The sequence below is a fragment of the Xiphias gladius genome, chromosome 24 (genome assembly GCF_016859285.1).
Source record: "Xiphias gladius isolate SHS-SW01 ecotype Sanya breed wild chromosome 24, ASM1685928v1, whole genome shotgun sequence".
NCBI lineage: Eukaryota > Metazoa > Chordata > Actinopteri > Istiophoriformes > Xiphiidae > Xiphias > Xiphias gladius.
In genome coordinates, this window is record NC_053423.1 from 9,671,330 (window position 1) to 9,920,429 (window position 249,100).

The 249,100-nt window shown below is 41.4% G+C and overlaps 11 protein-coding genes across 26 annotated transcripts in view; 4 read left to right on the forward strand and 7 right to left on the reverse strand.

Moving 5' to 3' along the window:
• Positions 1 to 51,406: 51,406 nt before the first annotated feature.
• trappc3 (trafficking protein particle complex subunit 3) lies at positions 51,407 to 57,205 on the reverse strand. The gene is made up of 5 exons (XM_040122628.1): positions 57,031 to 57,205; positions 55,799 to 55,896; positions 54,603 to 54,702; positions 52,619 to 52,801; positions 51,407 to 52,312 (listed from the first exon to the last, which is right to left on the reverse strand). Exons 1-5 carry the CDS (start codon positions 57,070 to 57,072, stop codon positions 52,193 to 52,195), a joined length of 543 nt encoding a protein of 180 aa, XP_039978562.1. The 5' UTR covers positions 57,073 to 57,205; the 3' UTR covers positions 51,407 to 52,192.
• Positions 57,206 to 57,921: 716 nt separating this feature from the next.
• Positions 57,922 to 73,117, forward strand: smap2 (small ArfGAP2). Of its 3 annotated transcripts, none has more exons than XM_040122534.1 (9): positions 57,922 to 58,342; positions 68,934 to 69,067; positions 69,618 to 69,782; positions 69,896 to 69,955; positions 70,316 to 70,373; positions 70,822 to 70,979; positions 71,172 to 71,352; positions 71,954 to 72,429; positions 72,522 to 73,117. In XM_040122534.1, the coding sequence occupies exons 1-9, from the start codon at positions 58,237 to 58,239 to the stop codon at positions 72,645 to 72,647; spliced, it is 1,464 nt and encodes a 487-aa protein (XP_039978468.1). In that variant the 5' UTR covers positions 57,922 to 58,236; the 3' UTR covers positions 72,648 to 73,117. The 3 variants fall into 3 exon arrangements, with proteins under 3 accessions (XP_039978468.1, XP_039978469.1, XP_039978470.1); XM_040122535.1 differs by having other exon boundaries at positions 71,957 to 72,429; XM_040122536.1 differs by lacking the exon at positions 69,896 to 69,955.
• A 9,423-nt stretch (positions 73,118 to 82,540) lies between these two features.
• rims3 (regulating synaptic membrane exocytosis 3) lies at positions 82,541 to 115,790 on the reverse strand. Its single transcript, XM_040122789.1, has 7 exons — positions 115,686 to 115,790; positions 103,710 to 104,035; positions 84,993 to 85,134; positions 84,766 to 84,878; positions 83,974 to 84,075; positions 83,733 to 83,872; positions 82,541 to 83,024 (listed from the first exon to the last, which is right to left on the reverse strand). The coding sequence occupies exons 2-7, from the start codon at positions 103,972 to 103,974 to the stop codon at positions 82,812 to 82,814; spliced, it is 975 nt and encodes a 324-aa protein (XP_039978723.1). The 5' UTR covers positions 103,975 to 104,035; positions 115,686 to 115,790; the 3' UTR covers positions 82,541 to 82,811.
• A 4,142-nt stretch (positions 115,791 to 119,932) lies between these two features.
• Positions 119,933 to 123,888, reverse strand: nup42 (nucleoporin 42). Its single transcript, XM_040121020.1, has 7 exons — positions 123,541 to 123,888; positions 122,203 to 122,518; positions 122,017 to 122,105; positions 121,820 to 121,896; positions 121,459 to 121,545; positions 121,240 to 121,342; positions 119,933 to 120,891 (listed from the first exon to the last, which is right to left on the reverse strand). Exons 1-7 carry the CDS (start codon positions 123,740 to 123,742, stop codon positions 120,362 to 120,364), a joined length of 1,404 nt encoding a protein of 467 aa, XP_039976954.1. The 5' UTR covers positions 123,743 to 123,888; the 3' UTR covers positions 119,933 to 120,361.
• Positions 123,889 to 126,166: 2,278 nt separating this feature from the next.
• LOC120786672 (gasdermin-E-like) lies at positions 126,167 to 138,243 on the reverse strand. Of its 2 annotated transcripts, none has more exons than XM_040122218.1 (10): positions 138,185 to 138,243; positions 130,540 to 130,768; positions 130,172 to 130,364; positions 129,669 to 129,846; positions 129,258 to 129,378; positions 128,789 to 128,893; positions 127,742 to 127,863; positions 127,267 to 127,438; positions 127,068 to 127,138; positions 126,167 to 126,464 (listed from the first exon to the last, which is right to left on the reverse strand). In XM_040122218.1, the coding sequence occupies exons 1-10, from the start codon at positions 138,197 to 138,199 to the stop codon at positions 126,231 to 126,233; spliced, it is 1,440 nt and encodes a 479-aa protein (XP_039978152.1). In that variant the 5' UTR covers positions 138,200 to 138,243; the 3' UTR covers positions 126,167 to 126,230. The 2 variants fall into 2 exon arrangements, with proteins under 2 accessions (XP_039978152.1, XP_039978153.1); XM_040122219.1 differs by lacking the exon at positions 138,185 to 138,243 and adding an exon at positions 132,407 to 132,582.
• Positions 138,244 to 140,355: 2,112 nt separating this feature from the next.
• LOC120786222 (oxysterol-binding protein-related protein 3-like) lies at positions 140,356 to 159,094 on the reverse strand. The gene is made up of 22 exons (XM_040121518.1): positions 158,965 to 159,094; positions 152,368 to 152,559; positions 151,737 to 151,853; positions 150,680 to 150,733; positions 150,489 to 150,602; positions 150,137 to 150,289; positions 149,914 to 150,004; positions 149,603 to 149,706; positions 149,260 to 149,349; positions 148,970 to 149,129; positions 148,680 to 148,804; positions 148,444 to 148,575; positions 147,776 to 147,869; positions 146,471 to 146,706; positions 145,542 to 145,679; positions 144,837 to 144,900; positions 144,218 to 144,296; positions 143,884 to 144,028; positions 143,071 to 143,215; positions 142,770 to 142,896; positions 141,809 to 141,931; positions 140,356 to 141,167 (listed from the first exon to the last, which is right to left on the reverse strand). The coding sequence occupies exons 2-22, from the start codon at positions 152,428 to 152,430 to the stop codon at positions 141,071 to 141,073; spliced, it is 2,451 nt and encodes an 816-aa protein (XP_039977452.1). The 5' UTR covers positions 152,431 to 152,559; positions 158,965 to 159,094; the 3' UTR covers positions 140,356 to 141,070.
• tril (TLR4 interactor with leucine-rich repeats) lies at positions 159,077 to 172,708 on the forward strand. 3 transcript variants are annotated; one of them, XM_040121515.1, is made up of 4 exons: positions 159,294 to 159,384; positions 160,101 to 160,188; positions 169,447 to 169,485; positions 169,607 to 172,708. In XM_040121515.1, the coding sequence occupies exon 4, from the start codon at positions 169,719 to 169,721 to the stop codon at positions 172,197 to 172,199; it is 2,481 nt and encodes an 826-aa protein (XP_039977449.1). In that variant the 5' UTR covers positions 159,294 to 159,384; positions 160,101 to 160,188; positions 169,447 to 169,485; positions 169,607 to 169,718; the 3' UTR covers positions 172,200 to 172,708. The 3 variants fall into 3 exon arrangements, with proteins under 3 accessions (XP_039977451.1, XP_039977450.1, XP_039977449.1); XM_040121517.1 differs by lacking the exons at positions 159,294 to 159,384; positions 160,101 to 160,188; positions 169,447 to 169,485 and adding an exon at positions 159,077 to 159,160; XM_040121516.1 differs by lacking the exons at positions 159,294 to 159,384; positions 160,101 to 160,188; positions 169,447 to 169,485 and adding an exon at positions 159,235 to 159,270.
• A 1,135-nt stretch (positions 172,709 to 173,843) lies between these two features.
• Positions 173,844 to 190,006, reverse strand: creb5a (cAMP responsive element binding protein 5a). 6 transcript variants are annotated; one of them, XM_040120990.1, is made up of 11 exons: positions 189,965 to 190,006; positions 187,345 to 187,411; positions 186,652 to 186,745; positions 184,428 to 184,537; positions 183,708 to 183,970; positions 180,150 to 180,276; positions 179,782 to 179,853; positions 176,290 to 176,655; positions 175,882 to 176,163; positions 175,686 to 175,794; positions 173,844 to 174,816 (listed from the first exon to the last, which is right to left on the reverse strand). In XM_040120990.1, the coding sequence occupies exons 2-11, from the start codon at positions 187,396 to 187,398 to the stop codon at positions 174,680 to 174,682; spliced, it is 1,614 nt and encodes a 537-aa protein (XP_039976924.1). In that variant the 5' UTR covers positions 187,399 to 187,411; positions 189,965 to 190,006; the 3' UTR covers positions 173,844 to 174,679. The 6 variants fall into 6 exon arrangements, with proteins under 6 accessions (XP_039976924.1, XP_039976925.1, XP_039976927.1 ...); XM_040120991.1 differs by having other exon boundaries at positions 189,969 to 190,002; XM_040120993.1 differs by having other exon boundaries at positions 186,652 to 186,792; positions 189,965 to 189,998.
• Positions 190,007 to 194,938: 4,932 nt separating this feature from the next.
• Positions 194,939 to 209,188, forward strand: jazf1a (JAZF zinc finger 1a). The gene is made up of 5 exons (XM_040122777.1): positions 194,939 to 195,080; positions 202,605 to 202,677; positions 204,422 to 204,618; positions 206,140 to 206,309; positions 207,835 to 209,188. The coding sequence occupies exons 1-5, from the start codon at positions 194,966 to 194,968 to the stop codon at positions 208,009 to 208,011; spliced, it is 732 nt and encodes a 243-aa protein (XP_039978711.1). The 5' UTR covers positions 194,939 to 194,965; the 3' UTR covers positions 208,012 to 209,188.
• A 1,694-nt stretch (positions 209,189 to 210,882) lies between these two features.
• On the reverse strand, positions 210,883 to 231,652 carry tax1bp1a (Tax1 (human T-cell leukemia virus type I) binding protein 1a). 3 transcript variants are annotated; one of them, XM_040121247.1, is made up of 17 exons: positions 231,436 to 231,647; positions 229,648 to 229,862; positions 225,811 to 225,913; positions 224,927 to 225,117; positions 224,466 to 224,621; positions 221,374 to 221,522; positions 220,793 to 220,883; positions 220,491 to 220,676; positions 220,042 to 220,293; positions 219,355 to 219,546; positions 219,148 to 219,220; positions 218,165 to 218,694; positions 216,495 to 216,581; positions 215,168 to 215,354; positions 214,824 to 215,032; positions 213,959 to 214,041; positions 210,883 to 212,515 (listed from the first exon to the last, which is right to left on the reverse strand). In XM_040121247.1, the coding sequence occupies exons 2-17, from the start codon at positions 229,834 to 229,836 to the stop codon at positions 212,305 to 212,307; spliced, it is 2,889 nt and encodes a 962-aa protein (XP_039977181.1). In that variant the 5' UTR covers positions 229,837 to 229,862; positions 231,436 to 231,647; the 3' UTR covers positions 210,883 to 212,304. The 3 variants fall into 3 exon arrangements, with proteins under 3 accessions (XP_039977181.1, XP_039977182.1, XP_039977183.1); XM_040121248.1 differs by having other exon boundaries at positions 212,305 to 212,515; positions 229,648 to 229,821; positions 231,436 to 231,652; XM_040121249.1 differs by lacking the exon at positions 213,959 to 214,041 and having other exon boundaries at positions 212,427 to 212,515.
• Positions 228,559 to 249,100, forward strand: part of hibadha (3-hydroxyisobutyrate dehydrogenase a) — a 30,001-nt gene continuing 9,459 nt past the window's right edge. The window contains exons 1-6 of one of the 4 annotated variants that reach the window (XM_040121252.1): positions 228,559 to 228,663; positions 231,559 to 231,622; positions 236,904 to 237,064; positions 237,353 to 237,462; positions 237,646 to 237,767; positions 248,494 to 248,627. In XM_040121252.1, the coding sequence (XP_039977186.1) occupies positions 231,559 to 231,622; positions 236,904 to 237,064; positions 237,353 to 237,462; positions 237,646 to 237,767; positions 248,494 to 248,627 (591 nt within the window). In that variant the 5' untranslated portion in view covers positions 228,559 to 228,663. Of the gene's footprint in view, positions 228,664 to 231,512; positions 231,623 to 231,997; positions 232,141 to 236,903; positions 237,065 to 237,352; positions 237,463 to 237,645; positions 237,768 to 248,493; positions 248,628 to 249,100 lie in introns of those variants that run through there. The other 3 variants (XM_040121253.1, XM_040121250.1, XM_040121251.1) reach the window with 3 other exon arrangements.

Sequence of the window (249,100 nt, forward strand, 5' to 3'; positions counted from 1 at the left end):
TGTTACACATAGCCAAAATGACCATGAGAGTACTCCAGTCCAGTAAAAATTCCAGGACAAACAAATGTTCACACTTTGCATCCAACAGTGTGCTGCTCTTGGGCTGTGAAATGCAAATAACTTGGGAAGGAACGGAGCTGGACTTGTGCTCTCTCCAGGCCATTTTCTCGTGGGAAGAGAGGCAGAATGTGAATTGCAGAGCAATAACATTTTTAAAAACACAATAATGATTTGTTAGTGTTGCAATTACAATTCAATTGCTTAAAATTGTCACTCACTTTTTACCACAGACAGAAAGTTGTGCTTTTATGATGTTGTTTAATGAGTATGTTCTAGTGTCTAGATGTCTGTGTGATAGAAGCCCATAATAATGAAAAGTCAAATAGAATCTCCCTGTATGTGCTTCATGACCTTTGGATCTGATTTACATAGACGCAACAGTCAATGATACAATATATTTGATGTTTTCTTATATAAATATGCTTTATTTTCTTGCTTAGGGCTAATCCCTCTATTCATGTGCCATGACGGTGAAGTCATGCTATCCTGGAAAAGATATTAGCCTGTTTTTTTATAAGAAACCTAAAGCCACATCTTTAACTTTATTTGAGTCCCCACTACCACTTAATATCGTGTAATTCAGCATTCCATGTTAATATATGTCCATAGCTGCTGGAGTGGATGGTAGTGTGGAAGAAAAGCCAGGGAAAAAGTGAACTGAACACTGTAGATACTGTATAGAGAAGTATGTATGTACCAGTGGTATATAACACGTTAGAGCCTTCCACTACTCTCTGACCTTTTGTTCATCATCTTTCTCCCTCTATTCTCTTGTTCTCCCTCCTCTCCAGCCTCTTTCCCTGCATCCTCTACATATTTCTCCCTTGGTGTGTGTTTTAAGGCTGAGCCCTCAACCCAACCAGTGGGCTGTGGTTCCCTCCTAAACCATTCACATGGAACTGGTTAGGACGACATTCCTTCCATGGAGGGAATGTCTGGCACCGAGCGCCTGTAATACAGAAATCATAAACGGGAGGTCCAGCTTAATCACATCCCGTGGCACTCTCACCCTCTCTGAGCTCCCTCTTGCTCCTTCCTCTTCCTCTCGTCCCCTCTGAGGAATTACTAAGAAGGGGATGGGGAGGCCGAGAGCATTAGTTGATCCTATCGTTTCCTTTCCTGTGTAATATCAGGGTGCAAATCACATGTGGAAATCAAGGATCAGATTTTGGTGGTTGGCAAATATTCTTGCTTATCTGATCATCTGCCTCCAATCCCAAAGAAAAAGTGTTCTATATTTCCAGAAATAAATAAATACATAAAATGTTAGGGATTAGGTGCATAAGAACACAGTTGTTCTGTTTTGCAGTTGCTATATGACACACCCCAAATTTTTCTAAACAACATGGATGCAATGCCAATTTGAACAGGCCATGGTTAAAGTTTTGAGTAATCAAAGTTTGCTGACTCTCTGCAGTGCATTACATATGGGAGAGAAATGTCTTTCTGCACTGTAAACGTACTGGAAAGACAAATCCACAGTGCATACGGTATGGGATATTTCTAACAACAGGTATAGGAAATATCGCTTCAGTCTCCCTATTACTTTGAAGGTTTTGGCCATAATATCAAACAGGCAAAGTATCTAAATATGTATATTCTAATGAATTCAAGAAAAATGTAATTATTTCCTAACCAAGCACAGAGTGTAGCAAACCAAGTGAAAGGCAGAAGTGTATACAGATTTGTAAACTTTAAAGCTGCACTTGTCCATATTTTTTTTTATTAACAAAGGATCAAAGAAAGTGTAATATGAAAGGGGTTGCTTGTAGCGATGAAGCAAAAGGTATTTATCTCCGGACTCTGTAGAGTGGCAAATGTATTTTCTTGTTGTAGACATGTTGGTGGAATTTCGGCGAAATGGTGCATTATACAGATAGCTGTTTCTGTTCTTTCACCTACTCTCATTTTTATAAATGGGGTGGACAAAATAATAGAAACCCTTGTCAGTATAACCCAGTGCAGTTTAAAAGCACCACAAATTACAACCTCCAAAATGATCATAGAGTTGAATCAATACCTCTATAAAACAGTTTCTACTAAAACTGAACATTATAACGTTCATGTAGTTGGGTTTATTGCCACACTGTTGGACTTCATTATTTTTAGCTAGGTGTTCCAAATGGCAACTGAGTGCATGTGCAGTCTATGTGGGGGTGTTGCTGTGTTGTGGAATGCCGTCTGTGTGTCTGTGAGTGTCTTTTTGGATGCTACCACTGGAAGTCGCCGAAGTCAGACATTTTATAATTCTACACACAAGAAGTGGAGTCCCTTTAACAAGGGGGTATACAGACAGAGATGCAGAGATAACAGATGCGGCTATAAGTAGTACATTTTGCAGTTATATTACAAATTACCTCCAATAAAAAAGAAAACAAAAAAACAAATAAAAAAAAGAAAGTTTTTTCCACATTTTCTGCAGCTATTAAAATTTTTCTCAGTTTTTCCAAAACGGTAGAATGGGCAGTTGGTTCTAGCCCTTGTCCTCCCTCTTATCCCTCTCTTCCTGGAACTGTGTGTCCTCCCTAATAAGCTCCAACAACTCTCCGTCAGTCTTTCTGGCTCAATGTGGGGAACCTACAGATGTCTTTGCCTCTGTTTCCTCCTCCTGTTTCTTCACTGCTGCATTTGGCCCTGATTCGTCCTCTTGGATAGAGGCAATGAGAAATGGGGCAGCAGAGGATTGCCTCTGTCCCAGTGCCTCATCCTTGAGGACAAACCAGCGCCAAGTAGAAGCACTGGGTTTTCCACTTAACGTTCCCTCTCCTGACCTTTGGCAGTTGAAGAACTAAAATCAGAAAAATCAGGCACAGTCTCGTTTTTAACTGACAGCTTTTGAATTTGCTGGCTGAATGACAACTGTCAATTAACATTAATGACTATTACTGGTCAAACTACAAATTTGGCTTTTATCTGGTAAATCTGCTCTACCACCGTGTAATATTTTGGCCATTCTCTAGAGAAACACAAACATTTCTGTACCATTATGGTAGCATTTTTCTTCATTGATTAATAAGCCCATTGACCTTATCATCTAATTCCGACTAAAAAAAGGAATGGTTCTGATGTTGTTTTGCATGGTAGGGAACAAAAATAGCAACGATTAACTTCATTTATAAGTAATTTTAAGTGCACCAAAAGTCTGGGTGTTCCTTGCTGAATAAATGCATACATGCTGTCAACACACGTTTGAAAGTGCTATTAGAAGGTAACTGAAGATTGTTCTAATTTTCAAAGCGTTCACCTTTTCTGTCTCACCTTTTGCCCTCCTGTCAAACTGATTCTAGGTCTTTCTCTACATTTTGCTCAAATACTGTAGGTGGCACCTCCACATCTCTCCTGGTTTGGGTTTCTAAAGGAAACACTCCATCACTGGACCTCTGAAAAACTGGCTGAGGGAAACAATGGTGCCCTTGAATTTCTCCTGCTCATTTTGCATGTAATGATATCTAGATTAAACACAATATTATTGTTGGCCCATGCAAGCTAATCACGATTTTCTCTCACCCATGCATCAGAGTACGGTGCATGTGGAAATAGTGCTTATTTCAAAATACCCGTTTTACTTACAGCTTCCTGATGGTAGTTTTAGGGAGGGGGTAAGGGGGAGGGAGAGGGTAATTACAGTTTAGAGAGGAAAGGAATAATGAAGCAGCGAGGGAACAAAAAATGCATCTCCAAAACCAAGTGTTGCACTGCAGAGAGGGATAAAAGGCCAAGAGTTTAAGTTGGTTCATCCTGAAATCAAATGCACACTTTTTAAGGTTCAGCACCAACCATGAGTTTGATGTCAATGGCATAATTTGCGGTTAAAAGAATAGTTTGAAGGAGAGGGAAAAAGTTAGCCTGACTCTCTCCAAAGTTCGAAAGTGCACCTACCAAAACCTCTAAACCTCACTGATTAACTCATCTTATCAAAGGAAGTCTTCAGTAACTGTATGACCCCTAGTGAAAACCTGCTGGAAGCCGGTGGTGCGAAAGAGAAACTACTGGGGCAAAAACAAGATCGATCTGGGAACATGGAACGTCCAAAACATGTATCTGACATCCATGAGAGCAAAAGTTCTCAGTGAGATGAGAAAATAGCAACTTGATATAGTGAATATAGTGAAGACAGACTGGTTCTGCATGAAAAGTAATAAATGATGGGACTGTTTTCCCTTATTCTAACTGAGGCAGATAGCATCCAAAGGTTGTGCTGAGATGGACTCCTGGACAACCAAAAATTGCTTGGTACAGAACTGTCACAGATGAAATAGCAGCAAATGAATTTAACTTAACTAGGCTTTACATATAAAGCCCCCTAAAAAATAGGGAACCATGGAAGCTAGCTCATTGTGGCCATAATTCCCACAGGGGACGAAGGCGATTAAGGTACGAAAAGGTACATAACTCCATCTAAAACCAAAAATTGTTGGTTTGTCCAGTTTGAACAAAACTTTGAACATTTTGTACTAAACTGAACAAAACAGTTACAACCTGCAACAAACTGAACTTGCTTAGAAACCAAAATTGAGCAGAAGACTCAGAAGCAGCAACCAAAGTATAGAATCAGTGATGACAAATCTTTAAGCAGAGCAAAAAGATTTGAATCAGCAAAGTAATTCATAATTTCCACCTCTCGGGAAGTCTGGGACTCAGCTCTATTCACTCTCCTTCATAACAAGTGTGTTCTCTCTTCCACCACCAAGCTACTAACCTCCCCCCATTAACCCCCCCCCCCCCCCCTCATCTGTCTCTTCACCTGGGTCTCCTGAATAACAGGAGTACACAGGAACATAGGGAAAACTGTCTGGGCCAATGTGCTGGGCTATGCATGGGCTCATGTTGAGGCCGGCCTAATCACCTTTCGGATCAGCATGGAGAACAGAGAGGGCTATACCTTTTATCCCAAACCAAAGTCAACAAGGCAGGATTCCTGGGAAGCATTGCAGACATTCTTGAAAGCAGAAAGGAGGGGTAAAAAAAAGAGCAATTGACTCCCCACTCCCAAATTTAAGAGGAGAAGAAAATTGAATAAGGAGAGAGGAGGGCATGTGTAAAAAAATTTGCTTGGGTGAGTTTTGGTGTGGGATAAGCCAAGGTGTTTCAAATGCTCCAATGAAGTTTATAACTTACTTTGCTTACCTTTCTCTTTTTGCGGTTGATTTCATTATTCCTGCAAACAAAGAACACACCACAGAATATGGTTCCTAACATCAATTACGTCACTATCCCCACACCTTCTTTCCCTTTCCCTTTGTTATTTAACGTCACCTCTCTCCTCCCTCTGGCTCTCCTGTGCCGGGCCAAAAGTTTGGCTGGTGACCCGGGGTAATTAATAACTCCCTTAACTAGGTGCTGTTTGCACAGATGGACCACCTCCTTCAGAACTGGCCACCCTTTTTGCAGATGCTATTTCCTCCCTCCCGTTAGCCAGTGCTATCACATGCTGTGTAAACACCGATGCCGGCTGAACATGCCAAGTGCAGCAGTGCTGCTGTAAAAGTTTGAATGTGTGAATCAGTTTGCCTATGCGTTGCCCATGTAGGATTTGTGCACTTACATTTTCTATTTGTCTTTCTCATACCATCTGTAATAGAAGAGTATGTGCTCTCTGAGTCATAATAACAACTCCAACCACATTTTAGAAGAGAAAATAAGAGGAAATTTTAAGAAAAAGAACAGAAAGAGAAAGATGAGGGTAAGTGTTAGAGAGAAAGTCGAGAGTTGTGTCAGTAGGAGGATGGGATTGGAGACATTTTTGGCCAGAGATGTCAGAGAGGAATCAGTGAATAACTTGGCTTGTTTCTTTGTGGTGAGAACAGCATGGGCTGGAGGCTGGAGCCAGAGCCCACAATGTCTAGCCTGGAAGGTTCTCTCATTAGAGAGGTTGGAGCACACAACCTCCTGGGAACCGCAGCGCCAGAGTGCAGCATTCATCAGAGCCCTGGGAACGCTCACTCTCAAGGCCATCTCAGGTATAAAGTTATGGAGACAGGATAAAGTTAATTGGTTGTCATTCTCGTCTTTTGTCTCTGTGCACCATGTGTCTGAAGTTTGTGGTAATGCTTGGAATTGCCATGCAAATATCCCACTCCTCTGTGTTTGTCGATTGAGAATGTGTCTGAGATTATCCAATGAGACATGAGCGGACTCTCTGTACTGTCTCCAACGCCAGAAAAGTCGCCTTTGAAGGAGTGCAAAGGCATGCCAGTGTTTTTTGTTAAAACACTCATTTTATGGCTTTCAGGGAGCTGAGCTTTGCTGGTTGGCAGGAGAAATGACAAAACCCAGAGAAGGAGCAAGAGAGGGAAGAGGAGAAGAAAGGCAAAAGGTACAAATATTCCGACGTTGGGTCCTGAGCGTACAGATCATCGGACCATCTGTGGCAAGGCTTCAGAGGTGGTCTTTAATGCGTCCCCTTAAATGAGGAGAAAATATATCTGAACCTGTGTACTCAGCCAGAAACTATAAATGGCCAGGAGTCTTAACAAGAGCCATGCACATGTAATTGTAACAATCAAAAAGTCATAGGGATACACATGTAGAAGTGTGTTCTCTTCCAAATTACCCCTGGCATGTGGATACAATGGCAGGCCGTAAAATACATGTATATTTCACTTTATAGAATCTCATTTAACCTTTTTTACAGGGATGCCTGTTTGCTTTAGGGATAACGAGAATACTTTTTAAAGGTCATTATTGAGTTTTTTAGTGAGTTCAAGTTGTGGAATGATGTGTGCATGAGTGTGGGTGTGTGTTTGCCTGAATGACTGACTGCCTGACAGTATGTTTTCTGTAAGGTCCTCTGTCTGAGTTTCTCGCATGCTTAAGCATGTGTGCGGCTCTTCAGTGGTTATACCCAAATCATTGCTGTTTTCAGCTGTGTTCAGAAAAACTTTTTTATGATTACTATATAACTATGACCTCAACTCAAGAACTGGTTTACTGTTCACTCATGTAGTACTTGTAGCTATTAAAAGTCTCCAAAAACCATGCAAAAGTTTAAGAGAAACATTTCCAACTAAATGAAGACCTGTACCTAAGGTGCATTTAAGTTTGGATTTGTCTGTGTGAAATCCGAGAATGTTACATGTTAGTGTTATTACAGTATGTGTTTGAAGCCTTAGAGGTTCTGTATTAATCCCCTTGTGTTAAATGCATTGCAATGGCACTTCTGGTGTGACTGTAAAACATGGTCAGTGTCAAACGTTGTATTCATTGTGGCTATTTCCCAGTTCTATACTACTAAGTACAAGGTACTGATGTTGATGTTGACTGGCCTAGTGTGCGATGTACAGGACTTAAAAGTTTTGCTGCACTAAAAATAGAGGCAAATTTGACTCTGCTATGCTAATTGGGGCTACAAAAGGTGCAGATAATGAAAAAGGCATCGTTAATGTGATCGTGAAGAGACATGGTGCATCAATATTGATGGAAAATTCATATTGATGTATAAGATATTAAGTTACTGGATGGTAAAAAGTAAGGTTATTGTAGTTTGATAGTTAGCTTATTTTCAGTTTACTGTCCATTTTACTCAAGATAGTGTTGTAAAGCCCTGAGAGAGATGATGTATAACCCAGTATTTACCCTGCCTCCTACACAGGGCACTGGGATGGGTTCCCTGACCCTGCACAGGAAAAGCCAGAATAGCTTTCGGAAGGTATTCGGTGCAAAATGGCCACTGCCTCTTTTTGATTTCCTCAGCCTGGGGAATTTAAAGAATGCATACTTACATGGGGTGACTTCTTTGTCTGTGCATCCAGGTAAGACATCTTTTCATGATGCCATCTCTGCTGGCCTTGAAGTTGCTGAGAACACAAGCTAAGTGTGGGCACACTGAGACCGGTAAGTATTTGGCATCAGACTGAATAGGACAAATATCGTTACGTTCCAAGACAACTACGATATAATTTAATGAAAACGTATGCTGTTTTCAACTACGCCAATAAAATCTGCATGAATAAAAAAGGATAGAATTTATACATTGGTTCACCTTGACACTTCAACAGAAAACCTTGTTGTTTTGACATTTTTCATACATTTAACACTTAAATAATAGGATGAGGAGCAGTACTTTAATTCTTCTTTACAGCCACTAAAATGCGCAAAAGGCACCATCCACAGCAAGTACACACTAAAAGGCCTCAGAGGAGCACTCCAGTGGCTCCAGTCCTCAGCAAAAACAGCAGGCAGCTATACATCTGGGGCTTTTAAAGCAGGTTCATTCTTTATTTTAACAGATTTTTGTGGCTTACTATGTGTTTTCAGACATGTGGACAGCTGGCTGTGATTGAGTAAAAGTGCTGGGCCTAGGACCTGGGTACCACAGGTGAAGAAGTGATTTTTACATAGTTTTAGCCACCTCGAAGCCATGATTCAGCACTCTACTCCTACATGGCTTCCACTCTGGAGGAGGGAAAACCAAACTCACCATGATGACACTGTTGAATAGGGAACGTGTTCAATAGTCAAAACTGTCAGTGACATTAAGAGCAAACACAACCTCATTTTGCAGAATACAATTTATGACTGCTCAAGCCACTTCACCCCTAATGTTACTGTTTTTTCAAAATAACAGCTCAGAAAAGTGCACGGTTGCTACCCGCATCAATTTCTTCTACGTCAATAATGAAAGGTTAGGAGCTTGTCCTTTCCCAAAATAACCAGCCATAACCTTTTCAGCATTTACCTCATGACGTCTATAAATGAGAAGGCTTCCTGTATGGAAAACTTGGTGGTTAATTTTGCCTCCAGCCTCATAACTATGTTGACTGTATTCACCTTGCAGAGACACATATACAGGTTGGCCTGGTCTAAATGAATGGTTTGACAGTCCCACTGCAAAGAGGGCTTTCTAAAAACTGACACGCCCTCCTCAGCTAGTTGCCAAGACAATACTAAATGCTTTTCTTCAATGAAATGATTTAGACATGGGAGAGGCTGGGTGCAAATTGGATCACTGGTAAATTTGGTTGCACTGGTAGTTCACTAACAATTTTTTTTTCTTTTTTTAAAGAGCTAATGCTTAATTCACACATCCTTAATTTCATTCATGGCATCTCTCTTTCTGTCAGAGCTTAATTTCCCAAACACGCTTGAATATTTTCAAAAGATACATACTTTAATAGAAAACAATGTAATGTGTTATAGTGTGTAAACTACTGAGCATGTTTCTTGAAGCAAATAACTGCATCTGGCAGAATTAATCTACAGGAATAATCATCTAAAATTACATATCACTGCCCTGCATACACAGTATGTTTATGAATCGACTTATAGTGGAGAGTAACACAGCCAGCCAAAGCCCTTAATTCATGATTATTTTTATCAGTATTTTGAAACATAGTTGGTAATGCAGCCTCATGCAGATTGTGTGTGCTGACAACACTGATTGGCTCATGTATACTATTTTTGGGTGGACCAGTCTTAGTCCTAAACAAAATCCTCCTGTAAATACACAAAGATCCCAGTGTAAGATGAAGAAAAACATTGCTAGGTCATTAGGTAATAAGGCAGGAAAAATACATTAATCTAGCTGCTTCAATGCAGGGGTGGAGGGACACGTTAGATCATGAAGCTACGCTTTATACAGTAATGGACTAAGGAATATTGACAGGTTCATATCTGTCCATCACCATGTATGAGGTTTGTTCAGCCTTGCGCTAAGAAAATGCAAAGGGCTGAGTTGATGGGAGTGTGTTGTTTTAGGTATTGCTGAGACATGAAATACTATCTAGAAAGTCTAGTCTGAGTAACAGATCCATGGTTTGAAGGCTTGTTAGATGCCGAAACACTTCACCTCCGTACATAATATTATCAGGAAGAATTTTACATCTCTGAAAAGTCATCAAGGCAGCAAATATTTAATCTGGTAAGCATTAGAAATGCAGCGTTCACATTATTTACCAGGAATGTGCACTTGCATGTATTTGATTGGGTCACACAGCGCCCTGCTGATTGGCATTGCATTATGCTGTTGAGCCAGCCTTCTGCATTGGCACTCACAGTGGGTCAATGCAGTGGTGAACTCCATTGCAATTTCAGTGTTAAGATTGACCAAGTCTACTGCCTATCTGTTTGGAACAGAGTTCTCTCTACACATCACCAAAATCCCTGAGGACCTTTAGTCCCCAGCAACCCTCTCTCTGTATCCTCATCCAACAACATTGGGTTACTGGGGCCACAACTCCATTGACAAGAATGGACGCTGCTTTAAATAAGATGAGAAGAAGCAGTTGTGATTTGCCATAGTTGTTACCTGGCCATAACACATCCACTGGCAAAACAGATTCTTCATAATCCCATCCTAAACTAAATAATAAACAGATAGAGACCACACTGAACCCTGTTTTTGACACTTCATGAATCAGCGACAGAGGCTTTGCGCCAGTTTACACTTTGCAAAAGATCTTTTCTAAATTGTATGTGAGCAAGTGTGTGTATCCGAGTTTCCCTGACCGTGCATACATCTTACAGAGAGTACATCCTGATAAATCAAGGCCTCTGATCTCCCAGCCAGGAATTCCAGACTGCCTGGCCACACCATTCAGATCTGTGAAATACGGAAACAGCAGCTCTGCGCACCAAGAATGCAAAGAATGCCGTGAGACTCCATTTGTTTTCTGCGGAGGTGACGAGGAGAGGGAGAATAGGGGGATGAAGATATTTTCTGATTTTTGAACAATTGAAATAATCCACTTTTAACCATGACCACATGTAGTGCTTTGTGAAGACCACACACAAAGACTGAGACATGCATAGATTAGAGCTTTGCTACATGCAAAAGCACACATACAGTATAACACACAAAGCACACAACTGCAAGGCCATAAGAGATGAATGAATCACACACAGCTGGCCATGCAGCCAGAAGTGCACAAACATACATTACATATGAATCAAAATAAGAATTGCCTTGATGACTTCCCCTCTCAAGTTTATGCTGCATCAGAACTGATTTTTCTCAAGCAGCTTCAATCCCATCATGCCGTCTTTAGCCAGCTCATTAGTGGGATTGGTGTACTGTTACATGAGGAAAGACAAAGTGGGTGGAACATGTGGAACTGCACTGTATTTCAGCAGGAGAAACAGTCTGCAGCTGCAGCTTCAACTGTCACCTTCATGCCTTCTTCATGTCTTATGTGTATGCAGAGTTTCTGAGGAATGCTCCAGGTGTTTCATGGGTTCCTGTGAGGTGAAATCACAAAGGAGATATCAAGTGTTCTTGTTGAAGATGTGCCAAAAATGTGGCTTGTAGAGTTGAGTTTGTTTGGATTGGGCCACCAAAGCTGTGCTTGCTGCAGGAGTGGTGCAGCATTTCACACAAAAGTGGCAAGAGTTTCCTATTTGTGTGCTTTATGCATCAGTTCTGATTAGCAGTAAAACGAACAAAGAAAGACTAAACTGATGAAATACAAAGCTAAACGTGTCCAAATATTTGCTGATGTTCGAAGTGTTTTTCAGCGAGAGTGTCTGTGCCTGTGTGAATGGAAATATTAAAGGAGACACCAGAGGCCGAGTCACACAACTGGAATTTGCAAAGAGAGGAGCTACAAGTATAATCTAATGCCCCTGATCAAAAGCTACCAAGAAGACAGTCGACACCATAATATGAGTTAGAAGCCCACAGTTTCTGGTCTGTTCTTTGTTGTGGGGGCCCTTTCCTCTCTGCTTCCATCTCTTCATATCTTTTCAGGGATAAAAACCACAATGTGTGAGGTGAGAAAAAGCCTTATCATCAATTTAAAATGTTACAGGAAACAGTCTGAGTGCCAAAGAAGCAATGCTTTAGATGTTAGTTTGTGTGTTGGATGGGTTCCCTTTTTCAGAAGAAAATAAAAGTCATATGTGTGACTTTCGAGAAAGACAGTTGATATTGCCCTGATCAGCCGGCAACCGACAAAATGCAAAAGTTTCGAACAGCAGCTTTGTTAATCCTTCCGTAGCCAATTCCTAATAAAGGAAAATAGGATTCTGTTCATTCATCCTCTTTACTCTTTCTGTACATGTCTTTCATTACAAAAGGGGAACAACAAAATATCTGCAAATTGCATTTAAAAATCAGAGTCCAAATGTAAAACTCCCAATCCTATCCTTATTCAAATGCTTGTCAGGTCGCTGCAAAAGGCCAGTGCTGAATGAAAACATTCGCCATCGCAGTGTATCATTGACTCAGAACATGAGAAGGAGCTGGAAGCTCATCAAACTGCAGCTCTTGGGAAGGCAAGAGAAAAAATTTCCAAACACGTGAGATTTTAGTGACACACATATCACCACCTCAAACTCAGAAACAGACAAAAAGATCAATATCTGAAGGGGCTAGGAAAGGGTCTGGATTCACTAATGGCCTTAGGCCTTAAAAGTTGAAAGGTCATTTAAAGGCCCGTTTACCTTAACTGAAGTTCTGGCTACCTCTGTCAATCCGGTGTAATGTTTTATCAACTTCTTAGACACAGAATAGTTTCTCCTGAAGATTTAGACATACAACTGGTCCAACAAACACTAGTGAGTGGTTTATTTTGACAATTTGTGATTTCAAATGTATACTTTATACCGTGTACCGAGACAACGCCCCATACATTCCCTGAAAGCTTACCTGGTGCATACACTGAAAAAGCAGAAAGCATAAACATCCTTTTTTGGTTGATTCATCTTGACTTCCCACACACAAATAGCAGGAAAATGTTACACTGATAAAGTTCTTTGTCAGTTTTGAGTTTACATTTCAGCAAATGGTTTAAAGTGGCGTAGTGCAAAGTTTAAAGCCGTGTTCAGGCAAACAACAATGCTGTGTGAAAAAATCCAATTCATTTAAATGGGAACAATATGTTGGCTCAGTGGGGTGCTGTTGCAGAGGGATCCTCTGAAAAATGCAAGCAACGGACGGCAGTCCGCAAAAAAGTTGAACCTGACTTAAGGTCCACAAGAAATCTAGTGAGTGGACGAGGAAGTGAAATTTTTTTTATCAAACCAATTTTGTGTTTAAAATGTTCTTTATTGTTTTACAAACATCTATTTCATAATGATTGTGAAGGCAATTGCGACTATGGCCACTAGGCCAAAATGCAGCAACAGCGCAGAGCTTGGCTGGTTGACTCATAAATAGCAATATTCAGCATATATGCAACAAATGTCTCTTGCTGGACACAACTGTTTTGCTGATAGCAGTCATACAAAATATTTTTTTTGTTTTACATGCAATTGTGTACCTAAAAAAATTGACTTTTGATCTTTTTAGACCATCAAAAATTGCTCCACTGAAAAGGTTGATTTTTAACTACAGACATAAAATGGCTGCACTCTGTGAACTTCAGTGGAGTTTTGACTAGCTATTGCTTTAATGCTCTTTTAATGAAGTGTGGCTAGAAGCCTGGTCTCAGTAAGAGGTGATTTGTTTTAATGTCAAAATGTCAGTCCTGAGACTAAACTGACACCGTGTCTTGACTTAGCCATACAACCAGCAACGCAAACAGAGGCAAAATGAAAGAATTCAAAAGCACATTAACTACTATGCACACACAAACACACGCGCTGGCATGCAAACATGTAAATGCCCAGCCAGGTGTATCCACTCAGGAGATATAATATACTTTAGGCCACATTTTATAGGCCCTTCTAGCTAATATATGCCGTGAACCTTTCTATGGCAAATACCTGCCTGCTCACAGGCAGAAAATAACAGCTAGGCATTAGATCATTTTGAAGCAATGTCCATATTTTTATACTTTTTATTTGGGGTCTGTGGCTCATAAGTCTGAGCCTGTGCATCAGGGGTCTTGTATAACCTGTGTTTTAACACGCCATTATGTTGTAATATCCAGACACCATGCTTCTGTTGAATAACACGCTCATCGTTCCAAACTTTGGGTGACCGCTTTTTGGCTTTTCCCCTCACTGTCTGTGTCAAAGGGACAAGTTTCATGAGGAATGCCAGTGTGGACAAAGAATGCTGAAAATGTGGTGGAATTGCTAAGATTGGATTGGAGAGTGCAGGGGGTGAGACTGGAATTTGTTTCCATTGATAGCATCATGCTTGAGGCACAGTGGAGGATTACACCTACTGTTACTTAGATAGGAAGGGCAGCTACAGTACGTGCAGTATGTTAGCACAAGGGTGAACATCACATCTGTATTTATAAAACTGTAGAACAGAAAGTTCTTTCAACATTTGATGCAGAATTTAAGTTATGGAAACTGATTTTTTTATCCTTTATTTCGTCTTGTAGACTCTGACTGACCCCCTCCTGTTGCCATCTCTCTGTTCTCTGGACTACCTGTGAGAATCCCTGATGGATAGCTGCAGGTCAAAGAATTTGGCGGAGGATCCAGTGATAAAAGATCACTGGGGGTCCTGTTCCACCCTGTTCAAATCTCTCCCTGCTTCTCCCACTTCAGAGACAACAGCCTGGAGCTACTTAAATAACTCTGACCCTTGCCCTGGATTTGACCTGGCACTTAAGACAAATACACACAGTGCTCTCTGGACAGCTTTCCCTTTCTCTCTCTCTGGGCTAAATAAACTAACAGATAGCACACGTGAGTTTCCGTTTCATCTTTATGTTCTCTCCCTGACACTTATTATTGTTATAATTTTTCTTCTCTCTTTATATAAAGAGAAAAAAAACCTCCAAACAAATCCATCATACACTATTGCTTAAGCAGTCCAGACATAGAGGGATGACAGGTCCAGTTTGGTTGATGACATTATTTTTCAGAGAAAAAGAAAACAGATGAATGGTGGCTGGGGGAATTATTTTATCGTCCCAGAATACCATGAGGTCGCTCAACGATGCCAACTATTCCAGCCGCCTCACTGCCCATACCTTTCTCAACAGAGCATTTCATAGTCAATCAGTGGCGTACCTTTCCACTTCATCTAGTCCACCGCGTCTCCCCTGGATTTATTTTGACATCTTTCTCTGCGCAGAAGTCTAGACTTGCACCTCGTCACTGCTGATTCTTTTGTAAATGAAAGGTGGTGGAAAAAAACAGACAAGACAGAGAATGATGGGAGCATTCCTTCCAATTCCTAAAAAGGGAACACGCAGACACATTTTTGCCATTGTTCAGAATGGAGGAAAGAAACCTGAAAGGCTATGATGGATAGTTTTTGTAAAAGATAGGATTATGAGGTGCATGTGCAATGGCACATGAAAAGCCGAGTGTAAAGTGAGACAGAAAAATGCAGTGTTTGCTTGATGAAACAAACGTAATTATTCAAGAGCCTTGAATTGGGTGCTGTCAAATAGTTTATGACTAGAAGTAAGAGGCCGTTGCTTCAGTGTTGTTTAGTTCCATGACAAAGCTGTCCTAGGAGAGCAATACACAACTTATCTCTGCAATAGTGTCATTTCAGTTTCCTTAATGAAACTGCATGCTGGGAGTAACACAGCAAGAGAGGATTTTAGCCAATGTGTTTCCAAGTCTGTGAGTAAGGACATAGTGTCTCAGTGAACACACCTGCTTTACAAGTACACTTCCACAGTTACTCTTTAACTAAATTTCCAGACATTATCAAACAAATGCTACGACCAAAAAAACACAGCTCCAGAACAACTTAATTGTGAGAATGTGTTTCAGTTTGAGGGTTTCGCCAGGGTCATTCAAGCCAGATGCAACAACCCTAATTAAAGCCACAAACCAAAACATGTTGGTTTCACAATAATGTTGTTGTTTATACGACGAGTGTTGCTGGAGGTCTGAAATCCCAAGACTCTTGTTCCATTTCTCCTTGCACCTTGGAAGTCGGTGAAGACTTGTGAAAACCACATCCAGATACTATATGCAAATTTGCTACAGAATATTCCTCATTATACACCGGATGAAAAGTCAGTTCACCCACATTACAAAAAGACATATTTTCCTTTTTAATTTTACCATTGTATCCTTAAATCATTCGGCCAGCCAGTATGTACCTTCCTCTCGTGTCATTTAGTTAGGTCAGTTTCATCTTTGATGACCTCAGTTTGTTGTGTATTTAGGTCAGTTTAAGTCACTAAGTTCTCTAGCAGTTTAGTTTGCTGTATTTTGAGTTCAATTCTCTTGTTCTGACCTCTTTTAAGGCCTAATTTAGTTAATAATCGTTTTTGCTTTGCATTTTCTCATTTTTTTGGATAAATAAAAATCCACCTTTTTGAAATCCAGAAATCTGCTTCCTGCGTCTTGCTGCTTGGTCCCTAACACTCCCATTTCGTGATGGATAGCTCAAAAGCTTGGCACATAAAATCAAACCTATCTCAATGGCTGGCTACCGCTAGGGGTAAGAGGGAAATATGCTTATTTGGGATTTGGGTGAATTGACTCTGTAAAAGAAAATGTTTGTTTATTAAAACCCGGGTAGACTTGGTCAACAGTGACCTCACCGAAGAAACTGCTGCAATCTGGAAACAAGAAGATATTACTACAGTTAAATCAGACAGGGCAGGAAACATCAGGTCATAAACACAACACTTAAGCCATTATTTAAACTTTAATTGGAGGTAAAACTAAAACTAAGCACACCTGAAATGTACCTCAAGTCAGATTTTAACACAAATTTCAGACTGTTAACAGTTTAGGTAATAATTCCAATGTTTGTCTTTCTTTTCTTGTCCACATAAGTTTAGCTAACCTTTTTTTTTTTTTAATCTGACTGCTTGTGTTTTGTTGCCCGTTTGAATTTTTTTTTTGCCTTTGTTTCCATGTTTCTAGATCCCAGCAGTTCACTTAGTTAGTAGGATGTTATGAATATGGACAGGAATGATGGCCAACAAAAAAGAAGGCCTCAAACAGTATGAAACCAAAATGTCCCCTTAAATCTGACAAATTCAGTTTTACACTTTCTCCTTTGGTGTGCCTGTTTTAACACTCTTTGCCAGCCCTTTTTCACTTGGACGAGTCAAAATATATACGGTCAGTTCCGATCCTGTCCTCTCCCAGCACACTGATCAAAGCCTGTTGCCTAGGAGCGTTTCACCAGACCCTTTGCAACCCATCAGCGGATAATTCCAAAATCCTGTGCAATCCCCTACCGAGGCATTGCTTCGAGCTTCTTCCAGATATATCAATCAAACCTAGAAAAGGAAAAACATTTCCAAAGCTGTGACTGTAGCTACACACCTGTGACCACTTGCGGAAAAAAAAGCATGTGATACACTGGGACATGAGCTTGGAACAGGGGAACACTAAGTATTTATCCTCGCTCCCCGTAGAGGAGGTGGAAAAAAACTTGCTTTGTGGGGTTGAAGAAAAAATTATAAAAGAAAGAAAATTCAAGGCAGAGGGAAAAGCTTGTCCTTGAACAACAGAGAGAGTGAAAATGTATTTCATATTTGCAATCATTGCACAACTGAAGTGTGCAACTGAATTCACTGTTTGTTTTCGCACTTTCATTTTCCCTCTTCTATTTTGGCTTAAATGAATTTTCTCATCCTTACCCAAATACACAACTGTCACTTCTCCAAATAGTCGATGTCTGGAGGAGAAGAAATGTTGATAATCTGCCCAAAATTTCTCCAACGGCAGCAACCTCATCTCTTTCATCCGTCATTTCCCATTTATACAGGAATCTGCAGCTATGGTTTTAACTGGGCCTGTTTAAGCATATTGGAGAAAGTTCTATTGTGTGATTCTCTTAAGTAAAATAAACATATTAGTTCATTTTTTTTCATCAACAACACAAAAAGAGTCTGGGTTTAAGTAATCCATAATCAGGTTTCCATCCAGCTGTGCAGTCAATCTTACATAAACATGTAACGAAACGATGTAATGTCAGTTAGGTGTGCATTGACTTGCAAAGAAAATAGAAACAATAAAAAGAATTTAGCTGCATCAGGAAACACTTTGGTGTAAATGGTGTGTCATTATTTATTCATGAAATGTGTTTCCATTGTTATTTAATTCAGAAATTCGCATGGCTTCTCTCTCAAGGACAAACAAACCAAAATACTTTCCTACCACAATGATTTCTTTAGTTTTGGCACAGGAAAATACTGAATAACACTGTAAAATTGTAAGCTCAAATAGTACGGTGACTGTAGCAGCTACTGTCAAACTACATGAACAGTGTTGGTACAAAAACGCTGTTGAGTTAAACATCCCCAAGTTCTGGGAAAAGAAACATATAGTGCATAATCTCATCAAACTTGATGAAAATATGGATACGTTTCAGAGATGATAGAATAGTGGTTTCTCATTGGTCTAGCCTCAGGTTTCCTTAGACAATTGATGGTACCTTGAGGAGATTTCTCGTAAACAAACATAAACAGATTGTGTTTACATTCAGTGTTTCTCACCAAAATACACTGTGTGTATTCTACTCTCAACAAACATACTGATTTCCTTCCTCATAAAGCATCAAAACAATTTTTAAAGTATCTGAAATCATGCATTGTTTACATCCATGTTTGCTTGCTAACAATCTTTTTCTTCGCTGTCTTTGTTGCCATCTTACAGCCATCATCTGTTGGTTTACACAATAATGTAACACCAACAGCAGGATGAAAATCACTCCAATCTGGTGCTTATACTGTACGTGTGCCTGTGTGCCCTTGTGTGTACACATTAAAAAAAACTAAACAAGGGCCCACACTTAAAAAACATCGCTCCATAGCCCTACTAGTGGTCAAAAACTCCAAGCCCACAAATAGAATAAGCAAGACCCTCTTGCTGTGAGGAGACAGTGCTAACCACTCTGCCACGATTCAGTTTTATTTCACAAGATGAAAACAAACATTAAATCCAATGAAACAAGAACTACAGCACGGAGAGACCGTTCAAAGCACTACAACAGCAGTTACAAACTAATAAAGGTTTATTCAAGGTGCTATACTGGACTTACAACAGGGTTATACTACGACAGTATATGTCTATTAAAAAAGTCGGATGTCGCGGCAATGCTACTCCCGCTGCAGCAGGAAACAGTGTTTCAAAACAGTAGCGTTGTTCCGGAAAAGGACCAAACTTCGCAGCAACGTAAGCACAGTTGGCCCACATGCTTTCCACCCACTCGGAGTGGACACCCAGTCCAAGACCCAGGAGAAGACAGTAAACAAATAAAAAAAAATCAACACCCGTCAACCCTGCCATGATGGTTTCCGTAGATAACAATTCAATCCACAGTCCCCTAGAGACAGTCAGTGAGAACAGAAGGGAAAATAAGTAACAGAACAGGGTACCTCAGGGTGTTCTGTCTAGACTGCAGTGATGCAGAATCCCCCCTGGGTGTAGAACATTGCCACCCGAGAAGGGCATCCTGTTTGCACCTAGTTGATATATCCATGTTAGATGCAAGTCTGCATATGTACGTATGTGTCTATTTTATAGTCTCATTCTACACAGCGTTCAGAAGCTTACAGTATGGCCCTGTTCTCATGCTGCCCTGTGCAGTATTGGAAAATATGAGGGCGACGTTATTGCTGTGCAGGCTTCAGGGACATACACTGAAGCCCCTTGCTGTGTAACTGGACAGTGATTGACGACAGCGCTCATGGAATAGATCGGCTGGGCCCCGAGACCTCCTGGTGCTCATGGTTCTTGGGGCCCGCCGATCTACAGTGTGGTCCTCCGTGTCAGCATTAAATCTCTCACACACTAACTTTGTATTATGCAGTGGCGCACGCACACACAAGCACAAGAAAAACAAACACCACAAGCAGACATGAGAAGATGTATGCTGCAAGAGCTTGTATAGCCAAAGACATACACACATACAGTAAACCAGCAGAGACCTAAACCGATAATCCAGCAGCAGTAAGTTCTGATGGGTTGCATGGACTTTGGCCCTCACACACCAACTCTGGTCTGGTGAAGAATAATCAACAGAGACAAGTGAAGTGGACGTTTTCTAAACGACTGGAGCCAGTTCTCTCCACACAGCTAAGCATGGCTGCTGTTGGAGCTGTGTAAGCGTGGCACAACATCTCTCGTGTTCTCTTTCTGTCCTCCTTTTTCCTCTATTTTGCTATTTCTTTTTCTCAACATAAGGGAAAGGATCTTACGTATCCTGTGGCAATGCTGTTAGGAATGGCCCGGCACCTTTTTGTTATAGACATTTTTTTTAGCATAATGACTGCTGAGTTTTTACTTTTTTCTCTGTTTTTGTTGCACAGAGACCTGTCTTTCTCGCAGACTTGGTCCGTGGGCAGCAGGGAGAAGCAGTGGGCCAGCTAATCATTTGCGGAATGTGGCGTGGATATAAGATAGGCCCAGATTGGGAATGTACGGAGCCAGAGGAATGGTAATTACTGTGGAAATCAAACACCATCAATTGTGAGGTTTTTCAACATTTTACAGTGTCCCCCTCTCCCTTTCCCCTCCCAAAGCCCCTTCTCCTCTCGCTCCAACTCAAACGACCCTCGTTGCCACTCCCTCAGGCCTTCAGCCCTCCCTCCTGCCCTCCTTATTTTTTCCACTATTTTCCACCCTGTTCTGTTCCTCTACTTCTACTTCCCTCTCTACCCTCCCATTTATTTTCCTTTAATTTTCTCCACCTCACTCCACCCTCTCACTTTATCTTTCTTCACTTTGTTTTTCCTGTCTTTCGCAGTACACCAATTTATACCTAATCCCTTGGTCAAAATTGCTTTGTTTCCCATCCTATGTGCTCTGTGCTCACTTGTACACACACGCACATGCAGGTACTCACACAAATGACCACAGAAGACAAATGACCGTCATCACTGGATGTCTGGAATATAAAAAACACTGAAAAACAGTGCCCGAAACATTTGTTATACATTCCCAATGTTTTTAGAGACTCTCACTTACTTTGCACTCTGAATTCTGGCAAGAAATTACAAGCGAATACTAATTTTCTCCATGTATTTGTCTTGTAAGTAAGATGATAAATGAGTTTAAGTATTTCTTTCTTCCCATGTGTGGGTCTGCCTCTTTTCTCAGACTAAAAACCACACACATGCTCATGTGACCTCAGAGGTAGTTATAGGATTGTGGGGTGACAGGTGATTACAGGTCAGTTATAAAGTTTCTGCTCCCCAGTGGGTAGTTAGACTGTCGACCTTACATATACCCAGGCTGGGGTTCATGACACTAGCCACCTTCAGTGCAGTCAAAGGAACTTTTTGACAGTCTGCTGCATGTGTTCTTGAGCATGCCTACCACTTGGTGTTAGACTCGTGGGTGTAGACATCAAAGTGTTGTCACTTAACACACACACGCGCTCTCTTTCCTGTCCTAAATACTATCATTTTTTTTGTTTTTGACAAAGACCAAATGTGACTTGGACAAATAGGGCCTTTGTCAGGGGTGACGTCCAGGGATAAAGAACAGAGGGTTCCACCCTTAATCCATCTTCCCTGGGGGGCCTGTAAACCCCAACCCAGCTCCAGCTGAGTAATGCCGTAGATCACAGATCTCTCTTGACAGTCTTCAACTTGAAACCTTATTGATTTGGCATCAGTGATTATGCTTCTGCGAGCCAGAAATGTTACAAATTGTATGTATTCTTGCCATTTGTCCAATATTGATTTATTTTTTGTTGCTAGCTGGACTGATATTCATTAATGTTGAGGTCTAGAGAGATGCTGAAAAAAATGTGCTGGTCAATGAGAGGAGCACTTTATGAGCACTCTGCGACCTCTGAAGCTTATCTCCCACGAGCCCCCTGTGCAAAGTCAGCTGCCCGTCTGTGAGAAGACAAATAGACGAAGGAAGCAACACATTAAGGAGGCAGGAAAACTCGCACAGCCGCGATTACACGCACACGCGTCTGCAAATTCGTAGGGTGGTCCAGACGCTAACAACGCTCCTTGCCAAGTGTCACCGAGTAGTGTTTGTCAGAGCATAACATTCACGCTGCGCCATGGCAACAAGCACTTCCTGCTTCCTGCTCTCACTGTATGATGAGACAATCTGAGGAAATTAATTTTGCTGCAATGGCGCAAAGCAGAGCAGAAACATGGCACAAAGCAGGAGGGAGCAATATAATGTTTTCCTAAATGCACAGTACATCTACAAAAAGTCACTTTTCTGCAGGTAATTTTTGGGATTTTATAGCAGCAAATACTCTTAAAGGATTGATTTTCACAGCTAATGTCATAATAAAAAAATGTCATTCTAATATCATGTTTCAAATGTGCTTTTTCAAAATAAAACCACAACCAACAGTATTCATTTCCACTCCAGTTGGCTTGACTGACACAGCAAAAGAATGAACGTCCCATATTCAGTATCAACTTGAAAAACCCAAACATCGTCTGATAGCGAAAGTTGGGGGGAAAAAAGCTTTCACCACATTAAATGGATGCTGCATCCATGTTTCATCACGTGAAGGAAAAAGCAAGTGTATGAAAATAAATCACATATTTTCATACAATACGGTTGGGGGAAATTTTGCTGAGATCTAAACAAGTCATAATCAAAATACGGCGAACTGCACTGTTGCTTGGGTTAAAATGCTTCCTGTTTGTGAAAGTGGGCCTATTATAACATCCTGTCTGCATTCAGGCGCAAACAGCAGACTGGACATTTAGTTATACAAACACCTCAGAGTCAAGGCTGATTTTTGAGGCAAAAGTGATCTCATTGGTTATAACCCAACAGGTGAATCCAAAGGGTCATACTGAAGCATTTCAAAGCAAATTTGCTAAGTGGCGAATTTTATCGGAGAGGCAGAAAGTAAAAATTTTAACCTATGGAAGAAAATAGAAAAAAGAGGAAAGTAAATAAATGTAAAAGATGTTCTGCTTTCATTACCATATAATTAATTAGCTTGGAAAATAGGCTTGTTAGTGTGACTAGCCACTCCTAAACTGATTAAGTAAACTGCATAACTGTGGTGTCAGATTTTTTTTTTTTTTATGTAACTGTAGAAAAAAGTTTAGATTTAATAATTGCTAACATCTCCTTTACCAGATATCATGTTCAGTAAGCTTCAGTTTTACATTTTCCCAAGTTCCTCTGGCATTGCCAAGTGACTGACAGATACAGTAGATAGATGCACTATGTTAATGTCTGAATTAAAATGATTCTGTGGTCTGAACATGTTCCCCATTTTAGTCTGATGATAAATCACATTTTTTGGCGTTCTCCCATGTAGCATTTAGCCAAGCCCTCAACCAATGACAGAGGAATGTGCTTATTTGAATGATGTAACTGTCACACTTCATGATGAAGACCATGAGTTGTGACTGTAAAAACATTTGGAAACTGAGGGTCTTATTGCCACTGTTGCTAAAATGTTTCAGTAAGGTTTTTTGCAGCTTTGTTGCTAGTGAGCTGCAAAGTCATTTAAAATTTGTGCTGTCTGACTGTGACATTGCTTTGAGCTGCAAGTCGAGGATTTTCTATGATAGGTCCATAGAATATCTGTACCATAGTCAGTGTGCTGTCTTGAACTTTGTTAATATGCATCTTTGGAGTCTAATATTGGGCTGGCAGAGAACTTTCACAGCAATATCTTCACCTTAGTCAAAATAAGGAGCGCATTTAAGAAGAACATTCACTGTCAACCAACTTTTTTCTAAATGTAAGAGCCATAGCCACAGAAAGTAGGTGCTGATGCAGGAATTATGCAATGCAGGTTTATATAAAACTGGATGGTGCAACACAAATGATACAATAGCGTCTTTTGTTTTGAACTTTCCGTTTTGCATAAAGATTAGGATTGTCAAGAAGCTTTCCAAATTGGCCAACAGTGCAAATGTGCACGTCAAATTTTACTCAGGTTTGACTCTACAGAATAGCATGCAAATTTTAGAGGCGATTCCAATGAAATATATTAATATCAGCCCATTGTTTTAAATTCTGGCGTGATCCACGCTTTAGCCTACATCAGGCAACACAAAGGCACTAACTTCAAAACAGCAACACCGAGCTTGTTAAAGACTTTGCCCCATGTACTAAACTAACTACAGCAAGCAATATACTGTGTTTCTCCTGTATGTGTCATGAGTGGCCTGCTCTGTCACACACTACATGTGTGATTAAAGGCAAAGAGCCTGTACAAGACACCGGAGTGCTGCGACTAAAAAACTTAACAACACTCTAACGTGTCACTCAACCTTTATGGATAACATTCCACCGTTGGATTAATCATCAAGGACGCAAGCAACCGTGAAGTGAATCGACCCCTACACGCACGCACATACGCACGCAGACACAGAGGCAAACATGAGGGATCTAATAAAGGAAATCAAAGTAGAGGGCTCCACTTGGTGATGACAGAGTGCTCCAGGCCTCCGTCACACAACCCCCGGATGGTCTGTCTGCTCCCATGGTAACCCCCATAAACAGCATTCTATATCCCAGTAAATACAAACACTGCTTCCAGCATCCATCATCCAGTGGTCAGAACATACTCTTGATTTACAGTTTATTGCTTTGTTGGCTTGTTTTCCCTTTTGTTCTCAGAATTCCTCTTTCTGTTTGGTTTGTATTACCATATTATGGCCACTCGCTGTGTTGAAAGTTTTGTGTATGCATTTGTGTGTGTGTGATACTGTTATATTCATTGCGATAAATGTCTGACACCTGGGACTGACTGATATGACAAGAGTGAACCCACCGCGTCATAAATTCTGATCTAATCGATGCTGGAGTTCAGTGGTGTATTTCTTGACCTCAGCAGCATGTTATCAATACAAACACAGACAGTGATAAGGAAAAACTGCAGTGTGTGTGTGCTTGTCTGCCTTTGAGGTCAATCATTTCATTCAGCCATCTTCAGCTTCCCACAGTTTTTAAAAGATTAAATAAACACATGTTTGATAAGAGAAAAATTTAAAAAAATCCATCTGTGAAATGGACCATTTAGGAATTCTGTACATGTTTAGGTCAGAGCTGACGATAAATTTAAAAGATGAATCAAAAAGTGGCTGTCAAAGTAATTCAAACTAGTATATTAAATGTGATTCACTGATGAATGTTGGGTTGGGTCTCAAAATATATCTTGAAATGCAGCTTCTATAATATTCACGTGAATTAATTTCATACATAACCTTAGCAGGCAGCTCACCCACTCTATGAGGTTGTGCAGGGCACCTTGTCAGTGAAGTACATAAGGTCCTCTCCATTAATCTCAATTTGGATGTATAAAGCCCCAATCACTGTCACCTCGGTTAAATCAAATCACTGTGCTCCCTGCCCATTAATCACTGGAATCCTGTGCAGAACGTGTAAGGGATCATTTCAGGAAATTCACTGCGTATTTTTTTTCTCTTCAGCTCTGTCTTTTGTTCCTCTATCTTCATACATATCTATTGCTCCACAGTTTGTTTTGCCACAGGAGCAAGAAATGCTAGATTGACGAATAACAGTCTACATGACGTTAGAAACAAGTCAAGTCACACAGTACTGCAGATCGAAAACATGTGCCCAGTGTGCACTGCACGTACATAACCCTAACTGAGTTTTAAACTTCATTCTAACTCGGTTTGGCATGTCGCTCTGTGGTACAGTCTTTGTTTAACTGTTGTTAATGGTGGCTAACACTAACTTGTGGACTAATGTCACCTTTTTGTAAAGAAATATAATGACAGTCCAGCTGTTGCACTTATTTTTCAATTCTTCTAAAGAGAATGAAACCGTTTTCTGGACATATTTGTGAAAACAGTGTCTAAGCTTGGGTTTATACACATCTGAGAGCCAGCAATGCTAGTTACTAGACGTGCTGTTAACTTCTGTGGTACGCAACTGACTGGAGCATGTCATTTTGTATAGATTATAAATATTGAAACAAGATTTTTTTTTCTCTTTTTCAACAAGCAGACATAGTGTTGGTTATGTACTTTTAGCAATTCAAAACATCTTTAACACTTTAAAGGACCCATCGTTGCCATTAAGTTTATATTCCACTCGGAAAGTGGAAACTAGCAAACTAGGCTAATTAGCTTCACTGTGAAACTGGAAGCTAGTTTGCCAAGCTTGCTAACGGTAGCACTGATTCCGACTAGACGTTACCTTTCATTTATGTTGCTTTAAAACCAGTTGATTCATTGGCAGCCCATACACACTCAGTGTTGTGTCCGTCGTAGCTGTCTTTCTTTCATGGATCCAGTTGTGCTGATGGCAAATGACCAGACTGTCAAAACTGTCAAAACTTAACAAGTAGTCCTGCGAAGTCAGCACTATGTTACCTTGGCTTTCAAACATGAAACAGAGTATCATATAGAGTTGTGGAGTATTGTAGGGAGTGCTCAAATCAGGGATGGGGCTAAACAGCAGCTAACAACATTGCCCTCCTCTGGTTAAATGTCTGTAGGGCCTTTTGAAATTGAAGGGATATTACAAATTGTTTTAGTGCACACTAAAACAATTTGCCTTGCACCGCCAGTTTGCGCCAGTCACATTACCAGTTCTGACAGTGGAGTTGAAACCAAAAATGTATGCACCCTGAAGAACACTATCACCGCAGAAACACACTAAAAATCACTGAGTTAAAATTGGGTCAGTAGTACACTAACACAGTAATGGGTTAACCTGACACAAGTAGAGTAAAAAACCATCCATGACAATGGATTGTTCTGACCTTGTGACCCAATGGTAGTACATAAATACGACCAACACTGGGTCAAAACAACCCACCGGTACTGGGTAAAGTCAGCGCTTACTTTGTAAATCAGGAAGTCCCAGAACACAGAGACGGTGTTGTACCGGCCGGTCAGTGAGTCACGGAACGCATTAAAAAAATCCACAGTGCCTGGAGCACATTGGACAACACTTATGTGCTTGCTGTTTAAACTAAACAAGACTAAACTGTCATCACAAATAAAGCATTATTTACATGTAATAATCAGAGCATTCACAATTGTCACTCAAACCAGCAAGGGGAGGCACACAGGAACAGCTGTTTATGGTTTGCAGCTATTCCTTTCTCTCTCTCTCTCTCTGTCTCTCTCCCCCTTTCTCGTTGACGGTCAATTCACCTCCCTGTCATTTCCCCTCTGTCTGTCTGTGCTACAATGGGGGAAAAGGAATTAGGGACGAAAGTTCTATTTAAAACTATGAAAAGCAAGCAGGCTAAGAAACCGAACTAAGCGATGTGGTCTGTCTGTCTCCTCTGCTCCGTTATCACAGTGCGGCACCTACACACAACAAACAAATTTGATTGTCTTTTTGACATTTTACCAGTTTCCTCCTAGTTGCTGAGGTTCAAATTGCAGTAACATTAGCTCACATGACTTGCACAAAACTTCACATGCTTCAGGGGTCACTGTGTGACCTGAGCGCTGTATTGACCCCACTCTGGATTAATTTTTAACTCAGTTTGATTTTTAGTGTGAAGAAAAATAATAAAATTTAAATTTCTTATTTTGGTGATTACACTTTTTCCCAAAGAGGAAAAAAAAAAATTGTAATAACAATCTAAGTCATAACAAAGAGATATATACTGCTGAATATGTATACAATAGATGTATACTATTGAATATAAGATTCATCAAGGAGGCATTCTCAGCCCAATTTTGTTTTCATTATATATGCTCTCACTGGTAAACATTATTAACCATCACCATTTCAATTAACACTTTTATGCTGATGATACACAATTGTACATCTCCGAATTGCTAAATGACCCCAATGCATGCATATATTAATGTCTCACAGATTTTTTTGTATGCATGGGTAAAAACTTTTTAAAACTAATAGAGGAAAAAACTGAAATTCTTTTAACTGGACCCAAAGCAGCAAGAGAAAACCTGCTCTCAGTGTTTGGTAGTCTTAGCAAACTGATTAAAACACACACCACAAACATGTGAGTGATTCTTGACTCAAATTTAAATTTTAATCCTCATTTAAACAAGGTCATTAAAACATCTTTTTTTCATTTCAGGAATATCGCCAGAGTCACACACTTTTTAACTCAGAAAGATACTGAAATACTCATTCACACTTTTATTACAAGCTGTTTGGACTTCTGAAATTACCGTTTTACTGGATTTATAAGAAAACTACAGCTGGTCCAGAACGCTTCGGCCAGAATCCAAACTAAAACTAAGAAAATGGATCACATTAGCCCACTGCTTCAGTGGGTTACGCACTGCACTGGCTTGACCTTACTCCTCCCTACATCAGAGATCTTCTTTCATTTTATTTTCCAGGCAGATGACTAAGGTCCTCCATAGCTTACTGTCTAAATGTTCTGTATGTGTCTTATAAGAGTACCGGTGAGGCAGCCTTCTGTTTTTATGCCCCTAAACTGTGTAACTGCCTCTGTATATTAGAATGGCAAGCTAGATCAGTATTTTTATAAGGAAACTAAAGACCTATCTTTTTAATCTGGCATTTATTTTGGAGTAATGTTACAGTCTTAGTCTTTAAGTTTTAACCATTGATTTTCATATCTATTTTCATTTATTATATACATTTATATTTATTTTCATCCCTTGTGTTTATTTTATTTTATTGACTTTTATTTATTTGTTCTTAAAATTTCATTGTTTTATCTTGCAAACTGAAGCACTTTGGGCTGCAAATTCGAATGAAAGGTGCTATATAAATAAAGTTGAAGAAAAGATGAATTAAAATGAATATTAATTTCATTTTGACTTTAACACCAGGGGATTTAAGTTAGACACAATATCAACCATATTAAATTACACTGGAAAAACTGTTAGTATACTTTGGATGGCAAACTTGCCTAAAATGTAACCACAGTTGAAAACATTGCCACATAGAAATGTGTATACTTGCTGCAGCCTTGTTTTGTTCGGCCACTTGGTACTGTAAGCAGTGAAATTTAGACATGTACTCACAAGGCAACACAAAAGTGTTAAAATTGAGACAAATCACAGAAAATCACGCATTGGTGGTTGATGTGCAAAACATTTCACTTGTTCAGCCAAGAAGTCTGAATATCCAACACCGACAATAATGAACAAGGCATTTGTGTGTTTGTATGAGCCAAATTTTAGAAACTGATTCCCAAATCAGCCAAAAAGTTACCACATTTTTCACAATTTCATATGTGACAAACACAAAGCAAAGACCCCATGTTCTCTACTGCTACTATGATTTTAAAGTTATGTTAATAAATCTGAATTAACATGAAAAATCTATAACACGTGATTAAATAAAATCATCTGGGGGCTTGGGTAGTGAACACAAATGGCCTCTTCTGTTCTGTTTCTCCATATAATAAATATTTATACCTGAGTACAGAGGAAATACACAGGCAAAAAAGACAATCACCTGGCTCAGCTCACACATGCCCTGATTCCTGCCAAAGGCCCAAAGCTTGCATGAGAGTCTTAAGGCTGCGGTGTGTATGAGTCGTTCTCTGAGAGCCATCACTGCTGTCTGTAGACCTTGGTCGGAGTCTCAAGCTAAAAATTAAGGGAGACTGCAATGTCTACAATGTACAGTTCCCCAATATTGGCTGTGTTTGGTTACCTAATAAAAATATTAGCTCTGCAGGGCCTTGGAACGGTATGGAAGCTGTATAGAGGTAGGGGTGACTGGGCTCATAAAGGAGTGACATCCACCTGTATTCTACATATATGCATACAAGATGTACATGTAAACAAACTGTGATTATGATTAAAGCGCTAGTGTAAATGCCGAAACATCAACAAAAGACATCCATCCATCCATCCTATTTCTAAAGCATTTATCCTGTCCAGGGTTGTCTTATCTTATAGAAGATACATAAACACATATATCCTACACACACACACACACACACACACACACACATACACACACGCACGCACACATACAAGATGTTGAAAACCAAACTGTGCAGACGTTGCCCGAAGGACTGTTCAGCTGCGTTGCAGATGTGCTGAATAGAGGGGATGGAAGGAGTGCACAACATACAAACCCACACATATTCATATATTCACATATACACCTTTGCTTGCTAGTGGAGATGAATATTGTGGTTTTAGAAAAGGTAAAGGTTCAGAGAGTAAGAGATAAGCATCGCATACCCTCTTCAACCAGGTAATAAATTAAAACCCTCTGATCAAATAGAGAATGAAAGAAACAAGGGAAATATTCCCCATAACAGCTGCAGGGTCAGGAAGAGAGAGTGAGAGGAAGTTGGAATGAAAGAGAAGAGGAATGAGGATGGTAGCAAATGGAACCAAGACTCCGACATGCAGTTCAGATTATGACTCAAGGCCATGGACATCCTAAAGGAGAAGCTTGTGTGTTGATACAAGAAAATTGGCAATGTGTGGCTGGAAGAATTTGAGGTGGCATAAGCGTTCTGCACCACTGGCAGTGTGGCACAACAGTGTGCAAATAGCACACAGCTTCATGTACTACACACAACATCATCACACTGTCTAAATCCAGCTTCTTACAGAGAGGGAATGTTTGTTTCCTGTGGGAAGCATCTCACACCAACAACATTTACATGCTCAAACAAAACGTGCTTACTCTCCCATAGGCCCTTCATTTCCCCACTGTATTGCACAAGGCCTGCATACATCTGACATTAAATAAACTGTATGGAAAATCCAGCTGTCATTTGCAAACAGTATCAGAAAACAGCATGAAATTATTCAATGGTTCAACATCTAATCATGTGTAATTGAGTCATGCCAATTAGGTAACAGAAAGGTTGCTTTCTTGGGTTTTGTAATTTCAAAAAGAGTAACGGCTTAGGCACACCTCTTCCTGCACCAACGCTCAATGTTTTTGTGTCTGTGGACTTAATGCGCCACTGATTAACAGGTAACAGAAACTAGTCACAAATTCTCATATTGAAGCAATCAAAGCAAAGTAGTCTCTGAATTTATTCCTAATAGAGGCCAGAGTGTATGCAGACTATTAAGGGGCCTGTTTCTGATCTGCAAGAAAACAAAACAAAATTTCCACAGAACTCCAAGCAAAGAAGAGGAAAAGGCATCTAGAAAAGGACAACTAGCATCATGTGGACAAACAGAGAGGAAGTTATGATTTGTGTGTGTCGTAAAAAAACTCACACCCTTAGTAACAAAAATATTATAAAACACACAATGTTCAATGTCATATTCCCAGACAACATATTTATCATCCCTTTTCTGGTATTTTGCTAAGATAACCTGTATCCTAAAGTCACAATTTCGTGATTTCTGTTGGAGTGCTTCTTGGTTTTCCTTGGCCTAGTAAAATACAAATAATCTGTTCTTGTAAATAATGGGTCTGATCATGGACATGCCAGAAAACCAGTCTTTCCATAGAAAAAGGCCAGTTTCACAGAGGATGCTGATGGATGAGTCTTAAGAGACCCAGGTATAAAGCAGGAGCCTTCAGCCTTTAAACTGCTCTGCACCCCTGAGGGGCATTAGTGAGCCAGGCAGAGACAAAGACACCACACACATTTGGATGGACCCCACTATCCCACAGATATAATCATCCCTGGAAGAGTCTCTGCTAGTCTGTTTCCCATTTCAAACCTCAATGAATCCCATCCTCATCCTTTAAAAGTGCACAGGCGCACACACTCCATGGCCTGCAGAGATGGTTACATTCTATGACAACGCAGTGGAAATTTTCAGAACCACAGAAAACAAAGGCATTTGATAGAATCATAGAGTACAACTCATATATATATAGTAAGTAAGTAATTGGTCTTCGAACAATCATTAATGATGTATTTGTTTCATAAACTCGTAATATCACATGGCTGTATTGCTATATGACAAAACCTTCCAGTAGCCCGACAGCTAGCAGTGATATTTTCATTACAGCAAAGCCTAACCCTCCTATGAGTTGACCTATTTAAAGAAAGTCATTAGTAGCAAGTCCTACAGTGCTCTCTTTCCTTTTCCATTCTGTATGTTACAAAAAGGAAAACGTGTTTGTAAGTTGTAACATTCACTCATAGGTGCTTGTTTCAAAAAATGGTCTTGGCTGGAGCCGTGTGTTTCCAGTGTGGGTTCTGAGGATCAAAATGGAAACATATTGAAACCTCGGTACAGATCCAGCTCTCTTTTAGTTGTGTACATTCTTCATCGGCAGTGAGCAGTGCTGAATCAGAAAGAGTTACATAAAAAAGTTGCGAAATCTCTAGACTCAGGGCAACAAAATGCCCCTGGTCGTCTTAAGTTGTGTGATGGCCTTATTTTGAGTCCGACCTAAAGATATTCTATTTCTTTCAGCTGTGAGAAAACTTCTACATATTCCTGACATTTAAGTACTATTATCTGCCTTGATATTCGGCTCTTTTTAGGGCGCTTGCAGTGTATCATCAAGCTCTGGAATTGGCCTTGCACCGCCAGTTTGGCTCTTTGAACCCACAGCCACAGCTGTACGCCGACCATTTGCTGTTGCCTTCCCACGGTAATGGTGGGAATGATCAAATTATTAATGTCCTCTGTATACACCATTCAGTTCAAAAGGAAAGGAGGACAAATTGACCACAGACCCTAAAGTGGGACTGCATACAATCATATTCTGCTTGTATGCAGTCAGAGCAAAACTGATTTTACCATACAGCAGAATCACAATAACACTAAACAGGTCTCACTTTTATATCGATCATGGGAGTCTACGTTGCACTTAACAGGGGATCAATGGAGAATCAGGGAATGTGTATAACCAAAACACGTTTGATGGTACTGAGTAAGGGCCAGGTTAATAAAAGAAGGTCAAAGTTTTCACTTATCCACTAAAAGGACTCAACATCTGCAATGGGACTGGTACAAATCTAATCAAAGATACTCATGATTCCCAATATATGAAGCCTAATGACTTTGGAAATCCTTCGAGGTTAACATTTGTGGTGAGATTTCTCATCATCTTTTGGATGATTGCCATGAAATTTCATACAGATATTCTTGTTCCACTCAGGCTGGATTGTTATAATTTCGGGGATCCCCTGACTTTTCCTCTAGCGCCTTCAATGTATCACAATTTTACTTTTTCCAATTATTTGCTTTATGATCAAACACCTGCAAAACTAATGATATTCCCATCAGCCTCTGCTGTACTTTGTGTTATTACTGCTTAGCTAACACACAAAAACTGCATTATACCTGCTACATGTGAGCATGTCAACATTTTCAGTGGTACCATATTAGCGTGATGACATTAACATTCAGCTCAAAGCACTGCTGTGCCTCAGTACAGTGTCACGTAGCTGCTAGCGTGTCTTTTCGACAATAGGATTGTGACACCGCCTATTGTTAAATGATTATGAAATACTTCATATTAACCAAAAATTTATAAAAATCTGTCTTGCAATAAATTTTAAGATTATTCACAGATTTTCCTTCAGAATCCAATTTATTGAAATGTTTATGACATTGTGTTGACTCTGGAATGTTGTTGAGTTTTTTCTTATGATTTTATTCTTATTATGAGTGGTATTTATCAAAGCAAAACCATTTGGTTGTGCAGACATGATGTCAGAAAAAACAAAAGGGTAATATGGCGTGAATCTTGACTGGTTAAATGTTTTCATCCACAACCCTCAGGGCAATCATGACAAATAACAGTGAAACTGCTTGTTACTATTCCAGAGTATAATAAAGGACAAGCATGCCCTTTGTCACGCTCACTAGTCAGGAAACTATCATAAAATGAAAAAAAGTTCAATGTGTGCGTCAGACTAAAACAAACATGTGAGGCACAGATTTGTATACAAATGCTTCTACAGGTTTTTTGGGGAACATTCACCATTGACCCTTACCTTTGAGAGGCCGAATCTACAAAATATATCAGCTATTAGGGGGGAAAGAAGTAAACAGGGTCAATGTAGAGTCTCTCCAATTAGGGAATAAAAAACATGTGTATGAGAGGTAGGTTGCCAACATGTAATTTGTACATAAAAAAGGTCTACAGACTTCAAGAATGAAAAAGCTCACAGGACCGCTCTGCTACATATTTCCAGGGAGTAAAGTTGAAAATTGACGTGTGTTTCCACTGATATACATAAATACATACTCATTTTTGCACCATATACCATGCTCAGATACCATGGTCAGCACCAGCTCAACATCTCTGAAGAGTTCAGCAGGTAGGGCAAATACTCTTTTAGGGCCCGCCACTGAAATCTCCAGGGCTTTGCAGCGCGTCATTGGCCCGACGCTTCAAAACACTCCCCAAATCCTGGAGATCACCCTGAGAGGGAACATCTGTGGGCTGGGACAGGCTGCAGATGAGAACAGACTGCGCTGTGTTTGACTGTGTGTGCATGTGTTGAAAACAGATTGTGGTTATGTGTGGTTGAATGAATAGGCGGGTAGGTTATGATTAATGTCAAACAGCATTTAAGTTTATGTATGTGTTACATGTATAAGTCCTTCTGTGGACATCTAATTACTGGTCTTACTATTAGTGTGTGTTGCTGTATCAATGTGTGTGTGTGTGTGTGTGTGTGTGTGTGTGTGTGTGTGTGTGTGTGTGTGTGTGTGTGTGTGTGTGTGTGTGTGTGTGTGTGTGTGTGTGTGCCATGAAGCGTTACAGTTTTGACTCCCTAAAATCCCACAGTCATCAGTGGCTGGGGAAAGTAAGCCTGTTCGGGGTATATAATTCTGTAATTGGGATCATATGTGTGAAGAGAGCAAAAGGAGGTGTGTGCGTGACCCCATGATGCTATTGTTACTTTTTATTGACATTTCCAGAGCAACAGCAGTACTGTAAAAGCAAAAAATGAATTGACACAGCTAGTAGATTAATTCTGTTCTGTTCTGGCAGGGTAATGATTCATAGCCGTGAGAATGTTTAACAAAATATTATCAACCTGATGTCCTTCATTGTACAACAGCACACACTACACAGTAGGGCTGTAAATTTTTAAGAAAGTCAACACAGCCATGTTGTAGAACTGATGTTATTCCGTTCATTCGAGGTGCTTTCACTGAATCATTTGAGTGACAGGCTAATGTTACTGCATATGCTGCATTTTTCACACACAGGAAATAGTCTCACCGTTATTCACAATTTTCCCACCTATGAAGGGGAAAATAAAATGTTTCCTCACATTAATTTACATTACTTACAAGGTTTCATTTCATGATTATCCCTTCAGTACAGCTTGGTAGTTTTCTCCATTTTGCATTAGTGAGGAGAACAACAATGGGGCATGCAATAGGTCAGAATGACTATTACATTAATGCGATTTTAGGAAAGCTCACAGCTTGTTAACTTAACAGAATATTACAAATCTGATATTTTTTTCCCACAGTCAAACATTCATCTCTCCATTCATCCATTAGCTATACCCACTTAGCCTTGAGGGATACAATTAAAGGGCTGACATATAGAGATAGACAACCATTAACGCTCACATTCACACCTATGGGAAATTTTGAGTTGCCGATTAACTAAACTTGCGTGACTGTAGGAGGAAATTGGAGCATCCAGAGAGAAGCCACGCAGGTAGAGCATGCAAACTTCACACAGAAAAGGCCCCGGCCAGCTGGCAGGCAGGTTCAAACTCAAAAATAATCTGAAAAACACTGACAGCTCCACACGATGTGGAAATAAACATAGTGAAAACATGAGACAGTCATGTCCAGAAAAAGCATGCAGCTTTTGTTAGTTTGCTCAAATGCTGAGAACAGGCTACATTTATGTTTTCTTGACAAGCAACTTCTCGAGGTCAAGTGAGTCATGACAGTTGCCTGTCAGGAGCAAGAACAAAGTCACATAATATTGCTATACTGCTGGAAACCTCACAGTGAAGAAGATGATTTGGAGTTTGCAGACTGTGGTCTCGACTTTGCTAAACCGTAAGTTTAACACCAATATCTTCTTAACATAAACCAAGTCTTTTTAGTTGCCCCAACAAAACCACAGCTATCCAGGTGACAGATTATAAAAGCTCATGTGACTTATTTTGGGTGACAAACAACCTTCTGACGAACAAAACCTACTGCATTGGTCTTGTTGGAAAACACATTTCATAATAAGATCCTAAGTCCTCACTCTAAACACAATTCACACACAGTGTAAACACAAACAATACGCACTGTACAAATAGAGCAAATTGCATAGACCTCACAAGTAGCCTACACACCTGAACACTGCATCCACTCACACAAAATATGCAAACTGCACACTTAATTCACACACACTGAACATACTTTACACTGTAATCACTGTACATCCCGATGACCAGCACACTGCCTGCATACATATTATACCCACAAATCCATATGCACTATACAAACACACAGACACACTGTAGATCTACTGCACATACAGTACACACCACCAACACATGCTGCACTCGCAGCCAAGACCAACTCTGACTGACAGCTGAAGCAGATTCAGCCTATCTGTTCCCATCAGGTGTGATGACTGTCGGAGTGAGGGGTTAAATCAAAAAACTCCACTCCAAACAGAGAAACGGCAGTATGTTTAAACAGGTCGTTGCCAACTAGCCAAGGAAAGCAGACTTTGTGGCCACCTCAGCAAACAGCTCGATTAAAAGGATTTACCATTGATTTCTTGGTTAAAGTTACAGTGGAAATATTTGGACAAAAGACTGCTATCAACATGAATTACCACTGACATGTTTGAAAAAGAAGGAAGGAAAGAAAGACTGCTAAACTTGGTGAAACCTAAGAAAAGCAAAAATAAAAATGGGAGAAAGACACAAAGAAACAAAGAAAGACAGTGGAGATGAAAGAGCGGTGCAGATTTTATGAGGGGTCTATGGACATCCCTGATGTGTGTTTCTCGATGGGAAGCGTGGAGGCTGGGTACACTCTATGTGGTTTTCCCAAGGCCAAGCAGATCCAGCCTGGCCCACCTCTCTCTCATATACACATAGAGTTACACACCATACTCAGAGAGGAGGGAGAGCCAGGGTTTTCCTGTTCATGTGGAAAAAAGGAGGGAAGAGGGGAGAGAAGAATGAGCGGAGGTAACCCTAGCCGCCGAGGTGGCCCTCTGGTAGGGTCCAAATCCTACTATTCTCCATCCTGAATTTCTAAGCCTCTCGCACTTTCATGGACGCATACGGGCAGGCTGAACACGTGGGGTGAGGCACAGTGCATGGACGTCGGTTGCTGGGGTGGGGTCTGGACACTGCCGAAGCCTCTCCCTGTTTTCGACCACAGTTACGTTCCATGCCAGTGGGTGTCTGGTTAAGAAAATAAAGCAGCGCATGGGCCCTTTTCAGCCTCGTATATAAAGCATATGTCTCCAAACACAGGAATCCAAATTCCAACGGCAGGAATTTAGCAGAGCTCTTTAAGTTCTACTTCAGTGTGGCGTGGAGCTCTTTTGATCCAAAATATGATTAACTCCCTTACAAATTATTCGAAAATAGCAAGAGCACAGGGCCTGATTTGCAGCATTGCAAGCTATTGGATTTAACTGTCACTGTCAGACACAGGGGTATTTGTCTCTGTCTATATCAGGTATTCTCTTACTTTCCACCCTCTCCATCACTGTGTCCTGCTCTTTCCTCTTCACTCCATCTTCCCCCTTCTCCCTTTCGGTCTCTCTCTGGGGGACATTGTGCAGGCAGGCCTTCGTATTACTGATCTGATTCCAAAGATGGCCCGCTGAGGAAGGATATGGATTCCATAAAGCACTCAGCTCTATAAACGTCTCCCGATCTACATTCAGCACCTGGCTAAATATTATCCCAGCAATGCTTTGGTGATATCCTCAGAAAAAACCAACTATATTCACTGAAGACAAATTATCTGTTGTGATTAACGACGTGTTGCTCACTATTCCGCTTCTTCAAACTGCATCACATATTCAGTTTACAATGATGAGAGTAGTAGATTTCCCACTCGAAAAGCTTAGTAATTTTCTCATTTCTTGCAAGCAACCCTCATTTTTGCCTGATGAAATGACGACTTCCAATTTTTTTTAGCTGTAGCTAGCTAGCTAATAAATGTAACATTTGCTCAATAAGATGGTTGAAAACTTCATCTCCACCTGGCTTCTTTAATGTTTCCAGCTAACTCGTGGAAGGAATATTAAAATATGCACTTGATGGCTATATACATGATATTATGCTAAAAGACTGAGGATATAGCTTCATGTGTAGAGTTGCATTGCTAGTTAATCCTAGTATCATACACAGGATAATAAAATGTAAAAAATGTGTGACATATTTTGAACATAACGTACTTGTTCACATTTTCAAACAGTATATTTTCATCTATAAGAGAAAAAGATTTGAAGATGATGATTAACCGAGGTGCAAATATACTGCTAATTTAGTTAGCATGTTTGACTTGCGTTGCTAGAGTGTAAAACTTCCCCAAATTAAATAAACGGCAGGACAGAGACACAAATGTTAGCTTAAGCTTCCAAGACTGCTTCAACGCACTGATGAAATATTACACATGCAATGAACTAGTTGTGAACAGGGCTTTTTGTACATAACCTGTAACTACGTGAACTAATATAGCTAGTTCATCAATTTCTCTTTGACCTTGGAAGTAATGCTCGGTTACTACTGAAGCTAGTAAATTGGTTAGCCAGACTTGCTAATGATTACAGCATACATTACAGCAGATAAACACACTGTTTAACGCATTGCTAACACTTTTCTGTTGTGTCTTTAGCTTTGGAAAGGCTAAAAAAAGACACCGCCTCCAAACTCTTTGATTGCTGAGAATCTCTCTTACTATAAACCAATGTACATAATATCTACTTGTAGAGAAATCCAAAGCCTGACATAGCTATTTATGGTTTCAAGGCCAAGTTTGGACAATCACTGTTTAGGGGAGGGATTAAGTGAATGGTCAGTTGTGAGATTGTGAAATAATTGCCCATTTTGGACTGACTGTAAAAAGCAACACATCAAGGGCTGAAAACTAAGTCTCCAAACTCTTTTTTTTTTTTTAGTATTTCTAAAATGGGATTGAGAAAATGAGTAGTTTAACTGAGTAGCTGATGGTGCCTGAACAATAGCGATTTTGTGGAGGGCTCCAGGGCTCCGGTGGGTTTGTTTGGTGCTGACATGAGCCTCACCGACCACACAAAAAGTCCACAACCAAAGAAAATTCACAACCAGGACAGAGGTGTATGGCAACTCATGGTTACCCTGAGTAACATTTCAGCTTCCTGACAGAATATCAAACCACTATGCGAATGTTTGTGAACACCTGTGTCTATATGACCTCTGCTTTGCTTATCACAGTACATCTGGTACAAAGATGGATCACATTTGGATCAGGCTGGATTTCAAAAACAGCCTGTTCCTTATTTTGATGGATTTCAATGATGTAAAAAGTTAGCAACAGCCCACTGAGACTTCAATGAAAACAGGCCATTCAATGAGGATCCTTGGCTACCGTACATGAGAACCAAAGTGCTGCAACAGAAACAGGTGACACTTTCAGCCTCAGCAACCCTCCCCTCAACATGGAACTGCTTATATTCGGTTGTACCAGAATGCTTATGACTTTATGATGAGAATGTCTAAACTCAGAATGGACAAAGATAAAAAGAAGAGGAATGACACAGACACAACGGAGGCAAATCCCTTTTTCCATTTACCTTGATTGTTAAATAATCTATTAATTACTGTATGATATAAATTAAGAACATTTCCCTGGCTTGCAAATCAAAGGCCTGTCGACAGGTCTTGTTGCTGCTGCTTTACAGTCAATCCAAGCCTGACTAGAAATCTCACATGAAGTCAAAAGATCTCTGTCTAGAATTGATTTGATAAATAAGAATGTCCCTCTAGTTCAATCACAAAACCAGCCTCAGAAGTCAAACATGTTCATTTCTAATGGGCTTTGGCGGCTCAGAACTACAACAGAAAGTTTTGGGTTTCCACAGCTGCACTCTGCACAGTTCACAATTTGTGAAACCGATTTGGAGGGATGGATCCAAGCAAGAGATGGATCCAGTGGACTTGATGCGACCTGGACTACCTCAGCCATTGCATACTGACAGTGATGGAGAAGAAAAACAAAGAGGTGGAGGGAGGGAGAGGAATCACAGAGGAAATGAATATCCTACAGTAACACATGGTGTGAAGGAAAGAAATGTCTCCCTCGCTGACCTCCTTGTGTTTTTCATTCCTCCCCTCTCCCACCTCCCTTTCAACCCTTCCTCCTCCACCCCTCGCTTGCACTCCATGCCGATTGAAATATGCAAGCATAATAGTCTGGGAAAGAGGACCAGGGGTTTATGAAGGAAAGTGCATTTGGGCTGGGCCTGCTATGCAGTGGTAAGTCCATGTTGAAGACCAGTGAAAAAGATTTATGTCTTGAAGGTAAATTGGAATTATCACTTTGAAACCATGAGACCATGAAGAGAAAATGATGCAGAGGAGAAGTTGAGTGAGTAGGAGATGATGATGGAGTAAAACATCAAAAAGAGGAAAAATTAATCAGTGGTTTATGGTCAGGAATGACTTAATGAAACCGGTATGTTTGCAAATCATAGGGGCATGCAAACACACAGGTTCAGGCCAAGCCTCATCTATTTAACTCTTAAATCCGTCCTCTTAATGGGGGTGGACTTTCGACAAGACACCTTTTGACTTTCACACTCACTTCGCATACGGATTTGCCAGGAGATCAGTGATGACAAAGCTAGAAGTCTTTTAACTTGTTTCTCATGCTCTCTTCTTTAATTCGTCACATAATTACTTCTGTGACATTTCTTATGTTAAAACGAGCGCAACTTGAGGAAAGATTGTTGAAAGTGTGTATTCTAATGCCAATTTGAACGATTATTGCATCCTGCCCCTCTCTATGACAAGAAGCTTTTTACCTCACCTTTGAGAGTGGTTGGCCTTCAGTTTAACTGTATAAGAGCTGTCCATCTCATCATTAACTTTTCACAGTTAACAGTTTCTGCAATCAACACTGATCAGAGTGCTACTGTAAGGCATGAAAGACATAGACAGACTGACCTGGCCTGACGTGGCCCCAGATGATGATTCACATTTCCTACACCCCCTTGGCAGGTCACACAAATGCATCCCACTTCCTTTTCCTACAGTGACCTCATCTGTCAGCTGTGCCAGACATCGACACTTCTCCCAACTCAGTTTCTGGATGTCCTGAAACGGAAACATCAGACAGGAAACATTGTTACCATCCTCAGTTCTTCCAACATTTGTCTGCTGGCATAAACAAAGTTCATTGAAGCTAGATAGCTATCATATTCATTAAATGCTGCAGATGCAAGGTATTTTGTATTAAATGATTCCATATTACTGAAAAATAAAGACACACTATACACACACAGATACACACAAAAAGAGGACGTACAGTGGGGTCCAAAAGTCTGAGACCACTTTCCCATTCAAGTGAATTGGAAGATTTGAGCCCTCTCAGGAAATGGAAACAATTATGCAATTTCTTGGAGCTGCTGGTTGTAGCTACAGGTCTATTTGGCCTTTAAAACACCAGTAGCATGGTTGGCTTTACACATGGAGTGATGTGCCTTTGAACACATTACACCTTCATTTTAGTTTTAGCCACATGACACAGCTTATATAAGTGCCAAAAATGTGAAAATGGAAATATCAGGTGTTGTTTTCCAAGGATGTTACTTGCTTCTATTTTTAAGTACAGTGTACCTTTTTTAAAATGAGGTACACACCTCTATAAAGAGGTGCTATTGAATGATTCACGTTTCATGGAACCATCCACTACGCCTGTCAGTCTTTCCTTGCTGATTCAAGTGTCCACACCTTGCACCAACAGCCACTGACTACAGTCATTCTGTTGTTTTCATTGTGGCCATAAATATTGGTGTGTATGCTCACTGTCTCAGTTTGTGCCATGAAGTGATGACATTATGTGTGAGGAACAAGACTATTCCCGCCCTTCTCTTCCACTCTTTCTGAGTCCTTTTCATGGACTTAAAAGACCATACCAGCGGTGGTGTGGTGGGTGTGTTTTAGCCCATTAGCTACAAATCACATTAAATCTCTATCTTCTAGACAGCCTCTGGTTTCTTATTCATTGCTGTAAGCTATAAAAATACTAAACTTGCTTGATATAATCCATCACAGTAATTTCTGTTCTGTCCTCCTGTTCATGGACTTAAAGAAATATACTGGTGGTTTTGGATGTTTTAGTCTGTTAGCTACAAACCACATTAACATTTCTACCTCTAAGGTAACCATTGGTTTTTAATTGTTATACACTATAAGAATGTATTGCTAACTGATTCCTTTGCAAAAAAAAGCATTACATGAGTGAGCTATGTTACCATTAAACTAAAATCCAGACATCAAACAATAAGCATGGTAATTATGAAAAAGCAATAAGTACTTTTTGGGTTATTTTTGCATCAAAATGTCAGGATTATTAACATTCCCATGAGCAGGCCGTGCTTGCAGCCACAGTATCATGCCACGCAACTTTGTCAAAAAAAGTAAAAATAAATAAATAAATAATAATAAATAAATAAAGAAGACAAATGTTTTTGTGACAGATTGCTCTTTCAAGTCTTTTTTTGCGGCATACACAAAAGAACAGAAACCCGTGGCTGTCTCAAATGTAGAAATACAACCTAAGAACATATGAAATGCTTTGGAAAATTACATAGTATTTGTGTTTACCCTGTATTTAAAAATGGCCTTGAAGATACCAAATAGTCCTTTAGAGAAAGTGTACCTGAAGGTGTACATGTATGTATTTGGCTCTACAATATATTTAATGTGACAATCATACAGTACATTGAGTATGAAGGTGTTGAGAGGTTCCCCATGTGTCACAAGAAGCACAGTGTTAGTGTTGTGAGGTGTGTGGGAGGTCAGGGGTTACTGAGGTGTGAAGGGAGAGAGGGGGCGCTGGTCGAGGGAGCTAAGGCTGTGATTGACAGTACCTTGTTATAATTACACACTTATGTTCAATGCCAGATTTCTTCTGAACACATTCATCCTCTGGGTTATTATTTTATGTTTTTTTCCTCTCCTCACAGTTGTGCGCCAATCTCAGTTATATCCTCCACTGATATGTTTTCTCAAAGCTGGTGTTATTGCTAATACGGTTACCGCTGGAAAACCAAACAAAGCATGACACAGCACTCCATCACCTGGCCTGATGATGTCATGATGTCATTACTATCCTGCTTACACTGTGGCCCCACCTACCTCCCGGCATGTGTCAAATATTGGTGAGCCAGGCGCAGGTGTGTGTGTGTGTGTGTGTGTGTGTGTGTGTGTGTGTGTGTGTGTGTGCAAATCAGTGAGGTTGAGTAGTGACAGGGCATGTTTTTAAGACCCCCCTTCATGTTGTAAAGTTGAACCAGACCATGCTGCACCAGAGCTGGGTGTGAATAGGGGTTTGTGTCTTCGAACAGTCCACTCTTTGAGTTTCCATTAAAAGGTCCACCCTGGTAGATCGAGCATTCATGGTAGAGGTGTCGCCATTGGAATGGTTGGTGCCTCCAGCCTCAGGTGTTAGAGCAGATTTAGAGTTTCAATCAAATTTTCATTCCAGCACATGCTATAAATTATAGCAACATCATTGAGATAGTTGATGAGTTTCGTACCTGCAGCAGAGATAGGAAATTTTTTGTGTCGTATAAGTCACAAAATTCACACCAATCAAATTATTTGGACAACAGGTAGAGTTTTTACAGGTTCTACGTAAGAAACTCTGTAAAGCAGTGGATCACTTTAAACACAAACAAAAAAGTTGTTCTGTTTAGTCCGCAAGACAACACTGTTCACATTTTACTTTAAACAGAGTCCCTTAATATAATTTAGCAAGCGTCTGCAGTCAAGCTAGTGACTCTGTGAGGTTGAAATTAGGCGCAGTGGTGTTTTTAACTATGTGCACCACCTATGTTCGGGGTTTTAGCAACACACAGTACATTACATTTGTCATGGAAATCCATCAAATAGTTGACATCTCATACAAAACCACAGACGTCGACCTCACGGTGGTGCTTGAGGAAAAGTAAGGGGATCATTAAAGTCAGTAGGATTTATCCTCTGGGGACCATAAGTGTCTGTACAGAATTTCATGGCAATCCATCCAATAGTATTTTAGACATTTCAGTCTGGATCAAAGTGATGGACCAACTGACTGGCGAACATTGCCATCCCTAGAGCCATGCAATTAGCATGGCTAAAAACTACATAAGTGGTATTTTTATAATCTAAATTTTTGCATTAATATTGTTTCATACTACTGTTTGTTACCTTTACATAAATACTGATTTAAAGAGGAATAAATAATAAAAACCTCTTATAGACACACTTTTAAAGAGGACAATGATGTGTTTAATGCTCTGTTTGTGGTAAGAATATTAGGTGTTGAGGAAAAAATTTGGATACACTGCTGTGTTGACAAGGTCATGAACTGGTTACTTGTGCCAGATAAACATACTTCTTAAAAGAAAGTGTCATCACTTTAATCTTGGCAAATGCATGTCCTCAATTCTCACAGCATCATCTATTTGCACTCGTTCACACAGGCCAAGAAGCAGATAAAACAGAGAAGGACAAAGGAGAGATAAAAGTAAAAGAAAAAACGTGAATGTTGGATGCTCCCTCACAGTTTGAGTCATGCTTTTGTCTTCCAAAGCACATCTCTGAGGACATCCAGGTTTCATTCACTCTGCTCCACTGGTTTTTATGTCCACTAAAAATGTCGCCATGGTGTGCGCTCTGTAACGTGTGCAAAAGAAACCAAATCTGGTTTTCTGAAAACATATTGTTTTCATTGATTATGTTTCACTTAACTTTTTTTCTTTGGAATACAATTTTGGTTTAACTGATTATGGTTGGATATCTGAATCAAAGAAACACTTTCATAGAATTAAAGGAGGGGAAATAGGAAATAATTACTTGGTCACACAACATAATAACAACAAAATTGGTTCATAGTTACAGTGAAACATAAACCACAGTGTGCTCAGATGACAGTGGCTGGAAAGATTAACAAACACAAAGAGAATCTCACTTGGTAACAATCTGTTACTCACTGAAAACTTCTGCTGACATGAGGTATGCTTCTGGTCCAGTTAGTCCAGAGAGAAAAGATTTGATATTTGCGTGTGGGGCTTTTTGTGGCTGTGTGTGGTGGTAACTTGGCCTCAGACATCAAAATCTGTGTGGCTTTTTAATTTTTTTCCTGCATGAAACCAAACCATATGACAGTCCTTTAACTGGCTAACTGATGTGGATGTTGATAGACGGAGGGCCAGACACTGACCCGCAGCTTGAGAGGCCCGGAAACCATCCGACAAAATGCTGAGAAGCTTTTTGACAGCTTCCTCCCTCTTTCTCTCTCTACCTGTCCCTTTGGAGCAGGACCCAGTGGGTGTTTTGTCTGGGCCAGATTTACAGTAGATCTAAGCACCACTAGGGCCAACCTGGCTGGCTAATTGGAAAAAGGTTCGTACGTTATGAGGCCCGCGGAGAGCACTTTCAGCACCTCCGCATTGAATGAGTAACAAAATCTCACAGGGAGGCATATAGGTGAAGCAGACACACACATGTACACGTGTGTAGGGAGAACTTCTCTGCAGTACAGAAAGTACGCACGCAGACACAAACATCACATTTTAAAATTAAGAAGAACCTTTGGGTGCAGTGCTCACATTACTGAATGACATGAGCAAGGAAATGAGAAAGGCAAAAGTTGAACATTCAGCTATATGTTTGTCAGGAACACTGCCGTTTGAGAATACGCTCACATTGAGCATCCCAAATATATGGATGCATGTGTTGTATTTGAAGGACAGTAAGTACATGCAGGTATAAAGGCCCTCTAGTTCTCTCTCAGAAACATGCAATGTGAAGTACACATCCTTTCTGCATTAAAAATGCTAATGGGGTGCTCAAAAACCCACATTGTTAGCATAAATCATACTGTTGTTACATCTTATTATAGCTGCATGTTTCCCAAAACCCTACATTTTGTAACGCCATACACCTAGAAGCACAGGACTTTCATGCCGTTTTATTGACTTTCAGGCATTAAAATGGCAGAGAAAATAACTTCTGCTGTACTGGATGTGTGAGCACTATGTCTTTGACCAGCAATTTAAAATCTACAAGGCCTAATATCTCACTTGATCTTTGATTTCCATCATGGATCAGTGAAGAGGCATGCTCTGTGCCGGGTCTGTCCAATAAATATGGCCAATTACATAAATCTCTCATCACCCCGAGGCCTTTGTGTCTGTGCCCAGCAGGTGAACAAGAGGTCTTGAACCTGGCAACAACAGAAAGCCTTTGAAGACTTTACAGTTGGGCAAACTCATCACCACAGTTTCCAGCAATATTGGGATGTAGAAAGACTACACCTAATGAAAATAATACCTCAAGTGTCAATGTGAACAACTGTCTGTCCATGTCATTGATAACAAAAGGTTAAAGATTAGAGATGATAGAATGTATGCCTTCAGTAGCCGAGATACAGGTTTATTTTTGCAAATTATGAGTTAATTATGATAGGACAAGTTCATTATTTCTATTAACCCTAAGGTTTTGACATTCATTGTCCCCAGAGGATGAATCCTCCGGATTTTGGATATCCCTCACTTTTTTAGTGAGTGGAGAAACCCTTGTCGAAAGAAAATGACCTGACAACTAGCAAAGAAAATGCATGTGGTGAAGAAATAGTGACGGGTTTGTTAGTCATTACACCAAACCATCTAAGAAGTAATTTGTGTGATCACTGTCCACCACAGATGAAATAGTGGATAAGGCCGCTTGCTGTCTATTAAAAATACATTTGCCTTACATTAACATTTACCACAGCAATACATCTGTACTCACCTGTTAGCCAGCTTGCTTGCAAGTGAGGCAGCAGAAGCAACACAAATGCACTGAACCACATTAATCCTACAGCATAGGCTACCTGGTCTTATAATATTTCAAATATTCCATAAAATTTAATCAACAGGTGAATGGAAATATAGCTAATAATCTAATAATGCCTCATCACGTGTGTCTGAAGTTGGGGGTTTACCATAAATCCCAGACTACCCTTCAGATTCCAGTCTCATTTTCCAGTATGACAGCTTGAGGTGTTTTATATGGAAAGTCATACTCACAGACCTGAAATGTCTAACTTCCAATAATACATCCAGACCCTTTACAGTCACACTGCTTGGTTTGAGAGGTGCTTGTAGTGGGAGGATAATAAATAACTTGCTGAAGACATAAAGCCTTAGAGCTGGTGTATAGATTTATACTGGGATATTATCTCAGATATCATGCTATAAAAGTTAAACAGATTGCCTGCTTGGGAGACATGCGTCATCAGAAGTACGTCTCTCTAATCGGTGTATGGTGTGTGTTTTGTCACTCCAAGAGTTTAATGTGACACACACACAGTCGGTTCATGCTTGGCACTGGAGAGCGGAGATATCCCGTCCAGTGCAGCTGGTGTGCAGCCTCTAGGCAGCCCTGTGCTCTCGGAGGGAAGCCTGGTTTGATTTTAGTCCAGGGCAAACCAGGATTTTCACATTCCTGTTTTTCAATTGGAATTAACGTATTTGTTACTGCCTGTGAGACTGATTTAAATATATGCTTACATATGTTCATTCGGAGGAAAAGGCCCTGCAATAATGTAGTCTAAGGTTAGGTGCCGTTAGCCCTCAGGGCTAGTCGGTGTAAAATTATACACAACACTTTTTTTTTTCTCTCCAACTCATTCTCCTCACTCCATCTTCAAGTGACGGCGTTCCAAGCTGGAAAGTTCTGCTGCTGTTACATAAACTCCAACTTGAGCGGCTACGGGGTCAGGAAAAAGGGGAGGTGGGAGAAAAACAAGACAAAAGTTGAGTGTATTGTGGGAAAATGAGGCATAAAGATAAAGAGGATCTGGAACGGGTAAAACCTGTATCATCAGGGATGTCTAAAACTCCTCTTCATCAGATCCTGGAGAAAAGAGGAAGAACCAAAGAGCAGGAGGAAATTGGAAGCAGAGTGAAGGCAGCTTAGCAGCTCCCATCCAAAAAGCCTGGAAGAAAGGGAAGGAGGGAAAACTTAAAACAAGGCATTAAATGGCTCGGCGTCGTCCAGGGCTCCAACCGAAACCCTCCTGGAACCAGCCAGGTCACTGCTAATACAGAAAAGAGACTCAGCTTTGAACTGATTTCAATCTTACATGTCTTCCTGCTGAAAAGATGTTTTCTTTGTTAACACAAATCCCTTGTGACACTGGTGATCCAGGATTTTATTGTACGGGTTAGCTGGATCTGATCCATGCTTTTATTTTTGAGCTTGGAGATGTGTGTTTTAACGGTTTTGTTTCTCATCTCACCCTTCGTGCCAAGACTCCTGATGACCCAAACATTACTTCGGGAGACTTAAAAACTTCTCACTTTTTATCGGATATACAGTCCATGCTAAACGGCCTAGCAAAGCAGAAGTTATTAGATTTATAGGAAGTGCTCAACAGTTTGTCTGGAAGTGGGTGATGATTCATAATCCAAATGGCTTGCAGATGTTGTAGAAGATTTCAGTGGGTATATACTGTGACTGTATACAGAATCATACTCATAATTACCTCTCAAAACCACATCCACATTTATTTACTGAGGTGTTTATGCACATCAATCCCAGAGAAACATCCCCACGAACCGCAAAAATCACACTTTCACAAGGTTTAAATAGGCAAGCTTAGGGGCTGTAAAATAAAGAAGTCTTCTGCTCATGCGAGCATCTTTTCAGGTGCACACCAGCAACATGCTCATTAAATCAACCACCTCTTCCCACCACTTCACTGCCTTGGGACTTTATTCAGGCTGTCTGGGGTTTTTTTTTTTTAAACCACAAATACACTTGTTTGCTGACTCACTGCATTCTCGTCTTAAGGAGTGCTGTCCATCATGCTGTCATCTCCGCTCTTTCCACTGACCAGACACAAAACACACACTCCGGAAACCTCTGGAAATCCTGGGTGACTGCGTCTTCAGTCAGCCCTTACCTCACCTGAGAGTCAACACATTTCCCATCAGACAGAGGACATTCCCAAAAGCTTGACTATCGCACATCCTTTCTTTGATTTAGAGACTGCTGGCCTACCTTGAGCGCATCAGCAAAACATTACTAAGAAAATGGAAAAAGATGGCGTGACTTAAACAATGAAAAATATTGAGAAAATAAAGTGGGAAAACTAAGAGAAACAGAAATGGATGAAGTGGAGGTAGAAGAAAGGGATGCAGTATTCAATAAGCGCAGGTCAATACCAGGCTGTGCGCTGGGCTTTACTGTCACAGCATGCCTTTCACCATTTGTTTCCCATAAAGGCCACATGGAAACGTTTAGCTGGCTTAAAGCAGATCGGCGCACATTGTCTCGGGCCCGTAACATTTGCTACTTGTTTTCCAGGTCCGTCCTAATAAAGTTTTCTAAAAACTATAGTAATCTGCAATAAATAATATTAATAACAATAACATGAACTGTAAAATAAAAGCAGCATGCTTGCGGATTGGGGACACTGAACACACTATATTTCTGAGATACGAGTGATGGGAAATGTTTATCTCCCAGAGGGCATGTGCACGTGTGTGGTTTTAAAAACTATGGGAAAGAGAAAGGAGAGGGGAAAAAACAATAGATATAAATAGCACCTTCAAAGCAATTCCTCCTGGCTCAAGGTGAGTCTAAAGTGCCTCAACAACAACACTTTCTTTTTGTCTCCTTGTGTTTTCATTCCGCGACAACATCTGCAATCTTGCAAAGGGAATAGAAATCATAGATGGACAGGTTAGGAGGAGTGAAGTCATAACAGAGCGTTAGTTAGTTTGTAATCTTCATATTTTTTTGTTTAATGGATAAATCTGTGGAAACAATCAACAGAAAACTCTCACGAGACATAGTGGTAGGACTTTAAGGGCTCGGAAACAGAAAATGGCCTAGTTGCGTGTTTGAACAAAGTCCTTCTAGTGTATACTAACACCTATTCGTCAGCACAGTGGTGGCAATAAATTCATCCTCCCTTTTGCCGCCATTTAAAGTATGTGTGCGTATATGCGTGTGTGTGTTTGTCAAGTTAAATTCTTGCGAACATATGACAGGGTGATACAAGGTTTTTCACAAATACACAAACTCAGCTGTCCAATTATCCCCCCCATGGTACACGGCTCTAATTCTGCCAAGTCATCTGCATTGAGCTTCTGCACAAAAACTATTTCATGGCCCTCTTTCCATCCAACATCCACATCAAAGGCCTACAGGGTGCATAGATATGTGCAGATAATATGTTGAGAGCTTGCCTAATGGCCCACCGGGCTTATTGCATTCTGACCGCCCTTGCGGTGCTTCCACTTTCCACTCTTTATCCTTTTAAATGAGCGGTACCCCAGACAAAAGTGGGCAGAGGCTTAAGACAGTATATAATACGAAGAAATCCCATCCTAATACATCTTCCCCAGGATTATAAAGTACAAAGACTGCATGTTGTCATCATTTGTCTAATCTTGAGCCAAATCAAAGCCAGAGTCCACAAATTGGGATCAGCCAGTCTTCTCAACTACTGCATATTGTCTGTTCTTTCCATATTAATAGTCAGAAAATGAACCTTTTATTTATGTTTTCTGGCAGCTCTGGCCTCTACTCCTACAAATATGGGAATATAGTTCTCCCACATTATCCATCTTTGGCCAAAAAATGCTAAATGTACATAACTAAAGCCACATACTAGGGAACAATGCAGCTGACAGCTAAGGAACGTAATGTGCACAGCAGCCTCTGGTGGCTGTTGGGAGAATAAAACTTCCAGTGCCTGGATGCTAAAACTGTAAAACCTGAAATAGGTTCATGTAGTAGCAGCTATAAAATAGGATGTTTAGAAACTGAATGTTTCCAGCAGCTAATAACTGACAGACTTCTCCAAAAGGAAATCCCTGTCTGACAATCTCATCCTCTTAAGTGCTTTCAGCAGACTCATACGTTGTCGTACAAATGTTATTGTTCTCTTATACAGTAAAACAAAAAAGACAAAAGAACAAGAAAAACATGGCTAATGCTCTCATAGTATCCAGAACAGATTTTTGCTTCTAAATCGGTACCAGGGATGATTTGTGTGTGTGTGTGTGTGTGTGTGTGTGTGTGTGTGTGTGTGTGTGTGTGTGTGTGTGTGTGTGTGTGTGTGTGTGTGTGTGTGTGTGTGAATGGCCATCTGTGTTTGTAGTTAATGACGAGGTTTGCAGTGGTCCTAAATGTGAAGTTCTATTTGTTACCTCTGGGTGATGTAAAGCCATTCACAGGTGTGATGACCAGAACCTAGCCCTGGTGACTCTTAGGTAGGCAGCCTTTCCTTTTCTGCTCGCACACACACACGCACACACACACACACACGTGCGACCACAAACACACAGATTACCTCCATGTACCCTGAACAAACATAAGAGAGAAATTAGGTCTGTTATTGTTTGCCTTTGCAGAGTGGTTGCAGTACTCCAAAGGAATAACACTCCCAAAGCACACTGAAGCAGAACTAACAAGGTGGTACAGAGGACATAGTGTGTGTGTGTAAGTGTGCGTGAGTAGTTAAATCTGTTCCAGGTCCCCCAAACAGGCATGTTATGAAGTGTCACCTCTCTAAACTTTCACAAACACAAGAGAAAAGAATCATATCAAATATGTTGCATTTATTTGATATATGCATCTACATAAATTATCATGCCAGACAATTGGCAGCAATATATAATGCGATTTAATTAAAAAAAAAAAAAAAGAAAAAACAAGACAGACATGAAAACATGACATTATGTAGGGCTTTCCAGCCTTGCACCAAAAAGAAGACAACAGCCTAAACATGGCCAAATGAAAAAAATGCATCACTGTTTCAAGAAAGAGGACAAAAATTTTAATGTCAAATGAAGAAAAATTGAGTTTGCCTGTGGGAAGGTGACAGATAAATGGTCCGAGGCATTCTTTTACCCCTCTATATTGATAGCTGTCATTAGGGAGTAACTCTCAAACTGGACCGAAGATCACTCGAGACTTTTATTTTTGTCATCCATAAAATATTCAAGTTAGCAGAGCCATGTTATGATCTCGTGTTGTGTTTCAATAGTGTACAGTGTTTATTTTCATTGGGATGAATCTCAATAGTCTCTTCTAGCTCCTAGCATTCTCCTCTTAAAAACAGATAGAAAAAAACAGGGGATGAAGACACTAGACACTGAGTGTTTTTATAATATTAGCCTTGATTCCTTTCAAACTTTTAATGTGAGAGATCCAGACTATGATGTAATGCAAAGTCTCTTATTTCACAGGCAATATTAAAGATTGCAAGGACAGGAAACATGGCTATTGAGATGTACCACTCAGCTTGATGTTTTGAGCTCGGTTTGTTCATCCTTTCAGTCTGTAGGTGAAGGTGTACCTTGCACAAGTTCTCCTTCATTTCCATTACTCATCTCCTGCTGGGAGATTTTCTTCAATCCTCTTGATGAACTTCATGCGGATTTCTGTAACGTTGTCCCCTCTCAAAGTGTCCTGGGCAAATCTCACATCCACTGCCATCTGGACCTAAAATAGATTCAGAATCAGTTACAATTCCATGCAAAAAAATACTATCACATACTTTCACATGAAAGCCTTCCATCCTCTTTTTTTTCTGTTTTATTTATCCAATATGTTATTGCACACATTAATGTACCTGAACTTTGTATTATTAGTAGCTGTAACTGTAGCTGTGGCCGTGTTTATCATAACTTGTACCACAGGTAGACTGGTGGTCTTTTTTTAACTCCTTAGAATAAATGTGTAACATTTTGTAAAAGAGCCCCAGAAACACAGTAAGACTGTGTAAATACTTGGAAGTGTTGACTTTACCATTTCCAGGGCTCCTCTGAGGACCCCACACAACAGGTTGGAGTAGATCAGCGTGCTGTGGTTATCCGGCAGCTCCACAAAGTCTACCAACGGGTTATTTTCTAAGATGAGGGAGAATTCATCTCCTGCCGGGCTCCAGTTGGTCACACTGGGGGTGGTTCCCAAGTACATCTTAAATGCAACCTAACAACCATCACAACACGGTGAGTAGAAAGATACAAAGAAAACACAGCGCAGGATTACTCAATTGAAAACAGTAATGTTTCATCGTATATTACTTTATCTGAAGTTTCCCATCCCCCGAGGATAAGCAAGATAAATTTGGGGAAATTTTTTCAGCAGCTTTTTACTGATTCCTACTGCTCCAAAACTAATTACTTTGCACCAAAAGAAACCAGGTGCAGTGCCAAAATTAATGATGCCAGATTTTTCTATGATATTACATTTGTAGATTACTCAAGACACATGCTAAACTGAACTGAAGGATTATTATCTGTCCTCTGAGTTCAGTGTTATTTTTGGGCTCGGGAGACACAGGTGGGACAGGCTACATAGGCCCAATGTTCTGCTCTGTCACGCTAAATTTTCAAAGGTTTTAATTATTTGGGATTCTCTCCTAACGTCAGCTGAGCCTGCAGATCACTGCCAAATCAGGCAAACTGATCCACTAATCAAATCCACTGACTATCACTCAGCTCTTCCTGCAGTTTTTTTTTTACAGTAAGAGTCATCATCAGTTCCTCTTTTCTGTAAGGTTTTACTTAAGAAGCAGCTGCTGGAAGTCTGTAGTTTGTATTACTGGAATACTTGGAGTACTGTCTGTACATACCTGGTTTCTGGTAAATGCTGTCTGTTGCTCCTGTTCTTCTACAGCACTTTGTCACAGGAAAGATGGGAAACTCGTTCATGCACTGCCAAATCAAATTTTGATCGAGCTAGCAAAATTCCAGCTGCGCCGGTCCGATCAATTACAACTGGGCAGATTTTTACTCGTATATATGTAAAATGGTCGCACCCAGTAGTCCAGCCTGACATTAACACAAATATCTTTTAAAAACACAGAAAACAGAATAATAATGAAGCTATTAAGGATCCATAACTATAGAAAATCTGTTTTCGACCACATAACAGAAGTCTTCCGTATGTATTTAACTGAGGAATGACTGAGGTGATTTCAGAGTTTGGCTAAAGGTCATGTGATATTGTCAGGCAAAGCTGTAATTGTGCCTTCCAAACCACTGCCCCATAGTGGTCCTCCATTGACAGACATAACCCTTCACTTCATGACCATGAGCCAGTTCCCTGAGCTAGTGTGGGGTTACTTCTCGGTATGACTCTCCTAGCAAGCAGCAGAAACACCTTGAAAACAGCTGGAGTGCTTAAGACACAATCAGGCTTTTGAGCAGCCTTCATTGTCTGACTGCGTCCTTCTGTCTCTCCAGGCCAGGGATGAAGACAGAGAGAGGAGGACTGCAGTACAACATATCACAACAATAATACGATCAGCCAGGTGATTCAGTAAATGACAAGACTACTGACTCATTTCAAGAGAGACGCATTAAAAGTGTGCTATAGTTGTTCCAGAGATTAACTAAGAGGACATGCGCATGGACAGGGAAGGAGAGAAGGGGTATCACTAAATATACAGGACCTTTCTAAGGGATGAGATTACATTTTCATTCCACGTGTAAGTGAATCCTCACCTTCTAAGGTAACTATCACACAAGCAAAGAGGAATGCAATCTTGGCCTGAAAATTTAGGAAAATGCAGAGTACTGCTTTCTTGAACTTTTCTCATCTAGTCGGTCACAATCATCAGTTTTCCCTCCTCCTCCTCCCACCATTCTTCCCTTCTTTCTCATCATTTTTTTAGGGTGTTTCATCAAGTTCACTCTCTCTAATCTACCCCCCCCCCCCCCCCTCCCATTCCCTCCCCTCAATTTTGGGAGAAATCCACAGTCACGCTCTGGAACCATCCAATTACCTTAGCAATGACATCGGCTGTTTCTCGGAAATCCTGACACCTGCCGATGCTGGAGCGTGCCAGGAAGTCCTCAATGAGACGAACCCCGATGTTATAACCCCTATGAAAGTGACAAAGATGGAGATAGAAGTAAGAGAGAGACGTAAAAAGTCATTCTGCCTCCTCATAGTCTTCATAGGCTAAACTAGACTGCACCGTAAAGAGGTAGAAAACAGTTACAAATGCTCCGAGTCATCTTTGGTTCATACACTTGGAAAATTATGATAATTATGATTAGAAGGTCAAGTCAACTTATCCTAACTGCAGTGTCTGAAGCCAACTGATGCATCCCGATCCTAACATGGTCTGTCTCTAACCAGTTGGCTGGCAACTAGCAGAGTGGGCAGTGCGGACTCACTGCCTTCTAAGGCCAGGTAAGACAAGCCTCATCTCAAAGAGCTTAAGGTTGCCGCACAACCAGAAAAGCAAAGTACATCCAGTCCAAAGTCCTGTCAGCATGACAGGATGTTTTGAATTTCTGAGTTATAAACCAATCCTTTTTTTTTTAAATCTTATTTTGTGGGAGCATTGCGGCCAGTATGGCGTTCCAGAGATTTTTTTTTCTCTCCTAAAAACACATACTGTATCAGTGTTCTCTTCTTCAAAGGCCCCCATACGTTCCGAGAAATTACTAGAGTACAGGGAAAGCTCTGACACTGAAGTTTGAGAAATAAAACCTCATTGTGTCATCTCTCTGCTCCAGTTTGTGTGAAAGTATATTATGAATAGAGGGCAGTAGAAATGTGTCAGAGTGGTGGGAAGCTGTGAGTTAAAGAAAAAAAAAAAAACCCTGGTTAAACAAGCAAAACTCTAACATGTTGGAGAACAGCCAGACTCATAATAAAACTCAATATGAATTTTGAGATGCTGTTACATACTCTACTGGTAACACGTTCTACCAGCTTGGCAGCTTAGTTATTAGAGTGAATTGCATTATTTACTTGTTTTTTTTGCTAATTATAATGTTAAAAATTAAGGCTTAAATCACTGGTAAAGGTGATTTTTTATTAAGACTCTATTAGTAATTTAGCACTATTTTAAACTCAGGAAGCCCATTTGTTTCACATCAGCAAGATTGGGCACACTTGCTTAGCAGCTACACTTTTTGTAAACTGAATTTGGGTGTTAAGATAGCTAATGAGAGTAGGGATACTTACATCTTGTCCAGTTGTTTATTGACTTCCTCGTCATTCTCATAGTCTTTACAAAGCTGAGTGACCAGGGCCCCATATGTCAGTGTGAACAGCTCAGAGTTCTAGAAGCATAAACAACAAGATTGTCATGTTATTTGTTTGGCCTAAAATTGAATGAATGACTCTGGGAGAAGCCTAAAGACCAATATATTAGGTTTCTTCTTTCATAGCACAACACCAAGCCACCCTCAGGGATATGCTGAGCAAAGCAGAAAGCACCCAGGTAAAAGTATATAAAACACGTACAGTTATTTTAACCCCATATCACCAGTGGCCAGCAGCCCCAGATGATATGGGGTTAAAATAACTGCATGGTCCACAGTTTTTTTTTAAGTAGCGTAAACACCTACATTGCCTGCCTTAAGTTTATAGTACACCCTGAATTTTGGCACAAGCCAGGTATAAAAAAAAAAGACCTTAACTTGCTATCTAACACTCAACTCCTTCAATGTGTAGAGAGGCAGACACAGGGTCTACTTTCTGCACCAGGAGGATTAAGAGGTCAAGCTATGGACAGCTCCTGGTGCTGAAATGACATCTAATAGCACTAATAAAAAATAAAGGCTTTAATAAATAATAAAAAGTGTAGAATCACTTTATAATGAATAATCTAGATGTACAGTTTAATAGTTTTTCCATACCAAAGGCTCGTGTCTTCAATGCAGCTTTAAAACTGTAATTCCATCCAATGTGACAGTGCCAATAAAAAAATAAAAATAAAACTAACCACTGACTCCTCTCTGCGCCCTTCAGTGGCTTTTTAACAGTGTCCCTAAATAGTGTTAAGTTGTACTCAGGAAATTTTGACTTGCAGTGTAGTTCAGCTCTGTAGTTTGAGTGGTTTTTATTTTTATTTGCCCAGAGAAAATTAATTTCGGCAATAATGTCTTAATCGGATATTATGAATTGTAGTAGTAAAGATATCTTAAAGTGGACGTACTAGGAGGGTCATACAAAGCTACAAATGGTAGCTGCTTATAATGTGCGCTACGACGAACTACACTATCTGTCAAAGCTAGCAACCTTCAACGGCGATATAAATACGTATTCGGCTGTTTCAAATGCTTTTCATATATGTATATAGAGGTACAACATTGCCCGCTGTTAAATGAGCTAACGTTATTTGGCTACGGTTAGCATTTTGCTAGCTAAGCTAGCTAGATTCGTCAGATGTTAATCCTGCGGGAGTCGCCTACCATCTTCTTGCTGTCTGTTGTTCGGTTGGATTGCCTGGACATTGTGGACAGTATTACAGGCTTACACAGGTGGCAAGTCAATATTAATCCTTTATTTATTTGAATGTGGCTGAGCAGTTATTTCCGCAATCGCCAGTGTAGTCACACACTTCCACCAATGTCGAGTTAGCTAAGTTGCAATATAAACGTCCGGTCTGAATTTGGACTGAAAAAAAAAAAATATTGAGGAAAATTCGTGAATAATACAAAGCACGAGATGAAAGGAAAAAAATGTGATAAAAATGAGAAAACAAATTCAATTATAAAAACAAGCTATTCTTGTTATCACGTTCTTACGTATAGTGTTCCCTTTTTTATTAAACAGGCGAAACACATCAATCACTTTATTTTGAAGGCAAAGTCATCCCCTTTCCGGTGCTGTCTCAGTACATCTTTGCGAGCTTGATGCAGTTCTGCAAGTCAGCTGTCACCAACCTTTCTTCGGCTGTTTTACTATCGGCACGTCGTTGTATCGCCGTCCCGCGTCTCGGAGGGGAACAGAAGACCACAGCGAGACCCACTTGTCATAAACTTCTCTCGATTGACCACAGGATGGCAGTATATGTCATGTAAGATAAACGAGCTTACATTTCTTTACAAAGCAGGACATTACAGCTTCAACACATGTTTTTCTTTATAACTGGAGTGTTTATTCACACTTTGGCAGCTATATTTTAATAACAGCTGTTCGCATCCTTGTGTGTGTGCGTGTGTGTTTGTGTGTGTGTGCGTGTGTGTGTGCGCGTGTGTGTGTGTGTGTTTGCGCGCGTGCGTGCGTGTGTGTGAGGTAGAGAGAGAGAGGAAGAGGGGGAGAGAGGGAGAGAGAGGGATGACTATGAGAGAGCAGGAGGACTCAGTAGCACTGACAGGCTACAGATGCGCCCCAGAGTCAACATTACATTTTGCTTCTTATCAGACGCATGGTCTTTTCATCCACCCTACGTCTTGACCAGGGTACTTGCACCTCGAGTAACCCGCATGCTGGTTGGCTGAGAGGCAGTCATCCCATCGTGGTGTAACAAACTCGCTGTGCTCCACATCGAGGAGGAAGAGCATCGGAGCGCACCGCCTCTGCACACACTGCTCTCTCATTTTGTTGACATAAGAGGCTATTTAACACCAAGCCGGCGCGGACTGTAGGGGCCGTGGAGGAGGTGGACTCGTGCGATGATGACGGGCAAATCTGTGAAAGACGTTGACAGATACCAGGCTGTCCTCAACTCTTTACTTGCGCTGGAGGAGAATAAATTTTGCGCAGACTGCGAATCAAAAGGTAGGTGGTTTTCGACCTGTGTAAGTGTCTGTCCGCGGAGTAGCCCACACGCACCGCGGTCCCATCCACTACGCCGGAAGACTGCGGCGTTGCATTCATCATCTCGCGGCCAGTTATGTTGTACTATGGTGCAAGACACGGGGCCACATCCCCACAAGGCAGGAGGCATGGCATGCAGCCACACCATGCCATGCTCCAGCAAGTAATAGTTTTCATCTCTTATCGCCAGGAATCCCGGGTATGGTGGCAGTATTACCTCTCCTATGAGAAGGAATCTGTTAATAGTTAGAATCGGACAACCATATCACAGGATGAAATGAGTAAATCATCAGTGGTAATTACCCAAACTATTGGGACACCTGCAAGACCTGCCCTGTATCCCAGTTTGGAAACCACTGGAGCAGCGGACAGAGAGACAGACACAGAGACACCTGTGCTGACTTTGAGTCACCCTGAACAGACTGTTCCTGCAGTCTGAGTGCAGATTGGGACACAGAGAAGCCCCAATCTTGCCAAAAAAAAAGGCATTACTTTCCCCTCATAATGGCTATACATGGGGCTAATGTAAGGCTAACGGGGCTCAGTGATGGCTTTTTGTGTAATAGTATTTATAGTTAATTTGGGAGTTGGTTGTAATGATGTCATACTGTCCCTCAGGCTTTCTCATTTCTTTGGATGTTGGTTTATAGTATGCTTCGGCAATTGGTCTAAAATGTGTTGTTGGATTATTTTACACACAATCCCATAAGAATCACAAAAACCAGACTCTACATTTTACGTGTTTTTGCGTCTGTTTGTAGCCGCAAGCCGGCCTTGGACTATGTCATCAGCTATTTGCTGAACCTCTTTTTATGTACTGGTGTGTAAACATTTCTATTTAGCTCACACATACACTGAGCTGGAGACTGAATCAACAAACTGATTCTCAAACATTTTGTTTTCATTTTTTTTTTTTGTCAGGATCAACAGTGTAGAAGTTGAAAATATCTTATTATTTCTAAATTCCTCAAAACACACATGCGCTACCATATAGCAGGTCCACGCTTTGTAAAATGTAAATTGTCACGCAGGAAAAAACCACTTCACACCCCGTGTTGGTCCCCAGACAAAAACCTTGCGTGTCAGTAAATAACCCTCCTGTGTCAACTGACAGTAATTATCTTTATTTTTGAGATGTAAGTCTTTTTTAAATGCATAAATGATTCGAAACTTGTGTAATTTCCACATCTTTTGGTCCATCTATAGTCAATATGACACCGGTATGTGTAGCGGTCCAGCTTTCAAGGGTATGCTGGATTCTAAGCTTGCTCTATCTTAACTTGGTGTTGAGACTGATGAGATTGGCCTTGTGACGCCATACCTGGTCCGAGAAATGACTCAACAGCTGCATGTCACTCGGTGCATACTCCCACATCACTGGCACTGTTCCCACCTCAGTCGTAAATTCTCAAGTGAAGGCCCTGAACGTCTGTACATCACTGCACGCTGTCATGCAGGGGACACGCTTGGGATTCTTTATGAAAACCTTATGAATCATAGGAGAAATCAACTTCCCATATTTAGCAGGGAGTAAGATGTGTTCTGTGGTGGACACTGCAAAAAGGGTCAGAGCCACGTTTGTTTCTTTGACTGACCCGGAGGTAGACAAGCAGTCAAACTGTCAGGCAAACAGCATCAGGGAAATACTAAGTGTGCAAAGCACACTCATGTCTCAGTTGTGTCATGGCTTAAAGTCTCCCTTTAATCTGTATGTCTGCCTTCTGATTCGTGACTGAAGCGGATGAAAGATCTGAAATCGATAAGTTATGGTAGCTCTTTTCTGGATTTATGCACCAGGCTGTCATGGCAGGGGAAAACACTTCTAATGTCTGGTGCAAACGCGTGTAGGCAGGAATTCATACAAAGTAGGTGGCGCAGACAGAAAGACAGACAGTTTTTTGACCTCAGGTTAGTGAGTTAACCTTTGTCTCAGTGAGCCCACCCAGTGTTGTTCATTTGGATGAATGTCACTATCCGGGTGTTCTTTCTGTGTCTCTCCTTTTACTTCTCGCTCCAGGTCTGCCGTCGTGTCTCTATTGTATTACTGTACATTTCTGTGTCTCTTTCAGATTCTTTAGCTGCCAAATGCAGGTAGAAATGATTTGTGGTGCTGATGCAGCATCACAGATATTTCGTGAGAAACAGTGAGCAGGTCAAGTCGCTGTTAAAAAAAGGAAACGTGGATGCAATACTTTTTCCTCAGACATGCAACCTTACAAATCAGAAACTTACACTGACACAAATTTAAACGATTCTTGTAGTAAGCCAGAAAGTTTATTTCAAGAACTGTTGGTAATGTTTAAGAAAGCAGTCTAGACTTTTGGGGACAGTTAAATCCACCATACCATGTCTGCCCAGTTGTTAGTATTTTTGTACCTTGTTGTATCATAGATTCTTCATTTTCTCTTTAGACATTTGTTCTGTTTTCTTGCTTAATTTTCCTGTTAAAACACAAAAATTCAACGTCTCCAACAGAAGAAACAAAGTTTCATCAGATCTTCTCTTAAACACACACAGTACATGCACAGTTCATAGACAATGGCACGGCTTGTCCATTACTTTGTTGAGGTGACATGTGATGTCAAGGTCTTAGTTGGATTTAAACCGGAGACGTCATCAGGATACTGTGAACGCTTAGTTCTACAATACAAGGTTCCAGTGTTCCAGTGCATGTGTCCTTTGGATGGTCTTTTAATGAGATATAAATAGCAATGCAGAAGACAGTTTTAAAAAGCAGTGTGATCAGGCTCTTGCAGTTTATGTAAAGACGGAAAAGCACAGAAAATAAATAGAAAGGCATCGTTTATGTGATGCAGTTGACCTTTCTGATCAAAGACGGGTACACGTGGAGAGGGAAAGGACATTTAAATCATTTACATTAGTGTGATGGCTGTTTAGAATGAACGCTTTCTAATTTGATACCTGTCACATCTCGCTTCTTACTTGTCCTTTTTCCTTATACTCACAGACTTAAAACACATGCAATCATCAAGCATGCCAGCGCATTGCTTTTGTGTTGGGCGTGACTTCACTGTGCAACAGACTGGTCGAATTAGACTGCAGATAAGATTAGGGGTTAGGGTGAGAAAAATAGCACACCAAGATGCTACAGCTTAGGCTTTAGACTTTATAAAAAGTGACTATTACTGGTCTATTACTACAACCCAAAGGTTTTGTCTGTAACACAACTGTAACCACAAGGCAAGGACTCAAATGTGGAACTGGGAGACAAAAAGGGTTCCAAAAAATTCTAGGTCTTTACTTAGAAGACTGGTTCAGTATACAGGTAGACAGTCAGGAACAGGCAGACAAATCCACAGGGCTACGCTAAAGCAAGATCAGGAAACTAGGAAAAGGCTGGAATGCTTGTCAGAGAAAATGGAGACGAACTGGCACAGAGGGGAAGCGAGCACAGGGACTAAATACACTAGGAGAGGGGAGACAATGAGACACAGGTGCAGCAAATCAGGGGCAGGGCGGACAATGACACTAGCGGGAAACACATGCGGGCAGGAAGTGGGGATCCAGGAAGCAGAGCTGGACTTGACGCTCAGTTCTGCATTTATTATTTAACTATGAAATAATATATGGCTCCATACTGGTTGGAAGGCCACACGTCTCTTTCATTTCTCATCTTTTCTCATGGAATTGTGCCAATGAATAGGCTGACACTTTGTGTGTTGATGCATGAAGAGAGATATTTTACCTCTTCACTGATTAGCACATTTTCTCAAGTGTGTAAGTGTTACTCTTCTGTGCTTTTGACCGCAAGCACACACTCCTACAAAACCGCACAGGTGCACACCTTAAACGCATTTGTCCCCTCTCCTTCCTTCTCTCAAGTCAGGCTTTTGGCCATATGGCTTGTGATGAGGTTTGGTCTAATCTTGTTTGCTCTGACACACATCACTGTGCGTTTATCACCTCCCTCCCTCTGGGTGATTGAAGAGGAAGTGGCAAGATGTATGGAAAAAGAGTACAGTTACACCGGCCCATGAAAAAACACGCGTTGCTACCAGGCAATCCCTATCTATGCCTACGGTACCGATACAGCAGCAATGAAACTATATCTCTGCTTTTTGACTGCAGTTTACTGCCTGTGCTGCTGAACTTCCTGTCTTTCTCTTTTTCTTCTGTACCACATGGCGTGCTGTGTTTTTTTTTTTTATCACTTCCTCCATATGACACTTCTACTGTACATCCTCAATGCTACCAGTAAATAATGACGAGATGGGGGAGAGAGGGTGAGGCAGGTGCATAATGCAGTCAACACTTCCACCTCTGACTTCTGTCTGAAGGAGCTGTGTTTGTGCGCGTGTGTGTACGTGTGTGTGTGTGTGTGTGTGTGTGTGTGTTCGTGCACTTGCATAGAAGCCTGCCTCCTTTATTGTCTCGATTGTACTTGTGTTTATGTACATACCGGGCCCCAGTTGCCGTGGAGATATCACCTGGCGATGTCATGCCTAATCCCTCCACCACCACCCAGCCCCATTGCCCTCCCACCCCTTAATCTCATCCAATCAGAAGCCAGTAGGGATTTCCTTTGAAACAATGAGGTGATTGGTTGTTTGTGTCCCCAGGCTGGCATAGAGTTCAGATTCGCACAGTACCAAGGATTGGGTGGCACAGCGGTAGAGTACACAGTATACTACTATGTGTACACACTTCCCTAATTCAGTGGTATGGCTGGATTAACCTGCTAGGGGCCTCTGGGCAAAATAAGAGTATGGGTCCCCTTTCAACAACCCTGATCCTCCCTCTGTGAGTGCAGTTTGTACATTACATCAATATTACATCGTCCCAATTTTGCTGTGTGTTATTTTGATTAAACATTAAACATACTCAACATGTAAGCACAGAACCATCTGAAATACTGAAGGTTTTAAAATAGATTTTGACAGAGCCCCTCTGTAAGGCAAGGTCTGAAGATGAGGTAATAAAGCAGGACCCTCCTAAGGTCCTCATCATGTCATCTGATGTCGTTCTTTAGTTGTGTATCCCCGTATTCCCAAGCAGAGTTACACATTAATCAACTTACCACACACCAGTTGAGAAACAGTGAACCTTGGGATTTGTTGGGGGGTTGGGGGTGTTGCCTTCAGGGCTTGGCTGGTAATCAAGCCTTGTACAAGTGCCTGTAATAGAAGAACACACAAAAAGTGAGATATGATCAGACATCAATCTGCTATGACCAGTTTACCTGGAAATTGCCTCACCACTGCACAGGAGGGAGACAAAATACCAGGGAGACCTCACAATAGAAGGCGACAGCACTTCCTACAGCCTCCCTAAAAAATGACCATACACAACATATTCACAAAGGTAGCAGTTATTTCAGAGGATGGCATAGCTTTATTGCTCATGTTTATGGATTACAATGAATGAGAGCTGTAATAAAACATCTGTATTTTACTCTACTGATTGCAAAATACTCCAAGCGCTATGCGAATGCTCAATTAATACTCAATACAAGAACACTCTAACACTATAGAAGTAGTAATTATATTAACTACAGAGAGTGCTAATAATAATATCAGTTACAGGATAAAATGAAGCATAAGAGCAAGTCTAAAAATGTGATGGAGTGTCTTACTCATCGTTTGATGTATAATCCATTCAACCTCCATGATTCACCTGCACAATCATATTTGTGACACTCACACAGTAACACAGATGGTGGGTGTGTATTAGTAAATTATCAATAGGGGTCCATCTGTTTAGCTCAGACTGGGACTAGGTCACTGGGTAGCCTCAGGGTTCCTGGATTGGTTTAGATGCTGAGGGGCTCGAGGCTGGGACAACTCTGTTTACATGAGTGTGTGTGTTTGTGTGGTGAGTTAGAGGGCATAGAATCCACTGATGACTGAGGCTCTGTGGGATTAACTGGGTGCATGCAGAGAGCACCATTTATCCTTGTGGGATATAGGCTAATGAGCCATATGCACCTTCTGGTGCACGTGTGTGTGCAAGTCAGTGTACGGCATCGTGCACTTATGTGTGTCACCATAGGCGTGTATCGGAAAGGCGCCTTTGAGAAGGGAGGTATTGAAAATGAGGTGCATGTTAATGTATGAAAATATCTCATCAGACCACATCATACTATCAAACAAACCAACACAATGACCTGTATCTTCATCACTAAAATCACTCCAAGTCAAACATCCAAAATAATACAAAAAAAAAGGTTAGGAGTAAATTAACAATACCAAGTTTCCCATAAGCCATAATGTGACCTTCTTTCTAAAATGGTGACAGCTATTTATTATTTTGATATGCAAAAGCAACTAATTCTAATTGCTGGCACCACAGGACCAAACAGGTACCCATGTCGGTGTTGAACCCAGGCAAGCACAAGTGTGCAACACTTTTGGAATTGCTTTTGTCACAGACCTTCAAGCCATGAACAGAGCATGAACAGTCCAAGCAACTCAAAGCAGAAGGATTGGCTAACAGTCTCAGACTCCTTTATCAACTGAATTAGCTTTTCTTGCCAAAAACCTAGGTCTGTTGTTCACTTTCCCCGGGGATTTTAATGCTATGCTCTCGCCAGCCAGATTATTGTCTAACAAGCGTCCTAAATAACTAACAAAGGGTTTGGCAAAAGAAATCTGACCATCTAGGATAATACTGCTGTGTGTTTGTTAATGCATCGCACTGGTGTGTGTTGTTCTATTTCCATATTTAAGATGTGTAAATATCTTTAAAAGTTTGATAGAAAACCTCCGAAGGATTAGGGTTATACATTCCAGGCTTTCTTTTTATTTCTGTATGAAAAATTGATTAGCTCTTGTTTAAGTCATGTAATTCACCATGATGAAAATCAAGTAAATTTTACATTGTCATTATGAAGTATTGCAGTTTAAAAAAAAAAAAAATCTGCACATAAATTCCATTAAGAGTTTTACTACAAAACAATAGGATAATGTTGATTACAGTTTATGCGGACTTAATATCCATAGTCAAGTCAGTTGATATAGCAGTAATTCATATAGCCAGAGGTCTTAAGCTCAACAGCTCCAGTTCCAAAAGTCTGCTAATAGATTATAATACCATATATAAATTAATGGACACCAATGACTACCATGACAGTAGGTAAACTACATTTCAAAATCAAAAACAGCATGTGTTGGGAAATGGTCAGCAAAAATATACAGTGTTCATATATATATATATAAAATAAAGAATTAAAATTATAAGTGTACTAGACAGAGATGTGCGTGTTTGGGGTAAGGGATAAAGAATACATGTAATAGGCAAAGGTTTCTCACAGGTGTTGTAATACAAATAAATGTGTGTGTGGGTGAGTGACATATAGGGCTATGTTTGCACTTCTTGCTCGTCATACCCCCTGTACATCCCAGCAGGTCATCAGACAGCTGAAGTCCACCATTTGATGACTCTAAAAATCCGCTCTTGTTTGTCTCTCTTATGGCTCTCGTCCTGTCTCTGCCTTCTCCTCCCCTGATGTGCCTCAAGCTGCATGTTTGACAGCCACAACTAGACTTTTTTTTGCCAGGGTGATTCATCAATCGCCTACGCAAACCCTTTACTTTTGGGTAGTTTTCCCTAAAAAAATAAGACTTATGTATCAGTCAAACCAGGAGTATTTAATTATACCTCAAAGAAGATGTTGCAAGTGGTCACAAAAAGAAAAAGGGGAACTCAGCAGTGGAGAAATCTGCAATGCAATGCAAACCCCGTAACATGGAGGATCTAATTTGTTTGTTCAATCTTTTCTTCCTCTTTTTAGATGTCTGTTCCTACTAAATCTGTTCAATGTACCTGGAGGTGTGCACTGTTGCTGGACAGACATACTGTATATGGGTTCTTACTCAAGCACTGAATTGATTGGAACCAAAGAGGCTACTGTGGTGCAGTGCGCAGGTGTGATTCCCTTTAAATGTTTAACCCTTAAGTCTGTCCTCCTTCCTGGAATCTGAGTAATGAAAGTGAGTTGCTCTAAATCTTGGAATATTTAAATGATATATGTGTCTGATATTATAAGTGTGAATTATTGAATTTGACTGAAAAAAATCTATTATATGAGTGAAATAATGAAAAAGGGTGATATACACATTTGTAGATAAAAAATACTAAAAGTAAACACAGAGAAATCTTGCTGGTGAGAATTGAGAGATAGGATTAGTTCCAATGAAAAGACAAAAATTCGATTTACACTAACTTATTTTTAGCATTAAATGTCACAGTTTCATTTATTAAAATTTAAATAAAGTTTGTTCAAGTTAAACCAATTAGAATTTTTATTTAATTCAGAATTTGCCTCAGAAATAAGTGTTGAAAAATGTTTATGTGATGGAAAAAAACAAGTATCATCCGCAAAAAGTAACTGGAACATAGATGAAGATGCAGTGATCAAAGCATTCATGTATAATAGCAACAAAAGGGGTCCAAGAATGGACCCTCGTGGGACACCACAAGTAATTTTCCAGACAAAAAGTATGGCTGAGGCTGATGAAAAGGCCATTAATCTGCAGGTAATGGGCATATTAAATTTTGATTTTAAAAAAGATTGAATGGATCACTTAATTTATTACAGTTCATCCTTAGAGGTACATGAATGTCTGTACCAAATTTCATGGCAATCCATCCAGTGGACGTTGAGACGTTTCAGTCAAAATTACAAATTTGAACCTCATGGGGGCACTAGATAAAAAACAAAGGGATCTCTGTATTCAACAGAATTCATCCTCTGGGAACCGTGAACATCTGTACAAAATTTCATGGCAATTCCTCTGATACATGTTGGAATATTTCACTAGATTAGGGAAATATAATTCTACACCAAAGTGATCAACCGACAAGCCAATGGACCAACAAACCAAAATTGCCATCTCTGGAACCACAACGCTGGCATGGCTAAAAAGAGATATAAAGTTGGTACAATTTGCAGAAAATTGTCCAGCAATTGTCAAAACCCCAGAAAGTAAGGGTGGAGAATGCAACAGAAATGATGACTGTGAGAGAGAGATACGGACAGACTGGGGGGAAGAGGAGAGCGACAGCAGTGGTGAGTTTGAGAGATAAGAAATGGCGGCCAGGACACAGGGGGATCATTAGAATAAAGATGAGGAGGACAAACTAATTCCAGCGTTCAGGGAGTTCAACGCAATTGACAATCTCTTGCTTTCTCTGTGTCAGTGCCAATGTTTACAGCAGTTAAGCAGGCTTTGCAGGAGTAATTCTACTATTATTAGCTGGCATGACAGCTAATGCTGCAGCCAGACGGTCAGGATGATGGACATACTCTGTCTGTCCAGTGACCCGCTGTTTATGTTTACTGGTTTGCTTCCTTTTGTGTCTGTCCCTTTTTCATTTTCCTGAATTTCATTTCCTATTAATAATGCAAATAGAATAAGGGTTTCTTTTAGCATGCATAGTTCCGGATGCAACCAAGTCAAGGGGCTATTATTTGACTCTGCACCCAGGCACGGTGTTTCCGCGGTTGGCGCAAAAAGGAAGGTTTTGCATGTTTTCTTCTCTGAAACTCAGCTTCCTCTTTGATTTGCATAGAATGGCCTTTCTTAAACACTGCACAATGACTTCAGCTGCAAGAGAAAAATCCAAATTAAAAGCTGCTCTTCCACCTAGTGGTGTAAAGGCCACAGCACATCAACTCGTAGCAAGGTTGCAAACAAGGACTTGTAATGGAGATGAGTGGAGAGATTGAGTCAGAGGCAGAGAGTGGCTCAGCCAACTACAGTGAGGGAAGGAGGGGGAGCCGGAAGAGATGGAGGAAAAAGAGGAGGAGGAGGGGTGAGAAGAGAGAGGGATGTAAGGAGAGATGGGGAGAAAGGCACCAGTATTCTCTTTGAAGCTGAGTGTGCTCTCTAAAGAGGACGGTTGCATAATTTGAGCAGAAAAAATAGCCTGACTGTTATATTTATTTTCCCCCCTCTCAGAGTTGTGTGTTCAGGCAAGGACCCTGACAGCTCTACAGACAGAAGGAAGATACACAGAGGCAAACACAACACTACACCGATCAGCCGCAACATTAAAGCCAGTTGACACACAACACTCAAATGCATCCATTAAGATACATATGGCAGTAAGATGGACAAAACAGCCCACTCAGATATCATTGCACCCACACACACAGGCTCATGACCAAATGAGTAATCATCCCTGCGGGTATCCATGCTGTGTGGATGTGTGCGTGTTTGTATGAATTTTCTGCTCCTCCTCTCTCTTCCAAATCTCAGTTATGTAGGCTAACTCTCCTACTATTGGATCCCATTATGTGTCAGCACACGGAATGACTTACATGGGATTAGATGTGTTCCCGGCTGAATTGAAACTTATAATTGAGGTTTCAGGCTTGTCTCTCTATAATTGGACTAAAATTAATCAGAGTTTTGCTATTCATTCTTCCGTCTCTTCACTCCATCCTCTCTTCCACTTACTCTAACTCTCCATTACACCTTTGGATTCACTTTTCTTCTTTTTTCATTGCCCAATTATTTTATTGGCGCCCTCTAAACACCCTCCACTCTAAATGTTAACTCACCTTCATCTGGCTCTTATCATTTACCAGGTCCGAGATGGGCATCCTGGAACTTGGGGATTTTTATCTGTATCCGCTGTGCTGGTATCCATCGAAACCTGGGGGTTCACATCTCCAAAGTCAAGTCTGTCAATCTAGACCAGTGGACACAGGAGCAGGTCCAGGTCAGTAGTCACACTAAAGATACAGATATCAAGATGGGAACATTTACTACATGTTAATGTGTGACATACGGAATGATTTTCCACAAAACAGATGTTAAAGGGATATATGATGATTGGGTTCACATATAATAGATCTGGACTGTCAAACTATATAACAACCAACCTGATCCCTACCCCTGATCCCGTGTCTTTCAAGGACTGGACATGATTGAACAGGAAAGGAGGAAGAGGATCTAATTTTAATACTTATATGTTCACATACAGTAGAGGAAGTAGACACTTTCTCGTCAGTATGCTGCTCATCTTGTCTGGGTCTGATAGGCAAGAAAGTCCGCATTGTGCTTCCCTGTGTGATAATATCCCACAGTCAGCATCTTTCTTTTTCTCTTTTCTCTACATACACAAAAAGATTTCAAATTGTTTTATTAGAAGGAGTCAACTTCTTTTGAATATCACTGAAATCACAATAGGAATAGTGCCTTGATTGTATGTTTCCCTTATTAGACTGATTAACAGTATGATTTGGTTTGTTGTGTGTCGGTGTCCCCAGTGTGTTCAGGAGATGGGAAATGCCAAGGCCAAACGTCTCTATGAGGCTTTCTTACCTGAGTGCTTCCAGCGCCCTGAGACAGACCAGTCTGCAGAGATCTTCATCAGGGACAAGTATGATAAGAAGAAGTACATGGATAAGGTCATTGACATCCAGATGCTCAGAGTGAGTCTGCACACACACAGACAAAAGGCTTTTACTTGCGTCTCAATCCATGCAATAGGCAGTAAAAAAAAACGCTGTGAGAGAGTCAATAGCCATTGGTTTTCTCTGTGCAGAAAGAAAAGAGTTGCGACAATATACCCAAGGAACCGGTTGTGTTTGAGAAGATGAAATTGGTGAGTGCATCCTTGTATGTTCCTACTGCCTTTATCACAGCTTTAAGGGAGTAGAACTGACCTCATCCTGTCCTTAGATTGTTAGAATCACTAACATTTAAGTTAATACAGCATTAGACTGAGCTGGGAAAGAGGAGGAGAGAGGGGTATCAGTCAGTGAGGTGAAGCTGACATGCGATACTTCTTTAAGTGAAGAGTTTTCAGCCAGCAGAGGAAAATTGGGAGAAACTTTGCTGTTCATACCAGAGTGGGAAGGTAATTTCCCAACTGGGGAGCCTGGAGAAAAAGGGTTCGGATTCAGGCTCGTTCTTCAGTGTCGATGTGTTTCATAAATGGTATCCATTTTTTCTGTCGTGACAGAAAAAAGACATCAGCCCGAAGACAGATTCCCAGTCTGTTACAGACCTGCTTGGACTAGGTATTCTACCTCACGCACATGCACACACACACACACACACACACACACACACACACACACACACTAATACTCATTTACAGTATAATGCTAAGAGCTGTGCGATGAATCATTACTAGTACATTCAGTAGCCTGGTGATTAGCATAGCAACAGAATATAAAAAAGTTTTATATTACATTATATAGTGAGAAATGCCTCATGAATGCCCTTTCCAAATATCAGTGCAGCCAGACAGCAAAACATTTCCACTTAGAACCCCTTATTACCATCAGTTTTTCTCAATTCTAGCCAAATTCCAGGTTGTCTGCGTCATAAAAGGCAAGCAAACACAACAGATATCTAGTTTAAGTTGAAGAATTTGAGGTTAGATTAGATATTTGATGTGAAAATGGTTGAGTTATGTTTCAAAACAATTATTATCATAACCATGCTTCCATCTACCTTTATTAGATGCCCCTGCTTCAGGTCCTGCAGTGTCTAAAGGTGGAGGATGTGTTCCAGACAGTAATGAGAGCCCAGCAGTGCCTAATCCACCTCTGGGACACTCTGCCCTGGATCTCTTCAGCTCTCTGCCAACACCCTCCGCTGCTTCCTCCACTAAAACTACGGTTGGACATAAAACAATGCACATACTGTGCACTGTATGCTCTCCACAGAACCCCTATGGTTTTGTAAAATCTACCGCTATACCTGTGTTTTCATTTGCCTCATTTGTCACCTTTGCTTCATCCTGCCACTGTTGATTACCTTTTCTCTCTGTCTTGCGTCTTTCTGTCCATGTCCACTGCCAATACCCCCAGCCTCTTTCCAGCTCTATGCCTCAGAGCAGAGTGACTGCCTCCGTGCCTGAAAACCTCAGTCTGTTCCTGGATCCGGCACCCAAAGCAGAGGAGGGGACTGTCAAGAAACTTTCCAAGGACTCTATTCTCTCCCTGTATGCTTCCACCCCCTCAGTGCATGCTAACAGTATGGCTACACACGGTGAGAACTATATTAATTTCTGTCAGATGTTCTTTTCACCATGTTTCCTTAAACCTGCATAATAAATATTTTTTGCTTTAATAATGGATCAAATAACTATGTGTAAATTGAGAGGGTTTGCTTGCAATGACAATTACAATTAGAGAATTAACACCAAGCCCTGCAGTTCCACTTAACTCCATGAAGCCTTTTCCCCCTTTTAGCTAATTGTTTTTGGTTTTACGGAGTGCAAATTTACTGTTTGTTTTAGCCAGTTTTGAAAAAGCTACCTGCCCAGCACCAACAACAGCAGTCAGATGAAGTTAGCAACTAACTAGTGGACATAGTCAAGCATCTAGCAACTACTATAAAGCCAGATGATTCCCTTTGGAGTTGGTGGAGACTGCAACAGGGCTACAAGAAGAGTGAATATAAGACTTACAGATACACAACTGCAACTGAACGCTAGTATTGGTCCTGGATCTATAAATAGGCAAACGCTTTCTAAGACATTTTACAACTTTATGAGGTGTCAGACACTGCTCCCCGTTTTAGGCTTGTCTCATCAAAGAGTATGCATCATATGCTATAATGGCCACTTTCTCTCTCTGATTTTTTTCAGCAGGCTTGTACATGAACCAAATGGGATTCCCAACACACCCATATGGTTCGTACCATTCCTTAGCCCAGGCAGGTGGAATGGGAGGCGCCAGGATGACGTCACAGATGGCCATGATGGGACAGCAACAGAGCGGCATGATGGCGGTTCAACAAAACAGCATGATTGGAGTTCAACAGAACAGCATGATGGGACAGCAGAATGGCATAATGGGTGTCCAGGGTGTCATGGCTCAGCCTAGCGGCGTGGTGGCATCCCCGTACATGACGGGGATGACCCAAGGTATGATGGGACAGCAGCAAAGTGGAATGATGGTACAGCAGCAGAATGGCATTATGGGACAGCAGCAGAACGGGATGATGGTACAGCAGCAGAGTGGCATGATGGGACAGCAGCAGGTTGGAAGTTTGACAACATTACCCCATCAGCAGGCTTATGGAGTGCAGCAAGCCCAGCAGCTACAGTGGAACATTGCCCAGGTGCATTACTATAAATTTTTTTGAAAATGTACGTTTTTTAAGTTGTAAAACTGCTGTAAGTAACAGATTAATGTATTTTTTGTGGCTTTCAGATGACTCCGCACATGACTGGCATGAATCTCTACAACACCAACGGCATGATGGGATACAGCAGTCAACACATGGGAGGTTCAACAACTCAGAGTTCAACGCACATGACAGCACACATCTGGAAATGAGCTCATCTATCCAAGAAGTGATGTAACAAAAAAAGAGAGGGGAAACTGAGTTGTAGGAATGTGTGGATTAGACTCTCCATAAGACATTTTCTAATGCAAGGGAAGAGGAGGAGGAGACAGGTGTGAAGAAGGATGGTTTGGGAAACCACAACTACCTCTCTTTCTCTCTCCTCTCTGCCCACGCTTCCTCTTCTTGTTTAATCCATTGCCATGTTTCGCAGATTTCCATGCTTGCCTTCCGAACATTTTGGTATGATGACCAAGACAACAGGGTTCAGAGGCCACTCGTAAGGACTACACATCTTCCTTTGTACCTAGCTTGTATGTGAGAGTGTGCGGGTGCATGCACATTTGCTACATATGGGTGTCAACTAACTGCTTGACTAAAACAAATAGTTGGGTTTTTGGAGAATTTTACCGTTTTTGTACTTGATCAGAGTCAAAAAAAAGGAATAAACGCATTTTCTGTCTCTTTGTGTAGTTTGAAGGTATGCTGAACAATGATGTTAGCCTAGCTTAGCTTCACTGGTTGATGTGCTTGAATACTGATGTTTATTGGAACTAGTAGTATTTCCTCTCATAGGAGGGGAATATTTCTTTTTGTAAGGCCAAGGGTTTTAATGTTTTCTAATGTGCTAATCCAGCATTAAAAAGGTTTTTATTTTCACTACAGAATCCCCAAAAAGTCCTCATACGTTGTCAGGCACTCCTAAAATTGTAAGTGTAAGGAAAAATGTAAGATCATACTGTTCATTTTAACATAACCCTGTTTACTTGATTAGCTTACATACAGCACTTTGACACACAAGATAGAGGTTAATCTATGCTTTACTATTCATATTTTTCAAACAGTATGATTTTTAACATTGCTAGAGAAAAGGTTTTAAGGATGAAGACTAAGCAATGTGTTATGCAAAGTGACGCTAGCTAAAATAATGCATTTGACTGGAGTTGCTGAAGTGAAAACTTAAGGCTTAGCGAACAGTCATTAGCTAGATTACATATTTTCAAAGGAGACTTCAGAATTTTTTTATATTCAGCTCTCAAACATACAGGGGTTAACCAAAAAAGAGTTTGGGTGGAGTATCATTTTGTGATCATCAGTGGAGCTTCTGATATTTAGTTTAATACAAAAATTCAGGAATCAAGCTAGGCTAGGCTAATTACCCCAGTCACTGCACCTTCAAGCTGCGCAATGAAGAGAAAAGGGAGTTTATGAATTTGTCTGGTTCTGTGCAAGTGGAATAATTAGTAAAATCCCAGTAAAAACAATGTGTCCCTTTCTCAGTTTTCCTTCTAATTTAAGTTATCCTACTCGTCCAACAATATTAATATATTGATAACTTGCTAGATACTCACTGTCTCAGCTGCAGAAACCTACCTAAACAGCCCTTAATTATGATGTCTTCTACTCAGTTAACAGAGAGCTTCTTTTAAAATCAATATCTAATCTCGACTTTAAAGTGTCAGAAGTCCTAAACTGGATTTTGGGAGACCAAAGATCAACACTAGTCTTATTAGGGTTGTACAGTTTCCGATATGCATTACTGTATAGCCACTTAACTAGTGATTAATAGAAAAATCAATTCAGTAGTCCTTTGGTCATACCTTCTCCCACAATTCACTGTGCTATTGCCTCAGCCACGATGGAACACTTAAAAAAGTCACTTGCATGCAATGTTATCATGTAATATTAAGGTAGATTTTTAATGTGAAGTTAAGAATCTACCTTGTACAATAGAGGCCTCAAATAATGTTGAATGTCTGTAAATAAGAGAGAAATAAAGAGAGAGGTGGGGACAGAGACAAGAAAAACTTTAAGGGTACAGATCAGTCGTTTTTCAGATGCTTCCACTGAATTGCATGAGGAGAATGTTTATTTTGCTCTGATTGTATTTACTGTATGTTTATTTAGATAACCAAATGTGTCTCTGGAACGTGTATCTGAATGTTTCTCTCTACTGTACATGTCCATCAGTCTCTGGCCAAGACCAACAAAAAATGTCAATGAATGTGTGTCCGGAGTGTGTTCACGATTGTACTGGACTCGTTTTGAATAACACACACCTGAGTATTGTTGGTGTGGGTTGTTTTTGATAATCTTTGCCTCTGTCGGGCTATGTACACTTGTGTCTTTTGAATGTTCTGTGGTCAACGGCGTCCTGTTGCTTTTTGGTGGATTGACAAATTCATCCAAGTTTTGAAAGTCTTACCATCAAGTTATAAGCAAACTGTGACCAAGGCTAATGCGTTTTCAGGTCACTCTAAGTGTTTACACTTTGGCCAAACCACATTGAGAAGCGAAAAGTGATTGTACAACCACAATCTGTCACCTCTCAATTTTTTAGATAACCCTTCCAAACCTTTCCCACACAAGCCCACAACAACCATCTCCTAGTCCTGTTTTTTCTGAAAGCTTTTCTCAATATGTTCATTTTTGCAACTGCATCAAGCCAGTACTGTAAATAAGCTCAATTTCCATTTTTTTAAAGAGGCACTTTAGTGTTATGTTGCCACTTTTAATGTGAGGGGTGAGAACGTAAAAGGTGCCACTAAGAGAGTTAAACAAATTAGCATAAGATTTTTTTTTAAACTGCCAATAAAGAAGCAGTATAGCCTTCAAAACTTTTTTCTTTACAGGTATTTCTTCCAAATCTAGCCCATTTGGTGGCAGTTGAGGCAACAGTTTGACAGCAGCAGTCCCCTTCTCTGCTGAGACCAATATTACCGTAAGAGAAAGTGTCATCTTTGTACTGTAACAGCAAATCTGTCAGTTAGCATTGAGAACTTTCTGGAAAAGGAGTAAAAATCCATCTCTGTGGGCAATAAGGCTTCACCTGGGCTCTCATTTGTGATTAACTGTAGGTTCCTTGTGGTCAGTTCCTTTTCTGTCTGGTATATTTTCTGTGAAATAAAAGCAAATAAAGGAATGTATCTTTTTATTTACTTGTCAATCAAGATACTGTGTGTTCTATTCTTTATCAGAATATCTCTGTATTTTATGTTTCTTAAACAAGATTGATGAACATGTGCTGTACATTAACTCTGCATTTTTTTCATATGCTTTGCCCCCTTTTGATTTTTATGTTCACACGTTAGTCAATTAAATTTGAGAATATGTAACATATGATACTTGTCTCTGTGAAAACATACAAAATAAATACTGTTTTGATTATATTCTATACGTTGTGTTGACATAAAGTTTGTAATCTACACTATTAGCCCTATCAGTCCCACAAATTACTGACATTTTTCTGGCTTTTTGAGTGAGGCTTCTGCGTGTATTGGTTTTTTTCACACACATCAAGATATGCTATTTCCCATTCTCCAGAAGTCAAGACTCGGGCTGTAAAGAGGTCACTATTGCTCAGTAAGTAACTGCCTATGTCATTCATTGGTTATGATGGTTTTGTGACCCCTATGAAGTGAGAAAGATTAATGGCATGGTTTGAGAAAAAGCCAAGTCAACTAAAAGTTACTTTGAGTAGAGGCTCTTAGTTGAACTTTTACATGCAAATACATTTTTGCCTGTTATTTATTGGTTTTAATACTGTTGCAAGCCCATGTTCATGGTCAATTGCGCCAAAAACCTCACAGATATCACTGATTAGTTGGGTTACTGTTCTGTTTTTATCTGTCATGTTTAAGCTTTTGTAAGTCCATTCTTCTAGGAAAACAGTTTAAGTAGCTCTTGCTAAAGAAAAAATGTGCTAAACATGCATATTTGAAGGTAATAAGAAGCTTTACAGTGGCTACAATCATTGTTTTTATAGTAACAATGGATGATATGACTGTGTATTATCAAAGGAGTCGCCAATAGAGATGAACGCATAGAGATTCAACACCTGACTTTGCAGTTTTTGCTCAGTTCTGTGGAGAATTTTATTATCTTTCAGCCTATATTTTTTGTGTTACAGCTTGCAACTTTACTGTTTTGGTTAAGTGTCATGGCTCTCATTGCATCATGTTTGTCCCCAGCAGGAAGCTGTTTTCAGCTAAAAAAAAAAAAAAGCTCTAAAAACCCACTTTATGCAGTCTCAGCACCAAATGGCAGACAGCACAAGGTTAGTGACTAGCTGGTGAACACAGTCGAACCTTTAAGAGCCAATTTTCTTCCTCACGAGCTGTAGGAGACAAAAAACAGAGCTGGAAGGAGAGTGAATATTAAACTTAGATTTATCAGATGGCCAGAAGCACAAACAAACACTACTGTTGCCCTGAATCTGCTCAATGTGTAAATAGGACATGGTTTGCTAACAAGTTTGCCATATCAATTTAAAAGGTGAAAATATGTCAATGTTTCTAATTCCCCTTCGTTTCACCTAGGAGTGAAGATTCTAAAATACACACTTGAGAAATGTTTGTGATTCAAATAAACTTTATTGACTTTGCGTCCAGATGTCAAAGGGCATGCAGATACAGGCTTCTGAATCCGAAATTGTTCTTTTTTTCCTCAGTTTGGTTCTATTTTCTTACAAAACTACGTGCACCTTAAGTAATCAATTCTGCAGCGTACAAACCACAAAAATACCAGTTTTACATTATCAAATACTGCACATAGAAAACATTTACAAAGCACAGGTATAAAATTACAGCTCCCCTTTTCTTCTTTGCCATAAACCACATCCTTTCATCAGACGGTCCGCTATGCTTTGCCCTTTAAAGCGTACTCTGTGAACACTCCTTGGTGGAAAGGTTAAGGCTAGGTAAGAAAAGACAACCACTCATCTACCAATACCAGCAATCCAATTTAACTGGGTTAAAGGTTTTGATGCTCCCATCTGTCTTTACATTTGATTCCAAGGCATCAATCTGCCACATGTGCTTTGAAATAGCAGAGATTTACTTTATTTTGGGGTTTATATTTGGGGTTCCACATTATGTCATTAGTTCAGGTTGTATTTATGGGGTTTGTGCTTTGCTGGGCTTGATAAGATAAAGGTTGTCCTGATAGTTGGGAGGGAAGCTACAATGGCCTTCATATATTTTGACAGATATCTAAAAGGACAGAATGGCTACTCAGGAAACTTGTGCTGTGATTACCAACACTTATAAACGTGGATGAAGACAAACTGGCGTATTCAGCAGCAAAAACTCCAATTTGCCCATCAACTTAGCAGTGGTGTCTGTTTCGTTCTCGGTGACACCTGCTACATTGTCAGACAGACGTATGGAATGCATGCTTCATTAGAAAATGAAAAGACAAATAACAATTGTTGCTCATGGGGACTATCATAGAAACGGCAGTTATTAACAATGCATTGCATGCTCTGTTGAGTCTAAATCGCCTCTAGTGCTTGCTAATGTGATTCGACTTTATATCTTATTTGTCATCATGGTAGTTCAGCTGATATTGACACCAACTCCCCAACTCTAGAAATGAGAAAGAGGCCAAAGCCAAGAGTGAGGGCCCCAGCAACCATAAGGGGGCTACAGCCAATGGTTATTGCCAGAAGTATTTCAGAAAATGGAAGGCTAAGTCCATGCTACTTTAAGATACAGCATATTTGACAATTCTTTTGCATCTCATTGAACTCCCATAAATGTGGTACTGGGTCATCATCATCACTTGTTATTATCATAATTATTATCACTTTTCATACCATCAGAAAGTTTAAATACAAGAAAATCATCAGAGTAACCATGCTGCAAACATTTTCAAGTTCAAATTACAAAATCATAATAATTCCATCAGCTTGATGGATTAATGGGGGGGGGGGGTAGATTTGAAACCCATCGTGGCAATTTAGATAAATAAAAATTCATTTCGCCAGACAGAATTCATGCTTGTTTCAACCACAGAGCTGTTCTTTTAAATGACTACACAGACAATAAGACATACTGTACAGAAGAAGTAGGGGCTACCTGAACTAATGCAGGCGAGGTCCCTGGAAAGTCTTCAAAGAGACAGTATAGCAAACAAGATGACAAAAAAAGATGACACTCAGTTCTGGTGTAAGGATTAAGAAATACATTCATAAAACTATACATATACATATATACTGTATAACTTCAGTACAATATTTCAAGCAAAATACATTTGTCAAAACTTTCAGTTGTGTGCTATAATAGTGAAGCCATGTCTCCTACATAAAATAAGGCCATTGTAAACTGAACAAGCCCTCATTTTCACAAAAATCTAAAGGCAGGTTTTGTCCACACCACCTCGCTGACTCTCTTTCCTCCTTCTCTAAATAATCCCTTTCTCCTTACAAAAATAAAACACATTTTCAACATAGCACTCAAGAGACAGTTCAGGTTGATTGAAGATACATTATAAAAGTTTTGCACGCAATAAAATTAGTTTATGGAATGCTCAATGTGGATTTTACAGGGAAACAAGCGAGTGTATGGGTTTACATTCCAAGCATCACCCAGACTTTACATTCAAATCTCCGCCGAGCCATGTTGAAATACCATGGAACTCTGGCTAATACCATCCTCACCTATCTGAAACATAGTTTACCAAGTTCTACATGCTCTACACTGTTTCCAATAAACTGCTCCTAAGTGTCTTTGATCAACACTTTGATGAATCCAACAATTTAGCAACCTGTTTTCCTGCAACTCCCTTTCACATTTAAAAAAGCATAAGCATCTTTCGGCTCCAGAAAACCATAAAAACTCTCTGAGGACCTGCTGAAACTCTCCCCTGCAATAGTTAACCCTGCTACTTGTGAAGTTTCAACCTCTCTTTAAGCATTTGTTTTTCTGCTTTGCGATTATTTTTTTCTAACTCACTTAAAACAGTAGAGTATGTGTCCAAATAATAATGATCATGTTGTGAGACAATGCATGTTAATTATGTGATACTACTGTTAGTTTTTCTCATCTATGGTAAATGCCATTACGAGAGAGAAAGGTTTTCATGCTCATATCTGAAAACCCTGATCCCTAAATTCCCTTGACTGTGGTCCTCTGTCAACTTGAGTTTACAGGTGGCTTTTTGATAAATCTCTACACATTTAAATCTCTCTCTCACTCACATGTTGCTGCCTTGCCACTCATTATTAATCACACAGTACAATAAATGCACCTCATTAAAAGACATACACCCACACTACATTTTTAAGAAGGCAGTATTACAACTTTTACTTTTGGTTGCAGGGATCAAAGGATTTGGACAAATTTGGCAAATGCTATCTGCTCTCTATAAATACACCTCCTACAGGATAATTATACATCTCTTTGCATTGTGTATTTTCCTACGTTCTATAATCAGACCTGTTAATGTTTTGGGTTACTCAATACAGCAAAGGGACACAGTCTCATACAAGCTCCAGAACATTGGTAATCACATGGAAAAATATTAAAAGTATTTTCATAGAGTTTACCAAGGACAAAACATTAAGCAGGGATGTTATACAGGTTTAGAAATTTCCTATAAGGTTTCTTTTTGATTTTTTTTAAGCTTCATATTCTCTCCATTTAATTTCTCTCCTGTCAACCAAGCTTTTTTTGTCTTCACGAAACGCACGCACTGAGGAGAATGTGTGCAAATACCAAGAATATAAGTCCTTATTTCTACATCATGCCAGCTGTCCACAAAAATAGATAGATACAAATCAATAAGGTACATAAAATTACTTCATATACATGACCATACAAGTACAGATCCAGCAAGGAATAGCTCCAGAGTGTAAAGGAAATTGGAACCCGGACCTTGACGGTTCTTTTAAAAAGGGCTGTATACATGATGGGAGGGTCAAAAACGACCATCACCCTCTTCCCAAAAATTCAAGAATGCCAGAGATCCCTTTATCCAAAGTTCAAAGAGCGCTGAAATGTGAATTCTGTTGGTCCGAGGTGCTGAGAAGATAAAATGCCTTGGATTTTCCCTTTTTGCAGAAAGACGAAGAGAGGAATGACATTTCTTACCAGACCACAGAACATATGGTGGTGATAAAACCAAATGCGAGCTCATAAACACACACAAGCTTTTAATAGGCTATAGCTTGAGACTGTCAGCTCTTGTAGCACTACTGAGATAGGACAGTCTTTAGTGTCTTTATCCATATACAAGTTTAGGTGTTGGTCTCAATACAGACAGATTCAAAACATTCAAAAAGCCACTGAAGTGACAGGTACACATTTTCTTAACCTTAAGAAAACAGTAAACACCAGTAGCTCAGTTTGTCCTGCTCCTTCTCTGCTGTCACTGAAGACTCAACCATTGCACATTTAACCAAAACAGCCAACAGGTCAGTCTGACCCTTTTTACAAAGACACATTTGTCATTTGACTTTTCTTGAAACCCATCAAACAAAAATGCAAAAAAAAATATTGTAGATTTTTCTCCTAGCGTTTATTTTCTTTGCAAATAACCACTTTTATGAATGCTCAGATTTAAGTGTAAAATCAACTTCTAAATCAAGATGCCATAGGCAAAACTGACCTGTTTCAGCTGTTTTAGTGGGCCCTTACACTGCCCTCACACTCATAATACGCTATAGTTACATTTCGATTGCTGGCATTAAATTAAAAGATTCAGAGATGTTCAATGCACTGTGACCAAATGAAACAAAAAATAAATTAACAAGTGGTCAACCACTGCAGGTTTAGAATTCAAACATATTTTACAGTAAAGTGCCATCTTAAACACAAACACACTGCCTGACAGGAAATATAAAATAAGGATGCGGAAAGATGGGTTAGAGTTGACATATTGCACCTGAAACAAGTAAAACTACCAGATATGGCAGGTTAACAATCACCCTGCTAGCAAAGTAATACTGGCATAAATAGTCAGATATCAAAAAGAAAAATGCAACTGGATTAAAATACATGTTTACACATTTACAAAGGGTTTAGTTACAGTCAGTGTGACAGAGAGGAGAGACCAAAGGAAAGTAGGAGGGTTAAAGGTTGTAGTTGGTACCAGGTGTGTGCGTGTTTGCCTGTGGTTGGACGTCTGGCTGTGATGTCTGACCAGACACGGAGAGAGACAGAGGCACGCCCGCCGCCTCCTGCCTTCTCCGTCAACAAGGAAGAGCGCCGGGAAAAAAAGATGAAATCAAGTCTAGGTGCTGGTATACAGAGAGAAAGAGACTGTGGCACCCCCTGGATGTGGAACACAAGAACCCCAGGCTGGAGCTTTTCTGCTGAGTGCCCTGTGGTACAACAGTCCTTTACTCTAAAGATGAAGGCAGGATCAGAAGTTTGTTCCTCAGCGATGTGTAGCTGGCTGACTAATTTGTTCTCCTCTTCTGCAGATGGCGATGATAGCGCTCTCCCTGTCCCCAAAACCCCATCCTTCTCCCTAGCTCAGCGCAGTGCTCTCTTTTTTCAGGACGGATCGCAAAATAAAGTGGCACTATACTCCTGTTACATTGGTCAAGGCAAGCTAAATAAAAAGATTTAAGCACTTTAAAATGTCTCTACAAAGGTTGCAAGCAAACATGCAGAATGCAGCCGATACATAAGTAAACACAAATAAGTATTTAACTATCTATCTGTCTATCTATCTATCTATCTATATCCGCCCTGCCCTGTGAACAATATAGAATAGCAGTGTTGCTACCTCACATAATAGCCATTATGTGAACATCCAAGCCTGTTGCCCAGGTACGTTTATGTGTTTGGCCTACCGTTCACGTGCTCACGTGTGTAGAATGTATCTTCTTTTTTTGCATTACATCTAAGTCATTGACTCTGCTACATATCCATACTTTATATTGTATACTACTTCACCTACTACTTATAGTAATAATAACAACAATAACAATTGCTTTGGTTTTAAAAAATAAAGTTTTTTTTTCTTAGTTTGGCATAGAGAGTTTAGAAATGGCCCTGGGATGAGTCATGCCATGGAGATCCGGTGCCTTGGAATGCAGGATATGGCACCCGGTGGATCGTTGTGCCATGGTAGGAAATGTTGAAATGACAGGGTGAAAAATGCTACATGTTCTGGTAAATTATGCCTACTTCAAGTTGGATTTGCCAAGTGTTTAGTCAACTAAAAACACTGATCAGTGGGTGAGAATATGGACGTACAGTAGAGTGTAATGTCCAGTAAAGGATATGGCAGCGCGTCAGCATGTGTATCAGAGATCAGTTATTATATGTTTGTGTATGCCTACCTGTCTTGCACTTCAAATACAGTTGTTGTGTTGTGTCTGCATGACTCTGCCTGTACCCGTGCATGTGGGTGTCTACAGGCGGTGTCTAGGTGCACGAGGGGCTGGTGGCGCTCTCCAAGGAGGACTGGGAGAGGCGTCTGGTGAGGGGTCCGATGCTGGGGTCTGCCAGGGAGGAGGTAGGGAACAGCTTGTACCAGCCGCTGACTGTGGCAGACAGGTCCAAGTCGTCAAGAAGGATCTGGGCCATTCCCATGAAGCACTTGTGGTCCATACGCCCGTAATCCCCCCACACTATTACCTACAGAGAAGATGAGGCATGAGGAAATACAGTAAGCATTTTATGATATAAATCATAAGTCATGTTCTTAAAGTTACCATGAGAATGCGACCTTGTGTATCGAGGTCTGCTCTTCGGTTGGCATTTACCAAATAAACTATATGTAAAAATATGATTAATAATATTAATATACGTATTTTCATACATTTTAATGTCAAACCCCTACCTACAGCTCTTCCTGTAAAGTACCAAGACTTTCTTGCTAAATGCACCTTGCTCTCAAAGATGTATGGGAATATGCTTTTCAGATGAATCAGATTCCTGTCATAGAAAAAACTGCAGGTCTACCTTCATTCCTTCGCCTCAAAAACCTTTTTCATGCAGAACTATAAGGGGATTTTACTTGTTGTCAAAACACTCAGGAAATATGGTTGGTCAATGATTTGACTAATGCACCTTGCTAAAGAAAATGTTACTAGATTTCAGAAAATTCTTCAACCAAGTCAATTTGCTTCGACAGGAAATGAAATTCTCTCAGTGCCGCTAGGAGATCTTCTGACAGGAGAGAGAATATGTTTTTAATATTAAAGAATATGAATATACGAATATATATTATCTTTGTTGTATGTTGGGTGTGGGAATGATTAACAGGAATGAAAAAATGATAAAAGGTAGAAAGGAAGCAAAATTTGAAAAGAAGAAAAGGGAGGAAGGCAGCGTATCACTTACCTGTAAGACTTTGCCCTGAGGACTCTCATCAAACAACAGAGCCTGCTGGTAGGTGGGGTCTAGAGTCTTCTTCACTACTTTGGTTTTCTTCTTGGCCAAGCACACTCCATTCTCCAGGACATACACCTTTACGTAGGTACCTGCAGACACAACACAAGCAAATACAGTATAGCGACGCTCCTACATGAGCAACAAAACATACAGTGGAATTTCCCAAAAAAATGAAGTCAGTTCAGAATACCTGGTATGTTCTTGGAGCCTGGTTTGGGGATCAACCCTCTGGCCTGGTTGACCTCCACCTCCAGCTGCCCTCCTCTGTCTACCATGCCGACATGGACATCCCCTGTTGAAGGAAAACACACCATCTCTAACAATCCTATGATAAACTTACTAACACAGAAAAAAAAGAGCCAAAACTTTGTTTACAGTTGAACTTTGTGGTGTTCAGTTGAACATCATTTGCAACAAGCTTGGGTTCACCAAGGTTACAGTTGCCAATATCTAACAGCAGAGGGCAACACACAGCTGTAAGTCTGTCTTCACAACCAGGAATGGTTGAGCTCGCTGTTCTCTTCTGCTGTTTTTCACAAATGATCTTTGCATGAAAGATTTATATCTCATGCAAGAATAACTTCATCCGTGCTGAGTGAATACACTAGTGTTGTGTAGTATTTTTAGATGCTGCTGTGCATCTAACAGTTCTTATTTGTTGGTATATGGCTGTATTTATTTGAATTTGACTCTCTTATTACTCAGTCCAAAAATATTCACATACTCTTGTATTACAGATTTATTTACTTGTGATTGTGTCATTATTGATGAGCAAAAAATGACTGTGGAGTGATGTGCTGTCTTTTGACCGTTTCATGGATGTTTCACAATTAAATTTTGCTCCTGCGTGAGTACAAACGCAATCAATGGTGAGAGAACAAAGAGAATTTGAAGCACATTAATCGCAGGGTACTGACTCTAGATCCAGAGCAGAATGAAAGTGACTGAAAGGCGTTGTTGGTCTATGTAACTCTTGGCTTACCCATGGGGGGTGTAGCTAGTGTTTGCCGGCCTACAATCTGAGCGGGGCCTAGTCCATCCAGAAAGTCACTGAACTGGCTCTCAGGCCCCAGGCGTGTGGTAGGGAAGACAAACCTGAAAGAGTCAGAGCAGAATTAATGTTAGATAGATGGTTACTGTGTATGGATGGATGGATGGATGGATGGATGGATGGATGGATGGATGGCTGAATTGCTGTTGAATACTCACGTTCCGTCAGAGCTGTTTGAGTTGGTGCTGCCGTCGGTTGAGTCCTTGCTGCCCTGCCGTGTCACTCGGCTCCTCATCTCCACGGCGATGCCAGTCTCCGTGCTACGTCGGATGGTGCTGCGAAGCTTCTTTGTCCCGCCATCTGAAAAATACAGAGGTCGCAGCTCCTGCTTTTAAGTGACCTTACATCAGCAGGATAATCCACTAAGCATTACAATCGGAGGAAGTCGTAGAGCTGTCGGGCAAGGAAGTCAGGTATTATACAGCACCAACATTTCTGAGTTTCTGAGTTTGTACGAAACACCTGAAACTGACAGTGGATGGATCTTTCTGCAAAATTATTTTATGTCTGTGAGATGGGCTATAAAAGACCTATCCAGGATGTTTTCACTTTTTCAATACTACTCACTATACTGTTTATTTTATTCGCTTACTATACCCTTATTTTACTTAATGTGTAAAGCTGAGTTAGCTCTGAGACAAGAATTTCATTACTGGCGATGATGTTTGCAGTGTTATCAAGTATATGACAGTACACTGATGATGAGGAATTTAGGTTGGCCTTTAGAACACCCATCTCTCCACTGTTTGTTTTGAAGCAAGCTCACTCAGGCAAGAAGGCAATCTCACCTAATATCCACAGGGTTGTCCCTGCACTACTGGAAAATCTCTCCACTCCACAGGTATTACTACATCGCATCTTTAAACACACAGAGCCCAGTTTACAATGGCTGTTGTGAGTAGGGGCCAGTGGGCTTTTAGGGGGACTTCTGAGCCTGACTTGTGTAGTAGAAACATACACAAATTGGCAGCTTGAGGACTGCTGTGAGTGTCGGGGTAGAAAGAAAGTCAGGAGGCTGAGCTGGGAGCGGGAGGGGGGAGGGCGAGGTATTTAGGCTTAACATCTCTGCTGACACTAGGAGAACAAAGCGAGCTGGAGAGCTGCTAACCCCAGAAGAAGCTTTCAGGGCATCATCCCCTGTAATGAGGGGGATGGATTCAGGATGTGACATGTAAGGTTGTGCACTCACGCAGTTTTAGCAGTTAGCCCTTTCCCTTATCCCTCTTATCACTGCCATCTTTGTCATGCATATATACTAGATCTGAAATGGTTAGTAAATTAATCATTTAGTCAGTCGATAGAAAATCAATCGGAAACTATGTTGACAGAAGACCGATCATTACAGTCATTTTTCAAGCAGAAGTGTCCAGTATCCTCTGGTTTCAGCTTTCAAAATGTGAAGATATGCTGCTTCTCTTTGTCATAAATGACAGTAAATTTTGCACTGGTGGTCAGACATGACAGGGGATCTGAAGACATCACCTTGCTCTCTGACATTTCATACACAAAATAATTAATAGATTAATCCAGAAAATAACCGCTACTTCCATGCCTAGTATCAGCGCCTTTATCACACGGGAGTCATTGATTACATTTATGTAAACACACTGATTAAGTATACTACAAGAAAATGCTAATTGGAGTTTAAATTAAAATATTAAAGGCAAGACACAAGTTGTAGAAGGGAGGAAGAAGGTGTAAAACAAAGGGACAGATAGAGAAAATAATACTTTACTTCTCCCTGATGTCCACAGTTGTAAACATTAAATCTTCAAATTCTCAAAGCTATGTGACACAATAATCTGTAGAGAAACGTGCACACACTGAAACACAAATGTCATATTGGCACTAGACAGCACTAGTGTTTATACATTCACACCTGCATGCAACATTTGCACATCCACACACAGTGTCTGCACGTAAGATGCACGTCCGGGCTACATGGTGACAGTTTAGTCAGACGGGAGGATGAGAAAGCAGCTGTGCGCAGTTGTGTCAGCAAAGCTTGCTTTAAAAAGGCCTCTACAAAGTCTGGGACTAATTTTTGGGATTTTCCTTTGACAGGGGCTTTCTGGGCAGGCATATTTTTTAAGTCTTGCAGTAGGGATTGAAATTCTTAAAAAAATGTCTTAATCCTTTGCAGATATCTGCACGTTTTCCCCCTTCATTGAACTTGTTAATTTGGAAGTAATTCACAAAGCTCTAAAAGGAGGAACCAACTGATGAACTTGCTCTGTTTAAGTGCTGCATCTGCACAGGTCATTACGACTGCAGTTGTGGTTGCTGTAGAAACTCATACATCTCTCCCAGATAGTTGAATGGTGCAGTGAAGTCACCAGAGGAGACTTTTAACAAGCAGTTGTTCATTGTTGCTAGCTGAGTGCACACACAGGTACAGCCGTCCCCCTTCATTAGCCTGAGCAACTCTAAGCTCATTAAGCATGCTCACCGTGCCCATCTCATCTCCATGACAACCACAGACACCCCGCATCTTCACCATCGCTATGGAGATAAACAGATAGCAAACAAAGCCACTTGGTGAGACTTTGGGGGGGGGGGCTGAAAAGAGGAGATATAACAAGAGGACAGGTGGCTTTGAATGCGTGTCACAGAAGAAAGAGGCCAAGTAGATGTAAGCGAAGATGAGACTGATGGGGTCCCATGGGTGCTGGAGATGAGGAGAGGGGTGCTGCCTTCTGCTGCCTTCTATTTATAATCCTGCAGTCAAGAATATTTCCAACAGACAGTGTGTGTATGTATTAGAAAGTCAGTGTGTGTGTGTGTGTGTGTGTGTGTGTGTGTGTGTCTGTGTGTGTGCGTGCGTGTGTTTGCAGCATCACACCCAGACAAACTCCAAGTACTCCTGCTGCCATGACAACCCCCGCCCCCGGATCTGGACCCAGACAATGCCACCTGAGACAACTGGCGCCATGGCGACAGGCTCATCCCCCATCACTTTTCTTGAAAAATTTAATTTATTTTTAGGCAACATTTCACCAAAACTCCTGATCTGGACGCACACTGCCACTGCAACAGTAACCTGAACTCTGTCCTTGCTTATAACTGAACAGTACTGGCCTGCTGTTCAAGAATATAGTGTTTAAAATTGTTATTAAATACAATTAGGCTGCAAGTGTGTATGAGCTATGTATCATGGTGGTCAAATGTGTCTATTATGATGGTGAATCTGTCAAAACACCCTTAAGAGTCAGTTTATTCACACAAGTAGGGCATCTCCAGTATAACCCTATCTTTCAACTATCAAGTAGCTAATAATTTAACTTCATATCCACACTCAGCCGGCCCCTCCCCTCTCATCTAAACAGCCCCCAACCACCCCTCCCCATGGTGCGAAACAGCGATCTCTTCCTTCCTATTTAATCCCCTCCTCCTCGTCTGCGCTTTCCCCTCATTCGTTTCCATGGCAATGCCGTCTGCATTGCACCAAGAGCCCCGGCCGGCATGTTCGTTCATAAGCCTTTCCCCTCTCTCAGTGTCTTTCTTAGCTCTTATTGTCCTCTCCACAAGTCTCACTCCTTAATCAGCCAACACTTCTTTTCTGCTCTCCGTCTTTAAATGGTATCTCCCGACACTCTCTCTTTCTTTCTTTTATTGCTGCTCTTTATTTCCAGCTCTTTGTTTGCTTACTATCTTTTTCTTATCCCTGCTCCCCTTTTTCTATACATACACCCCTTATGCACTGATTCCTTTTTTCTGTTCGCTTTGCTTTGCTTTTCCAATCCCGCTCACTTTCATTTCATCCTCTCTAGTAGTTCTCTAGTTCTTTGGCGACTCCTGTCTCTTTTCCCTGTCCTTCCCATCTAAATTATTTAGCGTATTTTCTCCTCTCCCTCTGCTGAACTAACTTTGTTATACAGTGTTAACATCAAATACACATCCATCCTGAAAAAATTAATTAGAGGTAGCCTGACATATATGCCATTTGAGTAGCTAAAATAACAACATTACATAAGCCGTTGTGCTTCACTGTGCTACAGGAGAAGGTTTCTTGTTAAAGTGTCTCCTGTTGCCTTCACTATGATGAGTAATATTTTGTCCCCAAAGACGCACTCATGAAGCCATCGCACGCTCAAAACTTTCTTTTTGTGTGTAAAAACCAAGGTATTCGTTAGAGGTACTTATGCGAGCCATGTGTTTGATAATCATGATAACTCAAGATCGAGTCACAGGGAAGGAGATCAGGACAGGAGAGAGAGCGAAGTGATGGGAATGGAAAGATTTAATAGCTTCAGCAGAGAGAATTAATAGCAGAGAGGGAAATAAAGAAAGGTGGGATTACTGAAAACGCCAACAATGCAGTAAAGAGCCACACACTGTGACTGCATACGCACTCACGCATGAAATATAGCTTCTGTGTGTGTGAGTGCCTGTGTGTGTGCTCAGTAGATCATTAATGCTACTCTGACATTTGGAGAGAACACTGATGAAGCCTTTCTCGTTATATTCTGTTATACAGAATGCTGTTTTTAGACTCCCTGGCTGCGCCGACATGCCTATTGGATGCACCGGTGACGGCAACGATCCACCATGCATAGCAACAGTAACCAAGCATGGGTGTTGGAGATGAAACATCTATGTCGGTATCTTCACCGCTGGACCCCTGCTAAATTTGGACAAAAAGAAGATTCGACGTAGAAGCTTAAGTAAGACAAGAGATTATGTGGATGAATCTGTGATTCAGAACCATCATGATGTATCATACAGTTTTATGTAAGATTACAGCCAATGATTTAACGGTTAACACGGTATATATATATTATACAGACAGATAATCAACTATGACTATCATAGAAAGAGCACAAAGGTGATGGTATGCAGATTTTAATATCTTCAGACATAGCCAGGCGATCTATTTCCTCTTGTTTCAAGTCGTTATGCTAAGCTAAGATATCCCCTACCAGTTTTAGCTACATATTTACCGTAAAGGTATGAGAGTGGTCTAAATCATCATCTAACTCTCAGTAAGAAAGTTTATTAGCATATTTTCCAAAATGTCAAACTGTTCCTTTAAGGACACATCAATAGTCTGAGGAGAACCACTCATAATACTAACACAACACAGTCCTGGGTGTAGCATATAACCTTCAGGTAGTTTGGTTCATGAACATGGCTTCTGGATCTCGGACTGTGTCTCTTTAGTTGTATTTATGTCTGTGTGCAATCATATGCCTTTGTTTTCTTTCCTGGCTGCTTTCCGTGCGTCCGTGTGTGTGTGTGTGTGTGTGTGTGTGTGTGTGTGTGTGTGTGTGTGTGTGTGTGTTTGTTTGTGTTTGTGCTATTCCTAAAACCATTTTCACTATAATTCAACCATTTACGAGACTCTGCCAGCAGTCCACTTTTCTAAGACGGTTATTTAAATCTAACCGAGCGTGCTAAGACAAATAAATGTGGTTAAAAGCTAAGTGTAGACTAGTATGCTAAGTGTTACTCTGTTTTTAATGATAATGCATGGGAGTTAAACAAAACTAATCTCCTTTGTTGTGTGTGTGTGTGCGTATGTGTGTGTGTGTGTGTGTGTGTGTGTGTGTGTGTGTGTGTGTGTGTGTGTGTGTGTTAGTGAGCGCGCGCATGTGTGGGTGGGCGTACTGTCAATGTGTGTGTGTGTGTGCGTATGTGTGTGTGTGTGTGTGCGTATGTGTGTGTGTGTGTGTTTGTTTGTGTTTGTGCTATTCCTAAAACCATTTTCACTATAATTCAACCATTTACGAGACTCTGCCAGCAGTCCACTTTTCTAAGACGGTTATTTAAATCTAACTTGGCGTGCTAAGACAAATAAATGTGGTTAAAAGCTAAGTGTAGACTAGTATGCTAAGTGTTACTCTGTTTTTAATGATAATGCATGGGAGTTAAACAAAACTAATCTCCTTTGTTGTGTGTGTGTGTGTTTGTTTGTGTTTGTGCTATTCCTAAAACCATTTTCACTATAATTCAACCATTTACGAGACTCTGCCAGCAGTCCACTTTTCTAAGACGGTTATTTAAATCTAACTTGGCGTGCTAAGACAAATAAATGTGGTTAAAAGCTAAGTGTAGACTAGTATGCTAAGTGTTACTCTGTTTTTAATGATAATGCATGGGAGTTAAACAAAACTAATCTCCTTTGTTGTGTGTGTGTGTGTTTGTTTGTGTTTGTGCTATTCCTAAAACCATTTTCACTATAATTCAACCATTTACGAGACTCTGCCAGCAGTCCACTTTTCTAAGACGGTTATTTAAATCTAACCGAGCGTGCTAAGACAAATAAATGTGGTTAAAAGCTAAGTGTAGACTAGTATGCTAAGTGTTACTCTGTTTTTAATGATAATGCATGGGAGTTAAACAAAACTAATCTCCTTTGTTGTGTGTGTGTGTGTGCGTATGTGTGTGTGTGTGTGTGTGTGCGTGTGTGTGTGTGTGTTTGTTTGTGTTTGTGCTATTCCTAAAACCATTTTCACTATAATTCAACCATTTACGAGACTCTGCCAGCAGTCCACTTTTCTAAGACGGTTATTTAAATCTAACCGAGCGTGCTAAGACAAATAAATGTGGTTAAAAGCTAAGTGTAGACTAGTATGCTAAGTGTTACTCTGTTTTTAATGATAATGCATGGGAGTTAAACAAAACTAATCTCCTTTGTTGTGTGTAAGTGTGTGTTTACAGCTTGTGTCGAGAGGAGTGGTAATGACAACCTAATTATAGGTCTTTTACACACAGACGTTCATAAACATACAAAACACGGTGACTCATGTCACACACTTTATAGCTTGGTGACACACACTGCAACTTACTGCCTGTTTAATCCTTGCTGGGGTGCCACTAAGTGCTCTTCCTCATTTTTGATCCAGGTTGCTAAATCTGAGAGCTCTTACTCTATTTGGGTAGGTTGCCAATCAACTAACAGCCCCCAATATATACAGTGGCATGAAAAAGTCGGGGTACCCCTGGTCAAAATTTCTCTTACTGTATTCAAGCAAGTAAAGATGACCTGATTTCCAAAAGACAAAGTTAAAAATGACACATTTCTGTAATATTTTTAGCAAGATTACTTTTTTATTTCCATCTTTTACAGTTTCAAAATAGCTAAAATGGAGAAGGGTCCAAAACTAAAGTTTGGGCACCCTGCATGGTCACTGCTTAGTAACACCCCTTTTGGCAAGTAACACAGCTTGTGAAACGCTATTTGTAGCGTCTTTCAGTTCTTGTTTTGGGGGATTTTCAGTGGGTGTGATGTTTGCTCCCAGAATTTGCTGGTATTCGATTGAATCCATTCTACCTTCTACCATTAAGCCACTGGCTGCAACACAAGCCCAAAGCATGATTGATCCACCCCCCTGTTTAGCAGTTGGAGAGGGGTTCTTTTCATGAAATTCTGCACCCTTTTTTTCCAAACACGCTTTTGCTAGTTGCGCAGAGCAGTGCACCACCACTCCAGCCTGCTAAGTCTTTCTGAAGGTCTTTTGCTGTCAGACGGGGGTTTTGATTTGCCTTCCTAGTAATCCTACAAGCAACTCTCTCAAAGTTTTCTTGGTATTCCAGACCTCAACTTGACCTCCACTGTTACTGTTAACTGCCATTTCTTAAGTACATTATCAACCGAGAAATGGGCTACCTGAAAACAGTATGCTATCTTCTTACAGCCTTCTCCTGCTTTTTGAGCATGAATTATTTTAATTTTCAGATAACTAGGCAGCTGCTTAGAGAAGCCTGTGGCTGCTGATTGTTGGGACAAGGTTTGGGGAGTCAGAGTATTTATAAAGCTTTGAAATTTGCATCCTGTGGCCTTTCCTAATGATGATTGTGAACAAGCAATAGCCCTAACAAGCTAATTAAGGTCTGAGACCTTGGTAAAAATTATCTGAGAGCTCAAATCTCTTGGGGTGCCTAAATCTGTATGGTGCTCCTTTCCCTTTTTTTCCCCACTCTAAAATTGTACAAAAGAAAAATAACCAACACCAATCTTCCTGAAAATATTTAAAGAATGTTTTATCTTTAACTTTATGCCTTTTGGAGATCAGTTCATCACTTAACTATGCACAGTAACAGACATTTTGACCAGGGGTGCCCAAACTTTTCCTGCCAGTGTATGGGAAATAACACCTCAGTTGGCTCTGCTCTTAGAAAAATTTGATATGCCGTATAATACAATGGCTCAGAGATTTCAGTTTTTGATTTTTAATACATTTTCAAAAAATTTTCCCTTTGTCATTATGGGTTACTGAGTGTAGATTGATGGGCAAAAATGACAATTTTATCTATTTAAAATTAAATCTACAACTCAATAAAATGTGCAAAAAGTGCAGGGGTGTGAATACTATCCAAAGCCACATTGCATAGAAGAAGAAATTACAATTCGACAATTTTTATCAACAAAGGTAAACAAAGGTTAACAAAGGTATAGTTTAACATTTTTGGAATTACATTTATTCGCTTTCTTTCTGAGAGTAAGTTGAGAGGATTTATACCACTCTCTGTGTATCGTAAGTAAAATTAAGCCACAGCCAGCAGCCAAAGAATAATACTTATTCTTTGGCTGCTAGCTATAACTTATACATGTTATATCTTGTTCATTGAATATGTTTAAATCACAAAAATCTGAGTACCATATGTGTGCATTTTAATGTGTGTGTGCGCTAGCATCTGGAGGTATCTATGTCCTTTGTTGCAAATTATTGAACCTAAAAAAAGGGTTTTTTTTCCTTACATCTAAACTCACTCATGAACTCATGAAGCCTGCTCACACCAGAGAGTGGCACAGCGAAGTTAATCTGCGCGTCTTTGTCAAATATTTGTAAGATAAGCACTAACATGCTAGCCAGCCAAGACTTGGTAGCTCTATTCAGTCACAATATAGATATCTGAGCTTCTTTTCATTTTCCCTGTGCACTAAGCCATTTACAAATACTACAATATATAACATAATATTAATAATTATAATAAAAGGTTTATTGATAGCTTACTAACTGTCAGTTGACAAGCACGATAGCTTGGTCGCTAACAGGGCAATAAGGTCACACAAGTTTATTCAAAGATGTATTTGCATCATCAGCTTCTGCCTCATAATTGTCTCCAACAGTTTACACTTCAACAGAAAAGATTAGATAAAAGTGGATGGTGCGACAGAGCTAATAAGCTACGAAAGCCTACACCATTTTGGACCAGCTCTCCGGTCAGTATTGTCAAGGCTCACTATTGGCACAAATTTGTTGGTCAAAGTTCACCAAAGTTTCAAAAAAAATAAATGTCGGGTTTACTTCAGCCCTGCAAGCAAAACTACTCACGGCAATTTTATTAAAAATCAATCAACTGACTTTTCAATGAAATTTTGCTATCTTAAATGCTGGTGTGATCAGGCCTTAACAAGCGACCTTACGATGACAGCAAGACTACAGAAAATCACTGGTGCTGGTTGGCGGATTTTGTTACTTTTGACCAGAGTCAGGCTAGTTGTTTCCCCAGCTTCCAGTCTTTGTGCTAAGCTAAAATAAAAAGTTACTGGCTGTAGCTTCATATTTACTGTACAGACATATGAGATCTTCTCGTCTAACTCTCAGCAAGAAAGCGAATGAGCATATTTCCCAAATTGTCAAGCTATTCTTTGAATATAAAGGTTGCATCAGATCGTAGGTGCAGTGGACAAAAACTCTGATCAGTTCACAACTGGCTGAGAGACAGTGTAAACGCAGAAGCTACACCCATAAGCATATGTACAGACATAACAGTAGGTATACAAGCACAAAGAAAGAAAGATTTACGGTTGAATGGTTCACCAATCTGTCTGGCTAAGAATAGAGCATAGAGCATGGAGAAGTCAGCAGGCAAGATTGAGAAAACATGATAGACACTCTGAGTTAAAGTGAGAGAGCAAAAGAAATGGAGATGAAGGGAGGAGAGATAAAGGAGAGGGAAAATTAAGATGTCAGTGAGCTGGGGGAAACACAAAGAGGGTGATGAGGGAGTATGGCAAGTGGTGAGATAAGGAACAGAGAGGGAAAAAAGTGATTGCCGCTCAGCTTAGCTGGTGTTTGGTAGCCTCTAAAAGCACCAGTGGGGAAGAGAAAGCTTTTAGAGACATGAGAAAGGTTTCAGGAGAGCCAGTGAGTCAATACGCCTCAAAAGAAAAATTAGTTGGTGGAGCAGGAGGTGAGGTGAGGGACACAACAGAGCAGCAGTCTCACCTGAAATAGCAGCTCAGAAGACAAAAGGAGGTTTTTTTGATTAGTCATAGTGGATATGAATAGCTCATGTGTAGTCATCCTGTGAAACAGCTATTATTATGAGAGGGCAGTTGAAGTGTTACCATGGTTCATATGCTGCAGAGATTCAACAGCTCCCACTGTTACTATTCTAACAATTCATAGCTTTTTTTATCCAGTGTTGCTCATTGATTTCATATGCTTTTCTGAGCTGTCTTGATATGCAAGAATTTCTCTTTAGGGGTGAGTTTTCCCTCAAAGGATCTGATCACCGTAAGGTTTCCAAAATGTCTCTGCCAAAATTCTTTAAGTGTGTTTCGTAGCTGTTACTCAGAAAAAGAGCTAGAAGTAGGGCATAAGTGAGTCACCCCGAAAACACCCTGAGTACTACAATGCCAGGTCTATTCTGTGGTCCACTTTACACAGTGTAAAACACATGTAGATGATGACTGTTTTTAACAGTGGACATACTAGTCTGTGGCCTTTTAATGCATTATTGTTGGATTTCATCCCTGATGACTTTAATTTCCCTCAATATCATAAAATCAGCTATCATTATAAGTAGAACTGCAACCTACATTGAAACATACAAAACAGTGTACACAATTGCCATAATAGTGAAGAATACTTATAGGAGGCTGTAATTTAAAAACCTTTTTGGAAAAAGACTTCAGCTATAGTATACAAATTAATTCAAACAAGCAAGGGGGGCATCTGTACACATTATGAAATTGTAGTACTGTTTGGAGAATTGTGTTTGGGTTGGTGGTGGACTGTGTCTAGAACTGATAACCCAGCACATTTTACTTATTTTGGGATAGAAACAGACACTCAATAGCTATCTCCCCTCTGCATCACATCAGCCGTTCCTGCAGAGCTATCTCGGTGTGGGGGAACACAATGTTCCCATTGCAAGTATTCAGGAAACTAAAAAGACTTCTTACGTACGCTGTACTGCAAATGATTAAAGTAGAGCTTGTCCTGTCAACAGTCAAAGATATTAGCCCCGTTCTTTGTTATCAGTAGTTACAGGAACTGCAGGCTAACGTTAGCTAACGAAACACCACAGTAATACATGTAAATGTTAGCTTTACTAAAACGTGCTCTAGTAAGGAATAGCACCAATTAAATATCAGTATGTTCACTTATCTTTAGGGTAACAAGTACTGCTAGCTGGAAATTGTGGGTGCAATTTGCTAGGAGAAAGTTAACTAACAAACAGAAGGGTAACAGTATAATTGCACTTCACATAACTGAGACAGTGTTTAACAACCTTTTTATTAATTAAATTTTATAATGAATACCAAAAACATTAGCCAACTATCCAAACAAGCTCAAAAGCAAACACTGTGCACTTACTCTCTATGAGTTGGCTAAACTGCATCAGACATTCTTCCTGCTTTGTCTCTGGCTAGCTAACATTAGCTCCCCGGCAGGAACAGACTGAATAAAGTAATATCCAAACACTGTTCATACAACTTCCACGGAGATAATATTCTATACTCTTCAACGAACAGAAACAGAGCTCAGATCAGTGTGTAGTATTTTTTTCACCCCTTTCCAAGACATCATGTCTAGATTTGCTACGAGATACAGCTAACCATCCTGCATCACAACACTCCCATAAACAGCGACTGTGTCCGCGTAAACTGCAACTACTTAAGTAACAGACTACGTGACCCAATGCAGCTAATATAGCAGCTATCATGTACGTTACTTGCAAACTTAAAATAACCTTTTTGCGCAAGTTTTAATAACTTTGTTTCCACAAAGTAGACATTTTACACGTCATGAAGCCCTAAAAGAACCACTTACAACAAGTAACCCTTACATACACAGAAGCTCAGATGTACCTTTACTAAAAAAAAGGTACAAATGTAAAGCTCGATCCCAGGTTTTTAAAAATCGATATCATATAATTGAAATAAAAATCACGATTAATCAGGAAATTTTTTTTTTTTCATTCAGCCCTAGTTTTGAGTTTTTGGAGTTGTAAAAGCCACATAGCTTTGATAAATTTGCTCTACACAGACAAAACAAAGCTTACAAAGGTTTTTATAACTTGCTTATCTTGGCATAACAAAACAACAAAACAAAATTCTTGGCACAGTACTGTAGTTTGTGTGAGAATTTTTTTTACAGCTTTTTATGGCAAGGCAAATGAAACAGAAACACCTGGGTTAGTTCATTGAAAGACAAAATAAAACTGAATCAGAAGTAAGGAAAATGGGTTTCTTAACATGACTGGCAATGGTGAAAGCCTCTTCACATATCTTCACTCCCAGGTTGGAGGTAGAGTTACTGTCAGCCAACTCAAAATAATTTGTCTGACAATATTACAACACAGAAATGTGGTTGCAATTGGTCTCAGAGCAAATTTGGAAACAATTTAATAAGCAAACTAACAAGTATTCTATTCTTGTGTCAGACAGTCTCCCTTCTCTGTTTCTGTTTCTTTTTTTGTGTCTCTGGTGTACTTCAGCAGTATCTACAGCAACACAGATATAAACATGCAAAAAGAATAATGATTTACATAAAGAATACTTAAAGGAATTGAAAAGGGAGGTTGAGAAAAGGAGAGGATGAGCGTTGAGTGGGCTGACAGAGCTAAATGGAGCAGAAAAGACTGAGGTGATTGAGTGTGAATGTGCACCAGCCAAACACAACAAACATGCGTGCACACGGACACACACACACACACGGACACACACACACACGGACACACACACAGACACACAAACACACTGTATGTATATGCTGCAGACTGGGGGGGCTTGGAGCTGAAGCCTTTCACTGGGACGCTCACCAAAAACACACAAAAAACAGACACACATCCACGCCTGGTTTCCTTTATTCTAACTCTCCTGGTGCACTGCATCTCATCCATGGCCCTTGTTTCTCTGCAAGCCGCGTCCCTCTGTGCAGACTGACAGTGTACTGGAAGCCGCTCTGCTAGCTCTGTTTTCACAGTCATGGATAAACCTGCTCAGGAGATAAGACCGTGTTCAACAGAGGAGTGACTCACCCATTAAACCCAGTGTGTGTGTGTGTGTGTGTGTGTGTGTGTGTATGGCTGTGTGTGTGTGCTTTCTGCTCACCGATACTAATAATAGCAGGTAATAAATAGAACATAGACAGAACCAAAATGCCATCCCTAACACTCGCCTGTTACAAAACCTAGAATAATGAGACAATGACAGTGGGAGTCAGGGCTATGAATGGAATAACATGAGGAAAGCTGAGATGCATTATGGAAGTCTAACATACATTATGTCTATGGGAATGCATGAAAAATATTCTGTATCAAATATAAGGATCTAAACATGGAAAGACACCAGTTTGGTGGGAGTGTACTGTATATTGCAACCACCTGAAGGAACGTATCTAATCTTATCCTCTATGCTACCTGTATTTTGTTAGTGTTCATGTTTATAAGGTTTTTTTCGTTATCTTACATCTCTATTCTGTGATGTCTGTAATGTTGATGCCTTTATTCACATGGCAGTGTGAATGAGACAGAGACAGGTGAGCGGGATATTAATTGGGACTAGAGATGTCGCAATATGTTGTGGCACAATGAAATGGTATAAAAAGTGCATTTGAGCTGCAAAATGGATTGTCAATGTTAAATAAATCTGAAGAGTAATGACTCCCTAATGTTACAATTTTTTTTTTCATGGAAACACCAGAGGGCAGAATTAAATGGCATCCATTAACACTTACAACTGTCAGAGGTCTAAGCAGCTGTCTGAAAATGTTGACAAGGCTACAGTCTTTAAAGTGTCCTATTTTAGACATACAATCAGTCACTCAGTTCAGACATTTACTCTATTCTTTTTGCATCTGCAATAAAACCAGTTTTGGACAGTGATAATTTGCTTTAATTCTTGTGGTGTTACCTTCTCATGGTGGAGAAACGTGTGTGTCTGAAAGATCTAGATCTAGAGAGCTATGCCTAATGGAGTTTTTTTCTCTCAGAGGGTTTAACCCGGATTGTTCTCAAGTAAAGGGCCCTACGAAAGACAGAGCACAGGCCCTCCAGGTTAGGGGGAGAGCACCACTTCCATGCCATGAGGAGATTCTTCTCAAGTTTCAAGTGACTGTATGAACAACCCCGGTGAAAGCCTGCTGGAAACCAGGGGTGCACAAAGAATCTACTATGGCCAAAAACCCTGAGTCACCTAGGAAAAGTGAACATCCGAAAAATGTATGAGACATCCAAGACAGCCCAAGTTGTCAGTGAGATGAGGAAATACCACCTTGATATACCCAGTTATAAGTCAATGCCGACTGTCTCATTTATTTGGGGCATGAAAATGACACACGCCGTGTAGCCATTGCAGTGTGAGGAGAAGAAGCCAAGACCATCCTCGAGTGGGAACCAATGGGCAAAAGAATGATTAGAGACGACTGCAATGGCTGGGCCATGTGCTTGAATTGCAGGAAGATTACATTCCAAAATTCGCTCTGAGATGGACTCTTCTAGGCGAAAGAAAACCTGGAAGACCAGAAATGACCTGGTGCAGAACTGTAATTGACGAGTTAGCTAGTTTCCAAGGATAGGGAACAAGGGTGGAAGCACATTGTAGTCTTTACTTAACAGGGCACAAAGAGGATGTCGCAGGCAATAGTTTGTTTTCAAGTAGTTTGTTAAAAATATTGTATCAAACCATGAACACTGTGGTTTTTATCATACCAAACTGTGAGCTAATTGTGTTGTTACATCCCTAATGACGACTACTGTAAAAGGCAAGAATACTAGACAGTAATCAAGTCAAAGTTATCAAAGGTTCTGAGCCTAATAAGAACCCCAGATGAGAAACACTTTAATTTTTTTGGAGAGATTACAGCTGCATTTTGAAATAAAACTATTTGAAAATGAAAATAACTAACACCTCTATTTTCCAGGGGGCATAACATTAGCCGTTTTTTACAGTTTGAAAATGACGTTATTTTGCAAAATAACATGCAATTTTTGCTTAGGCAAGTCGACAAAAACACTACTTTGCTTGCATAAGAGCTTACCAGGACAGATTTTGCTGATAGTTGGAGGTTGACGAGATCCAATTCAAAAAATGGAGCATGGCTAGAACATACCCTGCAGAAACTCGGACACAATAACAACACCATAACCACATTACCTCTTAATAGTGCTTTAATAGTGAGACGCTGACATATTCTCCCACTGTCTCCGTTCACTTTGTCTTTCTTACATCTTTGTGTCTCTATCAGCCACCTCAGTGCTCAGTCACTTTTTCTATTACCCCCATAAATTGTTTTGTCCCTGCCCATCAATCTTATTATTTAGGGTAGAGCAAGCCACCAGTAGAAACAGATTTTTACTTACTAGCTAGAGGACTATGTTTTTTATCTTAAAAGATAAAAATCATTGACAGATGATCAGTTTGCCTTCGATTTACGGAATAATTTCCATTCCTTTTTCCCTTTCTTGCATCCAAAGTCCCAAATTACTTCCCTCTCACATTCCCTCTTCTCTTGGGACCAATTCAACTTGTGGCTTATCAGTTACTAGGTGACCAACCAAGTGAAGCAGGGGGCCAGCACCTGGCCACTCGGGACATGGAGCACTGACAGCTGGCCAAATTGGGCCATTAATGACCTCCAGGAAGGAACACAGAGAGGACCCTAAATCGAACTTGACCAAGCAGGGAGGAATCTTTGACTGTCACTCTGTTCATTTGTCTATGCGACCTTCTGTCAGTCTGTCTGGCTGTGTCGGTCACCTGTCTAATTGTATGCACCCATTTTTTGCCTCCAGCTGGTGTAAGTAATCAGGTAAGGAAAACAACAGATTAAGGTAGCCCATTTTGGCCTCACTGGGACATTAAGTAAACAACCTTGTTTGTCTCCAGAAACTAAGCTTAACTTAGTAAAGTTGTAAGTGCCAGTTCCTAGTAGGGCGGTGACATAATCATGATGTTGAAGAAATTACATAAAACACCTGGATTGTGATTCATTTTACACATAAATCAAGTTAAATGTGGACTGCCTGAATCTACCTCACAATATTTAGTTTAGGGATGCACTGACCTCACTTTTTCCGATAAACTTTTGTTAAAAATGACTGTTACAAATTAGCTCTCTGCATTAAATGAATGGAGCAGAACTGAAATTATTGGATTGGTCACGTCTGGCTGATAAGGTCATTATCAGGGCCGCTACCAAGCCGTTCAGTTATATTTCATTCTCAAGCTCAGTTCGTCAGAGGTAGGTTTGCATCACAACCCTACCTGTTGTGGCCAAGAGGAAACTATCATGCAGGAGGAGCTGAAGATGGTACTGCTATGGTAAGGCGAGATGCAGTACGGATGGAAAAAGAGGGAGCGTCGCATGATACTGTGATTTTGTTCCAGGCGCGATGTGTTCCTCTGGCAGCTGAGAACATCTAAATTTAGACACACCCCTCGTCTCCCCTTCCTCGTCTCTACATCCTCGGCCCCTCCTAGGCTCCTCATCCACACTTTCCCCTCCATTGTGCTCTCCTCACCACCACAAACACAGACACATGAAAGCCCCTGTGGTGAAAATATCGGCAGCTCAGCCTGCGACAGACAAGAGTCAGCTGTGCCTGAGTGCGCAGAGCCCTTTTTGTGTGTTTCTGTGTGTGTACTGAGTACTGGAGCAACAGCTATCTCGAACTGATGGATGCCAAAAACAGGTAATGATACAGGATAATGATTCAGGATTTAGGAGGGTGTGTGTGCATGTGAGGGACTGTGTGTGTTCCTGTGTGCACTGCCTCTATGGCGATCATGTCAGAGCTGGCATGAGAACATGTATGAAATAAATTCATGCTTTTTCATTTTCAACTTCATTTTTTTATGTTATTCCATATTCCTCTGCTTTCCTCCAAAATAGTCACTTTCTTTTTCATTTTCAGCGTTCACCCATCAATTCAAAGATGTCAGTGTTAAGAGACAAAAGCAAAACTGCCCAGTCTTGCTATATTTACTTCATACAACCACAGTTCAATGAAGAAATGTACCAAGGAGATTGAATTTATGTTGAAAATTCATTTCGGTGAGATGAGGACAGAGGACAAATATCCTTCCCTATGCCACCAAATCTGACTCATATTAAGTGTTGTGTCAGTAAAGCAGAACAGATCAGGATGGGCTGTAGTCAGAGGATGAACATCCTGAACATCCAAGAACCAGGCCTGGGTGTCAAATATTTTTTGAGAGATTATTATTATAAAGACAAAAAACAGTAAATTTTCACATTTTGAACCAGTTAACCTTAGGCTTTTTTGTTATACAATTATAGATGATCTTTTTTTTTTATAGAATAATATGTTTATATACACCTGAAACTAAGGACATGAAAAAAGTACAATTCTGGTATCGGTACAGAGAGATATCTTAATGGTACCAGTCTTGAAAAATTTCAAACAGTACCCAGCCCACTTACACAAAGCAGAAAGCTTCAGCTCTTGTAATACAACTCAACGTTTTCAAAGAATTAAGACACACATACTGTACAGACACAAAGTGAGCAAGCAAGCAGAGAGACTCGTGTAGATATGGACACACTGTTACAGTTCAGTGTACTGGAAGGAGAAACTGAATGTGCTAAGAGGATGTGGGGGAGCTGAACAACGTGTTTGTTATTGACAGACAGAAGAACAAAGAAAATATTTAACTGCACTGAAATGAGTTGCATCCCCTGCCCCTCCTGGCCCTGCCTCTCAGCCTTTACCAAGCCTCAATGTGTGACGTGTTTTTTCTATTTCCCACCAGGAATGAGTGGGTTTGTGTTTGCCACTGAGGTGCAAAGTGAGAAAAACTTTTTTTGCAGTATCTGTAATTATACCCCACAGGAGACATATTAGAACACAGCATCAGTATCATTGCCATACAGCCACCATGCGTACTAGCTGCTACTGCAGCAAACCCACTTCAACACACAATGATGCTCACAACAGTGTTGTAACATTTAAAAATGACTCACCACAAACACATGACACCACAAAAGGTAAAGCCACAGAGAGCTTGTTGAAAAGGATATTATAGGTATTATAACTGAGGCAGAACACAACCAAAAACCCTTCGGAATGGATTATGCTGATGATGTTGTGTAAACACTCAAATAATCACTGTTCTGTTGGACCAGTAGTAGTATGAGTTTAACAATTTATCTGCAGCAGGAAAGAATTTAATAATTTGAAAGGCACGTGGGATATTTTGTAATGTTAAAACCAAGCCAGGAGGGTAACGACGATAAATATCTTGCCTATTAAAAATTCAGTCATCATTTGGGGAAAACAATACGATTTGCAGCTAGATATCCACAAACTTTAGAAACTACGATTAAGTAGACAAAAGCAAAGTGAAGCTAAGGGGAGAGAAGACAGAGGAGAAATAGAACAAGGACAAGGGAGAGGAAAACTGTTGAGCTGAGAATGAAAAGAACAGAAGAAGGGGAAAAAAAGGAGACAGGAACAAAGGGAGTTTCGAGTCTCATTGACCTAGCTGAAATGGCGAGAATGGGGAAAATGGAGAAAAAAGAAAAATATCTTGGTACAAAGAGAATTTAAGAAATGGGCATACATAAGTAATAAAAATGAATAATCGGAATTAAAAGAGATAGAAATAGAAGCATGGGGTAAAAAATCTATTTCAGAATTTACATCCAACAAAAGTATTTAAACTGTAATCTGACCTTGCTGATTGAGCTGCTGTGTGCTCTTGCTCCACTGCGACAACCCCACGATAGCCACCATCTTGGCACCCAGACTGGAGCGCCGCTTCTTGTTGCCCGCCAAAGATGCGGAGTCTGAGCCTCCGCTGCCGGGACTCTTCTCCAGGCTGTACATGGCCCCTGAGATGCTGGAGGAGCGCACCACATTCCGGGCCGCCGCACTCAGCCCGCTCAGGCCGCTCATCCCACCCGGGCTGGGCACCTCCACAGTGCTGCTGAGCATCATCGTCCCGCTGGACTGGAGGGCCGATGGGCTGGGAGGGGAGGGCCGGACAGTTGGACCGGGGCTGAGGAAAGAAGATGAGAGAGGCCAAGAAAAGAAAAATTAGGTGAGTGTTGAAGTACAGACTGGAGGTTGAAGTTGGGAGGGGTAGAACAGCTCAAATAAAAGGACGTCTTGATGTGCAGAGTGTCTGATGAAATACAGTCTAATAGTTTGTCTTACAGCTGCAGTAGCTCCTCGGGGCTGAAGGACACTGATTTTAAATTTCAACCACATTTTGGTTTGCAGTTTAAGTCCCCACTTATTGCAGAGGCAGCAGAAATGACTTCCTACACCATAAAAAGACAAATTAAAAGTGAAAAGCCCTGGAAAGTCTTTTTGATCTCCAATAGTTTTGCAAACTGAGAAAACAAATAACACAAAGGTCAGCAGGCGAGGACAGTGCAGATGGCAGCAGAGTGTTCAAGTGAGATATGAAATATCTCCAGACACACACACACACACACACACACACACACACACACACACACACACACACAAATGTCACGGCTGGCCTGCTGTTGAGGGGTGACCCTGTCAGCTGGTATTTGTCTAATGTGTTATTTTGGAATCTTATTCTGTGTCTGACCTTAAACAGTGACAGATGATAAACTCTACAGCTCAAATCATCACTGGGTGGCTGAATACTCACAGGATACCAGTGTGTGTGCATACATGCGCCAATCTAACTGATGGACACAGGGGCCTTTGGTTGCAGAGGTACAACTCTCACGAGCTTTTCCTACTGTGACATGTCACAATGACTCCAGTATTGTTTATATTCAACATCCCTTTCACTGTATATTTCTCTCTATCACCCGGCCATCTCCCTCTTCTCCCCCATACTCCTTTACTTCTCTCTCTCCTAACATCAGAGTAATTATAAAGAGGATAAACCAACAGCCCGAGGGCACATGAAATATGTAAATACAACTCTGACCAACATCATGCATCTTTTTAATATTTCTCTTTCTTCACTACTCTTTTTTCATATAATTTCTCTTTCCACCTGCTCCCTCACTTGGTTTATCATTAGAACCCCTGCTTTTTTTTTTTGGTCTTCTTCTCTTGTTTTTGTACACAGAAAGTACAGCAATGCAGTCTTTTGCTGTCCCAGAACGTATTTAATAAGTGGCTTACAAAAAATGGTGTTGATGCCACAAGTCCAGCTCAGGTGGTACAAACTTTTCATCACCCTGACAACATTAGCATGATCATTTAACTAGACTAAAGGTCTACAACCGTGCTAGAAATTCTGTGAGGCTTTACATAGGCATAGCGGTGCTTTGAGCCTAAATGCTAATGCTAGTCATGCTCACAATAACAATGCTAACATGCTGGTATTTAGCAGGTATAATGTTTATCGCATTCACCATCTTAGTTTAGCATGTTAGCATGCTAACATTTCCTAATTAGCATTAGCATGGGTACAGCTAGTGTTGAAGATAATGTCCTTAGTTCTGCAAGTATTTGGTCATAAACCAAAGAATTGACCAAACTGATATTTTGACCTGATGATCAAGGGATCATCAGGTCAAAGTCGCTTCAAAATTTCATCGTAATCCCCACAATACAGATATTTCAGTCTGGACCAAAGTGGTGGACCAAATGATCAACCAACTTGCAGTGCCATCTCGCTAGCATGGCTAAATGACATCGGCTTTCAAACTGCACTCAGCCGGATATCACAAGTGGTTAGTGCACAAAATTCTTTATGCCACTAAAACACTGCCGTAGCTGGAGATCATGAATTATACGTATAAAGTACAGTGAAGCTGCCCTTAATACGTATTTCGAATTGAAGACTCAAATGTAAATGTACTGTGCTTCAGATGTCTCTGTAAATCACCATCGTTGCCCTGGTTTATCACGCTACCACGTCGCTGATTCTTACTGCTTAAAAAAAACTTCTGACCGGCACTTTTTGAAGCAATGAATTTAGTATGACCACAATAACCAAAGTAGGTGCTATTGTGGAACTTGAACTGATGTAGCAAAGGGCAAATTTTGGCATTGTGTGATGAAACTCATAATAATTGCCAAGGAGGAGGAGGGGGAAGGCTGAATGCTTTGCACAGAACTGCTGTAGGGACATTTGTTATGAAAAGAGGAGTGAAGGGAAAGAAAGAAGAAGAAAGGAGAGATAGGGGCTAGAAACTTGAAATTTAGGTGAGCCTATATGCCCTCATTTTCTTCACCTCTCTTATTCTCCTTCCCTCCCTTCCCTGCTCTCCCTCTCTTTTCTATTCCAGCCCATGTGCACTCCTCTCAAGCTCTCTGGGGGGCCTCTGTACTTTGAACGAGAAGAGCAGGACAAAATGAAGATAGGGGAGGGACTTAGAAGGCTACGAGAGAAGGGAGATAAAGAGAATAAAATTTCGGCTTTCAGAGAGGCATGAGGACAGAAAAGAACAAGTGAGTGATGATGAAAAAGAAGAAGGAGTGAGGGAGGACGGAGGACAGGGAAAGAAACGTGGGAGGAGAGGCTGATTCAATATGAATGGAGAAAAATACTGCAGGAAGCTGGGGCCTGATCTCTGAGAAATAATGGAGTGAAAGCAAGAGAAGGAGAAGAATATGACACTGATAGTGACAACAAATGAGAAATGCGTCCTTTTCTCTTTTCCTATTAATGATGAGATCCCCTGTCTGCGTCTGTGTGTGTATGTGTGTGTCTCTGGCTAAGGACATGCTCCAAATTGACGCAGGGTGAACTGAAGTGTACTTTATATAGTATACAGTATATATGTTTTACCCGGAGGACAACTACACTGACAAGTGACACTGATAAGTATATTGGTTTCATATCCGCAGAACTAAAGTTTCATTGCCTACTTGCGAGTTTGACATGCAGAGATTCGTCCAGTGAAAGGAATACTTCAACATTTTGTGAAATATGCTTATTTGTTTTCTTATGCTATGAAGCCAGAGCCAAGAGACGGTTAGCTGAGCTTAACATAGGATACAGACTGGAAGCAGAGGGAATCAGTTCGGTTGGCTCTGTCCAATCAACAAAAACCCAAAACCCTGCACATAACCACCCATAAAACCGCAAGTTGTCATTTTTACACTTTGGCTTTTGTATGGTTTAAAAAAAAAAAAGATTTTCCTTGATGAGCTTTAGCAGTGGTGGTTGCTTCATATATACTGTACAGATATGAGAGTGGTATAGATCTTCTCGTCTAGCTCTCAGGAAGAAGGCTTATTTCCCAAAATGTATTTTCCAAAAAGTAGGATTTCAAATCTCGACCTTAGTGGCGGCTAACCAGAGAACATTCGTATGAATTCTTTCTTTAATGATTTGTTTTGAAAGCCCTGAAAAACTACCTATTTTGTTGCGATTGCAGCAACATCTTGACTCAACTTACATTTTCCTCGTTTGTTGTGGATCCTTTTTCCTACAAGACAGCTTGATGCTGTCAAACGTTCTGGAACAATTAGTAAGCAGCCACTGAGTTGAGAAATTACCTATTTTGCTGTTAAAGTATGAGGATATTTTGGTTTTAGCACGTTAGAAGGGGCACGTTTTGTATTTATATTCTAATTATGAAGAATTTATTCTTGGGCAGCCGACTCAGTTGAGAAAAATATTTAAATTACAAAGCGGAGTAGTGCAATTTCCCAATCTTGAGAAACTGTTTTGGAGTTTTTGTATTTGACTTATTCTTTGGAGTAAAGCATTTTCCAATGTTTAATCAGTTTCTTATCTTGTGCTGTTTAACCTCCATAGTTTATAAATCAAGGCAGAATATTTTATTTCAAGTGGGGAGTGTAGCAGCCCTGTCAATGTTAAGTTTACAAGTCTATCAATCTCTAAAATCTGCAGTGTCAATATCGAGGATGGCACCATGTACCTGTCCCCATATAGTGATTCGCTGGACCTGGAGCCCATCTATCTTCATCTCTGTGCCAGACAGCTCCCCTGCCTTATGTCTCTGTGCTGTCTAACTTCTCATCTCAGAGCTCATTTATTTCTCTTCCCGTCAGCAAACTGCCCCCCCCCCCCAGCAAGCCTGGTAGCTATCAACTCCTCCTCCACACCTCAACAGCACCCATCTCCAACCCACGCCGACCCCTGCTGTGTAAGATCAGGCTTCTTAATTTGTCTGACTGTTAGTGTTTGAGAGCAAGAAAAATCCAAACTTCAGGGCAAGCAAAAAGTTTAAATGGATTAAACTGGAAAAGCCAAAAAAGCACCAGTAAATTTTGTATAAAAGACTAAATGCCCCGAACGGTTGGAGTGTCCTCTGATTTCAAACTTGGCAAGCTATAGTGTAAAAGACCAAAAAACATGAACTTCAGTGTGATTCAGCCAAGCATGACTGGCTACAGTCAGTATATCGTACTTGTAAGCTGATGCAGAGGAACAGAAGAGTGAAAACATGATTTCTCCTTTCAGTTACTCCCATAAACACAAATGCCACAACCTTGTAATTAGATACGGCTGAGCGATCCATTAATGGTCTCTTTAAAGCTGCTCTCTAGTATGCAGGCCACACTGCCACTGCCGGTCTGTTAATTAACCTACAATTTGGCTACGAAGTAGATGACAAAGATATACTGTTGGTCTGAGAGCCTTGTCAGGAAACAAACAATAGAAAGCCAAGGTGAATCCTTCTAATAATAAATCTGAACATAAAGTTGAACCAATAAACAGTAAACTCTGTCTTCTTGCCATTTTAACTTGTTCTTATTCATTGGTTTTAAATATTTTGAATGTGTTTTTACTTACTGAATACACTTATTGCTTATACTGTTGGGTGTTACTTTCTCTAGTTGATCATTTTTTGTGTTTGTTGTTGGAGTGCCGAGTGTTTTTGGCTGGTTCAAGCCAAATTTCCCACGTGGGACAGTGAAGAGTGAACTGAGCTGAATCATAGCTAAGTTAACTGAAAAAATAAAAATAAAATAATTAAAAATATCTGTCAGCAATTTTCTGTTGTCATCAGTCAAATGTCCTCGGATATTTAAATTCCAAATGATCAGCAGTTTATCTTACTGAATGAGATCTGTCTTGACTATTGAGTTGTCACATGTGGTTACCTGAATGTCAAGTGTTTACCTCAAAAGAAGCTGTGTGTCATTCTTAATTTGATAAAGGTCCTCCTGCCTGAAACACAGTACCGTATTTTTAATTAAATTAAGGATCTGATATTTTTCTGACCGGCCAAGTGTGCTTCCATCATTTCTCCCAGGTGACTGCTGACTAGATTGTCAATCTCTCTGAAGAGAAGGTATGAGAACACGACAAAAGGACGTTTGAAAAGATAAAATTGGTGTGGGTATCAGAGTATCTTTCCCCTACAACATTTATGAAACTGCACATTCTAATAATAACAGTTTTTGTTTTTACATATTATATCGCAGACATGTCGTGTACATGCAACTTGCAAAAATAGCAAGAATTACACAGAAATTCATGATGAACACACCGGCAGTACACGCAGGAGCTATAATGCACTTCCTGCTGAGGCTACCATGGAAACTTCCCATGTTATGATACTGTATGTGTCTGCCCGCTGCCTGCTGCTATTGTTTTTGGCCTGGTGTTGTATGTGTATGCGTGTCTGTGTGTGTGTGTGTGTGTGTGTGTGTGAGGCTGCTGAATGTCTCTAATTATAAGAGGTCTCTTAAGCCGAGAAAACAGAAGGCTGGTTTTGCCGCTACACACGCACAGAGGACAGTAAGAGTGCCAGGCCGTGGGATGACTGAGAGCCAAATGGATCACACACACAAAATCCCACACAGAGAAACCCAGCATAGTGCAAACACACATATGCTCCACTGAATGTACGTGCCAGAGCGTGGCAGAAGAAAGAGCCATAATATTGAATGACAGAGGGCGTTGATACTGATGTCTTGGCTGATGGACTTGAATTAACATCCAAATCCTCTGTAAAACACTCAGCTCTGACACGGATTAGATTTCAGTGTCACACTGACTGAGAGTTCAGTGTATCAGAAAGAAAGTGACCAGATACTGTCACAGCGCCATTAAATATTCACAAATTTCCTATTTCACACTTTGCAGGGCAAATTATGCCTTGTGAACACACACACATACAAAACTGAATCAAACGCTAAAAGGCATGAAATGAACAGAAAACAGAGTTCATAAGGAGCTTTCGCTTTGCCTCTCCCATTGGCCCAATCCCATTTTTATCCAATAAAATCTTTAATGAGGTGAGTCATTGAGTCACTCCTGCTACATCACCTTGTGACAGCAGACATAAATCTGATCCGTCACACCATGTTTTCACACAAAACTACCTGAGTCACAATGAATAAGGCACGGCAGGGAAGCAAAGATTTGCATTTTCTCTATCAGAACTACAATTAAAGGGTTAAATTAGCCTGTTTGAGGTTGTTAAAATGTAATATGGTTTTGAAATGCTCAATTAAAATGCGCAGCACACAGCTGTGACCTGTGATGTAGCAGTAAACAAACAGAGGGACAAGGCATTATGTCTTCTTATCATAAGGCAAATAACAGTGTATGACAAACATCTATCTTTTTCTGTGAAAGACCACTTGTCATTAAACCAAAATTGATTATAGGGCTTATTTAATACATACTTGAATTATGTATGACACTAAGACAACTACTGGTTGTGTTTAACTGCATCTGCTCAGCAAGATGAAGGAGCACAAAAACTACAGCTAGTACTTTAGCACGCTGCTTCATTTAATTGTTTTTGTTACGATAATAAAGTTTTTTTTGTTATTATAGTTTTTTATGAGAACTGCACATTTAAGCCTAAATTCCATAACATCTTTTCTCAATAAAAATAATAAACACATGTTAGCAATATACATATTTGTGAACTGGTTGCTAATGTTTTGGAATTAGAGCAACAAATTGCTACGACAAAGTCCAGTGGGTCAAGAAACACGAGCAGTCGGAGAAAGGTCGCAAACCAGCCAAGCTAAGGTAAGTAAGTGAGTCCAGCAGTAATGTATTAATCCACTTCTTATGAAAACTGTGTGCTGGCAATACTACACCAAATATGATTATTCAAAATGGAACTTGGAAGTCAACTCAAGTAACATCTTTAGTCCTCACCTTTTTTTTCCAAATACGTTTATTTAACATGAAGGTTTGTTTAAAACCTGTGTGATTGTCTGACTCCTCATGTTTCTTCCCATATTAGACCTCTTTTTAGCGATGTTGCTGCAATTCCAAGATCTCAGTAATTAACTTGGTGAGTAGTCTATAATGTACAACTGATGGCCAAACTTAGGTAAATAAAACCTGAGTTGTACTAAACTAGAATTATTCTTTAGTATACTTAATTATGAAAGAGACACTATAGGCTCCACTATAGGCACCATACTGCAGACAGTAAAAGACAAGTGAATGGAGCTTAGCCAGTTTTACCCTCCACCTCTTTTTCCTTCATGGGATGCTAGTTTATGAAGCAGACATAAAGGGAACACACACACAGTTTTTGGAGAGGTAGGTGGTTACTTATTTATAGCAATAACAATTACATGAAATTACTCTACGAAATGCTGGCATGAAGCGACACACACTGATACCCATCACATCACTGCCCTGTGGAGGATCATTTCTTATGTTCCTTCACTCATCCCCAGCGCTTCCCCTATATTCCATGCTAATCCATCCACTGCTGAGCTAGCAACACAATGTTTTGTCTCAGCAGCGAATCAAATATCTCATCCAGGATTTGATCCAACAGCCGTTCGGGAGACCTCTCTCATGTCATCATTTATCACCCCTGGGCAGTCTCACCAGCTAACAGGGCTTCTCTACACACTGCCATGGCAAAACTGGTGTGAAAATGAGACACATCATGTCACTCTCTTATCTTCCCTTCTCCCCGCAGTGACACAGGCTAAACAAAGTCCCTTTAATCGTTTTATTTACTTCATTCGAATGTAAAAGTTGTTTGGGAAAATAAAGTCCAATTCATAACTGTTTCCCTTGGCGCACTACAAAGGTTGACCCTAAATCTCTTCTCTCCCTCGTCTCTCACCGCAACCCGTAATCTGTCCAGTGCTCAACCATTCTCTTTGCGCCCTCTTCTCATTTTCAGCACCATCAAAACAAGGATGGTAAAGTTACTCTGTCAGCAGCAGGGGGATGGAGAGCTGGCAGGAAATAGAAAAATAAAAAGGCAGAGTGGCTGGGCTGGAAGGAAAGTGGGTTAAGAAGGGTGTGATAGATGAGACTGGAAGCTTTCCTGACTCATGGCCTGCTTTCTCTGGTGACTAATGTGGTCAGTGACATCTCTCTCATTACCCCTCCCCCCAACCCCCGCCCCTCGTCGTCCCACCTGGGAGGCTGGTAGCTAGCCCGGGGCAGAGTAGCACACAGGACCTCATCCCATCCCACTTACCATGTCCGGATCACCAAGTCCCAGCTCACACAGCACGGGAGGAGTTGTGCTGTCGGGGGGGGGGGTAAAACAGGCCCGTAGGGACACGGCCCGGGTCAACCAACACATGCCTTTCTGTCATATTTACTTCTAAACCTCTAGAAGGGCTGTGTGCATTGGAACATTATCAGATCCTGCAAGGGGACAAGATAAGAGTTGTATATCTAGCCCTCTGCCTGCTTATGTTTTTAGGACTTCTATCATAGGCTTTTAATCCATTTCTCTCCCATCTTCCTTTTATATGTGACCTCATTTTCGAGTTGCTTGCGTGTTTGAGTGTATGGCTGATCTGTCAGACTGATAAGTGGTCCTTTGGTACAACAGGACATTAGCTAGTCTGAATTATTTGCCAATATACAATGTTATATCATAACCTTGTGAATCACAACACACAATTATGTTGTCTAAATTAAAAATACAAAGTAATTACGAAGTCATATTTCTTCAACGACGACTTATCATGCAGCCCATTGTGGGGAACATAAACTGGTCTAACTGACATGCAATTACCTCAACATAGGGACAGATATGATATACAGTAATAGTGAGAGGTCTTCAAATTATTGTCATATCTCTTCTGTTCTACAGAACATCAATCCCAACAGAAGCAGTTTGATTACACTGTTTATGTATGATTATGACCTACATGATTTTAATGTTTGATGATATACTTAGTCCTTTTATAGGTTAATATTATCATGTAGTGTCGTTGTCTTGGAAGAGAGGGTGCCATACTCTTTCAGGGAAGACACAACTTCCAGCGATATGCATCACAAAAATTCTAACGGACCCAAGCAAAAGCATGAATATTTGAAGTGATGTTTAAGTTTCTTGGGAGATTGAATATTTTATAAATATAGGAGAATTCGATAAATAAATAAGCATAGCAGACTTTTGTCTCCTTCAAAGGTGTTAGGTTAGCACGCAAGTAACCTGCATGCATACAATGGAGGTCACCTTTGCTCCTGCAGCAGCAGCAAACACATATTAGGTGTTGAGTGGAATTGATTTTCTGAGGACTGTTGTTGCAGAGACCAGTACCACTGGTATACTGGCATTTAACTGGATGATCAACCGACACTGTGTACTGAAAAATACAAACTTCAAAAATATAGGTCCAAACCCATACCCTTACTCCGTGATGGATGAATGTGTCTGGATTGGAGTGTGCAAAATAATCTTATTCAAGACTATAGCGTCTCATTAGCAAGTCCAGCTTGAAGTGGAAAGTGACATGCAACACCGACCCGCCATTCAGTTTTCAACCAATCACAGGCACTCTCTTTGATGATACATACCAGTTGGCCAGTGAATTGTGCATTACAGATGGTTGTCCACAAGTGCACACAGCAACATAAGGTGCAACAACACACACATATGAGGATGCACTGAGACCCACACACTGAAGGCTGCTCATTACTATGATAAGTGCCTGCTCTGCCCCTTGTTGGTTTTTATTTCATTTTCATTTCAAAGAAGACCAGGACCATATACAGATCTGAAGTGTGGTCAGATGTGCCTATGCGAGTGCGTGCGTGTGTGTGTGTGTGTGTGTGTGTGGGTGTGTATGTGTGTGCTGCACTGGACTTTGCCTTTGCCCTTTCCAGCTACCAATTTTGAGGAGTGTGTGCGTGTGTGCGTGCGTGCAGGTGAGCAGAGGCTCTTTGATGGAAGATGATACAGTGCATAACAGTCAGGCTGGCCTTTTGAGTAGCCAGCTTATCTGATACTATCTGATGCAGCTCTCGCTACACACAGACACACACACGCACATATATTTCAACCTGGTGAATATTTCAGAAGGGCAGGGATCTGTGAGCCCTCTGAACTTGGGTGCGGCACATCTCAAAGCTGCTTGGTAGCCACACCCATCCAAATGTGGAACTAAACCGTGACACAAATACACGAATATCTCATAAACAGAGATGTGAGCGGTGTGGCAACTTTTTGAGGGTGTTAAAAAGGATTTGATTTTCTTCTCTCCAACTTTCTTTCTACTAATATAGAATGCAAAATTTGTGGAAAATGGCTTCTGCATGTAAATATTGGAGTTCTGCACAAATGGAGATACAGAAGCATGGCTTTCCAAAGCACAGTGTTGAATCTCTTTCCAGCTTTTACTGTCTCAATTCTGTCTCTATGGATTATTCAGAGGATCAAGAATGAGCCAGGCAAGGACTTCAAGAGTTAAGCACATGGATAATTATTCTGTTAAAAAGGGCCAAAGAAGGCCGACTCCTTTAGTGCTGGTTAATGTACACACTCTACTTCACAATCTGTGCTTAACATTAACAATTACACGTGTCAGAAATTTCAAACAGCTAGATTTTCTAATTTTCTTAGCAAGAGTCAGAGAAATCACACAAGAGCCCAAAGATACAGACGTTTGGAGCCCTGTCACTGCCCTGTCACTGCCCCCCATCCGCAGGTGGGGAGCACAGTTTAACCCGAGACCCGGGCATTGTTGTGTTTGTGTCTGCGGTTGCGTGTGTGTGCGGCCATCTGATATAATCTCACACCTCAGCGTGCACTTGGCTTGACCTGAGTGCTGGCATTTCAAAATACGCTCGTTCCCTCCACCAATAGTCCCTCCCTCCCCCTCCCTCTACTGTCACCCTCGCTCACATGCACGCACACAAACAAACACAAATCAAAAAAGGGGTAGCAGTTCAAAGCTGCCTTATCCTGAGGCACCTTTCTCCCCACACAAGCCTCCCACAGATCACCAGCAGAAGCGCACAGTTGACCTCTGACATGGCCCAACTTTCTCCCTGCATGGCTAAATCAATAGAGACAATTAGTTTTCTATTTCTAAAGCAACACTGGAAAAAAATTCCCAATGTCCAAATTCGAAAAATAAAAGCAGACAAAAGGAAGAAAAATTATATTTAGTCTATAAGTATTAAGGTCAGATTACAGTCACTCCATACAGCCTTAATGTGCACTATCATCTACATCATCTCCCTTTAAACAGTTAATGAGATTGACTCTAGTGGGGGAGGTCATAAACCTGTAAGCTGTAAACCACACTGGCAAAGCCATGCTTATGGTGCTACAAAAGTGAGAGTGTAAAAGAGACTGGCCTGTACATTGTGACAATAAAGGCAAATTCAGGTGACTGCACCCGGTGCTAGCCGTGCTCCTCTTACCGCTGATAATCTGCTCTGCTATTACCTGCATTATTCAGAACACCAGTCCGCCGGCGCTGGCGTTGCCCTGCGCGCAAATCGGGCGCTTGGAGCCCTGCAATTAAAATGGGAAAATCGGCGCACTTACCACTTACAGCAGGGAGCGGCGAAGGCAAGGTGTGGGGTCGGAAGTTGTCAAATAACTGTTTGCTTCTGTCGTATCTGTAAGAATGTCATCGTTTGGGTTTTATGTTCGCTGCGCTGGTGCTCTGGCGGCGGTTCGCTGGACGGTTTCTCCGCTCGGCTGCTGCTGGCCACACTGCATCCGAGGCGCGGTGAGAGTCGCGCCGCTTCGGAGAGGAGAGGAGAGGGGAGGAGGAGGAGGAGGAGGAGGGGGGAGGGAGGGATGCGATCGCTCCAGTTGGCCCGGGCGCTCTCAGCGCCATGGCAAACAGCGACAACGTGTGGCCTTGTGAGCGAAGCGTGAGTGAACACGCTGGACCTCGGCTCTCACGCGTGGGGGGGGAAGATGGAGGGATCGAGGCGCATGAGTTTCCTCCGAGTCGGTCCACAGCAGCGGGGTACTTGCGTGACATCCTCTGTCCCCGAAAGCCTGACAAAAACAGCCATTGTAGGCCCACTCTCCATAGCACCTGTAAGCCAGGCTCTCTACATGACTGGGGCAGAGGTGGAGCAACTCCCTGTGCCGCACCCGTGTAGCCTACATGCGTGGAAGGGGAGCGTGTTCGAGCCGAAGTGTGGTGTTAAAGGAATAGTTTGGTATTTTGGGAGAGTTAGACGAGAAGATCGACATCGCTGGCACAGTTATCCTTTAAATCAAAAGCTACAGCGGGAGCCAACAGCTAATTAGCCTATCTTAGCATAGACAGGAAGTCACTGCACCCAGTCAAGAAACAGTCAATAACAACACCCCGTAAAACCACAACTGTCATTCCTTCACTTTGGTTTTTGTATAAATAAACGAACAAGTCCAAACATGCTAGCTCTTGAGCTGCAGTGAATTTTTTCTTTTTCTTTTTTAACCTTTGGACCGAGCTGTTTTCTACACAGCTAGCCAAGCCAACCGCCTGCTGGATGTAGCCCCGTGTAAGTTGACAGGACAGATGCAGGGCTAAGAGTTACATTAATCTTCTCATCGAACTCTCAAGCAAGACAGCGAGCAGGCATGTTTGCCAAAAATGGCAAGCCGTTCCTCTGAGTTGCTCCTCCAAGTCTTCGCCGTTTCGGTCGATACTCTTGAGTCACTGCTGCGTTTCCCCAGACGAACGTGACTGACACATAATGGAGCGGGTCTGTTGCCGCCATTGCACGGGTGGTAATCCAGACGTGGGAAGAATACTGTGCACGCCGAAGCCAAAAAAAATTGAATGTGCAGATGGTGCCTGCTGATAATCAGTATACAATAATTGGGTTCTAAAGGTGTAAGATTTCTTCTGTTATTCAGCAGACCTAAAGATATCTCAACCAAACGTTTCGTCGTTGTCAAGTTTTGGAAACCCGGGAATCTTGATAAACTGGATCATTTCAGAGCAGAGTGCAAAGAAAACAGCTGCTTTTCTCAGGCAACAGTGAACGATTCGCCAAACACACGACTACACTAAATGGGATTTTTAAAGAATTTGGGAAATTGGTGGTAGTTACTAAAGAAATGAAAAGTTGGCTTGTTCTATCCTAGATAGCTGCTAAGCAATCAGGGGCTGCGTTGGCTACAGTATTGGCTTCACAGCCTTGTCGATAGGATGTTCTGTTTTTGAATTGAGTTTTTTCATTTTCCATATTTTATAAAATACAACTTATAGACTCGAAACTTGCTTGAGAAAAGTCATCCATCACATTATTCCCATCAAGGTTACATTATCGTTGTAAAATACACAAATCTTGTGCAATACACAGATGCATATGCATAGACACAGTGTGTCATTGTTTTCCTCTTTGCTTAGAGAACACACAGCATGGTCTGCATACACAGATAAAATTAGTGTAATGGATGTAATGGATGTAATGTAATGTAATTTTCTGCCCAGCCTCTCAGTGCCACTTTAGCTCAAATGATCCAGGCCTCGCCCAGTCTGGTCTCATATACAGCGCATATATAGTCTCTGTCCTGACAGTGTTCACTCACTACGGTGTGTTATTACTGTCACTGTGTTAGGAGAACGCGGTGCCCTTATTCTAATATGAACCCCAAAAAGAAAAAACCCAGGTCCAGACCCATGCAGGTGAAATATGTGCCACTCAGTCACCCATGAGGCAAGCTACTCAAATAGGCATAAATCAGAGGCCTGGGATCAATGCCCTGTTTCCCATAGGTGAACCGATATGGCACAACACAATCAATTCTACCCCGGGATTCATTGTTCCAATTACTAAGCCTCGTTCTCTGCTGCAACGGTAAGGAGGGTCTACTGGAATCAGCCCCCATCAAACATTAATACCAGCACTGAATCCGAATCAGCTCATTGGCATTCCGTGGAGATGGGATACAAGCAGTGGTAGGAGCATCTGTTGCTGTCACCGGCTGATGTACTGACCCCAATGGCCGTGTAACAGCAATAAACACAATGTGCATTTAAGCATTGTATGTCATAGAAAAAAATGTTGGAGAAGCCGGCGAGGGAGGAGGAATTTCTATAGCTGCAGGCGGAAGTTATAATTCAAAGGATTGATCCGTTCAGTGCTCCGACATACATACACGGCTGCAGTACATGGTCTAAATAGGGAATTAACTAGATGGACAGCCCCTATTTCCCCGATGGAAAAGTGTGTTAAGTGTATTAGAGAACCATATGCAGTGTATGTCTGGTCCATGTTCCTGGGGTCAGGTCAGAGTCAATTGAATTACAGTACACATGATGGTCATGTGACTGGGTTTGTGTAAGATATGATTTTACGGGAGGGTGGGGAGTAAAGGAGGAGTGAGTTTGTACAGCACATGGCAGCTGTGTATACTGTATGTGTGTGTGTGCGTATTTCGACTCAAATGTCATGTCTCCAATTCCCTCCCTCCCCCCCAACCAAATACCAGGAGGAGGGGGGAGAAGAAACGACTGCATTCAAAGATCACAATTCTCAGTATTAAACACAACAGGTCAGATTAGTGAAACTGAATAATTTCTTTAATAGAATTTAATTGCACAACTTTATATGGGTCTTAATGCACTCCAGAGTGTTTGGCTGTGTGTGCGCAGGCATCCAAAGAGTCATCCCCCTCATCTTTAGCATTGCACTGATTCCCTCTGTGCAGCTCAGGCAAACATTGCATAAACACAGGTAGACTAGCAATTTGATGCCCCAGCACCAAATTGATTAGAATTGCTCATTTACTGTTGGGGAAACAAGCATTCACAAATGCCAATATTTCTCAGCTAGAGAGTCACCGGATGGCAATTTAAGTAAGTTTCACTGAAATGAGCATGCAAGTGCCTTTTCATAAAATAGTCTCTGGTTTAATCGTTCATTAATCTGTTGAATTATTTATGTAGTATCTGCTAGCAGAGGGTGGGTTGGAAGTTACTGCTGACAGACTGAGAAGTAGGAGAGAAAAATGGGTACATTGCGCACTGCTGCTGGCAGTTAATGCCTTGTTACCACTTAGAGGTATGCATAAAATTGCATTAGTTATGTGCGCAATGCTTTTGACCCGGCCATGAGATGTGGAATGTGGATGATTTGACATACAGAAAAACACTAAGACGCACCCAGCTCAGTTGCTGATATCACAAACTCCCTGTCAGCTGAAAATATGCTCCACTCAGCAGAGCTGCAGCCCCTACAGCAGCAGAATAGCTTATTGGTGTCTGTCTGTTGCTGTATTCCTCTCCTTGTGGTCCCACCGGCTGCTCAATGCCTAATGAATACATATTGAATAGCTTACTCACTCACTGTCATCTGCAATCTCCCACTCTTTCCTCTCTGCTACTGGATGAAGACCTACAAGCAGATGTGAATGGATGGTCTTGGACTGATGCGCCTTTGTTCAGTTGTTTCAATATTGTGTCACATTACAATCTGTGTAAAAACAAACAGAGGGAGAATAATACACGCCCTGAGGAAAAAACTACCTCTTGTTTTCAAGTATCTCCTAAGGTACACAGTTATTTACATTTCCCTAGAATCTCTTTGTGCATTATTACAATATTAAAAAGCCTGAGGTATTTTTGGGCTTGTATTCTGACACCCTCGCCTGCCTGAGTTGTGCAATTACAACCTTTACAAAAGGAATTCCCTTGATGTACGATCACAGCATGTCAGTTAAAGGACTATTATTCTCTCCTGAAGCATTCAGTGAAATACATTTGGAGGTAAGGGGACATTATGTCTGAATTGTTGCAAGAGTTCTTCAAATAAAAGTTTCCAACCAAGTTCAAGGCATGTTTTTAATGTTTTGTTGTCATAACTATTTTAGTCTGGTACTCATACAGTAGACTTGCATACTCATGGACATCATTTTCTCATCAACTTATCATCTCAACAGATGGTAAAGGGGAGAGTATTTCACAGAATCCGAACTGTATATTTTAAGACATTCAATAACCCAAAAGTAGTATTTTATGACAACACATATTTCAAAAATATATACCATATACTGTGCAACTGTACATAATGTATACTTTGAGAGGGCAAATGGAACCAAAGCAAGTTTCCCCAGATTAAATTGATCAAAGTGTTGAATTCATCAAATTTTTTCAACATTGGCTGTATCTTATGAATGAATTCGGATTTTTAAAAAAGCTCTATACAAAAAAAAAGTTAGTATAAATTATATCTCTTTATTTCAAAAATGTTGTAGATTTTCCCAACATATCATACTACCAGCAAGTCAGCTGGAGGAGGTTTCAAAGGAATCTGACCGAGAGTGAACCGTTTAGCCTTGAACTGATTCAGTTCCTCTGGAGTCAGTTTGCTCTCAGGTGAAAACAGACTGTCCGATGCCCCACTGGCAGACCCGGCTCCTGCTGCAGGTGGAGCAGCAGTTGTCCCAAACCCTCCACTCATCAGCCCAAAAAAGCTGCTGCCTCCTGTTGCAGCAGGTGCTTCAGTCCCAAAACCACTCCCAAATCCTCCTCCGGTGTTTGCTGTGGAGGAGAAGCTGAACCCCAAGCCGGAGCCAAATCCTGAAGTGGCTGCTGGTTTGTTGGTGGCCGGAGCAGCGAAGGAGAAAGTTGAAGCCGAAGGAGCAGAGGAGGAATCAAATCCAGAGGGAGGTTGTGTGGGAGCTGCTATAGCACTTCCGAAACCTGTCGAAGACGTTGGTGCAGCTGAGGAACCAAACCCACCACTTGCAGCAGAAAAGCTGAAACTGTTGGCCGGCACTGGTGCTGGAGCCCCAAAGCCTTCATGGTCAGAAAGATTTTAGAGATGACATGGGAGCAGTGGTTAATATGGATTTGATAACCTGATCAGCGTATTCAGACAGGAAAACAAAGAGCCACTTGTAGGCATTTTGTTCTATAAATCTACAAATTTGAATCTAGATGCATTCAAGTGCTTGGCATCACACAAATCAGCCAGTTGAGTTGACTCAAACACTGTAATACATGTAGTCAAATCATCTGCTCAAGCACTGTATTCATGAGAGATCAGGGATAATTTAAAGTAATAGGAAAGCAAAAATATTGCCTAACATGTCTAACTGTTACTTATCGACTCACTGATACAATGAGGTAATACTTTATCTTCACCTTTGCTTCCAAAGTCAGATGTAGAGGATCCAAATCCAGTCACTGTCACGGAACCAAAGCCACTTGAGGACGCCTGAGGTGCTGGGTTGTTTAACTCCGCAAGCTACGGGGAAAGAAAATATACTAAATATCAAAACGTGTTCAGTGTCTTGAATAAAAGGTCCTGCATAAAAACAGATGGAAGTACTGTTACAGTGACTTTGTATGCGTGTGTCTCACCAAAGCTGCACGGGTGGCTGGATTCATAACCTTCAGTTCCTGGACTCTGCTTCTCCACTGGTTGAGTAACTGATTGACACCATTAACCTAAACACGTGAAACAGGTGTTTCTTAGACTTTTGCACATTTTAAAATGCCTACAATTCATTATTTGACATTTGAACAAACACTTGATTAATTCAAGATCATGTGACAAAAATACTGAAATACATTTTCCTTATTGAAAGGAATACTCGTATCCATGCAGAAGACAAAGAGTCAAGTCGCTTCAGAAATTCACAGAAGACAGTACCCTCTGGACTTTCTTATTGGCCTAAAGAAAAAAATTAGGAATGGCATTAATGAGTAACACTCCACTTACATAGCCCTGCAGATCTCCTGAAGCTCCTGTGGAGTAATACTCCAGCCTGAGCTCTTCGGGAGAGAGATCAGTGAAACCTGAAGAAATTAAAATCAAATTTCACGGTGACTGATATAATAAACTGATCATTTACAACTAGTGTTGTGGCTACAAATGACAGGAGAAATCATGTAATTGCATGTATATATGATACAGACCAGATAAAGGTATCTTGGAGCTAGAATAACTCGAGAAGCACCACTGCCCTGAACTCTCCCAAATCTCCATGTCCATCTGAATGATCTCCCTGGGTAATCATTAGACAGACAACATACGAATTAACTTCTGATGACAGATAAACATTAATTTTAATTCTGCACAGCCGAAAAAACAAGCAGACTCACAGTTTTTTGTCGTCATCTTCATCACCAGCTGTTACTCCTTCTCCTCCTCCTCTTCCTCCTCTGTCAAAGGTGCTGGGAGTACCAAGCGCTGAAAATCTGTTTTGGGCAGAGAAGCTGAATTCGGAGCTCTTCGAGTTATCTCTTCTCCCTCCACCTCCTTCACGGCCCCAGTCATTCCCTCCTCCTCCACCTCCTCTACCCCAGTCAGCTCCTCCGCCTCGGCCCCAGTCATCACCTCCATGAGACGAGAAGGATGAAGGCTGTATATAGCCTCCTTTTTGCTGGTTAGGATTCACCCAAACTCTGTTCCCAAAACCTAAAACATGCATTGAAACCAATACCAGTCAATGTCAAGAAAAAAAATAGAGTTGCTGAAATGCTAAACCATTACAGTCATTCTTTTTCTCCATATCGTAACTACCACTTTCACTTCTGTCTACTCAGTATAAACGATAACTATAACGTGGCTATCCATCCTGAAAGAGGGATTCCTCCTCTGTTTCTCTGTGTTTTCGCACGTGTGTTCAGTGTTTCCTTATCAGAACTGAGGGTCTAAAAGATAGAGAATGCCATTGGTTGTACAAACTGTAAATCCCTCTGAGATATATATACTATTTTGGCACATAAATAAAATAAACTTGACCTACATTATATCTGTGAGTAGAATAACAGCAAACATTGTTTACTTCTATGTTATAATGTCTCGTTGTGTTTCGCTGTATTGCTTGTTTGTCTTTGTTTGCTGACAGTGCTTAATGTCCTCACATTATCAAGTCAATCTGGCTGCAACAATGATATGATTCTGTTGGTTTCACATACACAAATACAAGAATACAAAGTCTCTATGATCATCACCAATACAGCCAATATCCCGCACAACACTTGGCATGTTTGCTGGCTGATGCTGATAAAAATGAATTATCTTTAAACTCACTTTATAAGGTACATCTAACTAATGTAGTCTTGAACAACTACGTGGCACAAAAATCCTAACTTTACTGTCATGAAGGTTACAATCGTCAGTTTGTTAGTTTTAAAATGAGCTTATGTTCATTTGGAATGCTGTAGTTTTAGGTGTTGCTAATATTGTGTCGAACCTTATTGATGTTAGTTGAGGATAAGTTCAAATAAAATGCTTGAATCGACCAGCTCGCCAACGTTACGAAAAAAATGTACAATGGCTCAGGAACGAGAGTTAACAAACCAGCCTGAGGTTAATGGACGACAAACACAGGTTTACTTCCACCTGGCTTGTAACTGTTCCCACACAACGGAGCTGCTACCAAGAAACGACACTTTAGGGAGATTAAGTTTATATTTATTTCTCGTTAAGGTTACCTCCACCTCCTCCTCCTCCTCCTCCTCCTCCTCCTCCTCCTCTGGACTGCTGCTGACCAGAAGAGCGGCTGTAGTTGTTGCTGTATCCACCTCCACCACCTCCTCCACCTCCTCCTCCTCTGCCTCCTCCCCTCGGATGCTCATTCCAGCATTTTTCGCCGTAACGACAACGGCCCTGAAGAAAAAAGCTGCATATCGTCATTTCCACTCGGCGTAGCCTTTGTCAACGTCGCTGTTTTTCCTCCGGGCTCCCAAGTATCTCCTCCTCGCCGCAATGTTTTCGTGCGACTCCCGACGAGGAACTCGCTCGGGTCGCAGCAGATTTACGTCACGGTTGACGATCGACAATGCCAGCGACCACAGCGACCCCACGTGGCGGTGGAGTTAATTTTCAGTAACCCGAGATGTTGAGGTCACAGCTGGTTTAACACACCCGTCACTCATTCAGCAGTTCCTCCACAGCTGTTTTCAGGATCAGGAGTTTCATTACATCTTAAATGTGTCAAAGATAATACTTCACTCCACAGAAGATATAAAATGTGACAAACTATCTGCTTCATGGGCTGGAAGCATAGGCTTTGTGGTTGTTCTGTCTCTCTTTGTGGTCATTTCGGGTCTTTTAATTGGGCTCTTTGACTTTTGGTCAAGACATATTACCAGTCACTTCATACAGAGGATGAAGTGCCCAGTAGGCCCATTTGGTAATCCATCTATGGTTAGGCCCTTTTTCCCCCCATGCTGCACACCATACACCTTTCATACCCCATCACCTCTGAATTTCCTTGAAGCAGAGACTTTATAGCAGCCTCTACATAACAGCTTCAATATATGCCCAGAGACGAGAATTTTTGCGGTGGAATGATACTACCTGACCCCAGGTTAATTTTATTCTCATTTGATTAAACACAGACTTTTTTAACAATTCTATCATGTGACAATGACATAAACTATTTATGATCTTTAAACTACAAGATATATAATTTAGTGATGCAAAATCTTGTACCATTTCTAACAAATTTAGAAATTAATCCCATTTTTCCAAAACTCCAACTGACAAACAGAAAATTCGGGGCTTTTGGGGTCTGGGATAGCTGCCTACTTTTATGGTTGGTGCCATTATCAGTTGGTAATCCACCCTTGCTAGCTACAAGTAAGTGTATCTCAGAAACTGGCACCTGAGTGTATTCAATAATGATAATAATAGGCAACCGTGTAATTTGTCCTGCCCTTACATGAGCAATAGTTTCTGAGATACAGTATGAATCATCCATGGTCTGTGAACACATACACACACTATACTGACAAACTTTCTCATCAGTCATAAGTGAAAACACCTGTGTGGGTTTGTGCCATATGAGCATAACAAACACACACACACACACACACACACCCTTGTACAGAAGTGAGTACAAGAGTCTGGTGTGTATTTTGTGGGTCTCACACCAAAACAGCCAAAAATCCAGAAGTAGGCCCTGTAGGCATTATGAATAACAGAGTTAGGGGTAAACTCCAGTTAGTGACGTTAGTGAAAGTAGGACTACATTGGTGTCCACCCAAAGGTGGTAAGTCCGGGCAGCACCATTCATCAAGGTTTACAAGATTTTTAATAAAAATGAAATAAAAGTTCAATTGCTTGCCGTTTTCACCACAGAGCACAGGAGTTAACTTCAAAAGTAAACATTTCCTTAAATATTTTTTCATATTCTCTATTTGCCTTTCACATAACACAATGTGATGAGCTTTGGTAGGGGTATGACAAAGACTTAAAATACAGAGATTTTCAAAATGTATTAATAAAGGATAAAGTAAAGCATTTTTTTTCAAACAACAATAAATTATAATGTTAACTGACAAATGGGAAAGTGTCAAGCCCATTGCGAAGGCAGCTTCACAATACTATTGTTCACGTACAAACACATACATTAAAAAACACCAGGTCTTCATTTCAACATTATACAGTATTTTTGGAATTCAAAGCAGGTATTAAAGGAAATGTTAAATATATAATATTTTTGTTCAACACAGCTAGCTTCATAACAAGCAATCAATCAAATCAAAATCAAAATCCTACCGTAGAAATGTCGTCCATTTCGTGTTCTGTTGGCAAGCATCAACTTTCACACTTTCTTGTTCATAGAAAAACCTGTGCTCTATGACGTGAACATTTCTTGAGCTAGGAAATCAGATCTGCTGTCAGCTTAATCACTGTGCGATTTCAGTCGATCCAGTGGCTGCACGTTTTTTTCTAAACCTATCGATGAACAAGACACATTTTCATTGTGAGCTAAAACTTCACGTATTTAACTTAAGTGCCTGATCAAGTACACGTTGACGTGTCTCAGTGAGACAGCATCACAACTCCTCAAATTATATATACCATATATTATCATATCATCATATTATACATGTATATATCTTTCTTTACCATGTACAAAAACTAAGGGTTTGCTTTAAGTGGTAAAAATATATGTAGGAAAAGTGATATAGTAATATAAAGAATATATTGTTATAACAAATATTAAGCAATATTAAAAAAAACAAAAATAGTAATGATATAAAGATCTTATGCAATAAACTATAGTAAGTTTAGACTCTACAATAAAGTAATAATAAACTTTACAATAAAGAAAGAAATGGGCAGAATATAGACCATGAAAAAGGAAAAAAAAGTGCACAAGCAGAAACTCCTACTACTTCAGTCCATTACACAGCAAAGACAATCCATGTATGCTGACGCAAAGGAGCAAAAGGAGAACTCCTGTTTTGTCTCCTGTCTCCGTCCACAGCCTGGCGAAGTTTCTCTTCAGCGTCACATTGATGGAGCTGAGCAGCTGTTCTGCCAGTTGGAACGCTTGGTTGTCCTGCAGCAGGACTGGGAGACACTGGATGGAGAGAGGCCCGCTGCTGTTCTTTAAACTGCACATCTGGTGAAAGCAATAGATAAGTAGCTCTCTGTCGTAACGTCATTGGTTTTAAGGTTTAAATTTTGTTTTTCTTAAAGGAATGGTCCAGCATTTTGGGAAATACGTTTATTCGCTTTTCCTTGCAGAGAGTGAGATTAGAAGATCCATACCTCTCTCTTGTTTGGACAGTAAATATGGAGCCACAGCCAGCGGCTGATTAAACAAATGAGATACAATGTGTTAATTGGTGAGTTCTAGAGGTGCTGCTAGATGGGTTTTGGCTAGCTGTTTTTATGCTAAGCTAAGCTAAGTGGCTGCTGGCTGTATCTCCATATTTACTCCACCGACAGACGGAGTTGTATCAATCTTCTCACCTAACTCTCAGCCAGAAAGCCAGAAACCATATTCCCCAAACCATATTCCCAACTTTTAAAACAAATGAAAAAAATCTAACAGAAGCTTATTATTTGATTTTTTTTCTGATGCAAAATTTAATTTTTTAAAATATTTTCTAAAATAATTCACGTTTTTTTGTACTGAGTCAAATAAATACGTCAGCGATCATTTTCAACTCATATATAGCAGGTAACAATTTAAAGCAATGGATGAAACAAGTTAACTAACCAGTGTGTCGAAGGCCTCCAGAAAATCCGCACGGCTCTCGCTCAGGAGGCTCAGAGTTTCATCAGGCAACTCTACAAGAACATTACACACACAGCAAGGTTAAAGTATAGAAAATGACTTCTAGAGCACTATCTCGTGTTGCTCAGAGCACTATGGGGAAAATGTTTAAAGCCCCTCAAGGTCGGGAGTTTCCTCTCACCTTCCATAGCACTGACCAACAGGTGAGCTGCAATTAGGTGAGCAGCACCGGCAGACTGGGTGCGCTCAGTATGACTGCCTGAGCTGGGTCGGTCCAGTCTGGCTGACACTGGTTTTCTCTCTTCCTCTTGCTTGGCAATGTCAAGTTTTTCACCACTGCACAAGTCCTCCAGCTGACGGAAAGAGAGGCACAGAGAAGCGGGAAAATGGAGGAGGCAGAAAATGTAAAAATACGGGAATGGTGGTTCAAGCTAGCATTGAAGTGCCATAGTTTTTTGGCACAATATATTTGTCTAGGAAGGAATAAACAATGGTTTTGGGAGAATGTATAGATCCCTTTGGGTTAGTTTACGTGTAACACAATTCCCCTAAAGAGATGAGCCCAAATCCTGATTAGCCTATTTTCACAAGCTGAGCAGGGGCTAGCACAAACATGCAGTGTACTGATGTTGGGGTAATGCCACCGTGTCACTCACCACACACTGCAGATATGACAGGGCAGCTCTGTCCCTCATTGTCTCTCGGAGCTTCTTGAACAATGCATGTTGAGTTAGCTGGGGGAGCTCTGCCAGTGGAGACAAGTCCATCTCCTGTGATCCTGTCAGAGAACAGGGGATTGAAGATGAAGCTACACTGACACAATATTTGGCCGGTTCTAGCCTCAGTCACCTCCTTCGATATGATGGATCGCTACTCCAGATGGTTGAGAGGACAACCTCCCTGACAGTTGCTTGAATTTCACGGTCTTTTCAGGAATTACTAGGCATTTACAAAGCACTTTAGGTTTTTGCTCTTCACTCATAAGCAGTGACACAAACAAAGCTCATGTATCAACATAGATCTATCCAAGTAGGCCATGTCTATTTCTTGCTTCATCTTTTCCATCATTTTCAATCACCAAATTTGGCATATAACCCTTTGTTTTAGGATAATCCACATTGTTCACCAACACGTAGTTACGGAGGTCCTCTGAACTCAACCTATTATCATAATTCTTGAATACATTATGCAATTACAGCCACATTGTGATGACGCATGCACATATCAAGTCAGACAAGTCCTGCAAAATTTGATGCCTATACAATAGGTAGATAGGTGTAGGCGGGGCTACAGCAACCTAATGCATCTCATGATTGATTTCGATGCAGACCCAAATCCAGATGCAGAGTAATTAACGATTAATAACTGAATGTTCATACGTATTATAGTTAGTTTTAGTTCCAGTTTTTGCTACTGGGGGCAGGTCAACCCAACCATTGTATGTCAGAACAAATCATCCATGCAACTGCTGATGCAGCAATTCATGAGATTCACAATGTCATCTGTTTAAGGGAGAAAAGAGAACTTATGTCAGTTCTATCATTTCACTTCTTCATAAAAAAAAGGGAAAGTGGGGCGTGTTGATGATATTTGAATAACGGTAACTTCTTTGTTATCGATAGGTTACTGGCTAAATGTTTGAATGAATGGACGCAAACCATTTTGCAGTGCACTCAAAGGTACGTTCTCTGGATCATTCTCACTATTGCACATGCTGTCCACCGCATTCAAGGAGTCATGGGATGGCCAGGACATAGCAGTTGAGTCCGCCTCAAAGCCTCCTATGGTGCCAGGCTGCAGGCATATATCTGAAAATACACACAACATCATAGATCAACACAGAGAGGAAGGACCACAGGTGTGGTAAAAGGTGCAAGCATCTTAGCAAAGACACAGTCAAAACACATCATTGATCATTAGCCTGTGGGATGTTGAAAAAAGGATGGATCCATGCAATATTTATTGAAGGCATGGTGTTATCTGATATGTCCACATTCAAATTGCACAATATTTAAGATGCACAGCTACAAAATAACAGAGTTTAAGGTATGTGGTTGTACTGTAAATGAGTTCAACCCAAAATGGAGAAATGAAGCTGGGATTCACTCTCTTCTCTTAAGACGTTTTCCTGTCTGTAACAACACACACACACACACGCACGCACTAACTCACCATAATGTCCATTTTTTTTAATCTCTAGTTCCAGGATGCTGTACGCAATGACTGTACCAGAGGGGATCTCCAAAGAAACGTCACTGTCCATCTCAATGTTGTTGCCGTCCTTCGCACACACCTGCGGATACACATATAAACAAATACACATACACAGGTTGTGATTTATAGAGTTTGATACTGACTGCAATATTTTTGGATTGAAGCTCTGATAATTGTACAGCTTAAATAGACTTTAACCAATTTTAAAACAACAAACAAATAAGTAAATATTCAGTGTTTCCCCCAGAAAATTAGGCTAAAATGAATCTACCAAACACACATATACTCTATATAATGATCTTGTGTGTAATAATGAGTTTTAAAAAAAGGTTTCTTAAAGCATAGACAATCAACCCCATCTACATGCACCTTAACAGAGCTCCCCAGCATGCCCAACAGCCCGAGCACCCCCTGAAAGGTGCACTGCTCCTTTTTCGTCTGGGTGACGGAGCAGGAGTTGGTGGTGAGGATCCTCTCCTTCACCACGGCCAGCACCTCGGCCCGTTTCTCCAGCTGCTGCACCAGCACGTGCTGCATGTCCACCAGCCTGGAGGGAAGAGGAGCGGGTCTTAATCTACAACAGCTAAGTGAGCATTTAGAGAGATTCACGTGGAAAGGGCAGATTTGAAACAGATATCCAGTCACAAGAAAGGTGTAAAGATTCAGTGCAGCGTACTAAAGGCACATGACACTACTGATCTCTGTAGCTGTGGTAGTCTTTGCGTGACACTGGTCTAAGGAGTCAAATGTCTGAAGTCTAACTACAGTTTTAGACTCTCCATCTCATCAATACCAATTCATCTTCTGTCTACTTCCTCTGATTAGCTGCAGTGTGTAAACAGTAAATCAAATATAAATAAATAAAAAGGAACCTATCGCTGGAGTCACGTAGCAGTTTCTTCACGTCCAGTTCCTCTTTCTTCAACTTGCCAAAACATGATTGGAGCTGGGAAGTGCCCCGGCCCTCCAGTGTGAGTCTGGCAGAGCCAGCCTTGGTGTCCAGCTTCCCAGAGAGTTTGTCTCCAAACGTCCCCTGGTAGGTCAGAAATTCTGTCTCACACACTCCTGACGAGACATGTGGTGTTGGACGTGTTTGAGAAATGCTTCGTGCACTTTAAAAATATCTACTTTGTGAAAAACGTTAATTACAAAAAGGTAGAAAGTATGAGAATAATTTATTATATACATATAGCTTGAGTTGTTTTTTTTTTTTTTAACACAAACACTCACACCTACATACCAGGACTGAGCACCTTGTCGCCCAGCAGCAAGTCGCTTAGAGTGAAATCTGTCGGTTGGTACTTTGGCCTTTGCCAGAACCAGATCCGGTTGCGTTTGACGACAAGCGCCATGGGAACCAGTTTGTATGAGTCATTCACTCGTGACACATGGATGAGGCTTCCCTCTGGGTCAATCTGATGGACGAAGTTGGCAGTGGCCTTGGAAAACATGGCTTCAGCACACAAGGACTGCAGACAGCGAGCAGAGAGGGAGAGTTCAAAGGCTTTAATTTGACCTTATTTGGTCTGAGAGAAAAAGACAAGAGCTCCAATGTGCTTACACTGAAGTACTACACCACTAAGGGTGATTTCCTGTTGGTGCTCGCCCCAGTTTTCCCTCTCTATAAAGTGTATGCAAGTTTGAGAAGTCCCAATAAAGCCAATCAGATTGCGTACAGGTGGTTGTGAGTACCATGTAAACCCCAAACCTCTCTGGGTCCTGAAACTAACTTGACTCACAAGGCCTGAGGGGAGTCCCCTGCATATTGTTAAACATATTAGTGTGCATGTAAATACACACACACACACACACACACACACACACACACACACACACACACACACACACACACACACACCTCAGCATGCTCATTCTGCAGGCCCAGTTTTCATTGCATGAATATTTAAAGTAATCAGGCGTAAGGGGGATTTGTGCAGTGACGGAAGAGAGGGAGAAAGAAGGGAAGAAAGTTTGAGCTGTAACCCTGTCGGTTTGAGGAATGGTAAGGTTAAACAAAAGAACACAGCGCTGGCTGAGGGACAGAGAAAGAAGCCAGTTGGGGGAAAAAAGTCTAAACCGGGAGAGAATTCAGACCTCTGATGCTTCTGCCCCGAATCAAATCAAGAACGCCACCGCTCTCCCATTCTGAACATCACAAACTCCCCTTGACTTGACATGCTTTCAGCGTGTTGCGTCATTTGGTCTGAATAATTAAAGCGTTGTGGTAACATCAGTTGGGACCTTCCTTCTCGGCTAACAGCAAACTTGAATTCCAAGACCTCAAATATGCTGTTTCTAAATATTTTACGTTTCTTTTGTTTAGTGTGATCTGGACCGAGGAAACAATGGGGGGGGGGGGGGGCAGGATAATAGGGAATAACCATTTAACATCTGAGGAAAAGTTTTGACTAAACATAAAGCAACATGCTGTGTAGTACATTTGGTTTCGGTGGCAAGCATTTCACTTAGTTTGTGCTATGAGAGAGCATGTGTGTAGTAGCATGTGTTTATGCCTATGTCCACTAATGTAAAGGCAAATGCAGTGGTCGCTGGATGGTCACCGTTAAGCCTATAATACAGCCCATAATAAATTACTTGCATCTTTTCAAGCTAATGTGACTTCAAACTTTATCTGATCAATTTACTGAACTTGCATTCTAGTCCATGCTAGACGACGTTAAACGAAAAGCAGGATATGCAATTTCATATAAAAACCGTTGCCAGTGTAAACAGAGGGCTACACACAAGTTACGCGCGTGAGCGCGCGCGCACACTAACACGTGTTCCGGTGCGCGTGTTTCCCGGCAGCCCACTCAATTCGTAATCACCGTAACTTACCAGGCTGCGCTGCGCGTGCTTGCACGGCGAGATCGGCTGCGCGCGAGCCTTAAGGACGTATGACTGGGATTATGAAGTTTAAATCGAGGAGAAGTCGAGCGGAGAAAATCACGTTTTTCCGACCGCCACAACACACCGAGCCGGGCGCGTTGGTTGGCTGGAGTAAGCGTGACCGACACGGGAGTCCCCCTTTTTTTTTTGACCGGTGTTCTGTCTGGCAAAAAGCGGATGAATGACCCAGTTACTGTATAAGTGACGATGCCGCTTACCTCAAATGAGCCTAAAAAAAAAAACGACCCTATGAAGACGACTTTTCGTCGTAAGTTCAAGGCTCCTGTCCGTTCAGTGGTCACTCCTGGAATGCCAGCGGGGATGCCATGCGCAAAAAGTAGACCCAGGAGGGAAAGGAGCGCGGAGGGAAATAGTCCTCTGGATTTGACAGTGACTCCTCTCTCACGGGGTTAAGTGCAGAGTGAAAAGGTCGTGAATGCAACGACGAGGACTGGAACAGAAGACAGTGATCGGTCAGAGCTGAGTGGTGGGACTGTACAGTGATCCACATGTTCCTCCTCCCACTGTTACCAACTGTGATCATATGAACTCTGGTTTGTGTGTGTGTGTGTGTGTGTGTGTGTGTGTGTGTGCGCGCGCGCGCGTGTGTTTCAGGGCATGAGCAGACTTGCCTCTTTAATTTTCTTCTTTTAATCAGTAAATTAAGACTGCACGGGTTTGCAATCATGCCTCATTGATTCATTCATGGCAGTCATGGCTGCCCAAACTGTGTAACGGTGGGGCTTTGTGAGCAGGTCTGCAGACAAGTGTTTATATGACATTTATCTTGAAATCACACAAATATCTCACAAGCCAACTGAATCCGTGTGTCCGTTCACTGAAAATGGAGCAGTGCCGGAGGGTTGGCCGAAGGAGTGGCAGATGGTGACCTCAGTGAAAAATAGCAGTGGGTGGGTGCATTTTGGTTCGTGACACGCTTGTCACGAACCAAAATGCACGCTAAAAAAGGTGATAAGCACCTTTTTTAAGGGCTGTCAGGGAGTTGTCACTCAGATTTGGAGATAATGGTCCTCTGTTCCCCAGAGGTATGGCTGCACCCAGATGCAAAAACACTATGTGGGTGTAGCTGGTCCAGGACTACTGTAACAGGCTGCGGAGGACCTGTGACCACTGCTCGCAATCACGTAAGAGGTATTCTGAAGTTTTACTTGAGTAGAGGTAATAAGTTCACAACACATAAGTGAAACTTTATCAGCAAAGGGCACGAAAGTATCAAAAATGAAAGCACTGACAACGCAGAATGTCCTCTTTCAGAGTTATAATTTATATGTATTAACCGTATTATGACGTTGTAATTTTAACTACTTGATATACTGTGTGATTGTTAAATCTATTTTATTATGCAGGTTGTCGCGGATCATTCGTTTTGTAGGTGGGTCAAATCTTAATCTGCCAAGAAACTAGCAAGGACCAAGTGTGATAAAGAACAGTATTGACTGCTGAACTGTAGTGGAGCATCAGTATAAAGTATAAAGTACACAGTATTTTTACTGTTTTCACAAAGATTAGTTTAAATGTGTTGAAGGAGTGTATGAAAAAGTCAGCCAACATGCAAAAATTGAAATTGCCATAGCCACAAGGTTAAACCCAAAGGTACCTCACTGCAGCAATTCAAAAATGTAGTTTCAAGGTGCATGACGTTGACTATACCCTTCTGCTAAGGGGCACCAAAGAGGGGGAAGAGGGGTTTTTTTTCTTTTATTCATGTCAGACCAATCTAACTCTGAAGTGTCAAAAGTAAACATTCTCAATGCAGAAAAATGCCCCCTGTGAGTGCTATTACATTACTATTACATATTATAGCATTCAGTTATTACTGATGTATTAACGCGTAAGCAGGATTTTACTGTCGTAGCTGGTCAAGCTTGAGTGAATTTTTCAGGTATTCCATCACTTCTCAGTACTTTAATCTAAAAATTCAGTATATGTTTAAGCTCATCAAATGTTTTCTTTGTGATGTCTTAATAAAGTACCTACTAACTTTAGCTGTTTAGTAAAAAGTATAAAGTGGCATGAAATACCCCTCAATTTTTACACAACGTTTAGTAACCAGACAGTATAACTGGACGCATACAGTATCACCTCTTTGTTTGCTGTTTGAAATGAATGCACCCCTATTTATTTGTAGGTAACCATGGGAACGGCACTTGAAGCTTCACCACAAGGTTTAGCAAAGGGTTTGTGGCTGACTATTTGACACAAAACTCCTAAATAAAGTCATAGACACCAGAATCAATGAATTTTTTACAACTCATTTAACCTGTGCGGTGAACGTGCGCCTCTTGCAGAATGGGACCCTGCTCATGAGTCAAGTCCAGACAGGAACGGCACAAAGCACTTAGCCGAAGACCAGCTCAGTAAAATAGCGGGGAGGAAACAAAAAGGCTATATTATAGAATTAGACAGGCCACTTTGGGTTTAACATCAAAGCCCTACGACCAACAATTTCATTTTCAATAAATCATAGTGCCGTGTCCAGGAAATGAAACACTCATTTCCTTTTTCTTCCAGGACTCTATTGGACAGCATTTCCTCTGAAATGTGAAACATTTAAAAAAAAAAGCCACTGTAAAAGGCTGTACTTTTTAAGGAAACTTAAGAAGGCTAGATTTGCAAGTCAAGTACATGTTAACCTTTAAAGTGGAGCGATAGAAAGCATCCTAACTGGAACCATCACAAACTGGCATGGGATGTGCACGACCCAGGATGGGAAGGCTCTGCAGCGGCTGATCAAAACCACCCAGAGCATCACTGGTACCCATCTGCTGGGCAGTAGTGATATTGGTGAGGTGAGGTGCCCGTGCAGAGCCCAAAGGACGCTAAGGGACCTACCCCAGCCACAGCCTGTTTAGCCTGCTGTCACTTGGCAAGCGATACACACGTATCCACTGGCGCACCACCAGACTTCAGAGCAGTTTGTTTCCTCAGGCTGTGAGATTACTGAATTCCTCCTCCACACAAAAAGTTTTATTTTTATGACTTGATTATTTATTCATTCATTAATTATATAATTTTTGTTTTTGTGAATGGCATAAAGAGACTACATCTATAATTTTGCTATACAATCTTGTTTTGCATAATGACAATTAATACTAAATGAAAATAATTAAAATGTTATTCATTCTAGCATAACCCTGTTTGTTTTTCAAACAGTAAGATTCCCTTTTACACCAGAAAACGTTTCGAGGGTGAAAAAGAAAAAAACAGATTAGCTATTGCAGCTTGAAAGCTGCATGTGAGTTGCTTTTTTGTTTTTTGTTTCTTTACATTTTTAAATTTTGAAATAGTGTTCTGATAAATCAAAATGCATTTGGATATTTGATAACACTGCCAAAAAAATTGGCAATATTTTTAAAATAAAAAATAATTTTGTCGTCATGTGATTGATAGGAATCTCCTACAATTCATATAAGTAGCTACTCTAGCCCAAACATAAAAGAAGACGTTTGTTGACCATGCTAGTGCTACTGACTGAATCTCCATGGCAGAGTCAGGAAAATGTAAAGCTGAGCGCAAACGTGAAGATGAGCGCAGGATATTCTTACCTGAATGCGAGGACTTGTATTTTTTGCAGAAGGAATGGGAAACCCTTCGGCTTGATATCCCAGACTTCACTGTCACATTGTAAAGCTTCAAACCTGGAGGACCGTTTCGCCTCACTCCGTGCGGACATGGCGCAGGAGTTTCGGTTTTTCCAAAAATGTTTGAAGCACTCGCAGACAATCCCATTGGCATCATATCAAGTGGAATGGCAGTTTGTTTGCGCTAAAAAGTCATACACTGAAGGGGAATTCCTAAAGGGTGTGCCTCAGGATTTTGTTGCTGTCCTCAATCCTGACAATGACAATTTGTGTCAGACCTCCAGCTTTCACGGCACACTGTTGAACAGAGAATATCAGATATTAGCCACTCAGTTGAAACACAATTATACTATATACGGAGCTGGAGAAATGCCGGTATCTCAGCTTTCAGCTTTCCTTGGGATGAGTCTTGGGATGTTCAAGATAAGCCATAGCTGGCAATCTTTGTACAGTTTGTGTCAGAAGACTTCACAATCAAGGAGGAGCTACTAAAAGACAGGATCTGAGGCATCGACCTGAACTCATGACCGTTTCTGAGAAGGCAAATTTGCAATGAAGTGAAGAGGGCTGTGTCTGGAAGAGAAACTAACAAGAATAGCCACAGACGGTGCACTTGCTATATTGGAATCTGCAAATGCCCTGTAGGGCTGTGTAAAGCTGAAGGCCGTTTTCCAGATTGTTGGGCATTTCACTGCGTCATCCGTCAAGAGCCCCTGGTGTCTACGAAGTTGAACTTGAAACCCTTGCTAGAAATTGTGAATTTTACTGGCTCTCAATCACAGACAGTTCAAAAACCTCATAGATGAACTTGATGACGACCTTCCCAGTGTTCTTCTCCTCCACTGCACTGTGAGATGGTTTTCAAGAGGTAACTTGCTTTCCCGTTATTTTTTTAACTTCTGAACGCAGCGAAATTGTTTCTGGAAGAGAAACGTAAGGACTGGTCTGAGCTACATGACCCTCAGCGGATTTCAGATTTGGGGTTTCTTTCGACAAGCGGCATCATCTGAACAAAATGAATCTAAATCTGAAAGGGAAGTTAAAAATGCTGCATTTTTAAGTGTTTTCACATTTGTCAACAAACTCAAGAGCTCTCAGATCCATCTTCAAAAGGGAGAGCTCGCGCATTTTCCTCTCTTAGTTGACGGCAAGTGGATAAGCAGCCAAGGTCTCAAAAGGGTGCATGCTATGCAAAACTGGATGAAAATCTGCAGCACAGTTTTGAGGATAAACAGATCACAGATCAATTTCCTCATCAACCCTTTCACTGCTCAATTGGATTGTTTGAAAGCCCCTTTAGTGGCAGACGAAGCAGCGTCCCAGTTGGAGATGACTGAATTTTCCGAGGATGACAGACTTAAATATGTTTTGAGAGAAGTTTTGGAAAATTGTGCCCACAGACAGATATCCCAATGTCAAACAGGCGAAGCTCAAACTAATGCCAATGCCTGGATCAACTTACGTCTGCGAATCAGGTTTTTTCTACACTGTAACGAGTGAAGTCAAAACATCGCTCTCTTTCTCACGGACACATGGGAAAGGGTTGCTTTGAGTGGCCACAACTGAGTACAAGCGAGATCTGAAAATGAACAATAGAAGAATAATGCAACTTAGTGAGCTGATGATATGCTTCTTGGTTCTGGAAAAAAAGCTGGGTTATTCACGCTGTTAGTAGTAACCTTGCTAGCTGGATGTGAGAACAGATAAGCAGTTTAATTCATTTCTTACAATTATGGTCTTGTGTTTTAGGTTCAAATCCTAGCGTTAACAGGCCTGCTGTGTTTAGTTATGGAGTGGACATTTACTTTTTGGGAGAGGGGTTTAGCAAATGATCAGTTCACACACACACACACACACACACACACACACACACACACACACACACACACACACTCACAACTGTGGCCAGTTTAGGGTCACCTGTTAATCCAACCTGCATGTCTTTGGGAGGAAACCCGTAAAGCACCCGTAGAAAACCTACACTGGCAGAGGCAGAAAATGCAAAGTCCACACAGAAAGACTCCAGCTGATTGGGGAGGATCTTATGATCACCTGTAAGGTGACATTGCCAACCATTTCACCACCGTGCCAATTTCAAATTAATCTAGCTCATGTTGTCTGCTTCTCCTGCTTTGTTCTTTTTTCAGGACCCTCTCTAATGGACACCTGTCAATCATATGTACACACATTTGAAGGCAAATGAGGAGTGTGTGCAACACAAAGACAAACACAGAGACAATGACCAAAATGTCTACAATTCTTCCATTAAGAGCAGGCTGACATTGTGCAGTTTCGACTGCAATAATTCTGGATGATGCTGTGCCAGAGCTTGAAAAGATTTATTATAACAGATTTATTAGGCTGCATTAGGTTTGGCCAAAGGCTGGAGCTCACCCTGACCTGCTCCATTTACAGCCTTTGGAGGGCGGGGGTCCTCTTATCTTTGTCGGGGCAGCTGTTGAAAGAGGAGTAGGAGGCAAAGCCGTCACTGCTAGTGTCCTGTGAGCTGCTGGAGGTTGAGGTGAGGGGAGGTGGACAAGCTGGAATTGTTTCAGCCTTTCCACAAATTCCTCAATCTTACTTTTAGCTGACTGGAGCTTGTATCGATCAGATACCTCTTTCCCTGTTCAGATTAACAGCAAAATACCCATCGTAACTCAAATTTCTGTTTTTTGTAATCACATTTCACTATTTCCCTTCAAGTTCCCAACAAAGAAGGCCATTTTCACTGAGCAGTACGTCTTCACAAGAGCTTTCCTGCTCCGCCAAGGTTTACAGACATGACCTGGGAGGGGATACGCTCTCCTAGTTAGTGCAGCTGCTGTAGGAGTAGGAGTGGATGGTGTCAATTCACAGGACTTCCAATCTGTGAAATGGCCCTCAGGTCACTGGTGGTGTGAGTATCACAGTGCTGAAGCTGTCCACAGAGCTGATAGAAATGGCCGGATGTGATCTCCTGTCTCTGGCAGTTATCTTAACTACAAGTGTAATAGGCAAGATGCCTGCCCAGATGAACCTCGTTCTCAACAAGAATAGGTCAAAATCTGGAATATGGCTGGACCGCCCTTGTTTGTCGGTTTGCTTCTCTCCTACTCTCTGTGCTCACATATACAGTAATTTAATACAGCCTAACTCCCAATAAAGCTGTTCTCATTTACATGTTTTTCTGTTTCTGTTGTCAGACGACGCAGCAAGTATGAAATAGTGACTGAAACGCTGCCCATTAAGACGACATGTTAACCATCAGTAACTTCCAAGCCCTTTCCAAGCTGCTGCTCTGCGCTGCTGAAATCCTTTTTCTATAACTGTGACGTCACGTGACAAAAATCACAATACACATGACAGATGTGACAACACAACGGCTGTGCTGTGCTATTTACCTGTAAAGTGTTCACTCAGAGAGGAAGTTAGAAGCTCATTCACTGTTAGAAGCTCATTGTGTCAGCTGCTGTGCGGTCAGCTGAATGAATCAAGAGGTGTGCCTGCAGAGGGAGAGCTCACACTCACAGGGCAATACTGGTGAATCTCAGCTTAGGAAAGTAGCGAAGGTTTGTTCAAAAAGTTGCTACATTTGTCTCTAGGTACTATTGTGAAGAAAATAAAAGGGTGTGAAAAGTCTGTAAATCTAGCGACAAAGAAATTAAGTTTGCAACACTGCCAGTAAACGTCCCCCTGATGACATAATAGAAACTGTTTGTGGCTCTTTATTTTGAAAGACCAACCGCCAATGGGGAAACTACAACACACTGTCATGTGGCATTCAGCTAACCAATGGTGCAACTGTATCACTCAGCCAGTTTGTCAGTCAGTCACGGACATTCGCATTTATAGGGCTGGCCCCTGGACATGGACGTGATCCTCCCTCCTTTCAGAGAGGATTTAGGGCTCCTTCAGGGTCAAGCTGGGGGCAGAGGTGAGGCTATACCTGCTGGACGGAGAATCCCAGTCAGTAAAGCATACAGCCTCTCTGCGTGTTGAATAAGTGTGGCCCTCTCAGCTCTCTCAATGGCCAGGATCCCAGACATCCTCTAGCTGAGAGGCTGTTCTCTCAGGTGGTTGTGAAAAAAGTATTATTTGCAGTTAACTGAGCTAATAAAGTCAGTTATTTTCAATTCTTGACAAGATGAGAATATTTTTCCAACAATACCAACAAAGGATTTAGATACATAAGCTGCTGTCTTTGGAGCAATGGAAGCCTTTTATTATATTATTTTTAATAATTTATATTAAATGACATTATTTTAATACTACTACACTGCCCTATACTACACATATACTACTATATACTACATCACAAAACCGTTAAAAATAAAAAAAATAAATAAAATATAAAATATATATATTGCTTTTTATATTGGTTTTGTGTTCCTTTAAATTAAACCCCATCCTAACACCAATTGTTTCAGTATCTTTCATTTATAATTATCTCAAAAGAGGGAGGTAGACTTTTTGATGATCATTGTCTTTGGGAGGAATTTACTTGCTTGTAGCAGTGAGAAAAACAAGTAACCAAATTTTTGGCTTATCCCTTACACACAGAAAAAGAAACATGTACCACACCAAAACTCTGTCCATTGTACAGTTTATTGTCCTGTTTTAACAAGGAGCATTATTGCTTTTTTCCCCTTCAGTAAAAAACTGTATCCACAGTTCTATGACAGTCCTGACTGATTACAACAAGGCAGCTTACTGAAATAAGGCTGAAGTCCCTCTTTTAGAATTAAAATCTGTGATCGGCCACTGACTAACGCAATCAGAAAATGCTGAGTCATTATGCCACCTGGGTGGAGGAATACTTGACCAACTTTCGTCCATTTGAAAAAGTTCACTTCCGACCCTGATCCTTTTCTCACCAGTAAAGTCCACATATATAGATATCAACCAAACGCGGAATTTCTTAAAGTCTCTGAACAAAAGTGTTTTTGCATAACTACTAAAGCAGTGGATTGAGTGCAGCACTGCAATAAAAGGCACTTTGGTAAATGCTGAGATGGAACCATAATGACATGAAAACAATGACACTGTGTAAATTACAGTTATGATAATGCGAGGGAAAAGTGTACCCTTTAGGAGAACCATAATAAAACAACAGAAACAACAACAGAACTTCTGCAGGCTCTGCTCTGTCCCAAAAGTGGAAGCTGGAAGTCCATATTCGGTTGAGTTACCATGACATGGAGTGATAGCCAGGTCAGGACACTTGGAGGCTGGTCTCAGTTCAGTTTTATACTTCCATCTCTATGATAAATTGTAGTTGAGAGGTTTGGTTAAATCCAGAGGTCACCACAACACAGGGAAGTCCATTTTGCTGAAGCCGGGGTCTCTACGCAGCTCCCAGTATGTGTTGTTGCTCACCCATGTGTCATCCTTAGATTTCCTGTTAACACGACAAGAATGACGTGTTTTTATAATTGAAATATCTACACTGAAGCATAACTTACAGTTAAATCTGCACAAGTACAAGTACAAGTACCTGCACAAGTTACAGCTTATTAAATGACCATATCAGTTTTCAGAATAATATTATCTACTACTGAAAACTAAACATAAATATCAATATTAACTTGCTTCGTCTAAAAACGATATTATCAGTTTAAATTTTCGTGCCTTTATAGTGTTCGTAATATTCTTTTGGCTAGTCTAGACAAGAATCTGTAATTCAGAAAAGCTTCTTAATTTTGTGTGTATCGACTTTCATATTAAATATGTCTAGGAATGTAATGGTGGATTGTATTTTGAATTTTCTGGGTGCAACATAAAGTTAATGATCACTTAGTGACTTAGTGGAAAATGATATAAAGGGTAATAATGACTTGTTTTTGTCATGATGAGCTGGAAACTAATTTTAACAACCAAGTTTGTACATCACAAGTGTCTTACACATGAGACACAGTGGCCACTGTGAAGGTCTCTGCTCATTTGGAACAGAACATTTACTTGGAAAAGCACGTGCACACTGTGTCTGATGTCATATGACTCATACGCAGAGAGCGCATAAACAAGTAAAGAGCAGCATACTTGAAGAAGCGTGGCTGGTGTATCATCTTGTTATCCTGCAGCACTTTCCTCCTCTCCCTCTGGAGCTGCTCTATCCTCTGTTTCTGTTCCTCGGCTGCTTCTGGGTTCCCCTCCTCCAGCAGCCTGGACAAAGAAGACGGAGAGAGAGTCAGGATGAAAAAAAATGAAGAAAACTGGTCTTATTAGAGCATCACCACCATTTACCCCCCCCCACACACACACACACAAAATAGGAAAACTTTGGCTTTCCCTCCTTATTGATAGTAGCAGCAGTGGTAGTTGCAGCTGACTTCATGTCCCTGTCCGATATAGCTCCTAAATGATCCCACTTCATTTTCACTGACACTCCTAAGACAGCCAGGGTTTTCTAAAATATACCTTTAAAAATGCAGTTATAACGTAGCGGTTACATAACTTTGGTACCAAATCTGCAGATTGCATTCACGTGGTAGAGGTCATTTTCTAGTGACACTTGGTAGGTAGAATTTTCTTTTTTTATTCATGTATTTGAGTGGACTAATTGAGAAAGGTTGGCATTACATAACTTTTTTATGACTTATTTATCCAAGCTAAATTGATTAGGAAAATTGTACTATATAATGTAATCTCTTTCTATATGAGTGGACATTGGTATTCATGTGTTTTCATCCTCCTGGATCTAAACTCCCGTAGACCGTTGCCATGGTTATGGTCACATTTCTGTGCTTCACACCATATGGACTTGGTCAGACTTGGCCCACAAATCATGTTTGTAAGAAATTGTGTGGGGCCAGATTGTTAGTTTTGGAAGCTTTAAATCCCTTTACACTAGAAGGTCATCTGTACAGGTCATTAGAATAAGAATAAATATATAATTAAACAGTAGCTAGAGTAATAAAGTATTTAGTTTCTACAAAGGGAAGGAATGATGTCTGTGGATCAACATTACAGATAGATAAGTGTGACAGATTAGAGTGCCAACCTCTGGTCCGGCCTGAAGCGAGTGTCTGTGGGGGGCAGCAGAGGTCTCGGGGTGGAGTCCAGCTCATTTAACTCCACTGCAAACTGTGTGAAGCCATAGTACTGCTCTTGGTCCACTGGCATGGGGTCTACATACACACACACACACACACACACACACACACACACACACACACACACACACACATATACAGATTAGCATCTGTCATGTCATGTCATGTAAAGCATAGTTTTGTTTCTTTGATTGAGCTGCTTCAGTGTAAAGACCAATTGACTGACATTTCCAGGGACCATTCACTCACTTGCTCTCCAGATGCACGTTGCAGAAGGTGGGTCTCCTTGAAACACAGACTCGTGCCACTTTCCAAAAATGGAGTGTACAACTTTTCCATTTGAATCTGTAACCACACCCTCTATCTCGTTCACTGTAGAGCTCCATGATTTTGCCTGAAAGAGTAAAAGACACCAGTAAAATATTAATTAACTGTAGCATTTATAACTAATGTTATAAATAGTGCATGATTTAGTCCTATGTCACTACTTAAGCGGATTAGAGTCATGGTGCTTAGTTTTTTTCCCCTCACGTTTTTATTTTTTTAAATTTCAGGTCTTCTTTTTGTCCAGAAGAGGGTGCTGTGTGCCTGGGTTTTAACTGATGGTACAGCATACAGGGATTAAGCATGTCTGCTTGAGTAGTCAGCACTGGTTAAAAAAAATGCAGTACTTTTTTTTTTTTTTTTGTCTGCTGAGAGGATGACAAAGCTAAAGATTAAGTGCTAAATCCAAGGCAGCTAATTATTACAAGTCACTCACAGAGGTTCATGTGTATGTGACAAATCAAAACATACTAACGGAAGACGCATCAGTAAGAGTTTGTTTTGTTCAGTTAGGTACAGTTTGTCTCTACAGTAGCACTGCACAAGAAATCCACTGAAAGAGCAAGTGACATCCCACAGAGACGGAAGAATTTTTTTCTGCATGCTTAAGCTAGGAAAAAACATCTTCTCCCCCATTTCTTTCCTCTCAAATTGCGGGATAAAGAACAGCTTCTCTATTCACAGCTGAAAGAGACATTCACAAGTGAGAAAGTGATTTAAATAATTGTGTTTCCTAACCTTGACAAATGTGACTTTACACTGGCAGGCGTCACTGTTGATATTTTTGATGGCCATCTCTCCGTAGTGTTCGATCCAGCGCTGGCCACTCAGGATGTTATGGATGCAGGACGTCACTTTGTTCCATTCATAGTGGTCCCCAAAGCTGGAGAAATCACACGCATATCGTACTTAGTAAGTCAAGTAATTAATGTTTCATTCCTAGTACTTACACTTACAGCCTATACTGTGCATGGTGATGTGGACCCTCATGTTTCACATACAAGGGTGTAAACACGTATCCACATGCAAACACACACCCATACACACTAAGTAGAGGAATAAAAGGACATACGCAGGTAGTGTGACATGTGTGGTCCCCATGGGAACAATTTCCATGGATTTGCCCCAGAATTTATTTTTCCATCGGACATCTAAAAGAGATGACAAAATAACAGGTGAGTGATTGTGACCGTGGAAACTGTCATAATATCTTATTTTAGATCTTCAGGGTTTTTTTTTTCTTGTCTCTTCAGCAAACAATAGCGTCTTTTTATAAATCAGCTTATTTATTCATGTCCACGGACAGAAATGCAAACAAGGCAGCAGTCTAGTGTTTCTCTGACTACCGATGGCCGTTCAGTTGTTTCTGGACAACGTACCAGAGTTTAAAGTGTCAGAGTTAACAAATGAGGTCACATTAGTATAATCTGCACAGTTACTTGTTATAATATGTAAATATCAAGCACTTAATTATCACCATGGACAATTACAGAGAGATCACAAAGGCCACATTAACTTAAATTGGGTTACTTAATCTAGCACAACAGGAGTTTTAGCCTTAAATACAACCTACAACATGTAACAAACACTCAGAAACAGAGGTTTGGCAGCATTGAGGCAATCTCGAAGTAAGGCCAGCCAAACAGAGGGGAGAAAGGATATTTATCCCAAACATGCTCTCTCCTGCTCACCTTGCCAGAAGGTGAAGTTCCTTGAATCCGAGTGACATGCTGAAACAGGTGGGTGATGACTCACCTGGGAAATGGACAGAACAGATACAAAATAACATGACAGTACTTTGTCAAAAACAGACATTGTAGCTCATGAGGGTGTGTTCACCAATCAGTTAAACACAAACGGAGGGAAAGGTGATACGTATAACATCTTGTCAACTATTAAACCATTACTACACATATTTTTAGAGATCAGTATTATTACTTGAAAACAAACAGGACCACCAAAGAGAAGACTGGCAGGTCAGTGCAGGACCTCACTGCTTTATATTGTTTGCTACTAGATTGGATTTTGTGACTTTTGTCGATTTCTTGAAAGCACAGAACAGGAAGAAGGCGCTGTTCTTGCAGTGCACAAGGTCTTCATTGATAGCTCTGACATGAGACAACCTAACCAAGGTCTGACAATTTATTTGAGAATTACATATCAGTGTTTCAAATTACTGAAAGTAGCAGCTTTAACTTAAATACATATATCTATTACAGTACTATTAGTAAGAAAATCAGTCTGACTTAAATCACTTTACATATTAAATTAAAAATGTCTACATTTTTTTGTCTTAAAATTTCTTGTGAAGTTAACTCAAAGGCAGCCTATCCTGGGAAGCGTATGTGTTCCCATGCAGGGACTTGTGTGTGTGCTGTAAACTGTGTGACCTCTACCTGTTCAGCTATAAACCTGAAGCCCTTATCAGGTCTATCACACTCGTACGTCTCTCCCAGGACGGGGTTAAAAGGTTTGCTTCCTGCTCGATGGTAGGTGGATGTATAGGCAGATATTGCGAACGTAGCAACGTAAACCTGTGTAGAAAATCAGAGGACAGATGAACGTCTACCCTGTGTTTGCCAGGCAAGGATTGTAGGATTTTTTTCTCACTACTCAAAGTACAGGCGCACGTGTCTGTGTGTGTAAATGACAAGTTTTGCTCATGTGAGTATGTGACTGCAAACGTGTGTACTTAAGATTGTGAAGATAATATTGAGTGTATGAATGTGTGGGGCCACGATTTGTTACTGACTGTTTTTAAATGAACCAATGTATGGACATATAAACTGTGTGTGTGTGTGTATGTTCAAACATGACTCCACTTTAGGTGCAGCTGAATGAGTGTGTGTGTGTGTGTGTGTGTGTGTGTGCGCACAACCAGGTATAATTAATAATACAAATCTGTACTGTGTAAAGTATATTCTACAGTATGTAGAGGTGTGACACTTGTGAATAGGACATTTTTGTGGCTATGTAACTAGTGTGTGACTATTTGACGACAAAATTGTTAAAAATCTGCAAAAAATAAATCTATAATTTGCTACAGCTACTTTGATGTTCATTCTTTTCTCTGTGCTTATGTTGACGTGCACATCAGGAGACTTTTGTACCTTCTGCAAGCTAGAACCTTCCAATTTTCCTTTGTTATCATAAGAGTATGAGTCAGTGCTTAAGTGAGACTTATGTATGTGCATACATGTATAAATGATTGTGTTTACATGAGCTCTCAAGTCTTTAGGCAGAATTAGTACGTTTAGCAATGCTCTATCTTGCCTCTGCAGATTTATACTTGCAATATTATCATGTGTGTGTTCTCTCCTCTCACCATGCGTTGGTAAGGGTCTTGGGTCTGGTTGGCAGTGTCCAGCAGCTCGCTGTACTCCAGCTCCTCACACAGCCTCTGCAGGGTGTTGAGTGGCTCATTGAGCTGTACTGGCATGGCCACCTTGGACAGGTCCTTTCCAATGTTGTTCCTCAGGATGTTCCACAGGCTCACGCTGCCGGTGGGACTGGGAGACGGCAGCATGGAGCGCCGTAGAGCCAGGGTCACCACGCTGCTGACTGGAGGAGAGAAATGTGGAGAGAGGAACAGTGGGACAACAGGAGAAAAAGGATATTTTTAAGAACAGTACAGCTGAAATGTTAGAGGTGGGTGTTTGAATGTGCACATTGTCTAAAATTTGATGATGTAAAGTCTGATGTTCAAAGCTGATTTGATGCAGACAAGGACATATTGTAGCTTCAGAGGTAGCACTTAAAGCCAGCACTAAAACTTTTTTAGGTGAACAAGCTGTAAGTGTAACTGTTCCCGTAGAGAATTTGGTGCCCCATCATGGCCTAAATGCTCTTTGAGAGGCTTTTCCTGGAAGCAAATAAGGAAACTGTGAACCGGTTCAACTGAATGCTGTGTTTTTTGGAATGAAAATGGTCAAATTCAAATATACAAAACAATATATTGACTCAAGTGCTGGCTTTTTATCAGCTTCAATCCAAAAAATACTCATTATACTGGCACAAGCATTCAAAATCCATTTAATGCATAGTCTAGCAAATGTGTTTAAAAACAAAAAAAGAAGAGATTAAATGAGTGTCTTGAAATTTTAATTTACCCCTTTCTCCGCACAAGCTGTAATCATACAATCTAAACGAGATGAATCCAGTTAAAACCAGCATTTCTATTTGCAACTGAACAACTTCATTCCTAGTTTCTCCTATTTTGTGCTACCTGGAGGAAAAGGGTTATGCAGTGAAAATATGAAACAAACACCATCTGCAGCAGTGCATTAATGACGCCTGTTCACAGATGCTCTGTCCCATACTGCAGGATGAAACATCACAATGAGCTTGAAAACATGTCTGGAAGTCGACGGTGGTCATGTTCAACAGATTCTCTGAGCAAGTGAATAATTTCTCTGATTCCAGAAATTCATAATTTATCTGATGCTGACACTTTCTGAAAAATACACATAAAACACACACAGAGGCTTAGTCGCAGTCACACTGCACAGAGATTGACTAGTCCTGCCTGTCTTTGACAAAAAAACCGGCCCTTTCAGTCTGTCTCTGTCTTTCCCTCTGCTGTTCTCACACACACATACGAAGATACACAACTTGTTACTGTATCATGTACCAGAGTTGTGTCTCTCACTGCCTCCCTCGTTGCTGCAGGTATCCACGGAGACACTGTCACTGACATCGCTGATGTACGAGTCATCGTCGGACACCTGGAGACAGAAAATCTGTGGTGAAAGCTCAGCAAACGTCCGGAACATAGGATCAAAAGACAAAAACACACAAACCAATAACTATTCAGTCATCAGAATAGAAAAAATAAAAAATAATAATTTTTTTATTTTGTATATTTGTGACCTTCAGGTATTAGTTGTGTTAAAACCGAAACTGAATGTGTTGGGGCTGCCCCCTAGTTCGAGGGCTAATAAAACATCACTGCAGTACTGAAACAAATAGTCAATTCATAATAATGTTAAAGTCATTTATAAAGAAAAAATGCCAAACATTTGCTGCTTACAGTTTGTCACATGTAGGATTTGCTGCTCTCCCCTGATTTATACAATTATAGACTGAAGATTTTGGGAGTTTGTTGGACAAAACAAGACATTTAAAAAGGTGTCCCTTTGTAGTCTGGGAAATTGTGATGGTTATTAGAATGATTCTTCCCAACTTCTCACATTTTACAGACTCAGTCTCAGTCAGTCTATTAATAGATCACTGCATTCAGCTTTAAACATGAAGAATAGGAGGAGGAGGAGGAGGATGAGGTACTAGATAGTGTCTGACCTCATTCTCAGAGGAGGAAGAGGACAGAAGGTACTCCTGAGCATCGAAGAACTCCGATATCGACTCTGGGATAGATGCTCTGCTCTCATTGGATTCCTGGTGGACTAAAGAGTGGGAGCCACCTGGACATTCCTGTTTAGTTGATAAGAAGCCAGTTGAGAGAATTTGGACCTGTGGTTAAACATAACTGTGGTGTATTCGTGCAGAATTACAAGTTCTGAATCACAGTCACTCACTGAGGCATAGGCAGTCTTTAAACCCATGACCTGCACTGGCTGGGGGGCCTGCATGTCGATGGTGTGCCTCAGTCTGTCTCTTTCTGCTACCAGGGAACTAAAGGCTGATTTCAGTGTGGTGTGGACTGGAGAGAAGCAAATGCCAGAGACAGAAACAAAGAGGGCAAGAACAGGCACAGAGTTGTCATGGAAACTATTGTAAACGTAGAAACAAAAAAAAATGCATTTCTTTCTGTCTAAAGCAAACAGATCTTCTGAGCAATCTTTTGCTGACTTAGGCAGGGACTCACTGTTGTTGGCCAGCCTGCAAAAGTCCTCCTGTAAACGGGACACATCTGTTGGTGAGTCTGGGGATTCAGGACAGACTTCCTGGGTGTTGGACTCAGTGGTAGAGAGGTTGGGGTTGGAAGCATGGAGACGAGGGGAATTGGAGGAGATACAGCTTGGGACCTAGGGGACAAACACAGACTAATGTGAGGAAATGTAAGCCGTTATTTTCCCATCATTCTCACTGTTTTAATGCTTGTGAACTAATATTCAATAATCATGAGCAGGAAAAAAAATGAAGCTGTACATGTACCTGTAGTGTGGCTTTGGTTTCCTTGCCACTGTTTTTGGATCGCCACCTCCTTGGCCTCTTCTCCTTTTTGGAGATGTCATAAGTAGATGCCTGTGGCACCACAAAAAAAAAAAAAGAAAGTTTAATAGTGGGTAGTAAACTAAATGAATTCCAATATTGGCCTTGAGCACCAAGATCATTATTTTGCTTCTTACTCAATGGGAGCATCAGCCACTTTTCTCATACACCCACAAATTTGGCAAGCGCATTTTCATTGGGCATTACTGCAAATAGCTTTGATGAAGACAAAGAACACATTCACATTTTACACCAGGGAAAACTTATTCTGTGTGCTTTTGCTTACTTGTAGTGCAGTGATGGCTGGAGCTGAGTATGTGCGGTGCAGGACCTCCATGCTCTTCAGCAGCAGGTTGAGTTCAAGCAGGTACGATTCACATTCCTCCAAGTCTGAGTGAAAGATGGATTAGTATTCGATGAAAGTTTGGGTGCACGCAGGCACAGTTATGAGATATAAAATAGAACATGACAGATTTGCTGCAGTAAGACGCACTTGAAGAAAATCTGTGGACAAGGGAGGGTGACAGGGAAGCCAAGACACAATTAGCCAAGCAAGAAAGCAGAGAAAAATTGACAATACAGCAAAGAGCAACCAACCTTTGCAGCACCTGTCCATGTCCTCTGAGGAATGGAGCCAAGAACTGAGCTTAGACTGGTGGCCTGATGCCTGCTTGGTAAGAGTAGCCCTCTGTTTGAGACAGTTTAGGAAGGGTAATGCAATTAACTTCACATAACCACATCCTGACTGCAGCAAATTTAGGAGCAACAGCAAAAACGTTTTTAAAAGTGTTTCCCACAAACGAGCACTGTAACAACTTACTTTTCTCAGAGAGTCATTGAGGGAGGGGGGGGGTGAGGCATGGGAGTGGAAGAGGTGCCTCTCATGGGGATACATGGCAATCTCGTTCTGCCGAAACACACGGTGATGACGCAGCTTTGACACCCACTCCTCAAACAGCTCTGGAGACTTGACCTGGGTGCCATAAAGTCAAAGGAGCAGCGTTATCTTGGAGAAAGCCGTGTGAGTGTCTTTGTATGAAACAGACACAGGAAATAAAAGAAAAAACCTGTAGGTGTTGAGGAATTTGTGTACATCATTGAGGGAGTCAGGAAACTAAATCAAAGTGAATTCAACTAAATTTGGCTCATAATATCTGACTGTCAAGAATTACCTTTAGGTGAAAGATGTTATTCTCCGTGTCCAGGTCAATGCACATGGCTTTCTTCTTGATTGCCATGACAGAGAGGCCAACATCTATGCAGCCGTGAAGCTTTCCCTTCTTCAGCTGTGCACAAACATTTTGTTAGCACATGTCTAAATGAAAGAACGACAGACAGATGGTGCTCTTGGGGTGATACCTACATCAGGTCCATGCTTTGCATACTTCAAGATGCCTTTCTCCAACAGAAAGTATCTCTAGATGGGAAGAAATCAAACTCAATCAACATCTAGTCACAAGAATTACTCTTTTAGTTCTTGCCACCCTTAACTCATAGATTTATTGCACTGTTTGGTTAGACAATAGTTAAAAATACCAATAAAAAAAAAAAAAAAAAGGCTATACAGACATTGTGCAGTTTTGCACCGATAACACTGCTTTCCCTTGACCTTGCGATTCACATTTCACAACAGCAGCAGCAATAAGTGATCGGCAGTGTGGATAATGAACATGCATAGACATAACCACAGCTTATAAACACAGATTGCTCACTTTAGTTTTATAATAAAAAAAGGCACTTTTGACATTACTTGAACTCTCCTTGTGGGTTAAAATATTGCCTTTTAAAGTGGCGAGGCAGAAATTTCCAGGTATGCATGAGCACACTCACAGAGACGAGGGGGTGGAAGATGAGTCAGGGTTACAGTATAAATCAGCAGGGAATAAAAAGAATAGAAAGAAGGAAATACAGCAAACTATAATGGTGAAGAGGAGGAAATGTAGAAATAGCTTGAGGTATTTAAAGATGGCAGGTCAGAACTCTAGTTAGACATTCAGGGAGGACTAATGGTATCGGTGGTTCAATCTTGATACCAGCAGGAAAGAAAGTAGAACTACAACCTATGTACAGTATTACTCTTAAAAATGCATAACGACAGTATTTTTTATTTCATATCTACAAATGGATAAGAGGCCTTTTAAAACATCAACCTTTCTTTTAAGAAGCACAACTACACGTGAAGAAGCATCAACAGTGCAGATTATTAAAAAAGAAAAGTCTGCTTTGCTCGAGAGTTTATAAACATCACAAATAAAGAAATTAAATATGAGCATACCCCTGTGGCTCGATATCTGACACCCCCTGTATCAGAAGCTGTAAAGTTCAGAGTGAAAACAAGTCTTTGGTTCAATCAGAGACAGAAAGTGGTGCCTCACTGCTGTTGCAGTCCACGGTTTTAAGAGGGCAGCTGAGGTACTCACCTTATGCCATCCCTTCATGGGCCACTTCCTCCGCTTGAGCAGGAAACCCTCCTGCCTGTCAGGCTCCTGCATGCTGGCAGGAAACCCCCTGAGCCCCTCCACAATTTCCCAGCTGTCCTGGGGGAAGACACAGGAGCAATACTGTATGAGTTAGACAGACAAGTGAGTTTCTTTCCATTGAATTAACAGAGGTATGATACAATCTAAACCTGTAAACGGTACACATATTGCAATCAACAGAGACACCATTTAAGTGCAATACTGTTGTAACTGTAGTACCAGTTATTGTAGGAACATTGTTATTGTGCTTAAGGCATTTTTCAGTATTTAAAGGGTTTAGTTCGTCTTTCTAGGAACACCTAATGTTTAGTCACAGAGAACAACCCTTAATAATTAAATACATTTCAACAGTGTCGATCTAGACAACAAACACAAATTAATGATATTTGACCTGCCTCATAGCCTTAGGGACACCATGGTACGTGGTGCATTTAAATTCAGCAAATCTGAGGTCAGTTGATATTAACTGAGAGGAAAACGAATGCTGAAATGTTAACAGTGGCTGCAAGCATTTTTATTCACAAAGCACACACACAGACACACCGACAGACATGTAAACCTATACACACACCTGGTTGCAGTCATGTTTAGAGGAGCCGCTGCTGTCACTGCGAGTGGGCGACGGCGACGTCATCTTCGTGCAACCGGACTGCTTTCTGCCCACCGTTGCCTTGTTTCTGTGGAAACCACAGTAACGCAGATCACAGCGGAGCTGCTAAGAGCATCACTCTGACCTTTGAAGGCCAAACCACGACAGCTGGCACTGCGGGGAAAGGTTAAAACAAACTGATGTCAGAGCAGCACAAAGGTAACGCTCATTTTAAAGAGAACAGTAGCAGCATGCAGGACCAGACAGAAAAAAACAGAGAGGAAAACCTTACTCACTGTGTGTCTGACTAACTGTTAACAGCCTAATTGTGGATATGAAATCCCCAAAGTCCAGAACAGGTTTGTTTTAAAGAAGCTAGACACAAATATTCCGAATAAAAACACGAGAGGCTAATAAGCTTTTATCACGAGCTCTCTCTCACACACACACACACACACACACACACACACACACACACACACACACACACACACACACACACACACAGAGTTCAGGGTTCAACTTGCACCATGAGAATTCAGAGGTGTTCAGACTGATGTCCGGCTTTGTGTGGACTGCTATGATAAATCTGAGTTAAGAACATACATAAACTCAAAGAAATGTTTCAGAGTCAGCATTTATGACCATGGCAGTACCATACAAGCATGTGAGCATCAAGAAAACAGCAAAAATTCTAACTGAATTGTGCAGAACATAATGCAAATCAAGACCATCTGTGAAAAATAATAACAAAACATTATGACTTTAGTGGCAACTTCCATTGGCATACGCCAGATGCAACTACCACATAGTTAGTGTGAGACTAGTGAAAATACTAAAAAAGAAAAATCTAAAAAAAGATCAATCATGGGCCCATAATTATAAGGCTTGGTGATAAATGGAGCCTTTCAGTAGTTCAGGTAGGTGCAGGTGTTTTATAGTCACATGTTCCTTACATCTTCCAATCATATATGCCCAAAGCCTATTTCTAAAACTAAGCAGCTCAAATTTACCACTCATTCCATCTGTGTATTACAAAACTGAGGACTGGATCCTTAACCAACTTAAGCCACTGGCTGCTTTCGGCAAACATAACTTCACCTCCCCAGCTTCCTGCTCCTGTACCAGCATTTTAGATTTGAATGGGAATTTCGAATGTTTCTTTCTTATGTTCTGTTCTTATGTTGTGTAAAACAGCCTCTGCTGGGGGCATCATCATAAAATCTGCTGTCTGAATTTATTATTATAAAAAAAAAAAAAAAGAGTTTTGTCTTGTGCCTCTACTAAAATACAGAGATTTACCGTACACGCTTATTGTTAAAGACTAAACTCAAGTGTGTTTGCGCGGACGTGAACTTTACATGTGAGTGGGGCACATCCCCGTCTGGTGGACTGATGCAGTGAAGGAATGTAGATGGTCTTTGTGTTTGCTCGCATGAATGCAAATTTGTGTAAATATATTGATTTAAAGTATGCTGATAACTTCATCTCCTGCAAACAGTTTGTTGGTGTATGTGTTTGTATTTGTGTGTGTTTTTGTGTGTTTTTGTGTGTGTGTGTTCTATAGTTCCCCAAGGCCTTGCTTACAGTCAGTACCATGCCCAGGACATGAGTCATCAACAGGAAAGAATGTACTCTGTGCTTCGATACCCCCAACACACCAAAACACGCAGCTAGCTACAGTCAACGCTCGGCTAAAAGCAGAGTGAAACACATGGATGGCTCACTTACTTCACGCCTCTGGAGCACAGACTAAAAGGACAGACAACATTTTTGAGTAGGCTTCATATCGTCAACTTGGGGAGTTTGAACGAGCTCATCAATCTGTTGTTTGCACATTTCAGGCTGTGACATGCCTGGTGTCCTCAGCTGCATCTGAAGCTCTGTGTGTATAAATCAAGTTCAGGAATTCATTACACATGACTCCTGCATAGTGACATCCATGTAAATACCTCTGTATGTAGCGTAGCCTTTAAACAACAAAAGGTGCATCCAACCATAAAACATTCGGTACAGGCACGTTGTAGGAGCTCAGGGCCTAAATTGCAAATTGTCAGCTCTAAATGAATTCTTGAAAGAAAACAAGCATAATTATAATGTGTACACAATAGATGGGGAGCAAGGGCAGCAGCACCAAGCACTGCTTTACATAAAACATTCAGCCCTACCTTCTATATCTGAGCCTTTTTTCCTTTGATACGACTCAGCAGCAAAGTTTGCAACAAACACACTTCCTTAGAGCAAAGCCTCAAAAATCCATTTTAAGTGTCACTACCTCATGTCACTTCCTCACCTCACTAGCTTAAAAGATTGCACAAAAGCTGTGTATTAGTCTATAATACTTTCTGCCAGAGATGCACTGTAAAATCTGTAAATGAAGCTGGGAGATGTCAGTCCCCGAACATCCCACTGAGTGCCCTACTTACTTCGACTGAGTGATTACTTTAGTACTGTACACCACTGATCCTCCTGCAATGTAAGACTAGAAGTGCTGGTGGTTTGCCTTCAGCCTTACGTAATGAGAGTCAATCATTAATGGCACAACACCTTGTAAATGATCTGTTAAGATAGAAAGGGGTCATTCTCGCAGCAAGGGCCAATGTCACAGAGTCACAAGGCCCAAATGAGGCAATATAAGGTTTAAAGGTGATGGAAAAGTGACAACTTTGTGTGTGATTCTTTTCTTCTTTTTTTCACATGTGTCAGCATGCACGAGATCAGCTGATGGGAGGGAGGAAGAGATAAAACGGATGCAAATGGGAGAGGAATTGTTTTTTTTGTCTGTTTGTATGACAGTGTGATGACAGAGGGTCTCACATGGGAGACCAGAAAGTAAGATTTTTCATAAAATAAGTGCTTTGTGGTCCAACAACCAACAAATGCCTAGTCAATGAATCTAACTTGAGTATGCTCTTCTTTGTTTCCCTCTAGAATATTTTGCCTTCATTGCACTGAAGAGACCCAGAAACAGACTTTTTCTTTCACTTGTCCCATTCCTAGCAACCACCAAAGGGCCAAGCGTCCTGAAAAGACCCACCACAGTAACCACTTGCGCTCTCTCAAAGCTCTGTTCACAGACCTAAATACAATGAATTGTTCGGGAATGCCGCTTTTAAAGGCGTCATTCCACTAAAACTTAAACAACACTAATTCAACAAGTCATTATGTCCACCTTCACATCATTTTTGAGTTGAGCATGACTACAAGCAACACATATTGTTCATATTTACGGGAAGCCCTGTGGCTTCCATAAAGCAACGCCTCATGTCTTGTTCGCCAGTTTCCATGACAGGATCTCAAGGCGATGAGGCCCGAGGCCTGAGGAACTGTCAGGCTGGAGTTTCCAGTTCTGGCATTACAAACACACAGACACTGACTTAGCAGCCAGTCCATCTGCTCTCTGCCTATACAAATTCTTGAAGCAGGAGGACTGTCATCAACCTGACTGTCCACATAGCTGTATATTATACCCAAAACTGGCTGTGTGGGACTGCAAAAAAGGTTCTCTCAGACGGCCCATCTGTGACTTTACCTCCAATAAAGTGCCACTGTCTTCCTGTAAAGCTCCTTCACAGATTTATGGAGTTAAAGCATTACATGATCCACTGACTATCAAACTGAGAGCCAGCATACCATACTTTAAAGAGACTCACATCTGGCAATATTGTCTGGCTACTTCCTACATCAAGATCCACATTTTATGACAAAATAGTGTAATGAAAGTGTAGCAGCATATGGTTTGGGATTGGCTGATGGCAGTAGCACTTAGCATATCTGACCTCTGACATAATCTCTGACTGAGTGTCCTGTCTGATAAAGCTTAGTTGTTTGAAGATATTTTTAACAACATTTTCCATCTGAAAGTAAAACAGTGCCTGTGTTTCCTGTATGCAGGCAGAAAGAAAACTAATGTAGGTATGAGTGAGTGATCAAAGAGGTGAAAAGCAGCTCCAATATGCCATTCAACCGTCAGTTATTTTCATGTCCACTCAAAGAGAAACAAAAAGAGAAGAGGCTTGGGAACCAGCAAGCCCATTGATTCCTGACATTTGTAGTTTTGAAAAGCTGCATCACAAAAGATGTCTTTCTGTCTCTTCCTGCTGAGACAAGGGACACTTTGTGTTACTGCTCAATCACAGGTTGCTATGGATACAAAAAAAACCAAAGGCGAGAATATATTCAGTTTGTTTATTCCTTATGGAAAATCTCTGTGCATAAAACATGGGGCTATTTATAGAACCTGTGCTTTTACCAGCAGAAACATGATTTCACATGAGTCGCGGTGCTGACCAGCCAGCTTAGCTGGAAGTAGGGCAACGCATCCTATAACCTTACAAAATTGTAATAGATCACAGGCGCGCTGTTCTCAGAGTGGCCACTTGAGAGTATTAATCAAGGCAGGAGTGCTCTGAATTTACCAGCTTTTAAGTGGGTGTTGTGTAAAGGAGAAAGTGAAATAGACATAACTCAGTGAGTCATGTCAGCCACGCCGGATGTTTATGCCCAGAAATGTTGCAGCAGGAAAAAACATTTTGGCTGGACAGAGATCAGCTGGTTGAGAGGCTTAAAACTGCTGCCTGTGGAGAAATCCTCTTTTGCTTTGGATCACTAGAGTGCAAGGGGAGCAGATTTGAAGAGTGTCCCCTGTCGTATTGACTCACGCTCAATAGCTTGCTCAAGGGCACTTCAACTGGGCAGATGAATGCCAACACATGGGTTTGAGCCCTGATTGTTGGGTTGCTGGATAGTCTCTTCTTACTACCCCTCTGCCTAATTCTGTAACTCATTTTTGTCTTCATTATCGATTAATCTGCCAATTATTTTCGATATTAACCGATTAACTGTTTGGGCTACGAAATGTCAGAAATATCCCAAATTCCTGGAGCCCAAGGTGACATCTTTAAAAGTCTTATTTTGTCCGACCAAAAGTCCCGAACCCAGAGATATTCCGTTTAAAATGAGATAAAAACTGAGAACAAATCCTCACATTGGAGAAGTTGGAATCAAAGAATTCCCTGCATTTTTTGCTCAAAAATTACTTAAACAATTCACTGTTTTGCATATTAAAATTGCTGCAGATTAATTTTCTCTCAATCACCTTATTCACTAATCAGCAAATCCTTCAGCACTAACTCTGCCAATGTCAGTAGATCATGTGAGGGCTTTTTTTGGTGAGTATTGGACCTGTAATTGAACCCATCTTGTATTCTCACCCTCTATTATTTCCTGCAATGTGAAATCTACACATATTCGTTAACTCCATTACAGCGCTATAAAACCCAGCCTCACCCTCAGCTCAGGTATTTTCACAAAAAACACGTCAGGGTTACAGTTTTGTTGACACTAGCCACCAGCCCGAGTCGCGGGCCGGCAATGTGTGCCCACAGGCAATCATGTGAAAGTGAATGGCACAGTGATAGTGCTGCCATCACCACTCATGCATAAGCTGATCCTGTCTGGACTAAGAGGAGCTACGGCCAAGTATTGATTTACAGGGTAATAAAAACAAAGTCGCTCCAGCGCCACAGACGTGAAGTGAAAGAATGCACGGCACTGAACGTCTCGTGATTATTTCGTGAAATGTATCGTGTGTTATCGCACGATTTTTCTCACCATTGATTAATCTGCCAATTATTTTTCTTGATTTATCGACCGACTGCTTGGTGTAGAAAATGTTACAAAAAAAAAAAAAAAACAGTGAAAAATGTCCATCACAAGTTTCACCTGTGTCCAGAGCGACACCTACAGATGTCTCGGTCTGCTCGACCGATAGTCCATTACCCCCAAGACCTTGGAAAAAAGTAGTGAGAACAACACAATTGTTACCAGTTAGGTCTCTGTGGATCGACTCGTCGAATCATTTCGGCTCTGAAGGTTGAGTGTAACCTCCCGGAAAACATCCCGTCTTCTCTACTGTACATGTAAACCACACAGGAGGTATACTCTTCCACGTGAAATACAAAACACTTGCATACTGTAACTTAACAGAGAACAACTTTGGATAAATGTCTCCCATCAAATTAAACCTGACTAGCAATATATAAAATCATCGCTAGATCCTCACTATGATGTGTCATTTGTACAAAGTGAAGAAAGGGGAAGCATAAATAGATTGCTCATGCTGGGGATGATGTCAGCACAGCAGCCGGTGCTGATTGGCTAAATTAAATGGTTAATAATGGAGACTAACTGCAGGGCGAGAAAAACACAGGTGTCCCGTTTAAATTCACAGCCCCGCTCAGTTTCCTGTTGCCAACACGGCAAATTTAAACCTGTCGGCGCACACCATGTGGTCGTAAACCCGGTGCTCCACACAGCCTCGATGAGAAAGCCCGAACCCCGAACACGGGGACACTCTCACAAACCAGTCGCTCGGGAAAATGTCACGAGGAAGTACATTAAAAATTCCATCGCGAGCGGCGCCCGGCTTTCAGCGCCGAAACGTTCAGCCGAAGACGCGGCAGGAGCGCCGTCAACTCCGCCGCCTGATTCAAACGGAAGCCGGGCGGCAACAGCGAAAACGACGGACATAGAATTCACACGAGTCATGAGTTAAGGGTGGAAGAAAGACACGCTTACGGTTCTGTGGCGAAAGCTACGGCATCCCCTCTCCCAGCAGTAAAGACGCACCGTACCTGACTCCGGGCTTCGGCTCCTCGCCTCGATGCCGGAGCGTTGTGGACGGGGAGGGGTTTGCTTTGGTGGGCAGGAGTGACCGGCGCCGTCCGTAGCCAATCGCCACCGGGGCCGTGGCGAAAGGGGGCGGGGGCTGGAGGTAGGGCGGGCCCGTCTTTGAGCAGACGACGGAGTGACGTCAACAAAAATGTGAACGAGAAGGGGAGAGAGGGGAAAAAAACCAAAAAAAAAAACCCAGGTGAGAGTTAGGTAAGTTCCAGTTGTCGGAGCGACGCAAAGTCACACGAATACACGTTTAGTGTGGTGCTGTATGTTAATGTATCACTGTATGTTTCTGTTTTACCCTCACTCTCGTTTCAAAAGGTAAGACAGTCAATAACACACAGGTTTTTACATGTGTTACATTGTCTCGTGTCCAGTCCGCCTTGTAGCCCAAACGAACCAAATGCTGTTGGATTTCCAAAGAGGAAACAAGTCAACTTCTAAATATCTGACCATAACACTTCCAGCCCAAAACTGGCTTTTACAGAACAAATTAGGCAGCTTCGGAGGTCAGAGAAAGTCATACACCATCAATGTTACTCAAGTAAAAAAGCTCCGAGCTCCAGAAAATGGGCCGTTATCAAATTAGGGATGCAACTAACTTATTTTCATTACTGAGTCATCTGCCACTGATTTAAGTGATTTATCGTGAAAAAAATTAAGTTAAAATTAAGTTCAATTTCCTAAAGCCCAAGTTATGTCATCAAATTGTTTAGGTTTTTTTTCTTTGTTTTAACCCCAAAAAACTTACACGTATGCAGTTCATTATCACTAAAGACAAAGAAAAGCAGCTAATTTGTAACTAGAACAATCGGGGACTGTTTGGTATTTTGCCATGAAAAACACTTAAAAGACTGTCGAAATAGTTGCCAACGATTTCAAATGGACTAATCCATGTATTGTTTCAGCTCTGCAATGTCTTTCATATTTTTACTCTATGGAGCCCTCTGTTCATATATAAAAGCCAGTAGGTGTGGAGATACACACCTACTGGCTTAATAATCTGTCTGGTCTAATTGCTTCATAACATGATGCAGAGTCCAGTGACAGATTGTTTGGTCCTTCTCCTCACAAACTCTGGTTGCAAAAGATGGCTTTACCCAGTGCTGACTGATTTCTGAAACGGTGAGTAAGAGAGAGAAGTTGTGTGTGTGTGTGTGTGTGTGTGTGTGTGTGTGTGTGTGTGTGTGTGTGTGTGCACCCAGGCAGAATGAGCGTGTGGGCGAACTACGACCACGTGCTTGTGTGTTTCTACTTGACGTCCTTCTTTCGCTGATGAAGTTATGCCCGTCATGTCTTCTTCGGAGAAAGCCCTGCTTAGTCACTCCACCTCTGCTGTCCTTGTATCCAAGCCACCTTCATGCTTTGGATGTGTTTACCCAACAAAACAAATTTCCCCCTTTGCATGGGCATGAGGTTGCCACTTCCTGCCCGGGCTTATTTCTATAGCAACAGAGCAAAGGGAAGACATGAAAAGGGGGGCGGAACGTCTTTGACAGGGAGAGTCAGAGCTGGGTGTGTCCAGAAACTCAGAGCTGACAAATCTAATAGTCCTGTTTGAACTTCAAAGGAATGTAGGCCTACTGCATCAGGACTGACTAAGAGACACTGAATGCTGATTGCGGATATGTAGCAGTGGGATGTTGTAAGTTGAACAGGCATTAAGAGGAGGTTGTTATTGGTGCTTGTATCACAGATCCTTTCATTTTCCAACCCAGGTGGATTCGCCTGTGCATATCTAAACAGTGCACATTTGTAGCCACAAGGGAACACACCCTTGCATACCTGACGCCAGAGACAAACACTCTGAAACACGCCAATGTACACATATACAGATGCGGTGAGGTGGCGATCCTGAGAATGCACCAGACATACGCTGACTTTCCAGTAGATAATGTAATACAAGGGGATAAATACACTTTTAAGTCTGTGTAAACTACTATAGCTATTTAAATCCCTTATCACCTTTCTTTCCCTCACAGTACCCACACACTGACACACACATACTATGCGAGCAGATTGTGTATGGCAGCGTCATCTATAGGTTAGATATGGTTACTGCACACTGAGCAGCTTGCATTCATGCTGGAAATTGAAAGACCCTTGTTGTGCTGAGTGCTGCTGGTTGTCAGCCAGATGATCTGGACTTTTGAACATAGGGGTTGGGTGGGTGGGGGGGGGTATATTGTTTTGGACTGCATCATAAGGTCTGTAATTTACTTCGCTAAGTGCACTGTGCAATTTGAACTTTTAAGTGTAAGGAGGGGGCAACACCCTTCTACCAGAGGACCTCATAGCCTCCCTCTTGGTCTTAGAAGTTGAAGTGCCCTCAAGACACTGACAGAGTCTCTGTTCTGTAGCTGAACCCGACCTCCGATCCTGGGCTAGATTAACCCACTAGGGGGCCCTGTGGGCAAAAGTTATCTGCTGCCCCCACATCAGCCCTGTTCCTCCCACTCTCTGTGTAGCATGTATGTATTAGTTAGTGTTTAGTCATTTGTATGTGGTAATTTTATTAAGCGCAGTTTTATTCAGACAAAATGCACCATGCAAGAACAATATATACTGAAAATTACAAAGGCCTTGAAATTATTTTAAACATGGGAAGCCTACAAAAGATGGGGCCTCAAGATGAATTGATAATGCAGGCTTTGCCTTAAGGCTCCTATTCAGTTTATATTGTAATTTAGAGGTACATATATTATTAAACAAATCTACAGTCATGCTAGTGCCTCTGTGAGGCTGCACTTAGGCATAGCAGTCCTTTGAGCTAAATGCTAACAGCTGATGTTTAGCAGGTACTGTATAATGTTTGTTAGCATGCTAATAGTTTCTAATTAGCCCAAAGCTCAAAGTACATCTGGGGCTGATGGCAGTCATTAGTTTTGCAGGTATTTCGTCCTGAACCAAATATTGGGAAGACTGAAACTTTGACTTTTGATACAGACATTTTACTCTTATTTATATATGCCAACCCTTTGGTGACACTAGAGGAAAAGATTATTAAAATGAATGTCTGTACAAAACTTCATGGCAATGCATCCATCCAATTTAATTCAAAGGGTTTCACAAAAAATATTACATTAACTCCTCCCTTGAGATGCTTTGTCAGGTTTTTTTTTTTAGATATTTTCTGGCAAAGTCTAATCTGGCCTTTTTGTTCTTGAGTGTTACCAGTGGTTTGCACCTTCTGGTAAACCCTCTGTATTTACATCCTTGAAGGCTTCTCTTGATCGTAGACATTGACAATGATACGCCTACCTCCTCGAGAGGGTTCATGACCTGTCTAGATTTTGTGAAGGGATTTTTCTTCGCCATGAAAAGAACTCTGCGGTCATCCACTTTAGTTGTCTTCTGTGGTCTTCCAGGCCTTTTGCTGAGCTCACCAGTGGATTCCTTCTTTTTAAGAATGTACCAAATTATTTATCTGGCCACTCCTATCTGTCTCATAGGTTTGTTTTGTTTTATTTCAACCTAATGATGGCCTCCTTCATTTGGATCGACACCTCTTTGGACGGCATATTGAGAGTTCCCATGAACAGCAACCAAATGCAAATACAACAGTTAGTATCAACTCCAGACCTTTTATCTACTCAATTTGTCATGAAATAGACACACCTGGCCATGAAACGGATCAATTGTAAATTTGCCAATTACTTTTGAGCCTCTGAAAATGAGGGACTATGTAAAAAAATGGCTGTAATTCCTAAACGGCTATTATTATATTTTTGTGAAACCCCTTGAATTAAAGCTGAAAGTCTACACTTCAATCACATCTTGATGGCTTTGTTTCAAATCCATTGTGGTGGTGTACAGAGGCAAAATAATGAAAATTGAGTCACTGTCCAAATACTTATGGACCTAACTCTATTTCAGTATGGACCAAACTAATTGCCAAACCAGCACACCTCCACCTGGAGTCCCCTGGGTCCCTGAGGGTCTGGGTCCAGGGTCAGTTGCCCGCTTTGCTTAGTTGGTAATCTAGCCTTGTTTAGAACTCTATGTGAAGAAGGAGGCAAGCAAAAACAAAGTTTCTCAGAAGGGATCAGCACTCAAATACAATATTACTGAACTGTTGCCTCCATATGCTATAATGTTGCATGTCTGCAGAGGGCGACGTTGCACAGAAGCAAAACAGTGTGGGGACTCTGGGTTGACAGCTGCAGATCAGATGTCTCAGCTCTATAAATTACCGACTGTTACTTTTGCTTTAATGACTCACAAAGCCCACATTTTTTTGTACTCTTGTTTGTGACTGGTTTTTTGCATTGTGTTAGATTGAGTGATGCTAATCCGGAGTACATGTGCATATGTGCAATTTTATGCCTGCTTTCATGTCATTGTGTGTGCTGGTGTAGCCCTGCACAGCTTATCACGGTTTTCAGGGTGTTTGAGTTTTTGAGTATGAGTGTTATCTTCTGTGCGGCTCAGTGATCTAAAGATCTTAAGGCATTACGTTCTCTCGGTGTCATTACGTGATCGAGGCTGATTATGTGCATGCAGACAGTTTCTATCAGACTTTGTAGTTCAAAGGGTTGCCCTCCCAGTACACACACACACACATACACACACACACACACACACACACACACACACACACACACACACTATCCTTTATACTACCCTCCTTATTCCTCTATCTCCCCCTCCAGTCTCTCCACCCTTTCAACAGGGCAAAAGCATACTCTAATTTTTTCCAGATGTCGAGTACCTCCCTTCCCCTTTTCCTTGCTCTATTCCCTCCATCTTAACTCTCACAGGGTTGACTGAAACCCCAAAAGTTATGCCACCCCTCCTTTCCTCCCTCACCAACCACCCCCCACCCCCACTCCCCGCCTCGCTCAACATATTGGTCTCAAAGACAAAACGTGACCCCTGGAGGTCAGGCAAGAGAGGCTGCCGCTCTCCCAAAGCAGAAAGGAATGTTGTGCAAATGCATTTCCCACATTGCATGATGGGCTAGTGTTGTTGTAATCAGCCATTTGGTTCATGGTGCAATTTCAGAGTGCCAGCTGTTTATGACATGCTCATTTGCTCTGATTTTGATGTGACTGTTATACTTTTTGGAGCAGAGTGATGATTTGTAGAGATCTCTCTTTCAGTTGCTGCAACTGGACTCTGTCCCCTCTGCTCTTTCCCTCAATCTTGCTCTCCTTTTCTCCCTCCTGAGATGGGAACCAGCTGGGAGAGTTGATTAGGGGAGCATTGGGAATGTGGAGGGTTGCAGGCATGGGGCCCAGGTGTTCCCTCTACTCTTTTTCTCGAATTTATATACAATTAGGTCCACCTAAAATGTGGCTTCATCTTCTGTATAACATACAGTAAAACAGAGGGTCTTCAGTCTCTGCTCACAGCGGCATATCAGTGCAGTTGCAGACACGTGCTGCACAGAGGGGATAGATTTTCTTTCACCAGCTCCCTCTAAGTGCATAAACACACTCACTCATCCACTCACAAACATACAAGCGCACACACACCGTTAATGTGTGTGAGCAGGGACTAGATCTTTGATTCCTAGCTCTAGCTAAAGCACTTAATGATCCCAGCAGCTGTTGGTCATGTAAACTCTCCTCACACACACACACACACACACACACACACACACACACACACACAATTCCACCTCCTCATTCCCTCTTTCTTTCCTTTTGTTTTGCCCTCCCTCCTTTACTCCTGCATACTGATTCGTTGAAGGACCCAAAAAATACATCAAGTAATAGTTCACACATAGACACAAAAACTGTGATTATGACACATGATTATAAACATGCAAAAGTACATGTATCCACAAATGGACCAACACATGCTTTCAGACCCTGCCAACACACTGGGACAATTTGTTTGAAATATTTCCTATTGATTAGAGCACCGTTGGAGGGCTAATCTGACCAAAGCAGCTGTTCATCGTCATTCATTGCAGCCCATCCTTTATACTGATTACTATGATAAGCTCCAGACATGTGCTAGTTTCATGCAGTGTTATGTTACCAGGAAGCGTCCCACATGGATTGTCTCTGTGATGCATGTTAGGCCCGCAGGGAATAAATGAGCCGCAGAGATCCCTGCATTCTGAGGTACAATAGGATGCATATGTTTCCACTCGCACAACTTCCTGCAAGCTTGTGACTTTGTGTGAGGCTCATTAGTCCCTACACTGTGAGTCCTGCTGTCCTTCTCTATATGGGTGCATTTTTGTAGGTCTCTATGTTTGGTATACATGATAAATGATCACTTCAACGGGTTTCACCCCCTGTTTCTTATGTGCTTTTGTGTTCCTTTGTGTAATTGTGTGCATGTGCTAAACCCATATGTGTGTGCATTATTTGGTCGTGGCATGGTAAATTGCAGCATTTTAGCCTTGCTATATGCTTTTACATGTATTAATTTCATTAAGATCTGAATTAAACAATATTCAGCTGGAGAGCAGATGTGGAAAAAAGTACTGACATTCATTAAAAGAATACTTTCACATTTGGGAAAATTCACTTACTGAGAGTTAGTTGAGAAGATCAACACCACTCTCGTGTCTGTACGGTAAATATGAAGCTACTACAGGCAGCCGGTTAGCTTAGCTGAGCCTATATACTGGACACAGAGGGAAACAGCTAGCCTGGCTGTGTGCAGAGGGAACAAAATCAACCTATGAGCACTTTAGAGCTCACTAATTAACGAGTTATATCTTGTTTGTTTAGTCTGTACAGAAAACAAAAGTGTGAAACACAAGATGTTGTCTTTTTACAGTGAGGTTGTGTGCCAGTCCTTCTCTTGCCTTGGTCGGTCAGGTTGCCAGGTAATCATCAAAAGTTGCTGCACCCCACAAATAAATATATATATATATCCCAAAATGTGAAACTATTCCTTTAAGAAGTAGTACCTCAATACAGAATTCTTAAAAAAGCAAATGTTTAAGTCTTGCATTCAAAAATTATCACCAATAAAATGTACCTCAGCTTTAAAAAGGTTCTCATTCATTCACAGAATATTTAATTATTAACACACTTATCTAAGCAGCATTTTTACATTATTTGGTCGTATGTGTTTAAACTGCTTCGTGTATGTTTCAACTCCAATACAACATCTGTAGTGTTGTGACTGCTTTTAATCTGTAGGTTTAAATCATGAAATAAATTTAATTCATTCATCCATTCATCTACACTCCAGTTCCACTTACTCAATCAAAACTCGAGTTTTTGACTTTATCACGTTTGTTATCATCAGCAGATGAAGTTTATCATTTGTCATGTGGTGTGTCTGGAATTACTCCCTATTTCCTATATAGTGCAGCATATTTACCCTCCATCATTTTATTTAAGTGTCTGAATTCTGAGTGTGTAAACGTATCTACTATATGGGGCCCCTCAAAAATTCCACAATGGAATGAAGACAGTTGTGTCCAATGGCATGTACACTGTTTTTTGCCAGCAATACCACAATGCAATGCTCCCAATTTTATTCATGCAAAAATTACTGTTGTGAAAAGCACCAAGAGTTAAAAGCACAATATCTCCTTTTGAACTACAGTGGAGTAAAAATATAAAAAGGCACAAAATGTAAATATACAGTTTCTTAAGTAAATGTATTTAGTTACTTTCCACCTCTTCTAAGGATAAAGTTTATGGAATACAAACCATGTATAATAATTCTTATTGCTGCTTGGGCAACAAAACTGACTTTATACCTTCACCACAAATACTTGCTCTCCCTCATTCATAGAGAAGCTGTTTCAACACCTGAAGACTGTGCAGGAGAAATGTAACCCTCCCGGACGACCTGCATACGCGGCACCATCAGCTCATTTACATGCACATGCAAGCACAAACTCACCTGCTCTGACCTAGATACTCTTTATTTCACGCAGACAAACTTTTGAGCGCACATACACACATTTGTCCTTCCCAAGGAACAGGCACAGTCAGGTGCAGACAGATATACAAGCCCTTCTCTCTCTCTCTCTCTCTCTCTTTCTCCCCGTGATGGAATTAGGTTTCCCACATACACACTCTGTCTCTCTCTCTCTCTACTGTGAGACTGAAATGACATATGGCTGGTTGATTGGACAGTGAGGGGCCCGATTAGAGGGGAGCAAGAGGCGATGAAAGGATGGGCTGGTGAAACCAGCCTGCAGCCTTTATTGTGTGCAGGCACGGGCAGGCAGCTCTTTGCGGGGTCCTCCGTGCTGCCTATTGTGCCGGTGCCTTTGTGAATCTGGGTCAAGTCCAGAACACTTCTTCCCTCACAAAAATCTCTGTCTACATCAGTTTAACATTGCACTCGCTTCCCCGGCTCCTCTGATCCCCGGCTCTCACTTTCCACAGACGGTTTTATCTCTGTTGTTTATCTTGTTTCCATATTTCATTCTATCTGTCCATCTCACTTACACGCTGGATTCTCTTGGGAATGACTCTTTACCCCTTGTCCAAATGTTACTACATAAACGTTAATACTTTCATTTTATCTCTGAGGCTATAGTCAAAGCCAGTCTATGCCGACGAAATCTTTTGAGTATTCCTTTCAACTATGACACAGACCAGGCGACCATAAAACAACTGCATTGGTCCTGCTGTGTCTGAGACCAGAACTAAGGGAGGGTTGCGGGCGGGGGGGGGGCTTGGGTTCAGAAATACTGTAGAGAAATGGCCAGACAGGAAATGACCTCCCAGAGAGAGGGGGCTTCCCCAAGGGTTGGATTTCTCTCTGTCTTTCTTTCTCTCATACACAGACGTTCGCTCACGCACAGGGCTATAGTTGCTGACTATGATGTCTACCAGCCGATATGCATTAGAATGAGACCAATCAGGGAGAGCGCCTGCTCTGTGCTGGAAATGCAGAGCGCTGCATCAGTTGTGCATTAGCTTGGCTCTGGAAACCATTGCATCACTTGTATTTCAAGGGTGGTTGAAAAAGCGTGTGTGTGTGTGTGTGTGTGTGTGTGTGTGTGTGTGTGTGTGTGTGTGTGTGTGTGTGTGTGAGAGAGAGAGAGACTTTGTGTGCTTGAGTGAATTATGACTGCATATCCTTCCCATGGTTCACAAATCTCTATTCATTAACATCACCTGTTGCAATTGAGAGTGCGTGAAAACCAGTTAGAAAGTGAACAGAGAAGTTGAAGTAGACGGCAAAGAGTCGAGAGTAAACAGTGGAAATATTTAGCTAAAACTAATTAATAAACTGTAAATGGATGAGGAGTCGAAATGTTTAACTGAACCTTGACCAAGGTAACCGAGGCATTGACGATTCAATTGCATGGAAAAAATATTCTAACAGTGTCCAGCTTTATAGTTAAAACTCATGGGAAACACGAACTGAAGGCTGTGGAGGTACATGACACAGAAAAGGGTTAGGAACCACTGATTTAGGCTGTGTGTTGGCCATGTCAGTGGGTAAGCACTGTTCCTCCTCTGCTATAAATGTGCAGATGTCTTGGCAGTGACACCGCATGCTTTTCAGACTGGAATGGAACAGGAACCTTCATGTAGCATCATTCTTCAGTCTGCACAACATCTTCCCATGCTTCACTCAGTGTGCATTTATTTCCCCTCTTTTAGGCTGGAGCTCTTTAACTCCGATTTGGCACCTCTCCTCGCCAGTCTTAACGCACACTTCACGACCCGGATTCCTCATCCGCAAGTGTGAGCCATCTGTGCTCCTGGCGGCCCCGGCCGCGCAGGGCGCCTTAATGAGAGCATGGTAAATTACAGTTGGGCTGCATAATGGTGGCGTTCCTACTGCACAGACTAGGGTGCATGCGGGGCTGTTGACGTGTTGATTGTAGCTTTACTCGCTTTGTGTATGCAATGTCTGTACCGGGCAGACTGGATGTCCTCTGGGTCGCAGAGTACATGGCTGTTCACTCCCTCGCTTTTATGCATCTAGATGATCAAAACCAATGACAATATGAGTCGAAGAGTTTTGTTTAAACTCGTCTTATGAGTGACTGATTTGTTCCGTTTGCACCCTCCTGCGAGGGAATCCGACACTTTGGGGTTCTCTTGGGATTCCGTGGGAAGGAAATCTTCCTGTCTGCTTTGTCCATAACAGGGATCCGATCCAGATCTCAGACCCCCGGTTGCTGCGGGGGCGCGCAGAAAACTCGGTCAAAGGGTTTCTCAGTCTCTCTCTCCCTCCCTCTCTCACTGTGGACTCGTTGGTGTGTCTCTGTGTGTTTGACTGCCCGCGTGCACGCGCACAACTCTGGATCTCGTGCGTCAAGATTTGTGCACATCTGTTTTTGGCAAGGTCGTAGAGTTGCGGAGGAGGGACTACTTCACTGTGTGTGTGTGTGTGTGTGTGTGTGTGTGTGTGTGTGTGTGTGTGTCTGAGCACGCTCTGCGCCTGAACTCTACTGTTTTTTTTTTTTTTTTTGCGGATCTCTGTAATTCGCAGCAGATGACCACTTGGGGGGATGGAGGCTTTACTGGGGAGGTGAGCGTTTCCTCACACAGCATCAGAGCGCGCTGCACAAATCAATTGCCTTATACATGATGCTGCTCAGCGATGCGGCCATGCGCTTGATCAATACACCATTTTTCTCTCCACTTTTCAGAGCAAAAAGTGGATTATGGTCTCCAGCCTGAGGGAAGAGGGGGGCGACTGCACCTGAACAACAGGACGCGAATGCCGCATCAGTCTCGGGCTGTGCCAGCCGCGCTCTGGGAATGGATACCGGCAGTTTCCTGGCGGGGACATGCTTTCTCCTGCTGTCGCTCAATGGGTTCATCTCCTGCTCGCCGGCGACAAGCTTTTGTCCCGACCGCTGCGATTGTCAGCACCCGCAGCACCTAATGTGCACCAACCGCGGGTTGCGCACTGTGCCCAAACCCGCCCTGCGGGTGCCCGAGGAGGTGCTGATCTTCAGCCTTGGGGGTAACTTCATCGGTAACATCTCTGCCTTCGACTTCACACGGTACAGTGACCTTGTAAGGTTAAATTTACAGTACAATCAAATACAAACTATTCACTCCAAAGCATTTGAGAAACTCTCCAAGCTAGAAGAGCTGTACTTGGGACATAATCTTTTATCTAATGTACCTGCTGGAACTCTACAGCCCTTGAGGAGATTAACTATTCTCTATGGAAATAATAATTACATTAAAAAAATTACACCAGAGCTCTTTGCCAACTTGGATAATCTCGTCAAATTGCGCCTAGATGGCAACTCAATAGAAGTTCTGCAGGACTCTGTTTTCAAAAGTTTGACCAGTCTACATTATCTCCACCTAGAATCCAACAAACTGCAGCATATTCACAGAAACGCCTTCTCTAAACTAGCCAACCTGCGCTTTCTAAACCTGGCCCACAACAAGCAGTCAGCCGTGCGCAATGTCCTCACTTTTTCCCAACTCAAAGCTTTGACAACTTTGCTGCTGTCTGAAAATGAGATCCAACACATTGGAAACCACGTCTTCCAAAACCTGAGAAAGCTGTCCAAACTGTCCCTGAGCAACAACAGGATCTCCCGTCTGGACAGCAGGGCTCTGAAGGGGCTGTCGAGCCTCAGAGAACTGCTGATTGACGGCAACGGACTGGAGGAAATCCCCGCCGGTCTCCTCGATCCTCTGGAGCAAATAGAGGAGCTGGACTTCAGTCGCAACCGTATTTCCAACGTGGACTCTTTGGCTTTTACGCAGCTTAAGCACCTGAGAGTGCTGAAGCTGAAGAACAACTTTCTCACCAGTCTGTCTGGTGACATTTTTGCCCTCAACAACGTGCTTTACGACCTGGATCTCCACGGCAACAACTGGACGTGCGACTGTCGCCTGGAGGAGCTGAAGAGATGGATGACTGCTGCACATTCTCAGGGCAAATTGTTGACTGTTTTTGTGCAATGTCATCACCCTGCAACTCTGAGGGGGAAATATCTGGACTATGTGAACAGCTCCCAGCTGCAGCCCCTCGGGAACTGGACCCACTTGTGTCGGAGCCAAGCTGGGCCTGAGGAGAGTCGGGGAGGGGGTGTACTGGTAAAAGTGGAGGGAAAAGAAATAACAGATGCAATAAAGGAGGAGGAGAGAGGTGGAGAAGGTCAGGTGGAAGAGTCAGAAGGTGTAGATTTTAGACAGGGAAACAGGGGTGGGGTGATGTTGAGCAAAGAAGCAGAAAAATGGAGAAAAGAGGGACAGGAAGAGGTGGGAATCCAGGGAGACCAGGGGGGTCCAGAGGTGGCAGAACCCTCCTCCTCACTGGACAGAAAGAAACCAAAAAAGGAGTCACTCAGTCCAAGGTCACGACCTGCAGCAGAGGCAGCTGGGAAAAGAGCCAAAGGGAGACGAAGGTCAAATGTCATTTTCAGAACGGATCCACCAGCCATTTCCACATCAAGTCGCAGAAACCCTATTGATTTAAACACAGTGCCAACCACAACTTCGTCTGGGCAGTCAGGAGAAAAGTTTGATCTTTTCAGGTCAGATCAGGAGGAGGCTCTGCCTGTAATCACAGATCCATGTGTGTTCAACCGCCATTTCATCACCAATGTTTCAGTGGATCAAGTGACATCTAGTACTGTCACCGTCTACTGGACCACAAGGGATCATCACCGCTACACGCCAGGACTTGGGCCGGGTCTGGACGAAGTCCACTACCGGATTCTGTTTGACCGGTTTGGCGCTCCAGATCGCTTCCCCCGTTACGTTTATGCCCGCGGCACAGCTCGCTCTGTGACCCTTCGAGAACTCAGCTCAGACTTGACCTACATGGTCTGTGTGGAAGGAGTAGTCGGAGGATCTGTTTGCCAAGTCGCCCCTCGGGACCACTGCGCAGGATTGGTCACTCTCCCTGAGGTATTCAGTGGTGGAGGCACGCTGACCTCTGACCTCCAGCTGGCGACAGTGGCGACACTGGCCGGAAACGCCGTGCTGCTGCTCGTCATTGGTGGAGTCTGGCTGGGGCGGAGCTTGAAGAGGAGGCTGCAGAGGAGGAAGTCGGCCGTGCATGTGCGCCACATGTACTCCACCAGGCGCCCGTTTCGTCCCACCATGGCGTCTACCTCTGTGTCCACTGACTTCACCAGCTACCAAACCAGTCGTCCAGCGCGACTTGCACCTCTAGAGGAGGGGGATCTCATTGAGTTCCCCTGTGACCGCTTTCTGGACAACAGCAGCGGTCGTAGAGACAGTGACATGCAGAGATTCTCCGACTAGAACTATGAAAACCCTAAGAAATGTTGACACTGTACAGCTTTTAGAATCCAAAAACTACCAAGTCCTCTTAGTTGACACAGAGCAGTATCACATTGTGGCTCTGAACAATCCCCCACCGCTTTTTATTTGACCACAAGAAAACTGTTCTAGTGACAATAGAACAGCTGAGCTCACCAAGGCCTTTTCAGACACCAGGGGAAGTCCAGTACCTCTGACTTCCTCTTCTTGCTTTGTGCCTTTCCTTCTTTCATTTCCTCGCACCTGTGAGTGTTTCTAAATGTGTCATTTGCTGTGAGTGCAAGTGTGTATTCATGAATGATGGACCACTGATTTCAACTATGGTGCTAATTTTATGTTCATAGACATCATATCGTCTCATATTTGTACAGTATGTAATGATGGCTGCTGGTTGGCAGGAAAAAAAAAAGCCCTTGTTTTGTATCACATCTATTATGTTTTATACTTTTATACAGAACTTTGTATAATTTTGCTTTACACAAAGAAGTAAAATCCCCAACAATGTGACTGGTTTGTCATTTGAGTCTTTATGGATGATTTACTGCTACAATGTAATATATCCGTGGCTTTAAAATATCTTTTACATATTCCAATGATTTTACAAAGTACTAGGAGATTATATTTCTCGAAATATTGGAATATATAGAGTACCCTATATATATACACATATAAAAATAAGACATTCATACACAAGGATTATTTGCATTAAGTTCTTGAACTCCAGGCTGCCTTTTGCTCCCTTTGTTTTTGGTGTTATGATGTAGCCATTACATGGCTCAGCCAAGCAGGCACGATGTTCTTATTTTCATGATGCTACTACTGGCTATATTAGCTTTAACATAATATATTTCTTGTATTTTGAAATATGGAGAAATTAGGAGATATTTTTCCTTTGCAACTATTTAGTGCTTTAGAGGGAGACATAAAGAGTGTGTGAGGGTGGGGAAGGTAACAGCAATAGCTTGTTAGAGAAGTAAGTGTGTGCGTGCGTGCACGTGCATCCACACTTTTGCATGCGTGTCAAGATGAGATCTGGCAATAGTTAAGCAGTCCCTTTGTTTTAGCAGACAGGGTGGAGTGCCTCCCACACTTAGTCCAAATCACAGACACACTCACACAAGCACCGAGTCTACCCACTCACACACATGCAACAAAGTATTTTCATATCATCAGAGAGTCAAGATCTTATAAAACAGTCTTAACATCAAGGTGTCCAGGATCAAATTCTGCACCACAGAGCTGGTGTACAAAAAGTTACATTGTTAAATTTGGGACACTTTGGTTTACTCATGATAAATATAGTCAGACAAATTAAACTTTTAAATAAATGAGGAAAAGCCCAATTTTTAGCTGCTTCTTTGTGTGTTACACGTTAAGGAATAATAGTATTGGCCAAACATCAAACAGGGTATGATCTCCTTTGCTGACCACTCCAGTTATCACGGTCAATCACCACTAACAAAACCGGTCACTAGATGGCAGACTAGACCATACTGTATGTACAGAATCATGCTGATAAGCTCATTGCTCAAAATAACTGGCTTACTGTGTCCAAACAATTTCTGAGAGAGTTCATATCATAAAGATCTTTAAAAAAGATTACACGAAAATACCAGAATAAGTGTTTTTATTATAGCATTAGATTTACAGCGATTGTCAACATCTTTACAGTACAAAAAGTGTAACTTAAGTGTAAATTAAATTAAACTGACAGGTATTGAGACATGAGGTGGAGTTTATAGGTATTTAGTGTCTTAGGGCAGTTGCGTTTTTAAAAAAGTGTCCAAAGGAAAACATGTACAATCATGTTTTAAATGGCTTTCTTAGACAGACGAGGGTTTGATTTGAAATCTTAAAATAAAAAATTTTTTGTCTTCATATTAATTACATGTAGAAAAATACATCGTTTTGACAAGCTGCCTCTGCTTCAAAGGGAAGGCATAGGGTGTGCACTTGCAGCTGCTCAGTTAAAAATATAAACTAATATATAGGCTTTGTTTTTTAAAATTAGTGCAAGGTAAAAGAGCAAGAGAAGACGAAATGATGTGTTATGATAGTGTGTGTGCATAGTCAGTGGGTAGCAGGCAATGGTCAGACTGCTGGGAAACAGATACAGACATATTCTGAACAAACACAGGATCCAGTTGCCATGTAACATCACAGTTTTTAGCAAGGCTTTCAGAAAAGGACATTTTTGCACCTGTTATCGAAATGAAAGTAGGAGTATCTCTCAGTGTGTGGCTCTGGTATCCTCTCCAACCAAGGAAAGATGAGATGTTGAAAGATACCTCAGTGTTCACACAGATTTATAAATTTGTCTATCCAGTTCAGTATTTCATCTACAATGTAAAGAGACATGGATCCACAGTTTGGTGAGACTTTAGTGTAGTTATGACAGAAAATGACTTCAGTCTGGTAGGATTCAGCCATCCAGTCCCACCCCCTTCTTTATATGGTGAGGGCTAGCGTCCAGGCTGAGGGTCATGGCTTGTGTCGCCTGCAGCTGACGAGGAGGTGGAGATGCTGTTGTGTTGGATGGCCTGCAGATGAGACCCAGGACCTACAGGGGTGGGACTTCCTCCTGGGCTCACCCCTGCAGCTGGACACAGAAACAGCTGTCAATCAAAGTCACTGATCCTGTGTGGATTGTCCATTCTGTGAGAGGGTTTTGTGTGCACTTGGTTTTATATGAGCAGCAAATGAATGAAAACCCGTTACAGTTGAGATTAAAGGAAAATATCTCTTTTATTTTAACAGATGAATACTGTACATACAGGTAAAAAGAAAACAATAGAAATATATGAATATAACACATGCCAATATTGCATCCGTCTTTGTTCTCTGAAGCTCAACCCTTAAAACATTTAAGTGCGCTTAAATCCATTTAAGCCACAAGGTGCAGTATTTTTTCAATATTTTTTATTATAGGTCAGTTACAGTTTCAGTTATTGCTGAATATCAACTAGCCTGACCGGAGTGCAAGATGGGCATGGTCTGCATTCAGCTCCATGCTAGCTTCATGCAAGGCAAAACAGCCAGTGCAAGAATAGCACTGCACTCCAGAGTTTTACAAACACCATCAAGGTCTGGTTCATTAAATGAGCATGAAAATGAAAAATATATTCCTTTGATTGGAGAGCTAAGAGTGCAGTGCTCCCCCCCGATTGGCTCTCCACAGGAATAAAAGTGCATGTACTGTTAGATTCCGGGGATACAAGCAGAGTTTTGACTCTTAAGTGCATTTTAGTTGCATGTGATAACATGCAGTTTAAGGTCCCTGTGTGTGTAAAGGGGTGGTTTGTTAAAACAGGACAACTTGTAACCATGGGGTATTCCCTTATGTGCACAAATAAGGTATAATGTATCGGAATTAAACCCTCAGTTGTGGATGGAGATGATTGGTGTCAGGCATCTGGAAAAGCTGGTGATATTTCTAGCGAGGAGTAGAGGGTATGGTGTTTTACTCACTGGGATACCCCTGTGCCTCTCTCTGCCGGGCGGTGACAGGACAGTCCTTGTGGGTGAGCAGAATCTGTTTCAGCTGACCCACCTCTGACCTCAATGACGTCACCTCGTTCTGAGAGCACACAGAGAAATACTAAGTATCTATGAAGTGTGGATTGTGTCTGCGTGTGTGCTTGTCTGTGCATAGAGCGTGTCCCACCTGTAGCTGCAGGTTTGTGTGCGTCAGCTCTTCAGCTTTCTTCTCCAGCGACGACACCCACAGCTTTCTCTTCTGTCGGCAGCGGGTGGCTGCAGCCCGATTACGTTCCAGAAACTTCTGCCTGCGCTCGTCAGGGTTCTGCTCTGCCGTCCTCCTGCGACGATTGCTGCCGCCTCCTCCTCCTCCTCCTGGCCCTCCACCACTACAGCTACTGCCCGCCTGCAGTGCATGCTGGGAATGGGAAGGCTGCGAGGGCTGCATCTGATGTGCAACTGGTGATAACTGAAAGAAAAAAAACAAAAAAAAAGACACATTCAAAGTAACTTCTCTGTGCCTGAATGCAGAAATATGAGGTCAGGTGTTACTTGTGCCATTGTTAAAATATTCAGTAAATGTAAAGCACTGTACCTGTGCTGGAACAGGCAGTGGAGGTGCAGGAGGCGATGCCTGGTGCAGGTGTGAAGGCGGTGACTGGTGAGCCTGAGCGTGCGGTACATTCCCTGACTGGTGAAGCTGATGGCCGTGTGAGCTTCCCAGGTGCTGTGGAGGAGGGGCGTGGCATCGCTGTTGGTAGGGGAGGGGTGGAGCTGGAAGCTGTGGATGATGAGGATGAGGATGATGAGGATGAGGATGATGGTGGTGTTGCAGTGGAGGCGCCTGGTGGCGCTGCGACATCATCTCCATCATATGACCCATGGATGTAACGGGGTTGGTGATGGCGACCATTTCTGGGTGGTGCTGTTGGAAATGATGGCCCAGCGTCTGTTTGGATCTCTGAGTGGAGATAATGAGAAAAAAAATAGACTTAAGGTAAACATCAAATAGTGACACCGGTTATGTAGAGTGTCCTGCTGATGTACTGTATATTGTCAAAAATGCATAATAGAAAATAAGAATCCATTTATAAGAACTTAACCCTGAACACCTTAAATCAGCTTTGAATTTCAATACATGTGCAGCCATCAGGACAATCACTAGAGCCAATGTACAAAACAAACATGACAAACATCAAATATATATCATTTCTCTTCTATTGAAAATATGCATTATTTTATAAAAGATCCTCTTTAGCATTATTTAGGTTATGAGTCAGTTCTATACTCACACAGGCAAAGAGTTGTACATGTCATTTCTTCAAGAAAGACAAACACACTGGTAGCTGGAGCTTCAGTGATTGACATTTTCATTAAGACTTGTCTATTTTAATATCATCTCATCTAAACTGCACATTCCTTTTGAGTGTATTATGGCCTCTAGGGATGCTAAAATCAGAGAAAATCTACTCTGAGATATTCCAGAAACTCGTGAACCAGCTGTAAGGAGACCATAGGATTAGGCTTGGAAATGAAAACATAGAATATAGAAAGACAAGTGATTGCATCTGATTTTACACTTTTGAGAAGGTTTTGCACCCCAGGTGCCTCCGGCGCTTGACGTTGCTTGAAGTCTCCTCTAAACCGTATTCTTTATACATGCTTGTACGATACTTAATGTTGTCATTCTATTTCTCCATAGTGTTAATCTACTATTGTTATTTCTGTGTATATATAACATGCCTTTCTTGAAGTCTCTGCTTTTTTTTTAAACTTTTGAAACATTTTTGAGGAAAATGTGTGTTTTGTGATTTATGGCTGTATGAATAAAAATTCACTCGATTTCCAAATTGCCCGGTGTATGCTGTGAAAACTAGGACCATGCCCCAAGTAACACTGAACAGGACCCTGTTGTTGCAAACAATTCTTAGACTACTATTTATGGCAAGAGAAATTTCGGATGCTAAATATTACAGAAGATATTTTGTGTCTTAACGAATTTAGTACCATGAAAAACGTATGGTTTGTATAATTAAGCATCTTGATACTTATTATTTATTCCAGAGAATAATGTAAAATGAGAAAATACAACACAAAACACTGTTTCCAAAGTATAATGATTCAAATCCGATGTTATATTTCTTTGACCCCAGCTGAGAAAATCAGAAAATACTCACAAAAAAACCCACATATTTCAAATATGCTGTGTGCCACTGAAATACTGCCTATTACTGTCATTACGTTCCAGTATTAACATGCTTGAGATGGTATGTTTTAAAACTAAGACCTATACATGAAGAGCTCGTGATTCCACAGAAACATTTTTCATCTCTCTCTCATCATGGGTTGGGTGTGTTTGACCCCCAGGAACCAGCTAAATTCGTAACAGCAGATAAGCTCCCAACATACAAGTCACTTCAGGTCAAACAAGCCCAAGTAGCCAGTCCTTAGATGTAGATCCCTGCGGTATCCTACCTCTATGTAGCAAAATGTCTTGGAATTACTAAAGTGGACACTAATGAACTGCTCTCAGCCAAAATCTCCCACTTAGTCCATCATTGCCATTTCTCCTAATCATCCACAACACAACTGTGAAGACAACTGTGGATAAGATGGATAATGTGTTCTAATAAATGCAGCTTGATACCTTCACACTTAATCAGTCCCACATATCATCTGACTAAACAAACTGTAAGAGCTAAATTAAACCTCATCTCACCTTTCTCCTACACTCAGCAGAGGAGAGGGAGAGAGGGGAGAGGTCATGTTTGGAGCATGACATCACCCCCCCTTTCTGGCAATATTGCTATCTGCTCCCTGTTACACAATATTTCTTTGAGAGAAGAAGCTGCTGAGTTTTTTTTCTCTCTCTCAACCATTCAGCGACAAAAAAAGGGAGCACATTTAGCGGCTGCCAAGGATGAGGTCACTGAGCCGTCTGTGCCAGCTTTATCATCCAGCCAGGCTGCCAGTCAAACACACATGCACAGCCACACACACTGAACAGGACGAGACACGAGTATTTCTTCTCTGTTTACTACATAGAAACACCCTGACACTGGGGCTGGTGATTACATCATGGATGGCCTTGGCCTGGATGACACACCACGCTGATATTTCTGTCTGGAGGGATCAGTGAATGAAGCCATGAAACTGTACAGGATACGCTGATCCATTTGTCAAATGTTTACTTTTCGACTTGAGCTGAGCGCGGAGTTACTGTACAGCAGAGGTTAATACACCTACTGTGGTTTTACAGAAGCAGAGTCCTGTTTCACGCCGTGAAAAACTAAAAACCAACACCTGATGAGACTAAATTACCAGAGCATAGAACTGAAACCTGACACCACTTTTCTATATACAAGCTCTCCACATAAAGTCATGAACTGTGAGAGTGTGTATATGTATATGTACTGTGTATGGGCATGTGTATGTCGGTGTGTGTGTGTCTGCATGTGTGTGTGAGAGAGCGAGAGAGAGAGAGAGAGAGTGTGTGTGTGTGGACGCAGGGGAATTTCACAGTTTTCCCTATGCAGTTGCTTTTGATAGCACACATATATTTAACAATTCATACCACATGCACCTAGAAAGAGGACATATAAAATTTACAAGGGAAGACTTGAAACAAGGAAAACAAAACAACCAAGAAAGTCAGGGAGAGCATGTAGATTATGACTTCCTTCTGTGTGTATGTGTGTGCATGTCTGTGTGTTAACATGTAGAATTACTCTGTTTCCTGTATATTATGATAAGGAAGGAATAAGCCAAAGGCAAACTGTGAAGCAGACTCAACTAGTGAATGTTTTTTTAATTATTATATCATCTATCATTCAGTTTTGCTCAAATGGATAAAACCTCTAACAACCTTTTTATAGGGAGCTTCTAATTTAGCAGATTTCATCACTTTGACAAGGCCACTGGTATCCGTTTTCAAAACGCCACTAGTGGTCTATCTGTAGCACTTAATGTTGTCGTAAATGGTCATTTATGGTGTGCTCGTACAGACTACAAGCACAATGCTATTACCAGAGCAGAAAGGAATATTAATCCACAGAAACAGGAAGGAAATATCTGGGCTGGTCAGTACCTGAGGCGAGGAACAGGAGGGGTTGTGTACAGGACCTGGTATGCCCATTAGACAAGACATCTGCTTCTCTATCTGAAGAAGAAGAAAAAAATTGTCACAAAAATAACCTTTCAACCGTGACAAGAAAAAGCATCAGCACCAACATAACCTCAAGTATAAAGAGCTCCCCACAAGGTCACATCCATCTGGCGTTTGACACTTTTGATTAATTCATCCACAAGAGTGAAGTGAATTTTTCTGTCAGCCATGAATATTTCTAACTCGGGGATCTTGACCACTTTGGCCACTCTACCTGCATCTATAAATCATAATGCACCCGTGTCTGAATGCGACTGTATGTGTGTGAGCAACCAGTCTCCCATACTTACAGGCATGTGCTGAGCAGATGCCCCTTGCATTGCGGGGTCTGGCAGGGTGCCAGGTAAGGAGGCTGGCAGTGGTTGTCTGTGTCTGTTCCGCATGTGGAGGAGGGAGGACAGTGGCCCGGAAACTGGGCTGTGGTCGTCCACAGAGAGAGAGAGAGAGAAAGAGAGAGAGAGAGAGAGAGAGAAAGAGAGAGGGATGGGTCATGCCAGAGAGCTATCCATGGCTAAAGTTTCAGTAATCCAGGTTCAGAGAGAGGTGCAAATTGAAACATTTATAGCTGGGTCTTAATGGCAGATGAGACCGAGATAGAGGGACACGGGTAAAAAAAAGAGTCAATGTGGGAAGTGGGGATGGATGAATCGAAGGAGTGAGAGTGGAGGGATTTGATTAATATGTACTAACACCAACTGACTTAATCTCTCGCTTCAGAGTTAGAGTCTAGAGTTAGGGTCTAGAGTTATCCAGCCCTGAATATAGTTTTGGTTTACGTTTTCAGTGCTGAAATATCTGTCCCTGAGATCTTTACCATCACCCCAATACAATGAAAGTGAATGGAATTTTGTCTGTGGTGCTGAAACAATGAAAAATCACATTTTAAACAATAATTTGTCTTTTTTAGAATCATTGTTGTTTTCTACGGATAGTCCACTGACCTTACTGTGAAGTTTTCAATGGAACAACTTTCTACCACAACAAATGTCTCCAAGAAATCTATTGTTCTGTGAATTATCCAGGATCACACAGTGTTTCTGGAAAGAGATGTTGCTGTTGAAATTCTTAAATGTCTTTTTTCCGTGCTGTAAGCACCACAATCTTGATTCTGATTTTTGAATCTGGCGGTTTTGCCAGATTTTTCACTTTCCCTCCCAATTGAGCTGCTTTCTATGATGGGACAAGTAAAAATGATTTTGGGTAGCTTGTGATAAATTGGGGTAACTTTTGTATAATTTGAGCAGTTGAACTGGGGTGAATATTTTTTCTTTAAACTATTATTCCTTCATACCAGTGTGATAAAGCCTTTCAAAATCTGTTACACCTGTTTAAGTCTGTTATATCAGTTTAATGAAATGTTAATCAAAAGACTTGGTGGATGTGATTTTTCCTCTTGCGCTCTTCTTCAGCCAGGGTGAGGTTAATTGTTTATGGCTGAGTAGATGCAGACATATTTGTGACCAAGCTGTGTGCATGTGTGTGTTATTTTAACAAAGTGTCATCACATCCCACTAGAGAAAAAAAAAAAAGGCTACTTTTACTTTGGGCATATCTGAGGCACTGAATGGGCTGCTTAAAGTCAGTCAAATCTGGCAACAAGGGGTGGAAGAAGTAATGTCAGAGGAAATATCTCAGAAATGTGGGCACATAAAACTGAAACTAGCTAGTTGCAAAGAAGTAAGTGAGGAAATATGCTGTTTTGTAATCTGGGTGAATCGACAATTCTGGTAAATCCGGTCAGAAATGAGACAGAAAATCTGAATGTTATTGTATGTCAGTAAAAAGGCATAAATCGAGGTTTGAGGTAAAACAATGACAATGGAAAGTATGATGAGGTGAAAAAAGTGACAGCTGTAGAGGGAGGAGAGAAGCTGAGGGATCACAGCAGGGGATGCAGAGACCCGGGGTGCCATGTGCTGACCTAACCGCTCTGGCTCTCAGCCAGTCGGACGGCATGGGCCTCCGTGGCCGCACTGAGGTCATCGGCAATGATGTCATCACCGAATCTGGGGTATGCGGCCCAGTTTAACGTACAACTCAAAGTACAGACAAACCAAAACAACATTTCCTAATGTAACCACAACAGTTCTACCGGGCCAACAGCCAGACACCCAGAGACCAGGTCGCTATGGAAACCGATGGTAAACACGAGGGGAAACAGTCCGACACCCGATCCGTGGTTCATTTAGTAACACTTGGCTGGTTTCGCTGACTAACATGCTGTCTGGACTCGGCTGGCACTGATTTACTGTAGCATAATCGAGTGTCAGCTCTCTCCGCACTGTCCTGTCATGTCCTTTCTGGTCCTGGACAGATGTTTGGACCTCATTATGTCACTGACTTACTTCTGGTACCTTGATTCATGTAATCAACTGCAGAGATGTGACAGAGGCTGGTTTTCATCTGTAGTATGTGTTGCAAGCAGAAATCCGTTATAGGTTTGTTGACAGCAGATAAGAGGTTTTTATTTTTGTAAGACTGAGATTTGGGAAAAGAGAAGAGTTCAAACTTCCTTCTTAGCCTTTAAAGTATTAAGATGAGTCTCATAAACGTGAGGCATCCTGGTGGGATTTGAAGGGCTGACCATGTAATCGCAACATCCCCGGTTTGAGTCTGGCTGGAGACCTTTGTTTCATGTCGTTCCCCATTTCTTCGTCCTGTTATTTCCTGTCTGTCACCACTGTATATTCTCCAATTAAGAAATAAAAGTCCCAAAAAAGAATTTGAAGGAAAAAGAAAAACCACTTTGGATTAATTGAAGAAAAAAAATATATAAACACTGTCGAAAATGTAAATACGAAACAGCTTAATTTAACTTATTCACTGATGACTAGTAGACACAACAATACAAAAACTACAAAAGGCTAAGTGAAGATAATTTCAACTTAAATATTACAACAAAAGAAATGTGCATTTGATTTAATTCTGTTTATTATAATGATCTTTACATATGCTTATAATTGGAAAATCCAGTCACGGACATGTTGTCATGGGCATGAATTATGAAATTTGCTCCTTTTCAGATTGAAATTATGAAATGTATATATGTTGCAAATGTATAATCTATATTAAAGAAGTGGTGTTAATTTTTACAGTCTGTTGTTAAAGAGCTGCTTGTATTTTCCATTACAATGTTCCTACCTATTTTCATTGTATGAAGGTATATGGAATTATATTAAATTTCAAATTTTTCAAGAGAGCAGGCTGTGATAAAAATTGCTGTGAAAGTGGACTCTAAACCCACAGAATATGTCTATATAAGCTAGAATTCAGATGACTAAGTGTCTACTGCAACTCACAACTGTCAGGAAGAGTGGGAGCAGCTGCTGGGAGCTGGTCAGATGAAAGACAGGAACTCCTCTAATCTGTCTCTTGAGCTGGGTGATAACCAGGGAGCCATGGAAGCTGCCCAGACGCTGAGAGACTCTGAGTCTTAAAAGACATAACAGAGGCGGTAGTCGGGTGGTAGGGTGGGTATTGTCAGTGGGTTCGAGTTGGTGTTACGCAGCGGTTCTCCGTCTCTTTTGCTATTACTTTGTTCTCCCAGTAAATTGATGTTTGATTTTTCCCCACGCATTCTCTCAGTTAATTAGTGCAGTGATAAATGATGCAGGGGCGGGGGAATGCCAGACTGTGCCAGACGGAATGAGTTATAATATGTCCAAAACAGGATGGGCAAGACAGGGTGAAGGAGAAGAAGAAAGAGTGAGAAACGGCAACATTAAAAGGAAATATGTGTGTATGCGATGTATTGCTGTATGAATGAATAGATTAAGTAAGACTTATATGTGTGCCTGTGTGTTTGGATGCCTTAAGGTGTGTATGTGTGCACCCATAACCATACTCACTCTGAGTGTGTGAGCGTGGAAGGAGCCTGGGTGATGACTGATCCGGACTGGGAGGAGGACAGAGTTTGCTGGGCAGCCAGGCTGCAGCTGGGGCCCATCATGGGGCCATGACACTGGGGATGCTGCAGAGGATGGGTCTGGGGATGGTGCAGCGGTGGCTGGGGATGTGGGTGCTGAGGCTGGGGTGGGTGCTGGAGCTGAAGCTGAAGCTGGGGTTTGAGCTGGTGCTGGCTCATACAGGATGGCCCATTATGGGTGAGCGTCTGTGGGGAGAAGCGGGAGCCACAAAAAGCTGGGACCATTTTGAACTCTGAGGGCAGTATGTACTTTCAGTTTGTGATTGTTATGGGGTCTTAGGTGACTTTGATGTGTGTTGGCATGCATGCATACCTTTGTTTAGGTGTATGTGTCTGCATGGGCTTGTGGGTTTGATATCTATCATTTTCAGCATGTGATCGCCTGGTGTGGCTTTCCTTGCAGCAGGTCAGATATCTGCAGGTGCCTAATCGGGCCTGACTGCTTTTATCTCCCTCACACTCAAATGTCACTCAAAACACAAACCTGACAGACCTCAGAAGTAAACACCTAGCAGTTATAAGGGACAAGTATGTGTATGTCTTGATTCTCGTTTTCTGTTCGTTTTAGGCTAAGCTCAGCAAGAGAGAGCCAAAAGACTAGAAATTCTGCTTAATCTTGCCTTATATTTTCTCGTAAATGTACCTGGTTGCTCTTTTCCTCTTCTTGTGCTTGAAGAAACTCCTCCTCTATCTCCTTGAACAGACCAACCTCTTCACAGTTCTGCAAAAAGCGGGTTGGCGTTGGCGTCTGGTCTGGAAGCAGTACGTACAAATGCACACACAAAAAGGAGAGACAGGTTTAACAAAATGAGCAGACATTCGTGTATCGCTGCCCTATCTCTCTTGTTTCAGCTTCTCGGCTTTCTAAATCAACTGTCGCCCAAGTTGTGATGCCATGGGGGGGGGCAAGTCTCTGTGTTTGATAACATCAGTCTGTCTCTCTGAGCTGTCTAAACATGCTGGGGTCAAAGGTCAGCTGGTCTCTTTGTTTTGACATAAGACTTCCTACGGGAGGTGTGACAGGCTGCAGGACAAAGGCACAGAGAGAGAGAGAGAGAGAGAGAGAGAGAGAGAGAGAGAGAGAGAGAGAGAGAGAGAGCGAGAGAGAAAGACGCAGAAGGAGAGTCTGCAGAGGTTAGATGTCATTGCTGATGTTTATGTCCAGACAGACAGCTCTTTCTATGGTTACAGACAGTGTCACGTGACAGTGTTCTGCGCATGAGACTTCGCAGTGAGTGGATCATGGTGGTACAATGCAGAAATACTTGGATAGTGAAGCTGCTCGTCATGCACCTATTGTGCGTCCTTCATTAGATTTTGTAGATGCTTTTACATTTACAACCTTAAAGCTGTGACGTACTGCTTGATTCGTATATTGAAGCAAAAACAAGTCTCGAATAACTGGCTACAAGATCATTCACTTTGCCTTTAAATAACTGCAAATCTTTTTTACTTAATGTCTGAGTTGAGGAAGAACCGTGGCATTATTGATGATTCATCATTACATTCAGTACACATTAGACTGTGGTTAGACTGCCATTTTTTCTCATATTTGTATTTTTTCAATCACAAAAAGCATCTAAAGTATTTTTTAGACTATCATGGGACACCAAATATCGCCACTAAATCCCATGACAATTCAATTCTCATTGGGTTAGCAGCTCTTTAAAACAAGAGGTCTTGAAAGAAGAGGAAGAAGATGAAAAGTATGCAAAATCTCTTAAAGGCGTTAGGAGGTTTTTATAGTTTTACAGTTCCTGTGTAACTGTGGTATAGAGATGAAATCGTTAGTTGATTAATCGGTCAGTCAATCAACACAAATTCATCGTTTCAGTAATTCTTCAAGCAAAAATGATAAACATTCTCTGGTTCCTGCCCCTTAAATGTGAGTATGTGCTGCTTTTCATTGTATTATATGAAAGTAAATTGAACATCTTTGGTTTTGGACTATTGGTTGGGCATATAAAGCTATCTGAGCTGGCACCTTGGACTCTGTGATTTCCATTTTTTGCTATTTTCTGACATTTTATAGACCTGACAATTATTCAAGGAAATTCCAAGAAAATTATTCATTGATAAAAATAGCTGTTTGTTGCAAACTTACTGTGGTCTATTTACAGTATGTAAACCTGGCTGTAATGAAAAATGATACCGATTGTCCATCTGATATTGATAAATATCTGCTCAGTTGATCAGAAAACTAATATAATCGTCAAACCCTGGTGCAAACGGCAACAAATCAGGGTTTAGTGCCAGTTGTTAAATTCTCCCTGTTCAGAAATACACGGTAACATCTATGCAATCCTCCCAGCAGATTGTCTCCTGTCTATCTTACTTTTGTCCAATGTCAAAATAAAGAGTAAAATATTTAAGAAGGTTTGTTCTGACCCATGTGCGACCCCTCCCCACTTATTTAAATCAAAGTGGGTCTTCACTGACAGTATTATCAGTATGTTTGGTCTAATCTGATGGGATATACTGTACATGTTGCAACATGAGCCGCTCTGTTTCACAGCACAGACTAACTGAGGGAAGGCGGCTTGTATTTAGCTTATCTGATTTCATACTGTATAACGTAGCATCGTCATTTTTTCATCAAGCACTGATCCTGAAAAGAGGTCCCCACACACACATACAGCCAGAAAACAGCTGATCTGAGTGACATAAAGCATTTCTAAGCAGTGAAAAAAAAAAAAAAAGGCAAAGATTATTTGTGACAATGGGAAGATAAGGGGGCAAGCTGCTAATTAAAAGCAAAATATCCCCAGAGGATGGGAGAAACCACACGCCCACGAACTCTATAAAAACCAGTTTGATCGTTGGACAAGAATGGCAGATGTGGGAGGAAAGTTTGGTGCTAGTCTCACCTGTAAAAGCCGTGTCCGTTTTGATGGAGGGGAACTTGAGGGTCATCTCATGCTTGTGTCTGTGGATGATCAGGTGCTCCTCTAACTGGAAGCGCTGCAGCACACCGACAGAGTGAGAAAGATATGAAGAGATGCGTGCAGCTGTACAACATGACACATGGGAGGGGATGTTACGTTAAATCAGCTGATGCCTCTTGGCTGACTCATCAGTCATAATGGTCATTTCTATATGTATACGTTTTTATCCATTTCATTTCTTTTTCTACATCTTTTTCTAATCTTATTCTAATAATATAATTCTTTATCAAACACTAGCCTTTTTAGCACAGCCACCTTGCATTTCAATGCACATATTTTATGATCATGTGACAAATTTAATCTCAAATCTTGAGAAATCCTGTAATTATCAGCCTGGAAATACATTTTGTCCATTCTCTCTTTTCCCAGCATGCAGAGAACAAGGCTGTGCAGTTGACCTCACAAAACTACATTTATTTCAGTTATAGTTTCCATAATCAATACGCATGTGATAATATCATCTCTACAACATTAAAGAGTTTTATTTAACTTACATTTTTTTGTTATTATGTCAGTATCAATAATCAAGCTTTATAATGATAATTATATATTTTTCTTTAGGATTTGTAGCCTTTACAGCCCAGGTCCCACACACACATACTGTATCCAACTGACCTGAGAGCAGCCCGGGGCGCTGCACACATAAGGCCTGTCCTGTTTGTCATTCATGTCATCCGCAAGCCTACAAGAGAACAGAAGAAGCAAGAACAACATATTAACCTTCAGCACCATCATGCTGTCTCAGGTCACCGTTTATGTGTGATGATTTTATTCAGCAGGCGGTCTGTAGTTCCTCATTCTATATTTGTGTCTACACAGACAGTTCCCTCAGATAAATCACACATTAAGCTTGTATAATATGCTTATCCACCTATTATCACATCTTGTAGTGGAAGCACTGTGGTAGCGGTGTGTAATGAGGTAGATGCCACGAGTGATGGCTGTTTCGCACTGGGACACAACATTAGCTCGAGGGAAACGATCCCTTTGGTGCCAGCGGGAGTGCAACAGTCTTGGGTCCTGACAGCATTGCTGTTTATTGCAGGTAGTCATTTTTAGTAGGACAAGTGTTACAATACATACAATCTGTTTGTGTTTTCCCTGACTATTCATTACTCATTACTAACAACATGTAAGCACCAAAGTGAATCAAAGTCTCACAGCATCTCTATCTTTACTTTTCATGATTATTATGCAGCAAAGTGCTAAGTGTAGTGCAATTGTTTCAGCCTACAATTAGGCTTTCATCGGGGCATCACTTAATAACACGAGTGCGATGAAAGGCTGCATACACGCCCCCGCATAACATAAAAATCAAGTCAACATAGGATAAAAATATCAACACAAACAAGATTAGAGCACAATAATGAGCCAGCTTGCAGGGCACTAACCCAGGCTTGACCCAGCCAGCTTTTCAGTGGCGATATTAAGCCAGTAATTATGACTTATCTGAAGTGCTACTGCTGCTGGCCCTTCATTTTCTATTGAGAGCAAAGGAAGAAGCCTTCAACTCCCCGACCTCAGGCATTCCTCCGAGCTGCCTGTCACCAAACAAGATTCACACACTTGTAGACAAGACCCAGAGGTCATTAGGTCAACCATCCTCAACTTTTCATCCTCTTATCTCTGGTAAGGAAGAGGAAGTGTCTCTTTGGTTGTAGGTGATGTTCAAGAGAAATGCGTTGGATTACATATTCACAGGTGCACTCACGCTCTGAAACTTGGGTTTGCCTGAGCGGGGAGCGCTGAGAAGACAGCAAAGTGGGCCCTGATGTTATGGGAAAGACTGAGCGCTAAAGAGACGAGAGAGGAGAGAGAGGGCAAAAGTACATGCTTCCCTAAGAAATGGAAAGAGTGTGTGTGTGGTGTGGCAAAGAGGTGTGTGTGTGTGTGTGGGGGGGGTGATGGAGAGGGGAATGGAAAGGGCAAGTGGCAGTGAGATAGAGACACGCAGCGAGAGAGAAGGAGGAGGACATAATGAATGGAAGAGAGAAGGAATGAGGGTGGGAGGCGGCAGAGGGAGGGCCGCACTGTAGGCCTACTTCTGACAGGTTTGAACCTGCCTCAGCCCCCATTTTCCAACCCCAGGCAAGGTGACTTCATATGTGTGTGAGTGTGTGTGTGTGTGTGTGTGTGTGTGTGTGTGTGTGTGTGTGTGTGAGCATGTACGTTTTTGTGTTACAAGACAGAATGAGCAAGCAAGTGTTCACAGCACCACAGATATATATTAATACACAGATAGATATTTAGATAACTTACAAACTCATTGATGTTTCACTGATTTTCTGTACAACTACAATTTACCGAGGATATTATGTAATCACGTATTTCATAGATACATAGAAACTGATCATTTGAAGATAATAATCACTGTCTTCAACCGCCCCCCCCCCCCCTCCTTTCAGCAGCAATTGTACGAGATGAGCAGACTCAGCACATTTCCAGCAAAACCTTCTGTCAGAGCGGTTACATCGACGCACAATGACGTCACCCTTAATACACGCATCCAACAACAGACCAGCCAACATGTTGCCAACAAAAGGGATTAATGTCCGTGTTGAAAAAAAAAAAAGAAGAAGTCCTTAATTATAAGACTTCTTCCCGCCTCTTCCTCTGTCATTGCCCTACTCTTATGATCACCACAGCAATAGTGATGAATGACATACTACGAGCACAACTTTTTTTTTTAAAAATCGCGGCTTGTGCTTGTGAATCACATACAATATCCACATGTCCAGCTCCAGATACTTACGACTCCTCAAAGTTCCCATGTTCGATGGATGAACGTCAACAACACCGAAACCGGTCGCGCCGGCTTGAGCTTGGAGCTCGTTCAGCTCAAATTAGGCGGCGGTTCTGACCGGCGAGCCCCTCCGGCAGGCGGGCGGTCAGTGCCCGCAGGAGTCCCAAGAGCATGGCCCGGTGTGTCTCCCGTCCCGCGGCTGCGTAAAGCAACCTGTTCAACTCATAAACAAGCCCGGCACAGCTGTACGGAGAGTGCTGTCACACCCCCCAAATAGACGCTCGCGCTCGACCCGACGTCCGCCTGGTGATGCGACTTCACCGGGACGGCTAGCCAACAAAACTTTCCCCCGTTAACTTTCCGGCACCGCTAAAAAAGCAAACAAACTATGAGGTGTAAAGGCAATTCCAGCAGACTGCGGTTTAGCGTCGGGACAGCGGCGGCCCGCGGAGTTTAAAGTTTTGTGAATGGAAGTAGATTGCGGAGGCTTACCTACAAGGAGAGCGGGACAAGCGGCGCTCCAGAGAGGAACCACGTTGGACTGGAGCGAGATTACAATACGTTCTATTTACAGAAGCATTACATCACCCTCCCGGTGACGTCACGTGGGATTCCTGAACTTCTAAATCATTGCGGTCCCGTACGGAGAGAGGGATTTCAGGGAGGGGGGCGGGGCTACGACGCCGGCCGGTAGGGGGACGGGACGGGGACGGGACGGGGACAGGGCGGCAGCATGGTGGTGGACCTGGGCCGACAGAAGAGCCGAGTCAGACACACCAGCGGCAACGTGACGGGACAAGGGGCAGACCGTGTGGGCGGATGAGACCCACGTTTCTTTTCTGCCTTTTTTCTTTTTTTCTCTCCCCGCTCTCAGCGTCTGTCTGAACGGGACGTCCCAGCGACTGTATCGAGTTGCTGCTTCAAAATGAGCAATAGCCGCCACGGGTTTTTTTTTTTTCCGAACTTCTCTGAAGGTTATGATCCTCTGATCCCACTTTGTCACGAATTAATCTCGACAAAAAAAAAACAACTGGGACGTTATTATGGAGCTATGATTAAAGGACTGGTATAGTAATACCAGTGCTAACCACTAACTGCTGTTGGCATAGTAACAATAACAAAAATAATAAAAAACAACAACAACGATAATTATTTTTTAAAAAGACTAATAATTAAATCAGTGATTATATTATAATAACTATTAATAATTGTTAATTTTATATAAATCACAAGTTGTGCAGTTTTGATATCTAGTGACCTAAAAAGGTGTACCGCCTTTTTACCCCACAACTCTTTATTTAATCACTTACTCTCATTGAGATCAAGATCTCTTTTTCAAGACAGACCTGAGAACAAAAACATTTACAATCAGACAACCATGCAACCAGCATACAAGAAATAACATATCTTAAGTCAGACAACCAGCAATCAAGCAAAGAACAGAATGAACAAACAGGCCTAGAGATGGTATTACAAAAATCATAAAACACATTAGGGGTTATAAATCTTTAAAAACTCCAAGGCATATGACAGAATGTCATTGATAAAGTGTAACACATTGTGATAGACTGGGTTTATTGTTACCATCTGTAGATCCATGGCTACACACTGGTAGCCATTGTGTGTTTAATATGATGTCATAAGTCATGATCAGGGCAAAGAGTCGCACCCCGTCCTGACACAAGTTTGTGTAGAGGAAACAAATCTTATACAGGAAGAGCTTCACAGTATAAAGAAGTTGTTATTCATTGTGTTTTGTATAGAAAGAAGACCTTTAATTCTAGGCTGTACAGTATAGTTTGGAGATTTTTAGTAGAGAGTATTGAGTATTGGAGTATTCGAGCTTGTGTATGGTTTTCAGTCAAATTGCACTGATATCAATTACTGTTTCCAAAAACAAATACATGCCCACTGTTTGGAATTTTTTTATGTTATGCCATGTAATCCCATTGGCCACACAAAACACCAGGAGGGACTGTGGTCATTCACATCTCCACTGAGCTAAACCATGGAGTAATATCTCTGCCATGTTTGGTCAGGCTTTCCGGTGCTCCAGTCGGGCTGGAGCTGAACGGAGGGATATGGTTTTGTTGTGGTTGAAGTGCAACATGGGACCAAACCCTACTGACTCATCATCCACCAATCGCCTAAAGTATTCAATTTCTGGTAGCCGTGGCAACGAGAAGAAACAGGAAGTTGTGATGATGTCACTCTGTGTTTTGAGCTCTTCCCCTGTGTGGATGTGAATCACTGAGTTTTGTTTTCAGGGAAGATAAGGGATGTTTTACAGCACGTGTGTGTGCCTGCGAAGAGTGCACAGTCACATTAAAAAGTGTATGACGGCAGCCAGGAAGTCTCTGGCTGTTGCCCTGAGGCAGACAATGCCACTGAGATTACCGCTACCTCCATAACTCAGTGGCAGTACCAGTCATTACCATCTGGCATCTTCACCTCAGCATTGCTTTTAACAGCCAGACTGGGAGCTTTTAAAGAGCTGCCTGCTCGGGGCTTGATGTCACCTTGTCTGTAAAAATACGGTGTTTCAGGTCAAAGGTAAAACAAACTTGCCGACCTCACTGCGGATGTAGCATTATGCTCACTGTGGCTACATCACTTATCTGGCTCATTCGTTGACGCGATACATTGTGGTTTTTTGACTGTTGCTATCCATGAATTGCAGAGTAATCCGGGACTTAAAAAGTAAATGGAAAGAGAAATTTAAGCAGCATCCAAGTGTACAAGTTACAGTCATCCGGTTATGTAATGGTTAGAGTTAAATTTACATCCAACTCTGCCCTCACATGCAGATCCACTCAAGAGCATACCGCTGGTGAGTGTGTGGTGTATGTTTGTCAGATTTGGTTTTTTCCCTACCGTAAAACACGTGTAAAATGTAGTTGTGTGTTGGTCATCACTCTGGTTGGACTGTTTGTTTTCAGCAAAAAGAGGCTGATAATCCGAAAATCCACGTTAGTTTGAAACTTATCCCAAACTGCTACATTGTGCGCCACCCACAGACCTCAGATCAGATGATGTCATGCACCATAAACTCTCTCTGTGTCTCTCCCCTTCTCTTTTGCATTTCACAACACATGCTAGTACTTCTCATTTACGTAATTGTGCTGGGAACTGCGTCACTGTGACAGGTCTGATACACCATGTGTGTATAATGAGTGTGTTTATGTTGAGTGTGTGCCTTCATCTTTGTGTGTAAGAGAGAACATCTGTGTTAGGCTGGTGAAGTCACTGAATTTCTATACTGTACATGTGAGCAAGACTGTGGATGTTGGTGATGTCATGTTGTTTGTTTGAGTGTGCGTGTGCTTGTAACACACTTGGTACCCATTGGTTGCAGTGAATCCGTGTGTATTTAATATTTTGTGTGTGTGTCGCTGTGTTTCTTATGGTTGGGTAGGCAGAGGGCAGTCAGAAAAAGAGCGAGTGTGTTCCGAAGTCTTAAGGTTGTTTGCTGAAGTCTCTGGCCAGTGGTTTATGACAGGCCATTTTAACGCTCGATTAACAGGTCCAACAGAGGCCAGCCGGCCCTAGTTAGCAAACTCCAGTGATTTAAGGACATTCTCCTCTCTCTGGGAGCCACACACACTTACACACACTACAAGGGTCTCTCCTCACCACTGAGCCATTACAGGGTAACATTAATCAGTAAACTTTATGGATCTAATAGATTCTGTTGTCATTGGGTTATGCAACTCTTATTGTGTGTATATTGATACACACACGCGTGTGTTGTGTACAGTTGTATTATAACACCCCCTAATTTTTACTACAGTCTGAAATTATCTCTGGGCAATTTTGCCAGTGATGGAAAATAAACAACAATAATTTAAAATATCACAAACAACAAATTATTTTCATATGTCAAAAATTTCATATATAGTAGGTCTCTTTTAAAGCAGTTGTTTGACAGGTTTTATAAACAGCTCCAGGCTATTACATGGTAATAATGGAATCAATTCCATTAAAACAAAAAGGCAAGTTAAGGGAAGTATGTACAGTATATAGCACATTTCGTACATATAAGCAATTCAAAGTGACTACATAAGGCATAATTGACATTAAAACAGAAATACAATAGAAGAATATTATACCAAGCACATTACTAAAAATCAATATTTGTAAAAATTGTAATACAGCAACTATTTACCATGGTGAATATAAAAAGAAGAATGCAGATTGTCAGCATCTGTCCTGTTCACAGCCAGTCGTTATTCTGGGACTATGATGCTACTACTCCTGTTTAATAGAGTGTGGTCACCAAGAGCTCGGTTCCTCCTCCAGACTTCCATCTGCATAGATGACATAGAGGATGACTGCTCAGGCCTATTAATTTGAAAGCTCTTAAGTCCTAATGGGACTCTTATTTAGTGTTTTATTACAGGCTGGTCCACAAGTTAAGCATCATCTGTAGAACAAATGTACATTATATTACCTGCCACTGGTGATCTACAGTAAATAATTTCCAATTCAATAAAATGTTACAGACATTTGTGATTTTTTTATGCTAATTCCTCTTACTTACGTATTCAGTTTGGGCATTTACAATTGATGGCATATATGAAATTAATTCATATGAAATCTTATTTATTCTTCCATACAATTTTTGGATGACTGCTTAACTTCTCCGTGTACAGTTTTCAACCGGTCATCCCAATCTTTCCATATGTGCAGGCCTGGTGCTTTACTAAACACTATTTCACTGTAAATGAAAATATGTTTAAAACACAGGCAGTGTAATACAAAATTTACAGTATATTACCATACAGGTAATCAATATTTATAACATTCCTATTAAATTTCCATCAAATGAAACATTAAATATTTCGTAATTCATTCATATCTGTTCCTTACATATACATATTTTAGACATTTACAATTAATTTACAGTTACATACATACATATATATATACACACACACACGTATGTTTTGGAACTGCCTTAGCTCTTCAGCTCTGCTTGATGGACATGAGCATAAAGACCAGATTTAAGTGTGTTTGATTTCAATATATCAGTGCTCAGAGTCGGATCCCAACAGGTAGCTTTATTCAACTTTATTCAAGAAAAGATTTACGTATTATGTCAGGTACAAAGAAGTACACGGTACAGGAAGGCCAATAATAACAAAAAATACAATATAAATATTTGAAAATAAGGGATGAAAAAAACAAAGAAAAACAAAACAAACAAACGAAAAAGATCCCAACAGGTAGGCAGGTCGTGACGTAGCTGCCACCAGCCAGGCCTCCTCCTCCTTCTCCTCCCCCCATCCCCACCCCCAACCCCACCGTCCCGCCTGCCTCCCAGCTGCGTCCGCCGCTGTCCTGTCTGTCCACCCGGTGTCTGCTCCACCTCTCGGCGCTCTGTCCTGCTCCCACCCCGGACCCGAAGCCTCTGCCTCCTCGTTCACCACCCCGGTTCCCCGAACTCCCCCCCCCCCCCCCCCTCCACCCGGTGAATGCACCATCGCGGAAAACATGACGGGCATCGCCGCCGCTTCTTTCTTTTCTAATTCCTGCAGGTTCGGGGGCTGCGGTCTCCAGTTCGAGTCTCTCGCCGAGCTCATCGTCCACATCGAGGACAATCACATCGGTGAGTCGGGCCGGAGGGGGAGACGGAGCTAGGCAGCTAGCTGGCATTAGCCAGCGCCCTAGCTAGTTAGCTAAACGCAGATAGGCTCGGCTTTGCACTACGCTATCCCTGCCGCTCGCTGCCCGTCGAAGCTCGTCGGCGTGGGAGGTATTCGGCGCCGCGGGACTTTATTTCTTTAGAAAAGCAATACTTCTCAGTGAAATAAGTGTCCGCCTCTTCGTTTCATTTTGCTGTAGCTGTACTAGTCACCTTTTGCAGCGGTAACTCGACTACGAGGGCCGCGTAGGTCTCCTAGGTGTAACTAGCATCCCGACCAGGCAGCGGTTTCTCAGCTAACGTTTGAGAAGAGTGTATTTACGTTTCCAGGCCTGATGCATGGCAGCCGGGGCTCCTCTCACGCCGCGTGCGTATCGGGCTGCCGAAAAGTCTGTCGCTTTTGTCACCTCAGGTGTCTCGACTCATCAAGGCATCACCTTTTGCAGTGCTTTCCGATTATGCTGGTGTCACTCAATTACCACCGACACTGTATCAAATTAAGCCAAAAGGTGTCAGACGTGCGGCGACGTAATCGCATTTTCTTCCACATGCACAAGCTTCAACTTGTTGCTCGCCCCGTTAGATTTCCATCTGACCGTAAATCCTCTGATAACGGTCACCGGGCGATGCATAGACTGCCACAGTCAGTTTTCCCATTCCATTTAACAGCAGGAAAAAAAAATAATTAGGGGTTATGTGTGAGTGGTCCTCCTGTTATTCACTTCCCAGCATCACTGAATTTGGCAAATGATGTGGCATATCAAGGAAAAAAAAAGAAGATATTAGGTTTTAATTACAATGTTAAAAAAATGTTATAAGATATGGCTGTTAGATGAGGGCTTAGTAAATAAAACATTAGCAAGGGTGTGTATGACTTTAATTCATTAGCATTGCCCTCTTTTAATGATGGAGTGATCCCTTGCTATTGCCTTGATATGGCAGTGGAAAAGCATTCACATGTAGTCTAATTAGTACTCTGCAATGTAATGCTTGTTGAATATTTAACACTATTTGAAGCACAGATCAAATTCCCCCCTCTGAACAAATAATCCACTCTTGTACATTAACCTGCCATCCACCGTAGCAAAATACACAATAAAAAGGGTTATATGTTATATTTAGGGAACTGAGAACCACCAAAACACAAAAACAAAACACAAATCTGTAACAAAGTTGATGTTAGCTAATCATTATTTGTGGTGTGTATCCATCCTCAGGAGGTTTTTTTTTTTTAGGGGATGAGGGGGTTAAAATGGATGCTTCATTGAGCCTGTCTCCATGGCAACTGGCAGTCTCTAAAGGGGTTGGGGGCAGTATATTGGCTGAGTTATTGCACACCTGCTGTCTCACTAACAAAGAGCGCTCCGAAGCGGCCAGCTGTGGTGAGGACACCGAGCGCCTGATGTCTCATCACATGCGGGGCGGGACTGATGTGCCGATGTTTTAAAAGGGGTTGAAGTTTTGTGTGACTGTGTTTGTAGGGGAAAGTGGAGCTTGGTCTTGTGGACCGCTCTTCATCCTACCATATGCTCCAAGGATCTGCTTCAAACACCTGTGGTTACACAGACCACAATGTTTCCCATAACCCACCCGTAAACTAATTTTACAAGATCTAATCTGACAGAAAGGTAAGGATAGATATGTTTTCTCAGTCACACAACCCAACACGCACAGCCACAGATATACGCCCCATCTGCCTCTTAGCTTGACCTTTGACCCCAACCGTCAGCTGAGCAGAATGGTAGTTTACCAGTCAGATCACTTGAATTAATGAGTTGCCCCTCTGCTTGCTGTGTACGGTGGCTGGTCATCAGTGGTGTCAAGATCACACACAGTCTAATCAATACCGCTTGCAGATCAGTTACCACAGGGATAAGTGTGACAGATGGAGGGGATTGAGGTGAGAGTGTGTGGGGTGGGGGAGGTGGGGTAGTGGCATTTAGCTTTGACTCCCCTTTGGTTTTGAAGTGGTGCAATGGTGTGTGATCAATAATCAATCAAAAGATAAGCTAATTTGATCCTCCTAGTTCCTTCACATCAGATGTCAGATAAGCTGTTTGAGGATTTGTAGATAATAGACTGCCTTGATATGTGGTCTGTCCTGCAGTGTGCATAAACAGACAGTGAAAAAGACGGCAGTAACCGTAAATCAGATAATGCAGAGGTGATAACGGGCTTGTGATAGCAGACATAAATAGCGGAAAAAGTGAGGCAGTGCATCTGAGGTCAGGGTGCAGTTATCCATGTATGCCAATGCTACAAACGTTTGGTTATTACAGTAGACTGTGCTGCCATCTTGTGGTGGGACAGCCTATGTGCTGCATAGCCTCAAAAAGCCGGATTTTGCTTCTGACTTTGGTTTGGCGCCCTGTGTATCTCAATTATCTCACCTTGTTACTTATTTGGATTTGTGCCTCTTCTGACACAGCACACAATAGCTGGCAGCAAACAGACCAGATGATGCTGTCGTGATCCTTTCCGTGAGAAAACCGGGCAGTGTGTGGGTCTCCAGTGCTGACCTCATCCCAGAAGAAAGGATAGAAGCCCTCCAATAACATACCCGCACTGTTTAGATAATAGCTGAATGCAAGAGGAAATGGGTTAGATGAACTGTGTTTAGTGTTGTGTTTGGTTGTTGTCGAAGGCTTTGTGTGCGGACTCTAGGTAAGGTCTGAGGAATGTAATGATGTCAGGCTTGTCTGCCTGCGTGCATGGCAGCAGTGTGATGTGTTCCCACCTGCACAAGCACATACCTGCCCCTTACCTCAACAAAGATTTGCAGGGAGGGGGAGGCAGATAGAGATTAAAAGTGGGGAAGAGATTTGAAAGAGAAGGTTAAGAAAGGAAAAATTTGGGGGCGAGAACAGGGAAATCCCAAACAGCTCAGCTTCGTTTGGACAGAATTTATTTGGATTTTTTTTTTCATCTGGATTTGTTTTGTTTTTTTGGAACATCTAGAATCAAAGGCTGACCTGTGACTTAAGCCAGATCGGCATTGTGTTAGTTGTGTTGTAATAATGTGTAATAATGTAAACTCTGCTGAAGCATGCTGATAATGAACCTGCAGTAATTTTTGAAGATGTAATCATTCAGCCCTCGGGACAGTTTTGGCTGTAGCCCTTTATTTGCCCTGGCTCAAAGAAAAGGCAGTGCAAACACAATGTGTTGAAGAAGCTGTAACCATGAACCCCTTTTGTTAGTTTTTTTTTTTTTTAATAGGATGTAAGTGCATATTTAAGGACATATTAGGGGAATTAACAGAAGTTTTCTTTGAGCAGTATTTGTTTCTTTGGTGTTGCCAGTGGAGCCGGGCAATTCATATTTTCGTGATGAATTGATCTTCAGAGCTGAAATTATGAATCAATTCATTGATTAGCCGGCAGACGAAATTAATTGGCAGCAATTTTGACAATCAGTTCATCGTTTAAGTCATTTATCAAGCAACTTTTCAAAACTCTCTGGTTGCAGCATCTCAAATGTGAAGGTTTGCTGCTTTTCCTTCTCTTACATGATAGGAAATTGAATATCTTTGGGTTTTGGATATTTGGTCAGACACAACAAGGCATGTGAAGCCATCACCTTGAATCATGTGAATCTGTCATAGTCATTTTCTGTATAATTTCAGAAATTTCAGAGGCAACATTAGTTTATTAATCAAGAAACTACTTAATAATGGAAAATAATTGTCATTTATCATGATATTCTCTTGCAGTTTTCTGTTTGGTGTCATGTGTAACAGTTCATTGTTTTGAATATAAATTTGATTATTTTATATGAAGGACTTCAACTAGTGTTTATTTTTGTTTAAAATGTATGTGTTAAATATTGTCTTCTACAAAATCTCAGAAAATATTGAAAATGGCATCACTATGTCCTAAAGTCCAAGACAAGGTATGTCTTGTTTTATCTGACCAATAGTCTAAAACAAAAAAAAATAAATAAACACTCATGGATAATGTCATGATAATGATTAAAACTTTATATTCCAGCCCTAAATGCCAGCTTGTTTCGCATCGTACTTTCAAAGGTGTGACAGGGGAAGGGGCGTGTGTTTGTGTGTGTGAGAGTGTGTTCACCATACTTCCTGAATGACCTGTCAGGGTGTAGCGGAACAATTAGTGGATTGGCATCCTAAACTGGAAACTGTAGCCCCTCTCTTTTCATGCTACACATACATCCACACATGCTCACAGTCACACAGTTCACCTCTCGGAAGTTGTAGGGCCCGAGCGCCCGACTAAGCTCTGGGAAGTGTAATTACAGAGAAGTTTGCCATTTCCCCTACCCATATCCCCCCTTGCTCACTCTCCTCCTCCTCCTCGCCTCTCCTTCCATCCGGTTGCCTGCTGCTCTAGAAACACGTTAAAATGCTCTCTGTGGCTTAATTAGCAGCCTGCAAAACAAGCCATGCATTCTTGGCCTGGTTTCAACACAGTCACACGTGCATACAGACACACACATACACACACGCACGCACACACACACACACACACACAAACAGACCCATACACATGTTCACATACTGTACAAATGGACACATGCACACACTTTGTATTCAGCAGGGGGCAGCAGTGCGCCGCTGGCGAGAGAAGGCTGTCTGTGTCGAGATGCTTGGAGCTGCTGTTGATTGGGTGCTGCTTTTATTGACAGGAATGCTGATTAGGGAGATATTTATAGACCCCGGAGACTCCGCAATGTCTCAGAAATGCAAGACACATTTACTGAAACATGCAAACATGTAGATGGAGAACACACACAGAGTAGGCTGCTGGCAGTGCACAGGTTAAAAATAAAACTTTGGAATGGAATCAGTGAAAGTTGATATCCATGTAGTTTTCTGTGTGTTTTGGTGTGAAACGTGTGTGAGTGTGGATGTGCAGGTTCCCCTCCTGCTCCAGCGGCAGGATCAGCAGTGTGTTAGCTTCCTGTCCTGTTAGGTGAGCGGAAGTCATAAAACCGGTGAACATTTACTGCAGCTCTGTCCATGCACCTGGCTTACTCCATTTCCACCAACACCCCGCCTCCACCCTTCCTCTCTATACACACGCACGCACACACACACACACACACACACACACACACACACACACACCTCATCTTAAGGGTAAATCTTGCGCTCCTTGTACATTCAAAGTTTAATAACTCTGTTTTTTTTTCCTGCTGGTTCATGTTCTTTAATACCCGGCTCATGTTACTTCGGAATATATCCTACCATATAGAAGTTTGACTCCGGGTTCATCATTGCAGACCTACGCTTTTCAAGTGAGAGCTTGGTAATATAATGACTACAATGCTTAAAAGGTAATTAATCGACTTAGCGTTCTAAAGATCATTTATCAACAACAATCTTGATAATTGATTAATTTTTGAAGTAATTCATCAAGGTATAATGCCAAACATTCAGTGGGTTCAGCCTCTCAAATATGAATCTTCTTTTCCTCTGACTTATGTGAGTGTAAAGTGAAAATCTTTGGAATGCTGTATATATGTTAGTCAGACAAAAAGAGCAATTTGAAGACTCCACTTTTGGCTGTGGGAAATTGTTATCTTCATTTTTTACTGTTTAAGACACTCTATAGACGTTGGAATTCATCTATTGAAATCTAGACGACATTCACAGATCATGAAAATAATCACTAGTTTATGAAAACAGACTTGAGGGCTACATTATGTTTAAGAGATTAGTTTCTGAGCTTATTTTACCATTCCAGCAGAGTTAAAGAAGCAATGAATGCCTCTGTCTTTTTGGTGATTTCCATACCACAAACAAGATCTGAAATCGAGATTTATTTTCATTGTTGATTAATCTTCTGATTAATTTGATTGATCAGTTGTTTTGTCAGTCCAAAACCAAATGATATTCAGTTTACTATTGTAAAATGAGGAAAAGCAGCAAAGTCCCAAATTTGAGAAGTTGGAAACAAAATGTTTGGCATTTCTGCTTGAAAAATGACTTGAAAAAACAATTAGTTGATTATCAGAATAGTTTTCGGTAAATTTTTGAAATTTTGAATTGACTAAGCGTTTCAGCTCTATTACACACACTTTCTTTAATTTTCTCAGTAGTTGTCCCTTTAAAATCGTCACATTATATTTATATGTACTGACATCAAAAATATCATGATATTATTATTAATGTTTGATAATAATTTATATTGTGGTAGATTATTCCCCAGCACTGCTACAACAAGTGGGTTTCAAAAGGACATTGTTATGTCTCATGACTCAGCCTTGTCAATGCTGTAGGTTGACGTGTGTGTGTGTGTGTGTGTGCATGTGTATGTGTGCATGCTTGAGCATATGCTCTGGTCTCTGCATCTGAGCAGCAGGTAGGATTATTAAGGCTCAGCTATAAAAGACTGTCAAAGACCACCTCTGTGGACCACCTCAGATGTGTGTGTGTTTGTGTGTCAGCCCTAAGTTTATTTTTATGGGTACATACCCCTGCTATTTTATTTCCGTACCTAGCCGTTTCAGTGTGCTTTGTGTTTTTAATGTAAACTCGTATGGGTAAAAATGTATGGGACTCCGGTCTGTACAGCAGCAGCAGTAGTGTGCATTTTTTTTCCTGGGTTGTTTTCTTGTTTGCTGGTCTCCTTGGTGTTCTTTTGCGCTGTGGGAAGTCTGCATTCTTTTTAAATTATGAGGTGTGAAAGCCTGAAAACCAAAGGGCTCAGAAGGCCAGCACGCAAGCACATACACTTGGGATTAGTTGGAAGGAGCGTCCAGGAGTGTGTTGTTAATTGTTGCACAGAGATGACCCAGTTCTTGGATCTGAAGTGCAATACATCTGCTAGCCATTACATATAAAGATGCAATTATGCCTACATGCACACACGCGTAGACATGGACATGCACGCCATGGCATAAACCTACCAGTTTTTTAGTTTGGATTCTTCCGAATGTTCCCCCGTTGAACACTTGATGGCACTGGCACTTCACCGATGCACCCAGCTGCAGTGTTTTCCTGCACACTTGCTCCTGTTTTCCAGGGGGTGGGAAAGGGGGCTTTGAAGTTGACACAGCTTCCCTCGGGCCGTGGAAGTTGCCTGCTGTAGTGTTACTGACTTAGCAAGTCAACTAGAAAAAGCGTCTGTGTGTTTTGAGTAATACACTGTGTACGTTCATCACAGCCTCCAATTCGCTCCATCATTCTTTAGGACAAATTTCCTCTTTACTGCATTCAGACTCCGGCGATGATTAAGCAGCCTTAGGTCACTTAGGGAAAGGCATTGGTACTAAATTAGGGAGAGCTTGGCGCTGGCGTGATAATGCGCCACTTATGAAAGTATTCGAAATCTATCTGCAGGCTGCCACATATTATGGACTAATACAGAGAACGCAGTGTGAGAAACATCCAGTAATCCATCAGCCAGTTTGGCAGGAAGAATAGATATGTGAGTCAGCTGCATACTAAGAGTATTCACACATTTTCCCTCCACAGAGAGCGGTGATTAATCTGAATGTCTCTCTCTCTCTCTCTCTCAGACACAGATCCGAGGGTTCTGGAAAAGCAGGAGCAACAGCAGCCCACTTATCTGGCCCTAAGCTACATAAACAGGTACACACACATTCACACACACTTAACCAAAGGTGTCTGTCTACAGAGGGCAGCATTGCTCCGCCAGAGAAAGACTGTTTATATGTGCGTGAGTGTGTGTTCATGTGGCTTGCGGGGAGCAGCTCAAAGGACTGATGTCTTCCCATAGAGGCAGCAGTGACTCATCTACAGACCAGCACAGAGAAACCACACAAGACAGTCAGCCCTGATTCCATACGCTGCAAGCGGCACAGCCAAAGGCAGCATTTCAGGATTACAGCATGTGTGTTTTTGTGTGGTGAACCAATGTCTCACATCCCACTTAATGTCCCATTAAATCACTCCAAGATGCAACATTGAGAAAGATAACGGTAAAACAGAGAGAGAGAGAGAAAGAGAAAGTGAGGTTTGTTTTCTGGGGTAATTGTTAGAGTGGTGAGGTTGTAAATGTCATCTGTATTTACTGTACAATGTTGTGATGACTGTATATTTAAAGGGGCAGGTCATTTAGCAGCTCAATTTTGTCTTGTTAATGCTCAGACTTTCCTCTCAAAGCAATTGTCTACAGAAAAGCCATAACAAGATGATATTAAACCTTAATAGCTCCTATTGTAGCAACAAATAACACTATAGACAGTTACAAAGCACAACCAAGAGTAGAGTTAAGAATAATACAGAGAAATAGGGTTCTATTAATGTATAATTCTACTTAGTTACAACTTGGGTCATAAATTCTATTGTACTCACCAAGGACATTTCCGACTTCATCTCAAAAAGAAGTTAGACGGGGCAGGAAACACCAGCGGTTAGTTGATCAGACAGGTTTTAAACAAACCTGAATTCATTTGGGAAAGAAAACAGAGGTGATTGGTGAGGTTATTACCCAAACTGTTGGCACAGTTTGAAGAATGACTTCCTTGTTCAGTTTTCTCATAACATACGTGCCATAGTTGTGCATGCATAGTTTTCCTCGCAGTAAAAGGGATTATTGCCAACATCTCAGGTATGCTCACTTTTCATTTTACCTCTAGATAAAGTGCCTTCGATAATCTGGCTAAACCGTTGCCTTTTTTACAATCTGTCTGATTGTCTCACCACATTCTTGTCCCATCTTTCATTATAGTGATGTGTGCGTTTTCCAAGATCTCAGCAATTACTTTAAGTACAGTGTTATACTAAAGTACTATAGTACTATAAAAATAAGACCCAAGTTGTAATTAACCAGAATTACCCTGTTAATTATAAATTATAATAAAAGTAAAGATTGATAGATCAAATGAATAATATGATTTTTTTGAATGCGGTTTGGCAGTTCAGTAGGTTGGCAAGGTGTGATCATTTGTTTCACCAACGTTAACCACATTTATAAGTTGACATCAAGATGACTGTAACATGGAAGGTCTGTTGGTGAATAATATTAAATGCAGGGACTAGAGCTTGACCCATAATTTTGCAGATGTAGAGTCTAGATCTGTCAGTAGTCACAGTAGAGACAGTGTCACCATTGAATACAGTAGTTCGTCCACCAGAGAGCACTGACAAATTTTTCAAACGTAATATGTCCCGCTAAGGAAAAATCTAAGGGATCCATATCAGGGCAGTTTGTTGTTAACAATATATCGGCCAATAGTCATTTTTATCAGATATTTTATCAGATAACTCCCAAATATCAATGTCATTATTGTGCCGAAAAAAGCAGTGTCGGTTGGGTTGTAGCAGGGACATATCGCAGCATTGACTGATTACACCATATTTGTGCTGTCAGGTTCATGACAGATGCGGCACGCCGGGAGCAGGAGACCATGAAAAAGAAGGCCGCGCCCAAACTGTCCCTGTCCATCACAGGTGGAGTGTCCAGGAACAGCACGGCCACGCCTCCTCGCCACACCAGCGGTAACCTGACGCCTCCCGTCACGCCCCCCATCACCCCTTCCTCCTCCTTCCGCAGCAGCACACCTACAGGTACGACAGGTGTGTGTGTAGAAATATGTGTTTGAGGGGAAGAAAGATGGATTGCTTATATGTGTGGAGTGAATGGAGGTGTTGAAATTAATGCAAATTAACCCCACTGGCAGTGACAGAAAAAGCTTAGAGTTATGGTTTTGCCATCGGGAGCATATTCATCAAATTCAGACAGTACTGATGAGCAAGTGGAGTCCTTTGTAACCTAAATGGAATGCAGCTTATTTCATACCCGGTGACTGAGCAGGAAATCTCAAAACATAAGTTCAGCATATCTGCTAAGAGAGCATGAGCCAGCTCACCGTTTGTTCACTAATGCAACCTGTAAATAGAAACCACAAATTATTCACTTTTAAACATGAAAAGCTATTTTGTAATAGGTTGGAAATGTTTGGACATTTCATGCCAGTATTTCCTCAAACTTTTAAATCATGTGGAAAAATCTTCTTCCAGACTGGAAAGTGGAAGAGGCTAAAACCCCAACAACTGTCTGCTTCTGTATGCATGCATGTGTGTGTTGTTTTGTGTGCTGGGTTAGGTGGCTCCTGCAGTGAACAGACCAGTCAACACTCTGCTAATTACACAGCAGCTGTCACACTGTATGTTCGCATGGGGCTGTGTGTTGCACAGCCCAGAAGCAGATGTCCAATTCCAGCCCAAATGGTTCCAAACATAGTGTTAGGTCTCTGCTTATACACCAGCATGGCTTCACACACACACACACACACACACACACACACACACACACACACACACGCACACACACACACACACACACACACACACACACACACACACACACACACACACACACACACACACACACACACACACACACACACACGCCCTCTTTCAACATGTGCCAGGGTGCCATCCATTTCCTCATGCTGAGGTGCAGCATTTCCTGTGAGATGGTGGGGGGTCAGTTGGCCTTTATGTGTGTGTGTGTGTCTGAACATTCAGCAATGTGTCATGTGAAAGCCTGTGTGTGTGTGTGTGTGTGTGTTTGTCTGAACATTTCAGTAATGTGTCATGTGAATGCCTGTGTGTGTGTGTGTGTGTGTGTGTGTGTGTGTGTGTGTGTGTGTGTGTGTGTGTGTGTGTGTGTGTGTGTGTGTGCATGCATGTGAGTGGAAAATGTTCTGCACTTTTTCCAGACTGAGCAATGGAGATCACTCCCACTTAATGATCTCTTTCTCAGTGCCAATCACTGTGTTTTGACTCACAGGCACACACACACACACACACACACACACACACACACACACACACACACACACACAGAAGCAGATACACACATGTAATCCCCTCCTGTTCTGTCTGAGCAGCTGCTTTCAGTGACGTGTGGGCTGCTAATGCATCAAAAGCGGAGCAGAATACAGAGAAAAGTATTAATGAAAAGTCACATATCACTTCTCTGGTAAATTCCCAGAGCATGATGCCCTTTTGGGTAAACCCCATCCATATTTCATCTGGGATGACTAGATTTTTTTGTTATGCGTTTCCCCATTGTGCCTCCAGGCAGTGAATATGATGAAGAGGAGGTAGACTACGAGGAGTCGGACAGCGATGAGTCGTGGACCACAGAAAGCGCCATCAGCTCTGAGTCCATCCTCAGCTCCATGTGCATGAATGGGGGAGAGGAGAAGCCGTTCGCCTGCCCCGTCCCCGGCTGTAAGAAGAGATACAAGGTAAGGCTACACTGGAGAATTGAGAGGTCAGTCGCAGCCACACAGTTATAGGACACACTGGAGCTTTTGTCTGAGTGTCACGTCTGGACACAATGTGTGAAAAAACACATTATAAATCCAGAATATTGTGATTGTAAGCTGTAATAAATATGTCATGGTATATTTGCTTTGGTTGAATTAGCTCTTTCAGCTCGTTGTCCCTGCTCTTGAATTAATGGAAACTGTGAGGACATTACTGTTTCATACATTTTTTTTAAACTAAAACTGTGACATGGGATAAAGCCACATTTGCTGTTGATCTGAATGGGTCCACATACAGTATGTTATCTAATCTGACTTCATCACCCTGCCTCTCACCAGGGTTTGACGCAGGTCTGATATTGTTTAGTTTTGATAAAACAAGACTAAGAGTCCACAGCCATACTAGCAGCTTTGGGACAGTGTACCTAGGCACAAATCACAAATATCAACCTCATGGTGGTGCCAGAGGAAAAAGTCAAGGTATTACCAAAAGTAAGTAGGATACATTGTCATGGAAAGACAAATGTCTGTGCAATATTTCACGGCAATTCATCGAGTAGATTGTGAGATTTCAGTCTGGATCAGAGTGTTGGACTGAACAAGAGACCAACATCGGCATCCTTGCAGCTACGCTGCTAGCGTGGCTAAAAAGGCTAAGAAAGGTTTTAGTAATAACTTAAGAGTTACTATAGGATGGTTATAAATTTAACATCACACAATAGTAGAAGTTGTCAAAATAATAGATTTTACTCTTGTCATACTCAGGTCCTTGAACATGATTGTTGAATGTGACTTGGTGCATTTATTTTTTAAACGAAAAGCTTCAAAACTTCAAAGTTTCACAAAGGCTTTGTAGAATAAACATTGCAGTGATAATTTTGTTAAAATCATTTCTGAAGTGGTGAACTCTGTTAAGCAAATATGCAAGTCGGAATGTCCCGAACCTAATTGCAGGATTGGGGTTGGGTGTCTGTCCCAGTTTGTGTTAAGTACTAGCATTAAACCATTATACCACTTTGAGACAGGGACGTGGGTTTTAACATGATGGAACAGTATATGATTTGGTCTCTAAGAACAACTGCAGAACAGTTTCTAAGATTTTGCAATAGCATGAGGTTAATGGGCTACCTAATGGGCATGATATACAGTATGACGGGTTGAGTTTCAGACATAAACCTCTCATACTCAAAACATGGATTGATCTTGTGTGTAGTACATGTCCTGCATGTATCCTTTATTAAATGAGTTACCTAGATCTGGATTAATGGCAAAAAAAAAAACTTTATGGCAACATCTCTATATACACAAGATCTTGCGTAATGCCGTGGTTTAGCAGTGATTTGTATGATACTATAACGATAAACAGGCTGAATCCATGTTAAATACTGCAAGTTAAACAAGGGTTTTGACATGCAATATGATATAATAAGAAGTAGTACCCGTGACCCTTCTCCCCTTTCCTTCTTTATCTCTGTGCCCCTCTTCTCCTGTTCCGCCTCATCAGAATGTGAATGGTATCAAGTACCACGCCAAGAACGGCCACCGCACGCAGATCCGTGTGAGGAAGCCCTTCAAGTGTCGCTGTGGCAAGAGCTACAAGACCTCGCAGGGCCTGAGACACCACACCATCAACTTCCACCCACCTGTCTCCACCGAAATCCTGCGCAAGATTCAAGGCTAGAGCCTGTGGTCACACCAATCAGCTACCCCAAACATAGCCCTGTTCTATTCTGACTTTCCTTACCCAATCTTTTTATACCCTTCCCACACACTAAAGGATCAAGTGCATGCTTTAAGTTGTTTTCTTTTTTTCATCTTTTACTGGTTTGTGTTACGTTATTTTTTTTCTATCCATGTTATATCACTTGTATTTTTGGAAAAAATGTATCTTTGTAGTATTTTTATTGTTGTACATTTGCACATTCGTATATGCTATCACATTATTTTTTCTATTGTTTGATTTACATAAGGTGCTAACTGTAAAAAACAACAGAAAGAAAAGACAAAAAAACAAACGAAAGAAGAGAGAGGAAACGTAAAAGGAGACGTAAAACAGGAAGTGCAACCAAGCCCTGCCCCTTTTCCTGCTCACGTTAGCGTGGGATGAGGTTGATTTTAGTGCGGATCTAAGCTCAGCGGTCCTTACACTCCCTTAGTGTGAGATGCAGAGAGTTTGCAGAGCTTAGATCTGTGCCTTCAGAGGAACTTCTGGGGGTTTAAGTGTGAGAGTTAAGTTATACTTTAAATAGATATATTGATATATAAACAATAGACAGATATGTACGTGTACATAAAAATATATAAGAGTTTTCATGAGCATATACATAAATAGTTACACTTTATTTTCAAGCTTTATTTTATATATTTCTGTCAGTGTTTTAGATAGCGTTTTTTCCCCTACGTATCAGTAAGTGTTCCTTTCATTCCTTATTTGCTGAAACGGCCAGTTTTGTCACCTCAGAGGGCAAGGTCAAACAGCTGGCTGACTGTAGGTTCAGAGAGTCAGGTTTTCTCTCATACATCCTAGAGATTAGGAGCTAATACGCCTTTCCGCTTGACACACTCTGTCTGCGATATTTTACTGTTGATCAGGAAGAGAACGTATTCGAGCAAGGTCCGGGCCAATAATCCATACCTTAAACATTTCATCCCCACAGAAAGCCATCCATGTATCTCATATATCCATTGTTTCGTCATTCAGAGTGCCAGAGCTGTGTTCCAGAGACTTAGCTGTGAAAGCAGGTTAAGCATCATACTGTATTCCAGTTGCCAAGATCTTTGTTGTTGTTTTGTTTTCCATGATCGTTGCCAACAGCTCTCCACTGCCAAACATTGACCATACCATGTGCCTGATGAGGGAGGGGGGAGGGAGGGAGGGGGGTGGGGTGGGGTGGGGTGGGGGTGGGGGTGGGGGTGGGCGGGCGTTTGGGAGGGTGGTTCAGGAAGGCGGGAAGGAGATGTAATGGTTTCAACCAGGAGGTCGCTAAACGTGTGGCAATGGTTTTCTATGTTCATCGCACCTTTAAAATGTGCAGATGAGTGGATGTACATCGTCAGAATGTCTTCCCACATGCTTTCTTCATCGTAACACGGGGAAAAAACGTGTGAGAGAAGAGGGTGGATTTGTATTTGAAAGAGATTACCACCTACAACCTGTCATTTGTGTGTGTTGTAGACAGACAGCATTCCAGTTCATTGTATGTATGGATGTGTGTGATGTGTATGAGTGCTGCGCGTGTTTTTTCAGCAGTATCCAAGTCATCAGCCTGTAGAGTGTTACTGTATTCAGTGTGTTTCTGTGCCAGGCCGCTGGTTCGACTCCTGTGGAGCAGGATGGCCGGCTCGCTGGCTCGCTGGCTGGCTGGTGGTGTTGCGTCATGATGTTTTGTTTTTGTTTCTTTGCCCCCGACTGGGATTTCATATTTCATTGCCTCTAGAAAAACAAGAGTGGTGCAGTGCAGCGTCGCGTGCCAAGACACATTCATCATTTCCCTGATGGTGCACAAAGTTCTGAGCAGAAGGCTCAAAGCATGAGCTTTTCTCTTTCTCTCATTTGATGGGTACAGTGACCTCTTACATGCACACACCCTCCTGTGCTCCAAGCTGCTATTGCCATTGAACCCCCTGGGTTAGCATGGCAAAGGGACTCTTTCGAACACTCAGTTTTTCTTTACAAGGCAGATGCCAGAAAATGACATTAAAGAAACAGTTCTCCCAGGTCTCCCCATAATTTCTGTTTAATACCCTGTTCAGATTATAGTAAGCACCATGCACCTGTGCTTACACTGCCTTCAAGTAGTGTGCCACCTAACAAACAAGCACAAATGTTGCCTGAAAGACGTCTGTCTTCGACGATGTCTATTCTGAAGCACCGATAAGTGAACCAAGATCTGTAAAATCTTGGTATCGGTTTCAGAGTACATCTGTGGACTTGCTACCCTGAAAGTAACCCTGAGATAATGGTTTGTGTGCGATAGAAACGCTTCATTCCTGCCTGTCAGCGTAAGGGGAACAGTGTCTGTGGCTAGGATCAGAGCAGACAAGCCAAGATGGAGGGAGACTGAGAGTCTCCCATTTGAGCTCTGTCAAACACTCGTAAAACCATCCCCGCTTCTTGGACACCACCATCACCATGGCAATAGTTTGATCTTTACACGGGGCAAATTGCGGTATTACACAAATGGGAAAGGAGGAGCGGAGGCTGTGTGCAGAAGGAGGGGATGAGGGAGGGATTTCAATATACTGTGTACAGTGAATGTATTGTAACGTGTTTCTGTTGTCAAGTGCTTTTAAATTATATTTTCGTATGTAATGTGGAGACCAATGTTTCCTTTTTGTATGGGGGGACAACAGGTTGTGAGCAGAGTGACTTGTAAATGATGTCAAACTGTCTTTCTACATAAAAGAGATGCTGCTTAAATGTAAACAGGAAATGACTGAAAAAGAAAAAAAAACAGCAAAATAAAGTAAAAAGCTCTTTAGCTCAGATTGATGGGGGAGTTCTTTGTTTCCTTTTCAACCCAAATAAAGTACAGTTAGTTAAATGCATTAGACAAGCTCACTTTATTCATAAAGATCTTTGCAGTACACACTTAAACCACCATCCAGACATTCTCACATGAAAAGGGCTGCATCAGACACATGATATACACACACACACACACATTTGCTTGTGATTACTGGGCATGTGCAATTTTTAAAGCCTGAATACAACATTGTCAGGAGTTACTTTGTAGTGACAGGAAAATAGACAAGCGTTGGTATGAAGCCCTGTGGGGAGACATATAAATGACATTCACTCTTGAGGGCTAACATGGAGCTGCGCACAAGGTAATGACGTTTCACAGTTCTAACTTTAAAATGTGGAAGTACATAACAATAAAAGTGTCTGTAACTCAGAGTCCTGCAGTCTATTTGCCTTAAACATGGTATAGTACCCCTCAGCCCAGTTTTTTTACTGACCGACCAAAGACCAGAAAGTGCACACCAGGAAGTAAAACATTACTGGTCCGTCATTCTTTCATCACTAAAACATGAGGGAGGTAACAGTGAAGGGAGGCAGGTTCACGACAGTAATTCACAGGTCTCTCCACAACTTATACTTATTTTCATATGTACAGTACATTCAGAATAAAGCCTTATTTAGTGCAGATACATGAAAACATGATGCTGTTTTTGTTCAAACCATCTTGACGTCTTTGTTCCCTATACACTATCATACGTACAGTAGCTCGGGAGAAATCAAAGATCGCTTCTCCACCACACCCTTCTTCACTTATATATACACAGTCAAATGAGTCTTAAAGACATCACATTCAGATCTCGCTCTGCATTTACACTTTAAAAAAAAAACATTTTCTTATCTTTTCTGCCTTTCCAAGCTTTGAATCATGTGGACAATTAAAAGATGAAATGCTTTCTTGGTTGCTTCATCACAAGAGAATCCCACCTAATGTAAAGAAATATTCAGGGTAGTGAAAGAAGAGGGACATTAAGATACTAAAATGTTTTTTTTTTTCTTCAAATCACTGGGTCAAAGCTCCTGCTACAATTCACTCTTTTCGTTTGAACAGCTGTAATTTTGTAGTGTTGAATTGTTTTGAACACAGAATAAATGCATGCACTTCCACTGGTGCTTTAGTCCCTTGAAGCAGGAAGATAAGCATTAAAATGATAGAAAAGTAAAGGACCACGGTACTGTTCCCGAGTGTTAACGATCCTTTTACCCACTGTGCACTAAGGTGAAAGCTACCCAACCAAACAAAACCTTGGTGGAGTAGCCGCTGAAGCACAAATTCTGCTTCCTTTCAGAAGAGAACTACATTCTTTCTAACCTTTACAACTGCAAAAAAGTGCTAATGATTGTATATTAACAAGACAACTTAACCGAACCCCAATTAAAATGAACTAATAGCTGACAACACACATTTACCCATACAGTATGTCAGAATTCTGGGTTTGCCCTCCAAATCCTTCATTCAATCTGCTCAAAGTTGAGCACGTGGCCGTCAAAGTGCGTGAGGACATGCCTCTCGAAGAGTTGCTGCTGACAGTTGAGGGGGAACTGCTCGGAGCAGACGGGGCAGACCTTCCAGTGGCTCTCAACGTGCTGCTCGAAGCTGCGCTGCTCAAAGTGGGGCGGGAAGATCACCTCGCATAGCGGGCAGCGCTTGTGAACATCATTACTGGGGAGAGGAAAGGGGTGTGGGGTGGGGGTGAGGGTAGTGGTGGACACAAGGGTGGGACAAAAAGAAATGTCTGAGATTAAGTGTAGTTTGAAAGGTATAGTGGGAATGTGTTCATTAATATGGTGCATTTACTGCTGGGGCGGACTAGATGTCTGAGACAGGCCGGCACAGCAAAACTACACGGAGTCTATAACTAAAACTGTATCCTAGTCCATCGACACAAAACATCTCACAGCAATCAGTAGGAAATTTAATACTGACAGGCCTTGATTGGCCCACACAGCCTGGTTTCAGCCCCAACCCATATACTGTCCACTTTGCCAAGAGTAGAGACATGTAATAGAAACATCACCAGAGGTAGAAAAACTGTATATAACAATGGAGTGTTTTTGCCTTGAGAATGAAGCCCTTTTCTTGAAAAATCTACGGCTCTGCAGCACTGGCCTCCATCGTTATGAAGCGGAAATAGTGAGTGCTTTGACTATCCAGCGGACCCATTTGCTCTACAGACCATAATAAAACTAATAATATACTTGGTAATTTCAGCACCTACAAAAGTAATTGTTGAGTCACTGGTATTTAGCAACAACTGTACCTCCTGGTTTTAATTATTGGCATTTCGTGCTACTCCTCCCTTTAAGAACCTGGGGTAGAGACTAGACACATAACATTGTCTTCACGTGTTCTTCTGTCTTTAGAAGTTATAAGTCTCTAGATGTACTGTATGTATTTGCCATATGATTTTATATATGTTGTATGTATAGGAATTAAAATAATCCATTGGGGTACACATGACTAAATTATTACTAGATTTATCAAGAAATTAACTGGCACATTAATCAATAATTTAAATAATCATTAACTACAGCCCTACACGATTATGAAAACAGACACCTACCCACTTTATGGAGACAGTTAGCCACTCTGCAGGTCTTTTCATATTAGCCTTGTTTTGCTCATCGCCAGCACACGAGATGCATGGAAAAGGAAACCCACCCCCACTGTCTTGGTGTCTGTTTTTTTTAATCAATGTTGTGTTTGCGTGTGTAATTTTTTTCCTTCTTTCGATGTCTTAATTGTGAAAGTCAAGTTACAGTGCATTCAGAAAGTATTCAGACCCCTTCCCTTTATGTCAGGTTGCAGCCTTATGCTAAAATCAAAAAAATGCATTTTCTATCTCAGTCTACACCCAGGACCTCATAACGACAAAGTGGAAACAAAATTTTAGAAATGGTTGCAAAATTTGCAAAGATTTCTAAAATTCTTTTTTTCCCTAAAATGATGTTTTTGCTGATGAGGGGAAAAAAAACGATTTTTATGATTTAAGCATAAGGCTGCAACATTACAAAATGTGAACAAATTGAAGGGGTCTGAATACTTTCTGAATGCACTGTAATCTAATATCATTTTTTATGTTTGTGAATCCAGTAGGTGTGCTACCTGGAGTCAAAGCAGAAGCTGCTCCTGGCTTCACTGCGTCTACTGGACTGATGATCACAGGGGGGCTGAGCCCCGTCAGCAACCTATGATACACAACACGAGCACGTTATGAAAAGGATGGCCATTTCTTCACTCGCAGAGCTGTATACATGCGCAAACAAAGAAAAGGAGATGGGTTGACAGCATGATCCGAACCAATAATGCATGTGAAGTTAGGTGTCTATTTAGAGATTAGCCTTCCTCACTGGTCCCTGTTACGTTTGCTCCCAAACAACCAAAGATATAATGCGACAGACACTAACTGATCTTAGTTCTGTCCCTATGCGAAATCTCTCTTAATTCCTCTCTCCTGGCCCTTGTTATCTTCATCTCTCTTGAGTTCTGAAGGAGTGACTTTAATTAGAGCCGTATGCAAATGAGTTCAAAGCTTCATCTTTTAAGGGCAAGCTGCATTTCCCTTCATTGAGTGAAGAGGAGCACTCCAGAGACAGACGTGAAATAAGCAAGGGATTACCATGACAGGAATTCATTGGATGGGAAAGAAAGGCTGTGATCAAAATTAGTGTGTCATGCCTCTATGCCGCTTTAAAGTATTCACACACACTGTTATACTGAGATCAAACTGATGCTGTCAGCTATAAATTATAGCCTATGCAACTTACTGACAAAATCTTTTCATCAAGAAAACTAACTGACACTAACTGTGTCAAAATAACACAGATTTTATTCATGTGTGCATTATAGACGCAATCAATACAGATACTCCAAACTAATTTCCATTTAAAAATGTCTGCCTGCCTGCCACCAGCCCATGTTTTCGTGTGCCGCGTTTCTGTCCTGCATGTGTGTGTTTATATCTACATACATTTCGCGGCTCCTCTGATGGATGCTCCAGGCTCTCGGGGGGGCTCGTGCTGCGAGAGGGCTGGATGCAGACCACCTCTCTGTCCCAGCCAGGTGCCCCGGGGTCAGGGCTTTGAGGTGTGATCGGCGGCGCACATGGAGGGGCGCAGGGAGGGGCTTCAGGCGGTGGACGGGTAATGTGCTCAGGAGACAGAGCGACATCTACCCGGTCTAGAAAAACAGTAACATGTGGAACTCTTGTTGTCCTGACCAAACATCAGCCAAATTTAACTGAGGGAGAACAGGCGAGTGCAGAGACACACAGAGGACGAAAGAACGATTTGTCAAAGTTTGAATTCCTCCCACCTCTTGCATTGTCGGTGGAGTAGGGATTGCCGTACTGCAGCTCAGCGGGCCTCTGGGGCACCAGCGGTGGAGGGGAGGGGTCCTGGGGGTAGGGAAGGGGGTAGCGTAGCACCATTGGCTGCCTGACCTCGGCACCCTGAACACCAGCCTCCTGCTCCCTCTGCCTGCACACAAAACGCTGCAGCTCCTGGAGGAGAGAGAGCACCCATCCCTGAGCATCATGGTACCTCACTGGGCTAAACTGCATATTTTCCATTTAAACAGTTATTTCCTGTTACTCACTATTCTATGCTGTTCAGTTAAGCAGTCAAATTAAGCCATTAAGTCATCACTTCTTCTAAATTACATATTGTATCATTGCATTTTCATTAAGTGCATTTTTCATTCATTTCTTTATTTCAATATGGCTTTTTTCACCCTATTTGCTGTATTTCAGATTTCACTTTAACACTCATGTTTAGATTGCCCTGTTTTTGATTAGTTTACTTGCATGCTTAATGTGTAAATAATAAAAGCGCAGAACCACCATTATTATGTCTTTGAAGTGTGAGGGGTTAATGAGGATAGCTGTGTGAAAGAAATTCAGTCAGCGTTTCCATAGCACATTTTCACTGTCGGGACCACACGGGGAGTTAAGTCCTCTCAGCTCTGAGTTAAGTTTCCCTCTACACTGTTACTGCCCTTTGTGATTATATCTGAAACGAGAGCATTAGTACCCTACTCATTACTGTAATGGGTGTCAGACTCTGGCTCCCTCTTCTCTAGCTTAGCTGATAGAAGCACTCGCCCTCTCCCTCTTTTATCTCCCTCCTTCTTCTCACTATTCCCCCCAGACCTCCTCTCTTGATGACTTCATTAGTGCGCTGCTATCAGGTTTAACATTTAAACCAAGGTTGGGAAGGTGAAACAGACACGTCGTGTGGCATTTGCACTGTCTAATGGCATTGTACCAATGGGCGAAAAAAGCAAGTATAGATGTTTTAATTAGTGGGTAGTCGGCAGTATGGAGAAGGGAAGGAAAAGCTACAGAAAAGAGTTCAGACACTGCACCTAAATGGGAAGTTATTTCTATGGAATTCAACTGAAGGCCTACATTATCTACATACAGTGTGTGATTTCTGCAGTCAGTAGCTTTATGTAGGGAGAGAAATTTACATAGGTTATAGCTTTTTACAAAATCAAACTAACCTTAGGTAATAATTACTATCAAAACAAAAAATGCAGTGTGTGAACTATGAAGAGTCAGTCCAGTAGTAGCTTATTTATACACAGCTAATGCCTGCTGAGAAGCCCCAATACCGTACTAGGAACATGTATAATGCTTTACCTCCTGTAGCTGCTTCTTGTCTCTAAGGGCCTGGGCAAGGTCGCGTTTCAGCTCCGTCACCTCACTGGCTCGCTCTGCCATCTGCACCTACAGACAGAAAACATGAAAGGAAGAAAAAAAAAAAAAACGCTAACATCAGGGCAGAGTTCATGCTAATGTACCATAAAATTATTGCATCCATTTCAATAACCAATCAGATTTCCTTAAGAAAAACAAAGCTTTTCTTTTAACACCGGTCTTTTAACTTTCCTACTGTTTAAGATTCGTGATATTTTCTTGTATTTTTACAATGAGTCTATCAGGACACCATGAATTTGTCTTTGCTCTCTGTCATGTATAGTGTATTGTTTGACTAACGTCCTGGTGGGGTTTTGGTGGGGTGGCACTGATAATAACCTCTTCTCTTTTTCTTGCTCCCAGCTTGGATTTCCACTCCATTTGTATCAGTGGAAGAGGATTATCAGTAAAAATGCACAAGAGGAAGGAGTCATTGGATTTTATTTAACTTGGAGCTGTGTCAATTGTGTGATGATTACTGTAAAACACACAGCTAAAGCCACAGAAACATGCTGTGGGTCCAGGGCAGACTGGAGCAGACCTGGGGATCGTAGTAAATCTCTTACTCTCTAACAGGACTGACCCTGTGGGATAGTTTACATGACTAGTTGCTTGCTCTTCTCTTATTTCATCCCATTACAAAGGTTCCAATTCCCTCCTCTCCCGCGGTTTCTGCTTCATGTCTGTCCATCTATCCCTCTTTTTTCAGTCTTAAATTCTGTTAGGTTCTTTCGCTCCCCCCATGCTCTTTCATCTCCCTTTGTCCTCTCTCGCTCTCCCCGTCTTTCATAAATTTACGGCGCAGCATTAGCAGGTTAAGTTCAGGTGAAGGGAGTCTGCAACAGTGACTTTCTGTGCTCCCCCCTCCCACTCCTCTCTCCCTGTCTATTCCTCTCCCTCGCTCCATCCTCCGGGTGGCTGATGTAAACAGCCGTAAAGCATGACGTTCTGCGGATGCCTCTCTTGTCAGTCTCCGAGGCCATTAAGAGCGGCTCGGGGCCCGGGGCACTTGCGTCAGACAGGAGACTCTATCAAAGACAGGGCAGAGTCTTATTTACAACGCCGATAAGCACACACTCACTCATAGAGATTAAAAGCCAGTTGGTACTTTCGCGGAGGTTCGCACGCAAAATGCATCAGGCCCACATAGACGCAACAAGCTGAAGTGCTTGTATTGAGTCACACATACACACGCATACTACACGCACTGGCTCATGAGTGGCGTGGACGCAGCGGCTATGTGTTCATGCATATAGTAGCCTAGTAGTTCAATAGAAAACAATTATGAGTTAAAGCCCAAATTTTGCACACTCACAGCACTGTGTTCATAAACATCTGTGCCCACACTGCTTGCTACTATGTCACTTATGCCCATCCACACTCTTGCATGCTTGTTGTAAATATATGTTACCTATATTTACACAGGAAATGTTTTGCTGAGTGTGCACTGGAGGTGCAGTAGCTGCCTTGCTCAAGGGCGTGTACACAACTGCTGACCATTGAGAGAGGGTTACCTCATATTTCCAGCCACTCTGGGGAGTTCAACCAACATCCTCACAGTCACAACTCTCTGAGCTCGGAGGGGATTGTTTGCGTGTAATTGTGTGCCTTACTCTGAATCGCTCCTCCTCATTGGCCAGCCGCTGTTTGAGCGTCTCGTTGATCGCGCACTGCTCCCTCCACTTCTCCTCCATCATCGCTAGCTCCTCCTCCACCGAGCGAGTCTGCTCCTTCTCCGCCTCCCCCATGCTCCTCCCCTCCAACTCCAGCAGCACCTGGTCCTCCTTACCATCCCTCACTTCCTCTGCCTTCAGTGCACTTTCCACCTCGCCGTTCTCCTCAGCACTCGGCCTCTCGTTCTCCACCTCCACCCAGCTCGTCATCCTCAGGCTCTCCCCCGGCAGGCTCTCCTTCTTCTCCTCCTTTTCTTTCTCTTCTTTTTCATTGTCTTCCATTCGGGTCACTTCTCCCTCGCCCTCGCCGTCACCATCCACCTCGGCCCTCTCTTTCTGCATGCTGTCTCTCTGCCTGTCTGCCTTTTCTGTGCTGATGTGTGTGTCGGCGTATGTGGGTTCTTTGTGATGGAGTTCTGGGGTGATTGTCATCTCAGCTGCTTCTTGTAGGACTGCAGTTGCTATATTCCCTGTATAAAACACATAATATGTACATAGTCAACTTGACATTGATTAAAGTGTTAATTGTTACTATGGAGTGCTAATTATGGATATTTCAATATAATCACTTTTTGTTTTCCCTATATCATTGGTAAGGAAACGCTGGTGTTACTACTTTCCATTGCCCTATCTCATCTACCTCTACTTTTATTTATTTCCTATTTCCAAGAATGATATTTGAAAATTTCAAAAGAATCTGCATCATCTTGTTGTTTGAAGATGTACATGTTGAGGTGTCCGGGTGAAAACAGCAATAGTAATAGCATAGTAAGAGAAACAAAAAGAGTTTTGTTCAGCCGTGTAAAAGTGAGCCGCATCTCTTACAGTAAATTTATGTCTTGCAATTGCAAAGCATTATGGTCTATTGAGGATAATGCTGGTGAAAAAACTGAATCCAAATGCCAGTTTCTATGCACGCTTACCTGCTGTGGGTGATTCTGGACTAGGGGTCAGCGGCTCCTGTGTCGTCTCAGTGGATGCATTTCTCTTTGGCTCCTGCAAACAGACACAAAGCAACGTGAATCATAAAAGTCAACACAATCTAATTTCTAGTCCTTTAGGTGTAAATCTATCTGTAGGTAACATTTCTTTTCAGACGTGTCTTTTAGTCTCAAAATCCAGTTGCTCACCCCCTGCGGCTCAGTCGTGTTCAGTTTAGCAACCTGCCTGCGCAGGCGCTGACACTCCCGGTACTTCTCCTTATAGTGTTCAGCAGCCATGTGAAGACGCAGCTTCAGCTCCTCCACCTCCCTCTGCAGTTCGGCCTCCGCCTCTGACACCACCACCATACTAGGTGTCACCTCCCCACTGGTCCCAACACCCTGAAACAGACGGACATAAAAACAAGACAAAAAAAAAAAAAAAAAAAATCGATAAAAAAAGATCCATTATTTGTGTATTTTTATTTGTATCTGATTGAAAGCGACATGTTGATGCAATACAAAAATAGGACTTATATGATTAGACACAAGAAGTTTGTTTTCCACTTCTGTTAAAACGTGTGATAATTGTCAATTGTACATTAAATCAAGTCTCTTCTTTGTTGCAACTAATCAGTTCAAAAAATTGTGGACTCCTTTATAAAGTAGGTATGCTCTAGCTGTCAATTTTTTATCATTTCATCCTTCTTACATCGGCTCACCTTCACTTCTTCACTTTCAGATGAAAAGCTGCTCTCTAAATAAAAACGGAAAAGTATGATAGCTCCCTGGGGATAAGTCCTTTCCATGTTTAGTTTCAGAATTCCCTCAGTCCTAGCCTATCACATTACAGAAAGCGAAAGACAGAGAGATTCAAATGAAGGAAGGCAGACTGACCACTTCCTTCTGTGCAGTTGTCCTCATGCGGTCTAACTGGCTCTCCATGCGCTGGCACTCAGCCTGAGCGTCAGCCAGACTGGCACGGAGTTTGTCAGCCTCCAAGCGGGCGCGGTACAGCTCAGTCATTGTGTGGTCACGGGTGCTGGCTGAGTCACGGAGCTCCGAGGCCAGCAGGGAGGCCTGCTGCCGGGACGCCTGCAGCTGCTCCTCAGCCTGACGGAGCTGCTCACGCACACGGGCCAGCTCTGCCTGAAGACATGTAAAGGGAATTTATACACTGATTAACTGATATTAGTAAAAGGATGTGCAGATATAGGAGCAGTAGACGTGTAATGAATGTGGATGCTCAGACAGGAAAATGGACAAAAGATTTATTACTCGTGTTTACGCTTTAGCTATCTATTTAATTTAATGCTTGCAGCAATAATACAAACAACCAGTACTACCTTGTCAGCCTTGTGCGCCAGCAACTCTTTCTCCAGGCTGTCCCGCTGGGCAACGCAGGCTCTGAGCCTCTCCAGCTCCTCCTGGAACTGGGCAATGGTCACCTCCCGGTTCAGCTCCACTGCTTTCAACATCTGCAGCTCTGCACTCAGCTTAGTGTTCTCCAGCTCGGTGCTGCGCAGGTGAGCCTAAACATTTGACAGCATGCAAAGGTCAGAATTGGGACAAAATCCCACAGGATTTGTTAGTCAAAATAAACCTTTCCATTTATCCAGCCTTGTAGCCATGGAGAGCTTTGTCCCACCTTGTAGAGGTCTCGCTCATCCTTCTCGTTCTTCAGTTGGCTCTCCAGACTGTCCCTCTCTACTGTCAGCTTCTTCAGACGATCACGCAGACTGGGACAAAAAATAATGAAAATACGTTTCTGAAAATTTCATCTGCCAACCTCTCAAACTAACTAACTAACTAAAATCTGTTTTGGCAAAAGGCTGGGCTGGCATATTTCTATGCAATGTGTAATCATTCTTGGTGGGTTTGTTTTATGCTAAATTTTGTAGGTATTTGGTTGTGAGTGCGCATGCATGGAAACATTAAGTAACATAGTAGCCCTTCATCAAATATCTTTATGAATCTTATGAAATGTAATTTTTACCGAGACTACTGTTTGAGTGGTGCTGATTCGATCCAATGACTATTTTTGAGGCCCTCGTTTGTGCTTTCCAAAATTTGTCCACCGTATGCAGATGAATGGATTGATGAAGATGTTGAGGAAACAGAAGCCAGGCAAGAAATCCTCCTCAAACACAGTTATTTAAGCAGTCACGTCCTCACAGAAATGGATGAGTTTGAATGATTGATGGCCATGTGCTGGTGTTCTCCACTCACCAATCGAGCTCCGTCTCCTTTTGCAGGCCTCTCTGGGTGACTCCCAGCAGGTCTTCCTCCAGCTGGCGGACCCGGTCTGTGGCCTCTGTGAGCCTCCTCCTCACCTCCTCCCTCTCTTCTGACAGGCCCTGTGATGAGCGCAGGAGCTCCTACGGGACAGAGAGGCAGCTGACGATCATACTGACAGGCACTGCAGCGAATCATGGCAGCTGAATCAGCAGGCTGAACTTGGCAGAGGAGAAAAAGTGCTGGACAGGAGCTTATGCAATAGTCATGATTAATCACAGCTGGTAATATATCGTGCAATATGACAATCATGCACCTACTGTCATATTGCATATCTTAGATACTGTATGTTGCACTGCTGTATTTGTTTTTATATGTTTAATGCATATTGTATTTATCATTTATACCTACACTCAGTTGACACTTTATTAGGTACACCCATATAAAACTAATGCAGTCCATCACAAAAGCACGCCCCCCCCAAAAAATCGAACTTTCATGAATGTTATAGTGTTCAGTTTTTGTTGAAATTTCTTTTACATTCACACTGCTGGACTAATTATCTTAGCACATGTATATTTGCAGAGATATTTGCAAAAACTCATGTACATACTATAAAGGATACTATAACGCATATAATATATGTAGCTTTTAAACTTCGAATCACAATATCTCTTTATTTTATTTCATTTTCCGTGCTTTTTCTGTTTCCTACCTCTATAGCATATTTTCTAGTGCAGCTATAAAATGTGAAAGTCCCCTCTGGGGATCTGTAAAGTCTTATCAATTACAAATCACCAGCTATGAAAAACGACTTGTGAGCCTTTTGATGGACGCAAAACACACGTTCAGTATTTGAGGTTACTAAAATGTTCAGTAGCCTTAATTGGACACACAGCAGCAGTGTGGGGTGAATGCATGCAGGAGAGAACCCGCCCAGTATCAGTGAACTCCTAAAACCAAATTCCTGTTATCGTACAACAAATCATGTAAGGTCTGTTTTCTCCATGTGGTGTGCCTGCTGAGGAAATTCCTTGTTTGAACTTGGTGCTAATCAGCAGCGAAGGACATGAAATCCTTCATAGCTAATATTGGTTGTGACAAAACAACATACCTTTGCACACACCCTCCTCTCTATTTGCATCATGCGCACACATATACTCACCAACACACTCAGGAGGACGGAAACACAGCTACACATTCAAGGACATATTGAGACGGACACATAGCACAGAATACAGCCATCAATCCGAAACAGATACAGTGCACACGCACACACCAATGCATACTCAGGCCTGTCTCCCTCTAGGCTTGGCTCTGCGTAGATTACTGTATGATTTTTATGGCTGGCGTTTGGGAAGCACTTTAGCAGTGCATAAAGACCTTATAAAAAGTGTAGTCGTAAAATTAGCAGCCACAAAATATGTACTTATGTTTTCATGTTAAATTCAAAGGATATTTTCACCAGTTGAACTAACACACCTACTGTAAATGCCCTACAAAAGACACACACACCTACTCACAAGAGTCATATATCTACAGATGGACATGCCTGTTGAATGAAAAGCCGCACGGTAATAACAGTGTGTGTGTGTGTGTATTACCACGTAATTTATGGCGATGTTGTCCTTCGTAAAAAGGGCAGCAGACTAACTCAAAGCAGCCTGCTCTTACTCCGAGCCTGGTCCCTGAGAGCTGCACTAGGGGGCGATAAGAGACTAGATTAAAACTCACTGAACTCTTGGCAAGTTTAAGTGTTTCACCTCTCCCTTCCTCTGCCAACCCCCCCTCTCTGCTTTCATTGAGGTTCCTTGAGTTGACTAGTTTTAGGCGTGTGTGCCAAGCTACTGCTTATCAAATGAGCAACTCATAAAATAATAAAATCTGCAATCTGACTAATCCTGGTGAATGAGTGAATGGAAAAGGCATGAGCGACAAAGTAAATTTAATCAATTCTGAGGTTTACTAATTTTTCTCATTTAATTTTATAGGAGGTTTCTAAATGTATTTTTATCTGCCTTGCTTGAACAAAATAATTTATCTTCTTGTCCTGCAAATAAACCAACTATGAACAGAAATCACTGAAAACTGAGAGAGAAAGACAGGGACAGAGAGACAGACAGGGAGAAAATAGACAGTGAGAAAGCAGTGGCCACCGTATCGCGTGACTGAGTGGTGTTTGTCCCTGAGGCTGGGCAGGGCTCTTTTTTCAGGCAGGCGGTTTTGCGGACTACCCTCCTCTCATTCCACACACAGACTAAAAGGGTTTGCAAGCGGGTGGCATAATGAATGTGTTTGTGTGTGTGTGCGCGCCTGCGCATGTGTGAATGCACATTAGAGGGGCCCTGTGGTGCGGAACCTGAATGCGAGTGTGAGAGTGAAGGGGGGCAGTTTGTGCATGTGTATGAGCGTTTGTGTCTGTGTTTGTGTGTTTGACGTCATGTTTGTTCACTCTGTGGTTGCGATGGCACCGTCCCTGACGCCAGATGCCCGAGAAAACTGCGTCCCGATTCCGTTCTGCCCCACTGAGTAAGATCGTTAAAGGAGGAGAGAAAGACTGGCACGCACACACACGCACGCACACGCACAGACGCACGCACGGGCGGGCGCACGCACACGCACGGGCGCGCACGCGCACACACACACACACGATCCCACACACGATCACACACACGATCACACACACACACGCAAGGCGGCACTTTGTGTGTTTCTAAAACATGGACACAGATTATTAATGAATTCGGGCCTTTGAAGTTTTCAGACCTGTGATCACTGGTGAGGAACCGGCTCCACACACATGTGCACATAGAGGGTAGCCGTCTACGCTCACTCTCCCACACACTTGCATACATGCACAAACACACTGAAAATACCTCATCAATTTCAAAGTTGCTCAAACATATTTTGAATAGAAACATTAATTTTCTAATCATGTACACGCATGTACAGACACTTTAACTATATCCTGTCATCCTAGATCCTGTTGTTAGTATGATTATGTATGCTGTGTGTGCAGAAAATATATAATGTCTCTCTACATGCACCCCTTTCTGCCATCACGTCCCCGCAACCCTCTCTCCAACCTGGTTGTGCGTCCGCAGCAGGCAGCATGTCTCCCTCTCCTGCTCCCTCTCCCTGGCCAGCCGTTTCTGCTCCTCCTGCAGCTGTTGTTTCTCCTCCTGCAGGAGCCGCATGGCCTTCAGCAGCTCCCTGCGCTCCTGCTGCGCCTCCTCCACTCGCTATAAAGCAGGAGAGAGGGCGAGGAGTAAATGCTGCGAGATGCATCATTGTGCATCAGAGTTTTATATGAAAATCAGTTTGAGTTGTATGATTCATTGTGTGTTGTTTTATGGAAGCCTAGAAGGATAATAATCTAATAGTATATTAATGCCAAACGGGGAAGTTGGGCTCTTCTATTCCCCCTACTCAAGGAGGTCGGAGGTCACGGTCAGGTCCAGCCTTGCTATAGAGACCTTTTATTGGGGATCAAGACCCAGAAAGATAGAGAACTGAAAAAGAAATATGTTATACTTGTGTTACTTACCTCTAGCAGGCCAGTCTTTGTGGTGACGACCAGGATATCCGAGTTGCTATCATCCTCGGTAACAGTTAGCAGCTCTTCGGTGGGCGTGGCCGACCTGAACTGGAAGGGTGTGCTGGCTCCTCTGATGTCACCAGCATGTGTAACATAACAGAACTGGTAAAACTCTCCGTCAGATTTTGGTACATAATACCCTATGGTGGAAAGAGATAAGAGTGGGCATGTTAAATTTACTTTTTGTTTTTCATTTGATCTAATATTCACTTCATCAAGTAGTACTTATTTCAGTTCGTCAGGAAGTATTTAAAGTAGGCCTGGCCAAAAAATTCCTACAATATCTACAACTGTTCTGCTTCAAAATGGAGAAAAAATACTACACTGCATGAAAAGTAGTGAGTGACCGACCCTTTCCCATTGCACAGTAGCAAGTAAATTTATCGGGAAACACTGAATGTTTCGATAGGTAACACATCTTTTATATATGCCAACATTTTAAACAGCCCATAGCTACACTTTGAGATCTCACTGGAGCACATTACTGATGTGTTAGGCCTGGCTGTCTGGAACAGAGGAGTAAGTACAGAACATCCGGCAGCCAACTGCTTTTACTGACTACTGACACACCACAGCATGCGCTCATATTTTCACTGTGTAATATCTGACCGTTCCTGGCCCAGTAAAACCAGTTTGCAGGGTGTGTGTGTGTGTGTGTGGTTTGAGAGGTGCTCAGGTCCCAGGCCACCGTTTGCGGCTGTGTTCCCTTATTAAATAAAAGTGCTGGTTTTTATACGTGCCGTAAAATGGAGGAGTTACTTTGGAGTACCCTGAGTCTGTATAGTAGTTTACAAATTTTGTGTGTGTGTGTGTGTGTGTGTGTGTGTGTGTACCTTGAAACATCACAGTCCTGTGCACAGTACTTCCTGGTTCGTAGTTTTCAGGCATAGGAGACCAAAGGAAGGTGTAGTAATCCCTGGCTGTGCTCCAACCCACCTTAGGAGACAATGTAAACAAAAATGGACATGTTGATTCACTATAAAAAATAGTGCCTCACTGGGCAATGTACAGCGATAGATATGATGTTGACTAATCATAAACTTCCAACTTATTTTGCATTAACACTTATGATGAACAACCTGATGACATTTTCGCAAGACATTTTTCAAAAAAACACTTGATAAAAGAATCTGGAGGATTGCATACAATGTTCAAGGCAAGAATGGAAACATTTAAAACCATGCCCCCTCATTCTTCCAAACACCTCCTCCTCCCCTCACTTCCTGCCCCTTTTGGGCTCACAAAAAAAAGAGGGGCAGCGAAGGTGTGAGAATGGGGTGGGTAGCTTTGTGTGCAAGTACACACATGCGCAGACTCGTGAGACAGCGCCCTACGTGGAATTGAGAAAAGGTGTGTGTGTGTGTGTGCGTCTGTGTGTGTGTATCTGTGGGGGGGGGGGTAAGGACATAAGAACAGGGGAGGAAAAGGTGAAAATTTTACACAAAATGGCAAGGGAGATGTAATTCCATGAATTTCATATGTTGTTAGGTGACAGATGATGAAAGGGAGTTGTGAACATCATAACTTGGGTACTGCGTCGTAAATCTGTCACGCACACCCGCACGCTCTCCCTGTCTAGGCTGCTCACGCACATACACACACGTGTGATACATGTTTGTGACGTTACATAACTACACCTCAGCTGTGGATAACTCAACCACCTGTGGTACTGTGGGACTTTTTTAACATTTTGAAAACATGAAAGGAAAAGTGGCACACGAGAGGTACCTTGTCCATAGTGATCATATAATATTAAAGTTTAGGCTGCTGCTTGACTATCCTACATAGGAAATTATATGATACACTTTGATGTGTTTTTTTTAAACGCGCATTTGCTGAGTTTCAAATCACAAGTACATTTTAAAAATTGAATAATAAATTTTCAACTGGTTCCCAAAAGACCATTTCTGCTGCTAAATACTTGAAATCAACAAACATTAAATTAACAACTGAATGAATTTAAGTAACAAAAAACAATCCAGGGAAAATTAAGAATATGCCGATATTTGACAAAGCACTTGGAAGACTTAACTGGCAATAGTAAATCAACTGAGCTACTCAAAACATTTGTCAAAAGTCCAGATTGGATAATGCTGATGCATGATACATAATTGCAGTGTTTGCTTTATCAACCCATTACACTGAGTACTGTATAATGCTATTCCAAACAAATGTTAATGGTCTGCGTGGAAACCTAGGCAAAGAACATTCTTTCCACCTCCAACAGTATCTCAGTGAGAGGCTTGGCTGCCATGGACTCTTGCCAAGTTTGCTTGTGTGCTCACGTGTGTTTGCTTAAGAGAGAAGAGACATAAATAATTTTGCTAATTGCAGAGTGAAGTTGACTGACACCTAGTTACGTATGGCGAGGCATTCCAACACAGAGTGATTTTATAAAATAATCACAGGCAAAGCAGCTATCAATCATTCTGCCAAGGTGTGAGGGAACAGTACGATGACAATTTAATTATACACTCACAAAACGGGTTTCTCCCTGCCCACCCAACAAACATGCCACAACCAAAAAAACCTCCACAGGGCTTTTTAGTGAGTTGTGTATGTGCGTGCGTGTGAGTGTCAAGCTAAATTAAAACTTTCACTGGACAAATAAAGGAAAAAAATATATGTTCAATTTATGAGTGATCTATGTGCAAATTAGTCACTGTGCTGTAAAACAACAGAAAACTTGACAAGCTTGATTAGAGTGTACACTGTTGGTGTTTACCCTGTACACAATGCATGTGAGTATTGTTTGAGAGCACTACTGTCTAAGAGCAAGATTGTTTTATTTGGATCCTTGTTATTGTAATATGAACATTTTCAGCCACTAGATGGTGTCTGTGCACAACTTAAATTAGAAGTGCCTCACTGAGCAGTCTGAGTCATTCTCACAGTAAGTCAGCTTTATTGCTCAGTCTCTTTCTCTCTCTGAAACAGGTAACGCCTATAGATGTGAAAGGTGGCAGGGGAAGGGGAGAATGCTCTCTCCCTGAGTCATCTCTGCACAAAGGTTTTGCCTCTGGGAGGCAAAGAGACTCACATTACAGACTAACATTTTCATCAACATTGATCATCGGTCCTCAGTGGGAAAAGTCAAATCTAATCAATCCTTCATACTAATCCAGCGACCTCTTGATTTTTACATCATTGCTTCTGAACACCCAAGACAAACCACAAGATTGATCAGCTTTTGTATGGTGGTGTCAGCTCATTTCCTATTATGATCAAAATGGGTGTTTCGCGACCCTGCACTTAGGCCATGACAAAGGGAGGAAATGCACACAGTTGTACTGGAAAGAACAGGCAATCACATTTATTTACATAAATGGAAATAAAATACATTAACTAAATGTATGAAATGGTCAATCAGTAGCTCGGCAGAATTAATGAATGAATGTATGAAGAGGTAGTGTTATATGGTGTAAAATAAAGAGAAGTGCAACTAAACCAAACCAAACCAAACAAAAGAAACCATGTGGTGCAAGGGGGAGCTCAGCGATGGAGTGAAACAGAGGAAATGGGGATGGCTGATCCTAAATGAATTCTGGGTGGACTGGCCAGGTGCACACAGTTGCACTAATGTAAACTCCGCCTACCAGGACCTGAAGGGAGACACAGAACACAAGCAGTAACCAAGGACAATACACAACCCTACAGGCCATGGCAGAGCCAGAGGGCTATCACAGGTGATTATTATCTATAAAAGCACAGATATATATTGACCTGTTTATACATGCCCTATTGACAAAAGAAAGAAAATATCACTAGTAAAATTAGTTTATCCTAATACACATTGCCAATATTTTGACAGAACTAAATAAGATTAGTATCTCTATAGTACATAAAAAGACAGACATGTACATCAAAAAGATTAAAGAAGTGTAGTCTGCTTGTTCCCTGACATGAAGCACTAACCATCAAACAGGTTTCATTCGCGTGGCATAAAACAATTACATTTTCCAATTGACTTTTTCCAAATAAACTCTGCATCTTTATTCTTTTTTAAATGAGCTGGTGGATTTGAAGTCAGTTCTTAAACAACGATAAAATGTTTGTCTTTTGACTTTACGAGACATTAAGTTTCCTAGTTCACGTTTCCTGTTAATTATGTGTGAGATTTGATGGCCTTGATAAAAGAGCGGAGCGGAGGGGGAGGTTGGTTAGCAGGAAGCACAGGAAAGACTGATGGAAAGACAGAGGGGAACGAACAAGTGAAGTGGGGGGAAAAGAGATCCTAATAAGAATCAGAGTGGTTCATAAAGAGCACCAAATGTTTTCCTCCCAGCGAGAACTACTGTAACCAGCCCACCATGTACACTCTTCCTCTTTTTGCATGCAGAGCAACCACACTAAAGCTTGTGGTGAGGTTTTCTGCATGTAGTGAAGAGTTGAGGCATTAGTGTCAAGGCGGATGTACGTATGTGTTAATGTGCCAAGTTCAAACCTATGGTCAATTAATAAAACCCTTACACATAATCCATGTCGAAAACACCTATGTCATGGGATGGGAACAGTTGCAATCTGTAAGTATCTCTTTGTAACATACAAGATTCAGATTAATCAAAGCATGGCCGTTAATCGATTACGCTGGGTAATGTCTTTGAAGGATTGTCTGAGTAACAGCAGCTACTGTGTGTGAGTGAGTGAGTGAGTGAGTGAGAGAGATGTACCTTGAAAATGCCCACCCAGTCTTTGGGGTGGGGTCTAATGTAAGGGGTCAGGGTGTAGTGGCACTCCAGGGGCGCCTGGGGCAGGAAACTCTTCCCCACATTCTGGAAGATGACGTGGGCAAAGTTGGACGTTTCCATGACGCTGACGCTGCTGACCGGTGACGAGTCCACCACCTGGAATGATGACATTATATCCTGTTCGTCACTTCATTTGTCTGTAAGGGAAGAGCAGCAGAGAAAGAGACGTTGTGTACAAAAAAGAGTGAAGGAAATATATAATGTACACACACAAAACCAAAAACTGTTAATTTGTAGTCTCTAGTTTAGGTTCCTACACCAGCTCAGAAAGTATGTATGGGCGAAGTCAATAATTAAGCAGGTGTATAGTGGTGTGTATACACAGATAAATGATGTATACTCATCTCTGTCAATGGTGATTTACAGCACTCTATATCTACCGCAAGTAGCCAAAGGTACATATCAATGTTAATTTTAAAGAGATAAACTGCAGCAAATTATGATGAATAATCTCTCATGTAATCTGTGGCATTTACTGAGCACAGAAGACTTATGTTGGCTGACTTCAGCCTTTAAAGCAGTGCCTTAAAACAGCAACAAGTGTGGGGGACAAGCGCTTTCCTCGTCAGGGAACAAAAAGGGGGAATAAAAACAAAAATTGTAACTCACATGGTTTCTGGAGGACAAAATGGATGACTAAATTAATGTTTTTGAATGCCAGACATTTACTGGTAATTTGAGTATTTTTATAGTGTGGTATTGTACTTTTACTTTAGGGGGAACCCCATGATTTTGCTTGTCAAATTCAATTTACTAGTCATGGTGAGAAGGAACTACCCAGCCTGTGAAAACAGTTGTGTACTTTGTCCTAAGAGGTGATGGCATGATGAGTAAAGGATATGAGCTTTAACCAGACAGTGACAGACTACAGAAAGATCCTTTTAATATGCATTACAGGAAATGTAGTGTCCAGTGTATTTTTGGATCATGATACATACCAGGGACTTAAAGTCAGGAAATCTTTGTGGCATTGATTTTAACCAATCTTTTTAAAAGTTGTCTCTTGCAAGTCACCAAACTTTATGAAAAAGCAATACTAAATTGCGGGAGCACCCCTTTAGGTATAGAATCAGAGTTCTTCTTTAACCAAGCTGAGTACCTAGTTGATGCAGTTAAGGGCACTGAAAGCCACAGTATACCCATTTACCAAGACACCACCACACCGCAGTTACTAAGCACCTTACAGCAGGTTGACTTTAAACTGCTCCAACTACGCCTTTGGTTTGTTGGCGGTGAGAAGAGTTGAAAGAAGCAAGTGTAAATGTGTGCTACTGGCAAATGATGCAGCTGCTTTGCATCACTGTCCTCTTCCTCTTTCCCTGGATGAGAACAAGGCTAAAAAAAAAACAAACAAACCACCCTTCCCTACATTTCCATGTGACCCAACCCTGGAATCCTGACTGAGATAAACGAACGTGGAAGTGACTAAGTCATATAACTGAGGCTTCAGCTAACCAAATAACATAACATTGTCTGTACCCTGAGCCACAGCAACCAACACTTCGTAAATGCCAAGGCGTTACGGGACAGCTCTGCCGTGCAAAACTGGCCTGGCTAGCCAGAGGATAATCTTATTTACGGCGGCTAGGCAGCTAACATTAGCTTGCGAACAGGCCATGTCGTGTCAAGTCACTAGCTAGCTAAACATTATCTCAGAGACACAAGAGGCGAAAATTACAGGCGTTATTTAGCTTGAAATGGAAAGAGTACCCTTTTCATATGAATTCCACTTGCAAAAAAGAGTGAAGTTCTGCCGGACAGGTCGATGTTTTTGCCTCTGTCCCCGTTGTTGTCAAAGCTCTGACGATGATGCGTCTCCTCCTGAAAGAGCAGATGATGCTGAACTTCCGGGATGCTGAGCAGCACCGAGGATGCGGAGGATGCTTACGAGGAGAAGGTAGATATTGTCTCTAAGACTGACAAGATCTCTATTAATTTTTTACTAAAAAATATTTAAATAAATTCTTTCCCTAAGTTCTGGATTACCCCCCTCCCGTGATTTAAAACAAATCCACAAGTATATAAGTATTTGTAGTTTAGAAGTTATCTGCACTTTCCAACATTGCAAAGCAAAAAATACATCGTAAAGTTAACTTTGCAATAATTAATTCTATTGATTTTGCGTTTGCACGGTGATATAGAGTGAATACTGTAGTGACAGTAGCGGATAATGGGCATTAACAAGTTATAGCACAGGATATCCCGCCTTTGCTTTATTCCCATTGGCTGTTGAAACTCACCGAGAGCTGCGATTGGCGAAAATCACAGGCAATCATCGACGGTTCGGTTTGGCTTTCCTGGCTTGACAGCTGTCACTGTACGCCGAGGTCAAGGGGAAAAAAAGCATGGCTGCATTGTTTAGAGGGTCACGAAATTTATTTTTAAGGTGGAATAAGCATGTCGACCTTGTCTACGGTAACGTATTCCCTTATGTTGTCTTTTTCCCCGTGCCGTCTTTATTTCGTTTCACGAGTGTGTGTTCAGGGGGGAATGCAAAGGAAACATTTTCTGCTCCAGCCTGTTAGCTAGCTTGCTAGCCCTCTGGAGAAAGTATAAATACTTACTGTCCATGTTAGTTAAGTGTTTCAGTTTGGACACAGTGTCCCTGAGTTGGCCAATATGCTGTGTGGTGCTCAGTCATGCAGTGTGTTAGGACAACGTGCGTAACGGACAAGAACGTGATGAAATGTGAAGCAATGGCCAGCAACAGCTAATTTCAACTGACATTATATCTTTATATACCTCTGTATAACTATACGTTATATCTGTATAGGATTTGATATTATATTACTCTGCTTGATGTGATGCCAGTCACAATACTGTAGTTTGCACTACACACTCTATAAAGCCATGGTTTAGCCTTGGACTGCAACACTATCACAAAGTCTACTCAATCCACTCCTCTCTTCCAATCCCAAAGTGCAAGACACAACTATGTTTCTGAATCAGGAACAGTGAATATTGATTTGAATGATGCTACTTGAAATTCAGAGACCACTGGCATGATATACTTACAACGGCCCCAGCTTCCCTGCATGTAACCCTCTGGTGTTGAATTAGTGATGTTCATAACTCTGTTATGAACCCTTTATATTATATTTTCTATTTTCTCTAAAGGACCTTCCTTTAAAGTCTCCACAGCTTGGGACCCCAATACAGTACTTCCCCCCTTTCCTCCGATAGCGCCTTTGCTCGGCAGACATGTTATTACCCCAGTCCTCTACAGCCAGTTTCAAAGTCGACTATTAAGTTATTCCATCAGTTGCTTCAAACTGGTTGACATGCTTGTGTGAACATATTAATCTTACACTTTACAACTGTTGCTGTTATTGGTGTAGGTCTAGTATGGTTACAAAATAAAGTCTCTACCCGCAGATGCTAATTATGTCAGCAAGTTAGTAAGTTAAAGTTTTAAAGTTATTATTAAAGTCTGTTAATCTGTGGCAGTGATTAGTTATGCTTCTATTACATGCTAAAATGGAAAAAAATAGTGCTGAAATGGATTGCAGATTAATTAATCCACAGAAAACTAATAAATCATTTATTTATTCAGTGCAAAACATTTCCTGGTTTCAACTTGTCAAGTATGAGATTTTTTTTTCAAATCTGTTTTATATCATTGTAAACTGAATACATTTTAGAATAGTTTTAGACGGTTTGTCGAGAAAAATTTAACTTTACGTAGAAATTATGGGAAATTAAACAATTAATAGGAAACAAATAATAAACATATTAATTGGTAATGGAAATAATAATTAACTTTATATATTTGGGTCATGCAAAGAAAAGGCTAGAAAATAAGCTCAGGATCAGAGAAATACTATATTTTAGACAACAGAAATATGTCATAAGTTTTAACTGCAGGAACAATGATCCCATACTAAGTCAAGGTAAAGCAAATCTATTTATATAGCACATTTCATACCCAGAGCCAGCCCAAAGAACTTCACAGAGTACACAGGCAGAAGTACAAAGCACAAAAAATCAACAAGTATAACCACACAGGCAAACATACAACGAATAGAAACAATAAAAACATACACGCAATTACATTTTGAAAATAAAAATTGATCAATTTGTAGAGGCAGATCAAATCATAAGGACAATAATATAAATTGCAGGTTTGTCTGAAATCAATTGTACACGTATATAAAACCTGTAGATCAACCATATAAATTACAAAATCAAAAGTACAATTAATTAAAAGCAATGGCAAACAGGTAGGTCTTTAGTGTGGATTTAAAGTAGTCAGCACCATCTCAAGTCTGAGCGCCTGCAGCAATTTGTTCCACATTTGAGCAGCATAGAAGCTAAAGGCAACTTCATCATGTTTAGTTTTGACTCTCTGAACAACCATAAATCCAGAACCAGCCGACCTAAGAGTTCTGCAGGGTCAGGAGATCTGATCTATATATAGGACTCAAATCGTTCAGTGATTTATGGACATGCAATAGATTTTGAAGTTGAATCTATATTTTTACACTTTGGGGACAGATGGTAACGCTGAGCACAGACTTTGAGACTTTCTTCATTTCTTCAAAAACGATGACTTAATTTTTGTCCTCATTTATCTGCAGAATATTTTGGAACATTCAGCTACTAATTTCTTTAATGCACTGTCCCAGGGAGTCTGTTAAACTGTACTTGTTTGCTGACACAGCTATGTATATTTGTGTGTCATCTGCATACGCGTGATTAAGAAACCTTAAAATTGTGCATAATTTCAGATAATGGGAGCATGTAACGATTAACTAACAGTGGAACTCTTGTGGAACTCCACACATTGTTTGTAAATGCTGTGATATACAGCTACCAATTGATACAAAATAGTCCCTGTCTTGAGGAAGTTGAGTAAGCAGTAAGTAAAATAACACAAGGACAGAGACTTTACCAGAATCTATACTGAGGTTAATGTCATTTAGAACCTTGTTCATGTCATGGAATTTCTACAAAAATATCCAGTAAAATCTTCTATTAAATTCATGGGACCTTACTAAAACCTATTGCTCTACTCCAAATATGTGTGAAATTATGAATTTTTGACATTTGGTCCTCGGAGCTAAATTTAATAATTTCTGAGGTTCTTTGTAAGCTTCAACAATTGCTTATTGGGTTGAAATTTGTACTAAACATCCAAGATACCCTAAGAATAATTTGAAACGTGTTTTCATGTAAATAGTTGTTTCTGAATGTTTTACAGTAATCAAATTAATATAAATAACTAATGTTTAACCCAAACAAAGAATCTTTAATTTTCAAAAATTAATATCTCCACTAGTTTTCACTTTCTTGCAACCAAATTTTCATTATGTGTAGTAAAAATATAGATGTATCACATCTAGAAGTTATGTGCTTCTGCATAAAAATTGAGTGCGACAGATCTTGCTACATACAGGTTTTCAGCTGAAAAACACACTTTTTAAAATAATTTCTGAGTGTATATTTTCCCAACAATGATTATTTTAATTTATCTGAAATTTTTTTTATGGGAAAAAAGTTTAATATGTTATATTATTCCTTCGTTGTTTAATGATTTTTGGAAAATAGCTAATTTTTTCGTACTTTTCGCTAGCTGTAACATTACATTCAGTGCTTTCATTTCATAGGTAGATATTTTTGTAATATCTTGACTTAAAGGTTTTCTGTCTCTGTGTCATACCTATTGAGCTTCTTTTTCATTGGTTTCACGAAATGTGCAAGTTACAGTTTGTACTGGTTTGGTTTGTTGCATACTAGATTATGGTAACTTGTTCCATGAGTCTGGACAAAATATTAATCTTGGTTCCTTAGCTCAATACACATATATTATTTCACAATTTCAAACTTCTTTGAACTAATTTCTGACATCATCAACTAGTAGATTCTTCATTCAGGTAAAAAAAAACAAATATTTGTATTAATTTGATTACTGTAAAACATTGGGCAACAACTATTTACATTAATACATGCTGTAAATTATCCTTAGTGTTTCTTGGATGTTCAGTACAAATTTCAACCCAGTCCAATGAAAAATAAGCGATTGGTGGAGCTTAGAATACGCATACAAAGAATTGCAAAAATGATAACATTTAGCCAAATTTCAAAAAATTATAACTAGAAAACTATTTGGAGTTTATGGGATTTTGCAAGGTCCAGTGAATTTTATAAGAAGTTTTTACATTAATTTTTACAACAAAAATCCATCACATGAACTGGGAGGTTCTAGCTGAGTTGGTATGGCATGACCTGATTGTCAAAGCCCCTTTTTATTACTACATCAGACATGATGTAGTTCTTGGAAGATATGTTTATATTTTGTAAGAATGATATAATGCTCTCCCTAACTCAGTTTAGGAAAAATGGGTGCAATGACAAAACATGGACTGCAGTGCTGTGCAAGATAGAGTGCTAAGGCTACCTGTCTGCAGGGAGTAAACATCTGTTCAGTTGTTGTTGTTTCTATTTAATAGATTATATAATTGCACAATTGTAAATACTCATCTTACTAAATGCAGGTGTGTCAATTACTATGTATATTTGTTTTGGTCATTTTAGGCCAGCATTAGAGAATGTTGTATTCTCTTGAGGCCAGTGTTAAATTCTTATCATCATAGAAATAACAGGATTGTGGTGTCTTCAGTATACTGTATGTTGAAGGGTTGGCTGAATTTAAGGTAAGGCTTTCTGTTAGGCCTTCTCTATCGAGGCCTAATCCTGTTGTCTGGTTGACCAACTGCCAGAGTTTCCTCTCTGTTTAGTATCTCTTAACCTGGCTGGACCTTGGCCGTGTTTAATAGCTTGGCCAGACTGTCCAAAAGCTTGTTGTAAGTTACAGGAGAAAGATTTGCTCCGTTGTTATTAATTCTAAATAGAGCATTTCCAGCATATTAGTTCAGATTAGAGCATATTTACAGTTTCTATTCACTGCCATTTAAACTGATAGTCATTAGCCAAGGCGACCCAAGCAACTACAGTTGTAAATGGCTTTATAAGGCATGCAGAATCAAACTATAACTGCTACAACAACATGATGTTATTATAGGTAACTTGTGTGTATCACAGCACAAAGCATTAAACTTTTCCATGGCATCTCTGAAGGTCAAGGTGTTGAGTTTGAAATTCCTTTGTGTTGTTCTGGTTTTGAGCTAAACAAAATGTCTCACTATTATTTTCACGATGTTTTTGTTTTCCTCCCTCAGTGTCCACGCGATCGATGGCCTCAAAAACACCAGTGGGGTTTATTGGTCTAGGAAATATGGGCAGTCCCATGGCCAAAAACTTGTTAAAAAATGGTTATCCTGTTATTGCCACTGATGTCTTCCCTGAGTCCTGCAAGGAGCTGCAGGACCTAGGTGCTCAGGTAATGCAGTAACACATTATATGTGCACATTTAAACTCTTATTTAGCTGTCCAAATCAACTAAGAATACACTCCTTTGACAAGTATTTGCAAGCTAATGGCTACACATACTGTGCATCCTTGTTTTTTGAAACTCACTGTAATTCTTAGAACAGTTGCTCAGTGATCAAACTATTTGCTTCTGAGCCAACAGGTTGCTACAATTACAAGCTATAAAACCTGCAGATTGTTCATCAAGGTTTTTTACTTTGTGTTGATGATATCGTGCAATGATGACTCCAATATTCAGGTAGTGGACTCACCAGCAGAGGTGGCAGAGAAAGCCGACCGCATTATCACAATGCTGCCGTCAAGTCCCAACGTCATAGAGGTCTACACAGGCCCAAATGGCATCCTCAAGTAAGCAGAATTTACTGTCTCTCTGTTTGTGACACATGTGACATTTATGCAACCCCACCCTTACTCTGAGGAAAAAAGGCACAATTGCAAGGTGTTTAATGTACAAAAAAATGCTTGGCTGGACAAAATGTCTTGTATGTACTGTACATGAAGTGTTGATGCCTTTTGTTTTGCTTTCTTCAGAAAGGTGAAGAAGGGAACGCTGTTGATTGACTCCTCCACCATTGACCCTGCAGTCTCAAAAGAGATGGCAGTCGCTGCAGAGAAGATGGGTGCCGTGTTCATGGATGCTCCAGTGTCAGGAGGTAATGTCTCACCTAAATAATTAGTAAACAAGTGAATCTTTTTGTTTGCTGTCTTACACAAATGAAGATAATCTCTGCATATTTGATCCTGTGTTAAACTCTTAGCTCTTTTGCTTTGAAAATGGCAAATGTTAATTGGCTACTTGACATAGTGCCTGACTCAACAAAAATGGAAGATGGTGTTGCTTATGCAAGCTGTGTCTGAAGGGAGGATATCGCAATTTTGTAAATGGTTTGGCGGGATTTATTTCTCTGTCAAAGAGCATTACAACCCATCAGGTTATTCAAAGGGAATGAGAGAAGAAGGAGACAGTGTCAAAAGCAGAGTTAGACTGCTAGTTTGTGCATTTGAGAATACCAATCATGGTGTTAGGCCTATGACCTTGCTTCTGAACCGTCTTACACTCTTTTGTATATCTAAACTATGGGACCTCTTGGGTTAGCGCTAGAACATGAATTGTAATTACTGAGCGGGCCAGCCAGTAGGTGCCCTCCGGAGATTTTTATTTCTGCTTTTGACCAGGGGTCTTAAACGCAAGGTTAAGGTTTTAAGTCCTCATTATGTTGGTGCTGTCTGCTTGTGACGGCTCCTTGACAGAGCACAGGATCACCAGTCGCCCTTAATGGGCTGAGCCGCAGTGGAGAATCCCGTGTCAGAGGCTTTTCATGTTGATGGAGCCGTAATGGCGGGTATCCCATGTTAGTGCCTTTCATGTCAGATAAAGAGTCATAAAGAGGAGAGAAACTGCCCTCACATGGAGTGCAGGAGAAGAGAGGAGGGAGATAAGAGATCAAGGAGACACACTGCAGTAAAACTGTCCATCTCTCTCTCCTTCCTAATCTTTTTCACGCACACACACGCACAATTCTTTTTATTCAGGTGTGCAGTTAAGATATTCTACATCCTGATACTCCTGCATATCAGACTGCTAACTCTGATCATAGTCTATTTGCTTTTTTATTGCAAATCTTTTTTCATCCATGGACAATACAGACTGTAGCTCCCTCCCTCTCCCATACAAACATAGACTTAGCCCACACGGCCATGTTTACCAGCTGGCGTCAACAGAACAGACTGACTGCAGTCAGTGAGATCAGAGCCTTAAGCCTGTTACTCTCCCTTAACGCACACACTGTTTACATACTATAGACAGTGCACAGTTTGTGTGTGCAGTCCTCTGTGAAGGTTCTTCCTCTCCTGTCTCTTAACTAAGCCTCTTTTACTAGCGTGAGATGACCAATGATTTACCTGCTGCCTCTGCAGCTCTGCAGACCCTCTTCTCTCTCTGTCACACACATGCACACATGCACACACGCACACGTACACACACGCACACATGCACACTTGCTGCATATACCCGCCCACCCACCCAGTGTCACCTCTAGACATCCATAAGTCTTATCCATAAGTGAATACAGCTAGTTTAGTACGCAATAGTAGAAAATTCTTAGCAGAATATTAATTAAAAGCAATTTAGAGTCACAGTTTTAATTCTGATAATAAATTTAAGTAATTCATGATGCATAGATACCAAACATTTACTAGCACCCGTCTCCGAATTGAAAGAATTCTCTTTCTCTCTATTTTATATTATTGTAAATGGGAAATCTTTGAGGTTTGGACTGTTGCTCAGACAAAACAAGGAATTTAAAGATGCTTTGGGAACTTGCATCTTTCACCGTCTCCTGCCACTTTATAGACAAAACAATAAATCCATTCATCTAAAAAAGAAGTGATTGATTGGTTGATAAGCTTAGTTGCAGCCCTTAAATGCAGGCACTGAAATGTTCAGCCCCACTCTGAGCTAGGAATGAAAGTTGGTGGTGATGGTGTGACCCAGGGTAAACCTGCGGGCACAAGTCATGAAAAAGTATTCCAGGAAATGCCCCCCCATCCCACTTTCCACATCTGTGTTCCAACCAGGAGATGGCACCCTACCCAAATAGGGCCCTGTCATACTCATAAGGTTTGTGTGTGTGTGCGCACGCGTGTGTGCAAGAGGGAGAAGTATGGATGACATCACCTTGGCTCTATGACCAGTAGTATTTTTTTATAGATCTCATGTTAAAACTGTAAAAATTAAACACAATAAAACATAAATGTAAAATGGAAATACCTAAATCTTAAATTCTAGTTTTAAAAAAATGCAAATTTGTCTTCAATGGACCACAGAGACACACAGTAATATATAATTATATCTATATTACATTTTATTAATATAATTTATTTTATCTTTTGGACATATTTGATTGAACTGACTTAAAGAAAGACAGTCAAAAAAATAATAATTTTGTTCATTGAGGATAACAAGGCACACAGCGCAGACTTGCTCCAATCTCCTGTGCTCTTCAACTTTTGCAAATGCAGCCTGTTCTTTTTGTGGTTTCTGCATTTATTTTTATTTTTAATTTAGATTTGTCTTTTGATATAAAATGAATCCTTTCTTGTGTGTGTGTGTGTGTGTGTGTGTTTGTGTTTGTGTGTGTGTTTGTGTGTGTATGTGTGTGTGTGTGTGTGTGTGTGAGGTGGCGTATTTTACGCGGAAATGTGTATTTGTATGTTGTGTGCGTCACTAGAGGTTTGGCAGTCAACCGTGAGATCAGAATTGCAGAGTCTTAACCCTTTTTTAAAAAGAGCAATCAAAAAAACTTTCACTTTCTTCTCATGGGCATCCCACTGGCTTTCTTTCTTGACCATTGTCTTGGCTTTAGCCCTGCATGATCCAGCTGTGTCCTGGTATACACACATATATTCACACAGGGTTGTAATCTTCATGCAAACACTTTTCTGAATAGACACAGTTATATTAACTTAGACATTGGCTCTTCAGGCATGCTAACATATGCTCGCACACACACATACTTCTACCACTGTCTGGTGTCATTAAAAGCGTCCGCATGCAAAGTTGACCCACAACAAAACAAGCTCTGATGTCACAGGCCCAGGGTGTTGGCAAAGCAATGGCAAAAATAGGAGGTCTGGCTAACGAGCAATGGGGTCGTTAGCAGTAATTACCCAGAATAACTGTGTTTGTGTCTGTGTGCCCATGGTGGGCTGCCACATTGCTAACGGACTATGGCTTTAAAAAGGCCCTAAAAAACCTTTCATTGTGTTTTTCCCAGCGCTGGGAAAGTCAGCTATTGGGGCAAATGAAAGCAAGAAGGAGCATTGCTGCACTCGGGCTAATGTTGCTCGTTTGCGAGGCCTTATAATCCTCAGCTAACTACCTATTTAGGCTAAGTCTCAACACCACTCTAATCATATCCATACCACATCAACTGAAGCCTGAGTGTTGCAGTGTGTCATTTGCTGACAGTTTGAACGTCATCCTCCAGCCTGCAGGAACTTGTTTGAGCCAAGGCTGGCACCAGTGGGTTCGTCAATCAACACTGCCAATCCACTCTTCGGCTGACTGATCTAGGCTTTATTTCTCTCTCCAGGCCTACAGGACCTGGAGCTTCTTCCACAAAGATAAACTCTCACTTTAGCTTACACTCTGATTCTAACATACAGTCAGAACTGAGATAAACTCAAATCATTGTTACTAGTTGTTTTAGTTTACCAGTCGGCAAATTGTCCCAACTCAAGGTCCACATTTTTCCAGAGCTTTCAACTATATGAAATGGTCTCCATCAGCAAATGTTTCCCAGGACAAGAATCAACTTTCATGTTCAACTTTGAAGCAAACAAAGACAAGAAGTCTAAAAGTGCTATGAATTAGATCAAACCAGCTACTGAGCTTGCATATCAACAGAACCATCGCAATGTAAACTGAGCAAACTCCATCTGTTGATGAAGACTGTGCAATACAATTGAAAGCTCTGGGAAAAAGCTAGTCATTGTGGGATTGTTTTGTCAAACTTTTTTGTTCTTGACAGTGTTAAGGAGGACGAATTTGTTCAGTTTTCTGGATGAATCCTAAATTTTCATGCTGATTGAGCAGCAGATTTGAAACACGAAGATTTGTTCACACCAGCAGAAAACCTGTGCCTTTTGGAAGAACTGTTAAAGGGACATTTGATTTGGGAAATTCATTTACTGTGGCAGCAGTGGAATTCACCGTACTCCTGTCATTTTGGTCCCTAAAAAAATCAGTTTGCTTCTGGCACAAACTTAAATCACAAAGTATGAACCATGTTATGCTTTTTTTCACCAGGTTTGTGTCTGAAATTAGCCCCTTGTTCACTAATTTTCGGTTTTCAACTGAATGAATCCTCAGTTGTTTACAGCTGAAATAAGTCCACCTATAACTTAATTGATTGACAGAAAATTAGCAAGAAATTATTTTGATGAGCATTTAATTTTAAAGGTTTTTTTTATTTTTATTGTTTAGTAAAAATGCCAATTCCCAAGTTGCAGCTTTTAAATTGTGAAGATTCTGGATTATCTTTTCTTATGTGATAATGAACTGAGCATCTATGGCTTATGGACTGTTGTGTTGACAGAAAGGAAGTGAAGATGTCACTTTGGCTTTTATTAAATTTTAATGGGCATTTTAAAAATTATTTTCTGACATTTTATAGACCAAATGATGAATCATTTAATTGACATAATAATTGCCCGATTAATCGATAATGAAGATAATTAGTATTTTTTGAAGCCCTAGAACCATTTACTCCGTAATAAACAGTAAATTGAGATTTTGAACACTCATAATTTTGTACCATCTTTGACAGTTCATCGCCTGACTTAACTTTCTACACCTGTCAAGTACAAAGTATTACACTGTTTTTTACACATTTTTAGCACAAAATAGTATCCATGTTTTGGATACTACCTTTTTTCATTGCATTATGGACATTTTTTACAGTGCATAAAGTGCACACTTAAAAAAATGGCTAGGTAGCAGATTTGGAGTAATTCTGGACACATCTTAGGACTTGCCTTTCTCCTTAGACGAATCTAACATGTTTTGTGAACATGGTACGTCTGGTCAGAGGAAGGAGCAGGAGAGCACTCAGCGAGCACCAACTTAATCCAGTCTGAGAATGGGATTAATTGAGTGGATGAGTCTGGGAGCCTTAGGGCAGTTTAGTAAAGGTTAGTGATGATTCTCTGACACTGGGTTAAGGAATCAAGTTGGATGGGCAGGGGGTGGTGCTGTTGCAGTCTGTCATGTTGATGGCTAACCAGCACTACAGAGTGTCAGTGCTCCAAAGACTAGATTAGCATAACAAGCCTTTTGCTGACGGATTTTGGTGACACAGAGGGAGAATGTGTGCCGGGGGGGCAGTGGGAGGGTGTAAGTGACCAGGGATGGTGGTGATGGGGGGACTGTAGCCTATACTCCAGATGGAGGTGGACCCACAGCAGCTGGGGACTGGCTCTTACATCCCTGTCCGTGTCATCTGTTGTGTGTGTGTGTGTGTGTGTGTGTGTGTGTGTGTGTGTGTGTGTGTGTGTGTGTGTTTGTGTGTGTGTGTACACGTGTGTGTGTTTGCAGACAAATAGTCAGCTGGTCTGTGAGTCATAGAAAAAGTCCCTGTCCGTCAAAAGTAGCCCAAACGTCGCACTGCATGTCACTTATCTAAAAGGGAATTAGCATTCTGTCTTTTTGAAGGACAGTTTCTGTACCTCAACCATGTGAGTGTGTGTAATTGTGTGTGTGTTTGTGTACGTCTGTGTCCCTACCTGCTAAGAGCCTAATTGGGGATCATTATTAACTTGCTCCATCCTAGATGAGTCTCATTGGGCCAGGGAAAGGATTGATTGTGGATCTCTCCTGCTCCCTTCATTCTCTGTCACCTATCATTGACCAGCCTTTGCCCTACGGAATAGGGCAGTTACTGATGATGATGATGATGATGATGATGATGATAATGAGGCCTTTGATGATGATGATGAGGGCTGGTCTGGTGGTCAAGGAACAGACATTGCAAACTAAACCGTTAAGGCTGCAGTAACATTTATATACAAGAAACTATGTTGACTCTTTCTTCATTTTTTCCAAAACCCAAACTTTCTCTGGTCGCCTACTTGCTCAAGGTTCTCATGGAGTGTTTGTGTGCAGGACTCGGTTCTCATGGGTCTGCGCTTGTTAACTGGAGCCGATAAAGAGTCTGTTTTTAACATAACAGAGGAGCATTAGCAAAGTTGGCAGATAAACAGTTGAAAGTGCTGATTTTTTTGTGTGTGTGTATGTGCGTGTTTTTATGTGTGTGAGTGATTTTGGTTAACGCATACCCTCTTACTGTTTCACTTATTTACTCGATATCCGTTACAATTTTTACAGGGCCTGTTCGGTTTTTTTATTTGTTTGAGAAAAAGATCTGCCCTTGGGTGTAATTATAATGGCGGACCACATGAGACTGCGTTGTTGGCCTGTAAACATCCTACCCCCACTGGCTTACACTGCAAGAAGTCAACTCCCATTGACTCAAGGCTGTAGCACTAGTACGTGTGAAGGCTCTTTCAGTCTGAATTATAGATGACTGCAGCTGAGCCAAAACTTTAACATTACATGTGCATATAGTTAAAAACTTAGAGCAAACAAGGTAGTATATTGTCAAAGCCAGAGTTTGTTTACACCAACTACATTTGGACTTGAAGGTGTGACATGAAATCTGGCATATCCCTAAATCTCTCCCGGCGTTTTTGCAGTAAGAGCACTTACATTATCATTTGAGGAAATTAGGTGTTTGAGGCATCGCTAATGGTATTATAGGTGTTGTTTTGCTGCAAGTGTTTTTCCATATACTATAGGGAAAAAAGCAGGGTTGTGGCACATTGTCAATTGCGTCATTCATTACCAAACTCTAAGAACATCCCTTCTTCTGTGTATATGTGGCTCCGTGACTGTGTGTGTTGTTTGTGTAGCCTCATATTCACAAATGTAGTTCAATTTAAACCCACCGCCAATAAAAAGTGCCTACTGGTTTACATGCGGCTCGTAACTCTGAGACACGGCCTCAGAAGCTCCAACTGACGTCTTATTGGTGGCTGGCTCTGGGATCTGCACCTGTCCCTGGTAGACACACACATACACAGGAACACACACACAGATACTACATGCACATGTACACAGACATTCCCACTTACTTCGTACGTACAAATGCCACTTCAAAAAGAGCTCAATTTTAAATGGTTATAAGGCTGTCATGAATTGCTTTGGTTGATTCTTTTGTGTGTAATGAAAGAAGTGCTAATGAATTTAGTGTTCACTACAAACAGGCCAAACCAGATTTGTTGCTCTGATCTTCCTTTGCCTTCACACAACCAGTTTCACCCTCTTATGCTGATGGTTAATGCCTGTTGTAGAAGCCTGGTGTTAAGCATCTGTCCTAATAGTGTTTGATTGCTTGCTTATTAATTTAAATCTTCTTAATAGAGGAGATCAGATGAAGGAGCTGTCTGTATGTGTCTGCAAATAAATAGAAGCATGGACCACACACTACTACATATGCATACACACACACACACTCTCTCACAGACAGGCAGATATTTACACACTTTGCAGTGCCTCTCTGTACGTCATACAATATACTGTGGGAGCCATTTTCATCCTCCTCCTCCTCACCCTTACGGTCTAGAAAGTAAAAGCCACAGAGTAGCTCATTAATAGTCTGGCCAGCTTCAGCATGGGTACAGAATATTTGTGTTGCCTGATTTTGGGGGTGAGGAGGTAGACACCCACTACTCAGCCAACCAAAACTTGTCCCCTGGAGCGAGATGAGAGAAAGTGACCGAGGAAAGGCGTGACGGTTTCCCAAGGGAATTATTTCTCAAGGAAGGATTGCCAGCTAGACATTGAAGTGGCACTTTTTTCCTTATTCTCAGTCTATTCCCCTTTCCCTGTATGCATTATTTTTATTTTTTTAGCACTCTCACATAATTATATTATTCTAAATTAATTAAGTTGATTTTGTGTGGCATTACACAGTGCACATAACTTTTTCTCTCATGGATGTTTTCTTAGTACCTTCATCCCTCTTCTCCTCTCTCCTCTCCATCTCTCTACCCTTTATCTTCTATCATGGGTGCACCCCAGCCCCCACATCCCCCAAATAGGCACACACAAACACATACGTAAACCTTGCCCCCACCCCTCAGGGGGCGTCGTGTAGTTGTGCAGTGCTAACGATCCAGGACTGTCACTCCCGCTGGGATGGATGAGCCGGTGGACCCGGTGCTCAGGAAGCCTCATTAGGATTCCTTTTTAATCCGTCTCTGACAGGACCAGCCCAAGAACGGGACGTTCCCTCATGCACACTCACACACACATGGTAGAAGTGTAGACATTATCATAGAGTCATACGTCACACATGCAAACACAAATGCACTTTTGTCTATGCACAATAAACAGACTCACTCATGCCCCCAACGCACACACACGCGCACACACCCATACATACACATTGTCATGCTAATGACGTGTTATTCTTCCAGCACCAAGGATCTTCGATCATCCTGGTGTCACTGCTTATAGAAATCCACTACAGATCATAAGAGCTTATTATGGGTGATTAGTTAATTTGAGGGAGGGAGAGTTTGGAGGGATGCTGCAAGGCAGAGAGAGAAAAAATGTTTTCCTTCTCTGTCGTCATAGCTACATCTCTCTCTACTCCTGTCTCTCGCTCTCTCACACACACTCTCCTCCTTCCTTTATTTCCTTCCTTCTCTTCTTAGTGAGATATATTGATCAGCACGTTGACTGTATTATCAATAATCTCCTCTTTAGTCGTCCGCAAACAGTGATCTCCACTAATGAGCCAGCACAATTGTCACACTGCTCATTCTGTGTGTGTGTGTGTGTGTGTGTGTGTGTGTGTGTGTGTGTGTGTGTGTGTGTGTGTGTGTGTGTGTGTGTGTGTGTGTGTGTGTGTAAAAGTGTTTGTATTTGTGAGAGACAGAGAGAGAAGGCTCAGCCTGCAGCATGAAGACAAGAGAATGAAATAGGAAAAATTCGAAGAGAACTGATACTATTGGCTGGACTTTCACAACTACCTGTAATTAAAATCTTTAATCTTTTTTTTTTTTCTCAAATGTATAATGATACCATTTTCAAGAGAAGTTCTACCACTACTTCAGCACTGTACTTTATACACTACATGGATGTATGATACCTATACCCATAAATAAAGTTGCTTGGTGACACAGACAATCAGTCTCAACAATCTCTGGGCTTTTCTGCTACTAAATAGAAACTTTTCATTATTATTATTATTATTATATTGAACTTAACTAGAGTAAAACATATTAAGTCAGACACATAAATTAGATAAAAAAGAAAACTTAAAGTTACAAGAAAGGAGAAAAAAATCTACCATGTCTGGTCTGTGGAACATATGTGTGTATGATTGGTGTGTGGGGTGGCCTTATGTTAAGCGTGTGTTTGCTGTGGTCCATAGGCAGCTGCTGCAGGTTGGGCTTTGGGCTTCATTATGTGGACCTAATGACCTGCTGACAGCTCATCACTGACACACAAACAACATACATATACAGTGTAGTGGCATCATCATATACTTGACAACAGTACAGCCAATTAAAGAAGGGGGAGGGGAAAAAGATGTACATTTATGTTTACGGGTCATGGAAATATACAGTAACTCTCCTCTCCTCTCCTCTCCTCTCCTATGCAGTGAAGTCTGATAATGTCTTTTCAGCTGTTTTGTGCCTGGTAATTCCCTTTTAATTGTTAACACTGACATTATTAGGCTTTCACTATTAAGAGGCCTTTCATTAGAGTTAGACGACACCCTACAGAGAGATTTCAACTCTCTCTTCTCTCTCAACCCACTTCTCTTTGTCTTTCTCCTTCCTATGGGGAAAGTCTTTGTGTACATGTTCCTGAAAGCTGATGAACCTCCACAACTTTTTGACCACTATAGTACTTTTCAAATGATCATATATGTTTTTTTTTGTTGTTTTTTTTTCTCCGGTGTGTGTTTGTGTATATGTGTAGACCACCAATTCATTATGTTAATGTTTGGGGCTCATCACTGAAGCATTTTAGGAACAGAGCCACTTCATAAGAGGCTCCGGCCTGCAGGGAAGAATCCACTCTGAAAAGGGGTTATTTCTGCATTAAGGACCCTGTGGAGGGGGTGAGGTGCCTCCTACAACATGGCACGCTCCTTAAGCCATCAGGCACGGGGAGGGACATCTAATTGAACATGATAAAGTGTAAAGTTAATTACCCCTCACGCCTGTCACTGATACCCCCATGAGGGGGCCTGGCCTCAGGCACAGCTGTTGGTGTGTGTGAAATTGTGTGAGTGTGTGAGACAGCGAGAGTAGGGGTGACAGGACAAAAGGCAAGGGCTCCCACGAGAGTTTTGCAGTGGATGATGGCAACAATCGGCTTTTAAAGATACCTCTGTCCCTCTGGTGCACCACTACTTAACACGTCTGTCCCACTATGAGTCTCACACACACATACACACACAGAAAAGTACCAAGCTGACCTTTTAGACACAGTTGGTAGTGTTGAAACATTCAAGTGGCTCGTATATTATGTTCTTTTTTGTGACAAATCCATATACTTTATTATGACATACCTACTTCTGTTCAATTACAGTATGATTCTTCTGCACTTATTGACAGCTTTGTAAAATTTAATTCACTATACAACCTTATATAAAGTTGCTGTGTCTTGCATGCCTACAGGTCTGGGTTGGGCTATTTCAGATACTGGGAATTAGTATGTCAGATCTGTGTACTATTGAGTATAGTGTTCACCTCAGTTAACCTCACCCCTTTCTTTGAACATGTGGTGTGTGTGTTTAGGTGTCGGGGCTGCCAGCATGGCCAAACTGACGTTCATGGTTGGCGGAGTGGAGGAGGAATACAACGCTGCACAAGAGCTGCTTACCTGCATGGGAGCCAATGTTGTCTACTGTGGACAGGTTGGCACTGGACAGGTAAAGACGGATACATAAAAACATTCTAACACACACACACACACACACACACACACACACACACACATATACACAGTACATGCCTTCCTTCTTTTTAAACTGTGTCTTTTCTGACATACACAATATTTCATTCATTTCAGTCACTTGAATACAAATATACCCATATATATATATATACACACACTCACTTATATGCAAATCTATAATTAGGTTTTTTTTAAATATTATGATTATTATTATTCAAGCACACACACAGACATCATGGGTTATATTTTTATTGTGTGTCACACATACAAGTGTATGGATTTAATAATTATCCATACAGAAGAACTAGTCATAAATAAACTTTACTAAAAGTATAAAAAGTGTAAAACATGAATATGACTATGAAAATCACATAAAAAAAACAAAGTATTTTCTCTTCAGGGAAACCATTAAACCTTCCTGTTTTTATATTTAATCATAATATAGAT

Excerpts from the sequence above, each read along its gene's own strand:
- creb5a (XM_040120990.1), bottom strand. The coding sequence starts at position 187,398 with ATGAATGACAAACAGGACAGGCCTTATGTGTGCAGCGCCCCGGGCTGC. Across the intron at positions 183,971-184,427 it reads AAGAGGAAAAGAGCAACCAG|ACGCTCACCCATAATGGGCC; the intron begins GTACATTTACGA and ends TTCTCCCCACAG. Across the intron at positions 176,164-176,289 it reads CACTGCCTGTTCCAGCACAG|TTATCACCAGTTGCACATCA; the intron begins GTACAGTGCTTT and ends TTTTTCTTTCAG.
- LOC120786672 (XM_040122218.1), bottom strand. Across the intron at positions 130,365-130,539 it reads CGACAAGGTGCTCAGTCCTG|GAGTGTGTGAGACAGAATTT; the intron begins GTATGTAGGTGT and ends ATGTCTCGTCAG. Across the intron at positions 129,847-130,171 it reads CTACGTGACTCCAGCGATAG|GCTGGTGGACATGCAGCACG; the intron begins GTTCCTTTTTAT and ends TCTTCCCTCCAG.
- smap2 (XM_040122534.1), top strand. The coding sequence starts at position 58,237 with ATGATGACGGGCAAATCTGTGAAAGACGTTGACAGATACCAGGCTGTC. Across the intron at positions 69,956-70,315 it reads TGTTTGAGAAGATGAAATTG|AAAAAAGACATCAGCCCGAA; the intron begins GTGAGTGCATCC and ends CTGTCGTGACAG. Across the intron at positions 72,430-72,521 it reads TACAGTGGAACATTGCCCAG|ATGACTCCGCACATGACTGG; the intron begins GTGCATTACTAT and ends TGTGGCTTTCAG.
- tax1bp1a (XM_040121247.1), bottom strand. The coding sequence starts at position 229,836 with ATGTCATCATTCCAGGTGGTGGACTCGTCACCGGTCAGCAGCGTCAGC. Across the intron at positions 225,118-225,810 it reads CAGGACTGTGATGTTTCAAG|GGTATTATGTACCAAAATCT; the intron begins GTACACACACAC and ends TTTCCACCATAG. Across the intron at positions 215,033-215,167 it reads CTCCACCGACAATGCAAGAG|ACCGGGTAGATGTCGCTCTG; the intron begins GTGGGAGGAATT and ends CTGTTTTTCTAG.
- nup42 (XM_040121020.1), bottom strand. The coding sequence starts at position 123,742 with ATGACGATATGCAGCTTTTTTCTTCAGGGCCGTTGTCGTTACGGCGAA. Across the intron at positions 122,519-123,540 it reads AGGAGGAGGAGGAGGTGGAG|GTTTTGGGAACAGAGTTTGG; the intron begins GTAACCTTAACG and ends TGCATGTTTTAG. Across the intron at positions 122,106-122,202 it reads GAAGATGACGACAAAAAACT|GGAGATCATTCAGATGGACA; the intron begins GTGAGTCTGCTT and ends ATGATTACCCAG.
- LOC120786222 (XM_040121518.1), bottom strand. The coding sequence starts at position 152,430 with ATGACGTCGCCGTCGCCCACTCGCAGTGACAGCAGCGGCTCCTCTAAA. Across the intron at positions 150,005-150,136 it reads TCAATGACTCTCTGAGAAAA|AGGGCTACTCTTACCAAGCA; the intron begins GTAAGTTGTTAC and ends TGTCTCAAACAG. Across the intron at positions 148,805-148,969 it reads TTGCAGGCTGGCCAACAACA|TCCACACCACACTGAAATCA; the intron begins GTGAGTCCCTGC and ends GCTTCTCTCCAG.
- rims3 (XM_040122789.1), bottom strand. The coding sequence starts at position 103,974 with ATGATGCTCAGCAGCACTGTGGAGGTGCCCAGCCCGGGTGGGATGAGC. Across the intron at positions 84,879-84,992 it reads TCAAACAGCTCTGACGGAAC|GTTTGTCTTCCCTACCACAC; the intron begins GTGAGTATTCAA and ends TGACTCTTTCAG. Across the intron at positions 83,873-83,973 it reads AGGCTCCAAGAACATACCAG|GTACCTACGTAAAGGTGTAT; the intron begins GTATTCTGAACT and ends TTGTGTCTGCAG.
- tril (XM_040121517.1), top strand. The coding sequence starts at position 169,719 with ATGGATACCGGCAGTTTCCTGGCGGGGACATGCTTTCTCCTGCTGTCG.
- jazf1a (XM_040122777.1), top strand. The coding sequence starts at position 194,966 with ATGACGGGCATCGCCGCCGCTTCTTTCTTTTCTAATTCCTGCAGGTTC. Across the intron at positions 204,619-206,139 it reads CCGCAGCAGCACACCTACAG|GCAGTGAATATGATGAAGAG; the intron begins GTACGACAGGTG and ends TTGTGCCTCCAG. Across the intron at positions 206,310-207,834 it reads GCTGTAAGAAGAGATACAAG|AATGTGAATGGTATCAAGTA; the intron begins GTAAGGCTACAC and ends CCGCCTCATCAG.
- trappc3 (XM_040122628.1), bottom strand. The coding sequence starts at position 57,072 with ATGTCCAGGCAATCCAACCGAACAACAGACAGCAAGAAGATG. Across the intron at positions 55,897-57,030 it reads CAACAGACAGCAAGAAGATG|AACTCTGAGCTGTTCACACT; the intron begins GTAGGCGACTCC and ends TTATGCTTCTAG. Across the intron at positions 52,802-54,602 it reads CAGCCGATGTCATTGCTAAG|GTTGCATTTAAGATGTACTT; the intron begins GTAATTGGATGG and ends GATGGTTGTTAG.